The 239,940-nt window shown below is 38.5% G+C and overlaps 47 protein-coding genes, 1 long non-coding RNA gene, 1 other non-coding gene and 1 pseudogene across 61 annotated transcripts; 25 read left to right on the forward strand and 25 right to left on the reverse strand.

Annotated features, from left to right (window-relative positions):
- The first annotated feature begins 2,947 nt into the window (after positions 1–2,947).
- LOC126798482 (lysine histidine transporter 1) lies at positions 2,948–6,685 on the forward strand. The gene is made up of 8 exons (XM_050525470.1): positions 2,948–3,156; positions 4,247–4,404; positions 4,499–4,882; positions 5,043–5,436; positions 5,532–5,637; positions 5,735–5,826; positions 5,922–5,990; positions 6,100–6,685. Exons 1-8 carry the CDS (start codon positions 3,112–3,114, stop codon positions 6,196–6,198), a joined length of 1,347 nt encoding a protein of 448 aa, XP_050381427.1. The 5' UTR covers positions 2,948–3,111; the 3' UTR covers positions 6,199–6,685.
- A 4,849-nt stretch (positions 6,686–11,534) lies between these two features.
- Positions 11,535–13,796, forward strand: LOC126799159 (xyloglucan glycosyltransferase 4-like). The gene is made up of 4 exons (XM_050526292.1): positions 11,535–12,155; positions 12,247–12,555; positions 12,650–13,054; positions 13,137–13,796. The coding sequence occupies exons 1-4, from the start codon at positions 11,535–11,537 to the stop codon at positions 13,770–13,772; spliced, it is 1,971 nt and encodes a 656-aa protein (XP_050382249.1). The 3' UTR covers positions 13,773–13,796.
- A 279-nt stretch (positions 13,797–14,075) lies between these two features.
- LOC126799787 (F-box protein At5g07610-like) lies at positions 14,076–16,382 on the reverse strand. The gene is made up of 2 exons (XM_050527051.1): positions 16,214–16,382; positions 14,076–15,383 (listed from the first exon to the last, which is right to left on the reverse strand). The coding sequence occupies exon 2, from the start codon at positions 15,310–15,312 to the stop codon at positions 14,107–14,109; it is 1,206 nt and encodes a 401-aa protein (XP_050383008.1). The 5' UTR covers positions 15,313–15,383; positions 16,214–16,382; the 3' UTR covers positions 14,076–14,106.
- A 19-nt stretch (positions 16,383–16,401) lies between these two features.
- LOC126799788 (uncharacterized) lies at positions 16,402–17,148 on the reverse strand. The gene is made up of 3 exons (XR_007672653.1): positions 17,093–17,148; positions 16,819–16,958; positions 16,402–16,677 (listed from the first exon to the last, which is right to left on the reverse strand). It is a non-coding gene; the product is annotated as an uncharacterized LOC126799788 (long non-coding RNA).
- A 3,809-nt stretch (positions 17,149–20,957) lies between these two features.
- LOC126797939 (lysine histidine transporter 1-like) lies at positions 20,958–24,037 on the forward strand. The gene is made up of 8 exons (XM_050524712.1): positions 20,958–21,300; positions 21,699–21,886; positions 21,978–22,364; positions 22,601–22,994; positions 23,096–23,201; positions 23,311–23,402; positions 23,501–23,569; positions 23,652–24,037. The coding sequence occupies exons 1-8, from the start codon at positions 21,253–21,255 to the stop codon at positions 23,748–23,750; spliced, it is 1,383 nt and encodes a 460-aa protein (XP_050380669.1). The 5' UTR covers positions 20,958–21,252; the 3' UTR covers positions 23,751–24,037.
- Positions 24,038–26,130: 2,093 nt separating this feature from the next.
- On the forward strand, positions 26,131–28,737 carry LOC126797980 (lysine histidine transporter 1-like). The gene is made up of 8 exons (XM_050524780.1): positions 26,131–26,339; positions 26,501–26,688; positions 26,849–27,232; positions 27,311–27,704; positions 27,798–27,903; positions 27,981–28,072; positions 28,138–28,206; positions 28,279–28,737. The coding sequence occupies exons 1-8, from the start codon at positions 26,292–26,294 to the stop codon at positions 28,375–28,377; spliced, it is 1,380 nt and encodes a 459-aa protein (XP_050380737.1). The 5' UTR covers positions 26,131–26,291; the 3' UTR covers positions 28,378–28,737.
- A 525-nt stretch (positions 28,738–29,262) lies between these two features.
- On the reverse strand, positions 29,263–30,255 carry LOC126799489 (TLC domain-containing protein At5g14285-like). Its single transcript, XM_050526698.1, has one exon. The coding sequence runs from the start codon at positions 30,205–30,207 to the stop codon at positions 29,449–29,451; it is 759 nt and encodes a 252-aa protein (XP_050382655.1). The 5' UTR covers positions 30,208–30,255; the 3' UTR covers positions 29,263–29,448.
- A 468-nt stretch (positions 30,256–30,723) lies between these two features.
- LOC126797544 (transcription factor GTE8-like) lies at positions 30,724–35,466 on the reverse strand. 2 transcript variants are annotated; one of them, XM_050524189.1, is made up of 11 exons: positions 35,268–35,466; positions 33,595–34,898; positions 33,461–33,509; positions 33,240–33,371; positions 32,946–33,004; positions 32,693–32,765; positions 31,889–31,969; positions 31,679–31,776; positions 31,523–31,589; positions 31,248–31,378; positions 30,724–31,164 (listed from the first exon to the last, which is right to left on the reverse strand). In XM_050524189.1, exons 2-11 carry the CDS (start codon positions 34,822–34,824, stop codon positions 30,889–30,891), a joined length of 2,196 nt encoding a protein of 731 aa, XP_050380146.1. In that variant the 5' UTR covers positions 34,825–34,898; positions 35,268–35,466; the 3' UTR covers positions 30,724–30,888. The 2 variants fall into 2 exon arrangements, with proteins under 2 accessions (XP_050380146.1, XP_050380145.1); XM_050524188.1 differs by having other exon boundaries at positions 31,679–31,794.
- Positions 35,467–36,717: 1,251 nt separating this feature from the next.
- Positions 36,718–37,160, reverse strand: LOC126797464 (probable non-specific lipid-transfer protein AKCS9). The gene is made up of 2 exons (XM_050524089.1): positions 36,842–37,160; positions 36,718–36,734 (listed from the first exon to the last, which is right to left on the reverse strand). Exons 1-2 carry the CDS (start codon positions 37,158–37,160, stop codon positions 36,718–36,720), a joined length of 336 nt encoding a protein of 111 aa, XP_050380046.1.
- An 837-nt stretch (positions 37,161–37,997) lies between these two features.
- Positions 37,998–41,324, reverse strand: LOC126799174 (receptor-like protein EIX2). The gene is made up of 2 exons (XM_050526308.1): positions 41,016–41,324; positions 37,998–40,442 (listed from the first exon to the last, which is right to left on the reverse strand). The coding sequence occupies exons 1-2, from the start codon at positions 41,212–41,214 to the stop codon at positions 38,353–38,355; spliced, it is 2,289 nt and encodes a 762-aa protein (XP_050382265.1). The 5' UTR covers positions 41,215–41,324; the 3' UTR covers positions 37,998–38,352.
- A 933-nt stretch (positions 41,325–42,257) lies between these two features.
- LOC126799436 (thymidylate kinase) lies at positions 42,258–45,731 on the forward strand. Of its 2 annotated transcripts, XM_050526640.1 has the most exons (8): positions 42,258–42,380; positions 42,507–42,625; positions 42,832–42,881; positions 43,146–43,505; positions 44,262–44,373; positions 44,458–44,517; positions 44,968–45,072; positions 45,383–45,730. In XM_050526640.1, exons 3-8 carry the CDS (start codon positions 42,844–42,846, stop codon positions 45,497–45,499), a joined length of 792 nt encoding a protein of 263 aa, XP_050382597.1. In that variant the 5' UTR covers positions 42,258–42,380; positions 42,507–42,625; positions 42,832–42,843; the 3' UTR covers positions 45,500–45,730. The 2 variants fall into 2 exon arrangements, with proteins under 2 accessions (XP_050382597.1, XP_050382598.1); XM_050526641.1 differs by lacking the exon at positions 42,832–42,881 and having other exon boundaries at positions 45,383–45,731.
- Positions 45,732–46,064: 333 nt separating this feature from the next.
- LOC126797465 (F-box protein At5g07610-like) lies at positions 46,065–47,428 on the reverse strand. The gene has a single exon (XM_050524090.1). The coding sequence runs from the start codon at positions 47,426–47,428 to the stop codon at positions 46,193–46,195; it is 1,236 nt and encodes a 411-aa protein (XP_050380047.1). The 3' UTR covers positions 46,065–46,192.
- Positions 47,429–51,442: 4,014 nt separating this feature from the next.
- LOC126797467 (F-box protein At5g07610-like) lies at positions 51,443–52,758 on the reverse strand. The gene has a single exon (XM_050524092.1). It carries the CDS (start codon positions 52,756–52,758, stop codon positions 51,523–51,525), a length of 1,236 nt encoding a protein of 411 aa, XP_050380049.1. The 3' UTR covers positions 51,443–51,522.
- A 326-nt stretch (positions 52,759–53,084) lies between these two features.
- Positions 53,085–57,107, reverse strand: LOC126797987 (uncharacterized). The gene is made up of 2 exons (XM_050524790.1): positions 55,980–57,107; positions 53,085–53,716 (listed from the first exon to the last, which is right to left on the reverse strand). Exon 1 carries the CDS (start codon positions 56,925–56,927, stop codon positions 56,013–56,015), a length of 915 nt encoding a protein of 304 aa, XP_050380747.1. The 5' UTR covers positions 56,928–57,107; the 3' UTR covers positions 53,085–53,716; positions 55,980–56,012.
- Positions 55,395–60,567, reverse strand: LOC126799943 (uncharacterized). 2 transcript variants are annotated; one of them, XR_007672669.1, is made up of 3 exons: positions 58,896–60,566; positions 58,186–58,307; positions 55,506–55,522 (listed from the first exon to the last, which is right to left on the reverse strand). XR_007672669.1 is itself a non-coding variant. In XM_050527206.1 (2 exons), the coding sequence occupies exon 1, from the start codon at positions 59,841–59,843 to the stop codon at positions 58,932–58,934; it is 912 nt and encodes a 303-aa protein (XP_050383163.1). In that variant the 5' UTR covers positions 59,844–60,567; the 3' UTR covers positions 55,395–55,522; positions 58,896–58,931. The 2 variants fall into 2 exon arrangements, 1 of the variants encoding a protein (XP_050383163.1); XM_050527206.1 differs by lacking the exon at positions 58,186–58,307 and having other exon boundaries at positions 55,395–55,522; positions 58,896–60,567.
- A 1,153-nt stretch (positions 60,568–61,720) lies between these two features.
- Positions 61,721–64,347, reverse strand: LOC126798203 (cytochrome c1-2, heme protein, mitochondrial). The gene is made up of 8 exons (XM_050525090.1): positions 64,209–64,347; positions 63,748–63,818; positions 63,293–63,507; positions 62,833–63,112; positions 62,677–62,748; positions 62,231–62,347; positions 62,083–62,148; positions 61,721–61,999 (listed from the first exon to the last, which is right to left on the reverse strand). The coding sequence occupies exons 2-8, from the start codon at positions 63,802–63,804 to the stop codon at positions 61,883–61,885; spliced, it is 924 nt and encodes a 307-aa protein (XP_050381047.1). The 5' UTR covers positions 63,805–63,818; positions 64,209–64,347; the 3' UTR covers positions 61,721–61,882.
- A 2,410-nt stretch (positions 64,348–66,757) lies between these two features.
- On the forward strand, positions 66,758–69,857 carry LOC126799500 (kelch repeat-containing protein At3g27220-like). The gene is made up of 7 exons (XM_050526712.1): positions 66,758–67,003; positions 67,607–67,795; positions 67,988–68,217; positions 68,638–68,808; positions 68,917–69,022; positions 69,187–69,393; positions 69,538–69,857. The coding sequence occupies exons 1-7, from the start codon at positions 66,758–66,760 to the stop codon at positions 69,700–69,702; spliced, it is 1,314 nt and encodes a 437-aa protein (XP_050382669.1). The 3' UTR covers positions 69,703–69,857.
- A 1,459-nt stretch (positions 69,858–71,316) lies between these two features.
- LOC126798533 (uncharacterized) lies at positions 71,317–74,792 on the forward strand. Its single transcript, XM_050525535.1, has 12 exons — positions 71,317–71,759; positions 71,846–71,921; positions 72,030–72,235; positions 72,331–72,417; positions 72,502–72,594; positions 72,730–72,884; positions 73,001–73,085; positions 73,173–73,259; positions 73,337–73,456; positions 73,556–73,657; positions 73,743–73,913; positions 74,401–74,792. Exons 1-11 carry the CDS (start codon positions 71,430–71,432, stop codon positions 73,908–73,910), a joined length of 1,509 nt encoding a protein of 502 aa, XP_050381492.1. The 5' UTR covers positions 71,317–71,429; the 3' UTR covers positions 73,911–73,913; positions 74,401–74,792.
- A 449-nt stretch (positions 74,793–75,241) lies between these two features.
- On the reverse strand, positions 75,242–79,239 carry LOC126799122 (COP9 signalosome complex subunit 3). Its single transcript, XM_050526246.1, has 11 exons — positions 78,998–79,239; positions 78,529–78,644; positions 78,153–78,399; positions 77,417–77,474; positions 77,241–77,330; positions 76,851–76,916; positions 76,471–76,560; positions 76,158–76,316; positions 75,940–76,061; positions 75,677–75,749; positions 75,242–75,596 (listed from the first exon to the last, which is right to left on the reverse strand). The coding sequence occupies exons 1-11, from the start codon at positions 79,174–79,176 to the stop codon at positions 75,528–75,530; spliced, it is 1,269 nt and encodes a 422-aa protein (XP_050382203.1). The 5' UTR covers positions 79,177–79,239; the 3' UTR covers positions 75,242–75,527.
- Positions 79,240–82,180: 2,941 nt separating this feature from the next.
- LOC126798995 (cyanogenic beta-glucosidase-like) lies at positions 82,181–89,083 on the forward strand. 2 transcript variants are annotated; one of them, XM_050526097.1, is made up of 13 exons: positions 82,181–82,453; positions 83,324–83,503; positions 83,608–83,718; positions 83,853–83,928; positions 84,086–84,163; positions 84,335–84,422; positions 84,517–84,730; positions 84,836–84,951; positions 85,066–85,286; positions 85,379–85,413; positions 85,499–85,601; positions 85,815–85,923; positions 88,853–89,083. In XM_050526097.1, the coding sequence occupies exons 1-11, from the start codon at positions 82,226–82,228 to the stop codon at positions 85,586–85,588; spliced, it is 1,437 nt and encodes a 478-aa protein (XP_050382054.1). In that variant the 5' UTR covers positions 82,181–82,225; the 3' UTR covers positions 85,589–85,601; positions 85,815–85,923; positions 88,853–89,083. The 2 variants fall into 2 exon arrangements, with proteins under 2 accessions (XP_050382054.1, XP_050382055.1); XM_050526098.1 differs by lacking the exon at positions 88,853–89,083 and adding an exon at positions 86,016–86,314.
- A 955-nt stretch (positions 89,084–90,038) lies between these two features.
- LOC126799560 (uncharacterized) lies at positions 90,039–91,863 on the reverse strand. Its single transcript, XM_050526788.1, has 5 exons — positions 91,730–91,863; positions 91,345–91,416; positions 90,957–91,123; positions 90,538–90,649; positions 90,039–90,435 (listed from the first exon to the last, which is right to left on the reverse strand). Exons 1-5 carry the CDS (start codon positions 91,769–91,771, stop codon positions 90,220–90,222), a joined length of 609 nt encoding a protein of 202 aa, XP_050382745.1. The 5' UTR covers positions 91,772–91,863; the 3' UTR covers positions 90,039–90,219.
- A 2,665-nt stretch (positions 91,864–94,528) lies between these two features.
- LOC126797883 (beta-glucosidase 24-like) lies at positions 94,529–98,480 on the forward strand. The gene is made up of 12 exons (XM_050524634.1): positions 94,529–94,932; positions 95,740–95,853; positions 95,958–96,033; positions 96,133–96,210; positions 96,296–96,383; positions 96,482–96,695; positions 96,918–97,033; positions 97,136–97,356; positions 97,454–97,488; positions 97,586–97,691; positions 97,818–97,926; positions 98,054–98,480. The coding sequence occupies exons 1-12, from the start codon at positions 94,585–94,587 to the stop codon at positions 98,238–98,240; spliced, it is 1,692 nt and encodes a 563-aa protein (XP_050380591.1). The 5' UTR covers positions 94,529–94,584; the 3' UTR covers positions 98,241–98,480.
- A 119-nt stretch (positions 98,481–98,599) lies between these two features.
- Positions 98,600–103,128, reverse strand: LOC126797468 (sister chromatid cohesion 1 protein 2). Its single transcript, XM_050524093.1, is given in 13 exon segments — positions 98,600–98,746; positions 98,952–99,081; positions 99,175–99,196; positions 99,298–99,334; positions 99,529–99,938; positions 100,005–100,141; positions 100,241–100,361; positions 100,551–101,257; positions 101,364–101,428; positions 101,667–101,707; positions 101,793–101,830; positions 101,918–102,182; positions 102,877–103,128. Coding segments are annotated over 13 exon segments (2,244 nt in total). The 5' UTR covers positions 103,001–103,128.
- A 970-nt stretch (positions 103,129–104,098) lies between these two features.
- On the reverse strand, positions 104,099–108,983 carry LOC126798283 (sister chromatid cohesion 1 protein 2-like). Of its 2 annotated transcripts, XM_050525202.1 has the most exons (13): positions 108,711–108,983; positions 107,637–107,901; positions 107,517–107,554; positions 107,390–107,424; positions 107,155–107,219; positions 106,377–107,050; positions 106,177–106,288; positions 105,868–106,004; positions 105,365–105,789; positions 105,153–105,189; positions 105,031–105,052; positions 104,799–104,928; positions 104,101–104,683 (listed from the first exon to the last, which is right to left on the reverse strand). In XM_050525202.1, the coding sequence occupies exons 1-13, from the start codon at positions 108,832–108,834 to the stop codon at positions 104,573–104,575; spliced, it is 2,175 nt and encodes a 724-aa protein (XP_050381159.1). In that variant the 5' UTR covers positions 108,835–108,983; the 3' UTR covers positions 104,101–104,572. The 2 variants fall into 2 exon arrangements, 1 of the variants encoding a protein (XP_050381159.1); XR_007672500.1 differs by lacking the exon at positions 105,031–105,052 and having other exon boundaries at positions 104,099–104,683.
- A 4,302-nt stretch (positions 108,984–113,285) lies between these two features.
- Positions 113,286–114,674, forward strand: LOC126797469 (uncharacterized). Its single transcript, XM_050524094.1, has one exon. It carries the CDS (start codon positions 113,286–113,288, stop codon positions 114,672–114,674), a length of 1,389 nt encoding a protein of 462 aa, XP_050380051.1.
- A 1,898-nt stretch (positions 114,675–116,572) lies between these two features.
- On the reverse strand, positions 116,573–117,838 carry LOC126797470 (F-box protein At5g07610-like). Its single transcript, XM_050524095.1, has one exon. The coding sequence runs from the start codon at positions 117,836–117,838 to the stop codon at positions 116,573–116,575; it is 1,266 nt and encodes a 421-aa protein (XP_050380052.1).
- A 664-nt stretch (positions 117,839–118,502) lies between these two features.
- Positions 118,503–121,283, reverse strand: LOC126799043 (transcription termination factor MTERF5, chloroplastic). The gene is made up of 5 exons (XM_050526154.1): positions 121,202–121,283; positions 121,036–121,098; positions 120,540–120,589; positions 120,228–120,443; positions 118,503–120,138 (listed from the first exon to the last, which is right to left on the reverse strand). The coding sequence occupies exons 1-5, from the start codon at positions 121,255–121,257 to the stop codon at positions 119,024–119,026; spliced, it is 1,500 nt and encodes a 499-aa protein (XP_050382111.1). The 5' UTR covers positions 121,258–121,283; the 3' UTR covers positions 118,503–119,023.
- Positions 121,284–121,433: 150 nt separating this feature from the next.
- Positions 121,434–123,473, forward strand: LOC126799491 (uncharacterized). Its single transcript, XM_050526700.1, has 8 exons — positions 121,434–121,641; positions 121,742–121,885; positions 121,982–122,097; positions 122,398–122,489; positions 122,715–122,736; positions 122,825–122,893; positions 123,143–123,211; positions 123,308–123,473. Exons 1-8 carry the CDS (start codon positions 121,455–121,457, stop codon positions 123,389–123,391), a joined length of 783 nt encoding a protein of 260 aa, XP_050382657.1. The 5' UTR covers positions 121,434–121,454; the 3' UTR covers positions 123,392–123,473.
- A 476-nt stretch (positions 123,474–123,949) lies between these two features.
- Positions 123,950–128,189, reverse strand: LOC126799408 (uncharacterized). Its single transcript, XM_050526610.1, has 4 exons — positions 127,782–128,189; positions 126,619–126,894; positions 126,142–126,279; positions 123,950–125,674 (listed from the first exon to the last, which is right to left on the reverse strand). Exons 1-4 carry the CDS (start codon positions 128,079–128,081, stop codon positions 124,136–124,138), a joined length of 2,253 nt encoding a protein of 750 aa, XP_050382567.1. The 5' UTR covers positions 128,082–128,189; the 3' UTR covers positions 123,950–124,135.
- Positions 128,190–137,415: 9,226 nt separating this feature from the next.
- Positions 137,416–141,780, reverse strand: LOC126797920 (uncharacterized). 3 transcript variants are annotated; one of them, XM_050524684.1, is made up of 9 exons: positions 141,703–141,780; positions 141,542–141,598; positions 141,245–141,295; positions 140,679–140,732; positions 140,159–140,206; positions 139,721–139,783; positions 138,797–138,856; positions 138,407–138,463; positions 137,416–138,136 (listed from the first exon to the last, which is right to left on the reverse strand). In XM_050524684.1, exons 1-9 carry the CDS (start codon positions 141,755–141,757, stop codon positions 138,075–138,077), a joined length of 507 nt encoding a protein of 168 aa, XP_050380641.1. In that variant the 5' UTR covers positions 141,758–141,780; the 3' UTR covers positions 137,416–138,074. The 3 variants fall into 3 exon arrangements, with proteins under 3 accessions (XP_050380641.1, XP_050380642.1, XP_050380643.1); XM_050524685.1 differs by having other exon boundaries at positions 137,444–138,136; positions 140,159–140,203; positions 141,703–141,777; XM_050524686.1 differs by lacking the exons at positions 137,416–138,136; positions 138,407–138,463 and adding an exon at positions 138,476–138,705 and having other exon boundaries at positions 141,703–141,777.
- Positions 141,781–142,446: 666 nt separating this feature from the next.
- On the forward strand, positions 142,447–147,331 carry LOC126798620 (protoporphyrinogen oxidase, mitochondrial). The gene is made up of 18 exons (XM_050525629.1): positions 142,447–142,527; positions 142,606–142,645; positions 142,766–142,901; positions 142,987–143,052; positions 143,237–143,287; positions 143,429–143,485; positions 143,673–143,740; positions 143,862–143,898; positions 144,030–144,095; positions 144,403–144,443; positions 144,803–144,935; positions 145,127–145,306; positions 145,816–145,890; positions 146,050–146,173; positions 146,254–146,362; positions 146,468–146,542; positions 146,671–146,777; positions 146,882–147,331. The coding sequence occupies exons 1-18, from the start codon at positions 142,497–142,499 to the stop codon at positions 147,007–147,009; spliced, it is 1,524 nt and encodes a 507-aa protein (XP_050381586.1). The 5' UTR covers positions 142,447–142,496; the 3' UTR covers positions 147,010–147,331.
- Positions 147,332–149,126: 1,795 nt separating this feature from the next.
- On the forward strand, positions 149,127–153,572 carry LOC126796744 (probable inactive leucine-rich repeat receptor-like protein kinase At3g03770). The gene is made up of 8 exons (XM_050523483.1): positions 149,127–149,646; positions 150,116–151,560; positions 151,697–151,830; positions 152,080–152,323; positions 152,514–152,725; positions 152,803–152,828; positions 152,941–153,052; positions 153,182–153,572. Exons 2-8 carry the CDS (start codon positions 150,210–150,212, stop codon positions 153,404–153,406), a joined length of 2,304 nt encoding a protein of 767 aa, XP_050379440.1. The 5' UTR covers positions 149,127–149,646; positions 150,116–150,209; the 3' UTR covers positions 153,407–153,572.
- Positions 153,573–156,248: 2,676 nt separating this feature from the next.
- Positions 156,249–160,436, forward strand: LOC126796743 (uncharacterized). The gene is made up of 7 exons (XM_050523482.1): positions 156,249–157,305; positions 157,784–158,081; positions 158,193–158,414; positions 158,591–158,764; positions 159,285–159,476; positions 159,567–159,680; positions 159,975–160,436. The coding sequence occupies exons 1-7, from the start codon at positions 156,260–156,262 to the stop codon at positions 160,308–160,310; spliced, it is 2,382 nt and encodes a 793-aa protein (XP_050379439.1). The 5' UTR covers positions 156,249–156,259; the 3' UTR covers positions 160,311–160,436.
- A 294-nt stretch (positions 160,437–160,730) lies between these two features.
- LOC126796745 (probable adenylate kinase 7, mitochondrial) lies at positions 160,731–162,258 on the reverse strand. Its single transcript, XM_050523484.1, is given in 5 exon segments — positions 160,731–161,166; positions 161,250–161,435; positions 161,588–161,728; positions 161,918–162,195; positions 162,198–162,258. Coding segments are annotated over 5 exon segments (819 nt in total). The 3' UTR covers positions 160,731–161,013.
- Positions 162,259–165,152: 2,894 nt separating this feature from the next.
- Positions 165,153–167,461, forward strand: LOC126797471 (putative wall-associated receptor kinase-like 16). Its single transcript, XM_050524096.1, has 3 exons — positions 165,153–165,990; positions 166,084–166,263; positions 166,392–167,461. Exons 1-3 carry the CDS (start codon positions 165,153–165,155, stop codon positions 167,459–167,461), a joined length of 2,088 nt encoding a protein of 695 aa, XP_050380053.1.
- Positions 167,462–168,572: 1,111 nt separating this feature from the next.
- Positions 168,573–172,432, forward strand: LOC126797472 (UPF0481 protein At3g47200-like; annotated as a pseudogene).
- A 3,983-nt stretch (positions 172,433–176,415) lies between these two features.
- Positions 176,416–178,494, forward strand: LOC126797473 (endo-1,3(4)-beta-glucanase 1-like). The gene has a single exon (XM_050524097.1). The coding sequence runs from the start codon at positions 176,416–176,418 to the stop codon at positions 178,492–178,494; it is 2,079 nt and encodes a 692-aa protein (XP_050380054.1).
- Positions 178,495–178,880: 386 nt separating this feature from the next.
- On the reverse strand, positions 178,881–181,354 carry LOC126799472 (protein LYK2). 2 transcript variants are annotated; one of them, XM_050526677.1, is made up of 2 exons: positions 181,234–181,354; positions 178,881–181,134 (listed from the first exon to the last, which is right to left on the reverse strand). In XM_050526677.1, exon 2 carries the CDS (start codon positions 181,101–181,103, stop codon positions 179,064–179,066), a length of 2,040 nt encoding a protein of 679 aa, XP_050382634.1. In that variant the 5' UTR covers positions 181,104–181,134; positions 181,234–181,354; the 3' UTR covers positions 178,881–179,063. The 2 variants fall into 2 exon arrangements, with proteins under 2 accessions (XP_050382634.1, XP_050382635.1); XM_050526678.1 differs by having other exon boundaries at positions 178,881–181,164; positions 181,234–181,308.
- Positions 181,355–183,265: 1,911 nt separating this feature from the next.
- On the reverse strand, positions 183,266–185,485 carry LOC126798876 (ribulose-phosphate 3-epimerase, cytoplasmic isoform). The gene is made up of 7 exons (XM_050525953.1): positions 185,290–185,485; positions 185,158–185,162; positions 184,797–184,859; positions 184,585–184,691; positions 184,403–184,500; positions 184,032–184,166; positions 183,266–183,776 (listed from the first exon to the last, which is right to left on the reverse strand). The coding sequence occupies exons 1-7, from the start codon at positions 185,404–185,406 to the stop codon at positions 183,624–183,626; spliced, it is 678 nt and encodes a 225-aa protein (XP_050381910.1). The 5' UTR covers positions 185,407–185,485; the 3' UTR covers positions 183,266–183,623.
- A 4,710-nt stretch (positions 185,486–190,195) lies between these two features.
- Positions 190,196–193,347, forward strand: LOC126799481 (uncharacterized protein At3g27210). 2 transcript variants are annotated; one of them, XM_050526688.1, is made up of 3 exons: positions 190,196–190,517; positions 192,133–192,216; positions 192,631–193,347. In XM_050526688.1, the coding sequence occupies exons 1-3, from the start codon at positions 190,322–190,324 to the stop codon at positions 193,041–193,043; spliced, it is 693 nt and encodes a 230-aa protein (XP_050382645.1). In that variant the 5' UTR covers positions 190,196–190,321; the 3' UTR covers positions 193,044–193,347. The 2 variants fall into 2 exon arrangements, with proteins under 2 accessions (XP_050382645.1, XP_050382646.1); XM_050526689.1 differs by having other exon boundaries at positions 190,201–190,517; positions 192,136–192,216.
- A 1,872-nt stretch (positions 193,348–195,219) lies between these two features.
- LOC126799081 (triacylglycerol lipase 2) lies at positions 195,220–198,473 on the forward strand. Its single transcript, XM_050526197.1, has 9 exons — positions 195,220–195,417; positions 195,528–195,638; positions 196,597–196,737; positions 196,934–197,044; positions 197,163–197,306; positions 197,422–197,462; positions 197,561–197,640; positions 197,794–197,889; positions 197,979–198,473. The coding sequence occupies exons 1-9, from the start codon at positions 195,223–195,225 to the stop codon at positions 198,299–198,301; spliced, it is 1,242 nt and encodes a 413-aa protein (XP_050382154.1). The 5' UTR covers positions 195,220–195,222; the 3' UTR covers positions 198,302–198,473.
- A 2,815-nt stretch (positions 198,474–201,288) lies between these two features.
- Positions 201,289–202,212, forward strand: LOC126799888 (mavicyanin). The gene is made up of 2 exons (XM_050527151.1): positions 201,289–201,550; positions 201,656–202,212. The coding sequence occupies exons 1-2, from the start codon at positions 201,385–201,387 to the stop codon at positions 202,042–202,044; spliced, it is 555 nt and encodes a 184-aa protein (XP_050383108.1). The 5' UTR covers positions 201,289–201,384; the 3' UTR covers positions 202,045–202,212.
- A 1,835-nt stretch (positions 202,213–204,047) lies between these two features.
- LOC126799970 (photosynthetic NDH subunit of subcomplex B 1, chloroplastic) lies at positions 204,048–206,170 on the reverse strand. Its single transcript, XM_050527230.1, has 6 exons — positions 205,586–206,170; positions 205,223–205,413; positions 204,843–205,100; positions 204,508–204,613; positions 204,308–204,393; positions 204,048–204,213 (listed from the first exon to the last, which is right to left on the reverse strand). Exons 1-6 carry the CDS (start codon positions 206,168–206,170, stop codon positions 204,048–204,050), a joined length of 1,392 nt encoding a protein of 463 aa, XP_050383187.1.
- A 1,341-nt stretch (positions 206,171–207,511) lies between these two features.
- On the forward strand, positions 207,512–216,293 carry LOC126801121 (uridine/cytidine kinase UKL1, chloroplastic). 2 transcript variants are annotated; one of them, XM_050528587.1, is made up of 14 exons: positions 207,512–207,762; positions 207,912–208,003; positions 212,979–213,048; positions 213,176–213,294; positions 213,392–213,488; positions 214,008–214,087; positions 214,254–214,448; positions 214,543–214,626; positions 214,708–214,768; positions 215,018–215,078; positions 215,315–215,408; positions 215,510–215,582; positions 215,786–215,868; positions 215,955–216,293. In XM_050528587.1, the coding sequence occupies exons 1-14, from the start codon at positions 207,579–207,581 to the stop codon at positions 216,099–216,101; spliced, it is 1,440 nt and encodes a 479-aa protein (XP_050384544.1). In that variant the 5' UTR covers positions 207,512–207,578; the 3' UTR covers positions 216,102–216,293. The 2 variants fall into 2 exon arrangements, with proteins under 2 accessions (XP_050384544.1, XP_050384543.1); XM_050528586.1 differs by lacking the exons at positions 212,979–213,048; positions 213,176–213,294; positions 213,392–213,488; ... (7 more) ...; positions 215,786–215,868; positions 215,955–216,293 and adding exons at positions 208,114–208,183; positions 208,307–208,425; positions 208,523–208,619; ... (7 more) ...; positions 210,859–210,941; positions 211,028–211,368.
- A 449-nt stretch (positions 216,294–216,742) lies between these two features.
- LOC126799497 (receptor-like protein EIX2) lies at positions 216,743–219,805 on the forward strand. The gene has a single exon (XM_050526709.1). The coding sequence runs from the start codon at positions 216,768–216,770 to the stop codon at positions 219,741–219,743; it is 2,976 nt and encodes a 991-aa protein (XP_050382666.1). The 5' UTR covers positions 216,743–216,767; the 3' UTR covers positions 219,744–219,805.
- Positions 219,806–225,581: 5,776 nt separating this feature from the next.
- On the forward strand, positions 225,582–229,204 carry LOC126798044 (uncharacterized). 2 transcript variants are annotated; one of them, XM_050524865.1, is made up of 15 exons: positions 225,582–225,795; positions 225,887–226,001; positions 226,092–226,203; positions 226,292–226,336; positions 226,434–226,501; positions 226,575–226,629; positions 226,721–226,800; positions 226,887–226,970; positions 227,046–227,159; positions 227,473–227,591; positions 227,677–227,794; positions 228,053–228,186; positions 228,279–228,432; positions 228,544–228,641; positions 228,928–229,204. In XM_050524865.1, exons 1-15 carry the CDS (start codon positions 225,611–225,613, stop codon positions 229,010–229,012), a joined length of 1,566 nt encoding a protein of 521 aa, XP_050380822.1. In that variant the 5' UTR covers positions 225,582–225,610; the 3' UTR covers positions 229,013–229,204. The 2 variants fall into 2 exon arrangements, with proteins under 2 accessions (XP_050380822.1, XP_050380823.1); XM_050524866.1 differs by having other exon boundaries at positions 228,562–228,641.
- LOC126798043 (chloride channel protein CLC-b) lies at positions 229,086–232,516 on the reverse strand. 2 transcript variants are annotated; one of them, XM_050524863.1, is made up of 6 exons: positions 232,023–232,516; positions 231,735–231,935; positions 231,421–231,598; positions 230,752–231,284; positions 229,509–230,661; positions 229,086–229,404 (listed from the first exon to the last, which is right to left on the reverse strand). In XM_050524863.1, exons 1-6 carry the CDS (start codon positions 232,214–232,216, stop codon positions 229,297–229,299), a joined length of 2,367 nt encoding a protein of 788 aa, XP_050380820.1. In that variant the 5' UTR covers positions 232,217–232,516; the 3' UTR covers positions 229,086–229,296. The 2 variants fall into 2 exon arrangements, with proteins under 2 accessions (XP_050380820.1, XP_050380821.1); XM_050524864.1 differs by having other exon boundaries at positions 231,735–231,949; positions 232,023–232,169.
- Positions 232,517–233,675: 1,159 nt separating this feature from the next.
- Positions 233,676–233,747, forward strand: TRNAH-GUG (transfer RNA histidin (anticodon GUG)). The gene has a single exon. It is a non-coding gene; the product is annotated as a tRNA-His (tRNA).
- A 2,423-nt stretch (positions 233,748–236,170) lies between these two features.
- LOC126797474 (heavy metal-associated isoprenylated plant protein 32-like) lies at positions 236,171–236,970 on the forward strand. Its single transcript, XM_050524098.1, has 3 exons — positions 236,171–236,218; positions 236,334–236,409; positions 236,495–236,970. Exons 1-3 carry the CDS (start codon positions 236,171–236,173, stop codon positions 236,968–236,970), a joined length of 600 nt encoding a protein of 199 aa, XP_050380055.1.
- A 1,476-nt stretch (positions 236,971–238,446) lies between these two features.
- On the reverse strand, positions 238,447–239,389 carry LOC126799682 (30S ribosomal protein S21, chloroplastic). The gene is made up of 2 exons (XM_050526925.1): positions 238,948–239,389; positions 238,447–238,742 (listed from the first exon to the last, which is right to left on the reverse strand). The coding sequence occupies exons 1-2, from the start codon at positions 239,361–239,363 to the stop codon at positions 238,622–238,624; spliced, it is 537 nt and encodes a 178-aa protein (XP_050382882.1). The 5' UTR covers positions 239,364–239,389; the 3' UTR covers positions 238,447–238,621.
- Between the last annotated feature and the right edge of the window lie 551 nt (positions 239,390–239,940).

The following is a 239,940-nucleotide window of genomic DNA, read 5'->3' on the forward strand; positions in this document are numbered from 1 at the left end:
AGAAATATCTGCAATTCCATCATCATGTGGTACTTGACCTAATACATCTCTTGGTTCTCCTAACTTTTAGCTTCTAACTTTTTGCACAATAATATTCTAGCTAGATACTGAGACTCTTTATGAATCTTCATTTCATTTGATTCTAGTGGATTCCTAGTTCATAATAGAGATTCATTTTGCATTGACTTCAATTGGTTCCCTTAATCGAAATAACGATATCGGGCAAGCATTGTCGTGCGGCTTCATCTTCTTCTTTTTGTTTCTGGTCAGACGCAACTCCATGCCAAGTAGTAGTTGCCGGCACATTACAAGCGCAAATTCATCGAGATTCTTTGTTTGTTTGTTTCTTTTTCTATATAGTTATCATTGCTCCATACAAATCCACCAAATGGGGGAGAAAATACGACAAACAAATTCTAGCACTCGATCATTTTTCATGCCATGATATATATTTTGAATAACATGCCATGATATATAGTTGCGCAGATAGTTGACATTCATTCCTTCTGTACATATGTTGCCAGCAAAAGCTGAATATCAAGGAACAGATCGAGATGAATTCATTGTAATATCACATGAGATTCCAAAGATACTGATCGACTAGTTTGTAGCTATTAGATTCTTTAGTAATAAGAATATACACGTATCAGATATCTATTCCCCGCATTACTTGAATTATAATGTGTCAATTATACTTCTACGTACATCTGTCTTTCATGGAATTAAGAAATGAATGTTTTGATTAACTTGTTGATTAGGTTTTAATCAATTGTAGTTTTTACATGCCGGCCATCATCTTGTGTCAGTCTTAATTAACAGGTATTAACTAGGGAGCAAATTAAAAAATTATCAACGTACCGTATCCATGTCAAGAGTGTCTTCGGGTATGAGGCAATCGATACAACGGAAACATCTAGCTAGTAGCAAATTACTACGAATATTTAGGATCTAATTCTGGATCTGATAATGTGGTGAAATAAAAAATCCTAATAAGATATATATAAAAAATGGTCATCAAAATAAAGAAAAACAAGGGTGATCGATCTTGGACGCCATCGGCCAAAAATGTAAGTGCTTTACTAAGTAATGAAATATGCTGATATGTACATGTATATATATATATATATATATATATATATAAGTTGGTGAAGAAGACTAAAAACGAATTTAGTGAGATTTTTATATCACTATCACTGCAGCAATATGGGGCAAAGGCTATATTACATACATAAGAAGTGTAGCCAATAGAGGTGTGGTTAGATGTCACATTTGAGATTAAATGTGGCTTTTCTCCTTTATAAAGAAGGAAAGCCACATTTAATCACAAATGTCACATCTAATCACACTTCTATTGGCTGCACTTCATAATTTTATGAATATGGCATTTGCCCTATATTAGTGTATCAGAAGGTGGGAGTGAATTGACAAACAATTGCCATTTTCGAATCTAAGACAATGTACTACATACATATTGGTGTATATATGCTACTTCATTAATGAGCCATCGCATAATATTACATTGATCATTCAACACCAACGCTCTCTACGCTAATGAAATAAGAGCATATACACGTACAATAATGTCTAATGATAGTCATCACCACGATGAAGATTTATAATTGGGAGAAGCTTAAGAACCACCTGCTAAATTTTTTATATATAAAAGATGAAAACTAATCAAGTATAATTAAACTATTCACTAATATAAAAACTAATAACATAGAAAAAAAATTATTTTTAGCTTGAAGAATCAAATGGCTTTGAAAGACGACAGACAAGTTAGAAGTTGCAATTAGGCTCCAAATTCCCTTAGTTGAGTGGTGTTAGGTGGACCTAAGTATAGGAGAGAGTGGACTCAAGTCCACCCAGATTTGTGGTGGCAAAAAAAACCAGTCATTAAACTTAAAAAAAATAAAATATACTCATACTTAACGTATTGTTAATTTGGGTGGACCTAATATGCTATACCTCTGTTGTTCTAATTCATTTCCACTATTTCTATTAATTTCTAGTTTTCTCCTTCTTAAATCATATAAAAAACTTAAGAACTCTCATATATTGAATATGAAATTGAAGCAAATTTTGGGGGTTTTCTAACTTGTCCTTGATGTTCAAATATCCTTCAACTTTTATTTAAGGACTAATTCCCGTTTATTTGAAGTTCATATGCCCAATCTGGTTGTAAACCTGTAATTGAAAAAAAAATTGATCTTCACCCAAAATTCAAGTCACCCCTATTCGGTTCCTAGGTCTGCCACTGGCGTTACGTACATGCTATTTTGAGAGGGGGTGGTACAGGACCTACGAGCTAGCTAGATCGACGAGATTGTGTATGGACTCGAATATATACTTACCTCTTGCAAAAGATTGGTCCTTAGCTGGCTCTAATAATTCATCATAAAAATGCAAGTGGTAAGTGTACGTTTTAATCCTAGAAATAGCGCGGGATATGGAATCTCTATGTATACTGCATCATGCCATCGATTGGTTTTCAACAATTTACCTTTTAATAATACTCGTGCATGGAATTGTTTGAAGCTTTTTTTGGTTAAGGAATTGTTTGAAGCTTAATAAAAAAATCTGGCCGGATAGGCCTCTCCGATCCCACATATGTTTGTTATTTTTAATGGTACGTATGTAACTACATGTATGATAATAGAGTCATAATCCTAGACTAACATAATTGCATACATGGCACATATCCAAAAGTTGTAACATAAAATAGCCTAGCCACACGCCAAGCCACCTTCGAGGTCGTTGCCTGGAAACTTCAGCATTTGAACGAAAAAAAAAGTCAAACAATTAAAGGTTAGGAATTCGAATGACTCGAACTCGATCTCCTCTTTCACACGTTGGATGTCCCTGAGATGGACAAACAAAGAAGAAGCTGAATTTGAAGACTTGAATCTTAGTTATAGCTTAAGAGAGCTATTCTCTATTTAAATACCGACGAGCACCCTCCTTATTTTCTGTGCTGGTGTGAGAGTGCAGAGCTAGCTAGCAGCTAGAGAGCTCCGTTTACTGGTTTAAACCTAGCTATCACCTACTGCATATTAAGCTACTCCACTCTTTTCTCGTATCCTCTTTCCAAATCTTGATTGATCAGTCGCCATGGGAACTCAAGCTCCGGACGGCGCTACTTACAACCAGGCAGAGGTTAGTATCTTTCTCGATCACCGTATCTGAAACTGTTGAAACTTTCAGAACTTCTGAAGGTGTTGATGATCTTGTTTATATTGTCTGAGGTTGCATCTGGTTATTTCATAATGGGAAATTTGTCCCCTCTTCTCTCATTTATCCTTCGTTGCCCATTTTGGTTTGGTTTAATTCTTTCTGTATGCTCGGAATCTAATCTACATGACATGTTAATATATACTTGATACTAAGTTATACAACAACTCGAATCTTAATTACAAGGTAGTGATATAAATCTATATAACATGCAATTCGAAACTTGTAAAGCCGTCATTCAACAGGTATTATACGTACGTAAATATCTTATACTTATTGCAAAATTTTCATTAATTTTCTATGAATTTCAACTGTATACGTACCTCATTTCTTCTCATTTTTGTTTCATCTATGATGAGTTCATAAACAAACCCAGAAAGATATCATTTTCAACAAATATCTTTAAAGCCCCCTCGACAACATGTAGAGCACATTGACTAATAATTCCTTCTTTGGTGTTCCTAGAGACCAAAACGTGGTTTCGTTGACAGCATTAGTATTTTTATACACCAGTTGTCACTAAATTTCAAGAGGATAGGTTTGAAAACATTTATGGCACGTACGTCCTAAGTTTTCTATATAATTAGGCCGAAATAGAAAAAAAATCAACATTCATTTCAATCGAATAAATTTTGTATTTGGTAACGGGCACCAGGAAATAATGAGATATGGGGCCATAAGCTAATAAGTCACTATTTACGTATCAAGGACAATCCAGCCATCACTAATTGACAACTGAGAAGTTGTAGTCAACATTTGATTCCATCCCCAAATACGGGGATACCAATCTCCCAAGATTCACTTAACTGAGATTAAATCCCCAAAAGACCCTCCAAAGGTTCCTAAATTTACCACTACTGCCACCCAAGTCTTCTCTGCTAGCTAGGAATATTGAATACTACTGTTTGTTTTAATTGTTAATATTTGAAGTGTACATTTTGTTGTTGATACTCAAGAACGCAGATTCAACCGTTTAGTGACATTTTGTACTAATTATTTTTCACTTATATGATAGATGGATGAAAAATTAGCTAAAGAAAAGGCAATTAACGATTGGCTTCCAATTACTTCTTCAAGAAATGCAAAATGGTGGTATTCGGCTTTTCACAATGTTACGGCCATGGTTGGAGCTGGTGTTCTCGGTCTCCCTTATGCCATGGCTGAGCTTGGATGGTATGTTAATTCTATATTCTAATCAATTAAGCATCAAATTAAAACCTTATAACTTCTGTCAGTTAATTTGATTGATGTCATTGTGTAAACTCAGGGGTCCTGGTATAGCTATTATGGTCCTTTCATGGATCATCACATTATACACACTATGGCAAATGGTTGAGATGCATGAGATGGTTCCAGGGAAGCGTTTTGATCGATATCACGAGTTGGGTCAGCATGCATTTGGTGAAAAGCTTGGTCTTTACATTGTGGTGCCTCAGCAACTCATTGTTGAAGTTGGTGTTTGCATTGTGTACATGGTCACCGGAGGAAAATCGCTGCAGAAGGTCCATGACACTGTGTGCTCAGACTGCAAAAACATCAAATTGACTTACTTCATCATGATCTTTGCCTCTGTTCACTTTGTTCTTTCCCATCTTCCCAACTTCCACTCCATCTCCGGCGTGTCTTTGGCTGCAGCTGTCATGTCCTTGAGGTCAGATATTTTTGCTAGGCCTTCTGTGTTTCTTCCAAGTTAGATTTAGTCTTGCACCCCCAACATGTTTGACTAAATGCCTCTAAGCTATGCTACATGTGTGTGTGATTTGATTCATTAACATCTTGGATACTAATCGCGTGTGATGCATGTTTGGCAGTTACTCTACCATAGCATGGACTGCTGCGCTTGACAAAGGTGTGGTAGAAAATGTCGATTATGATTATAAAGCAAAGACTACTACAGGAAATTTTTTCAACTTCTTAGCTGCATTGGGTGAAGTGGCTTTTGCGTATGCTGGCCATAATGTAGTCCTCGAAATTCAAGCAACAATTCCTTCTACACCAGAGAAGCCTTCCAAGGGACCAATGTGGAAAGGAGTCATTTTTGCCTACATAATTGTGGCTTTGTGCTACTTCCCAGTTGCTCTGGTGGGATATTACATATATGGAAATTCAATTGAAGACAACATCCTCGTCTCATTGGATAGACCCAAATGGCTAATCGCAATGGCCAACATGTTTGTTGTCATCCATGTTATTGGAAGCTATCAGGTTAATTATGGACCTATCAATATATTTTCTAGATTTTTTTGAATTTCCTTTTCTATTCTCAAACATTTAGTCTGACAGCACAATCTCTGCTGCAGATTTATGCCATGCCAGTGTTTGACATGATGGAAACTCTACTGGTGAAGAAGTTGAATTTCAGGCCAAGTTTTAAGCTTCGCTTTGTTACACGAAATACATATGTCGGTAAGTGTTACAGTTGGCCTTAATTCCATCAAGTTTATGCTGTTGCTTCGAGTTAAAGCTGGATGTGCACTGATGATGAACTACACATTTGTTGCAGCAATTACCATGTTTGTTGGAATTACATTCCCGTTCTTTAGTGGTCTCCTTGGATTTTTCGGAGGATTCGCTTTTGCCCCAACAACATATTTTGTAAGCTCGAAATCTATTCCATCACATTCTAATGAAATCAAACTGATACTCTGATTTTCCTTTTCACTCTCTAATGAACTTGTTAATATCTTCAGCTCCCTTGTGTAATGTGGCTTGCAATCTATAAACCAAAGAGATTCGGCTTATCCTGGTGGTGCAACTATGTATGTTCAGTTTCGTTGATTATATTATCATTTTTCTTAAACAGAGTTTTATTTCCTTTTCATTGCTAATATTTGAGTTATTAATCTTATTTTGACTTGTTGATTTCAGATCTGCATCTTCTTCGGTGTTCTTTTGATGGTTCTATCACCAATTGGAGGACTGAGATCAATCATCGTTCAAGCCAAGACCTACAAATTCTACTCATAAGCCATTGGTCATCATCCTTCCAAGCCACAAGCCTGAAAGGGGTAGTAGTAGTAGTACGTAGCTCTATAAAGAAAAGAAAAAACAGAGTAATTGATGATGAGGAAGAGACTAAGGACTCAATACCTTCACCAGCAAGTAAGCAGCGGACAGAGAGAAATCTCGTTGGTTCGTCGCCATGTATCAGGGGAAATTTCCAAAGGGCTTTCTATTATTTCTCCATTATGTATTTGTTTGTGCATGTCATCATGTATATGATCTTTCTTTTTGTGTTTGTTTCCTGCATTCTTTGTGTGAAATCTTTGTTTGAGCAGGTTATTATAGCTATTCTCACTTATTTAGCTTGGACTTGCCTCAGTTAGGTATCCAGCTGGATAACTTTGTTTCATAGGAAGGGGATTTGGTACTGCAATTTTAATTTGCTTATGTACCCTAGTGTGAATGACCTAATTTGCTGGTGCAATAAAACAAACACAAGGTTGAGTTTCAATCCAAGCCGTTCTTTTCTTTTAATGTACTCCTCATCTTAGCCGTTGTTCTTTTACTCATCGACGGTAATTCGTATTATTCTCTGTTAAAATATACTAAAGGACATATATATCGCAACATAAAAGGAGAAATGAAGATTTTCAATTTGCAACTCCAACGAAATCCGGGTTATCGAAACAAGAGATTCAAGATCAACTCACCCGGTGCCTGTCATCTCGAGCCATAACATCCCTTTTCAATCCCCTTAAGTTTGCTCAACGCCAATACCATGATAACGTGAGGATCATCCAGTCCTGCAATGGCCTCTTTCCTGTGTCTTCTATCTGTCTCCCGATTCTCCAAAGGTAAAGCCCCCATATTTTATTTTCAATCCTACAACCAACCAGTTCCTCTACACTTTTTCCTCCAGCTACAGGTGAAGGACTAGAACCGTTTGTCATCTGCATTGCTTTGGATTTTGATCTTCCAAATCACCTCATTACAAGGTGGTCTGTCTTCGGACCAATGATGGATCCAAATCATCCAATGACGGCACTATGTATCACATAATGATATATCCATCTGACACACAAAGTTGGAGGATTCTAGATTCTTCTTTCGAGAGGATATCTTCCATCTGCTATAACTATTGTGTGGCATACTGGAATGGAGCAATCAATTGGTTAGGCCAGTTTAATGATTTAGAATACTTTCACGTTGATGATGAACGCCACGGTTTTATTTATTCCGGAGGAGTTGGAATAAATTTAACAGCAGCATCCAATGCCTTTGTCTTGGTATGAATTAGATTTAGATTTCAAGTTAAAATAGTGGCATTTCGTATCTTCTAGTCATCTGAACGAATATTTAACTGAGCATTTGCACTTAGATTGTATGTCCTGTGTGTGACTGAAATACAGTCACTAACTCACTATTGTGGATATTCTGTTAGACGAATGCTGTGATGGATTGGAGTCTTTGGAGGGATCTTCATATAATGACCCAATATAAAGGCGCTTGAAGCCATGACCAAGAACCAAATTCAAGTTGTGGACCTTAGCGTCTTCAGGGGCTGCCAAAGTGGCAAACACATCAGTCCATATATCATTGGAATAAGACTAATGTTTTCCCATTTTCTATAGGAGGAACGGTAAGGTGTATAAGACCGAACTCGTATACAGGGCCGGCCTTTGGCATGTGTCGGTTGTGTGGTGGCACAAGGCCACTGGTTGGCGAAGGCCTCAAATTTTTTTTACCATATATTCTAAGCTATGTTAAGGATAAAACAAAACATATATTTAACCAAGTACAGTTGTAGTTAAGTTGGTTGATCACCACTTATGCCAAATTGACCATCATGGTTCGAAACCCACAAAGTCTTTTTCACACTCTCCTTGTTTTCTACCATTTTTTTAAATTTCTTTTTGGTTTGTGTTAATAGCCCAAAGAGTTTAACTTCTATTTAGTCTAATGCTCACAGAATTTTCATTTCAAATTGATTAAGAATTCTCAAGTGTCAAAGGTAATCTATGCTCCTATTCTCTTTTGCCGATTTTTGTTTTGTTTTCAATTTCGGGAGAAAATCAATTATGATAGCAATTATTTGTCTTCTTGATGATATGATTACATTAATTGTGTTTTTTTTGTCTTAAGAACTTGAGAAATATGTTAATATGAGTTTTTTTATTAAGTGTATACTCTTTGGCTTTACTTTAAGAATTAGAAGAACATGAATTCTTTCACTTCAAAATGGTATATTTGTTGTTTGTTAAAAAACATAAACACACACAGCAAGGCCATAAATTGTTTTTCATACAAGGCTACCCGTGACACAAGACCGGCCCTGCTCGTATAGAGTACTTTAGGAAAGAAAAAAAATCAAAGATGGAGCACAGTTTATTAACTTGGTTCCTGCGTTTAACATTGCCCATTTACCCCAAAATACAATGAGATGGCTAGCTATCAATTCGATCAAATTTTTGTAAGTTCAACCTTTAATCAAATCTGTATGCGATATAGGTTCATGCATGCGCGCAGTGTTTGGTTTCTCTAATCGTAGAGTCCATTTTAAACGTTCATAAACCTGGAAGAGTGCTGGGGAGTGAGAGAGTGTAGCTGCAGTACCATACATTTAGTTCTGCATATTCTACGATACAGCAAGGCAGCAAGCCTAGGGTACGTGTATATATATATATATATATATATATATATTTATATATAGCTAACCAAAATCATTAGACATGGAACTTGTAGTGATCATATACATTTGACTGTGCCAATTAAAACTGCCACACTACTTGTCTACTACATGACTTCGTTCTGTACGTGGGCTAGTGTTAACGATCGATCTAGGGTTTGCAGCGCCCAGTAATTCATTTATTTTATTAAGCACTTGAAGTCCTTCTGTCGATCAAATCTACTTCGTGTAGGCTGTAGCACATGAACAAAATGTAGCTGGCGAAGTATTTCGAACTTGCTAACTAGCTTTGTCCACCTTGTGGATGGGTGTTGTCTTTTGGTGAGGGCACAGAGCAGGACGATCCTATTAAAACCTCTCTTGTTATGTTACAATTACGCTGTCGGCGATATGTATGTACATGATAGTAATCGATGTAGACATGATCGGGTTATTAGACATCGATATAACTTGTATATGTACGTGATGCAGCTGGCCAATTTGTAGTTCTCATTTTTTATGCGAGTGCGACAATATTGTACATAACTAATTAGTCCCAATCAAGTTTTCCAGGCATGTTCTAAATTTGTATCATGTACCATACATAATAGCAGATGTTTCGTTACCGATCGACACCAAAATGACGTTGTAGCCTATGTGATGATCGATCAATTAAGTAATTTGATTCACTTACACATGCATGATCCATCGAGTAGTCAAGAGATAGTTAACTCTTCGAATCCAGATCGAGCCTAAAACCATTAACCCTAAATTCTTAACGTACCAAGTACGTACGGGACGATATGATCAAGCAACATGAAGATGGTGCTGACCCCTAAACCGACTTAAGTACTGATCAGAACCTCCGATCCGATGAATATAATTATATAAAATTCGATCAGCTAGATTTAAACCGACAATTAATGGATCATGCAACTTAATAATTTAAACACAATCTTCGAGGATTGCCCTAGCACATGAAGGTTCAATACTTATATATGTTATGAACTTATGATGATATATATAAATGCAATTAACGTAAATACGTAATGATGTTTTCTTAGAGAGACCAATCGGCCGATCCCAGTCTGCTAGAGAGTGCAGTAGTGTGGTGTGGCAGTAGTACTATATAAACTAGTTAATTCAACATGCATGTTGAATAATTAGTCTATATATATTGACGTGTACAGCGAAGTCCAGCGTGACTATAAAACTGCTCACATGGAACTTGTAGTGCTAATGTGGACACCAATTTGCATATATACATAGTGATCTTAATCCATGTGACCCTGCCGAAACAAAATTGATACACACTAACTTGTGCCACATGCCCATGCCATCATCTGCTACCATATCTCTCTTCTGGTTTAGGATTATTGCCGTGCCATAGCTCTATTATAATTTACCATTAGCTACATGATATATAAAAACCAGGACATACCCATAGCTATAGATTCAATCGGAAGGGTCTAACTTGGACGTTCATACATAAGCAATAAACTAATTGATCAAATAATGTCGAAGTCCTCCATTTGTCGTCCCCATGTCTATGGCTTTATGTATAGTTATGCTATCGCTAGTGAAAAGTCAATGGTCAACGTATGGAATCCTTTCACAACCATCATATATATCATGCATCCGAGTTAGTCTTAAGATTTTATAACGTGCGCCTGCTAGATAGAAGTCAAAATCCTCTGTATACACGATTTGATTTATACGTTTCAACATACCTCAGGGCTCAGGCAGTTCATGTGTTCATGTTTGACATCAATCAGTGTAATCGTACACAAATTTGTGAAATGGGAATAATTTTCTTATTGATTAGGTGTGATCCATACTCTGCAATTATAAATAAGAAAAAAAATATAATACATATTCCGTTGAGTAGTGAGTAGGCAGAGTAGCTAAATCTCAAATGTCTACAAAATGAGGGTCAAAATCAACGATCAATTTTTAAACTTTGATTATTTCCGAAGTAGATTAAGTTAGTTTTCCCCTAGCTAGCTATATATGTGTTAATCTCTACCAAGCAAAAACTTATCGTTAATGTGTTCATGTTTGTAGAGGTCTCAATCTCTATCAAATGATTTATTGACACTGTTCACTCTCGTAAGAATTTGATCATACATGCATGCTGATCGAAAGAATTTATGAAGCACTTTTCATGTGTTTTTAAATTTGAATAATCGAGCATCAGCTGGAACATATATGACTTGCTTTACCTGATCAAAAATTAGATAAAAGAAATATGCAGAGCTAGAAGAGAGATAACTAACTTCTATTTGTTAGATTTTAAGAGACAATGAAGGAGTGTACATGTCCAAATGAGCAGACAAGAACCACATTACGTTGTGGGGGTTGGGTGAGATGTCTCTGTAGTCTATACTGATGCTAGATAAACTATAATGGATGTGCATGTCAAAACCAGCTGATTTTTCATCAATCACACCCTGTTTTCCATTTTTTCTAACACCATTGCTATCATAGCAAAACTGTACCTGGTAATTTGCTAGTTACGACTTACCATAAATGAAGCTGGACTTGACCTTCCAATCTCCCTTGTCCTCCTTTATATGTAACCTCAACTGAGTTCATGCTCTGACAGATCCCATATATATTTTCATGGCTTCTTTCAAATCATAGCATACAATAGTTCAATACCTAGTTCTTCATTTTTCTTCTTTCTTGGTTGGTCATGGCTCCAAACAACTCAGTTGCAGTCACAATCCAGAAGCCAGACAACTCTTTTCTAAAGGCCAAGTCTTTAGACTCCTCTGTGTTCTTTGATAAGCAGAAAGTAGCGAGCCCCAAGCAATTTACGTGGGTTCTTCTTCTCAAAGCCAACAGAATCTTTGCTTGCCTTTCATGGCTTCCAATGGCATTCGGAAAACGCATTGCTCTATCGGATATGAGCGATGAGGAGCCGAGAAATCGAGGAAAGTTGTACACATTCATCAAGGCTTTTCTTCTTTTGTCAATAGTGGCTTTGGGAGTTGAAGTTACTGCTCATTACAAGAACTGGAATTTGAATCTAGTTCATCAACCTTGGGAGGTTCAGGGTCTGGTGCACTGGTCCTATGTAGCTTGGTTGTCTTTCAGAGTCGACTATATTGCACCAGTGGCGATCTTTCTTTCTAAGTTCTGCATTGTTCTGTTCCTGATTCAATCTCTTGATAGATTGGTTTTGTGTCTTGGATGCTTCTGGATCAAGTTCAAGAAGGTCAAGCCTACCATTGAGCCAGATGCTTATGATGTTGAAGACCCTTTTAGCTTCCCAATGGTCCTTCTTCAGATTCCAATGTGCAATGAGAGAGAGGTAACAGAACAAAACTAGCTCTACTTTATTTTACATCAAGTCCTTTTGGGTTGGATTCTCATGTTGCTTCCAATATGTTCAATTGCTTCAGGTGTACGAACAATCCATCGCGGCGGCGTGTCAGATGGATTGGCCTAGGGACAGACTTTTGATTCAAGTTTTGGATGACTCAGACGACATAGTTCTACAGAATTTAATCCAAGATGAAATCTCAGCATGGAGTCAGAAAGGTATCAATATAATCTACAGGCATAGATTGATAAGAACTGGCTACAAAGCTGGGAATCTTAACTCGGCTATGGGATGTGAGTATGTCAAAGACTATGAGTTTGTGGCAATTTTTGATGCTGATTTCACACCCAATCCTGATTTCCTGAAACTCACTGTTCCTCATTTCAAGGTGAATGATTAACTAGCTAGTATAATATGTCTTCAAAAAAAGAGTTGCAGTGTCTTCTAAGTAGGCACTAACAATGGTGTAACTTCTTTCACAGGGAAATCCAGAATTAGGATTAGTTCAGGCCAGGTGGTCATTTGTGAACAAGGATGAGAATTTACTTACAAGGCTGCAAAACATCAACTTGTGCTTCCATTTTGAAGTGGAGCAGCAGGTTAATGGTATCTTTCTCAACTTCTTCGGATTCAATGGAACCGCAGGAGTTTGGCGAATTAAGGCCCTGGAAGAATCTGGAGGTTGGCTAGAGAGAACAACAGTTGAAGACATGGACATTGCAGTCCGAGCACACTTGAATGGATGGAAATTCATCTTCCTCAATGATGTAGAAGCCCTCTGTGAATTACCAGAGTCTTATGAAACTTATAAGAAGCAGCAGCATCGATGGCATTCGGGTCCAATGCAGCTCTTCAGATTATGCCTTCCTGCTATCCTAACTTCCAAGGTTGGTTTTTTACTCTAAATATTCAACTCTTGATTACATTAGAAACTGCTTCTCAAAGTAACATGTGAATATCGTTGTGCAGATATCTATATTCAAGAAGGCCAACTTGATATTTCTCTTTTTTCTATTGAGGAAGCTGATTCTTCCCTTTTACTCATTCACATTGTTCTGCATCATACTTCCATTGACAATGTTCATACCAGAGGCTGAATTACCTCTTTGGGTAATCTGCTATGTACCTATTTTCATGTCCTTCCTCAATATTCTACCATCCCCAAAATCCTTCCCTTTCCTAGTCCCATACCTGCTGTTTGAAAACACAATGTCTGTCACAAAATTCTCTGCCATGGTCTCCGGCCTATTTCAGCTGGGAAGTTCTTACGAGTGGGTGGTGACAAAGAAGACTGGAAGATCATCTGAGTCAGATTTGATCGCGCTAGCTGAAAAGGAAACATCACATGATGAGAAGATCCTAAGGAGGAACTCAGAGTCTGGTTTAGAATTGTTGAGTAAACTCAAGGAACAAGAAGTGGCAGGACCTCCCAAGAAGAAGAAAAATGGGATTTATAGGAAGGAACTTGCTCTTGCTCTTCTGCTACTTACAGCATCAGCAAGAAGTTTCCTGTCAGCACATGGAGTTCACTTCTATTTCTTGCTTTTCCAAGGATTGTCATTTCTTGTTGTAGGTTTGGACTTAATAGGTGAGCAGATTAGTTAAAAGCTTCAAACAAAGTGCAGTCATATTTCTCGACAGTTAACTGAGATATTTGCACCTCTTTCATGTTCAAAGTTGGATTCCGTTACATGTACACACTTGCCATTACTCATCTGAAGTAGAAGGGAATGGCATGGCATAGAGACGTTGTAATAGTACGATAATACAGACATACCGAAAAAGATAATCGTCACAAAATTTTTATAACTCTCAATAATCAAAGTCAAGTATCATCGCAATTCAGAAATAATGATTTTCATTATCAGTATTCAGTAATATGGTGTCCGTTTTCAGATACACATGAGTAGAGATTACAACAAATCTACATAACTTACAATCAAACACAAGCCAAAGTCTCCATATACTGATGACCACAGTAATAAACTCGTAGCCTGGAATCATCAACACCGGGCCTAGAAGGTAACTCAAAAGATTTGAAGATGGCACTCTTGAAATTATAAGAGATCACTTTACCAGCATAATGCAGAAACATAGACAAACTTTCCTCTCCTTCAACTTCCTCGGGAGCAAGAAAAAGAACAGTAAACCGATGCGATTTGAGACAAGGCAAGGGAGCTAATGTGGGATCAAAATCAAGATGGTACTTGAGAAACCAACCAGAATAATCTGAACCCATCTCCAACACCTCAAATCGAATCAAACTAGTTACATAATAAATATCAATAAGTTGCAAATGACTGCCACAATGAGACGCCTGAAAATTTCTAGACTTTCTAGATGGTTCTTTATCAGGAGGAGGAGGAAGAACACGTCTGAGACACTCATCATCTATGTGATAGTACGCGACCTCATCATCCAAACCTACCCAATGAACCGCGCCATTGCAGTACACCCCTTGTTTGTAGCTGACATTAGGCAGCCTAACAAAATTAGAATTGAGATGTCTCCAACTTCGATTTTCAGATGAATATATATGTATGTGGTAATAAGGGCTATAGTCACGTCCTTCAGGTATGTTAATGGTCTCAAGGAAGACCACCTTGTAATGAGGTGATTTGGAAGGGTCGAAAGCCAAAGCGTAACCGAACACTTGAGCAGAATCAGCAGCAGCTGGAAGACTAAGAGTGCAGAACTGGTTGGTGGTGGGATTGAGAAGATAGAATTTATCTTTACTAGTATTGGTCGGAGTGCATAAAACAAGGCCATTGCAGGACTGGATAATCATGGTGCTATGCAGGGGTTGAAGGAAGTTAAGAGGATTGAAGTTGGGTGACCCTGCAGAATCGAATAGATACTGGTTTCCATTACGATCATGGTTAAGATCAAGAGGGACAAAACCAAAGTACATTGAACTACTAGAAAAGACCGCGGAGACTGAAGGTTTTGGGTTACGAAGGGAGTGGCGGTGACAGAATTCGGGCCCGGAGATAAAAGAGAGCCAATGCTTGGAGACACATTTGAAGCGGACCAGAGGTCTGGCCGGAACACGCAAGAGGATTTCAGTAAGGAGTTCTTCGATATTGGCTACAGTCTCTGCTGAGGTTCTGCTGGTGCACCGTTTGAGGTAGAATCTCTGGTCCATCTAAACTCTATATGAGAAGGTTTGGCTTGAACAAAGCTTCTATAAGGATACTGAACCTTAAACAACCATTCCTGATAAAAAGTGAAAAACATCAATCCCAATCCGAATAGGAAACTACTAAAACGTAAATTTTATCCTAGCGCCTCGTTCGAATATCCACAACACAACCCTCTTAATTTTTCCTGAGATATAAACTCTCATAATCAAGGTAAATAGTTTAGTTATAATAGAAATCAAAGTTTTGGGGAAAATATACGCAAGTAAGAGTTTAGCAGAATCAGCAGCAGCTGGAATACCAAGAGTGGAGAACTGGTTGGTGGTGGGATTGAGAACATAGAATGTATCTTTACAAGTATTGATGGAAGAGCATCAGAAGAGGCCATTACATGATGTCATGTAGGAGTTGAACGAAGTTGAAAAGATTGAAGTTGGGTGACCCTGCAGAATCATATATATCTATATCGGTTTCCATTACGATCATGGTATAGATCGAGAGGGACAAAAGAAAAGGCCAATCGATGAACCATAAAAGGTCCAGTCCTTCCTGTAAAAACCATAACACAATACCATGAACGCTTTGCTATGAAGAAGACGACTAGTAAATCCTGTATGAGACATACCTCAGTCCAGTCCACAACTACATGGTACAAAAAAAAATATGATTTTGATTCCTACATTGGAGACAACATCAATTAAGATCTTCATCAGATCCGGGACTACTTGGATTATAAGCAGACAACGTATGATTTTAGGATCCAAGTCACAGTTTCAATTTTAAGCCAAGGGCTGTACAAGAGCATTTTGTGATTAACCTGGAAATATGGCTCTAAACTAATAATTGTACATAGGGCTCTAACACGAATAATCCAATGCATAGAAAATTGGTAAGTACAGGTAATACCTAAGATTGACTCCAAATGTGACAGGAGGATGATTCCAGTTTTCCATAGTGAAAGAAGATTACGTTATGACGACTTTCTGTTTCCAATATAATATGGCAAGAGATAAGTTAGGTCTCCTAAACCATACATTCAAAGAAGATAAAGGATCGACAAATAAGAAAATGACAATAAGATATCACCAGACTCAACTTTAAGATGGAAGTGAATCATTGATATCGGATAGTTGTCCGCTGAGCAACATTGAAAGGAAGTTAGTAACTCATTTGGTAGATATTGTAGGTTGTTCCAACAGTCCTTGCCATAATCAGTTCGGTATTATTGTGAGAATGAGTCCATGGGGGTGGGGCAAGGCATTCTTCTGGGACGGACTACCGATCTTTACTTGTGCAGACCTGGTTCTACTCCGCTCAAAGGGAGGCACCGATTTACCTTTGCTGGTAGCACCTTCTTCCTTAGGTAGAATCTAAAAAGAAATTAGATCAATGAAAGAGGTAAGGGCAGATGAAAATATGATATACACATGCAATCTCAACCCTCATAAGTAGGTTTTGAGTTACAAGTAGCTCTAATAGCATCTTAATGATCTTATTGTGCAAGAATGTACCTTGTGTGAAAACAGACACAGATCACCTCAGATGCAGAAGTCATTATTAGCAAATTGTCACATGGATAATTATAAAGCTGATGATCAAATGAGCAGTCATCCCCATTCATGCATGACTGGCGTGCAAAATAACAACAGGGCTGCAACAACATAGTACAAGATAAGGAACAGACATTATGCTCTGAGGAAGATGAAAAGGTGTTCGTAGTAAAACACTGCTATGAAAGCACCTGAAACACACAATAACATTACAAATCGAGTCCAATGACCATACCGGACTGGATTTTGTTATAGGCACCGTATCATGTGAAAATTGCACATGTCACCCTGTGAAAACATTAATAAACAAGAACAATGAGATAGCTACAGAAGGAAATCAAAGGGAGCTAGAATACCGGTCCCTGAAGACTAGAATGACAAAGAATTGCGTTGGATAAAAGAATTCACAGATGCAATCAGAGGCGAGAAATCAAATAGTTGTATGACAACAAATATCAATGCACAACTGCTCTAGGGGTAGTATACAGTAAATTTCAGGTTAGTTAATTATTGATAATGAGTCGATTGGCAGAAGTGAGCAGTGGAATACCTGATGGCACTTTCCATTCTTATAATGGCGGCAAATTAGTATAGTTTTTGGCTTCTCTATGGGAATGCAACTTCAGCCTTCTAACACCTAATTGCTTATTCAACTCCAACTCCAATTGCTTATTCAATCATAATTAGACTACAATTTCTGACTCTCCTAAATCCTAAATCACTGATTTCTGAAACCACCTAACCAATCATCACCACCAGAAAAGTATGGAACCTCTACAGATTAGTTCCAAATCAATCAGAACCTAACAAGCAAATATAGCTGTGATTCTCAACAATAAAATCAGCTCAAAATTCAAGCAAAGAACAGAGACACCTCTGATGCGACGGCCTGAGCTTAGAGTACAGATTAAAATTTCACGATTATCAAAATTTCAACGAGAGATTGAATGAGGATCAGAAACTGATTTGAAAATTGAAGAGTGGAAAATTTGGATGAGAGGTTGAGCTTACCAGGCGGAGGATGTTTTGAGCTTTCGGCGGAGGAGATTTCAAAACAGAGCTCGTTTCTAGTGGTCTTTTAAACGACACCGTTTTGCCTAGTCAAACTTTTAACGACCGGGTCAAAGTTGGTCAATAGTATATACTAGTTTTTTTTGTTACAATAGTATATACTAGTTTACCACGGGTTGGTCACTAATCATATTAGTGTAATTCGGTTTATGAAAGGTGTGGCGGTGAGAGTATTTGGGGTCGGAGATAAAACAAACACAATGTTTGAAGACACATTTAAAGCCAAAATTATTGGAGGAGAACATGCAGCCAGCTTGGAGGAGAACATGCAGTAACATGTCTGTTAATCATCATAGAGATCATCTACTATATATATGTGTGTGGCTTAATCAGCTCTAGTGTATATAGATGTTATAGTCATTGAAAATTTGTAGCTCTCAAGTTCTTATTCATTTATGTTCCTTTGATTCCATATTTCTTTACAAATAGAAATTTAGGGTTTCACACACTCATATGTATTAGATGTTTTATCAGACTAGAAAATATGAGATGCTTATTAAACACATATATCATACACTAAACCCGCCGCACCTTTGAAATAGTGTATGTTCTATGTGTCTAATAATCATCTCATATTTTCTATTCTGATATAGCATCTAATATACATAGAACTGGAAATGACATATTCATTTCATGACACCTTTGAAATAGGTTCATATTGTGTTTTTTTTTTCGGCTAAAGGAGTGTTCGTTCATTGTCTAATTATTATCAATTATTCATTTCATGTGTCGACTTCTACTGGTTGGCCACTCCCGAGATAAACCCGATCTATTTCCAGCACGTATCGGCCAAGAAGTTGTCATATTGGATTTGAAGAAGAGACAGATGAAAAAAGAGGTAAAATCTCGGGCTAGGACATATTCTTCGGAGTGGTTGAAGATGACAACCTTTCATCTATCCTTAAGCACCCAGGCATCCATTTAACCCACTCATGTAAAGCTCAAACAAACAAAAACCCACATTTCTACACTAGCATTTTGTGTGAATCAAGTTTCAAACAAACATATGAACCAAAATTCTCAGAGGAAAAGCTAGTCACATCTAGAAAGCCAACACCAAACAAATCAATTTCCAAAAACCATTCGAATACTAAAAACCCATAAATTTCAAAAAGACAGAGAAGGAAAATAGTGGCATACCGTCCATGGAGGCCTTCTCCTTAACCTTGGAGGCCATCATTGTGTAGAGCTAGGATTTTTCAAACAACGAATGTCTCAAGCAGCAATAAAATTCTATGGTAGCTCTTCACCCTCTCTACTCTCGGTTTTGGGGGGTTTTGATGGAAACAAGTTATGTTTAATTTACGAATGTACCCTAACAATCTCGTTCACACCGTCAGTAACTGACAGTGAAATTCATGTTCAACCACTATTAGATGTAAATCTAATGATGAGTAGAATCTTTTTTTAAATTGAGTTATTTTATATTCAACCCTTAGATTTACATCAAATGGTGGTTGAACATAAATTTCATGATCAGCTACTGACCGTGTGAACGAGACTGTGTACCCTAATGTCTGGGTGTTTTATTTTGCAACCGGGGCTTGGGCGCGCTGGTAATTAGATACTCTTTTTTCTTTCCGATTACTTTCTCTTTCTCTTTTTGATTTCAAATAAGTTATGGGCTAAATTAAATATATATTTCAAATATATGATGCCGTAAGTTTAATCCTCATAAGATGCCAAATCAGTGCTCAAATGCTAGAAGTAATATGCTAAAAATTAAAAATCACATGAAAACATAAATTGAACCAAAAAGGGACATACCAAGGGGACTTAACCAGCACCATATCTGATTCACAATCGGTTAAGGTCATGGTTTCCAAAGGGACGAATTAGTGATAATGATTAAACAATGGGCAAATACTCTTAAAGGAATAATAAAACAACATTATAAATGGGTTTTGTCTATATTAGATGTTATGTAAATATGAGAGGCTTATTACACAAATAACATACAATGATTATCATGATCTTTACAAACCAAACGAAACAAATGTCATTAATCATTCATAACTACCTACCATTTGGTGATCCGGTTGGGGAGGATCGTCGTAGCCAATAAAACTCAACCTTCACCGTCTCATGACCGACCATCCTCTTGTCATAGATGTATCTTGTAGATTCTAAAAGATCATATATGATAAGGGTCCAGCACCAGGTTTGGGAGGCCAATGCCAGCTGTGGAAGAGGATGGTCCGGTCGTGATACATGGAAGATTGAGTTTCATTGAACATGACGATCCTCCCTAACCCGATTCACCAAATGGTAGGTAATTATTGGTTTGATTTCTAAATATCATGATAGTCATTTCGTGTATCCTGTCTCCTTCACTAAACAATAGGTGGTTTTGTGTGATTATAACATTTGTTCAGTTTTGTTTGTACTTAATATCATCGATTGGTTCCCAAAATGAATAAGTGAGCTCTAACAAATCAGTGGTGCACTCCATTGTTTTATACTTGGATGTGATATTATTATTTCATTATCCTGTACGTTTTCGTTGTGGGACATGATCAGTAATACAAGTGTAGACTTACCCCTAAATATAATTTTAACACACGCTTGAATTTTTTTTTGTTGCCCTTTTGATATGTTTCTTGACTATGTACTAGAACAGTTTTGTTTTCTTTTCGTATTGTTTTTTATTTTTTTGAGGAGGATTCGCTTATTATTATTAGAGTAAAAACCTAAACTAGTACTTGAATTATCGTGAAATGGTACATGAACTACTTTACCGTTACCATATATAGTATATCCGTTAAGTTTTCTGTTAAATTAATGACATGGTATAAGATCGAAATTGCAGTATGTAAACGCTCTCAACTTGTATTGCACATGTGCAGTTTTGCACTGGAGTAAGAGGCTAAGAGGATTTTAAAAAAAAACAAACAAACTCATCATCTATCTCATTTTTACTTCTTGTTTGTAAAAAGTCCCACCAAACATAATAAAATTGCATAGCCCGTGTATGTTTAAAAAAACGTAGGTATGTCACTTTCTTTTTCCAACCCAAACAACAACAAAGCAGCTTGAAGCTTATCATTATATATTTGTACCTTTCATTAGATTTTTGATTCATTCAGCATTTGGAGACAGACTTTGCAGGCCAGATTGAGTATTTGATATACAAGACAGAAGACTAGCAAACAAATTACAAATGAACTTGGAAGTTGCCAGCAACTTCTATTAGCAAGGGCGGAGTTTAACATTCTGTCATTTTCGATACATTCATAGCTCAGCCTCGTAATACATTATATGTTACATCTCTCCATTCATTTTCATGTTTCATGCTCTAATTCTTGAAGCCTACTCTGTACATCGATGGGAACTCAAGCTCCATACGACTACAGTTCTTCTGCCACAGGCAATGTAAGCTCTCTCTCTCTCTCTCTAAAGGAAGTAGACATGCCCTTGGTGCTTGACTTGAACACAAGAAGAAAGGAATTAATATGTTATATTCTTATTTAAGGACCCTGCTCTTAGCTGCCTGAAGCTTGATTTTGATTTCTTGTTATATCAACCATGCACACCACCAAAAAACGATGTTATTTGTTTGGGACGACCACCACTTAGTGGTGCAATGGTGCTTCCATTAGGCTTTCGTTGTTAGAACCTCGCAGTAGGTTGCTATGAGGTTATGGCATCAAGAACGATAAATGATCGATCATCAACACAAAAATTATAGTACGTAGTTTTAGTTTTAGGTGCATGTGGTTTGAGAAATGTCGGTTGCGGTTTCTGACTTTCTGTGCTGTACTTAATAACAGATGGATGAACAACCGGAGAAGCAAGCAAAGATAGACGAGAAATTGCAGAGGCAAAAGGAAATAGATGACTGGCTTCCGATTACTTCATCAAGGAATGCAAAGTGGTGGTACTCAGCTTTCCACAATGTCACTGCCATGGTTGGAGCTGGTGTCCTAAGTCTTCCCTTTGCCATGTCTAATCTTGGATGGTAGGTTGAACACAAACAACCAATGAACTTGATATCGAAATCGAAATTTGTAAATGGAGTTGTTAAGTACTAGTACACCTTGTTTTTTCAGGGGTCCTGGTGTGGTTATTCTGATATTATCATGGGTGATCACTTTATTCACATTATGGCAAATGGTCGAGATGCATGAAATGGTTCCGGGAAAGAGGTTTGATAGGTACCATGAACTGGGTCAGTATGCCTTTGGTGAAAAGCTTGGCCTTTGGATTGTGGTTCCCCAACAGCTCATCTGCGAAGTTGGCGTGGACATTGTGTACATGGTCACAGGAGGAAAATCCCTGCAGAAGGTTCATAACATAGTTCGTAAAGACGAAAAAGATTCGATCAAACTCAGTTACTTCATCATGATATTTGCCTCTGCTCATTTTGTACTTGCTCATCTCCCCAACTTCAACTCCATATCTGGCGTGTCTTTGGCAGCAGCAGTCATGTCATTAAGGTACACACTCCACTCTTAATAGCTAATATTGTCTCGGTGTACACTGTTGTGGCTTCATCAGTAATACTATAAGCTTCTCGGACATTCACCAATGTGGTATCAAAGGCTATACATAAGCAAGTGTTAGATCAATTCATATATCATAAGCTTTTGGTGCCCTATAATCGACTCTATGACAATGAGGGAACACTAAGCTAGATTGGACTTATTTTAATTGTAAATTTGTAATATTGTAGTTACTCTACAATTGCATGGACGGCTTCAGTGCATAAGGGTGTTCAGGCAGACGTAGACTACGGTTATATAGCCCACAATACATCAGGAACAGTCTTCAATTTCTTCAGTGCCTTAGGCGACGTTGCTTTTGCCTATGCCGGCCACAATGTGGTTCTGGAGATCCAAGCAACAATCCCTTCCACTCCAGAAACCCCATCCAAGAAGCCTATGTGGAGGGGAGTAGTGATAGCCTACATAGTAGTGGCTTTGTGCTATTTTCCGGTGGCTCTCATTGGATACTACACCTTCGGCAACAAAGTTGAGGACAACATCTTAATCTCCTTGGAGAAACCTGAATGGCTCATCATAATGGCAAACATGTTTGTTGTTGTCCATGTTATTGGGAGTTATCAGGTGTGTTTTGCTTCTTCCTATGTAGTTATAACTAGAAGTCTAAAACTAGAACATAAAGGCTAATTCTGATCAAATCTTGGTTTCTCCTTGTTCTGCTGCAGCTATATGCAATGCCAGTGTTTGACATGATAGAAACTGTTCTGGTAAAGAAACTAAAATTCAGGCCAACTACAACTCTTCGCTTCATTTCCCGCAACTTATATGTTGGTAAGTACAAGTTACTAAGAGCATGCAGTAGGATCACTAGGCTGAGACAGAATGTGTTATCTGATTTACATTGAGTACTCATCTATCACTTACTCACATTTGACTGCAGCATTCACAATGTTCGTTGGCATTACTTTTCCCTTCTTTGGTGGACTTCTGGGATTCTTTGGTGGATTTGCCTTTTCCCCAACAACATACTTTGTAAGTCGTCCTAGACAACCCTTAATTTGAGGTCAATTTTTCAGAAGATTTTTATATCACACATTCACACCAAGCCTCAACTCATGGTCATCCTTCAGCTCCCTTGCATCATGTGGCTTGCTATCAAGAAACCGCGAAAGTTCAGCTTATCTTGGATCGTTAACTGGGTATGTATACCTTCACTGGTAATGTTATCTTCTTTAAAACTAAAGCAGGTACAATACTAAAAGTTGGCTTCTCCAATGTCAGATTTGCATTACATTGGGACTCATGCTCATGATCCTTTCACCTATTGGAGGGTTAAGGAGTATCATACATCAAGCCAAGAACTACAAATTCTACAATTGAAATTTCTTTGCAAAACAACAGATTGGTGACCTTGGAATCTAATGCAGACATATAGATGCAAGCATATGTCACGAATAAGACAACGAAGACATACACAAATAGGTCTCCATGCATCTGGCTTGTCTGAATTCTAAAGCTGAACATAAAAATGCAGAAGAGACATCTCTACGCCTCTTCGTGGAGTTGTTGATTTTTTTAATTTTGTGTTGTATGGGTGTGATGCAAACATTACAGAACTTTTACTATTTTCCTGTATTTTCAGCAGTAAGGAAATAGATATATGTGGACTACTAGTTCTTAATGGCCAACAAATGAATGTTCATGCCTTCATGGTCTCACCAAAGTGCAACACAGCAGCAGAAGACCCCCGAATGCATTGAGTTAAATCACTAATCAATCAATCAAATACAGATTTGATCAAAGGGTGAACTTACAAATGCATTAACTGTGCAAAGTTAGACGCTAGAAAGTTACCAACACAACTGAAAGCTAAACACAAAGCGGGTAGGCAGGTAGGGTAAAATACGCAAATGATATCATTGATCCAAAGTCCAAACTAAAAGCAGCAATGAAAAACCATTTAACCCTTTATTAGAGCTTCAACTGAATACAGATGTCAAAAGTCATACAACTTGTCTAATACAAACATTTCACAACCAAAAGAAAATAACAAGGTAGTAGCAGCAGCAGGAAGATAAATTAATTAATTTCCCTTCACACACAAGCCAGTGATTCTATGTACCGATAATTATAGAATCCGACTCGTAAGAGACGATCATCAAGATCGGTCATGGGAGCCAAGTCAAAAGATTTGGCAGTCTTACTCTTAAGATTGTAACAGTAGGCTTTGCCATGTAAGTGTAGCAACAGAGATGAACATTCCCCTCCTTCCTTTTTGTCTCGAGCTAGAAAGAGAATCACAAAGCCTTTATCCAGCTGAAACCAGGGGTAAACAGCGGATATGGGATCAAGATCAACAAGGTACTTGACAAACCAGCCTGAGTAGTCTTTTCCCATCTCCAGAACTTCAGATTGACTGATACATGGGCGGTAAACATCAATAAGATACAAATGGCGCCTGTCACCAGACTCCTGAAAATATCTATATGCCCTCTTATCATGTCTTTTCTATACAGTAAGGAGGAGAAGGTACAACAACGATGCACTCTTCATCCACGTTAGTAACAGCAGTAGCTGGAGGAATTAGTGTGGAGAACTGGTTGGTTGTGGGATTGAGCATATGATATGGGGGGATCCCCTCTTCTGCATCCCCAAGTTGGCACAAGAAGAGGCCGTTGCAGGACTGGATAACTTTGATGTGTTCGTTATATTGGAGCTAAGATATTGAGAGGACTGAAGAGCGAGTCAGAGCCATAATGGTGATCATCATCATCCAGAGGAAGAGGGATAAAACCACATTTGGTGGATTTTTGCGGAAAGACCGCGGAGACTGGAGTGATTGGATTACGAAGGGTGTGGCGATGACAGAATTCGGGGCCGGAGATAAGAGAGAGCCAATGCTTGGAGACACATTTGAATCGGACAAGAGGTCTGGCCGGATTACGGACAACGATTTCGGAAAGGAGTTCCTCGATGTTGGCTATGGTTTCTGCCGAGGTCCCGCTGCAGCGTTTAAGGTAAAATCTGTGCTCCATCTTCGAATTTTCTACAAAACAGTCTCTTTGCGAATTTTCACCCTCAAAAGCAATTCCCAACTGCAATGCATCATCCAAACTCCAGTTCTCCAGCTCCGACTTTGTCGTCGTCGACATCCTTGACGCCACCCCTTCTGAGGAAGAAGGACGAAGATGAAAAAGATCAAAGATTATCTTAAATTTCACCAAGATTCAACATTTTGTGATTGAATTTTTGATCATGTTTAATTTTTAAAACCGAATTGAACCTAAAGGATTAACACCAGGACAAAAACTTACTAAAATAATTGGCTGAAGTTATGTCACGTATGCATGCAGGTAAACCTCCACTGTGGAGGGACGAATTTTCAATGTCACGAGTGGTTTACGATTAAACAAGTACAAATCTTTTTAATGTGGTCACATGCATATGACATTCTCCCGTGTCTCTCTCCTCTTTCTTTATTTTCTGGGCAAGATCATTAAAATTTCAAATGGATCTCTTATTTGGGCAAGATCTCTCTCTCTCTCTCTCTCTAAGTAAGAAATCATGAATCTGTTTCAATTGATGTTACTGCTCCGATGCTAATCAATATTAGTATTGGTTAGCATACACCAGCAGCCCATTAGAAATTTTAATGATCTTGCCATGCATGTGACCACATTAAAAAAAGATTTGTACCTGTTTAATTGTAAACCACTCATGCAATCCGACTGTCATGTTTTGAAAGTCCGCTACTATGCGGTCCGCAATAAAAGCGCTCTTTGGAAGCATTTTGCTGGCTAATTTTCAAAGATTCTTCCACAGACCAGTAGCAAACAAGTATGTCAACTTCAGGAGTATTATAAGTTCCACTGATTCCATATTTCAATACGACTTCCTCATACACTGCGGCACTGTGCATCTATGGGAACGCAAGCTCCAACCGAAGAAAATTCTTCCATTCCCAGCAATGTGAGCCTCTCTTTCACATGCCAAGTTTGACTAGATTTTGAATTGAACAATATAATCCACAAGAGTGATAAGACCAGTATTCTCCTTAAGAATAAGCTGCTGGTGCTTCTGGTGTGGATTTATGTGAGTTTTAAGAACTGTGGGATTTCACTGAACCACAGATGGAGACGCCATCAGAGGAGCAATCGCAGATAGATGAAAAGCTAGAGAGGCAGAAGCAAATTGATGATTGGCTTCCTATTACTTCCTCAAGGAATGCAACCTGGTGGCACTCAGCTTTCCATAATGTCAACTCCATGGTTGGAGTTGGTGTCCTAAGTCTTCCTTATGCCATGTCGAATCTAGGATGGTATGTTTTTTTTTTTTTTTTGAATAATGAAGAAACTTCATTAAGGCAAAGCCCAAACTGAGCCCAGAAAAACTGGGACTAGGATGGTATGTTTAACACTATGCTTAAGCAACTTTTTTTACTTTCATCTACAAGTTTAAAATTCCTTGTTGATTTTTAGGGGTCCTGGAATAGTTATTCTAGTCCTATCATGGGTGATCACTTTATTCACACTATGGCAAATGGTTGAGATGCATGAAATGGTACCTGGGAAGCGATTCGATAGGTATCATGAACTGGGACAACATGCCTTTGGTGAAAAGCTTGGTCTTTGGATTGTGGTGCCCCAACAGCTAGTCTGCGAGGTTGGTGTGAACATTGTGTATATGGTCTCAGGAGGAAAAACACTACAGAAGGTGCACAGCATAGTTCGCAAAGGCCAGAACCCGATCAAACTCACCTACTTCATCATGATCTATGCCTCGGCTCAGTTTATGCTCGCACATCTCCCCAACTTTGGCTCCATTACTGGTGTGTCATTGACTGCAGCAGTCATGTGTTTAAGGTACAACATTTAGTTTTTCTCCAAATAAATGACAATGAAGAAAAATATGAGAAGAGATAAAGTTTAACTATGATGCAGTTACTCTACTATTGCATGGACGACTACAATACATAAGGGTGTTCAGGCAGATGTAGAATACGGGTATAAAGCTCGTACCGCATCAGGGACAGCTTTCAACTTCTTCACTGCATTGGGAGACGTTGCGTTTGCATATGCAGGCCATAATGTGGTACTGGAGATCCAAGCAACACTCCCTTCTTCACCTGACAAGCCATCTAAGAAGCTTATGTGGAGAGGGGTGATCATAGCCTATACAGTCGTGGCTTTGTGCTATTTTCCGGTGGCCCTCGTCGGATATTATACTTTTGGCAACAGAGTCGAGGACAACATCTTAATCTCCTTGGAGAAACCTGCATGGCTTATCATAACGGCCAACATGTTTGTCGTTGTTCATATCATTGGAGGTTATCAGGTCTGTCCTGCTTCTTTCTTTCCATATCAATCGTGGAATACATAAATCGGTAGGTTCTGATCAAATCTGGGTGTCCCTTGTATCATTTTGCAGCTATTTGCGATGCCAGTATTTGATATGATAGAAACTGTCCTGATAAAGAAACTGCATTTTAGGCCTACAAAGACTCTTCGCTTCATCTCGAGGAATGTATACGTTGGTAAGTAAGAGGTATGTGATTACTTGCTTGAGGTAGAAACCGTAGAATGAAGCTTATAATGTTGTATACGACTGCAGCATTCACAATGTTCGTGGGCATCAGTTTCCCCTTCTTTGGTGGACTTCTGGGGTTCTTTGGAGGATTTGCTTTCTCACCAACGACATACTTTGTAAGTCCTCCTAGTTTACCATATCAAAGTTATAGCCATGGTCTAAACCTGATTTCACTCTTCAGCTCCCTTGCGTTATCTGGCTAGCCATAAGAAAACCACGGAAGTTTAGCTTATCTTGGTTCATCAACTGGGTATGTATAAGCATGTTCAGCTTTATAGTTAAACTAGACTGATTCATTTCTAAATAGCTTCTTCAATTTCAGATTTGCATTACACTGGGTGTCCTGCTGATGATCCTATCACCGATTGGAGGGTTGAGGCATATAATACTTCAAGCCAAGGACTATGATTTCTACAACTAAAGATACTTGGTACAAGATTATATGCACCAAAACGTCACCCTGAAGTCCAAAATGCATAGACGGAGGCAACCATGTGTGACCAAATAACATAAAAGAGGCACAAAGAAAGTTTCCGACTGTCTCGAATCCTGAGGATTCTCACTGTATTGTTTAGTTGCTCATTGTATTGTTAAGTTGTTAGAGAAAGTACATGTCACAGACAGACAGTGATCTAATACTAGAACTGTTTCAGAGCAATGCACTGATGTTTTAATAACAGAGAGTTATATTGGCCAAATCACATAAGAGAAACAAGATAACTAATACTTTGAGATTGAAACCTGTCATTTAAGATAATGAATGCAAAAACTCATCAACTTTGTTTTCGTTAGGTAATAATGCCAATCTTGGCTACCAACCAAGCTCACAAAAGCAGAATGTCTCACCAAAAATCCAACATGACAGCAAGAGGGCACTAATTTAAATGATAATCTAAGCAGACGGAAAAGTGAGGAACATCATATTGCAGAAGAAAAACAAACGAGAAGCAACCACTGAAATTAAGGGTGTCAATGCTAAACCTATACAACAAATCAACCACTTCATAACAAAAATAAACAAACCTCTTTGCATCGAATTTGGCAGGTGGCCTAGTTTCAGCTACATCAATTTATTTATTTATTTTCATCCTCATAATTGAGAAACTCTTATGATCATCAAACCTAACCAGCATTTTTTAACAAAGTAGGCTCCCTTTTTTCAAACATGGAATCCCAACAGCAACGATACCATCAAAATTCATAAAACCTATGCATTCAGAAGCTGCATTATATCCGTTCTGTGACCATGATAAGAAAAGGTAGACCTAGCAATTGCTCGTAGTCATTTACACACCAAATCTACAACAACAACAACGAAAGAATGCATTGACGAAAAGACATCAAACGAAACAGAGCTACATTCTGCACATTTGTTAGAGTAAATCAAGCCGCATTGTTATTAAGCTCGAGACAAATCACACAACCGAGTTTCGCAAAGTGTTCCCTCTAAAATCAACATCAATTTTTCACTCGAAACATCTAAGTGATCTAACTAACTTTCTTTTTCCAACTTGCCACTCCTATGAGTCCAATCCCTATACAACTCGACCCAAAGATTCGAAATCCACAAAATGCTGACAGAAATAGCAGCCACAACCACAACAATCCACGACAGCCAAACCCACCGGGGAATCAAACCCTCGGCGGCGCCGCTGACGTAGAACGCAGTCATTCTAAACACAAAGTAAGGGCCAACAAAGCCCCTCACAATCGAATAGAGCACATAAAAAGGAGGGGACAAGAGATCATACACCTTGGCGGCGAACTCCACCTCCCTCCGCCGCGCGTTGGCGAGCGTCCACACGTTCTGGCAGAGGCTGGTGACCTCCGCGAGGACCAGGAGCCCGAGAACAGCCAACGCGCCGCGGGAGGCGACGTAGCGGCAGGTGAGGAAGACGAAGAGGGTGGCGAGGTGGTGGCCGATGAAGAGGAGGTCGGAGGGGAAGAAGACGAGGTAGTGGAGAAGATCCATGAGGAAGTAGGCGACGCTGAAGTCGAGGACGGAGCTCTGGAGGCGCGTGTTGGGGGAGGCGAAGGCGGCGGAGGGATCGGAGAGGAGGGCGTAGGTGGAGAAGAACACGGCGGGGGTGCCGTGGGCGAGGGAGATGAGACAGCTGGAGGCTTCGGGTCGGATCTTGGGGCTCCAGGTGCGGAAGACGATGAAGTAGGCGATGAGGTAGACGGTGAAGAAGAAGGAGAAGAGGATTGGGAGTGGTGGCAGGGATGACGGAATTGGGCTCTGCATTTCCATTTTCAGAACCCTAGAACAACACACACACACTCTCTCTCTCTCTCTCTCTCTCTCTCTCTCTCTCTCTCCCCCCGACTCTGTTTGAATTCTCAGACAAAATGCGTCTCACTCCTCTTTTTATATATGAGTTTCACACTGTCACTATCATCTAGAATTACCATTCATTCATGGTAACTTTTATAAATCTCTGTAGTAACTCAACAAAACATGGTAATGAGAAATCTTAGAACCAGAGAATAAGATTACCTAGTTAACCAAGACTACTAAATAACTCTTATAAAGAATTCGGAGAATGACAAATGATAATTCCAATTTTTAGAATGAGATTTGAGAATTCGGAGAGTAACCACGTTTTGATAATCCCCGATTACTGAATAGTTACTCTAATGAGGAACCTAAGAAAGTTTCATATCAACCGAAGGCATCGGAAAATTATGAGGGGGGATATTTCCGAGCAGGGAAGACAGACTTTACGGTGTAGAGTTCAGAGAGGATGATTCAGTAATAGGAGTAAAGTTCCGGTTAAAAGGTTTTACTGAGATTTACCATTTCACTACCAAAATTGCAGACATTTTGTATCGTTTTCGAACAAAAGAACAAGAAAATTTCTGTGTTTTACTTTCTGGGCTGTTCGTAAGTACAGATGCGGCGGTGGGGCGAAAAAGAGGAGCAGGATGTACTTCAGCCGATTTCTCCCTCCTCTACATCATCGACAGGATTTGGAGCAACAAGCTCAGCAGCTTCTTCTTCATCATCATCTGGGTCCTCTTTCATGAACAGGCCGAGTTGTTCCAAGGGGTTACTGCCATGGAAATTGAAACCACCCAAACCATCCTCGGAATGATCTGGGCTTGTTTCATCTACTTTGATTGGTAACTTCTCCATAGGGGCTGTAAGCAATCGCATTTCAATATCATGAAGGAACCGAGAATCGTTGATTTCAACAGTCTTCTCCACCTGTACAAATGCCATGAGATGCTCAAATAACAATTCGCATAAATTAAGTACTTGCCCTTCTACTATGAGATGTAAAGAATTACCTGCAGCAATGCCTGTCTGGCTGCTTCCCTCTCAAGCTCCCTCTTTCGTTTAGCCTCAGCTACAGCTTCTGCTTCCTTTTTCATTCTTGCTTCCTCAGCAGCTTTTGCTTCTGCTTGCAACCGGGCCTTTTCTGCACATGTATTGGTAAATTAAAAGGTTTAAACAAAAAAAACCAATTCTGTTGATATAGACTATCATTTCAGTACATCAGGAGAGCAACTAATGAATAACATACACAAAAATGAAGTATATATCAAATGCAAAGGTCACCAACCTTTCTTCTGTTGCAGTTCAAGTTCCTCCCTCTGCCGTCGCAATTTCTCAGGATCCCCTTTGTCACCCTGATCTCAGCCAAATAAAATTATCACACGCAAATAGAATTTTTACATGAAACTACGTACCATAAAAGTAGCCAAGCTCTGGAACCCACCTGATCAAAGGTTTTTGCTTGAGCTCTCAAAATGGTATCAGCAAAACGATGCTTCAACAGAGCGGCTCTATGCTGCTTATCAGGGGTGACTGGCCTCTCTGTGGGAGCATTGTCCCCTAAATGTTTTTTAGAGATCAGCAACGATATGCTACCACATAAACAACAGCCTAATTGTTTTGCCTTTTTAATTGGTTTAACTCTTCCACTTACCATCCTGGCGGCTATCTGATTCAACAGAACTTGGCTTTGGCTGGGAAGTCTCTTCGACTTGATCCAACCCACTATCAGACTCTGTAAGCATAAATGATCAATTCAGTATTTAATGAGAACCGAGCGCGAAAATGTATTTGCACCACAGCTAAATAAGTAAATAATGCTGGCAGACTCCAACAGGCATACCGCATCATTAAGCTAAATATGCAAAATAATCACTAGATTAAGCAACATAAAGGGTACGAAGACAGTCCGACATCAAGCATCCGACCAGAATAAAAAAAAATACTGAGCTCTTCATAATTTCATCTATAAGTACGCACCAAAATGGCACTTAATCCCTTGTGATTATAATTCTCCAATTTTACTAAGACAAGGGCTAATGTCAAGGAAATATTGTCAGTTTCAATTTCAAACTATTAAAGTTATGTCATATTCAAGTGAGATCCATCAAAGCAATTAAGACAAGAGGATGAACAAGAGTACTCAATCACTCTACAATCACATCTTCATGATATTAAAACCGATTCTACCGAAAATTGTGTGGTTTATGGCCTGGAATATGACTCATGGGAAGTTAAAAGGTCAAGTATAATGTAGAACAGGTGTCCCCTGCCCACAACAGTTTCGAAGTATTCACTAAGTGTGGCATGTATATGTACAGTATTCTAGCCAATCCTGTGTTTCTAATTTATATGAACTAGGTAACATACAAAATTTGACGTGACACCTAGAGATCAAAGGAGCAACAGTACGAAAAAAATTTAACGAGACAACTAGAAATCAAAGGAGCAAACTTACGAGTTCCTTCAAGGGGATTTCCAACCGTTGTCTTTTCATCTGCTTGAGCTTCAGAACAGAAGGGTTGTGGTACCTGAAGAAGATTTTTAAGTACAATGCCAATTAAACTACCAACCATACAGCATTATACCACAAGAACATGAAAGCAGTGCAAAGAGCATGATAATTTATCACCCCCAAAGCCCATATGAGGTACATAATTTAGATGTGACGGAGAGAACAACAAAAAGTTTCTGACTTTAGCAGTACTTACTGGACTAGAGGCCTTATCATCATCATCACTATCACTCTCGGAACTGCTTGAATCTGAATCTGATAAGCAAAAAGATCGTAAACTAATCAGTATTCCAACATTATTTTCAAATTACTCAAATCTGTTCTTCAGATGTTATTTACGGTGCAAAAATCAGCCCTACTCCAGCTAAAGATATGGATATGAATACCAAAACTAAGAAAGCCTAAGAAAAAGAAAAGTACTGAAGAATAGTTCAAATAAGAGACTAAGGAAAGAAACAGTGAAAAACCACAATATGTAAAGTTCAGTTACCACTGGAACTGCTTGAACTTATGTTTTTACTGCTTCTATGGCATGTATCCTTTTCTATCTCAACAGGAGGATAGCTTGAGACAGGGGGCTCGTTTCCACCAATATCAACATCCTCCTCAGCAAGGTCATTCCCTACAATGCACATGTGTCAGGAAGGAAAAAAAAAGTCTCATACAAGCTGAAGTGAGGATATCAATTACACAATCAAATAAATATCTGACCTTCACATGGCTGCATGGATGAATTGCTCAACCCAGAGTCATTCAAGAGCTGCAAGAGATAATTTAAAACAAAGTCTATTATGCATAGATCAATTAACTTTGAATTCAACAATATGGTGAGGTTGAGGAAATACCTCCATCGAACAAGGCTCAGCCCTCACATGATTCTTTTCTTTCTCTTGAGCATACTCATCTAAGAGTTTCCGAACTGTAAACAAGGTATCATCACTGAGGACATCGAGGCTAATCTCAATCTCACCTTCTGGATTCTCCTTTCCTTTTGAACTATGTTCGCTCAAGAACTGGATGATACTTGAAGGCATATCTTCTGGATGAAAAGACTCCAATTCTCTAGTCAGATTAAGCCTCTCTTCCATTGACATTACCCTCTTAGCAGGCTCAGACTTCACTTCATGTTGCAGTGAAGTGGTCGTCCTCTTTCTTGAAGGGAGGATTGGCTTAGCAGTTTCCATGTCTTCATGAGGAGTAGATTTAGCTGGGGGTTCTGCCTTTTGAAGTTTCTTGTCGATGGGTTTCCACCAGAGTTCAAATTTCTTACTAAGCTCATCAGCCCACATATGTACAATATTGTCTCGTGGATTGTAGGTCATAGCATTGGTAAAAGTAAGCCTAACATCAGCAGCAAACTCATATGGGCTTGAATAAGATCCTGAAGTTAGCTTTTTCTGTATTGTACCCAAATCCATTGGATGCTTGATAATAGTGAAGTAATCCGGAATCTTTAATGCCACTATATCTACAGGTTTGTTGAATGGATTGGAAATTTTTTGGGTCATTAACCTTTGCAATAAAGACTTGCATTGTTTCATCACAGTTGCAGTGCTCGGTGTTGAAGCCTGACTGACCGACTTGAACCTACCAAAATTGCCGCGATTCAATTCATGCACTTTCTGAGCCGCAGGGTACTGTGTTTTCCCGTATTCAGAAGATAAAGCTGATGACTTTGGCAAATTTTCTACATGCAGCCCATTTGGTCCATTGCTACAACTGAGAATATCACTAGAAGATGACACTGTAACCCCATTGCTTCTATGCATTTCAACTCTCTTCTTCAGTACTTGAACCTGTTCAAGCTCCGTTCTCAACCTATTTATCAACTCCTTCCTTTCTGAAGACAACATGCTTGACACCGGAAGTACCTGCTTGGGCACTCTGAAACTGTCGTGATTATTAGAATTCAAACTAATACACTTCCTTTTCGGAGCACTCGAACCCTCAGAGACAGTTACTTCTGCGTCCATTCTTCCTGAGCTACCTGAACACTCATATTCCCCCGCCGGCTCAAAAACACCTCCGTAATACCCTCCCCCTCCAGGGTACCTGTTCTTCTTGGCCATTGTCATATCTAAAGACACCTCCTAAAACACCCTCTCTTTACAAAAGTGAGACTTGCAGAGTGCGATTCGATCAGTGATTCCTGAACAGATTAAGCATCATATAACAAAACAGGATTAGCCGAAATTCGATACAGCTTATACATTTACCAAAAACTGAAACATACAAAGATCAAAACACATGAATTTCTTCATCTCCACAATTAATCAACTAAGTAAAACCAAAGAATCGATACACAAACCGAATTGAATTAATCAGAGAGCTCAACAACACTAACATCAACTCTACAGTTATTCCAAAAGCTCAGTAACTCAAAATCCTACTCAAAAATCTCCAAAAATCGAATCAAAACCCTAGCTTTTGAGCGGCAAGCTCCAACTCTTCAAAATTGAGCATAGAGAACCCTAAATACTCCGAAATTGAAACCGACGCAAAACCCTAAACCTCTTACCGTTTGCTAATTCTCGCTCGCCTTCTTCTTCTTCGTCTCAACCTCCAGAGAGCTTCGGCAAAGCAGAGCAAAGCAAGGTTAGAGTAGGAAGAGACGGCGAGAGTGACGCAAGCCCTAGAGAAGCTCCGGTAGAGAGTAACCGGATCACGACCCGAACCGAGCGGAATCGGAAGACGGCGAAAGAAAATGGAGCAAAAAGCCCGAGAGAGCTCTCTCTAAAATTTTGAAAGAAAATAAATAAAAAAAGACGGAGGAGAAAATGTAGACTCCGCGAGGACTCTCCTATTTTATATACGGGTCATATAGATATAGACCCGGTTGGATCACCGACCTATATAAATTCAATTAGTGTGTACGGCCCGGTAATAATATGGATCAAATTTTTTGGGTCGGGTCGGGTCGGTGTAGTAATTTGTTGTATAATGAAACTCCAATATATGATTGGGCTCACTCATTTTAGTTGATCTACCATTACCTATGAGTGGCGTATATGAAAAAAAATTATATCGCTCAAATGGAGGTTGGAAATTCTAGTACGCACTTGCATGTAACTGCATGATTTAAATGGATATAAAGAGTTAAGTTTGTGCTTGCAAATTCGATTCGGTCGAGTTTAAAAATTCTATATTTGGATAGAGTTAATATGTTTACACAACTTAAGTGGGACAATAGATGATCAATCTCAGTTTGTTATTTTAATATTTTTTGTCTTATACAAACTGGGTGTGAATTCTATTTTCTCCTCTTTTTGGAATTTTTGAGACTTAGATTTAGGTTGACAATGAGGACAAGTAGTATGGGCTTGGAAGTATGCACAATGGAAAGAAAAGAGTGAAAATCAAGTAAATAACTCACATTCCCGGCTTACAAAATACTTAGATTATATGGTATTGGCCTACACAATTTTAAGTGTGTTTGTATATTTAAATAAGAGATTAACACATGGTTGTGTAGGCTTATACATAATGCACTTAACTAAGTGTGAGGCTAGCACTGCTCTAGTTCCTCTCTTCACAGTTCACACACATAATGCACTTGAGTAGCATGTTGTGGGTGTAGCAAAGTAGCAAAATCTGTTATTTATGAAAAACTAATACAAAACTTTTATTCTTCATTATTTCCTCCTATGAGTCCTATCAATCTCTAATACACATCCAACTAGTGCATACCTAATGCACAAAGCTAGGTAATAGATGCATATGAGCATATCTATTCTTCAAGCTAAACTAAGACCTTTGTGCCAAGGACGTAGCTACACACGGCGCCCTAGCCCACCTCAAATTATTTAAAAACGTATCTTTCTAGCTAAATTTTAGTGTTAAAATTTAAATTTTAAATATTAGCACACCCCAAATTTTTATATATAGTTAATAAATAATCGTAAATTTTTTTATAGTCAAACCCATTATAAAATCTTGGCTCCGCCCTTGCTCCGTGCATGCCTTCGATCTCATGGAAAGGTGATACCTGCAATGAAATAAACAAATAAACGTTCTGTTAAGCCCAGCCATATGTACAGGAATCATGAAGTTGTGATGAGTTACTGAGTTATAGTGAGAAAGAGATCGACTTACTTCCACATTTGAAGTTGTGAGGAAGTCTCCTTCCACAACCTTGAATTTGCTTAACAAGACGTGGGACATTGATCAAATTGGCAACTTTGGGAGTAATATAGGGGCACACACACTCAAGATGAGTGACCCTAACTCGTTGGCAGCAGTATGCAGAGGGATTACTCCCAGTGACAACTGCCTTGCAAGCATCAACGAAAAGCTTCTTCTCATCCTTACACTGGCTCGGCGTTGTGTCCCCCATCGCCACCGGAACCGCATCCCAAACGGCGATCAAGAACAATAAGAACATCATCAAGCCAACTATTCCTGCCCTCTTCATTGATCTTACTTCTTTACAATCTGTTTCCTTCTTGCTTTGTGGTATCAGCAGTAGGAACAAACCCACATTATATAGAAGCATCTTTCAAAGTTAGGCACCCGCGCAATACAATCAGCATGCACTACAGTCCTCGAGTGTCAAGACGAATTTATTGAATGGGCATATCTATCATCATTCACGGACAAGAACTTTTCAAGGTTATTACTATTTACTAGTCAAGCAAGAGTGGCAACTTGTTTTGGAAAAATCTAGGGGTACAATATAGTTCAATATCGACCTCCAACGACTTCTTGACTTGATTGGCTCGAGGTTTCTCGTCTGTTAAGTCATCATGATATCATCACTATCTGGAGTAAAATGCACAGAACTTGGCTGAAGTTTAAACAAGCAATGAGATATATATGAGATATTTGTAATAAGTAATAGCTATAAGTCAGTTTCACCAGAAGGTGGCATCAACAGTGAAACAAGAAATCTGGCCATGGAGTTCAACTTCAGTGTTCCCAGGAAACAATGGCTCCCTTCTTCCAAATTAAGATAGAAAAATCTCCACGCATGCTAGCCAGTTGTTGAATTCATTAGCTAGACTTGTGATTTACTTTAACAAGATTGATTATTACTAGTCAACCAAGAGTAACAAAAGTGTTTGCCGAACAAGTCAAGGCTCAAGGTTAAATGGTGACTGAATTACATCATGGTTACTTAATGGAGAATACAGGTTGAAAAGCTGCTATAAGACTAACTGTTTATGGTATGTTACAAACCATTACAAGAAAAACCTCTGATTTTTTTCCACCTTGGGATTAATTAGAATTCAACTGATGTATGCAAGAACGTAGCACAGATACTGTCATTGATCTTTTTATACTGCATCGTACAAAGTCTTGCGCAAAATTAACAAGCTTTACATATAACGAAAGGATCATGCACATATAGCATATATGGCTGTATTAATTTGCTGAATCACAAAACCAAACAAAAATACAAGTGCTTTAAACTTCAAATGCACCCTTCCACAGATGCCTGCCCATGGATGAGTACTTTATTTTGTCAAGGAACTGAAAATATGCATTTCTGCAAGACTTCTTGAATCTTGATCATCGAACTCCCAAAAACTCCCCAGAACTCTGTAATGAAACCTTTCACCACAGTGATGATTAACCATAGAAATGTGAAGACTAGGAAAGTTCAATCATGCCTGATCAGCTGATCTTCTGCACAAACATTTCTTTGTGGCCGATGCAAAATCAAGGATAGCATAATTCATCCTGTCAAGGAAGCGAAAATAGGCATATCTCCAAGTCTTGTTGATGACCATACTCCCAAAAACCACCCAGAACCCCAAAATGAAACCTACTGCTGTGATGATGATGAGCCATACCTTTTCAGATTTATCGTCACCATCTTCGCCATCTTCACTTGGAACATGAGGTGTTTCTTCATTGTCTCGGCAAGCAGTTGGTAACGGATCACCACAAAGACCGGCATTACCTTGATAGATTGATGGATCAATGAGGCTGTTGAACTGATTGCTTGTTGGGATTTTCCCGGACAAGTTGTTGTGTGACAGGTTCAGATGAGTCATGAATGTCAATGAAACCATGCTTTGTGGAATGGAACCCCAAAGTTTGTTCAATGAAAGATCGAGGGTTTCTATCGATTTCAAGTCTCCAATCTTCTCTGGGATCATCCCTGTGAGTTGATTCATGGACAAATTCAAGGTTCCAAGCATTATAAGGCTTGTAAGCTCCACTGGCATCTCTCTTGATAACTTATTGTTTGATAGGTCTAGGCTGTTAACAAGGTAAAGGATGGTGTCGTATTCAAGCACTCTTCCTTTTGAGACTACCTCTAATTCTCCCTGGTAAAGGAACTCTGTATCTGAATCTGTGGCTTCAGATATTTTCAGTCCACTCAAATTACCCACACAAGGAGGAATATGACCGACAAGATCATTGTTTGAGAGGTCCAGTATGTGAAGATTGGAGAGGCGACATAGCCGTGAAGGAATGTTACCAGTGAAAGAGTTGGAACTCATGCGTAAAATCCACAAGGAGAGAATACTTTCTCCTATCCACGCCGGGACATGTCCAGAAAACTCATTGTCCCCAAGATCAAGACTCTTTAAGCCTGTGCAGTTTTCCAGTGAAGGCAGTTTGCCTGAAAATTTGTTGTTGGAGAGAATCAAGAATCTGAGTGTACTAAGGGAACCGATGGATCTTGGCACTGCTCCTGATAGACTGTTGTTTGACATATCTACAATGTACACTTCGGACAAGCTGTTCCAAACATCAGGAACTACACCAGAAAAGTGGTTATCTGAGATAACCAGGGTTGTTAAATGGCTTAGGTTACCAATGGACAGTGGAATGCTACCTGTGAGAGAGTTCATATAAATGTGTACATCTTCTAGCAAAGGCATCACTTCACCAATGTCGTGAGGAATTGGCCCAGAAAATGCATTATCATTAAGATACAGACCAGAAATGTTTGATGACCAGAGTGGGAAGGGCCCCTCAAAGAGGTTTCCACTCAAATTAAGAATGCCCCTCTTGGTGAATCTTAATGAGCTAGGCACTCTGCCACTTAGTTGATTATTAGATAAATCTAGATCATCTAATAGCAAATCCGACCGGAAAAACCAATCCGGTATGGTGTCCGAAATTCCAGCACCTGTAAGTCCCAGTACAGACAACCCAGTCTGATTTCTGAGCCATGTAGGAAATTTCGGACCCAGTTGGCATGAGCTGATGCTCAAATATTTCAACTTAAAGGGAGGTATCCAGTCAGAACTTATGTTGAAGACTAAGGGCATGTTCGATTGATCTACTCTCATTGACACCTCTTTTAAACTTAGCAGTTTGTTAAAATGTGCTTCTGTTATGACACCTTCCCATATGTTACCAGAGAATTCTAGTGCAACCAGAGATGAAAGCTTCCCAAAACTTTCTGGGATGGCTCCACCCATCTGATTGTTTGCAAGGTAAAACTCCTCCAAAGATGTCAAGTTTCCAATAGATTCTGGGATTGAACTCTGAAAGAAGTTGTACCACAACTTGAGGTATCTTAAGTTCTTAAGATGTCCTAATGAAGTAGGCAAGTTTCCTGTGAAATTGTTATAACCTAAATCCAATCTCTCTAAGCTGCTGTTTGAGCATCTAGACAAACTGTTAACAAAATCAGTTATCTCACCAGAAACTTTGTTGATTGAAAGTTTAAGAGACTGCAAATTGCAAAGCATCCCCAAGCTTCTTGGCAACTGACCTCCAATGTCCGAATTCGCTGACAAATCAAGGTTCTTCAGATGAGTCAAACTCCCTACTGTTTCTGGAAGATCTCCCTTCAGATTGTTGCTACTTAGATCAAGATTGACTAGTTCAGTCAGATTGAACAACCAGGGAGGATGTGTAGAGTTGAAACCATTCATAGATAGGCCAAGAACCGAAAGTGATGTGAAATTGATGTGAGAAAGAGTACGAGGAAGGATGGAAAGTCCACAAAGAGGCAAATGCAATTCAAGAAGTGAAGGGAGCATATTGACAGTGGGAAGCCAAAATGGTGCAGCCTTGGTAAGGTCTGCTTCTCCCAAGTTAAGGTACTTTAGCAAATGAAGATTGGGAAGCCATCTGAGATCACTCTCAAGATAATTGTTATTTAGATCAAGATAAACCAACCTTGACAGGTTTCCAAGATTGGGGGGAATGACTCCACCAAAAGATGCACCGGATAGATTAAGGTATTTTAATTTCTGTACTGATCCAATGAAACTAGGAAGTTGGAGACTTTCAAAATTATTCATGCTGAAATCCAAATAAATCAAATCTTGCAAAACAAGCAAGGAAGGGTTGATCTCACCACCTAAAGCATGCAGTGCTCCATCCAAACCATCTGAAAATGGATTGCGAAGATTGAGGCTGATCACACGACCAGTTTTGTTGCTGCAGCCTACACCTCTCCATTTGCAGCAATCTTCTCCCATCCAAGACGAAAGACGATCCATAGGATCTGTGAGGTTTTGCTTGAGCTTAAGAAGGGCTCTCCTCTCCACACTCATGCAACCCACGCAGACATCTGCATTGCAGAAGCCATGTTGAACTGTTTGAAAGTTAAAAGCTCCTGAGAGTAGTACAAGTAAAAAAAATTCAATGGAAGCACTAATGTGAACCATTGTTTCAAATGCAATTTAATATGTAGGATAGGAGATGATTTTAAACAAAACACACTCTTGTTTTATACATGACTACCAGTTGCATCGTACATTCTCTCTTTCCCACTGACGACTTGAGAGATTGGAAAGACTTCCAAGGCTTTCACAGTAGCTACAGGACTTCCAAGCACCCACAAGGCCACAACGTACTGACCAATAATAATATCAAAGCAATAAGAGACTTCAAGTCTCCAATCACTATCAATATAAAATAAAAATAAAAGAATCCAATAAATGGATGCTATGAATAATCTATGATTCTGGAAATGAGAATTCAGATTATGCCAAGTCATTGATACTGACATTATGCCATAAAAGGTCGAAACCTGGTCTATAATTCCAAGGTTTTTTTTAACTTCTGTTCATTGGCAATAAGATTGGAAAGACTTCCAAGGCTATCACAGTAGTTACAGGACTTCCAAGCACCCACAAGGCCACAACGTACTGACCAATAATAATATCAAAACAATAAGAGACTTCAAGTCTCCAATCACTATCAATAAAAAAATAAAAATAAAAGAATCCAATAAATGAATGCTATGAATAATCTATGATTCTAAAAATGAGAATTCAGATTATGCCAAGTCATTGATACTGACATTATGCCATAAAGGTCGAAACCTGGCCTATAATTCCAAGGTTTTTTTAACTTCTGTTCATTGGCAATAAGTCAAGTAGCTAGATTCGATCATTTATGACCTAAACAAAGCACTACTATAAATCTACAAGTCCACAAGTCCTTGGAATTTTGGTGAGATCGCACTGAGAAACACATCAACCTAACTATGATCATTAAAAAACATATACAGCAAAATATCACACCAAAAAACCTAAGGAATATAGCATAATCTTCAACAAGGTCATACCAAGAACCGGAGACGGTGGAGAAGGTAGTGGTGGTGGGAGTGGTCACCATCTGAGACTACTGAAAGTTGTGGCAGAAATTGGTGGCAATGAAGACAGCAAAAATATTTGATCTGATGTAAATAAATAGGGTGAAACTTTGAGACGAGGTAATCTTCTGTCACTTGGATAAAAATACGGTATTTCACTTTATTTTATTTTATTTTACGAATCAGTAAAGCTGTAAAGGTCGATATATATATATATATATATAACTGTTCGATAAAAATTGACAGGTTAATTCATATGCTCAAAAACCTCTCACAGCTACTTGCTCGCGGCGGCTTCTTCCTCACCGGCCGGTGAGATCATCAGACAAGTCGAACCCAACTTCCAAGTTCCAACTCATTTAGAGGTAACTTTCTGTCTTCGAATTTACTTCGACAATTTGATCACACACACAGAAACTCCTTAGTTTCCTGAAAGTAAAGGACCAAATCGTTGCATGAAAGATTACATTTTTCTCTAGAAAAGCTATGAACTTTACCACTTTAATAGTTCAGGGTCATCAAATGCGTTGTGGGTTTATGAATTTGTATTGGTTTGGTTCTCGGATTACAGGTTGTGAAGGACATGAGCCATGCTTGTTATCACACAGTTTGCAAGGCTTTGTAAGAGTCCTTAATTCTTTGTCTGCTTTTTGTACAAGCTTGTTTACTTCTTTTAGCTTAAGCATTTGTTCGTATCAGTTTGGGTTTATTGAGAAAGTAAGGAGAAGAATGAGAGATTGAGACGTGAGATTAGTGTGCTTTGTAGTTTTTGTTTAGATAAGAAAGAACCCATTTGACAACTTTGAAATTATTAAACTTTGGGCATTCATCAGAGTATATGGGTTTGTTAAGATCCTTTATGATAAATTGATCTTGTTTCTTCAGGAATTTTGGAGTGAAACCGCTGCAAAGATCATCACGTTTTCATTTTAATTGTCCGCAAAAGGGTTTTGTGAGGCGGATTCAAATGGCAGATAATAGTCATGACTATAGCATAAAGGGTGGCAAAGAGGAATCAAGAGGTGCGTTGGTTGTTTTTGAAGGCTTGGATCGTTGCGGGAAGACTACACAGTCTACTAGACTAGTTAAGCATTTGGAGAGTTTAGGGTATTCAGCTGAATTATGGAGGTATCCTGACAGGACTACAAGCGTTGGGCAAATGATATCTTCTTATCTTTCAAACAAATCGCAACTGGATGATCGTACCATCCATCTTCTCTTTAGTGCTAACCGGTGGGAGAAAAGGTTGGTAACTTGGTATCATGCTACACTTTGCCTTATATGTTTTATATATATGATAGGGAAGTTGGTCTATTTGTGAATGTTGTTTCTTTTTATAATTGATATCTCTGTTGAGAAAATGTCAAGAAATTGATGAATAACAATGTAGTGGCCTAATTATTGAGCTTTAATATCAATGCTTAGGATTTTTGCTGTTGTCAGTAACTACATAACATGGTGATTGGTAAGGTATTTCAATGAGGATGAGAAGAAGTGCATATGCTACCAGTTTTTGCCCCAAGTCTATCAGTGCAGTTGTCTAGTTGGCCCAAGTGAATTTCCTGTACCTGTACGGTTTTAGAGGATTCTTGGGTTTTATAGGTGTCTGAGTGCACTATTTTTTCAGCTCATGTTGCTCATGTACTGCAAACTTATAAGGATGCTAATCTGATGTGTTCTGAGTCTTGAACTTCCTGGGTCCATTAAATCTAAAAAGATGAAATCCATATTCCTACTATTCATTCTAGTGGAAGGAGAACTTCCGAGGTGAGAAGGAAGAGGGAATGTACAGATTTAAAGCCAAGTATCACATATCTACTTGATTTTGCTTCCTATGGGATCTGGAAATTAGATTATGAGCAAAATCATAGGTTTATGATGTGTTTCATATAGCTTGAGTAGTATAAGAGTGTGCATTTCAAAATTTTCTGAAGTTCTTTCTTGCATGAGAAAGTGGTGGCCATTAACTGTTATACTAAATAGTCTATAATTTCTTTGCAGATCATTGATGGAAAGTAAATTGAAAAGTGGGACCACCCTCGTCGTTGACAGGTATTCTTACTCTGGGGTGGCTTTCTCATCTGCCAAAGGACTGGATATTGAATGGTGTAAGGTGGTGATTTGCTGGATTTTTGTAGTTTCTTGTAGCTAAGTCTATTTAAGAATCTAATAAGTCAAAATGAGTTTTCTTTTGCAGTCCCCTGAGATTGGACTGTTGGCCCCGGATGTTGTCCTGTATCTTGACATACCACCTGAGGTCAGTAATCAGTGTGATGTTTCATTGTAACCAGTAGGGAAGAAACATGGGAATACCAAACCAGAAGTTTTTCAATTCTATTTTAGAGTGTCATCTGATTCTATAATTAAATTTAAGGTCAAAAGTTGAGAAAAGTATCCTGATCGTATGTTACCCAACCTGACGTGTCTTCCTGAGACGCAAACATCTTAATATATGAGAAGTTTATTTACATGCATCAAATTTGCTTTAACAAAAGCTTTCTCAAAATATAGAATATATACTTTTCATGTGAATTGTTGATCTGTTGAGGTTGCTATCTTTGACATCACTATATATATTGATGTCAAGGGTCATTCGTGATAATTGATGATCTATTAAAAACTGCTATGCCTCCCAAGATAAGGTTCCTGGATGTATGTAGTAGTTCCCCATTGTTCTGAACTGATCTATAACATTCTTTTTTATCAGAAAGCTGCAGAAAGAGGGGGCTATGGAGTTGAGAGATATGAGCAGCTTGAATTTCAGAAGAAAGTTGACCAAAGATATAAGGAACTCTGCAGTTCCAATTGGAAGGTAGTTTATTGCTTTACTTTGATATAGAGTTTGGATATCTGCTTTTGGTTGTGATGTTATCTAGTGGGGGTCACCTGGACCAGTAATGAGACCGTGATCTGGTTCCTCATGAGGGGCAATTAAAACTTACATTGACTTGATATCAGTCATGTTGATGGTCATTGTACTAGCTGTTTAAGATTTGGGCCAGAAACAAACTTGCCTTCAACAGTGATAATTATTTTGGTTTGTAATTTCATTTTTGCTGTACAGTTATACTGGTTGGATTGAACTCCTTGGATGCTGATGAAATTCATTTGGCCCAATGCAGATCATAGATGCGTGTTCAACCATGGAGGATGTTGAGAAACAGTTGCAAGAGATAGTATTGGGTTGTGTAAAGACATGCCAAGAAGGAAAATCCCTCTCATGTCTCTGGTCTTGCTGATTTTCTTTCTTCGTAATGGGTGGCATGATGGTGGTCTTCATAATGAGATGATACAGTTAATGCGTGATTGCTAATTTGCTACTTTTGTTCACGCAGCAATGCGTGAGGACTCGGTGGATTTTTCAGTCAGGTGGGTGACATGATTGTATTCCAAGTGCGTCCAGTTTTAGAATCATAAAAATTAGCACCCCATTAATCTCTGCATTATGAATTAGATCATTCATTTTTATAATTTGACAGTGCTGTATAATGTGTTTGTATTGTACATTTGTACTTGTAATCCATTTATGGAATTGCAAGATGTAATCGCAGCTTTATAGTAGTGAATGATGGTGAGTCAGATTTTTAGTTGATTGATCCTAATCTCATATTGTTATATGAATATCAGATCAACTGATTGGTGTGTTAGAGCAACAAAATAACATGAGCAAATGAGCTGGAGTATTCATGAAGTGCAGATTGTAAAATCCTGAAATGAAGCACTATAACGAGTAAAACGTGTGTATTGCAGAATTGCGAAGGTTACATAATGAATACGAAGTATAGCACTTCTATTGTTCAAAGATCTTACAACCAGAAAATACAAACAAACACAGCAGCAAGAGGATGGTGTCACGGTCGACAGCTAGGTGATCGATATCATAATTATATTTGTTTTGAACAAAATCAAAAGGATAACAGGTAGGTGAACTTTTAGACACAAGCTAGAGTCTCCTTAAAGAGATAATTGTCATCCTTAACGAGCAATCCCTGACAAGTAGCTAAATTAAAAGATTCGAAGGTCTTACTCTTTAAATTACACGAGATGACTTGTCCAGGACTATGCAGCAACAGAGATGAACTGTCCTCTTCTTCATTTTCATCTCGGTCAAGATAGAGAACCACAAACATTCCACAACGGATGTGCGGGAAGGAAGTGCACAAGGGATCAAGATCAACATTGTACTTGACATACCAACCAGAGTAGTCTCTTGGCATTTCCAACACTTGAAATTTAGTAAATGACAACCAGGCCATGGGTCCAAAAATATCGATTAGATGCAAATGACAACCGCTGGTCGACTCTTTGAAATATCTGGACTCTGTTTGAAACCATTTCATCTCGTAACAGTGAGGAACACCCCTAACAAACTTAACATGCTCTTCATCGATGTGATAGTATGACATCTCACAAAAGGTGCCTACCCAGTGAATTGCGCCATTCCAGTAGACCGCCCGTTGGTAGTCAAGACGGAAATTGATGCGGAAAGTAGAATTGAGAAGCCTCCAACTTCGAGTCTCAGACGAATAAATTTGTAATTGGAAATGGTAACAATCTGGTACATCTTTAATGGTGTTAAGGCAGATAACTTTGTAATGAGGTGATCGGGAAGGGTCAAAAGCCAAAAAGAGGCCAATGATGTAGGCTGCTTCTCCTAGCTCACCAGCACCAATTGCAGGGCATGGAGGAACTGTGAGAGTCAAGAACTGACTACTTGTGGGATTGAGAATAAAATATGGGGATCTACAACTAGATGGTGCACCAACGGGAGAGCACAAGAAGAGGCCATTGCATGAGTCCCTAATCTCAATGCAGCCATATTGGTTTGCAATGACATCAAGAGGATTCCAGCTAGCGGAATTGTGGCTATGGTTTGCATGGTAAATACCACTGGAATAATTAGAACGAGGAAAAGGGATAATAGAGAAGTTCGTGGAATTGTGGGAAAAGACAGCGGAGATGGAGGAGTGGGGGTTTTGAAGGGTGTGGCGGTGACAAAATTTGGGGTCGGAGATAAGAGAGAGCCAACGCTTGGAGACACATTTGAAGCGGAGCAAAGGTATAGCTGGCACGCGTAAAAGGATTTCGATAAGGAGTTCTTCTATGTTGGTTACGGTTTCTGCTAAGGTGCAGCTGCGAAGTTTTAAGTTGAGTCTCTGCTGCACCATATTTGATCTCTATAAACTATAGAGCAGCAGGTTTGAGCCATATATATACTTATATAGACTCTTGTAAACAAATCCTGGTAAAACTTTCCTCAATCCAATCCTGAATGGGATTTAGTTTTCGTTTCACTTTAGAACTTGTGTAGTTTGCCACTTTATTATTGTCACTGACTAACTGGTCATCGATCGAGTCTGCTCTATTTAAAAATTTACTCGATTGGTAAAAAAATGATCGGCTAAGGTTATTGAATTGGGTGGACTGACGATGACGCATGCTATATTATATATGGAACAATCACGGACCAATTAAACAGGGGGAAAAATTTGCGTACAAACTAGTATGTACACGTGCGTTCAAACTCTCGTTTATTTACACATTTTGGAAATATAAATACATGATTTTAACCGTTCAAAAATTTAGTTTATTACTAAAGATCATTTATGTAAAAGATCAACATAAACAAAAATCGTCTTCATAGTGGATTGCATCAAACAAATTGACGGTTGATCATGAGATTATTAACTTTCACCAAAACCATTCATTTGTTTGATGCAATCGACTATGAAGACGATTTTTGTTTATGTTGATCTTTTACATAAATGATCTTTAGTAATAAACTAAATTTTTGAACGGTTAAAATCGTGTATTTATATTTCCAAAATGTGCAAATAAATGAGAGTTTAGACGCACGCGTACATAATAGTTTGTACGCAAGTTTTTTCCTTAAACAGGCTAGTATAAAAAGATAATTTCATCATAAATCTGCTACTTAATTAATTACATCTTAGAGACACATATGAATATATAATCAAGATGTTGAATACTGCATGAGTAAAAGAAGAACGTACTTGATTGCATACATATCGGAGTTGAAATAGTACGTGCATGAATGCCTGGTATTCAAAACGTACTTGATTGCACCACCTGTTCAAATGTTGAAAATCATGTCAATTATGCCCTCTCATCTCAATCTCACCCCCACTTCGCACTCTCCAGAACACGCCATAGCAGACCTCGGTGGCGGATCCAGCCCAAGACTTGTCTAGGCTAGATCTCATACAACAATATTCACCCCAAATTTTTTAATATATTAGTACTAATAAAAATATATATATATATATAATTCAATTATTAGTATGTATTTCTCGTACACGAAAGTATTCTTCTTCTTAAATTTCATCAAAGATTCTCAAGTTTATAATATTCTTGTTACTCTATATATCAAATATGAAATTGTAAGGAAGAGTTATTAAGTTTCAATCTAATTAATTTGAGAAAAAAATTTGTTTAAGTATTTTAATTTGTCATCAATTTTCAGAGATGTTATTAACCCAATCAGGATGTGGAAATAGGTAACCGTACTTAAAAGATAGAAAAAGCGGGCCTTGTGTTTGGTTCTTTGGAGTTCTAGAGTTGGTCAGAATCTGATTCTTGTCTCTCATTTTTCATCCACACCCAAAGCTACCCCCTTCTATAAAGGCGAGGCTATGACTTCTAACTCGCGTCTTAAGCTTTCATAGGCCCTTAGGACTTCTCAAAGAAGAACTCACCCTATTCCTATCTAAGGCGGAAGGAAGGTTCTTTCAGAACCTATCTAGCTATCCATTTTAGAGCTGTAAATAGAAGAAAGCTACAATCTAATAAAGCTTGCAGGCAAGGAAAGGTATTCCCCTATCCTCCGTTCTTGGCTAGCATCCAGGCTGCCATAGTTAGCTACATCCCTCAGGGTTAAACATCCAGAAAGTCACGCAGTTACATCGAACTATCAACCAAGAAGCTTAGAAGTCCTTTTTCCTTTTAATAACAGTGGAATCCCAGCCCAACACTATCGAAAACATATGAAAAAGAAATCAAGATACCCTCTTGAACTCCATCGCTGGCGGTCCGATCCATTCCCCAAAAAACTTAAGTAAACTTCCAGTCAAGCAGCGTCGTCACTATCCAAACATCGCCGTAGCCACGCCCGTCTTCGTCGCCGTTAATTTTTGTACCAGTACTGTAACATGCTTAAGTAGATTCACAATCAAAAACTAGATTCAAGGGTTTTGTCTGTTCATAATGAAAGATAAATATTGGGTTTGGGGTCTGCGGTGGTGGGGTTACTTAGTTAGGGAGATGAGATGAGATGAGATGAGATGAGAGTAGGGGCAAACTGACATTTAACTTTCAGACTTCTAACAAATGGTGCCACGTCTCATTTCACTTTTCCCACATCAGACAGCTAACAGACTATTTGGATGGAGGACGACGGAATGGAATATTAATAGTTTGAGCCTTTGAGGTGTAATTAGTCGAAATTAAAATCTAAAAAGTAAATTGTCGAAACACTCAAAATTAAAAAGAGTGACTAGTATTTTATTTAGGAACGATCACAGGCGGAGGTCCGCAAAACCTTAATTATGCGGACGGGCACGTGCCGACCATTCAATCAAGCTTATTTTTGCGCGGTCCCACCCCATCTCCTTCTTCTTTCTGTCTTCTCCCCAACCCAGAAACCTCTCATTTCTATCTCAATTTAAAACGAAAGATTTTGAGATCTTTCAAACCTCTCCTTTGTAGAAACCCATTCAAATTAGAGAGCTTGGACTTGATTGAAAACTAGAGAGATTATCCATTCAAAATTGTTCCCCTTGCTTAATTGATTCTCAACGCTAGTACATAGTATTGACCCCTACTTGATATGAAATCATTGATTCACTCTTGAGATCTCAAATCAAAACGGAACCAGAAACTCAGTTATGTAAATCAATAATGCACTCAAACTGCCAAATCGATTAGGAAAAAATATGGGAGTTCATAACATTAGTGCCAACAGACCATATCACTTGCGCCACCATCCCAGCTTCAAACTCTACTTCAATTTACATTTGCTCTTCCCCTCCAACATTCTCAGAATCCAATAATCTTCTTTCTTGGACATAATGAACCTAAAACTTTCAACTTTCTCATTTTTTGTAATTTTAATAAATCTCAATCTTCACAGTATCATCCCCTATGACCCTTGCAGGCTCAAAGTTACCATTAGTCATAACAAAGTGGGTCATGTTCGTGTTTTGATTTACATGCGTTCTTGGGTTGCTTGTGTGTGATTCAAGATTTATAATTTCTAACAAAGTGGGTCAGATTCTCTTTTTGGATTTGCGGTGAGGAGTGGAGAAACATAGCAGATAGTGTTGAATAATTGGATGAGGATCGAAGAAGATGATATTTAGTGATTTAAGTAGGTCCCGCATAAATGTTAAATGACTAGATTGCTGACACGCGTCCGTCCTCACTTTTCTAATTTTGGGGAGGTGCGCTTCTGATATAAGAGCATATCTAATGGTTTATGCTAAATTTGCTAATTAGGTTCAACAACTATTATTTGACACAGAGAAAATCTTCTAACCCAATATGCAAATTTATGGGAATTTGACATACCCTCAAACCATGTCAAAATTAACATATCTCAAAGGAAATGTCAATTATTTTGTTATTGTTCTTTCTCTTTCTATCTCTTCTCTTTTCTCTATTGTTCTCCCAATTGTATCTAATTTTAATACTTGTTTAATGCTTGTTTAAGTTTTAAATTTAACATTTTCATTAGAGATGAAATTAGTCAAATTTGTAAAAGTTAAATTTGTCATGTCACATATCAAATTCATTTGACAAACAAATTTAACATTCTCATTGAGGATGCTCTAAGTGCTTCAAGTCTTAATGCGTCTAATATTTATACAAAAAAACTACGACAGTCTAGTTTCTATTAACCGAATACAATACTTGTTGGCAAAAGTCAATTCTTGAATGTAACTTGTTCGAACTTTAAACATCAGAAACCATTAATTTCTAACTTAGTTTTAAACATGATTAATCTTTTTTTGGTGGAAAAAATGATTTCTACAAAATAAAGAAAGCAATGGAATAACATTTATATAATAATGCCAAGTGTCAAAGGAATACGAAATATAGCACTTTTATTGTTCAAAGATCTTACAACCAGAAAAAACAAACAGACAGACAGCTGCAAGAGGATGGTGTCACAGTCGACAGCTAGGTGATATTATAATTATATTTGTTTTGAACAAAATCCAAAGGATAACAGGTAGCTGAACTTTTAGACACAAGCTAGAGTCTCCTTAAAGACATAATTGTGATTCTTAACGAGGAATCCCTGACAAGTACCTAAATTAAAAGATTCGAAGGTCTTACTCTTTAAGTAAAACGAGAAGACTTGTCCAGGACTATGCAGCAACAGAGATGAACTGTCCTCCTCTTCATTTTCATCTCGGTCAAGAAAGAGAACCACAAACATTCCACAACGGATGTGCCGGAAGGAAGTGCACAAGGGATCAAGATCAACATTGTACTTGACATACCAACCAGAGTAGTCTCTTCGCATTTCCAACACTTCAAATTTAGTAAATGACAACCCGGCCATGGGTCCAAAAATATCAATTAGATGCAAATGACGACGGCTGGTTGACTCTTTGAAATATCTGGACTCTCTTTGAAACCATTTCATCTCGTGACAGTGAGGAACACCCCTAACAAACTTAACATGCTCTTCATCGATGTGATAGTATGACATCTCACGGAAGGTGCCTACCCAGTGAATTGCGCCATTCCAGTAGACCGCCTTTTGGTAGTCAACACGGATATTCATGCGGAATGTAGAATTGAGAAGCCTCCAACTTCGAGTCTCAGACGAATAAATTTGTAATTGGTAATGGTTACAATATGATACATCTTTAATGGTGTTAAGACAGATAACTTTGTAATGAGGTGATCTGGAAGGGTCAAAAGCCAAAAAGAGGCCAATGATGTAGGCAGCTTCTCCTAGCTCACCAGCAGCAATTGCAGGGCATGGTGGAACTGTAAGGGTCAAGAACTGACTAGTTGTGGGATTGAGAATAAAATATGGGGATCTACAACTAGATGGTGCACGAACGGGAGAACACAAGAAGAGTCCATTGCATGAGTCCCTGATCTCAATGCAGCCATATTGGTTTGCAATGACATCCAGAGGATTCCAGCTAGCGGAATTGTGGCTATGGTTTGCATGGTAAATACCACTGGAATAATTAGCATGAGGAAAAGGGATAATAGAGAAGTTCTTGGAATTGTGGGAAAAGACAGCAGAGATGGCGGAGTGGGGGTTTTGAAGGGTGTGGCGGTGACAAAATTTGAGGTCGGAGATAAGAGAGAGCCAACGCTTGGAGACACATTTGAAGCGGAGCAAAGGTATAGCTGGCACGCGTAAAAGGATTTCGATAAGGAGTTCTTCTATGTTGGTTACGGTTTCTGCTAAGGTGCTGCTGCGAAGTTTTAAGTTGAGTCTCTGCTGCACCATATTTGATCTCTATAAACTATAGAGCAGTATGTTTGAGCCATATATATACTTTAAGGGTCTATATTAAATAACTCCTGGTAAAACAAGGAAACCTTATCAATCCAATCCTGAATGGATTTTAGTTTTCGTTTCACTTTGGGACTTTAGTATTTTGCCACTATATTATTGTCATTGACTAACTGGTAATCGATCGTGTCTGCTCTATTGAAGAATTTACTCGACTGGTAAAAATAAAAGATCAGCTGAGGTTATTGAATTGGGTGGACTGACGATGACGCGAGCTGAGTTATATATGGAACAACCACGAACCAATTAAACAGGTGAATATAGAAGGAGAATTTCATCAGAAATCTGCTACTAATTAATTAATTACATCTTAGAGAGACATATGATAGAATATATTATCAAGATGTTGAATACTGCATGAGTAAAAGAAGAACGTACTTGATTGCATACACACCGGAGTTGAAAGAGTACGTACATGAACGCCTGGTATTCAAATTGTTCCCCATCTCCAGATTATATATATGCCTCATTTTCCGGAATAACCCCCAGCGTCGATGGATCAATTCGCCTGGAATCAGTGGAATGAAGCTTAACACAAAGTAGCACCACTCTCGATCGACTCCTAGTCTACTTGGACTATGTACGTTCAAGTTCGCCCTTGCAGCAAATATATATGCTAATCTGTTCAGATTTTCGATTTCCAGCAGAAACTTGGGTACTACTTCAACACTCCCCTTCTAGCTAGTTAATAGCTTAATATTTATCGTGAAGATCAGTTTCGCTTGCTTGCCTAAGAAACTTTTCAATCTATCGATCCTTGCCGTCAATGCATACATAATATTGACATATACACACTTAAATCCATCAATCATGTTCAGTACTCATCGCCAGTTCAATTATTTCATTTCTTCAAATCCACACAAGCCGCCTCTTCCGTCCAAATGAACTTAACCTGTTAAACATATGGGATGATTATTGATAAATAATGTTAATAATATTAATAACAAAAGATCAATATCGTTTATTACATTGCAAAGGATGATTATTATGCTTGTTCTAGAAAAAAAAAAAGGTAAATCTGTACGTTTAAGTAATATTACTATCAGATACATGCATGTTTCATGCACTTTTTTTTTTTATCAAAATGTTTCATGCACTTGATTCGCAATAATTAAAACCCTGAGAAGAATATGTATATGAAGTTATGAACCCAAGGTCGGCTGGTCGGGCTACTCCAGTGGTTTTCCTCCCCAATCAAATCAAAACATCAAATAAAATTTAAAACAAGTTTGAAAGGAAAAGAACGAATAATCGGATGGTTAGCTATTAGAGATCGATTTGTTTATCCATTCCTATCGTATCTCCAGTTGCAAACGCCGTTTAACCTATTCCTGGAACACTTTATAGTTCATATTAATCTTATCAGACGATAACCACGGCAGCTGAGCTGAATTTTATTGGCGATGTCCACCAACACTATTTATTATCATTTACATATCTGAATATATGATTAACTGATTGAGACATCGTGTTTGCATATATACTCCATTATTCCAGCTGAGCTGGAATCTTGAGCACCAGATTATATATGCATGTAGACATGAATATTTAAATATAATTAAAACGAGCTAGAAGATTTTCATGACATTGTGGAGCTATATCGATAAATCTGAAAGTAGCAGGAAAAGAGAAGCACGTAATGTTGTATAAGTGAAGCAACAGTGTTGAATAATGCAGGTTGCAGGAGACTGGAACAGAAGCTAAAAGGTATATATATACTGATATACTGATCGATATACATATATATAATTAAGATTATTACTAAACTTTAATCCCGTCTTGGTAGTCAATTGTGGCAGTACTTAATAATCGGTTATGTACTTATGTTTTATTTTATTTTTTTCATCAAATCCTAAGATGAAAAAAGATAGCTAGCAAATAATCTTACTATATCTTCTTGTATTTTATCATTGTATTCAAGATCAAATCCATTTAGGATGACTAATTAGTTAGTGATCAGTTTACCACAGGTATATGAATAATCCACGCTAATTAGTTAGTATATTTAGAACTCAGGTATGTATATAAGTTTTTGCATCTTAAGTAATCTGTAATCTGTACACAGTTAATCAATTGTCATGCCTCCCATAAGTATGTAATGCAATTAAGTTTTAAGTTTTAAGTTTTACCCTAAAGGTAACACATGTTTTACTTTAAAGATAGTTCGACACTTTGACCACGTACCTAGCTATCTGCCCTTCCAGTTTTAGTTATTCCCACATAAAGTAGTATTATTTACCAACCAAATCCATGTAATTACTCATTCCATGTATTTGGAATATAGCTAGCAGCTGGGGTTTAATCTTTTAATTTGAGACTTCAATTTCCTTGGTTCCCCACGACCTGGCTTTATATCAGTTCTTGATGCATGCCCTTAGACAAAAACCCAGTGACCCAGACGGTGATGGACCCAAGTAAAAGAGGTCAGGTAAGGCCACAGTAAAAATAATAATGGAGAAATTTGTCATTCATTTCTATGTGCACTTCGTGCCCATTTTACAAATAAATTACAAATTTTTTTTATAAGAAATATAGTTATAAATTTATTGAGAAAAATAGTAATTTATTGAGAAAAATTTATAAAGTAGGCATGAGATGATCACAGTAGAAGTAAGCAACAAATTTACATCCGTCAAATTAATGACAAGACTTAAACTAGTATGCCAGTCAAGTTTGCTCATCTATCATTCTACCTTACCTGTCAACAACACCACAGAACAACAGAGTATTAGTCCATTAGATTTAACTTTGGAGCTATATGAATTAACAAACATCTATATATATATATATTGCTAAATTAAGATTCGAGAGAAAATCAATTGATCTGATCTTAGAGCATTTTTAACATGGAATTATAATCCTACCGACCTTAGACTTTATTGTATATTTATACATACATATATATATATATGCGCTTAACTAATGTCGGTAATTCATAGTGTTTTTAGTTTGTATTAAAGTTTCTTGTTGGCGTAAGCATTTGAGATTAAGGCTCAGTTTGATCCCGACGTGTGATTCAGAAAATCTGCACTTGTAAATTGAATCAGCGGGCATTTTTTAAAAACTGATTCACTAAACATCTTAATCAATATTTAAAAATTTAAGCCAATAATCTGAACTAAAATCCGGTCAAACACTATCTAAACATTTAATACCTGATCAGCTCGGCTTTTAAGAACACGGTCCGCCTAACGTTCTTCTTTGATATATAGTGGAGTTGAATCAACGGCCAGAGTTAGAGCAGCTCTAACGTCCAGCCTCCATGCAAATCCTCCGCCGTCCATTCTCCACAAATCACAAGGCACCATTTGCGAGTAGGAACAGTACTTCTCCTTCTCGTTGTTACCCGCAGTGAAACTCAGCTTCACCTGGCATGTAAACGCCGAGTGTGTACCAGGCAGCTCCTCGTTCATCGCTAACCACACTGCTACTTCCGGCACCTGCCACGTCATCGCCACCATCCTCCTGAATGGTCCGTTAAGCCACCGAACCTTGTTCCAACTGTCGGAAATAAACCCAGGACACGAATCAACCTCTAGACTCCTCATTCTCTCCTCGTCTGTACTGATGATTCCAAACCCTTGAGGAGGTTGAACCTTCCTGCATGTCCCTGTCACACACTCGACCGTCACCCACGACTCCACTCTACCCATCCGCTCCACCACCGCCGTCTGATCCACCGCCGAATCATCAGCCCCCATGTTATTTTCTCTTCCGATCTTACTAAGGCTCAACCACTGACTATAATTTTCCTCAATAGTAGAATCAATCTCACGACAACTAGATCCGAGTTCCGTCAAGTGGTTGCCGCCATCGCTGCTCTTCTCGATCTCCGGCAACAGCTGCAGAGTCACAACGCGCTTACGCTCCTCCCTTTCTTTTCCATTTTCCTTATCCTTGCGAACCCTAACGTACTTTCTCTTATTTATCCCCCTCAAACCACGCACTTTACTCTCACCTGCCGGTTGCTCACCCGAACCTGATCCGCTGGCGACCGGCTTCGGCGCAATCGGTCGGAATCTCAACATTATCTGAGTCAATACAGACTTTTCCTGCGCACCACCGGCGCAACTTACCATAGGCCACCCTTCTCCGCCATCCATCGGCCACTGCTAGTCTGCTACACCTTCCCCACCACCGTCTCTCTCTCTCTCTCTCTCTCTCTCTCTCTCTCTCTCTCCTCTTTTAACTTGAATTTTCAATCGGCTATTTACAATTATGGCGAGAGAACCAGTGAGAGAGAGACTGAAACAAACACTTACAACTCCCACCTGGCTACGGCTACATCCCTTCAATCTTATTGGCCAAGTTCTCACCGGGTGGGGACCACCGTTTGTAATTGGAGAGCACGGTCCCACCTATCGTCCAATCGGAACGCAGACGGGGTGTCAGGCACTGGCTGAAAGAAAGGCTACCCGTGGGTAGCCTTGGGCTTAGTGTTACTGTGTTAGTGATATTGGCCGCCTGGGTAGTTCGAGAAAGCCCAATACGTGGTCGTTTTTCATTAGTGCTCATCAATAATATTCTTGCTGGAACAGCGACTACGTTAAAAGCTCCACGCGAACAGGGAAGCGTGAGGCACACTCCTACGGAGGGGTCGATTATGAGGGAAACCACGTGGGAGATGTGCGAGTGGTGAAGAATTAGCGGTCGTTGTGATTAGTCACTATAGACTAGGACGCGTGGTTGGTCTTTTGGGCTTGTGAATCTTACGGTAAGATTTTTGACGCCATTCGAGAAGACCAACAAAAGTTTATTTTCTAATTTATTTTTTCTATAAATGGAAGGGAAACGTTTTCCATAATCGATGTCAAAACTCAAAAAGTTTATGTTTCTTTAATCACTTATTTCCACAGTGCCGACACGTGGTTGACATCTGCGTCACCGAAACAGTTCCTATTCGACTGCGGACTGCTTACCCATAAACAAATTACCACAGAAAAGTAATTCTATTTTTACCAAAAAAAGCTCTACAAAATGTAGTAGATTTATTATTGAATGGTCCCAAACTCAATTCAAATTCCATAAACATTCATCAGATAGAAAAGAAAACAGTATAACATTATGCTTGAGACATATCCCTTCATTTTATGGAGATTATTTATATATCCCTCTAATTTATTAGTTGAACGATAAAAACTAAATTTGTAAAGTGTTTAACTTTTATGCTCTCTCTCTCTCTCTTCGTTAGGTAAAACCCACACTCTAAATTATATACTCCTACCCACACTCATATTTTGTATTCTTTTCATTCTATATACTACTTTAAGCTACTAAAAAAGTTGAAAAAAAAAACCTGTGTGCATTTTGAGACATATTTCAATTCCTAATGAGCAACTCCAACAAAAAAAATATACTTACCTTTCAATTTTATCTTTCTGAAGGAGGGTATACTTGGGATGCTCTTCATTATCTTAAAATTTATCCAATGCTGACTAAAAACGACATCTCAATCAAAGGAGCGTCCTTCCAGACTTTTTATTCTAACAATAAAATTACTAGGGTCAAGTTATGCATGAATACAAAACCTAAAAAAAATTGCTTATATATGAATTATATTTATTCCAAAAGTTTATATATATATATATATATATCTGTGTAAGTGTAAATGTGAGGATAATACCCGTATATACTTTCCTCGCTGTATGTCTATACGTAAAATATATACTATATATCAATATATGCACCAATCTGTGCGTTTTGCGTCTCGTACGTTATCCTCCCTTCTGTTTATCACTTTATCTAATGTAAGATAGCTACCAATCACGCTGTCGATGTCTTCTGGGTTTACTACTATTGTTGCAAATACTTTTACCTACTCCCAGAAGAAAAGACAATAGGGCACCAGCTCGCTTACTGGTTACATATCTAACTCTTCTGGTTCAATCTGTACTTATATCTGTTCATATATATATATATATATTTGTATATATATATGTATATATATATACACACACCACCCTACCTTTAAATTGCTTGATTGACAATGACCATTCTTCTGTGGTGCTGTGACTTCTGTCTTCTAATCAAAAGCTTAGATTTAGCTAGAACAAGATTAATATGTATTATACCTGATAATAATAATAAGAACCAGCCGGTCTTCCATTTTAAAGACCCAAACTGAGCGCAGCCTTCATGTCCAGCCTCCAAGCCAACTTCCCACCCTCCACCATCCTCCATACATCACAGGGCACCACCATTTTCGAACACTTCTTGTTCTGCCAAGTGTGCTGCAGTTTCACCCTGCAACTGAACGCCGGGTTCTCATTTTCCGGCAACTCCGCCTTCACCACCAGCCAAACCCTAACCTCCGGCGACTGCTCGTCTCGCCCTTGCCTAACCATCTTCTTATAAGCCTCGTTCACCCACTGAACTCTGTTAAAACCGTCTGATACAAACCCCGGACACGTGTCCTTCTCCAAACTCCTCACTTTCTCAACGTCCGTATAACCTAATCCTCGTACATCCATGCACGTGTCTGTCACGCTTTCCACCGTCACCCGCGACTCCACAACCGGCACCGGAGCAGCTTCTACCAACCTGCCTCGGTCAGATCCAGCCTCCAGTTTTGTTATATCAGTCCAGCCATTGAACGGTCTTGTGTTTAACCACGAAGTTAGGTGGTCCTGAATATCTGGAGTTCTCTCAAACTTCTGGTCAAGACTTAACCAAGATCTGATACCTGATACTTCTCCGCCGTCTCTGGAGCTTGCTTCTCCGGGCAAAAGCTGAAGCGTGACGGCGGTCGAGTTTATCATACCGGTTTTTGCATCTGCTGTTGAAGATCTATTACTTTTCAGTCTTTTCTTGGCACGAATGTTCCTCCTCTTAACTCTCCTGCTCGGAGTATTATACAAGCTTCTGTTATCAGTCTCGGGGACAGTACCACCTGAAGAGGAAACTCCGGGGACCGGTTTGGGAGCGATTGGACGGAATCTGAGCATTATCCGGTTGATTATCGTTTTCTCCTGACCACCTCCACCGCCGTATGCCACGTACCGTCCACCTCCGCCGTCCATGACTCTCTTCAGCCTCCTCTCCCGACGATCTGGCCGATCTCCGGCTATGTGTTTCTCTCTCTTTCTGTCTCTCTCTGCCTCTCTCTCTCTCTCTCTCTGTAGTCTCTCCGGTTAGCTGAAGCGATAATCATAGCAACGGAGCAGAGAAGCACCACGTGTCTAGGGCACCTCTCCAACAGCGCTCAAAGGCCATTGGCTGATACGTTTGCGTGGGGGTCCCACCTAAAGCTGGCGTCCAATGGTGTAATCGAGTTCTGAGATCAGCGGGCCCCACGTGGCCAATGAGGTGCGGGTGGGTGTAAACCACTCGGGAGAAAAAGGAGGGACACGTGTGCCTTGGTTTTGGCGGAATATCATTTTCATTCCAACTGAAGTGGAGAGTGGAGACTGGTTTCTTTTAATCCGAAATGTTCGACAAAGAGCACACGTGGTTTGACGAGATTAGCCAAAAGAAATAAATCTCGTTCCCAACAGTGGTGGCGCGTGAGGGGATTGATTGATTGTTCGTTAAGGGGAGTGGAGGGGACCACTGCACTTTCCCTTCGTTTAATCAAATGGTAACGCGTGTTTGGCCATCCCAGCTCTCACTTTTTATTTGTTGACCTTTTCTTCTAGGCTTCATAATAAGGTCGATCCAGCTCTAACTCGGTTCGTGTTCGATTTGTGCTTCTGCTTCGTTTGAGTTGAGCTTCATAATAAGAGAGTTGAGAAACGAGTTCAGTGTTATGTTTCGAACAGATGATGATACTCTAAGACACGTGGGGAAGTAAATTTGTTGTTCATTTTTTTTACCACCCTCATATTCACTTATTTAGATGAAAATCATGTGTTTTTTATGTATTATATATATTTAAATTAATTATCAATTTATTTTTACCATATATTATTAATTTATATAAATAACTATAATTATATCATAATTAATTTAAGACACATAATTTTCATTTAAGTTAATGGGCATGAGCGTTGTCAGAAAAAATAGTCGGTAAATTTTGAAGTGTTGTAATTTTTTGACATGACAGATATGGCGAAGAAAGCATAACGGATTAGTTATAACAAGTTAACAACCAACCTCACATATGATTATGCTTTGTTGGAGGAGAAACCGAGAAAGAGAAAAATCGATTGTGATGTACCCTAGTGGTTGACTAGTAACATGAAGAAATGTGAGAAACTTTAAACTTACCCAACATGTTCCAATGAATACCAATTGGAACATGTTATTTAGTTGCCTAACAGGAAGTTCAAAGTTTATGTTGTCGTGAGACTCGTGACGCTTTTGTTAGGCCGACTAGTCTATTATAGGCTGATACTACCATTTATAGATAACCCCAGATAAGTCTTGGAATTATAGTAGCAGGCTAGCAGCACATATCTCTGCTATACTGGCCGGGAAGATGGAGCGCATTCGCCGGACTCTGCAGTCTGCACCATTGGACCCTTTCATCTGAAATAGTGTGACACTGAGTGAGGTAACCGGAAACTTTGCCATGCTCGGTGTTGTTGGAGATGATTGTTAAACTGGAATAAGTACAGCAACTGAACTTGAATTCAATCTGGGACTTTGGTGTCCTGCATACAGTTCTGTACTTCTGTTTGTTCGTTCAAACTCCCAAAACCGACGAAAGAAACCTGAACAACACATGTAATCCCTTTTCTTGAATTCCATTGAAGTAGATTTCCTCAATGAAACTTGCAAAAAGGTTCGTGTTATGTTCTCTTATTATTCAACTGCCATTACATAACAACCGACTGGAGTTACAAGGACAGTAATCCAATCATGAGGATCTGGCACTGAATTGAAACTTAACCAAAACTCACATGCCCAAGAAAAAAATAAATATTCCAGGTGTATGTATGGAGTAGCTTATTCCATCTCTTAAAATGACACTCCTATGGTCACTCCATTACGAATTACTGTTTCGAGCCAATTTGACATGGAAACAAAACTTTGATTACATTGTAAGAAAAAAAATTATTTCCAGACTGTCTTCTCAGAAGCAAAATATTGGATTGAAACCAAGGTCACATGGTGGCGGCTAGTTCACAACATCCAGAACCAGCTTGCGGGACTTCAGAACTGACCACTTCAATCGTCGGTAATAAGCAGCTTGAAGTAGCGCCAGTGAGAGAACAAAAATCCATTTGAATCCCATCTGCATTTGAGGACACCTAATGTCAGAATCTACATAGTGAGATCATATCTCAATTTACAAAAGCGGCTTAAATGCAAACGTACCAGTTTTCTCTCTTCCATTTCTGGTTCTGCAGCCCACGACAAGAACGACACAATATCTTTTCCCATCTGAGACATATTAACAAGTAGGTTCAGCTACCCTCTAGATATAACAAACTTGCACATAGTATATACAGAGAGATCTACAAACCTGAGCCTCAGTAGCAGGAACACCATCTTCATACTCAACGGCACCATCATTAAGCATTTTAGGCATGGCAATTGCTCCTCCAGGAAAGTAAGGATTGTAGTGCAGACCCTCTCTGATCTACAATAGCAGTTAATTCCTTTTAAGATAAAAAAAACTGTATCACAGAAATTCAGAGGGCAAACACAAGCAACGTGAACAAGAGAGCCAATTCTAAGTTCGTTTGCATTTCCATTTAATCATGTCCTGTAATTAAATTGATTCTATTTCCCTATGAAAAAGGTTGGATTAGCCCACACTTAGCAAAGCACACCAATGCAAAAAATAGATCACAGGCTGTTGCAGAGTTTGACCATCATTTAATATGCAACATTTCTGTAAAAATATCTAGATATTTTTACAGAAGGGTGCCTTGCGTGAAATCATGTAGTGCAAATTATGATATATACCTGAACACCAGCTGGAGGATCACGGTAACCTGTGAGAAGGGCAAATACGTAGTTCTGACCATTGTGACGAGCCTGAAAAAACATGGGATAGATAATGCCAGCAGTACACCAAAAAACTAAATCATCAAAAATTCCTTAGATGAAGACTGGAAGTACCTTTGTGATAAGACTGAGATCTGGAGGATATGCCCCGCCATTGGCAAACCTAGCTGCCTGCTCATTTGCATATGGCTGAGGGAATCGGTCACTGAGTTTACCAGGGCGAGTGAACATCTCACCCTCATCATTAGGGCCATCAGTTACTTCAATCTCAGCAGCCATAGCCTTCGTCTCCTCTTCGGTATATGCAACACCAACCAAGTCACGGTAAGATATCAAAGACATGGAATGGCAGGATGCACAGACTTGTGTGTAGACCTGATGACCACGGCGAATCCTGCTCAAGTTAAATAGGGCCAGTTTTATCAAGATATACCATTTCAGTCTAATAATGTAAAATTTGGAGACTGAAGGTGTGACCCAAACCATTGGAACAAACAAATTGCAAAAGGTAAAAAGTTCCCTTTTTTATGTGGAGATAACTCTTAACAAATGAGAAGGTTCAGTTTGAACTCACGAAGCATGATCGTATGAGCTAAGGATTCCTTCATGAGGCCATGGGTAGTTTGGGCACTCCAATCCATGCTCGGCCTCATCAGCAGATGCAACAGTTGCAAATCCCAATAGTCCCGAAACACCTGCTCCAAGCAGTGCAAGTGCTCTGAGGGACCTTGTCCCAGCAGACCCAGCATCATCTTTCTTAGATACTAGGGATGACAAAAAGGACGGGGCCTGCAATTCGATAAGCAACAGCCCTCGTTAATATACAGCATAGCACACAAACTAATACAGTACCACAAACTAAATACGTAAAAGGACGGATGCTAGTGTGATATCAAACTTCTAATTTTCTTATAATATAGAACCGGTGCCAGTTCAGTAGTTCCTGTTCTCAATAATAAATCAAAATATCACACTTCCTCCCAGAATCAAACAAGTACTCAACGCGATATAGGATTATCAATTTCTTACCGTAGATTGAAGATGAAGTTTCCTTCTCAATAACTGGTGGATCGCTCCTCCAGCCATTTCGGTCAAGAATCCTGACAATTCATATTTCAGTAATCAAAATTTAACTACCACGCCTCAAAATCAACAAATTTCTTCCATCATTTCACTGAAAATCCCGAAAATTTACATTCTTTGAGCTCCTAATACTAATTCTAATTCACACTTGCACAGATATAAACACACATATCGAAAAGCATCACTGTGATCGATTACAATACTGAAAGCCAATACACATCATTAAAATCACTTATTTCAATTAAACTGTAAGCTCTGTGTTATCGAGAGATTCAAACTAACGCAATTTATTGGTGGAGCAAACATTAGATAGAGATACGAAACCCTAAGTCGAAAGCAGAGCCTCAGATCTGTGAGGGATGATAATATGAGAGAGAGGGAGAGAGAGAGAGGGAGAAAGGACTCACAGTCGGACAGCGGCGAGGCTCTGGTATCGGAGAGTCAGAGGAGCTGCCGGAGCTCGGAGATCCAAATGAAGACGGAGGAGGAGGTGGTCTGTGAGAGGACCAGAGCAGTTGCGTTGTATGCGATAGACTAAATGAGGAGCTACGCCTTAAATCTTTTCGTACAGGTTTTGGGCTGATAAGTCGGCCGCTTCATTTGGGCTAGGCTTTCGGGTTAAACACAATCGTGTTTAATTAGTGTGAGGTTACTAAGGCCACGCTTTTTAGTTTGTGCCAATTACAGATAAGACCAATTCATGACATATGTTTTGAGATAAAGACACCCAAACATTTTTACATATATCATTTCCAAAAAAAAAACATTTTTACATATATAAGACTCAATTTAAATATAAAGTTGAACAAAATTACAGACTGCTATTAGATTTCAAACTGCTCTTCTCATCTCCGGCGAAGTCTCCAACTGCTCTTATGTGAGGTCTCTAGCTGGTCCGTCTCCGGTGAGATCTTCGACGACTTCCGGCCAATTCTGACGAGGTTCATACAACTTCTAGCCGGTCCTGGCGAGGTATCCTTCAAACTCCGGTGATGTCATAAAAGACACTATCACAAACACCAAAAGGTACTATCGACGACAATAGAAGCTAATACGATGAGATTTCCGGCAACTTCCAACGAGATCTCAAAAACTACTACTAAGTCACACAAAAGCTACTACCGAGCCAAATAAAAACTATTATGAACATCTATCAAAGCTACTATCAATGGGAAATAAAGTTACTACCAAGTTGTCCAAGCAAATCAAAATTACTACCGTGCAAAGAAAAATATACTACCACTTTCACCTAAAGCTAGTATCAACAACAAGCAAAGCTACCACCGTGTAAAGCTATAGCTACCATAATCATCATCAAAAGCTACTACTAACAACAAACAAAGCTATCACCAACAACAAATAAAAAAATTGTCACAAGCAACAAAACATATACTACAATGAACGATGCGCCGAAAAGATATTATCTCAAAGTTTAAAAGATACTGCCAATGAATTGGAAACATACTATTACATCCTAAATAGATATTGTCACTATTTGAAAAACATACTAACATAAAACATATAAGTCGAATATGATGGAGTCAAATTTGAGGCCATCACCGTCGGAGGTGGTTGAAGAACCTCCATAACCGCCATTCTCATAACCTCAAAATCTGGGAATTTGGCGGAGCTGTTTTGAATCACCACCATGTTTTGGATATTGCCATTGAGGACTACGAGACAGTCAACTCAATTAGGTCAGTCATCTATAGCGGTTGGTTGCTGGTAAGAGTATGTGGTTGTTGCTTGGGTTGTTGAGACCAAGCCTATGATGATAAGAATGATCGGAGGGAGATCTCAATCGTGGTAGAGCCGTAGAGGCGGGCGCGCTTCAACGGAGGCCTTGGTGAGGATGGAGGCGCGCGACTGTCGGCCGACTGCTACGCGATTAATATCCGATCAAATATGAGAGAGAGAGAGAGAGAGAGAGAGAGAGAGAGAGAGAGAGATTGATTTGTTAAAAGGCTATTTCATGTTAACGAAAATATGATTAGGCAAAAATTTGACATTATTTGAGTAAAAATATTAGAGTGTCATTAAAAAGGAGTGAGTAATGAAAACTGTCCTTAGATAGTATTTTGTAATTTAGTTTTGAGAATTTGAGATGAGGTCCTTTTCACTTCACTTGAATGGTTGATGCGATCACTGATCTTTGGTAAAACTCGTTTTTTACTTGTTACAATATATGTGTTTATATTTCATTTTCGTGCAACACCACCACCATCCCAATGATCTTGATTCTCTCTATCTTTGGACCAAAAATCTAAACATAAATCTACTTTGGTCAAAGAGTCCAAGCTTGTATGGCTTTAATCCGGACAAATTGGTACATATTCGTTCCACATTTGCACAATCCTGAAGCAAAAGAAGAGAGAGAGAGAGACATAATGAAACCACGTCTGTTGGTTATATAGACGTCCTTGAACTAACCTAAAGTTCATTACGGTTTGTAATAAATTTAGTTCTCTCGGAGTAACAAAATCTGCACGTAGATGAAACTATTGTAAAATTAGTAACGTACATTGACCATCAACTCATGATTTTTTTATTAGTGGGATTTGCAATGTTTTTCCTAATTAATCCGTGTTTGGAGATATAGTCGCTTCCTCTAGCTCGACAAATCTTCGAATATTGCCTATGCTATATGCTCATGTGTTTCAACTTACCTTTACATGATCATCAATGGAGTCCATTAGTGCACCGCGGGTTCACCAAAACCACCAAATCACCGAAACGGGCAGCCGTCGTTATGCCAACAAAAACGACTGCCGCTGATTCATTGGAAATAAGCAAAAACCGAATTTAAAAAGAGTTTAAAAGGCAACGGCACATGTAAAAGCAGCAAATCAAAACCATTGGCGCCCAACTCTTTTCTGGCTCTCCTCCTCAGAATTCCAAAGCTTTAACACATTTCTCTATTTATGGGTGTTTCTGATTATGGGATTTGGGATGAAAGATGGCCAGGCTTCCCCAAAACCACACCACCTCTTCTTCTTCTTCTTCTTCTTCTTCTTCTTCAAAACTGAAATGGGTGTTTCTGACATGTTGCGCGGCTCTGCTTGGAGCGGCTCTGATTGTAGATTTCTTCTGGGCTTCAACTTCTTATTCTTCTTCTGCATATTCGATTATTGGATCTAGTTTGGTTTTGCAGAAAACTGCGACCCTTGTCGTGCCAAATGTTACAGCCAACAATGCTGGCCAGGTGAGACACCTTTGCATCAAATCCCCGTTTTGCATTTATTTATCTTGCTGCAGTTTAACAGGGTTAGAAACTTTACTGTTAAGAGGGATATTTAACTACATATCGGAAGAAATGGTTTTCTTAATAGGCCGATACCCTGTTGCAATTATCTTTTGATTTTTTTTTTGTAATCTGGTTGATTATAAAGGGACTTGTTAGTTCTATTCACTGGAAAGGTGGGAAGGATAGGAACTTTATTGAGTAATCAAATGCTCATTAGGCTGATGCCCATTTGTACTTATCTGTTGTACTTGTTTGTAATTTTAGTACTGTTGGGAGCTTGTTGATGGTGATTCTTTGTTTCTGATCGTTAAGTGTTGGAAATGAGGATTCATATGCACTTGGACTTTCTTGTTTGCCATATTAATGCGAGTTTCTTTTTTGTATTTTGTTTTTCTGGTTGTTTATAAAGAGTTATTGTTAGTTCTATACATGTTTATAATATGGGCTGAGTATTTCAATGGAAATTTAGTGGGAAAGATAGAAACTTTATAGTTAATTAAACATCTTTGTTGGCATTGGATGATTTCTGGTTGGTGATGAAGTTTGTTGTTATACATGTAGAAAGAAGTTATGGGAGACAAAGGTGAACGTGCTAATGAGAGACTATTGTCTGGAACATTTGCTGATATAGCTGCACCTGTGCTACCATGGGAGGAGATGCCACCAGCACCAGTGCCTCGTCTCGATGGAGCTGCAATACAGATTAAGAATCTGTTTTACGTGTTTGCAGGATATGGCACTCTTGACTATGTAAGGATCTTATCTATCTCTGAGATTTCTGCTTGTATGATATTTGTCTTTGGCTCTAGATTGCATTTGATCTCTTTTGCCAAATTTAGTACTATAGTTTTTATGATGTTGGATGCTAATATAAAATTAAACCAAAATCATTAGTTAATAGTACTTGATGTTCATCGGTTTATGAACGTCTTTGTGTTACAGGTGCATTCTCATGTAGATATATTCAATTTCTCCGACAATACATGGGGAGGAAGGTTTGATATGCCAAAAGAGATGGGACATTCACATTTAGGAGTCGTCTCTGATGGGAGGTACATATATGTGATATCAGGACAGTATGGTCCCCAATGCAGAGGGCCTACAGCTCGTTCATTTGTGTTGGATACTGAGACAAAAAAATGGAGTAGCATACCCCCATTGCCTTCTCCTAGGTATGTAATCTGGTCAGGCTATGCATGCTTGGATTTATAGTAGTACAATTTCCTGTGCTTCTTGTTCTTTTGATTAATTTGCTATGATAACTTAACATGCCCGTCCTTAATTTCATAATTTCAGAATGTCTTATTTCATCTCTTATCAATAGTCAAATTACTTTAATATATACATCTCATATTTTGAGAAACTTATTGATGCTCTTTCTTAGTGGAAAGGGAAATTCTCATCCTTGACATAGGCAGATGGGCTTAAAAGAGTTGGAGCAGATGCACTGCTCCAACAAAAGAATGCTGTTTTTCATCTAAGACTCGAGACTGCTGATCTAATGAGCTTTATCTCCATCATATGTCTATGAATTGATAGACCTTTTGTAGCATAAATCATATATTTGACACCAAATTGATTACTCTTGGCAGGTACGCTCCAGCAACTCAATTATGGAGAGGCAGACTCCATGTGATGGGTGGTAGCAAAGAAAATCGGCATACGCCTGGGGTGGAGCACTGGAGTATTGCAGTGAAGGATGGTAAGGCATTAGAGGAAAATTGGCGGAAAGAAGTGCCTATTCCACGTGGAGGGCCACATAGGTTTGTGAACTATCTATCATAGCAACCATCCATTTCATTAACTTGAAACTTTTGCCTACTTGAAATTTCTGTAATATTTTCTGATTGAGGGTGTCACTGTTCCAACAGGGCTGCTGTTGTAATTGATGATCGCCTCTTTGTTATTGGTGGTCAAGAAGGTGATTTTATGGCCAAGCCTGGTTCACCAATTTTCAAGTGCTCGCGCAGGCATGAGGTACTATTCTGATTAGATATTGTCCTCAGATTGATTTCAGACTTTCAGTTGGATGTATTATTATTGACTTCTGCTACTTCCTGATTGTACTTAATCTCAAGGTTATCACAGTTGTTTTAACATGATGGATTTAAAATTAGCAATTAATCAGTTGATGTCTTCAGGTGGTCTATGCTGATGTTTATATGCTTGATGATGAAATGAAATGGAAAGTGTTGCCTCCTATGCCGAAACCAAACTCTCATGTAGAGTGTGCTTGGGTAGTTCTCAACAATTCAATCATCATCACTGGTGGTACGACAGAAAAGAACCCGATCACCAAAAGGATGATCCTCGTTGGGGAGGTCTTCCAATTTCACTTGGATTCCATGGTAGTAATCTTCTCCTATCATCACTAATGCCAGAAACTAGCAAACATGCATTACGTTGATAATGAATCATTCCTGTATTATTACTTCCACCACTTTTATCTTACTGTATTAATTTGAGTGTTTATGGTTGCTCTTTTGTTGTAGACATGGTCAGTGATTGGGAGGCTTCCATACCGAGTGAAAACGACATTAACTGCTTTCTGGGATGGTTACTTGTACTTCACGTCTGGGCAGCGAGACAGAGGACCTGATAATCCACAGCCGAGACAGGTGATTAAAGATATGTTTAGGACCAAATTGAGCTTGTAGTCCAATTGCTCTCACCAACTGAGTGTAACAGTGAGATAATTATTTCCACCTTCTTAGTTAAGAAGGGTCAATTTTGTGGAGTATTTTACCTTCATGTTTATCTAAATAATCTCAAGGGTTTAAGACAAAGTATATGTACATAGTGTATCACTACTGCCAGCAATCAAATTCACTAATCAGTTTAGTTTCTGATAGTTGGAAACTATACTGATAAACATGTTTTAGTATTAACAGTTTATTACAGATTGCTCTTGGCCGGTAGCTGCAACTATTGTACTTTACAATAATCATTACTCAGATTGTTCACTTTTCCGTTTCACGTTGTTTGTTTTGAATAGTTCTCGGTTGCCGGTGAGTCTCGTTACATCACTATCAGGTGTTTCTGAGTTTCTCCAAGTTCAATAGAGTTTTCTCTGTAATGTGCCATGTCTATAAGGTAATCGAAGTTGTTCTATCTAATCTCTCCACTAGTTCAACTCTCAAACCACCTAAAATTTATCTTTAGAGATATATATTACATTATTACTTAGCAAGCTCAGAGTCGTCTCTCATTACTTATCAAACTATCTAACCTCGCCGGTAGTCGTTTAAGTTACAATTAATTTTCCAATCTCTCAACATGAAAAACAATATGAAAAGACTACAGGGTTAGGTGAACATTCCAATTTGAAGCGGCTCATTTGAATGTATTCTAGGCTTCAATTCGATTAAGAGTAAATTGAAATACTTTCATAAGCAAATCAACAATCGATGGGTAAATTGCTAGGGGCGGCGCGCAGTCTTGGAGCGCCTAGGCAGTCTTGTAGGCAAATTTAAATATTTAATTTTTATTTATTTTTGTAGTATAATTATATAAATAACAATATATAGACATATAGTTGATTAAATCTTTTACATTACTATAATTTTTTCTATAATTTTTATTGTTAGAGACGTATATGTGGCTGATTGTGCTAAATTGAATGTTTGTTTTGAATTAAATCAATATTAATAAGAATAGAAACCTAACCAATTATGCTTCTTCGAACATGTCTATAAGATCCAAAGACCACTACTTCCCTTGGGTCGTTAGAACATTCGCAAACATCTTGAAGGATTAAAAAGAAAGAAAATGAGCGAGTTGGAGTTCGTGATGAAATAAATAGATATTTTTAGTTTCCTCCAATGTTTCATATCATCTTCACCTAACTAGATGTAACATGAGGGATATAACTCGATTGATGAATTACAAATTGATGTATCTCAAGACCTACTTTGACAAATGAGGTTAAGGATTCCATATCAAGCTATTGTACATATATATGTTCAAAACTCAATATGCCTTGGTTAAGAAACACTTTTTAAGTGTGACTTAGGAATTGTCACACTATTTTGTTTCTTTTTTCTTAGAAGGAATTGTCACACTTATATCACTCCACAATATAAAAGAAACTCAATTAATTACTTATAGCCCATAAATTGCCCAATTTTTTTTCTCTTGAAAGAAAACTACACGTCGCATTCTGAGAAAACAATAGCGACAATTGGCGCGCCTCATCCAAACATGAATATAACGATCCCACTCTCAGATTTTTTCAGTCAAAATCTCACCACACCTTCCATTTCTTCTTCTTCTTCCCCAAACCTAACACTCTCTCTCCCTCTCTCTCTTCTTCATTCTTCAACCTCAAGCAAAACTCTCAATTCCCAATAGCACGAAACCCTAATTCCCCCACCCAACCCCCCCAATGGAGGTCAGTCCTCTCCACCACTGCCGCACCTGGCTCCCGATTCGCTCCCGCGCCGCTTCGCTTTGTCCGCCGCGCCGGACCTCCTCTAGGGTTTCGATTCGCCGCAGAAATGTGTGCCTCGCCTCCAGCTCCGAGACCTTGATCGGGTCCCGCAAGGAGGAAGGGAAGCGCCGCAAGGCCGTCAACGAGAGAGACGAGGCGGAGGACTTGAAGGAGTGGATGCACAAGAACGGGCTGCCGCCGTGTAAGGTGGTGCTCAAGGAGCGGCCGTCGTATGACGACAAGCACAGGGCTATTCACTACGTAGCTGCCAGTGAAGATCTCGAGGTGAGAATTCTGGACACTCTCATTCTTTGATTTTCAACTGTCGAGTTAATTAGCTCTGATTTTACTTTGTTTGTATGAATTTAAAGGTTGGTGATGTTGCATTTACGGTGCCGAATTCGTTAGTTGTGACACTGAAGAGAGTGTTGGGGAATGAAACTATTGGTGAGGTGCTTACTGTTGCTTTGCTTTTCATCATGAAAATGTGTTAATGTAATCGAGTATGTAGGACTAGTTTGGTAAATTGTGGTTGGTGCTTGATTGTTTGTGTAGCGGAATTGTTGACGACAAACAAGTTATCCGAATTGGCATGCTTGGCACTCTATTTAATGTATGAGAAGAAACAAGGGAAGAAGTCGTTTTGGTATCCGTACATTAGAGAACTTGATCGTCAGCGAGGGAGAGGTCAGTTGGCGGTGGAGTCTCCTCTCTTATGGTCGGAATCTGAGCTGGCTTATCTTACCGGCAGCCCCACTAAGGTAATCTTTGCTGCAAAAATGTCTACATGTACTGTCAAGTTTTTGGAATAATTGATAATTCTATTTAACCCAACTTTATCGTTGTGATGAATCAGGCTGAAGTTCATGACAGGGCTGAAGGAATTAAAAGGGAATATAATGAGCTCGACACTGTCTGGTTTATGGCTGGGTCTCTATTTCAGGTCAGTCTCAAATATATTTGGATTTGAGATAGCATTGTAGTCAAGAATATAACCTGATATGTTTTGTTTAATCGCGCGTTGTAGCAATACCCATACGATATTCCTACTGAGGCCTTCCCATTTGAGATATTCAAACAAGCTTTTGTTGCAGTTCAGTCTTGTGTAGTGCATTTACAGGCAAGTGATACTTGTAAATTACATATAATGTCTCCTAAACGGGGAAGAGCTGTAAAACAGTGCTGAAAGGCCTCAGCACCCATGTAATCATATATGTAGACAAATTATCCAACATTTGTCTTCCTTTGATCGCAGAAAGTTAGTTTGGCTCAGAGGTTTGCTTTGGTACCTCTTGGACCCCCACTGTTAGCTTATGGAAGTAAGTGCAAGGCAATGTTGACAGCTACTGATGATGCTGTTCAACTGGTGGTTGATCGGCCATATAAGGCAGGGGAATCTATTGCTGTGTGGTATGTTTATTATGTATATCAAAATTATGTTAACAAGCTGATATTGTTAGTAGTACATTATCATGTTACTACCTAGAAATGATACTTACTTAAAAATGACGATATATATACTACAGGTGTGGACCACAGCCTAATTCAAAATTGCTTATAAACTACGGTTTTGTTGACGACAATAATCCTTATGACCGCTTGATGGTTGAGGTAAAATCTGGAAATTTTCTCTTACAAGGTTGCACTTTCTGGTTATGTCAACTGCATTTAATATGCCACATTTTCTATGCATTCCAGGCAGCTTTGAATACTGAGGATCCACAATATCAAGATAAAAGAATGGTTGCTCAGAGAAACGGAAAGTTATCAGTACAGGCTTTTCAGGTGTGCACTTCAAACTATTTCTTTGTTGAAAGTTATTATTTGATGGCCCGGATTAGTTCTCATCCTGTCCTGCTCAGGTATATGTTGGGAAGGAAAAGGAAACTGTGTCAGATATGCTTCCTTATCTCCGTCTAGGCTATGTTTCAGATCCTTCAGAAATGCAGTCTGTTATCTCTTCTCAAGGTCCAATTTGTCCAGTAAGTTTAACTTTTAGGTTAAGAAACATCTTTCAATTAAATAGTTGACTACAGAAAAGTATAAACTAAAACATTTTCTGACTATACTGGATGTTGTAGGTTAGTCCCTGCATGGAAAGTGCAGTGTTGGACCAACTTGCTCAATATTTTCGAGCTCGGCTAGCTAGCTATCCAACTACTTTGAGTGAAGATGAGTCTTTGGTATGTCTATGGGTAATTTTCTCTTTTTAAGACTAGGATTAATTCTATTATACTGCTGACACATTTTTAATTAATTTGTACATAGTTGGACGATCCTAATGTGAATCCAAAGAAGCGAGTTGCTACACAGCTTGTTAGGTCAGAAAAGAAAATACTACATGCATGCCTGCAGGTAACTCTAGATTTTATAAATCAGTTACCGGATCTCAGTGTAACTCCATGCCCAGCCCCTTACGCCCCTTCGTTGAGATAAAAGGTATCTCATCTCTTCCTCATTTTTGTGATATTCTTTCATGTTGCGTGCTACTTTGGTACATTTGAAACATGCAGGACCCTTGTTTTTTTTTTTTTAGTTACCACATGTGACACCCAATCATTAGAGAATGACCATTCAGTAATACAACCATAATAGAAAGATTATGAAAATATCTGATTTGATGATAGAAGTGCCATTCCAGGAACTTTGAAGTGAGGTCAGTTTTGGTTTGGTAACGGAATACTTTTAGGTGTCCCAGCTATCTACAGAACTATCTACTCGTTGGCTTATCCACTTCATTTTAATTTTTTGTTTGAGAAAAAAAAATGCAATTCTCTATGAATCTCATCATGCCTGGCTTTATATATTTGTAGTGTTTGGAGCAATAACCAGTTTGATTTAAAAGGATGAAATATGTGTACTGAAGTACAATGGTTATTATTTAGAAAAGAGCTTGTAGGTGATGTTTCACTGTTTTTCCTTGCAGGTAGATCCAGGAAATGAAAAATGCATAGGCAGTTGAGGATGAACGAAAGATGTGTCACTGGCTCTTCTAGTTGCGTCAGAGAGAGGACGATGAGGCTGTTTCAGTTCAGTAACCCATGAAGCCATTTCTAATGGTTTATCAGCATGTGATATATCCCGCCATTTGATTCCTCTTTCTACCGGTGTGGCTTTGTTTCACGGGGTGCCTTATGCTGTTATGCTTTGTAAAGTTTAAAAGTAAAAAGGAAGAATCAGTATGAACTACGAAGAATGTTGATAGACAGATCGATTCTCGGTCTTTGTAAATGAAAAATGGCCTTCCAATGTGCTAGATCCAATTGTTCACAGGCGATTAAGTTTACTCTGAAACATTTTGATTGAATTTACTCGAAACAGTTTCATTGATTCAAGCTTTGCTTTCTCTTAACTATTGAGGGAATCTGGAAACTTCTAAATTCTGTTTCTCTGGATATGAAAGACTAATCATGTGTTTGGTATGGTTTATTATGTTGTGGGGGCGTTGTACACGAGTTTCTCTCTGAGAGATTAGGACACAATGTTTATGGCAATCTGTGTTTGGATGCTTTACATGTAGGGTGATGTATCGTACTTGGTCCATTTCAAACCAGGAAATAGTGCATCACTGGTTGTAGTCTATAAACACTGGGTAGCAATGATACACATGCACCACATTTCCGTTCAGCCCTTGGCTCAATTCCGAGTTTCAGACTAACATGTTGGTAGGGAGCCTAGGCCACGAGGACGAGGCAAGATCAAAATTGAGAGACAAGCTCATTCCTAAGAACACGAGGGACTTGCATACAAATAACTGTCTCATACAATTAGAGCTACGACATTCAACAGTAGAGACGGAAGTTTTGGAGTAATGATAACCATGAACACGCATTTTGTTTCATTTCCTCATCATTGCATTGCTAGATTCCTATCAGAGAAGGTGGCAAGAGCAGTAAATACAAAATATGATCGAAACTAGTTTCATAACAAGATAGGATTTGAAGGAAATGACAAAATGTTGCCCATCTCTTTGCTGGAAAACCGATTCAGGAGATCCACTATATTTGTCCTAATTATCATCCAATGCCGATGGGAAGGGTGCAAATGATTGATTCAAATATTAAACCTCTGAGGAACCGGATCAAAATCATCAAAGTCAAATCGTTGCCGCTCTCTCCCAACCTGAAAATGCACAGAAAGTTGTGTAAGCAATGATCAATCATATTACAAACTTGTTTCAGCCAGTAATGGTAGTATACTACCTTTGCTAGGTACATAGGATCACAAGAGATGTTCTCATTCATAGTAGTCAGCTTCCTCGAAAGCGCCATTATCCTGAGTAGGAAAATGAATAAATAATCATTCATCAACTGGTAATTACCCTTCTAGTAATGGGTCTCAATCAAGAAATGCAGACATTAACATTCAACCATAGAAAATAATATGGCGGCGGCAGCTGCAGCCACATCATTATACATATGGTTCTTTTACTGTAGTACGCTGCTAATGAAGTATATTAATGTACCTCTGTATTGATGAGTCAATATGTTCAATCATCTGACAGGATTTATACTGTTCAGGATCCTCAAGAAAGCTAACCATTCCATCCTTCTGGTTAATTGTTGCAAAGATCTCACCATCTTGAATCTATAGGTCAACAGAAGCAAAACCAATATTAAATTAGGGGGCAATAATAAAAGTTTGTAGCAGCAACAATCCTAATTGCAAGCAACAACAATTTACCATCTGTAGCACATGCATTTCAGCTTCCTTAGCACTGTTTAATTGAACACTGTTGGCTATATCTTGGAGGGAGAGAGTTAAGTAAGTCTGAGTGAGCCTCTGAATGTTGCGCTTATACATGGAAGATATGGCCTGCTTCACCAGTCCAAGATTGTTGTCCTATGGAAAAAGACAATTAGAAAGCCTCATTAAGATGGCTCTTATTGTCATAGAAAATCCATTTGTTTGTGCAAACATTTAAAGCTTTGGTCAGAGAGCAACATCATTTGAAGTCTTAAAAGTTATAAAGTACAGGATGATGCATAGGACTCACATTATCAAACTTCTCTCGGTGTTTCTGGGCAACGGTTTCGAATTCAGCAATCTTACCCGTGGAATAGCTATTTGCCAATTCATAGTATGACTGCTCAAAAGACAAAGTTCACAACAAATTAGTAAAACAGATACAAGTAGCACCAGATGCAATTACAAGCAATATGAGAAGTTTCCAGCTATTTATGCGCCCTTTCAAGTCATACAAAAAGTTCTAGTAAATTAATTCTTTGTATGAAAATTCTACTAAACTAATTCTTTGTATGAGAGTTCTACTTGTTTCAGAGGAAAATAATCAACAAACTAGAACTTCTAACACAGATTTACCATAACCAAATATACTTGTATAGTTGTATAAGAGATACATCGTAAGGGTCCTACCTGACAATAGGTCTTCAGATTCCTTTGAGCTACAGATGCTGTGTATTTAGGGAGATGAGGAGAGAACTACAAAAGAATAAACAAAATAAGGGATTCAGAGTATTCTCAAGGAAACTACTACATAAACAGATAAAACTATCTAGTCAAAGTTATAGACACAAACACACTATACTTGTTCACTACATTTACAGGTAATGAACCAAACCAGTTCTGAAACCAAGTGTGATTTAACATCTACAGATTCTTTTATATTGAGTAACCAAGGTTAGGTCTCTCAGACCATAGTTCAAGACTCCCTATCGGCAATCGACATCTCACATTTACCACACAACTTCTCTAGTCTTTCAGTGCTGAATTAAATTTCACAGTAGATCAGAAGATAATTCATACCTGTCCATTATGAATGAGTGAAACCAATATATACTTTTTGTAAGATTCAACAGCTATTGCAGTAACCACAGACATCGGAGCTGTTACAACCTGGAAGATATGATGTAAGCCTACAGTCATCAGATATAGTAGATAACTTGGTACAAATGAGGATGTCAGTTTAACAGATGACGTACGTTGTGTAAAAGCTCCAATGCTTTGCGAAAACGCTTTTGTCCAATGCATATCATCCCCCTACAGTATGTCAGAAATGAACTTCGTCAACAAAGTTCTGTATTAACCCTATCAAAATAAGAAAATTATACCCAAACAATCATGAAACATTCGAGAAAGAATATAAATTCTCGTGATTTGTATCCAAGAATTGTTAGGAGGATTCTACCTCACAGAAATTAATGATTAGAACCAATTTCTTTTACGAGATTAATTGTAGTTATGATTCCTAGGGACACCATCAAAACTATATAACTTTACACAAGGTCTTATAGTTACAGTATACAAGCCCTCTTTCTGCAAGATATGGGGAAAAATCAAAATACCAATATACATATATATGTTAATGTAAGTAGTTCTCACTTGTGATTGATATCATGAAATTTACATAAGATTAAAATTAATGCACTACAGTCAAATCAAACAGTGATGAAAACACCAGCTAATATCTTCCATAATGTTATTGCATAAAGGATAATTAAAAGCAATCAAGGCAGCTTCTGAGATGCAATAGCATACAACCATAGTAAAAGTAGGATATGTCAAACGAACAACTGAACACAACCGCGAAGCACATAAATACGACCAATGCTAATCAACAAGAAAGTATCCCAATAACAAGTAGCTAACTAAAATTATGTAAATATGTACCAAACATCAAATAACAATGAAATAGTAATACTTCCATGAGCTACTCACCCGTAATAACAGTAGAGAAAAAGATCTTTTGGCTGATCAACCTCAAAGATGTCTTCATCCAAAACGGACAATCCAGCTTTATAGCATTTTGCCAACAAACAGAGTAGCAGAAACTCTGGATGCAAGGCGGTCAAGTGTTCTGAGGATCTTTGAATCTTCCGAATTGCTGTCAACATTGGTGCCACTCCTCTCAATGGGGCTTCAAGCTGCATAACAAAATCTTTGAACCTCCTGCAAACACTTATGACTGCACACCGATCAAATCAACAATAAACAGAATGAGAAAACTCCATTCAGCATTGTTCTTTTTTTGTCCGAACTTTAGCAACCTTTAAAAAAGTCCACTAATAAAACAAAAAGGAGGGATAACTAATACATTTCTCAGGTGCCAGTTTAATCTGTTCCTTGTCGCACGCATTGATAAATCTGGCAGTGGGCAACACCACAGCACTCACTTGCTCCTTTGAAAATGCAGCAGAACTGTATGCTTCGCTGTCAACATGTACACACACGGCCATCGTAAGTACCCCATCCTCAACCAATGAACCAGACACTACAAATGCAATCAATAGTTCATACCACAAAAAGCAAAAAGTGCTTAATCCTATGCCTAATTTCGGTATCAAAACAAACGAAAACAAACCGCAATTCAACTGTTGATTCCATTCAGACAGTACCTAATTAACTCAAACAAAGCGCAATGCAAGCATAAAATTCTACTAATCAAAGTATCAAACCCTAAACACATTGTTTACAGAGCCACTCACAACAACCCTAGCAAATCAAAACACCGAAAGCACAAATAAAACAGATTATAAAGCGATTAGAGTGAACAAGAGCCTCACAAGATGTAGAGGTAGCCGAGGGAATGCAGAGAGGGATCAAGCTGGTCCAGAAGAGGAAGCAACCGAATCGACTCCTCGGCGCGAAGCGAGTCGTGCGCTTGCTTCAGAAGGTTGTGGAGGTTGGAGAGGTCTCCGGCGTTAGACGAGAGCCCCTGGATGCTAACAACTAGAGCTTCCATGGGAAACCTAATTCAGATTTTTCGATTTTCTGAAGCAGAGAGAAAAAGAGGGAAGAAGAAGAGCCTCGGAGCGACTGTGCACCAGCTTCGCTTAAAAATTTGGAATATCAGTGCGTAGTTTGGGCTTTTTAATTAGGCCTAAAAATTTAGAGGATTTTTTCAGTAAGAAATTATAACTCGTACAACATTTTGGTTTATAAAAAACTCGCTTCCTAATTTAATAGAGCAAATTATAATTAAAAGTTATAAATAAAGAATACGTAATAGAAAATTATCTCATGTCATAAGATATTTTACTTTTTTTCCCCTCGTTAGCTCATCACATTCATCATATTTAAGAAAATTCAAAATGTATTATCATATCCACATGTGTACCTGCTACTGTCGACTAAAAAGCTATATGTTACTGTCAACTGAGAAACTAGTTACTATTGTCAATTCTGAAACTAATAGTTATTATCTAATTAAGCAACCTGCTACTGTCGAGTATGAAACTACCGCTACTGCCAACTTGAAATGTGCTACTGTCGGCAGGGAAGGTACCTACTACTGTCAACTGTAAAACTAACTGCTACTATGGTTTTTTGTGAGCAAAATTTAAAATTTCAAATGTTCTAAAAAAATATGTAATGTGGTACTTAAATGAAAGTTCATGACGTAAGAAACAACTTTATATATTGGCTCATTTCTAAATTGCTAGTGGTTTGGCCGGAAAATTTAAAATTGCTGAAAAAAAAAACAAAAAATATGATGAGAGAGAAACTTGTTAGATCTCTGAGCGATAACTTGATAATTTTCGCAAAAATTGTGGTAGTTTGGACATTTATGCATTAATTAATTAATTAGATTTGGGTCCACTCATTTTTGGATTTGATTTTATGTCATAATTTATATAAGAAATATAATGGATTTTTAGCTAATTCAAATGTTGTCTAGTACTACTAAATAATATATTGAGAGTCTAACATAATGATTTATCCAGCTGCCTATTTTAAAACTTGGTGTCCATTATTTCAGTAGCTCAATTTTCAATTGCTAAGCTACTCCGTTAGAGTAAGAATGGCAGGAACCAACTGGGTGATCCTCCAATTGAGAATTTAAAAGGGAGATTATGTTAACTAAGAATTTTGGAATATTGTTCTTCTATAATGTGAGAAAACATGTAAACTATCCAAGACTATATTACTTGCTAAGACATTTTGAGGAGGCCACAATACTTTTTTTCTTAAAAAAAGAATGAATGAATAACAAAAACCAGATGATCGAAGCTTGTGCATTTTGATAAGCAAAACCAGCAACATTTTAACTAAAAACGATGTAGTAAACTCGATTTATAAGATGAAAGCTCTGATCCTACGAATAAGAAAATCGAACGGTCCATTGACCAAAAAAAAAACCCTAACGACGAGTAGGTGTGAAATATTTAAGACCATGGCTGATGATGCCAGGCAGCAAGGACGTTGGCGTCAGTGGGGTGGTATGACCAGCAGAGAAAGGTATCGCCCAATATGAAGATAACTAAAACTTTTTCGAAAGCACTATTCGGATCGAGCGTGAAAACGTATCGAGATCGATCGAAGAAAGTCTCTGCATGTACCTCTGTTTCTGGGATCCCAAAGGCAGTAATTACGGTCTCCACCGGAACTAAGATTGGCTCAGCAGTAGCCCAAACTGGTCGGCAAGGAGGTCTCTGACGGTTTTTCCCGGTATGCATGACGTCCTCCATCAGAAACTAGCATGGAGCCATGGACACATGAACAGAGTTGAGCTCTTTTGCATGTTGTTAACTGGTTCGGTGATCTAATAATTAAGCGACGCTGTAATATTCCTTTTGTGACGTTGAACTATTACAGCTGTTAAGTTATTGATAAACTCATGAATATGATCAAACTTTCAAACAAAACGAAGAAGAAGCAAATGATCGAAGAACAGGAAAAGAACTGGTATTGATGATATTGGTATATTTTTACAAAATGATTTTTCTCAGCTCTTTTAATCCTAGTGAATATCTCTATATATACTACTAAGTTGTTTAGAACATGGACTGTAACCATTGGGCTGATATGAACTGGGCCTTCTTATCTTAACAACAACGACATGAGTTTGGGCTCAAGATGTTGAAACTGTGATCAAAGGAGTTGGCAAGAGGTGTGCGTATACAGGAGCAGCTTGTTTTTATATCAGGGGTTCTGTAACATCATTGAGTCCAAACAAATCCAATGTCACGTACAATTCAATGGTGTTGATCCAAAGAGCCGAATGTGGTGAGAGCTTCATAAACCCCAGAAGCACTTCATTGTTGAATCAATTATGTGCATCTGTTTGGTAAAGTAGAAGAAGCTCGATCTCAATTCTTGTTTGGCGTTACTCTTTTGAGAACACTGTATTCGTGCCATTATACAAGCATACTATATAAAAATGTTTCTTATTGTGATTGTAGGACGGGGTTTTCCTCATTTGGGCTGCTTGGCTCAAAACTTGCTTGACTTCTTAGTAAAGACTTATAGCAGTGGCTGAAGCTCGCTGATCGAGCCTTCTTGACTTGAGCATACAGTAAGTTCACGTATCAAATTGTTTTATACCATTCGACCAAAAACAATTGTTTTATACCTTATTAGACAACCATTTTAAAACAATTTCAGATGATAATTATCAACTCTTTTGGAATATAAGTGAAAGCTACCTGCCTATACCTCTAGTCAAGGACGGTCAATGAGTCACAGTCACCTCTTTTGTTTTGTTAGCAACTTTAATTTGCGTTATATATTGTGTTGGAGTGATTGGATCAAGATGAGAAAACAAAATATACCAGCTGCAAACCGTAAGATAGATATATAATAATGTTGAAGTACTGTGTGGGACCTGTAGAAAGTGGAAATTACGACCAAGTTTGCTAAATGGATTTGGATACAATTTGCTATATGTCGACTTCTTGACCAACAATAAATTAATATTGGGTTGAAGTTGACGATTTGGTCTTTCAATTCATTTGGTTTAAGCGTCGTTGCCAACTACTCTTTTATCTCTTTCCTCTTTCTGGTTAAGGTCGATGAGCTACATGAGGCCGTCCTCGTTTTGCTTAATGGAACACTGTTGGTTTTGTGTTCTTCTGGGTTTAGACACCAGAGACTACTTACCCTTATCTCATACACACAGAGATTTCAACGATTCCAGCAAATCCCTGGTTTCAGTGATGACTGTTAGGGTATGCTGGTTCTGCAGATTTTATATTATGGTGTCTTGTTTGACATCAAGAACAATGGAGGCCTGTTTCCGGGTGAGCACTACTCATCATTGCCGTTTTATGTTCAATTTCTTGTCCACAGATTGTTTCCTTCCATTTCTCCCTTGACTTTTTACTCAAGTCTGCATTAGATTAATTGTTAATGTTACTAGCTAGTTTATTTAGATACGTATGCAAGTAGGTCGAATCATATAAATTAGCATGCATGATGATGGAAGACTAAGGATTTCGTATAAACGATGAGGTCTATGCACATATATATTTTGTTTTGGCCGAAAAAGTTTGTGGTATGTTAAAAGGAACTAGGCCGGGATGGCTGTCGGCATTGAGTTGTATACTTTTGACAAGTCTGCTTTAGCTTAATTTTTAATGTAACTAGCTAGTTCTTTCGTACACGTGTATTTAGAATACTTTGGAAAAATTTGCATGGTCGACATAACTTATTTTCTTATTTCCAATTGAAAACTTTTTCCTATTAAATTCAGTACTAGATTTCAAATCTTGTCAAGAAACACTTACATCCCACCTTATGCCATTGTTTTCCTTTGATAAAGTCTTTCAGTGATAACTACACCTCTGACTACACAAATAACTCCAATTAAACTAGCTAGTAACGTTAAAGTAAAATTTATTGTTTTCTAACATGTGTTATAGATGAATATTCGAGATTTACTATCAGTACGCGTACGTTAGAAATTTCAATATAACAATACCTTTCATAGTTTTTGAACTTTTCAATATATTCTCAGCTTAGTCTAAACGGTTAATTAATTATATCACGCATTCGTCTTAATAAAACTGTCTTTGCTTAAAACTAATTAAGATCAACAATATATATTGCCACAATACTATTCATAACGAAATAAATAACGTCTCTAACTACCAGCGTTTTTTTTTTTTCAGAGAAGCTGCCACGATTTTGAGTTTAGCGGTCAATCTTCACCAGCAGGTACAGGAGCCCTCGTTAACCAGAAAGTTTCCAACCTCAATAAGGCTCCGATCAATAGTACCGGAAGCGAGTCAATTAGCAGGAAAGACTTTCCGGCTGATTTCAAATTCGGTTGCGCCACTTCTGCTTTGCAGGTTTAGATATCTATCATCATTATATGTTGTAATATCTTTCTAATTTCGAACTTTTTTTTCGGTGTTGATATGATGCACAAGTTTTGTTTATTAACGTGTTGTAGACAGAAGGATCCGGAACTGAAGGTGGGAGAGGACCATCAACATGGGATAGTTACATACAAGATAGCACTCCAGGGATAAAATTTGCAGTTGATTCGTACCACCGATATAAGGTACGTACGTATATGCGTTTGCCAAGAGACTAGTCTTCAATTTATATATTTACATGCATGCATGTGTAATTAATACAAATTTTCAATTATAATTGCTCATGTACATGCTAGCTTCTTCCTTGTGTCTTTATTAGGAGGACGTGCAACTGCTCAAGGCAATGGGAGTGGATACTTATAGATTCTCCATATCTTGGTCAAGAATTCTCCCTGGTATATCCGTATATATATGCTTGAACAACATATACTGATCGACTACTGCTAAGCAGTGGAAGAATTGGAAGCTTAGATTGATCACTATTTATATTTTGATCTCTTTATACAAATTAAGGTTTACCATATTACTTGCGTTGCTTGGCTCATTTTGCAGGGGGAACCATAGACGAGGGAATAAACAAGGAGGGTATCAACTTCTATAACAACTTCATCAATGACCTAATTGCGAATGGTATATTATATGTATTATGGAGCAATCCATTCGATCATTCGATGTGCATATAATTCTTTATATGCACGGGCTTTATCAATCTTCATCCCCCCCCCCCCTAGTTCGTAAGTTCGATTCTGTGGTTGTTTTCTTCTTTAATTTTGTATATATATGAATTGTATGTACGTGCAGGGATAACTCCATTTGCCACATTGTTCCACTTCGACTTGCCCACAACACTTGACACAAAATACAACGGTTTCTTAAGCATTGTCATCGTGTAGGTGTCAAATTTATTAATAATATAGTATTCTAGTTAGCGACCTAATGATCTGAAATTAAGTTTGTTGATCGATCCTGAACTTGACTGTCAGGGATGATTTTAAAGCCTATGCGGATTTATGTTTCAAAACTTTCGGCGATCGAGTGAAGCACTGGGCTACTATCAATGAGCCACAAGTATGGGGTCAATATGGCTTCACTAACCCAGATCCAAACGCAAATGCTGCCACTGATCCTTTCCTCTCTGCACATCATGTCTTATTGGCTCACGCTGCTGCTGCCAAACTCTACAAAAACACATACCAGGTGATCATAACTCGCGACTTGTTTGTTAAACTTATAACTAGGTTACAACCTTAATTAGTACTTGTCTTAGCTTGTTATGACAATCTGTTTAAATTGCATGCGTAGCCATCACAAGGAGGAGAGATTGGAATTCCTCTAGTTGTTGAATGGTTTGAGCCATTTGAAGACACAATGCCAGATAAAGCTGCAGCTCGTAGAGCGTTTGATTTCTTAGTCGGATGGTACAGTACATAGCTCATTACTATTAGTACGTTTAATTTATAAGATCGGAAGTAGCATTTGCCCTATTTCTCCTTCTCACACAACTAGGTCTACGATTTTAAACTGGTTGGTAGGTTTATGGAGCCACTTTTATATGGTGATTACCCCTTAATCATGAAAGCTCTAGTAAAGGGTGGACTTCCAAATTTCACAAACGAGGAGAAAGAGCTGGTAAAAGGGTCATACGATTATATTGGGGTGAACTACTATACTTCCCGGTTCGCAGCTCCAATAGCAATAGTGGACGATGAAGAAATTTCCGATTTTGATCAGTTCCAGCATGTTAACATCACAGGTAATTAATACTTAATTAGGTAGTTAGAAAAAAAAATGTGCCTAGGACGATCAAGCTTATCTAAATGGATTTTTGTGTGCTTAATTTTACAGTGGATGGACCAGATGGGGAACCCATAGGCACTCCAGTAAGTACGATCATATCATTGTGTAGCTAAGTAATTTGTATTTTAACTTTCATAATGTAATATTGTTAATTCATACGCATGCCAGACACCAGGGAGCAGTGAGATCTACGTTTACCCACAAGGGCTGAAAAAGGCATTGATATTGCTGAAGGAATACGGCAATCCCAAATTTTAGATTACTGAGAATGGTAGTCATCACAAACATAATCAAATAAGTAGAAGTTCATTTTTTATCTTTTGTTTATTCTCAAATTAACTTGCTCTAGTTGAGATTTTCTACCATATTTCTGAGTATATATGTGTGTGTGTGTAAATGTTTAACATTAAGAGATTAAGGATTGTTTCAAAAAAGGAAAGTCCCTTAATATTAGATTAACACAATCTGCACTTGCGTGCGACAGGATATCCAGATAAACGAGATGACACCATTCCAATTTCAACTGCTTTGATTGACGATGCTCGAATTCATCATATAAAGGATCATCTCTCTGCAATTAAAGAGGCCATGAAGTAAATACATGCATTACAAATATTATCTTTGCACTTAAAACCTTATGAATTTTACTAGTTATGTGTAATTGTGTTTCTAAATGTGAGTGCAGCACCGGAACAAATGTGAAGGGCTATCTGATGTGGGCAATGTTGGATTGCATGGAGATGGGGTCGGGTTACCAAGTTCGATTTGGTCTCAGTTTTACAAATTATTGTAACCACTTAAATCGAACTGCCAAGAAATCCGCCGGCTGGCTCAAATCTTTCTTGACTTCCAATTGAAGGAGTGAATCGATCGAGTGATTATACCGGTATACCGAAGCATAATTCTCTGTCCAAACTCAAAATATGAAAGGAGGCATCTATATAAAATAGTCCTCCACAGTTCTTGGTATAGACATTGATCTATTGAACAATGTTTTCCTTTTTATTAAGACTCAAGTGACATCAATACTAAGATGATTTTAGGTAAAATGGAGTTTGTCAATACATCATATATAGCAGAATTTGGCATAAATGCCGATTTACACCCCAAATTTGGCTGAAATTGTCAATTTGCACTCTGAACTTGCATTTGAGTCAATTTACCTTCTAAATTTGGTAAAAATTGCTGATTTACACCTCGAACTTGTATTTGAGTCAATTTACCTCCTAAACTTGGTAAAAATTACCGATTTGCACCACATCCGTTAAAATTAACTATTTTTATCCAATTTTGCGTCACATGTCATGCACATGAGGGGTAATGTTGTCATTTTCTATTTATATTTTTCTTAAAAACAAATAAAAATATTCTTTAAAATGAGGATTATTTTGTTAATCAAATTATTTATTTACATTTTTTTTCTACCTACTTAACCCTACTTTGAATTATATATTCAATATACCCACCCATTCAAATATAGTGTGTTGTGTATAAATATATTTTTATATGTACACATTGTTGGAGGATGAACAAAACGAGAATAATAACGACGTAATAGAACAGAACGTAACCGTTTATTGATTGATAATGAGGCCAATATATAGGCATTACATAACCACAGTCCCGTAGGATTCGGAGTCCTAATCTATTACAGAGATGCGAATCTATCTCTAACAGGAAACCTAATAAGGCTAAGACACACACAATAGTAGAATAGTAATTCTCTCGGAACACACATTTATTTTTAATTTTCAATATATTTATTTATTTATATTTTTTCTAATATCTTTTAACATACCATATCACATAAAATAATAAATATATAAATCAATAACATGTTTCGAAAAAACAAACATTGTAGCAAGTGTTCCTCTTGAGTAATTTTATTAATTTATTTCATTATTCAATATGAATAAATATATAATGACAATATTATCCCTTAAATGCATGACATGTGACGCAAAATTGGATAGAAACAGTTAAATTTAACGGTTGAGGTGCAAATCGGCAATTTTTACCAAATTTAGGAGGTAAATTGACTTAAATGCAAGTTCGGGGTGCAAATTGACAATTTCAGTCAAATATGGGGTGCAAATTGGCATTTATGCCGCAGAATTTTCATAGATATACTGTAACAGATATACAGAGATGTAGTAATATAAACATTATGTTCAATTTCCCACGTTGTGTAATTGTTTACTTATCGTAGTTGTCATAACCAATTTGATTATGGCTGAACGTGTGAACCCCGCATTTTGGTGAACCTCACCTTCTGGACGTTAGAAAATCAAAAGATCGAAGCTTGTGGCTTTAAACACGTTGTAGTAGACTCGATCTATAAGATGAAAGCTCCTACGAATAAGAAAACCGAACGGTGATTAAAGTATGCTGACTGATAACACACCGTATCACTCTGTTTACAGAACCCTAAACCTCGAGAAAACCCTCACGACAAAAGAAAAGGCAGAAGGTGTGGAATGTTTGGACCTAAACCTTAGGTTCTCTACCAAAGTACCAATCGATCGAAGACCAGGCCAGGACGACGATTCGAGGGACGTTGGCGGCGATGGGCTGGTATGGGCGGCGGCGAAAGGTGTCGTGCGGCCGAGATGAAGATAACTAGGAATTTTTCAGAACCACTATTCGGATCGAGCGTGACAACTGAGAAGAAGCCAGTCCCTGTATGTACCTGTGTTTCTGGGATCCCAATCGCAGTAATTACAGTCTGCACCGGAACTAGGATCGGCTCAGCAGTAATTAATTACCCGGCTGCGATCCCGAGCACAAAGTCGCCGGCAAGGGTGTAGTATCACTAGTATAACATCGGTCACCAGAATCTAGCTAGGACGGACAAGTTGAACTCTTCTGCATGTTGTTAACAGTTTCTCTGATCTAGGCGACGCCGAAACCTTTTTTTATGACGTTGCACTGCTGCAACAACATTACAACATGAGTGTGGGCTCGATCAAGATGTTGAAGTTGTGATCAAGGGAGTCCGCAAGAGCTGTATGCGCGCAAGAGTTAGGTTCTTTTTTATATCAGGGGATCTGTAACATCATTATGGACTCAAAACATTACAAATCCAATGTCACGATTCAATGGTGTTGATCTAAAGAGCTAGCCGAATGTGGTGAGAGTTCCATACACCCCAGAATCACTTCACGCCTTGAATCAACCTATGTGCATTAGTTTGGTTACTTTGGTAAAGTAAAAGAAGCTCCCAATTCTTTTTTGGTGATCGTACGTAGTTCGGATTCATGCCATTATATATGTATAATGGTGTTTGTCATTGTGATTGTAGCACGGGAACAAACGTGAAGGGTTTACCTGATTTGGGCGCTGCTTGGCTCAAAACTTGCTTGGTTTCCTATTAAAGACGTAGCATACAATAAATATATATACATATATATATATATATATATACACACATTATTTTTGCACTCAAAACCTTAGAAATTTTACTCGTTGGTTATAAACTTATGATATTGTTACATGTATAATTGTGTTTGATTGTGAGTGCAGCGGCGGAGCAAATGTGAAAGGCTACTTGATGTGGGCAATGATGGACTGCATGGAGATGGGATCGGACTACCAAGTTCGATTTGGTCTCTATTTTACAAATTATTGTAACCACTTAACCCGAACTGCAAAGAAATCCGCCGGCTGGCTCAAATCTTTCTTAACTTCCAAGTGAAGGACTGATTAAACCTCCATATCGGAGCATACTTTTCTGCCCAAAAAGAGAAGGAGGCATCTGTAATTCTGTATACAAATAAGAAAACCATCCATGCATGCAGTAGTTCTCCAGGACTCCCTCCTTGAGATTCTGAAAAATAATGGCAACAGCCTCGAGGCTTTGTGCCTTTGTTTCTGCCTCTGATTCTAGTTGTTCTGCTGGCTTTCTTAGTAGTTTAATTTCTCCTATGTACGGCTTCCTTATGCATTGTTCTTTCACTTCTTTGTTCTCTTGACCTTTTAGAGCAATGAAGTATGTTTTATCGGTTGTTTCTTGTTCTCCAGTGGGTATATACACAAGACATTGGTCTATCGAACAATCTTTTCCTTTTAAGAGAGTTGGGATTCCATCAATGACTAAGATGATTTTACATAACATAGTCATGAGTGTCAATACATCACATATACGTGGAATTTTCATAGATAAACTGTTACATACATACAGAGATGTGGTAATATAAACATTTCGTGCTGAACGTGTGAACTCCGCATTTCGGTGTACCTCACCTTTAGATGTTAAAAAATCCCGATTGAATCGATTTACATCCAGTTCAGTGGTGAAAGAACCCAACCACTTCCCAAGTAGTCGAGCATCAAGTCAGGAATATATGCGGTTTCCAAAACTCGGCCACGAAGCTTTCAACGTGATTATGTATACAGGTTTGGGCGTTTGGTATGAGCTCTCAAGTACATAAAAAATTGCAACTATTGTTCATATCATACTTGACTTCTCCATGCAAAACCAAACCAATTCAACAGGAATTGGAGAACTCTTCACACACATCAAATAGAGAACTGAACGGAATAGCATGACTTCAGCAACAGTGGACTTATATTGGAGGATTTGGAGCATAGAGGACATGACGTACAAGATGTATGAAGGCATTCTGCTTCCATCTGGAAAACATCAATCCCTTTGTCTATTGAACACTAATTTAGAAGAAGCGAGAGAACCACTGGAATGGAAGCGATGCACGATCACAGACACAGGAGACCTACCTGAAAATTTATTGCTGGAAGACATAACACAACATTTCCCAAATACAGTTACACTTTCAACAGTTCTAAGCAAAATTTCAAATTTTGACAAGGGAGTCGAGATCATCAAACATTGGTATAGAAATACTCCACATAGTTGATGAATCTAGCTCCATTCAAGGTACCCTTTGTCTATTCTTCTTACTGCCCTTTCGTAGATCATTAATATCCTGCTTTTGTTGCCCAGCCTTTATCTGAGCTCTGACCAAGGCTCGTCTTGTACGGGGTCGCATTCCCCTTACTTTACGCGGGGGCATCATATATGGTTCAAGGGGCTTATCACCAAATGGGTGTTCACCGCCAGCGAAAATTCTCAGCTTTCTATCTCTATCCTGCATCCGTTAAACAACGTTGCAAAACAGTTTAGTCTACGGGAAAAACATTTCGTGTAAAATATATATATAATGAGTAAAGCTACAAAGATATATACTCACGTCACGTAATTTGTTCTTAGGAAGCATACGCAGTACAGCTTTGCGAATGACTTCTGTGGGGTCTTTCACCATCTGATCTTTCAAAGTCCTTTCCTTGAGGTGCCCAACATACCTACATGCCACATATGGTTCAACATCATGACCAAAGGGAAACTTAAGGAGGGACTTATTCTTTTACTTGAACACCTCAGCAATTAATCTAGTTCCTTCTTTTATTTCACTGAAAGAAAATGAGTATACTTGATAATTCTCACAACTTGATAAATTAAAACACTTGCTTGTCCATTTCAAAATCTTGTGAAGGTAGGTCTACAACACAATGCAAACAAACTTTAACAGTCCACCAATAGTGACTGAATGATTCTACCTCCAATAACTGCAGCAATAAATATGTCTTGTAGTAAGATACTGAATCTTACCCCGTGTGCCAATGATAAACTTTATCAGTTAGTTTCCGCCCTGTAACACATATATCCTTTGCATTCAGCACAATGCACATATCTCCATCATCACGATTTGGAGCATATGTCGGTTTGTCCTTGCCTTGAATCACAGTTGATATCTGAGAAGCTAGCCTTCCAAGAACCTAAGAGTAAGGTTACATTTCAATCAGAACTCCTAAAATCCATAAGCTGAAAACTAAAGTACTACCACCCCAACAATCTCAAACCAAACACCGTCCATGGATTCTAATTCTACTTTACGAGTTCAAGCAACACAAGAACTAAGTACTGAAGCACCAAACTAAAAATGACAAAGAATCCAAATCAAATCAATGCTACTCTTGTAAAAGCTACAAACCCTAACCTGGCCTTTGGCATCAAACACTTTCCACCGCAGCCCGTCGAGATTAATCCGCCTCAGGCCAGCAACAGCTTTCTGTATCAACATCAAAACCCACTTATTCAGTCACCAACATTACAACACAGATTTCCAAAATCGATTATAACAAACAAGCAGCATCTACTGCAATGTGAAAACTCCACAGCAATCAGTTACATAAAAAAAGCACAGACATTTCTCTTGGTACTTTTCACAAACACCTGGTGTGCATTTCTTAACATACTGATTCACATCGAAAATCTACGACTGGGTGAGCTCTGTGCGCATTGGGATTGCAATATGCAATGAAATCAAGCACTACAGATCATGCAAAATTGAATTAATCATAAGAATTAGAAGAAAATTGGACCTTCATATTGCCGTTGAAAGCCGCAGCTGCTTGGCTTGCCATTTCGACTTCAAACTTTCTGAGGAGACCCAATTCGGAGATCAGGCAGAGAAACCCAAAGCTGGGTGGGAATTCTCCAAAACAAAAAGGACCCTGTAAAGTGTAAACCCTGGAGTAGGTAGTAGGGTTTGGATGAACTTAGGCACCAAGTTGAAAGTTTTGGGGAGCTTTTAAGAGGGGTGGGCCGTGGGCCTTAACTAACATTTAAGACGTGTACTTGGATTTTGTATGGACACCCCGAGATTTACTAAGAGAAAACTAAGCATCTGTGTGTTATAAAGTTTTGAGCAAATTTCATTTTAAGTGATATATATATATATATATATATATATAGTTCATATCCAGAGTGAAGTTTCACTCTGGAACTACAGAGTGAAGTTTTAATTTTGACATATTTTTCGGTCAATTTTTTCACTATAAGCGATTCAATATTTAGATATGCTATTCAAGACCATCTCTACAAAGTTTCATCCAATTTGACAATGGTTTGAGCTTTCAAAATTGAGATTTACACGAACGGTTCACGTTGAACAGTTTTAATTCATTCATTGATTTAATCCAATTTCAATACCTTAACGATGTCCGAATTAGATGAAATTTTATAGAGATGATCTTGAATAACATACCCAAATATTGAATCGCTTATGGTGAAAAAATTTGACCGAAAAATGTGCCAAAATTAGAACTTCACTCTGTAATTTCAGAGTGAAGCTTCACTCTGGATAGGGAATATATATATATGCAATGGAGAACTAAAATCAATAACGGACAAGGCTACTCGATCCTTTCTCCAATTTAATCATTGTACGTAAAAACATTTGAAGCTCGCTTTACATATAGCTTGTGCAATAGATTTGTAAATCGTCACCGAGTCATATGGCAGAACTATCATTTCATTAAGGACGTAAGGTCGAAACCCTACTTGTATCTAGAGACCCAAAATGCATGCATTGTTCTTTTCCTACAATAGTTACTGAGGGATTAACCCATCGACTAGTAGCTGGGACAAATACACAGTGCCTATAATGATCGATCATTGTGTAGTGTAATACGTACTATGAACACTAAGACAATAGTTACTCTTGCCCCTTAATGTTTCGAGGACACCCTGTAGACTTAATTCACTGGTGATTCGAAGCGGTTTCAATTTCTCAATGCCGGAATTTCCACCTCAAGTAGTAACTGCATCAAGCTGCATGCAATACACACTTAACATTGTTGGGATAATTTGTTAGGATTGCGGTTCAAAATTGATTTATTGTCTATTTTGGATTCGTTATTTCTGAAGGATTTGGGTAAGTTATTCTAGAGTACTTATGATTTTTAGAGTTTTCCTTAGAATTGAAGGTTTAAGATTCTTGTTATGAATCATAATCATATTATAAGTTTGACACATTGTGAGTCTATAAATAGGACATCAGAATGATGGTTTTAAGTATGGTCGACGAGACGTGGTCGAGGCGATCATCCCAAAAGATCGTATATCTTGGTTCAGGGAGCAGAGATGTCAATGGTGAGTATAACACTTGGGGGAGGCTCTGCGTTTAGAGGATTTTAGTGAGTGATCTGCTATGGATCAATTAAGAGTTCATATATCTAGAGAGATACAAGCTTTGAAAATTTGGGTGATTTAGAGAGTTTTCTACTGTGAGAATTTAGGTTGTGAGAAGAGAGATTATTTAAGAGTGTGGAAGAATCAAATTGTTCTTCAGTTGAAATCCTCTTCTTGTTTAGTAAATCACTTCTTCTTGTCAGCTGTTTTGACTGAATCTCGTTAATTCTTGTGTTCGCTTATAATCTCGGGCTAATGAGTTCGAAAGGTGACTCGAATTTCGTAACATAATTCTAGCTCTTCAGTAAATTATTGACGTCCAATAATTGTACTATATTAAAACAAAACAAATACCATGTGATGAATGAAATAAAGACAAAGAGTAGTTAGAGAACCAGTATATAACTATATATAATATCTGACCATGCGGAAAATGGCCAAAATAAAATACAATTCGTGTGTAACTTCATGAATAATTTACTCATCTCTTAATTAAGTCAAGGGTCTCGAACTCTCGATATCAAAATTAATTATACCATGTGTAGTTACAGCGAGTACTTTACTCATGCTCTGACATGGTGTATCCTAAACATCTTGTTTAACGATCACGATCTCCTAAGTCCAAACATCCTCTATATATACATACATCTGGTAATTAACTCTTAATTGACTTAATCGATGCATGTAACCATTTAATTTTTCATTATGATGAATGTGATGGAGGACTTTTCCATATGTCGATCGAGTTGAATGAGGCAATGAGCCATTATTGGATTAATTTCAAATGACAATGTTTCCACGTTAAGCACGCCTTGAAATCTTTGAAATGATCGAGATAGATGCACTGTACAGTACTCTGATAATGTTTAGACAGGTCATATGAGATATAAACAAGGAACAAATATCACCGCATACACGTTGCCATGCATATAAATATATCAACTCTACCCTAGAATTGAAAAAGTATAATGTTTTTATAGTTTTCTCCAGTAATTACATGTATTGTTTATATAGTTTTTCTTGATCCCGTACCATTATTATTTCAGAATCAGAGACATGATGTGTTAAACAATCAATTTTACACACGCATGTTGAAATTTGAGTTAATTAGAGATTCTCTACGTGGAATAGTACGTGAGTTCCAATAACTCTATAAATATTTGCTTTCTGTGAAAGCATTCTCATCCTCCTAAACTCTCTCGCTAGCTTCTCAGTATCTTCTCAATCTAGCTCACTCACAGACACACCTGCCAGAAACCACCATATGGCTCTCAGTCTAAGCTTTTCGTTGCCAGCATCGGCAACAAGAGCACCGGTGAGCTCCTTCAAGAGACTACCAAGCCGTATTCCAACGGTGAAAGCCGTAGGTGTGTTCACATCTAAGAGTATTGACCATAGGAGGGCCATCAGACTTAAACCATGCTCCGCTTTGGATGATCTTACTTCCAGAGTAGTAAGTGCAGCCACCGATACTACGGCCGCGGTTGTGGAGGCCGCAGCTGCAGTAGTCGCCACAACCGCCGTGATCGTCACTGATACAACAACGACAGAAGTAACGAGGGATGATTTCCCTGCTGATTTCAAGTTTGGTTGCGCCACTTCTGCTTTCCAGGTTTGAGCTATATATATTTTTTCCAGTCAATTGGTTTGAGTAATTTTTCTTTGTGAGTTTCTATTCATATATTCCAAAACGATATTTAGAACTCTTTACTAAGTGGACCTCCATTTTGCTCTTATAACTATATAAAATGTTATTTAGACCTCCATAATTTTCCTAAAATACTAAATATCTACTACTAATTAATTTCTTTCTTACTCTATTTCAAATTTATATATTATATACAACTCGGAAAATGTATAATAATCATACAAATTATATTCTCGAATTAATTCACTATTCCACTTATTTTCTAATTCATAATAAAATTGGTAGACTAATTTTTCATTCACTGATATATATATATATATATATATATATATATGCAACTCACTAAGAAATAATATCAACGTATATGAAATATTTTAATCTCTAATGAACGAATTTTGTTATTTGACTCAATTAAAGTTTATGAGAAAAAATTTAGATAGTCATATAGTTTATACATTAATTTGATGTTAATCATCTACATTTAATTTTTGACTTATGATGTTTATAAAAAAAAGTAATCAATTAAATCATTTAATACAATTTAATATCTCATTTTGAGATTTTATAGCAATAAATATAAATGATTATTATCTATATGTGTAATTTAGAATAGATAAATTAAGAATTGTTTTTTGGTAATTTCATATGCATTGACTAACTCAAAATAATCTAGGAAGCTCCATTTCTCATTTCCACCAACTTGTGTTTCGTTCTTAAACTATAAAGCCAACTTTACAAAATAAGTTGTATTTACGTATTTGGTTGATGCAGACAGAAGGATCTGGAACTGAAGGAGGGAGAGGACCAGCGACATGGGATAGTTACATACAAGATACCACAGTAAATGGCACAGAAATAGCTGTTGATTCCTACAACCGCTACAAGGTAAGTAATATATCTATAGACAAATATACTGACATTAATTTTTGGATTAAATATTAATTGGTGATCAAATATTAATTTCACGTGCCTTTTATTGTACCCGTAAGGACGATGTGCAACTGCTGAAGAATATGGGAGTAGATACATACAGATTCTCCATGTCCTGGTCAAGACTGCTGCCTGGTATGCTTCATTTTCCAGTATAAATTTCGAATTTAACAAGTTGGGTTTTCTAGTTAGATCAACAAGACTTATGTGTTTCCGTGATCGATCAATTTGTAGATGGAACCATAGATGGTGGAATAAACCAAGAGGGTATCGATTTCTACAACAACTTCATCGACGAATTGATCGCGAATGGTATGTATGAACTATGAAGCAGTAAGTTCACATGATATTAGCTCCGAGTATGGCTGTGATTTGTTTTTGTATATGAATGTTGCAGGGATAACTCCATTTGTGACACTGTTCCACTTCGACTTGCCCACACCACTGAACACCAAGTACAACGGTTTCTTAAGCATCGACATTGTGTAGGTGTCAAATTTGTTAATAACCCTAGTCTAGTAGTCTAATCAGCTAACTATATCTGTAAAGTTATGAGTACGTACTAATTCACTGTGTTTAACAGAGAGGATTTCAAAGCATATGCGGATTTATGTTTCAAAACTTTTGGTGATCGAGTGAAGTACTGGGCAACTATCAATGAGCCACAAGTGTGGGGGCAATACGGCTTCACTAACCCCGCCGCAGATGCAAATGCTGCCACCGATCCTTTTATTTCTGCGCACAACGTCATATTAGCCCATGCTACAGCAGCAAAACTCTACAAGAATACATACCAGGTGATTAGCCATTACTTAACAATCAGATCTCATTTGATTTGCTGATTAGAATCTTAGCTTCAGAACAAGAAACTTTCCGATTAGGCGTTGCGCATGCTTCTTTTTTTTCTTTCTTTTTCCTGCATGCATGGAATCATTTCATTCGTCAAAGCAGACAGCCCTCGCTCATTTTCCGGTTCCTTAAATATGCTGCATAGTAACCTAGTTTGCATGTTCGCGTAGCCAACACAAGGAGGAGAGATCGGAATCCCATCAGTGGTCGAATGGTTTGAGCCATACGAAGACACTGCACAAGATAGAGCTGCGGCCCTTAGAGCATTTGACTTTAAAACAGGATGGTTAGCTACTAAACAAAACTAATTAAATTCATACCACGACTTGATCCAAGTGTTCTATCTCTCTGTTTCTGTTTCCCCACTAAAAATGAACTTCTACTTAAGGTTTGTGGAGCCCCTAATCTATGGTGATTACCCATTTATCATGAGAGCTTTGGTAGGGGATGCACTTCCAGAATTCACAGATGAGCAGAAAGAGCTGGTAAAGGGTTCATATGACTACATTGGGGTGAACTACTATACTGCCAGATTCGCTACTTCAGTACCGATAACAAGCAGTGATGTCTACACAACCATGAGTGATTACCAGCATGCTACCGAGTCAGGTACTAAATTTCTTAACCGGATCACGACTAGTACTACTTTCTTAAGAACACATTGATCATAATTCTTAAAAACGATTTCTATGTGTGTTTGTCACAGTGACCGGACTAGATGGGGAGAACATAGGCGATGCGGTAAGATCATCATTTCTTCCGCTTATTAATCTGTTATAACAGTAATTACAAACCCAAACATCATGCTTTACTAACTTCAGTCTTATTTGGTAATCAGACACCAGGGAGCACGCAGATTTTCGTGTATCCAGATGGGTTAAGGAAGGGATTGATTTTAATGAAGGAACTCTACAATAATCCCAAAATTTACGTTACTGAGAATGGTTAGTCATTTTCTTACTTGTTAATAATAGACTAACCAAAGCAAAATGTACTAATGTGGCACTAGGACGCACGACATGACACCCTGCATGACATTGACGATGCTAATCACCTTGCACTTTCAACAGGATATCCGGACGCACGAGATGACACCCTTTCAGTTGAAGAGGCTTTGATTGACGATGCTCGGATTCAGCACATCAAGGATCACCTCGCTGCTGTCAAAGCCGCCAGAGCGTAATTCCTGAACACTACATTTTACAGATTAATCAAACACCGATATTGTTAATCTGCTAATTATTTCTTTGTAAGTAAACACTGGAACCTGGACTAAAGGACGTTTGCTTTGACATTGTGAATGCAGTGCGGGAGCAGATGTGCAGAGTTACCTAATGTGGGCACTGCTAGACTGCGTGGAGATGGGATCCGGTTATGCCGTTCGATTTGGCCTCAACTATACTGATTACCTCAATGATTTGGCCAGAACTCCGAAGAAGTCCGCCGCCTGGCTCAAAGATTTCTTGGCTTCAACCACAACCACTTCAACCTGATGCATGCAGCAGCGTTTGGAATCGCAGAATAAGACTGGCATTAGCTCCGAATATTCTTTCCTAGTGAAATGGGGAATGAAAACTTCCACCTAGAGTACTTGCTTACATGGCACGCCTTGCCTTGCAACTTTGGATGCATAAATTTGTCGATTTCTAGCAGGCCTTGATTCTATTTCAGGAATTTTCTTTTCTTGGTGTAATTGTTCAATAACTGGAAATATCACGTGACGCATGGCCTAATATTTCCATCTTCATTCATATAATAAAGAAGCTATAAGTACCGGGGTAACTCTACTACAACCAGAACTGTTATTCCTAAACTGAAACCTACACAATATATACAGGATTCCTAAGTCTAGCTATGCACATGATACCATAGGTTAGAAGGCGTCTCTATTGACTCCATCGTCTCCCCACGTTTGATCCCATTTGTCGAGTTTCCGGAGTAGAATGTTACCATATGCTTCATCTTGTTTCACATCCACATACCCATTGGTTTTCAACACCTGAGAAATATAAACAAAAGATATTGACGTGCAGATTTACACCTATTATGCTTTGGGGATAAATGAAACGATGACCAGGTCAGTCTCTGTTAGTAACGAAATAAGTAAGAGGCAGCTCATGCATATTATGCACAAGGAGCTCTACCTGAACTTTGAGAAAAAAAAAAGTCAAATTTATGAAAAACTGGTTTAGATTCTTCCATACCAGTGTCTCATAAAACAACCTTGCATTTTCTTTCTTGGTTTTTCCTTCTGAAACCTTCAGCAAGTTCACTTCTTCCTCTCCCCGACTTTTACAATTGCTGAATTGTCTATGCAAGTACCTTGCAACCACTCTTCATACAAATGTTTAAATATAAATAAAAAGCTTTTAAGAAAAAACTAACATGGAAGATTACCAAAAGATATCAGAAGCCAATCCACCATACCTGGTTCTTTTTGACCACCCATCTACAACAGGAAGAAGGTCCAGAGTTAGGCATGGATGCCACATTAACAGAATATACACGTCAAACAAAATTTAGCTTAATGAATTCAGTTTAGATTCTTACCGAGTTCAGGGTTAACTTCATCGCATAAATTAGACCCCTGAAGCAACATGACAATATATATAATAAGCAAATAATATAGAGAAGAATACGAACAAAGAATAACTTGATCATTCCAGAAGGAAAAGAGAAACAGCATTAGGTTATCGACATGTTTATCGTGATTAGTACTAAATAAAGCATATTATCTTTCATTCTGTCATTTACAGAGACTGCAAAGTAATCAGTACTCACCTCATTCAATAAATTGAAATCATGCTCCTGATCCCTGTCCAAAGATGGCACTTCTACACTTTCAGATGGGTAAGCTTGTTCATTTCCCATCAATGGCTCTTCCTCTATCCTTCCAGATGGCTCAGGTATATCCCTATCATGAGCTTCAGGGCTCCTTGGACTATTGAATGATTTCATTGATGTAGAGTGAAGGACAGGGGTTCCTGGTGCAATTTCTGTTTCCCAAAGGATAGATGTTCCAGGCTCAATTTCTATATGCTCAAGGACAGGCGGCCGCGATGCAATTTCTACTTTTTCAGGTCTTCCATTACTTGGACGTTCCAACACCTTTAGGTTTGCTGGAGGTTCCGCAGTTTCAGCAGATTCTATTATGCTTTTGTGGAAGAGGGACTTAAGCTCGTCCAAGACACCTGACAGAAATATAGTGAAACATAATTTCAAAACCAGTGAAGATTAAACAATGACAGAAAACTTACAAGGTAGAGATGGTTCCAAGAAACTTCGGGGTAGGTTTATAATCTGACAGGTTCTCCAGACAGCAAGGGCAGTTTCAGGAACCTTTCTTCTCTTTGATACCAGGTCACTCGCATCATTTATGCTTTGCTTGATTACTCTATAACATTTATAAGTCAATACAATTATTAGAAAATTACTAGCCTCTACATAGGTAAGGCAGGGAGTCATCAAGTTAAAGTAAAAGGGAAGTACGTACGCATTAGGCAGCACTGTCATATCATCAAATGTACATTTCCTTTTCCTTTTCCTAGAAATTTGAGCAGCCTTCCTAATAGTTGGTGTGGGGATAACCCTCCTTAATTTTGGTGTAGTAACACCTGCACATCAGGAGAAAATGTTTCAATTCAATTTAATTCAGCTATAAATTAAAAGCAGATGATAAACACAGTAAAGTGTGACAAGCAGAAGATAGTAATGACTCTGTATATCAGAGTGATTAAGCAACCCAAGAGTTGATTAGTTACCAATTGAATATGGATGATCATATAGGAAATGAGAAATTTTACCTAAAGCCTCTGAATCTCTTCTCGCAGTAAATTGACCATTCATATTATCCGGCCGAATAGTGTCACGTAGCTTTGTTGGCTCTCCATCTTTATTATTCTCTTCCTCAGATGACAAAACAGGTTTTCGAGGTTTCTTGAAGTCATGAGACTTATCAAGGTCCATGTTCTCTTCCTGAGAAGATGTACGACTTTTCAGGTTTTCCCCGTCAGTTTCGGAATTGCTTGGATTGCTATCATCAGCCCTAAGTGAATACATTTGATTTGCTAATTGCACATTAATCTCCTCTTGATTAATTTGGTGACCATGACGGGATGATCTAACATGAAAGGAAGGTTTCAGGCTTGCTTCTTCTTGAATTCCATCAGAAAACTGGATTATAGCAGGTGCCCTTATTTGCTCCTCAATAGTTTCTTGATTTTCACCAACTGGTTCAACTTGGTTTAATAGCTCTTCTTCAATGCCACAAAATGTATCATGGTTCAAACCCTTTTCCTCGGACATAAGATCTGGAGGCTTGTCGTGCCTTGCTTCTCCTTCAGTCCCATCTTCAGGCAATGCTAAATCTGGAACCTTTAACTGAAAAACATTAGTTTCTTCTTGAAAGAACCTACTGTCTCGAGGATTCTCCATGTTCAAATCTGGGTTGTCTTCATTACTAGGCACCCTTAACTCCATATCCAAATCCATCCCATCCGACAAAAGTACACTGAAGAAAAGAAATATGTTAAATTGTAATGTATAATACAGAAATACTGAAAAAGAAGATAGGATTGTGTAGATATTATAAGCTTTCAGGATCCACTAAAACATACTCTCTGACTGGAATGTAATTGGCAGAAAAGATACCATGGCAGGCACCAAATTCCTCATAATCATACTGCAGATACACAAGCTGACATATCAGAGGATACTACACTAAACTACTAATCACGCCAATAAGGAACTTCAGAATCATTAAGAGCTGTTTGTAGCAAGAAAATGCATGACCTGAAGATACATGCTACTTAGTGGTTGAGAACGAGAAAAGAGTCCCTCATGACAAGTTGTGAAGCACACAATATTATGCCAAAGGAAGATGACAAAGTAGTTGGTATAAGAATGAGCAGTGGACTTACCATATCTGAGGAAATTTGTCCGGCATTTCCCTTTGGACAATCTGTTTCATATCATGATGGACTGTTAAGGTTTCAAATTCAAATCGAATATATATAAAAGAATACTCAACGTCACTAATCCAATACCTTTAAGTGTGATAGCTTCGTAGGATAATACATTACCTCTGGAAAAAAAAGGAACGTTGCATGTTAAATTTGATGAGTAGATGCATAGTATCACTGATTACATGGTTTTTAGCTATATAGCTTACCCACAGACATCTTCAAGGATCCCCAAGTCAAACGCATCAAGTTCAAACCTCTCTGGTAGGGTAACAGCATCATAAGGCGCACGAAGCGTATCTGTGTCTTCCTTCTCTTTTGTGCTAACAACAAACTTGTTGATTTCAGTTAGCACAACATGGCAGTCATCGAAAAGGTATTCAACTTTTTTTGAGTATATTCGAACAACACCAAGAAGAAGGTAGGCCAGTACCCTATATGCGATGACATCCCAATCATCCTCCAAAATTTTATCTGCACAATAGATTATCAATGTTGAATGCTTAGTGGTAGCCAGTACAAAAAATCATGAAGCGTTACTATATAAATAAAGCCGTTAGAAACAAAGTACATGTCATCAGCCAACCTAACTGATGTCACTGACACCATTCCAAAAGCACCACTCTAAATATAGCAGCACAAACAAAAGCCAATAAAGTTACAAAGAAGATCTAAACATTCTTACTGCTGAAAACATCAAAAGAATTGTATTGGGTATTCAAACTGCTGAAAACATTCTTCATGTCAAAGTTACTTTAAAGAAAATAAGTAAGCACACCTCTAGATTCTGCAAACAACCAACTCTTCACACTAATTTTTCCTAGTCTACCATTCACATAACAAATACAAAACCAGCCAAATGACTGATCACAGTAACAATGACAAACCCAGAAACTAGGTGACAAAAATGAGTGTACTTCAAAATTCAGATGAACTACAAAGTGATCAAGTCACCAAATATAGAGCATATAAGCAAATGATCACAGTCCCACATTATGATTCATAAAAATAGAAAATGAAACACACAGAGTAACCCAAACAGATTAGGCGAAACAATCTTAAACAAAACTAGGCTCTCAAATAAAGTAAAAATGAAAACCCATGTTAAAAATCCATGCTTTAGTTGAGAAAAGAGAAAAAGGATTCATCTTTGAGTGAGAAAACGAACCAACAGAGGCAGAAATGTCGGTTTCAGTCACCTGGGACTTTTTGAGCCTTTTGAAACAATAAGCAGCAACCCATATAGAGCCCAAACGCCCTTTACTTGATAAGAGGCACTTTGAGTAAAACATGCTATGCTTTTATTCACTTTGAACCTCTCAAAGTTTCGACCTTTGAGTATGTTTGTGTTTCAGAGAAACAAAATGCAAAATTGGAGAGTTGCAGGCAAATGAAAAACGGTGTTTGGGAGAAGGGGAAAAGAAACGGTCGAGAGTGGTGTACCCTGTAAGTCTCAGAATCCTATATGAGACAAATATTTTTATGAGTATATGACAAACCCAATATATTGCAAAACCCAATAGAGAGAGAGAGAGCAGTTTCATTTTGGGAATGTGAATTTTTTTTCCATATAATGAAGAATACTATGAGATCATGATTTGTAACATTCCCTATTTTCAAAATCTTCATTAAACATTGTTATAAATTTGTTTTTTCATACGATGGAATGTAAGATGATACTTATGTTATAATTATTACGTTTATTTTGTTAGGATTCATATCATGGTCGGCCAAAGTGTATGATATTCTTTAACGTTACTCTAATTTTGAATGTTACACGGTTGAAAGTATAGTTTAAATTCACACCATTCTGTTTTGGTATGTCTATGAGTTGTCTTACTGGATTTTTTTTGGTAAATTTCTCTTATGGTACTTGAAGTATGACCAATTAGAAAATCTTAAATTTGTGATTCGAATACCCACGAATTTTTAGTTGATAAAATATAGTCTCGCGGAGTAGTTTTGTGAGACGATTGAATTTTCATAAAACATAATATTAATTTAAGCTATCAACATGACCCAAAAATATTAATTTAAATACATAAAATAATGAAATCTCAAAGTCAATAAACACATAAAAATCATGTTTTTATTTTATTTTAATAGATATATACTTAGATGTCCATTTTGTCCTCTTATTTAACAGAAAAGTAAACACAAGTTGGTAGTGTCACATAAAATATAACTTCAAGAATGAAGCTGTCTAGGAACTAAAATGTCTAATTGATCATATCTCAAATACCATAGGAGGAATTTACCGGTTTTTCTTTGATAATAAAAGGGCCATTAATGGTATTCAATTACTCTGAAGATTAAATGTATTTGAATTTGAATGACTATTGTTTTCTTCTTTTGGCTAGAGAATTTGAATGATTAACCGCAGGTAACAAATTTTTATTGAGAAATCCGCATGTAACAATTGCCAGCTCAAAATTGTTGATGCGCTGCATGTTTATCCTCATGGACACTTGTAAAGAGAACGAACTGACAGCGTGTCCCATGCCATTTTGTTGTTCATGCAGATAAATTGTCCAGAATACCCACAGCCCAATTTGATTCTTATCATCTCATGCATCTCAGTAAAGCAGTAATCCCTAATTTGAAAATAGCAAAATGCCCTTATGTTGTTATCTTCATTCACATGATAACACCATTTCTAACCTGTCCTATCATACATTTCCATTCTATCTCTACCCATAACATGACTGCATGGCTAATGCTGGTTAAGTTGAAGCTGGGCATGTAGCTCTCTTCACACTCCTCTACTGAGATCTAATCTAGTATACAGGCAATGAGACATATCAGTCCCGCTATTTCCTAATTCTAGCTATGGACTCATAAACATGGTTTCCGAAGTACTGGCTCTATCGACTATATTGCTTCCACATTTGCTCCCATTTTGGAAGTTTCCTTATCAGAATGTCGCCGTAGGGATCAGCTTGCTTCACATCTACAAACCCTCTAGTTTTCAATACCTGCAAACCAAAAAAAAGTATTATCTTGATGACGCTCAGAACTTTGTGGTTAACATGTCTGAGGTGCAATGTTTTCTCCCTATGCAGAAGGAACATAGAGGTGCATAGATCATACCAGGGTCTCATAAAATAGCCTCGCGCATTCTTTCTTGGTTCTTCGTTCTGCAACCTCCAACAAGTTCACTTCTTCCTCTCCACGACTTTTGCAAATTGTAAAATGCCTGTGCAAGTACCGCACCACCTTTCTGTATGCACAAAAGATCAGCAAGATAAAGATGGGGCTCTCAAGAGAAAAAAATTCCATGTACATACTGCCAGAAGAGTCTCAGAAGGTGAATGCACTGTACCTGGTTCTCAATGAACATCCGTCTACAAATATAGAGAAGTTCCAGCGTTCACGCATTAGTGCCGCATAACAAAGTACAAAAATCAAACAAAAATCAGCTAATAAAGACCCTTGATTTCTTACCAGCTTCCGGAGTAACTCCTTCGCAAAACTCAGACTCCTGAAATGAAGAACAAGTTAACTATTTAATACCAGGAGTAAATGACCTTTAAGCACCATAACATCATGAAGCAGAAACGATATTATATAATTTAGCACAGACTCATATGTGCACCAATAAGCTGTAGCAAAGTCATCATAGTTTTCATTTGAGAAATCTCTGTTCAGTACTTTACCTCGGTCAACAAACTGAAATCATGCTCTTGATCCGTATCCAGAGATTGTACATCTTCTACTTTTCCAGTAGGAAAAGCTTGCTCTGCACTTATAGATGGCTCTTTTTGCATCCTTCCAGATGTCTCGGGTCTTACTAGATCCATGTCAGGAACTTCGGGACTCTTTGGGCTATGAAATGATTTGATAGATTTTGAGCAAAGGATAGGTGTGTCTGGTGCAATATCTGCTTGTTCTGATCTAACAGTACATGGATATTCCAACACATTGGAGTCTTCTGGAGGTTCAACAGTTCCAGTTTCTACAACACCTATTTTCTCTGATGTACCAGTCCTTTGACAATCCAACAGATTTAACTTCTCTGGAATAATATTTAATTTCCTGACTTTCCTTTTGCATAACAGGGACCTAAGCTCTTGTGAAACGTCTGATAGAATAAGAGAATGAGGGTCATAAAAGATTTTACAACTAAAGGACCAGAAAAAAATAATGACAGTAAACTCACTAGATATCAATGGCTCCAAGAAATTTTGGGCAAGATTTCCAATTTGTTGAGTTTGCCAAACAGCATGAGCATTTTTGGGAACTTTTCTTCTTTTAGCAACCAAGTCTTTAGCATCATGTATGCTTTGCCTTATTACCCTGAAGAGATTTACAGTTTTGCATGCCTTGGTCAACTTCTGAAAGGTTGTAATACGAAAATGTCCAAGTGTTCCATCAAGTATAATGGTGGATGCACCAGATTTTATTTGAAGTTCCAGGCAAAACAGGACCCTTCAACTCAACATATATGAAGGAGCAGTAAACCACTTACTCATTAGGCAGCACCACTATATCATCAAATACGCATTTTCTTTTCCTACGAATCCTAGCCAACTGCTTAGACACTCGTCTGGGAACAGCCACCAACTTCGGTGTAGTAACTCCTGCATAAACAGATGTGTTACAAAGCATAAAACATAAACAATAATAGGAATAGAGGTTAATAAAATCATTTAATTGAGAGACTTCAACCTAGAAAATCTGGCTGCTTGGTGTTGGGACTGCCATCATATGCAACTGAGAGGAGATCAGGAACTTCTTCCGGAATATTTTTCAAGGTATTTGGTGCCTTCATGTCCTCTAACTTAGTTGGCTCTTCATTATGATTATATTCTCCATATGAACAAACAAGTTCTTGAATTTTCTTGGCCACACAGAGCACATCAAGGTCCAGAGGTTCTTGTGAGAAGGTCGCAATTTTCATATTCTCCATATCAGCTTTTAAGTTTCTTAGACTATGCTCTTCTCTTGTTTTCTGAGAACTCTGATTTTCTTGTTGCACCAATTCTAGTTCCATCATCTCTTCTCTATCACTTTGATGATCCACACCAGTTATCACATGGCAGGAGGGTTCTCTATCATTCCCACAAAGAATCTCATCATTCTGAACTTCTTCCTGAGTGTCAACTTCAGGCACTTCTATATGTGGAACCTCTAAGATTTCTCCATTGGTTTCATTATCTTCACCATATTGCTTAACTTGATTTTGAGGTTCTCTCTCAATGGTCATAAGTGTGTTACTCTCGGCACATTCTTCTTGAGAGAACCTATGCCACTGGACCCGTTTTATGATTTTTTCTGATTCAGCTCCATTACTTGATGTTCGTAATTCCATAGAAAAGTCCATCAGGTGAGATGAAAGTACACTGGAAATAAAAGTTACTTAGTTGAAATGCTGGCATGGAAATAAGAATACATGCTACCCAAAAATTAATTAGACTCTAAGCACATCGAATGGATATGTACCTACCTTCCGACTGAGGAGTAATAAGTAGAGAAAATACTGTGGCAGGCACCAAACTCCACATGATCAGACTGCATAAACAGAAACTGAAATCTCAGGTACAGCACTCCGAAGAAGTGTATCACCAGCCCTTTGAAGGAGATAAGTAAACTATATGGAATAATTTCGTGTCAAATGAAGTAAAATGTAGGATGAAAGTATATTAAGCTTAAAGGTGCTGACAAAATAGTATGCAACTTACCTTTTCTGATGAAAGTCGTCCTATTCCATCCCAGTCTGCACATTATGTTCCATATCATGCTGAAATTATGTGAATTTATACAAACTAAAATAAAGTAATGAAACATCAAGGACCACAAATTTACTACCTATAAGCGTGATTTCTCTCTGAGATGCCAAATGTCCACTGAAAGGTAATGAAATATGCATGTTATGCACATTTAAGAAATTAGGTATATCACTGATTACACGTGAGATATGAAACTAACCTAGTGACATCTTCAAGGCTCCCCATATCAAAAGCATCGAGTTCAAACCTATCCGGTATAGTAACAGAATGATAAGACCCACAGAGCAATTCTGTTGGTGCATTTTCATTTGTGTTCACAACAAATTTTTTGATCTCTATTAGCATTTTATTGCAATCATCAGAAAGATATTCAACTTTTCTCGAGTATATCCGTACAACACCAAGAAGTAAGTAGGCTAGTACTCTATATGTGATACCATCCAACTCATCGTGTAAAATTTTCTCTGCACAACAGAATAAGAACACAGAATGTTCAAGCTCTACTCAATGTAATCAAATTCAGTATCATAACATATCCCACTTGCCAAATCCAATTGCTTTCACTTTAACAAGATACAAAATTGACAAAGGATTCATCTATATAAACATTTTGAAATCGATTCGTATACTCTTAAAGGTGTTGGTTCCCCTTTACAAACATGATATCCGGTTCCCAGCCAAATAGAACTTAGTTATAGCAAACAATCAATTATTCTAAATAATCTTCACCAGTCTACCTCATTTTAACAAACGTCAATAAGAGTGATCAGGAAACTCAACTAGATGATGGATAACAGTAGCTAATTCCAAACCCATAAACAATGTCCATAAATTAATATCACCTTTTGTGTTACACTAACCAATCTATGTAAATATTAAGAAAAAATAAGCCACCAAATCTGGAATATCCATGAAGACAAAACACCCTGTCCAGAAAATTTCCTCTTCCTAACAGTATGAGCATTACAAGTACGACCCTAAAATCAACAAAGTTTCCACAAGAAAATGACAATTAAACCACATATCCACATTATTAATTTCTACGAAATTACAAAAATAGCAGAGCCCCAAATCAGAAAAAACGCACACAAACAATGACCCTCTGTTGGTGATTAATGAACCAAGTACAGCCAGAGATCAATTAACAGCAAGTGGATTATCAAACACGTTTGAAAAACCAAACCCATGTCAAAAATTCAATCTTTCTCCCTGATTTTCCCCTACAAAACCCAAATTAAAATATTGAAATGTGAAGAGACGAAAGCAAATTTACCAATAGAGGCTAAAATGTCAGTCTCTGTGATCTGGGTCTTCTTCAGCTTCTTAAAACAATAAGCAGCAACCCATATGGAGCTCAAAGGCCCTCTTCTTGCTAACAAGCTCTGTGAATAGATCATTGTAACTCGTAAGTAAAAGCTTTGAGCTTTTCTCTTCTCTGGGATCACTTTCTATTTCTAATTTGGTTTTTCAGACATAAATTTCAAATCTTGAGATTAAGAAATGAAAGAATGAATTGCAAACTGTTTAGAAGAGAACGGTCGAGTGGTTTAGTCTGCTCTGTGGTCTCAGAAGTAGTCAGAACCCAAGACGTACAGTACAGTCACAAAAAGTCGCATAACATTTTGCTTCTTTTCACACAATTATTATGGTAAGAAAAAGGGTTAGTGTCGAGTGTATGTAGTAGTTAGAACTTAGGATTAACTGGCAGTAAAAAGGGAAATCAGCTCAGGCAGTCGGGCACTACTAGTTTACTGTGATTTTAGCCCATGGCTGGATGATCTCCCAAATGAGGAAACCTAAGACAGAGTCGCATGACTGGATTTACCAAATGAGGAAACCTGAGATATGACTGTATCTCCCAAAACTGAGGAAACCTAAGACATGACTGAGATCTCGCAGATGAGGAACCTAAGACAATTTACAGTATACAGTACGACACTCCTCAATACTGCTTTAGATAGGGAAAAAAAATGAAGTATAATCGTAAAATTATAAGCTTGGCCCTTTCTAATTAGAAAGAGATCAACTACATTTTATTGTTAAAATTAAATAACTTTGTAACATTGTATAATCCATTATTCCATTTCATGAAGCAGGCAAGCACCCCTAACATGTAAGAAAAGAACGTACATCTTTTAGATCAAACTCATCACAGGATATACGAGTCGGTGCTTGTGGAGATAAAGCAGACACGTTGTATACTTGCCCACAGGTTTAATTCATTGTTCAACATCGGTGTTGGGATCGTTGATATACTTGCGGACTTGCCCACAGGTTTAATTCGATCATGTTCAACATCTGTGTTGGAATCGTTGATATAATTGCCCACAGGTTTAATTCATTGTTCAACATCTGCGTTGGGATCGTTGGCATTAGCAGCCATTTTCCCGATTTTCTTTTCAACAGTATATATATAACGGGTTTTCAACAGTAACATCACTCCACATTGCTTCATATATGAGTTGCATATTTTGGTTTAATTAATCCTTTCTAGCAGTCTAATTAACAAGACTGTTGAGGAAATCTAACCCTCTCTGATTTTGAATAATCCAAAGAACTCCCATTTCGGCTCGAGTGATGAGCATGGCCGGATTCATTCATAGGTGAACCTAGGCAAGAGCCTAGGTTAGGATTTTATTGTTAGATTGGAGTATAGAGTTTCTCCATGGAAAACCCATGTAAAAATGGCAATTTTGGGTAAAAATCTGGGGAAGGAGTTGCAAGTTGTTCTTTTTATGTTTCTTTTTCCTTATGTAAGAGCAAATCAGTGTCATTTAAAGATTTCAACTATTATTGAATCGATTTGATTCCTCAGTTTGAAAAAAAAAATTAATATTATAGTTAAATTACAAGCATATCAAAACTGGTCTATCAATATTTTAATTTCTCAGTACATTTTGAATTCTCCTAACAAAGTCCATCTTCCATTCTTTGTCTCATCAAAATATCAATCTTAGCTATCATCTATGTCGCTCAATGTTTGTGTTATTTATTTTTCAATTATTTTTTAATCATTGATGATGAATGGATGATACTTTTCTTTTTTAATTTATTTACTAAGAGTCAGATTTTCAATTGACATCATCTTCGTTTTAATTTTGACTTGGCTGACAAATGTTTTCTGGATCCGCCATTGGTGATGAGCAAGTGTCTTCATGTATTAGCATAATCATCGACCTTGAATTTCGTCTGCAATTTACTTTGGATCGATGCATAAATGGCCAAGCAGCTTACCATAAACAAGTTCACGTATATACGAAAACATGAACTAGATCACTTCCAAGAGTACCGTTCATCTCTATCCCAATAATTAATAATGAAAAAAAAATTGATCTACTGTACTTCGCTTTCAACCTTATGGAAACTGATCGATCAAGGAGGCAATGCAACGGGAATGAATGAACAATCAGGGCATAAGCATGTACACATTCACAACAGGCGAGCTGGCCAGGTTGGCAAGTATATAGAGGCAATGTAAAAATATCCAATGAAATTTATAATTATTGATTTATTGTTACACGAGCTGTTTAAAATTAAATACATACTCAACCTTCTTACTGAAAAGAAGTCCCATTACACAACAGCCAAACTCTCAAAATATCGGTCATTATACCAATCAATTCGGCAAAAGGAATCATTAACACCGGCCCTGGGAATCAAGTCGGTGGATTTGAAGGCGTTATTCCTAAGATCATAAGATATGACTTTACGAGGAGTATGCAGCAGCAACATAGAAGAACTTTCCTCCTCTTCTTCATTTTCGTCTGGAGCAAGAGAGAGAACAACGAAAAGATTTTGTAAGATCTGCGGGTAAGTGGTGCATAAGGGATCAAGATCAACATTGTACTTGAGAAACCAGCCAGAGTAGTCTTTCCCCATCTCGAAGACTTGAAATTGAGTAGGACATTGTCTAAGAATATCAATAAGATGCCAAATGGCCACCACCATGAGACTCCCTAAAATATGTACATATCCTGGAATGGATAATCTCCCCATGACTCGTAGGGAAACCATCAACGAATCCAACACTCTTCATCTATGTGATAGTAGGACATCTCACAATCACTGCCTAACAATGAACTGCACCGTTGCAGTATACACCAAGTTTGTAGTAGATTTCACTTTGAATCTCGAAAGAAGAATCGAGAAGCCTCCAACTGCGTGTCTCAGAAGAATATATCTATGTGATAGTACGGCCACCAGACGCCTGCAACTGGTTCGTGGACAAACCAAAGGAAGACTACTTTGTAATGGGGTGATTTGGAAGGGTCAAAAGCCAAAGCGTAGCCAAAATCTCGGGGCTCACCGAGAGGCAGCAGCTGGAGGAGTAAGCATGGAACACTTATTGGTTTTGGGATTGTGAACATAATAATCAAGTCTACTAGCTGTATTCAGTACCAGAGGTTGGATACGGCACAAACTTGAGAGGACTGCATAATTTGAATACCACATGGGTCGGGAACAAACTTGAGAGGATTGCAGGTTGCAGACTCGGTTAGGTCTTGGTTCCCGCAGTTAGTAGGACTAGTCGGATGACCATATATGATCAACGTCAAGAGGGACGAAATAGAACCTGTTGGATAGTTCCTGAACTAAGCCGGAGATGGATTCCTAAGGGTGTGGAGATGACAGAACTCGGGGTTGGAAAGAAAAGATAGCCAGCGCTTGGAGACGCATTTGCAGCGGACCAGTGTGTGCACCATGTTACACGCACAAGGATTTCCCTAAGGATATCTTCATAGTCTAATATGGTTTCTGCTGGAGCGTTGTAGTGTGTACAGTGTTTTCAGATGTGACGCCGAGGCGTCGCCGGTGCGCGCTTGCCGGCGGAGCGAAGGAGAAAAGCCTCGCTGCCTCAAACCCAGGCGAGGCGATGGAAAGGTGACCGCCGGAGCGACGGAGCGAGCGGCGGAGCGATGCGAAGCGAATCGACTTCAATCTCGAGCCCAGAAGCTACCCAGGTCGCAAGTCGGTTTGGGTTGTTTGAGAGTGCTCCGAAGAGACCAGTGCTCCGGCCGGAACGTCACCGCCTCGCAGGAGGCAGGACTTCTTCTCGGCTCGCATGATTCTTCAGGCTCCAAGAGATGACTTCTCGAGTGTTCCGGCCGTCGTCTTGATTGAAGAGACACCGGTGCTCCGGCCATTGTAGCCTCGCAGGACCTCTTCATGGATCGCAGCATCGCACTTCCTGGGCTCGCAAAATCGCTTCTTAGATCGCAGCAGGCAGCGCGAGGGTCAAACCGTCGAAGAGAGGAGACGAAGAGGAAGAAGCAAATTTTTTTTCTCTTGGCCAAAACGACGTCGTTTTTGGTACCTTTCATTTAACCAAAACGGTTCCGTTTTGCTTAGTTTCAAACGACAGAAAGGCTTTTAACAATTGTACAAGTGAACCAAATTTCAACCTAGCATTCTATTATACTCTCTGCCTCCCTCATTCTCTCTGCCCTCTGCCCTCTGCCTCCGTGAGTCTCTCTTCCTCTCCATTGAAGATCAAAATTTTTGCTGCCTATATTTTGCCTATTTGAAACTTGAAGATTTACTTAGCTTTGAGGTTAGTCAACTTTAATCATTTTTAATAATTGATTTTATTTTTGCATATATTTGTTTGATTTTAGTTGACTACATACCATAAATTTGATTAATAATTTCTGAGCATTTGTTGTATGTGTTTGTTGGTGTTTGTGAATATTAGTCATGAGTGAGAAAGGGGTAGATGGAAGAGATAAAGCATGGAAATTTACAAAAAAGATGGAAGGGGAGAAATATTTTAGATGTATTTTCTATAATCAAGTATGCAGTGGCACTATTTCTAGACTTAAGCATCATTTAGCAGGTATTTTCGGGTGGTATGAAAGCTTGTAATAAAGTCCCTTCTGATGTGAAGAATGAGTATCAATTAGCTATAAAAGACTTTAAGGATTTGAAATTTAAGAGATGTGCTATACTCCGTGAGATTGGGGAAGGAATTGGTGGTGGAAGTGATAGTATAGATTCTCCATTAGAAGAATGTGGGAGTAGTGCTGCTCAACCAAAAATCAAAGGACCACTTGATAGTTTTGTGTCTTCTCAACCTAGGCAAATCGTATTGAATGAAGCTTACAAAAAAGAGTTAAGAAAAGAAGTTTGTCGGATGGTTGGGCATTTTGTGTTTTCTAGGGTGCTTCCTTTTAATACGGTTAATGATCCATTTTGGTTAGCTATGGTAGAGGGAATTGCCAAGTATGGTGTAGGGTTCAAGCCTCCTTCTATGCATGAATTAAGGACTTGGATTCTTAGGGAAGAAGTTGAAGATATTGATAAGTATTTGTTAGAGCATAAGAAAGCTTGGGAGAAGTATGGGTGTTCTATCATGTCGGATGGTTGGACCGATGGAAAGGGTAGAGTACTTCTTAATTTTCTTGTGAATAATCCGGCGGGTACTTTCTTTTTGAAGTCCATTGATGCATCCGGTAGTGTAAAAAATGGTAGTTTAATGCTAAAGTATTTAGATGAAGTGGTTAGAGAAGTTGGGGAAGAGAATGTAGTTCAAATAATCACCGATAATGCATCAAATTATAAAAATGCGGGCCTTAGACTTATGCAAAGGAGGTTGAAGTTGTGGTGGACTTCATGTGCAGCACATTGTATTGATCTTATGCTTGAAGATATTAGCAAGCTAATCATCTTTGAGAAGACCTTTGCAAGTGCTAGGAAAGTGGTGAAGTTTCTCTATTGTCACACTTGGGTCCTTTCTCTCATGAGGGAATTCACAAACAACAGTGAGATCATTCGTTCGGCGGTAACTCGTTTTGCAACTTCCTTTCTCACCCTTCAAAGTATCTATAACCAAAAACAACCTCTTCAAATGATGTTTAACAGCAAGAAGTGGATTGATGGTCCTTTTGTAAAAAGTCATGAAGGCATAGGGGCTCGTGCAATTGTTCTATTTGAAAAAAACTTTTGGAGTGATGTTGCATTTTGTGTGAAGGGTGTGATGCCATTAGTGTGTGTTTTGAGGGAGGTTGATTCGGAGATAAGACCTGCTATGGGCTACATATATGAATTAATGGATGCCGCAAAGGAGAAGATTGCATTTGGATTGAAGAAGAACCCTAGACATTATCAACCAATTTGGAACAAAATTGATGCAAGGTGGACTCCTCAACTACATCAACCTTTGCATGCTGCCGGATATTTTCTAAACCCTCAACTACATTATGAAGACAACTTCTCAATTGTTTTAGAAGTCAAGAAATGATTGCATGAATGCATGAATAGAATGATGTCATTTGAGGATCGGCTAAGGGCTGATATCCAATTGGAGATGTTTGATAAATGCCTTGGAAAGTTTGGAAGTAAGATAGCAATACATTCCAGGAAGCTAAGAAGTCCAAGTAATGCCTCATATATTATTCTTTATAATACAATTGTCTATATTTTATTATTTACAACTTAAATATAATTTATATTTTCAGCGAGTTGGTGGGAGCGTTTTGGAGAGGAAACACTTGAGTTGACAAAGTTTGCTATCTGTGTACTTAGCCTAACATGTAGTGCCTCTGGATGCAAGAGGAATTGGAGTACCTTTGAGTCGGTAAGGAATTGCTTAATCATTACCAATTTATATAATCAGTAGCATATTTATGTCATCTAAATTTATTTTTATGTTTGTTTTAGATTCACACTAAGAAAAGGAACCGACTTGAGCACAAAAGATTAAATGCATTGGTTTATGTCAAGTACAACTCTTTACTAAGGGAAAGAAACATTAGAAGACGAGTGAAGAAGCTTGATCCCATTTTAGTGGAAGAAATCGATTCCGATGATGAATGGATATCAGAGGTGGAAGATCCTATATTGCCAAATGATCTCTCTTGGCTTGAAGAAGGTGTGTATGAGGTGGAAGCTATAAGGAATGTACCGATTGAATGTTATGAACAAAATTTGTCAACTAGAGTTCCTATATGTGTAGAGCCACTAGATGAGCCAACAATAGATGATATTCCTTTGTCGGATGATGACATGAGATTTGATGAGCCCTCTTACGCACCTTCTTCTAAAAGGAAGAATGTTGAAAGCTCAAGTAAGTACTTTCTTATTCATCCTCATGTTATTTAGTTTGTTTAGAATATACGTATCAATCCATATTTATACTAGTACGCTTTTTTTTAGGTAAAGAAAAATCCAAATCCAAGAAGAAAATGAAAACATTGGATTCATTATTTAGGAATGAAGATGAGATTGAAGACCTTACTTTACATCCACATATTGATGCATTGAACATTGATGATTGTAATGATATTCATGTGGGTGTGAGTGGATATGACGATGAAGATTGAACAAGAAGATTAAACGCATTGAAGTGTAGCTGTTGCATTTAATTTAGTATGACTCTATATATTAATTCTATAATTTGATTAGAACCTTATTTTGGATTAATGTTATGGTTATAATGACATATTTACATATTTTGAAGGATATTCATATTATTTGAAAATGTATTGTATTAAATTAATGTTTGTTGGAAAGGCAATCGCCTTAAATCGCCTTTGCACGCCGATGCTCTCGCCTTGTGAGGCTTGACCATGTCGTCTTCGCCTTCGCTTTCGCATCTGAAAACATTGAGTGTGTACACCATGTTTGATTTCACTCTCAAGGGCTCTTATAATTTGGGATTCCAAAACTAGGTTTATAAAACTCTTCTAATTCCAATTGGCAAAGGATACGTTTGATTTCATCCTCAAGGGCTCTTATTATTTGGGATTCCAAAACTAGGTTTGTAAAACCTAGACTCTTGTAATTCCAATGGGCAAAGAATAGCAATCCTAACCCAAATGGAAGGTTAACTCAGTGTGTGTATACATAAAGTCAATATCAATAAACATCAATAACTTTTTTTGTCAACCCCAATTGCTTTCCCTATTAACAACATACAAGTCGATAAACAAAGCTAAATGATGTATAACATTAGCAGAGACTATTAGACAGATTCAAAATTGGAGCAGCAATATAAGGGAGTTTTTTTTTTTTGCAATGCCTCTTTCAGTACATTATAATTATTGAGGTTAAACAAGCTGTTGTTAAATTAAACTTATCAGTGCGCACCAAACTGACAGTTGATTTCACAACAAGAGAAAAGAAAAAGAAGAATTCCCATTACACAACAGCCAAACTCTCAACATATCGATAATTTTCATAGCCAACTCGGCAATAAGAATCATCAACCGGGACCTTGGGAATTAAGTCGGTGGATTTGAAGGTGTTATTCTTAAGATTATAAGAGATGACTGTACCAGGTGTATGCAGCATCAACAGATATGAACTTTCCTCATCTTCGTCATTTTCGTCTGGAGCAAGAGAGAGAATAGCACAACGATATTGTAGGATGTGCGGGTAAGCCGTGCATAAGGGATCAAGATCAACATTGTACTTGGAAAACCAGCCAGAGTAGTCTTTCCCCATCTCGAAGACTGTAAATTGAGTAGGACTTTGTAATTTAATATCAATAAGATGCAAACGGCCACCAGCATGAGACTCCCTAACATATGTACACATGGTGGAATGGAAATTGGCTCCGTAGCTCGGGAAACCATCAACGAATCCAACACGCTCTTCATCTATGTGATAGTATGACATCTCACAATCCATGCCTAACCAATGAACTGCACCGTTGCAGTATACGCCAAGTCTGTAGTCGACTTGACTTTGAGTCTCGAAAGAAGAATCCAGAAGTCTCCAACTACGAGTCTCAGAAGAATATACCTCAATGTGATAGTACGGCCACCAGATGCCTTCTGCAACTGGTTCTTCGACAAACCAAAGGAAGACTACTTTGTAATGGGGTGATTTGGAAGGGTCAAAAGCCAAAGCGTAGCCGAAAACTCGGGGATCACCAGTAGAGGCAGCAGCAGCAGCAGCTGGAGGAGTAAGAGGGGAGAACTTGTTGGTTGTGGGATTGAGAACATAATAAACAAGTCTATTAGCCGTATCGTCCAGAGGTTGGATACGGCACAAGAAGAGGCCATTGCATGACTGCATAATCTGAATGCCACATGGGTGGAGAACAAAATTCAGAGGATTGCAGGTGGGTAGATGTGACCTTGCAGACCCGGTTAGAGTTTGGTTCCGGCAGTTGGTAGGACTAGTCGGACGATCATGATCAATGTCAAGAGGGACAAAATAGAACCTTTTGGATAGTTCAGAAAAGAAGCCGGAGATGGGCGGGCGTGGATTCCTAAGGGTGTGGAGATGACAGAACTTGGGGTTGGAAAGAAAAGAGAGCCAGCGCTTTGAGACGCATTTGCAGCGGACCAGTGCAAGAGCTGGTACACGCACAAGGATTTCCGTAAGGATATCTTCATAGTCTAATATGCTTTCTCCTAAGCTTCCGGTGGTGCTGCAACGTTTTAGTGTTTGCATCATGTTTGATTTCACTGTCACTTTTTTGATTCCGAAACTAGGCTAAATATAACCTTGGACCCTCCTAGTTCCAATTGACAAAGGATAAAAAAATCCACAACTGGTGAAAACATAGCCCGTTCCCAGTTACTAGTTTAGCTATTACTATCAACGAAGGCTCCATGACCTTGAAGAGAGAGAGAGAGAGAGAGAGAGAGAGAGAGAGAGAGAGAGATTACATTGCCTGAGCATAAGAATTGTAGTCGTATAGAAGAGGTTTCTATCTGTTGTAGGCTTTTTTGTTGTGTCGTTTTGGCTTATAAGGTCGTGTCAACTGTCAAAATTCAAAATTCGACACCCCTAATAGGAGTCGCTAACACCCTATAACATGTACGAACATATAGCGAACCAATATCTTGTACTATAATTGTTGTGGTATGACTGAAGTACTGAACTTTGTTGTAGTTACTAGTTTCGATTATGATTAAACAGTTGTTACTCTGTACTTTATTCTATAATAGTTAAACAAACATTAGAGCTTAAAACCCTAATACAACATACATCAGAGTTGTCAAACGATATTGCCTTCATAACGACATTTGGAAAATTTGAAGACCAACTGGTAAGGTGGAGAGAATGGCCAAGATCAGCTACTGCATCAGCCGCAAAATGAGCTTCACATCAAACATGCTTGAAGGAAATTTGGGAGAAATGGGAGGCAAGCCAGTTAATATCCGCAACAAGAGTTTTTATCTTCCAAGGAGTTGTGCAGGACTTATTAATGGAGTCAATGAGTAATTTTGAGTCTCCCTCAACAACAATACGCCGATGGCCATGATGAAGGGCTGCTACAAGCCCAGCTCGAAGCGCAAAACCTTCAGAGACAATCACACTGGAGCTTCCAAGGGACTTGGTGGAGGCAAGGAGAGGAGTGCCATGTGAGTCTCAAAAAATGAAACAAGCTGTAGGTAGGCCATCAGAGGAAACCGAGCCATCAAAGTTCAGCTTTAAAAGATCAGAAGATGGGTTTTTCCAGACTATATTAGGCCTAGAACTTATTCCACCCACTGCTCAAAAGAATCATACAAACTAACCATATTTGGAAGCAATTCATCATCCCATTGCCAAAAAGCATAGACTTTTAGTTCCAATGTGGCAACTGTACTGAAATGTGCTCACCCTGATTGTTATAGTACTTGCAACAAGGTCTCATAGTTCAACTTCTGTGTTAAGATAGTCACCGTTGGCAGCAGCCATTTTCTCGATTTTCTTTTTAAGAGCCTTATCAAAGTTAGAAGCTGATAGTGATAACAACTGGTTCAATAGTAACATCACTCCACATTCCTTCATAAGTGCATATCTGGGTTTAATCCTTTCTACCAAACTATAACCAAAGTATTGAGGGAACTTAACCAGCTCTGATTTTGAATAATCCATGGTCAAAAAGAACTCCCATTTCGGCAACAAGTTCTCTGTCAAGCTGAAAGTATATAAAGCTCCATACCTTGAAAGCATAGTTCCAATTTCCTCCATAGTGTATCCCCTTGCAGTGAAAAACTGTGTCACAGGCTTCAAGTTGGCCTCTATACTAAGGCCAAAAACTGTGGGAGATCGATGCAGAAGAACACCAACATCCACCCCCAGTGAGCGAAAATACTCGGCTGTGGGTCGTAATTTGTCCTCAACACTATAACTAATAATGTTGGGGCACCTTGTCAAGACCTTACCTATGATCTCCTCTGAAAGGCCCATTTCGTAGAGGAAATTGACTGTTGTTTTAACCTTCTGCCTGCTATATGTGAGAAGCGCTGGGAAGCGGTATATCACTTTTGCCCACTGTCTCTTGTCCACACCTAGGTTTTCTAAGAATCTCATGGTGGGCATAATATTCTCATAAAGACTGATCCCACACAGCTGAGGCCTCTTAAAGAGGATTGTAGGAATATCAGATTTTGGGACCCCAAGATCAAGGAGAAACTCAACAGTTGGTTTTATTTTCCCCTCCAAACTGTAGTAGGCAAAAGATGGAAATCTACGTGCTACACCCTTTATCTGATCAAGATCCATTCCAAGCTCTAAAAGGTATTGGATATGAGGTGGGAGCTTCCCAGCTGGGCCTATCTCACTCACTCTGGATATGGCTTTCAACTTCTTCAAGTCGACAGATGACTGTGATTTAAAAACCGGTGCAACTGGCTTTGCTTTAACTGGTGCATCTGGAAAGCTTTCCACCACATCGACCATATAGCTACCATGCTCCTCTAGGAGGGATTCAAGGTAGGGAATTAAAGCCTCCCTTATCTCAAGAGTGGTTAGCTCTCGTCCTGCAACAGAATAGATTAATCAGATTTAGAACTTACAACTATTACAAAAGATAGATCCATGAAGAAGCAGTAAAATAGCGAATTCGAACCTACTAGATACCGGGATTTATGAACAGAATGAAGCCTATCGACAAGGTGATCAATAAAAAGCTCAGACTTGTTTATGGTTCTTGCGGCAAGTGTATGGCTGAGACCTTGTTTCTTCAAGAACAACATTAGGACAGCTTTAGCTTCTTCTTTCTCAGCTGCTAAAAGAGCTGGAGATACCAATTTGAAATTAAATGACCCTTCTATCCCAGAGTCCGCTGCACAGATGGTGAAAAACACATTAGTTGAGTCATGGATATCGACATTTGAAGTTCAAAAGCAAGTATAACAGGAATGCGTAACTAAATGCTTACCAAACCTTGCTCGACATATGAACAGAGATTGAGAAACAGCAAGTCTAGTCCTGGAGAAACAATCCAAAATCAGTTTCAATCATGACAAGTATACAAAAGCAAAAATAATATGGGCAGTGTAGCTAGCAAATAACAGTACAACACCATAGCACCACCCTATCGAAATCTACTAAATCAAACAGATATATCGCATCATTTCACCAATTGATCACATCAAATTCCCAAGCTGGCCAGTCCAAATATCAAAACCCACAACAATGAAAAGACTCTGCTCCCTAGCCTCCTTTCTACACTATCAAATTACTCCACCAGAACCACAATTGCCTTCATAATATGATCAATACATCTATCATTTCTTCTTACTTTATACTCAGCTAGTATATAAATTCCAATTACACTCACTATTACCACAAACCCCTACATATAATCCACTTTAAATTAGAATGCAAACAGTAACTTAAACATATGAAATATTCAGAAAGATTAGAGCTTTAACCTCACAAGCTTCACTGGATAGTGACACGTCAGCTTGAAGCTAGAATCATTGACATTGCAACACCTACAAAACCCAAAAACGACTATGTAAACTTCCAACAGTTCTTCTTCCCCAATTTCAAAACCAAAACCACAAACCCAGTAAAGGGATAATGAGAGAGCACTACCTCCCAGTGCTGAACAAAACTTGCAGAGGAGAAGCAAAGTCGCATAAAGCTTCCATCTTTCAGCTCCAAACTTCTAACTTCTAACTCCTAACTCCAAATATCCCCAATATAAAGCCCTAATTTAAATTAGCCAAACGTCGTCGTTTCGTTATTTTGGGCCTAAAAAAGCCCAAATCCAATGCGCGGGGGTTTATCAAATCTAAAACCCTAGAGAGAGAGAGAGAGAGAGAGCTTTAGCTTCACACTCCCAGCTATGGCGATCTTTCTACGACGTGGATTCTCAATCCGACACGCGCTTCTCCGACGAAGCTCAGCTCTCTACGGCTGTGATCTCTTCAGCTCCGAAACGACGCCGCAGAGGATTATTCTCTCTCCTACTCCGGCCCTTGAGTTCGTGCGAGAAAGTCGCAGAGGGTTCGCGAAAGGCCGTAATAAATCAAGTACTGAATCTCTCTCTGACTTGTTAAAGATTTGATTTTTTGATTTGGGTTTGAGAATTTGGTTGATTTTATGAGCTGGTTTTTTTTTGTGTGATTGTAGGAGATGATTCTTCTGGAAGCACAATTGAGGTTTTGCCGGATATGGGGCCCACCATCAAGGCCAATGCGAGTGCTCATATGGAGGCTTCAATTGGTGCATTGTTGGGAGAGCTGAGCAAATTAAGAACGGGGAGAGCATCTCCAGGTTGTGACTTGCCGAATTTTTGTTCTTTTTTCGGTTTGTTTGGTGATTTTTAGTTGGCTGATTGTGTGAGTTTTTGGGAAATGTTTGTGTGTGTAGGAATGCTGGACCACATTATTGTGGAAACCGGTGGTTTGAAGCTGCCGTTGAGTCAGATAGCGGTTGTTTCTGTCATGGATTCGAAGACGCTGTCCATCAATCCATTTGATTCAAATGTAATGAAACCTATGCTTCAGTTTCGTAGTATTTGATGACCTTTGTTTTCTACTGCATTACCCTTTGTTTATCAGATACTTGTTTCTTGAAACATGAGAATGCATCCAGCTGTGAGCTTTAGTCTTGTGCATGTGCTATTGCACTACATGCCTAATGTGTCATATAATGAGCTTTTGAAATGAATCTAGTTATGAGATTAAGAGTTTCCGGAAAGTTTTGATTAAGCACATCCTGTAATTGTCATTGTTTTCGAAATGGTACAACTTCATTCTGCCCAATGTACTTTACTTTTATTGCAGGCCTTGAGCAATATAGAGACTGCCATCATTGATTCTCCCTTGGGTTTGAATCCTAAGACCGATGGGGAGCGATTGATTGCAGCTATTCCCCCGTAAGTACTTATCTTATTGGAGCTGATTCTCTCTTTAATTACCAACACATTTATTTTGTAATAGGCAGTGTATACCTTCCTAAACAGACTAGCTTCCGTGGTTTTAGTGTTCATAATTGTTAAACTTCTTAGTAAAAATCAGTCTAAAGTCTCCCCATGCTTAACTATTATTGTTCTAGGTGCCTAATTGCTAGACTAATACTATTGCTCTTTTGTAATTGCCAGATTGACCAAAGAGCATGTTCAGGTGAGTAACTATTTTCCTCTATTTCTTGGGTTCTACACTTTTGCCATGTGGCGATCTGCAAGTCTTATCAGTAAACATATTGTACCAGGCTATTTGTAAATTGGTTAACAAGTCTTGTGAAGATAGCCGATTAAGCATAAGAAGAGGACGCCAAAAGGTAACACATACCAATTATTTTCCTGCTAATTCTATTTGGTAATGAAAGATATGTGCGCTTATCTGCAGTTATAGATTTATAGTAGTATTAGACAATGTGTTCAATCTGGCCTGGTAGAGGTGGCCTCATGAAGAGTTGTGCCCCTACTAGGATATAAGATTAGACCTATTTTAGGCTAAGAAGCATTAGCGGTGAAGTGTTAGTTTGAGTTTATTCTCCGTCTGAATAGGGTGTTAATTTCTTTTACAGGCAATGGATGCAGTTAAAAAGTTATATTCAAACTACCCCAAGGACGACTTAAAAAGATTGGAGAAAGAGGTGAGTAACTACTTACAAGCTAATGCCTTTGAAAAACAAATATGGTGAAAAAGCTTACTGCTGCTCATTTGTTTTCCAAATGGTTCCATTTTCCAGGTTGAGGAGCTGACTAAAAAATATATCAAGAAAGCAGAGGACTTGTGCAAAGCAAAGGAGAAGGAGATTGCTGGAGGTTGTTAAAGGTTATCCTATTAATCTTGATTCCTGGGAGAACCCCCTCCCCTTTTGAAGGAGCTATACCTGAAATCGTTTTTGGAGAAGAGTAAGGAGCTATACCTGAAATCGTTTTTGGAGAAGAGTCCCTTAGTTTCGTCATTTGTTATAACCTAGTTATTCCTCCAAATATACATGCAATGTCGATTGTCGAAGTTTTATCTTATAATAAAGCAAGCTCTTATAAAGGAACATTTTAACCCCAGACAATGCGGATCCGATGAATTTTCAGTGTTGTGATCTAAAATATTTGTGTGAGTTGCAGAACCACTAGATATATTTTCTCCAATTCCTTGAAAATTGGGACCTTCTGCAAAAACTCTGGCCATGCATTAGACCTTGGTAATATTTTGAGACAGGGAGGCTGCAATAGATTCTCACCTGTGGAGTATGGTCGTGTTAGGATTATGAGGATAATGTTTGGGATAAACCTTTGGATCCTTGAAGCAGCTAAAGGACGTTTATTTCTGCTGTACATGAAGCCATATGCCATATGGTAATCAATATCAGAAACAGAACTGTGAAATGCTTAAATTTCATTGCCCCTTACGTTGAGAAGAGATCTACAGCTGCAGGATCAAAACCTTTACAGTACTAAGAACTGAATCTAAATACTTCAAGATGAAGTATTCCTGAAACCATCTATACACCCTACTTCACTAGCAGTCTAGCACTAATCTCATTAATCATCACCATCGATGACTTCTTTGATTACTGAAAATATCCGGCCTCTTTGGTCACTAGCATTATACCCCTCACCCAAAGCTCGGCCACTTCAGCTCCACCTTCGCACACAAAATGCACCTCCTTGTTCTTTGTAGTCACAACCCTGAACACTCCAGATTCATTAACATCACTCTTGCTCCGCCTGTTCCTGATAAAAGCCGGGCTGGCACTCACCTCAGCCTCTCGGCATATCACATTTCTCTGATTAGACTTTCCCCATCGCAGCACCCCTTCATTCCCCACCATTCTCAGATCTTTCTCATGAGGGCTTCCTTTCCCGCCCTTTGTGTGCTTGAGAACCCGAGCCCCGCGTAGCACCAGCTTGCGAGCAAGTTCATCTAGTATCACACGCTCAGCTTCATTTTTCAGACCACTCTTTTTCCTCGCAAGTGAGAGAGGTGTTTCACCTTTAGCATTCATGACCTCTAGCTTGGCCCCATGAGAGATCAAAAGTTCACACATTGGACCATAGCCTTCTCTGGCTGCTAACATGAGAGGTGTGTAACCATCTCCATCAGGGACATTAACATCATAACCCCTACTTGTCAACAACTTGGCTGCGTCCATGTCCCCACGACGTGCAGCAAAATGTAGAGCATAGAACCCTCCGGCATATCGGTTACCCTTTTCGAGTGCAAATTCAAGCATCACCTTCTCAAATAGGTCACGCTTTTGGCTTAATGCTGATAGAGTAATTGCAGTCTCACCAGATTTGTTGCACAACTTTACATCAGCTCCTGCATAAACCAGCAACCGGAATGCTTCCACATGACCCTCCAAAGCAGTGATCATAACTGGACTAAAACCTTTGTCATCCTGATAATCAATCTCAAATTCTCCTGTATCAACCATAGCTTTCAAAGCCTCAATATCACCAGCATGAGCAACAAACATTAAGGGAGAGAAAACGAAGAAATTGCGGGATTTAGGTATCTTGCCGGTTCTTATTATATCTATCATTGCCTCCTGAAAACCAAGAGACCACCGATTTGTCACAGCAATTGAACTGACAGACTGAGCAGCAATATTGACCAAGCCAAAATCAGCACCGGCCATGGCCAATACTTTGAGACACTCGACATGTTTATATTTGGCACTGATCATGAGAGCTGTCTCACCAGAATCTGTTTTGGAGTTTATATCACAACCAGAGTCGATCAAACATTGAAGGACTGTTGAGAAGCCTAGACGGGCAGCCATGTGTACTGGATTAAACATTGTCTTCCCAGTAGTTTTGACAGGGGATTCTACATTGGCACCACAACGTAGAAGCTCACGCACAGCTCCTACATTGCCACATAGGATGGCATGGTGCAGGAGAGTTCTTCCGCAATAAGGGGTATTAGGAGAATGGTTTTGAAGGAGCAAGTGCAAGATTGAACCACTAGCTTCAAAATATTCTACTGCACACCAAGTAATGGGATAAGGCTCAGCCAGTCCTGCACCAACGCGCAACTCTTCCCCTGTAGCTATGTCCCATGACCATGCTCCCAGCCTCACTTGGATATCTGTCCTTGCACCAGCCTATTCATTTTGGAATAAAAATCGAGGTTGGTTAGTCATGTGGAGTGAACAAGAGAACAGACAAAGCAAAGTAATTTTCGAAGATGAAACAGGAACAATTATGCTGTTGCATCAGAAGCATAGAATCTGAATCATTTTTGAGATATCAATTATTCAAACTTGTACCGGTGTATTACTATCGAAAGGTACAAATCCAGCTGTTGCATTATTATCACACAGGGGAGGGAGGGGCCTGCCTATATTGGATTCTCAAATAATTTTTTTTTTTTTTGGATATTCTTGAAATAGAACTCTCAGACAAATATCTGTGTTAATTGATTGTACATTGACAGAACTTAATTGAGACTTTATGGTATTTTTATTCAAACCTAGGCTCAAAAGTGCGAAGATATTTCCAGTACAACTGAAACTTATCTCTATGAGCACCATTGTTACTTCATATCAATAAACTGAGATGAGCAGATCACCTTTAGCAGCAAACGGACAGTAGCAACCTGCCTACTAACAACTGCAGCTACGAGTCCACTACAGTCAACATTGGTGTGCAGAGAAGGCTTAGACGACTGAAGCAGTATCCTATCAACTGCACTTGGATTCACACCACACTGCCATTATACGAACAAAGAAAAATGTGAGCATGACTTATAAAAGGATCCTAATAGGCTGTGGTCTTAAATAACCTGCTAATCAGGAGCATTTCAGACTTTACTCAGTGTCGCCATATGATTCATTCAGCAACTAATAAATTAGTCCTATGATTATGTAGATACAAATGCACATGTTGGCAACTAAGAGGAGCATTATATGATTGATCGTAGACAGGACATCTTTTCACTAATATTCAACAACGAAAACATGTATACACTGATGTGTCCAGTTTTATCAAAATATGGTGGCACTTAAAAGTTACTATTGAGTAGTATTCATTGAAGATGATACTCTACCTTCATGAGAGTGTCAACCACATCCACAAACCCCCTACAGCATGCTATGACAATAGCATGCACGGCAAGATGGGGCCGGATCAAATCAGAGGACATGAGCAGCTCCACAAGTTCAGAATTTCCATGACAACTTGCCTCTAACAAAGCTTCCTCACAAGCTGGTTGAGAAGCTCCAGCTTTAAGTAGGATTTTGAGAATCTCAAGATGGCCCTCTCTCACTGCTGCTGTTGTCGCGAAGCCCCGGAAGAGCTTTTGATTTACATCAGCTCCAATGCTCTGTCATTTAAGAAAAATAAATAAAGATGATCCTTAGTGCATTGCAAAGCTAGAAATAAGACACTGAATGGCCTCATTATCTTTACAAGAAGTCAAGAAGAGATTCAAAAAATTACTACATTAGCAGGTAACATGGTTTATTCATCGATTACAAAAAGTGATGTCCATATACAGACAAAATGGGGGAACAAAATCTGATAAGATGCCAAACGAAGCATTGTCAAGCATCTTAACAAAACGCACAAACAAAACCCCAGCATCCAACTAAGCAGGATACAGAACAACAACAGTATTTACTATTTAGTAAATGATCCATTTCTGCTCCGAAATAATTACACTGACATCCATGAAACGCAGTTTTACCTCAAGAAAAAAATGAAAAATACACTAACACGAACGTAATTAAACAAAAAATTTACATTTAGTAACTGTTTTCTTGAGTTCTAAAGTGCTTAACCATTTGATATCCTTCAAGCTATTCCCACAATGCACCTAAAAACTAGCCATAATTGATAATTCACCCGAAAACTCCGGAATGCTGGATCATGAACTACTTCGACAACGCTTCTAAAGAGTCCACATTTTTCAATAGATTACCACAAAATGCTTTGCAAATCAGCAAACTACACTTAACCACACACAAATCTGTTATTAGAGTAAACACATAAATTATATATGGAACTGATAAATAAATTTGAAAAAAGAAAAACAAATCCAAGAAAGATGACACAAATTTTATGTGCTGCTGTCAAAATCTAGTCAACAATGCTGTGAAAAATTTTCAAATTTCAAAAATTTACTCATCTTCAATTTCACTGATCTAGTAAAAAAAAAGTAAAACTACACAGTTCTATATATACTCAAAAAGAGAATCACCACATTATTACCAGCAATTTCTTCACCAATTCCACATTTCCACCATGAACCGCCACGAACAGCGCCGTGACGTCAGTCTTCAACTCCTCGTAGCCAACTCGGACTTCGCTCGCCGACTCCTCCTTCAAAACGACCTCCGTCCTCCTCGATTTCAGCGACACGGCGCCGACGAAGTTGACGTCGACGAGAGGATCGGCGGCGCATTCCGCCGCGGACTTCAGATCTCCGGCGAGCGAGGCTTCCAGAAGTCGCTGCGAAACCTCGGCCTCGCAGTCCACCGGGAACACCTGTCTGCCGGAGAAAACCGTCATTTTCCGGCGGGGTATTGGAAATTTTGGGAGCAAAAAAAGAAGAGTGATCGGAACTAAGTCTCTTCTCAGGTGAGAGCTCGCATGCGCTTTAATTATAAGGACGCAAAGCTCGAGAGAGAAAGAGAGTAACTTGAAATAAATGAGCGCTAAGAGAAATGAGGGAGGTTAGTGGGCCTTTTAACGTTGATTATTTAACGACGGTTAAAAAAATATTTGACTGAGCGGGGGTAAAAATATCGGGGCCCACTCTATCTATGGACAATTGCAGCTGCTGGTTTTTACAGTTTAGTGTGTGAAGCTCGACTCGGCTTCAATCTCGGGGATTCTCGGCTCTTTTCTTTAAACATGCGCACTAATTGGTTTTTATTTTAAGTAACCGTGATTAGTGCAACTCAAAGAATTTTTGCATTATTGAAGATTTGAAGATGGATTCGAGAACAAACTAGGATCATAAGGTCTTCTGCTTGTTAAGAGCGACGTAGAACTAGTTTTAATTCTTGACGTAGTCAAAGAGCACCGTTGAGATAACTATCATGTCATTCTGATACGTTTAATGTTGAACATATAACACAAGTGTGAGTACACTAAAATAAAGTTTTAATACTCAAATTAATTCAATCTAGGCGTAATTTTAGAGCTAAGAAGGCCCGAGCTCTTTTATTTTCAAATTGCATGCGAACTCGAATTATTTCATGCTATTTATGCACTCAATCTTCCATCTTTTTACGAATCTAGGATGATCTATTAAGATAATGAAATTTCATATTTTAATCAACGAAACCTTGATAAGTCACATTGATTCTTCTTTTGATCATTTGCTATTATTTATCTTCAGATTACGATGATTAAGACCTATATATTCGATCAGATTTATTCAGATCATGAGGTACTGAAAAGCTATATATTTCAATTATTCTAGTTGGCTGGCTGATGGATTATCGAAAAAATATGTTAGCCACATTTAGATTAGAGTTTTTTTCACCAACAGTCCCTCAACTCTGGTGTACCTACCAATGTGATACTTCAACTTTTAATCGTACCAATGTGATACCCAGACTCTAGTATTGCTATCATTGAAGTACTTCCGTTAATTTTTTTAAACTTTTCCGTTATCTTGGTGACGTGGCAGGTACGTGAGGCCCACAAAGAGGGTTAAAAGACAAAATTAACCTCATCTGAGAGGAGCAATGTTTTTCCCGCCCTTTACTTTGAGAAAGACACCCAACAATTCCAATTTTGGCGCCAATTTTCCCTCCATACTCCTTAATTTGTGTCTCTTATCTAAACTAAAGAACTACCGCCAACCAGTCGACCACAATCTGATAAAACCTAGATCAATCTCATTTTCTATTTTTACCCTAGCACTTGTTAAACTAACAGAATAAATATAGAAATTTATATGGAACATCTCATTTCCACAATCTCATAAGAATATCAAAACACATAACTTAACGAAATTCAAATACATGTTTAAGTACCATTAGTTGCCACCTTTTATGTTGATCTGCCATGATTTTTGCTTGTAAGAACTAATGGTACATGTAGTTGAATTTCGTTAAGTTATGTGTTTCTATATTCTTATGAGATTGTGGAAATGAGATGTTCCATATAAATTTCTATATTTATTTTGTTAGTTTAACAAGTGCTAGGGTAAAAATAGAAAATGAGATTGATCTAGGTTTTATCAGATTGTGATCGACTGGTTGGCGGTAGTTCTTTAGTTTAGATAAGAGACACAAATTAAGGAGTATGGAGGGAAAATTGGCGCCAAAATTGAAATTGTTGGGTGTCTTTCTCAAGGTAAAGGGCGGGAAAAACATTGCTCCTCTCAGATGAGGTTAATTTTGTCTTTTAACCCTCTTTGTGGGCCTCACGTACATGTCACGTTACCAAGATAACGGAAAAGTTTAAAAAAACTAACGGAAGTACTTCAATGATAGCAATACTAGAGTCTGGTTATCACATTAGTACGATTAAGAGTTGAGGTATCACATTGGTAGGTACACCAGAGTTGAGGGACTGTTGGTGAAAAAAACTCTTTAGATTATTATATCATGCAGTTTGACTGACTTACAGATTCTTGACATGTTAGAAACCCTCAAAAAAATTTAAAACTATATAACATTGATTCAATGGATCTCATATAATGATTAATGAACCAAATTATTGGAAAATTTTCTGCCTGGTATAGTATGAGTATCCAATGCCAAATGAAGCATACAATACATTTGAGGACTGAATGCAAGACAATAATAATAACACAGAGCACAAGTTATGTTCTTCAATAGTGAGACAGACACACAATGAGAACATTAACCTCGCCACCGCTATAACTGGGGACACGAAATGGAGGCACCCATATGCATCTATGCAGAAACTGTTCCGTATATTTAAGCACTGAATTCGAAACAGTCCATGCAGTGATACAGTAGTCGTCAGTCGGGGCCGGACAGACCTGGCCTCATTTCAATATAATAGAACAAGGCTCAGAGATCTTCAGAATCTTTACGTACGTATATAAAAATTAAAGAGACGAAGCTAATAAGTGAAAGTAAAGCTGCTGGCCGGTGTATATATATCTGTGTGCGTATAATAAGTTCGGGCAGAATAAAGTTACTGCATGCATGTCTTCCCGGCCAGGCCATCCCAGTGAATCAGAATCATATCCATAGTAGTCAATAGGAGTAATGAAGAAGCCACCTACATGAACAACGTACTCTGATCAAGTATCAGTCTTTAAACATTACTTATTTTGCTTTGTTAGTCAACCTTGTCCCTCAGCTAGCTTTATACCAGGCTTTACTAGTAAATTTTACTTGATATATCAATCCCATGTTTATCAGGCAGATAGATCTTGACTCAAGTCTGTATATTATCGATAGAAATGTCTATGAAATTTATAGTAATGTACATTTACCTCTTATGTAACTTAACTCTCTAAGTTAATTACTCGGGTCTGCATGCATGTTCGTTATGCATATGCATGGTTTCATAGTTTTAAGAGCACTTTGTAATTTGTAGATGTAGGCTTGTATTTTAGACTCGTATTTACGTTTTTTTTTTCAACAAAAAGGATAAATAAAAGCTCAATCGGGCATATGTACATCCACACATGCAAAACTAAAGATATAGAAATCTCTAACAAATAGCAAACTCTCAGCCATGAATTCCTTAATTAAATGACGAGATGAAACTGGTAGCATCGGCAGACAGTTGTGAGATACTAAGAATAGAGAAAATAGACATATCGTGATATTTCTTGTAAAGATGAAAATAATGCAGAACAGACTATTTAAACAATTCTAAAAGATTACGTTGAGTTTTCTAACACATTAAAAAATTTATCTTCTTGTATTTACGTTTTGTTGTTGGTTCTATTGTCTTTAATTCAGTATCTCTGAAATCTTGTGAATCGGGTTCGGATTACGTACCCAAGTTCATAGTCAAGGTGACTTGTATATATATGCAGGGATCCCTATTTATGAATGGTATATGTACGCGAACTCTTCATAATTAACCTTTTAACTTGTAGTCATACCTACGTACTCCTAGTTAAGCTGCAGTTTTGCTTGATATAGGCTCTTAGCTAAGCTTGCTTTCCAGCTGAGGGGGAAGCCTCTTCAGTCTTCACTTGTACGATGTTGATCGATGTTCATTGTTCGATGCCTTCGCGCTTACACAACCGCGCAAAAGGGGAAATGGTCTAAACTGACATACATGGCTTACAAATTTTAGTGAAAGCTTCATCGGGAAACAGACACGTCTACTTTACATGGAGAAAAGAGTCATCACCCTCGTGGCTTATAGACATTCTCGGACGCAAGCAATTACCATTTACCATAAAGCAAGTTAGCAACAAAACAAAATTGCTGTGCTTAGTTAATTCTGAGAGATCTGGTTTTAGATTACAGAGGAGATTCTCTTAAGCAGTTGATTAATTAATCCCAGGGTTTCTGGGTATAAGACAAAGAGAGATGCTTCCAGGAATGATTCCAACCATGTTCTTGCTCCTTGGTATCGATGACAGTTACCGAACAGTTTAATTAGTTTAATTAGGGCATAACAAATGTTTAACCTTTTCTTTTTGGTTAGAAATGGAGGATTACGGGTCGCGCGCAAAGGCGCAAATCTCGCAGCTGAATACCAACGCCCACGTACGACATTGCTTTACAAATCTGATGCCATTTGCTTTGTTCTCTGCGAGTATTGTGTTTACTCTTTTTCGATTTTACGGGCCATAGTCTAAAGTCTAAACACATACAAAAAGAGTAGCAAACCACAAATACAACAACGCTAAAATTAATCAAACCGGAAGGCGGAGCTTGATGATAATGGAAGCTAGAAAACATGAGACAAGCTAGAACGAGAAAGAATGGCCAGGCTAGAGGTGGCATGGATATATATTGGGTGGTTGGTACTGTTCTTTTACACGTTTTCTTCTTCTTAATTTCTTGGTCGATCACCATTATTCAATGCTCGATATGGGTGATTATGGTTGACCCATCCATACTCATGAAATTAGACGATCAAGTCGGACGAAAGTAGGTACTGGTCGTCGGAGTAAATGGGTGTCTTCGGATGTGCAAACAATTCAGCCGCACGATTCGATCGATAAGATGGATCTACGTAAAAAGGGAACAAGAAGATGTGAAAGCATTAATGAATCCTGGTCGGTCTAGGGCTAGCCATATATCTTAATCAATCGATGTATGCTTGCATAAGAATTAAGCCACACATCATGCTTGAGCATGCACAATGCACACGTGGTGGGAATGAAGGTGGTAGTTTCTTCTTCTTCTCTCTAAATAGATCGAGCAAAGTTTTGATTCATCTGTTTAGTGTATTAATAACATTGATATATATATATATATATATATATATATATATATATATATATGCATCTTCATGTGCTTTAATGACAATCTCCATTATCACAGTTATAGTTTGAAAGTCGAAACTTCGATCAGCAGCTAGATCGATTTAATTGCATGCCAGCACATATATATACAGTATAATATATAGTAACCAGCAGTACGTGAGCTCACTCTGAATTTCCAGGAAGACACGTACGGATAAGAACCACCACCGTATATAACATTCATGCACGTACGTACGCCTGCATGCACTTAATGTATGTACCCCCACCTGTTTACATTGATAGTTTGATACATCCAATACACATAGTATGTAGCCACACATATATATATATATACACACATGCACACGTACGGGATCTGAATAACTGCATGTCCGATCCGTACATTAATTTCCCAGCCCTAGTTGGTCGCTTCCACAAGTACGTACTGCACCAACTACGAACATGAATCCTTGACGAATCTGATTGGGTTACTAATAAAATCACACTCATCACCGAAGGTAAGATCAGCTAGCTGCTCTTCCGGAGTTTCAAATACATATAAACATATACCGAAGTTCATCAAATTACGACTGGAAATTAGACGTGAGCTGCTTATGCATATACGCAAGTATATCTATATCGAATATCTATATGAGTTAAAGACTGTCAAATAATTGTAATAATATCGCAGAACCCAAATGAAGGTATTTGATACCCTCGACTGCATAGTCATTACCAACCCATGAACATGAATGTTTCAGAATTTAGAGTGTCATAACGACCATCAGTAATAATAAGCTGATCCGTTGGTGTGTTTATCAAGATATATACTTATTAATTTAATCTTTAGGTTTAAGTGCATTTTATGCAAAATAAAAGATAGTGTAAAGAAATAAATTATAATTTTTAACAACTTATTATCATTTAGAGTAATTTGATATCAGAGTATTTTGATATTTTAATAATTCAATAATTTATGATGTAAACAGATTAGGATGTGGGATGACAATAGTCGCATCCATAATTTATATATTCGATGAGGTCTATATGAATTCTCAAATTTATATTATTTTACAAATCTAGCGAAATATTAATTTAGTACGTTAGTCCCGAGTCGGGACTGAAAATAAATATTATTTTAGCGAAGTTATTAATTAATCGGGTATTGATTCTACTATATCATCATTTATTTTAACTTAAGATTTCAAAATATTCAGTGCAATATGACTTGGCAAAATCTCCAACATTTGAATCGCCTTTGCTTGGCTTTATGGTTCGTTGGAATCTTATGCCACTGAAATATTGGTGGTGGATATCATGATCATTCTACTTGTCTTCCACAAATGGGACAACTTAGTCACTAGCTTCCTTTGCTTCTTTACCAATTCGTCTAGGCCGTCCCTTTTTAATTGTTAATAATTAATAGTATGAAATCAATGTAATTATATGTAGGAATTAAGCATATAACTACCTCATCATTTCAGGTTTCATCCCCACCTAACTGAAAATCAATCATGAGGCTAGCTAGGATTTGAATAAGATACGCGCCAAAGTTTGTTTAACAACCAAGTGAGGTTTTGTGGACCTCGTATTAATTCCAAATGACCAGATGCTTTTCAATTGCTTTTGCTCATTAGAGATCATTAAGACTTTGATGATAAACTAAAGGGCGCAATCCAATTCAAACACGAAACGGCAAACAATGGGTAAAGCTAGAGTTGTTTGGAAGCCATGTTTGCTTCAACACTGTAGCCAACTCCCACCAAATTATATTCAAGTTGCTTATGGTTCAAACTAAGTCATGTTGGAATTATAGGATTTCTATCTTTGATTTGCTTAAGTGTAATATATAACTAAACCATTTGAAAATACTAGATGGAACATATTATAAATAAGTAGCAGAATTAATTCAAAGAAACTTACTTTACTATCGAATATAACATTACAATTGCATAATAACATTTATTCAATTGCAATACAATTATCTAATAACGTATGATCAAAGATAATATATTCTCAAAAGTAAAATTTCTTCACATTTGAAATACACGGTCAAGTGTAATATAAAACGATGGAGATATTTGTTGCCACAAAAAATGCTAACGTCACGGAGGTCGTTGAAGCCACGAAGGTTTTGAGTTGAGCCACATAGGTCTTGAACGCCATGAAGGTCTTGATTTGAGCCACACAAGACTTAATTCTCTCTTAATGAAACTTACCGATGATCATGAGATGAATGAATGGGTTAATCTAAATACACGAACGATTTATGCATGTGATACGTAAACCCTAGAGAGAATACAAATTGCAACGAATGCTCAATGAATATAATCAACACAAAATAAATCTATGACACTAGCTAATGCAACAAATGCTCTTCCCAAGTTTATGTGTTTCTCTCTTTATCTTCTTTGCATCGTTGATGCCTAATATCATAGAGACATGTATGTTTGAATGATTAAACATTAATTACATAAAATAGAGATGCATGGTAAACGCACTAAGCAATAATTATCTACCTCTCTTTTTCCTTTCTTTACCAAAATCATTCACCCCAACTAACCCATAAGCATGTATATATATAATGCACATGAGATAAATGAATGTTTCAAACAAATCCACATATTTTGATTGAATAACAAAGATCATTGATTCTCAAATGCAACAATGCAAATAAGAATCAATACTTATGGTTAAGCACACAACCAAATATAAAAGATGCAATTAAGATTAGAGTTTTCACAAGTAGAGGTACTAACGAGACCTCTTTACTAGCATTACGATCTAACTTGTGAAAAACTCTATTACAATGAGAGCTATATCATATATGAGAGATAGGAAATCAATCTAAACTCAGAGGTATCACAACCTATTATATATGTTCTAAATCTCTAACCTTCACAATTTCTCATATACCTATTTATAGGAGAAAAAACTTATTCCCCTCATTTAATGCATATCTCATAAAAAAGGAAAAATATCATGCACGTCTCCACCACCTAGATAGGGTTAAATTGCTAAACAAACTTACCAATAAAACCGTGAGTGCACTTAGGAAAGGGTTAAATAATATACTATGCAAAATCAATCATAATTAACTTCAAAAACATTTTCCAAACGAAGAATGTGTTGCCTTATATATTGGTCAACTAGCTCTCCATGTACATGCATAGGTTTACACCGTCTAAACTCTAGCAACCATTACTTATCATTTTTCTAAAACACATTCAATTTCCTTATATAATAATTATAATAATAATATAAGAAATTAAGCAATCATATATGTAAGCTACCATACATACACATAAAAACACACACACACACACACACACACACACACACACACACACACACACACATATATATATATACAGTCTCTATCCAGAGTGAAGCCTCACTCTAAAATTACAGAGTGAAGTTCAAATTTTGGCATACTTTTCGGTCAATTTTTTTCAACATAAACGATTCAATATTTAGGTAAGCTATTCAAGATCATCTCTACAAAATTTCATCTAATTCGGACATCGTTAATGTATTGAAATTAGATTAAATCAATGAATGAATTAAAACTGTTCAACGTGAACTGTTCGTGTAAATCTCAATTTTGAAAGCTCAAACCATTCTCAAATTGGATGAAATTTTGTAGAGATGATCTTGAATAGCATACCTAAATATTGAATCATTTATGGTGAAAACATTTGACCGAAAAGTGTGCTAAAATCGGAACTTCACTCTGTAATTTCATAGTGAAGCTTCACTCTGGATAGAGACTGTATATATATATATGCAAATAAAGTAATAATAGATATGCTCAAGAATATCATAATTAAGTCTATATGGTAGCAAGGAGACCGACTTCAATGCTCTCCTTCTCCGATTAAGAAATCTTTTTTCTTTTTGATATTTGATTTGACTTCCGTCTTTATCTGTTGCACTTTAAGCTCCATCAACCATGGAGGCCAATGTATCTTCACCATTAATCAATAAAATTACATGCATTAGTTCTTTAAGCTCCACAAACTAACTATTAGTTCCAATCTAAGTTACAAAAGAGTGAAGCTCTAAGGCGCCTGAATTAGTAATATTAGAAGAAAGATTGGTTTGGTGAGAAAAATTAATTATCTGAAATCATAGTATAATATTTTATCGTGGGGAGTTGGTTAGTGGAGAATTGGAATTTGAGTGGAGTTTCGTTATAAACAAATTATCAATTATCATCGATTGTAAAGAGACAACGTACGGGCTCAAGATAGAATTCGTGAAATGCTGCTCAAGGGGTACGTTGTACGGCATTCCATAAGATGTTACAAACAACAGCTTTGTCATATACATCTGAACAAGATCAAAATCTCTCGCAATTGAATGCAAACACATGCTCATATCTGAGAAAAATTCCTCCATTTTTTCTTTATACTTCCAAACAGCCACCACTTTTGCATACCTTCCAGTACCAGGGTCATAGAGTGAAGCCACACCTACCGCTGTACAAAGCCAACTAACATAATTTTCACTGGTTTTTGATCCAACATGTCTTGCTAATTGCTCCTCCACATACTGCTGTGCCCACTCAAATCCAGATCCATTACCATATACTTGTGTTTCACTTTCCATATATTTATCAGTGAGAACATTGTAAACACGACTCCTACTTCTGCTATATCCGTAAATCAATATTTCCCCTGGAAACACTCCATGATAATTTTCATGTTCACGCGCCCTCTTCCACTTTTTCATTAGCTTCCAAAATTTCTTCCGTATTCTTCTCATACTCACCTTACGCTTCTCAAACGCAGCTGCAACTTTTGTTATAATCTTCACACTCTGATTACAACTTCCAGAATAAGTAGCCATGATATAATCCCCAATTGTGAATATTTTTGGAAAATTCCCAGATATTATTTGACCCTTGGTAGATTCCTCATTAGAAACGGCTCTTCCATCTGCTGCAATAAAGATTCCTTCGTCACCAACCACTGCTATAATAGTTGTCCTAGATTCATTTTCACTGCTATAATAGTTGTGCTCAATATGTTACCATCTTTACAACCCTTTAACACTCACAAACAACTAGGCAAAGGACTACAGAGAAATATCCACATTGATCTATTCTTTAAATATTCGGCTGAAGCAAACCCCTAGTACAAAGAAACATAACCAGGAGGATCACCAACACAATTCTCAGGAATCAAAAAAGGAGCTGCAATAAGAATAACGCAACAATGTCAGGAGCATCATATGTTTAATTTCCTTATTATCAAACTGCCTAACGAACTTACTGATTGTTTAGGCAAAAAAATAAAAAATGGGCACTCAACAGAAATTTATCCGATACTTGAATAAATAACGTGAGTAAGCCAAGCTAACAGTAGGGTTAGTATGTAGGCTTTCTGAAACACAGTTAACCAAAAGTAAAATGATAATAATAATAATAATAATAGAATAGAAAACAATGATAAAAAATGCATACCAGAAGGGATTCGCATCATCTTCAAAGATTTACTGGCCTTATGTCCTTCATCCCTACCTGTTCACAGTATCGTTAACTTACATAACAAAATTACACCACGTCCGTGATTTAAAAAAAAAAACAATAAAACCATAAGCACTTGTTGCATGGTGAAGCTATCTTCAAAAATAAAATATTATTCCTCGCAGAAGAAAAGCCCAAGGAGCTTCTCAGATACTATTCCTAGCAGACATTATTACAAAAAAAGAAAATCTTGCCAGGAGCAGAGAAATGTTTGATGATGCAACGATCGGCATTGGCTAAAGGGACAGAATTGGAAAGCAAAAAAGAATATAAGGAGCTTGTCAGAGACTATTCCATGCAAACATTCTTACAAAGGTCATAACTTACCAGGAGCACCAGCGTTATCTTCGATGTCGTTGTGATCGGCACCGGGAGAACAGACAGCAACTGGAGTGCAAAAAATGACAAAAAGTGAATCATTGATGGCTGGAATGCAAAATGGTCTATGATCACATAAAAAAGTACATACTCTATTCTGTTTATCATCTAAGCATCATCTGGAGACCAAATTAACAATTGTTACTTCATTCGTAGGACCTCCAAACCTCCAGTTTATCATCTGGTCTACCTTCTTCCACCTTATCAAAGGCATTAATATCTAATCCTCCATATTCTGCTATTCTATTCTATATTTTCTACCTCATTGCAGGCATTAATTGCTCAGTCCAAGGCTGCTCGATTAGCTGATATAATTTTTTTAATTGTTTATTAGACTATCAGCTAATCCGTTACCTACCCAATCTTTTACAGGAGTGCCAATCACAAGGTCAGATTTGGCAATCCATTACTAATCTATTCAAGTTATATATCCTTCTCCCAGCTGATCACGTGTGCAAAAACAGCCTTAGTTTCCTACATACTAATAGTTCAAACAAATAAAAGGTAACTAGAAAGAAAATTGAACAACACTGGGAGAGCTGAATAACTGTTACGCAAAAGCACATGCTCTTTGTTCTCCATGGTCATCAGGGATATGAGTGGGTATTGTTCAATACCAATTAGGACATAAAAACAGTCTAATTGCAAAGCAAATGCAACATGGGAAACTAAGATAAATCACAGACTATAGTTATCATAAATATAACTGTTTTAGTTTGGAAAATTTTAGAAAGCTACTGTACATCTTCAAAATCCAGACTGATCACAAATTATTTGTCTAAATACAATAAAAAAACATTTATTTTCTACACTAACAATAGCCCAAGAAACTCAAAATAATCTCACAAACTATGCAACAAAAAAAAAACTTACTCATAGGGGTACCATGGTCACAGTCCGGTTTACAAAACATGAAACTAAAAGGAGTCTTGTTGCCTGTTTACAAAACAAAAGGAGAAGCTAATGAATAACTGACCACGTCAAAACCGAAATATCAGACCACATGACATCAGACAATAAAATTAAAGGTTGAAGGTTAATGAAACAGAAGCAGCAATACAAAAATGAATTTAAAAACAAATGGTGATCCAAAGAAAAATCCTATAGAACAATAGTATCTTGATTATCAGAAAAGCATCATGCAAAGAAAAAAACTGACTTGGTCGGAAAATATTGACTTAGTAAAGTAAAGCCAGTGTTTCCATAATCACATAATATAATATTCACAACTTTTCCCATCAGAACACATGATGATCTAGCAAATCCAAGATACTTTTAATAGCTCACACTTAAAGGAAATTGCAAGCATACCCTGGTGGGGACAAGTGGGGATCTTTCGGTCTACTGGCATGGCACCTGCTTCACAGTTGCAAAATAAATTATTGATGACATATATAATAACACAAGAATAAAAACTAAGTAACTATAGAATAAGTTCTGAAAACAGTAATAAGACTATGAACACCAAAGTAATAGCAATGAAATTTTGACTAAAACAATTGTAAGTATTTTACAGAGATTTAAGGAGACATATGTTCCATACAAAAAAAAAACTCTACGCCATATATAAGTGTAGGCTATACAGCATGCATAGACCAGACAGACCAAATAAATTGGCCAGAAAAGATAAGTTCAAAACAATGAATACAATAGTATTCTACCTCCGACTCTGTTATGCATAGTGGAAAAACAAAAATCACTTGGTTAGTAGAAATATTCTCTAAACAAAATTAATCTCATTATATTACAAATAATAATAATAATATTTTCCTAATAGTTTTCGTCCAGTCACAGAGCCAATGAAACTTTAGAACAAAAATCATCTTCTTACCGGGAGTACAGAGTTCCTCGGGATTGAAGTAAAAACCACAAGTGTCATTGTACCCTGTTTGATTTATTGTCACATAAAAAGATTAGAAGGCAAATTAGAACAAATAGTGGACACTGTAAAAACTACAAGTCCACTGTATCCTTTTTGATTAATAGTACTAAAATCACTTCCCATTTGAATAGTACCATATACAAACATGTCTGACAGAACTGATTTTAGTTTTAAGAAGGAAAGAATGTGATCCAGACCAAAACAGAGATAAAAGGAAGAAAAAAAATTCCCCATTTAAGATGAATGAATGAAGCCATAATGTACTTTATACACACACTATAGAGAAACCAAAAGCCTGCTCCTCAAGGGCTTTAAGGCTCAAGGCTTTGGCAACACACCATTGGTATCAGGCTATCAGCTATGCATCATGCACAGATGAAACTGACTAAGTAAGAGAGTTATCCACAAAGGTCGAATTAATCAAAAGTTTGGCCCAGTATTCCTCGAACTACATAGTATAACTCATCAGCACACTGTTTTTAACCGTAAACCGTACAACAAAAATAAAATCATACAGTCTCGGAGAATACGCAGTTTGGCAATCCTTTTTTCCATCGCCCTGCTGCCTGTTTCACAGTTACATAATTAAAAAAAATGATAATAAATGTAAAGAAAAACACAGACACACAAATGAATGATGGAAGCAGATGATAATAAGAAGCCAAATTATCCAATCAACTAATACCGGCCTTGCTCGTAGATGCTCTACACGTGACAATTCAGACAGCTAAACTCAGTTATTTATGGGCCTAGAATCTTAATTATAGTACATAATTCTTCACATTTTCACTCAGCCAAATTGACACTCTTACCATCAGAACCGGGGTCACCATCGGCCACAGAATCCTTTGATTTTCTGACCTTGCTTCCTGTTTCGTATGAGGGTAATATTGTCAGATAATAATTACAGCAAAATTGAAAACCCAAGTAAAATCGAAGATAGGATGAATGAAACAATAACTAGGATCGATACCTCTGGTTTTCTGAACGAACAGAGGCTTCTTCGGGCCCCTGGTTCTCGAAAACATGGCGACTTTTAGGAGTTCTAGGTTTCGCGAGCCAAACGATGCCGTGCTTCTTCTATATATATACACACTGCCGCAAAGGACCGCCACGTGTCGGTTCCCTTCTCGTCTCAAAGCAACCGAGGGGTAAAATTGTCTTTCCGTAACAGAACCAGAACGCTTCCGGCCGTATCCGCCGCGAATTTAACTACTTTCGTCTCGTTTCCGAGCGTATCATCTCTATATACACACTGCCGCAAAGGACCGTCACGTGTCGGTTCCCTTCTCCTCTCAAAGCAACCGAGGGTAAAGTTGTCTTTTCGTAACAGAACCAGAACGCTTCCGGCCGTATCCGCCGCGAATTTAACTACTTTCGTCTCGTTTCCGAGCGTATCATCTCTATATACATACTGTCGCAAAGGACCGCCACGTGTCGGTTCCCTTCTCGTCTCAAAGCAACCGAGGGGTAAAATTGTCTTTCCGTAACAGAACCAGAACGCTTCCGGCCGTATCCGTCGCGAATTCAACTACTTCCGTCTCGTTTCCGAGCGTATATCTGGTCCGGGGAGATCACACGCTCGGTAGCTCGCTAACATGAGTCGCGAATGCTCGGTTACGCAACGGAGATCGTCCGGTTTGTGAATAAGTAGACTATTTTACCCCTGTTTTTTCCTTATTTACAGCCCTCGCTTCGATCTCTCATTTCTGTACATTAATTAATCCCCAAGTCTTCAACTTGTCTCAGGCTCAGACCACACTGAAAATGGCCTCCCCTACCCAACCAGAGAACCCCAGTAATCTCTCTCTCTCTCTCTCTCTCTCTCTCTCTCTCGCTTGAATGTGAAATGACGATTTTGTGTCGGATTTTGCAGGCTCCGTTAAGAGAGTGGCCGTCGTCGGCGCTGGTGTTAGGTAACGTTGCTCCAATCTCTACATTGCTAGATTCATCCAACTAGTATTGATAAGCCAATAGTTTTTACCACATTATTAATTCCTCGAAAAAATTGACCACGTGTGTAATTTTGGTGGCAGTGGGCTAGCTGCGGCCTACAAGTTGAAATCACGTGGTTTTGATGTGGCGGTGTTCGAAGCTGAGGGGAGAGCTGGAGGGAAGCTGAGGAGCGTGTCGTGTAGTGGTCTGGTTTGGGATGAAGGAGCAAACACAATGGTTGAGTTTTGTTTGTTTGGTGTTTGGTTTTGTAGTGGAAATGAATGTTTTGGTTGTTAAAGTGACAATGATGGCATTTGTGCAGACTGAGGCTGAAACTGAGGTCCAGGCTTTGCTTGACAATCTGGGGCTTCGAGACAAGCAGCAATTTGTAAGGACTCACTGCCTTGTTTACGTCGCGCGTACGTATGAGTCTTGTGTTGTAGTTTGTGATGGTATAAATTGGTTAATGCTTGTTGGCTGGTAGAGCTTTTAAACTTTTAAGGATTGCGGTTATAATGGTGGGAGATGTTTGTACCGGGAATACTGATTAGACTGTGTTGTGTACATTGCAGCCAATTTCACAGAACAAACGGTATGTTGCAAGGAACGGCTTGCCCGTGCTGGTATGCTTTCTTTGTTGGATCTGTACTGTTAAATGAGTTTGAATCTATATGTATGCATACACTTTTCTTTCGGGAGTTTTATTCCTATATCGGAGCTGTTTCAGACTTTGCAATGACACTTTCTCACTTTTTTCACATCAGCTACCCACCAATCCAGTTGAGCTGATCAAGAGCAACTTTCTTTCTACAAAATCAAAGGTTTGTCTCTGCTATATCTAGCATGTCCAGCGAACTGGTTAACTACTTCATTAATCACATTTAGTGCCATTGTACGATATGACCAGAAGTGATGAGAAGTATAATGTGTTTGCGGCACAAGGGCTTGTTTGAAGCCTGCAATATCATTGTCATAAGCATCAAACTGAATATAATTTCTGTACTGCAGTTTCAGATTCTTCTGGAGCCATATCTGTGGAAGAAAAGAAAAACTTCTGATGATCACACCCAAGAAAGGTACTAAGTCTTCTCTGTATAATAAAATTCATTGCGCTTCCATTGCATTTAACCTTGCTCTGTTAAGTTTCATCATTTGTCACTTTTCTGATATTCTAATTGTTGACTTGTTTGGCTGCAGTGTGGCTGGGTTCTTTCAGCGTCATTTTGGGAAAGAGGTACATATTGCATTAAATGAATCTTTCAACTTTGCAAGGATTGATAACACAAAATGTTGTCAAATGCTTAAATGCTTGTGTTAGTTCTTAAAGTCTTATACCTTTCATTGCTTTTCTATTTTGCTTGCAAGGTCGTTGATTATCTCATTGATCCTTTTGTTGCTGGTACAAGTGGTGGAGATCCAGAATCTCTTTCGGTGAGTAGTGTCACTAATGTGTCAGTCTCTGAGTGAATTGCATGTCATTCCTACTGAGTATCTCATGTGATTGTTTCTTAGGTAGTTAGTTACCTGAAAATGGATAAGATATAGAAGCTTTATTTCTGCCTTTTCCATGCATCCATTATCGACCTGGGCATTGTTGAAAAAAAGCACACCCAGACTTTTGCTCTCACACTACGACAAAAAAGTTTTTTTTTTCATTCATGTCATCCTGTAATTAAAACTTGGAGGCATTGGTGTTTGATCACTATCTGTAACAGCTTTCTTGTGTTCTTTTAAACAGATGCCACATTCTTTTCCAGAGTTATGGAACATAGAGAAAAGGTATGTATATGAACTGTTCCTTCTACCTCTTTTACGAAAACAAGGGAGAAGAAATCTTTCTTACTTGCCTGATATTGTTTATATAGAAAATAAGGCATATCATATTGCAACAAATTATGAATTCACGTATTGTAAAACGTCAATGACATACTACATATTATAAAGAATATTATGCTTTAGTTCCTAGTCTAATCTTAGTCTAACAGAAATCACATGTTGTAACAAATTTATAGTGGACAGGCCATATTCAAACTCCAAAAAAGATAAGTGAGATGCTCTTATAGTTACTAAACAATAAGCTCTTGTTTATGCTTGTACGGATGATATATGATTGTTATTGAGCTTCTCTACTCTATCAGGTATGGTTCCGTTATAGCTGGGGCAATTCAGTCAAAAATATCTTCCAGGAAAGAAAAAAGTCCAGAAACAAAGGGTTCTGTAGAGAAAGGAAAGCGTCAGCGCGGTTCTTTCTCCTTCCAGGGTGGTATGCAGGTATCGTCTTAACAGCATACTTTTCTTCTTGATGACAAAGTGGTAATTTCCATGTTTTTGATGATGATACCCCTGGGTCTGTGGGGAATGTGCTCTTATTAATCTTATCATGACTTTCAGTTGAAAGAGTTTTTCATCTGATCTATGTGCCAATTTTTTATTCTAATGTTTCTGTTTTCTGTGTAGTGCAGACACTCACTGATACATTGTGCAAGCAGCTTGGCAAACATGAGCTTAAACTGAACTCAAAGGTTTTGTCGTTATCTTACAGTCCTGATGGGAACACTAAATCTGAAAACTGGTCACTTTCCTGTGTTACTAGTGATGACAAGCATTCACAAAGTTCATCCATTGATGCTATAATCCTGACGGTTAGTTACTATGTTTTTTATTGTTATCAATGTAATTTTGGTGTGTCATTGACTTTCTCAATGGGGTACCTGTTAATTCTTATGTCTTCATTTGTTATGAGTTCTGACTTGTGCTTCTGGCATGGTCACTGTGAAAAAACCATTGTGTTTTGCATACAAACGTAGACAACTAGAATGTGTTTCTACTACTCCATTGCAGCTACAAGATACATCCACACGTGTTTCTATAACTAGTTGTACCCATGGAAGTCAAATTTTTCACAGGGACATTTAGGAGTCTTTTCCTCTAGGCGCTTCAATTTGAGTGTGTCTATGAGTTGGGATAATGAACATGCCTTCCTCTTCATGCATAGTTTCATCTTTGTTCTAGAGTTCTATCTAATATAGGTTGGACTGTCATTGCTCTTTTTCATCTGTTATATGTGTATGCATGTTCCCTCATACTCTTTGGGAAATCATTACTCTTATTGAATGATTAAGTGTTAACTGAAAATTTGTCTCTGTTGTAGGCTCCACTGTGTAGTATCAAAGAAATGAAGATCACGAGAAGAGGATCCATCTTCCCTCTTGATTTTCTTCCTGAGGTATGCATGTATATGGCATTATAATTTAACGTGTATGCAGCAGCTAACATCACTTTTCCTTACAGTTCCCATTTTGAAGTTTCCAACAGCGATAAGCCTGACAAATCATGTTTTTTTTTTATCTTGGTAATTCCTTATTGTTTGCTGTCTATATTGCAGGTGACCTATATGCCACTATCAGTGATGATAACCAGCTTCAAGAAGGAAAACGTTAAAAGGCCTCTTGAAGGATTTGGAGTTCTTGTTCCCTCCAAAGAGCAGGAAAATGGCTTAAAAACACTAGGTAAAAATGCTCAGCTATGGCCTTGACACGTGGAATAACTAATCACATTCCCTAATATGCTCATTTCATTTGCTTTACAGGTACACTGTTTTCTTCCATGATGTTTCCAGACCGTGCACCTAGTGATCAATATCTGTATACTACCTTTGTTGGGGGAAGTCGAAACAAGGAACTGGCAAAAGCTTCAAAGTATGACAAGCTTGCTTTCATAATGCTTTTCAGCCTTTTCTGCTATTTATAATGTGCAAATAATTCTACTTACATGCCTGATATTTCTTTTTCCTATTGCTCTAGGGATGAGTTGAAGCAAATTGTTACCTCTGATATAAGGCAACTTTTGGGAGCGGAAGGCGAGCCAACATTTGTGAAGTATACATTTCTCTTTTACTCTTTTGGTGGTTGAAACTTGCATAATAATTTAAAGATCATTCAATCCTATGAATCGTCATAGCTAAGCTAGCTTATAACTGTTAGTACAACTTATGACTTTTTGGCAGCCATTATCATTGGAGCAAAGCATTTCCATTGTATGGGCATAACTACAATTCAGTCATAGAAGCAATCGAGAAGATGGAGAAAAATCTACCTGGTTTGTTCTATGCAGGTAATTACTCCACATATGTGACTTTTGGATATTCTAACTTGTGATATGCGGCCTCGAAGTCTTTTTGTGATCCGGTATGAAGATAACAAGCATAAATACTGTAGGTAACCATAGGGGTGGACTGTCTGTTGGCAAAGCAATAGCTTCTGGGTGCAAAGCAGCTGATCTTGTAATCTCCTATCTGGAATCTTCTTCAGATGGCAAGATTCTTCAGCAGGGATCGTCATCTTAGAAGTAGCCAAGTGTATCCTTGTAAATAGATGTCTTTCACTTATGTTATTTCACCTTTGATCTAGGTCATAGTTGGATGTGCTTGCGAATATGTAACCGCAAGGAGTCTGGTACAAATACATGATTTTGTGTATCTTTACGTAGTTTTACTCCACAACTTGATAGTACAAAGACACATTCAAACTGAAAATGCAACTAAATATGTGGTAGTGAAGCCTCAAGAGAAGAGCAGTCATGCATGTGCTTCTTTCTGAGCCTTCGACCAAGTCTTTTGTTAAGCTGAGTCTTCTACTAAGACCTAGATTTTCATTACTTTAATCGATTAATGTCCATCAATTGATACAGATGTGAATGTACAACTACTGGAATTATGGAATTGGACTTCTATGTGCTACTGGTGCTAGTAGGGCATAATATGAGGTAGTGGGTCTGGGAAGATGGCTATGCATACAGTCTTGGTTCAACTAGAAAGCCTAGTCATTTTCTTCCTAGCTGTTTACACCGATCACCTTATTCATTATCTACTTTCATAATTTTGGGATATTTGGGGGGTGTTTCCCCACAATATTGTCGTTGCCTCACATGCTGTGGATGCTGAAAGCTCTATTGGCTTTACATGAAAATAAGCTGCCCAGCTCCTCTCCCAGTCACCGATCATTGTCTACCTTTAGTTTATGTATCAATCATTTGATTTCATGTTTTAGTTTTTAGATTAATGCCACACCAAAGGAAACAATAACCTCTAAGAAGCTACTTAGTTTGTCTTGATAATATAATAAAGCTGGTCAAAAGCTCCAAAGTTGATCCTGATTCTGAAATCTAAAGACATTGATGTGTACAAATGTACAATCCATTGCCACTTTGCTTTTCCATACAACTGCTTTTTATGCACAACAAGCACACTGGATTTTCATGGGAATGCTCAGCTAAAGTGGAAGAGCTTCATAATCCATACCATACTAGGAATAGTCCTCCAACTATCAATAGAGTGCTAGATATCTGCAATATTTTGAATCCTGAATTTACAGAGTAAGAAAGATGGTGTCATGAAATGTATCTTCACTGTTTGATATTTTGATTGAAGTTATATACTGGTCACTGGTGGATCCAAATTGAGTCAGATGCCAAATCCAAATACAAAAGGGAAGGAATTTCAATTAAACAAACATGCCTCTCTGCCTATTGTCTGGGATGTGGAACAAACAAACAAGCATAGTAAACACTAAAGCTCTTAAATCCAATAATATGCTCCAACTTCCATGCACTTTATAAGGCGCCTTACTTGGTACTTGGTACTTGGAATAGAAAACCCACCATTATCAAACCAATTTGGAGCTTTTGCCTTTTTAAAGGTCAGTGATGGTGTTGTGGTGGGAGCAGAAGAAAAGCCTCAGTGCCAAAGTCATGGGAGTGAGTGAAAGATCAAGTCTTGCTATTATTGTATAATCTTTTCTCTAATCACAGTCTCATCACTTTCATCAGTTCATGGGATTCTAATTTTATAAAGATTACAGCTTTGTACCAACGTGGTTCTGCATTTGAAACAGGCTGTGTTTGTGTAACGGGCAAGAATTATTTCCCACCATGCCCTTTCCTTTGCAGAAACTAAACAAAATATTATGCATGAATTAAGAATGTCAAGATTTTGTTAGGATGATGCCAATTTTGCAGGGCTTTAAGGGTCACCTTTAATAATTCTTCATCAGAAAATTTAGATCGAAGAATTCAATAACTATCCACAACAATCAATTTTCGATTAACATTCTACTTCAAAAGGTTTCAATTAAATTCAATTTTTGATTATCATTCTATTTCGGAAAGTTTCAATGAAACGAATCTTTCTTTTTAAAGCGTCATTAACTCATAATCTATCAAGACTCTTCCATTTAGTACATTGATCGTTCTGTCACTAAATCAAATCAAAGACTTAAATTTCTAGCTACCAAACTGTCTCATCTAACCAGATAATGACATTGGAAACTTCCAACTTTCCACTATATGTAAACGTTTTGCTCACGAGAGAGTCATTTACTCATTTTCGTGAATCTTTCTTTGGGAAGCACTTCTCCTACTTCCTCCATTCACCATTTCCATAACTAAACTTCTCACAGAATTAAAACCCTTACCAAACACTGATCTCCACACCATTAAATACCCACCAACATCTATTCTGAATTAGACAACACAGTAGTACACCTTATACCACTGTGACAACTAGTACAAAACAGAGGTCGTTTTGGTCTTTCCCCACTCCCATATCAAAATCCTCACCTTGACCCAAAGAGAGGGAAAGAACATGAAACCCCATGTGTCATGTGAGCTGAGATATTAAGCAGCGCAATGTTAGGGACTCATTCACAAGCAAAAACAAAGCCTCTTCTTCACCTTCTTCAATCCTCACACACAGAAAGACAAAGTCTTTACCTTTCTTGCGCTTAAGAATTTGAGACAGGGTAAAAGACCCAGAAACCCGTTAATTGGTTTTGTCAGAGGAGAAAACCAAAAACACTAAATGCCTTGAGACAGATAAACTCTGTCTCTACAGATAGCCCCCACATTTTCAGTGAAGAAGACGAAGAAGACGAAGAAGAATGGCCTCTGCTTCTTTAATGGGTCTTTTCAGCTCAACTTTCTAAAGGTTTGTCTCCTACCCTTATCTTATCTGCATTTCTACTACAGTTCAGTACTTGTGGGTCTCTGTTTCCGTATCAGAATTGGTAAAGATGATTCCTTTATTTGGTTTATTTGGGATTTTAGCTTGGTTATTCTTATGTAAGTTGCTTGTTTTGGTTTCTGGGTTTTCAGAGCATTCAACATTATCTAAGATTTTGTTATTGGGATTTGGTCATTATAAGTGAAAATTAGAGTTGACTTGTGCAGTGGGGTAGTTTTGCATGGTGAATTTTAGGTGATTCTTTGATGGGTTTTATCTCTTGTTATGTCTTGTATGCATTGTTCTTCCAATTTCTGTGCTTGTTGCTCTGTTTTTTCCTGGAAATTCTGAAAGATAATTGCTTTATGTGGCTACTGGCTAGTTTACATTTCTTTCTCTAAGTTTCCTTTTTTGAGTTTTAACCAACTTGTTTAAGCTATTCAATATGACCCAGGAAATTGCCCAGTTCATTCTGAAATGAAGAGGAGTCTGTGAATTTGAGCTTCTGAGTAAAGATTTTGTCTTGGGATTTTGTCCAACTAGAGCAAATGGAGCGTTTTTACTTGTTGTTTTCAGTGATTGTGTCATGGGTTTTGTTTCTCCCGAGTACTCATGAGTTGCAAACCTCTCAGAGCCAAGTGTTGTTGCAGCTGAGGAAACATTTAGAGTTCCCTTCCTCATTAGGAGTTTTGGAGAATTACACTGGAGACCTTTGTAACATATCTTCCTCTGCACAGATGAGCATTTCATGCCAAGACAATTCAGTCACTGGGCTCAAAATTATGGGAGATAAGCTTTCTAATGTCACTAAATTTAGTGGATTTGCAATTCCCAATAAGACACTTTCTGAGAAGTTCTCCATTGATTCTTTTGTGACCACATTGTCAAGGTTGCCTAGCTTGAGGGTTCTTAGCTTAGTGTCTCTGGGGATTTGGGGACCTTTGCCTGATAAGATTCATAGGTTATCTTCACTTGAAGTCTTAGACCTGAGCTCAAATTTCATATATGGTTCAATTCCCCCAAAGATATCCAGAATGGTGAAACTTCATACTCTAAGCCTAGAGGCCAATTATTTCAATGAGACTGTTCCTGATTGGTTGGACTCCTTATCAAACCTCACCATTTTGTGCTTGAAGAACAACAGGCTCAAAGGTGAGTTTCCTTCTTCACTATGCAGAATTAAGACCCTCACTATCATTGCCCTGTCTCACAATGAGCTTTCTGGCAAGTTGCCTGACACGAGTACTTTAACCAGCCTGCATGTATTGGATTTGAGAGAGAACCAGTTGGATTCTGAACTGCCACTGATGCCAAATGGATTGGTTACAATACTTCTAAGCAAGAACTCATTCTCAGGAAAGATTCCGGTGCAATTTGGTGATTTGAGTCAGCTTCAGCACCTTGATCTATCATTCAATTATCTCAGTGGTGCACCTCCCTCTAATGTGTTCTCTTTGCCAAGCATGAATTATCTGAATTTAGCATCCAATATGCTGAGTGGTGCATTTCCTAACGGTCTAAAATGTGGTGGTAAACTTGGATTTGTTGATATTTCTAATAACAAGTTAGCAGGGAATCTTCCTTCTTGCCTGGGTAGTACCTCAGACGAGAGAGTTGTTAAACTCAGCGGAAATTGTTTGGCAAATGCTTCCCAACACCAGCATGACCTTTTATATTGTACAAAGGCTCTTGCAAGAAGAAAACAATCTAGTGTTAGAGAGATTGTGGTGCTAGTTGCTATTGTCGTTGGAGCTCTTCTTGTTTTGGTACTTTTTGTACTTACGGTCCTTTACTCGTGTAAAAGACACCGTTTAAGGAAGTCTGAGAAAAACATATTTGCAAAAGCTGTGCCAGATAATTCACCAAATGATGTTTGCTCGGAGCTCGTTTCAAATGCCAGTAAGTTGTATTAGTCTGGTTAGTTTGAACTTTGAAGTTAGTTATCTTGCTCCAAATCACAGATTATTCTTTTATCACAATGCAGAGCTTTGAACTTTGTGCTTTAGTACCTGACATTTTTCCATATTGTTTGTAGGATATATATCTCAAGCAGCAAAATTAGAATCACATGGTGCCCCAGTGTGTCGAGTATTTTCACTTGAAGAGTTGAAGGAAGCAACAAAGGAGTTTGATTTCTCAATGTGTTTGGGTGAAGGCTCTATGGGAAAGGTAACATGCAGACGCAAATATGATTCAGACAAAAATGAAAAATATAATAATTTGCTTGAAGTACTCAATTCCAATTACACATTTCCAATTTCACAATTTACTTGTGGAGCTAGAGTTGCTCATGAAAAGGGAATCGAAATTGGATTTCTTTCGCGATCGATCAAGTTCTCCAAATTATTTCTTATCTGCTATTTGTCAGTTTCCTTTATCTCTGTATGCCAAACATAGATACCTGTTTTCTGCTTTCAGCTTTACAAAGGAAAGTTGGAAAACGGGTGTGCAGTTGCAATCAGATCTCTGCCTATATCAAAGAAATGTTCTACCCAAAACCTTAAAGCTCAGCTGGATTCACTCTCAAAGCTTCACCATCCTCACTTGGTAGTGCTGTTAGGTCATTGCATCGACAGTTGCGGACAATATGATTCTGGTGGCCGCAGACTTTTCCTTGTGTATGAATACATCTCTTGTGGGAATTACCGTACCTATCTTTCAGGTCTGTATCCATTATCAGAAGCATGAATTACGCTCTATAGTGGAAGTGAAGTATTTAATAGCAGTAGGATATGTCTTTTACTTTGTTTCTAAAATATACCATCAGAATTCACATTAATTCTTAACATCACAGCTTTATGTATTGAAGGCTTAAATTCAACCTCTAACCAAGCTATGCTGTGTAAATATAGAAAACTATCCAGAGAAGCTTCTCAAGTGGTCCGATAGATTGGCAATTCTGATAGGAGTTGCAAAAGCTGTCCATTTTCTACACACTGGGGTAATTCCAGGTTCTTTCAACAATCAACTGAAAACAAACAACATATTGCTAGACGAGCATAGGATTCCAAAGCTGAGTGACTATGGGATGTCCATCATCACAGAAGAAATTGAAAAACTTGAGGCATGTTCTTCTTATGATTATTTTGTTGACAGTGCAATGTTATGGATATTCTGATGCATTATTGTATTATTTTGCAGGCAAAGGGAGAAGGCCCAAAATCCTGGTATGAAGTATAGTTGAAACGATTTCTATCATTTTCTCTTGATTGCTGCTGATCTTACTTCAAACGGTAGATGTTAAGTGTTAATTCTCTTATATCCTTCGTTTGCTTGCAGGCGTAAAAAAGATCTGGAGGGTGATGTTTACAACTTTGGAATTATACTACTTGAATCACTTGTCGGACCTATAGTAAGTGGGAAAGGGGAAACCTTTCTGCTGAATGAAATGGTATGCATATATAAGTTTAATTATGCTGCAATGATATATGATTTTGCAGATTAATTTTAAAAATTTCAACTGTGTGATGAAATACTTTTATTGATGTGTGGTGTGATTCATGTGCTGAACCAACAACAGACATCATTTGGCAGCCAAGATGGTCGAAGAAGAATCGTCGATCCAATTGTGCTGACGACATGCTCACAAGAGTCATTATCCATTGTGGTATCAATCACAAAGAAATGCATATCTCCAGAAGTATCGTCACGCCCCTCTTTCGAAGATGTGCTTTGGAACTTGCAGTATGCAGCTCAAGTCCAGGCCACTGCTGATGCTGATCAGAAATCAGATGCTACAACCTGATATACTCCTCCACTTCTTCTGTCTTGCTTGTAAGGGAAGGCCTGTAAAAAAGCAAGTGGACTGCTTGGTGAAGGCTTGTAAATGCATGCTAGTTACTGAGGAATGATAATTGTACATTAACTGTAATTGGATAATTTGTTCTGAGAAATTATAGAAGAAAATTTGTGAATGAGGAGAAGTGGCTAGTGGTACAATTAGGAACAAAATCAACAAATCTCAAGTGCTCACCTGCTTCTTCTTCTTCTTTTTTTTTTTTTTTTAAACTTCTTTCATAAACTAAAGCTGTTGCAGTCCTTGCAGACATATCTGAAGAGGCCAAGAGGAGTGGTTAGAATCAGACAGTCTTAAAATATAAGGAAGATAAAGTGCTCAGACATATGAGTCACAGTCTCCTACCTGAAATATAAATATCAGAAACTCAAGATAAGCTAATTATAATGACTATAGCAATATATTTAATTTGAGAATCTGACCTATGTTTGGTCGTGGGTGCAAGTGTTACCCCAACCCAAGATCAAAGATTACATTAATGTTCAAAATTAACACCATCCAATATTCTTGTCATTACCTTCAAATATTCAATTGCTTTGTTTTAAATGGAAGTGGACATCTCAACTCACCTCCTCTTGAAGCTACATGCTATACTGCTGTAAGTCTATAACATCCACGCTTGTAGCTCACAAATAATTTATGGCAAGTTTGGTATAGGGTCCATCTCCAGCTCTAGTCCTGTGATCTCAAACCTCAGTCCCAGTCAATATCTTAGGTATTTAATACACTCAATTACGTGTTACACAAGTTTTTATTACACTAACTAATCGAAAATAACGTGCGTTATGACTTTAGATTTGAGACTAATATCCGGAGTCATATCGAGTCGGGCACCACAGTGAGCTGAAGCATTACCATAAGAATTAATCCAGCAAAAATATATGCATTTTTCCTCACAAACGATCATTAAAAGGAATTCACTGCTTCAAAATTTTGAATATTTGAGGAAAATTAAAAAACAATTGGGCTCAAAACTTATGGGATTATGGGCTATAATAATAAAGCCCAGATTACGCAAAATATAACGGCTACGGTGACGGTGGGGCGTGGGGGTCCACTATCCCGGGGTCCTTGTTACCAGTCAAGTGTCTGATAGAAACACCATACTGTCGGCGGGTACAGCTAACCAAAGCAACACCAGCACCACTCCCACCACTCATCACGTGATCCCCACTCGCACCGAATCTCCCGCTTTTAGACGCGTCCCACTCACGCCCCCACGATCCTCAACCCTCCCCATATAATTACGTGTAGTCATTTCCGGCCCGGCGTCCCCATCGGCCAACACAACGACGCCGTTTTGATGGAAATAATTACAATTTATCATTATGTTTCTTATGGAATATCTTAATTCTAGTGTCAGCTTCACTTTTCTTGCATAAATAAATTTCCTATTTTAATCACACACATATTTCACTCTCTGAAAAAATCCTCTCTCACTCCTCAAACTGTCTTCACCGGACAACCCAAACGATTCGTTTTCGCTTTCCTCAGCTGCATTTTCCGGCGACTGCTTCCACCGGCCGGTGAGTTTCACCTCTCTACTTTTTCTTCTCATTCAGCTTTTCTCGAGCTTCCGAGTTTGTTTTCGTGTGTATTTGAATTTGATTTCATGCATTGTGATGAATGATCATGAATCCGAGATCGGTTTGAGATTGAGTATCTGGATCTGAAGCTTAGGAAGATATTTCCGTCGGTTTTTTTTACCGTCGGTGATAGCTCTGCTTTGCGTTTTGTTTTGCTTTGATGAGCTGATATTGCAGCTCTGGTTTTTTACTGCTTTGGTGATGTTGATTTTTGTTTTTTACTGATGATTCTGTTGGTTTTGGTTTCTGAAGTGAATGTGAATGAAGAGGTGAATATATTTGGAGAAGAAGAAGTGTTGTTTTTGTTTTGGTGAAAAATGGTTATAGGATTAAAGGCGAAGAATCACAGAGGTCCTACTGTTCAGATTGATTATCTGGTCCATATTGTTGAGATCAAGCCATGGCCTCCATCACAGTCGCTTAAATCGCTGCGGTCGGTTTTGATTCAGTGGGAGAATGGAGACCGCAGCTCTGGTATGACTAATGCTGTTGTGCCGTCGATTGGTTCGGTTGATAATGAGGGGAGAATTGAGTTCAATGAGTCGTTTAAGCTGCCTGTGACTTTGCTGAGGGATGTGGCTGTGAAAGGCGGGGCGAAAGGAGGCGGTGAAGGTGATGCATTTTTGAAGAATTGCTTGGAGTTGAACTTGTATGAGCCGAGGAGGGATAAGACTGCGAAAGGGCAGCTGTTGGCGACTGCGGTTGTAGATTTGGCTGATTATGGTGTTGTGAGAGAGTGCGTGAGTGTGAGTGCTCCGATGAATAGTAAGAGAAGCTTTAAGAACACGGATAAACCGATTTTGTATATGAAGATTCAGCCTTTTAAGAAAGGTCGTGCCAGCTCGTCATCTAGGGATAGTTTGTCAAGAGGGGTGTCATTGGACAAGGCCGGTGGTGAATCTGTATCGGCATTGATGGATGAAGAGTATGCTGATGAAGCCGGAATTGACTCTTTCACTGATGATGATGTTTCCTCTCACTCATCTCAGACAGTATCTTCTTCTCTAGAAGCAAGTCGTGTTTTGTCTCCTCCGAAAGAAGAGGTATGCATTCCTTTCTTTTTGTTAGTTTTTGCCATCCAGACCACTATACTGTAGAGTGTTACTCTGTTGATTATGTGCATGGTTTAGTATTTCCCTTAAAATAATCCATACAGGTAGCCAGCAGTATTTATTTATGATCGTTCGGAACTTAATTGCAGACTGGACCAGCCAAAATGCCGCATAGCAATGGATTAGACAATGCAAAGCAATCGTTAGCCTTCAACATAGGGACTGGAAAATCAATATCAATACCTCCGACTGCACCACAGGAATATCTAAAGGGAAGTTCATCATGCTCATCATCGGTTGACTTGTCTTCCGACCCTGGAAGCCCAGTAAATGGTCATGCTAGCTCTAATTTGACAACAATCATGAAAACTAGTGGTTCCCAGATTGGCTCTTCTTCTTCATCATCTTCATTGAATGAAAATGCAGAGGTCAACACCATCATGAGAAGCAATTCCCATGCACATTTGCAGGAGGTAAACGATAAGGTTGTTACTGCTGATGTTCAACAGAGTAGCAAGGATGATGAGAAAGCTCAGAAAATTAGCAGAGATTCCATGGAGGCTGCTGGTGATGATAGATACCAGAATTCTATTAATGATAAAGACAGACAGAAACAAGAAAGTAGTGGTGAAAGACGAAATTGTGATGAGGAGAACCATTCAGAGGAAGGTGAACCATACATTACATCTCATGCTAATCAGAAAGATGCTTCTTTAGGAATGCATGAATTTACTCCAAGCAATGAAAAATTAAAGCCTGTCAAGTCTGTAAGGTCAGTTGGTGATTTAAGTAAGAATACGTCATCTAGGAATGATCAGCATGAAGAACCTCAGAATGGTGTCCGGGGAGATGCACAGAAGAGTGCAGGTGCTGCAGGAAACTCCAGAGTTAAGGAAAGGAAAGAGGCTAAGGTGTATCCCAAGGATACAAGAAGTGTCATTTTAGAGAGCAAGGTTAATCAGTTGGAACACAGAATAAAGATGCTCGAGGGAGAGCTAAGAGAAGCTGCAGCTGTTGAGTCTGCTCTTTATTCAGTAGTTGCTGAGCATGGAAGTTCCATGAGTAAAGTCCATGCTCCAGCTCGGCGCCTTTCTAGGTTGTATCTTCATGCTTGTGGAGAAACCTCCCGTTCCAAAAGAGCCAGTGCAGCTAGAAGTGTTGTTTCAGGACTAGTTCTGGTTGCAAAAGCTTGTGGGAATGATGTTCCAAGGTATATTCAATGGCTTTTGTTTTATTTATTCTCTTTTGACTTCTTTCTGTCATCATGTTGCATGCACGTTGATGTTTATAGTGTGGATTATCTGAAATGAGTTTGTGGAGACAATAAGGAGAACTACAGTTGATTGATTTTAGAAACAGGGGAGCTTACTGCAAGGGTAATTCAATGTGTGGTTTTTGTGTCTGAGTCTTGCCTCTGCATGAGTCTAACATTAGGGACATGGACCTTCCATTCAAGGGTCCAAAAGTCTTCTAATATAGTCATTTTATTATGACCATAATCGTCATCATCATAAAGGTCCCAGAGTGGAGAATGTGGATCACTGATTGACATACGAAACAAGTGATTGTAACCGGTGGAATAGGTCTCTTAGTGCATCTATTGTATGTCATAGGACTGCATCCATAATTTTTGAAGAGATATTTTCTTACAATTGTGTTGTATTAAATATTCTTTTCTCTTATTACAGGCTTACATTCTGGCTCTCAAACTCGATTGTCTTGAGAACAATCATAAGCCAGGCTACTGGGGACCCTGAACTTTCCAAGTCTGCCAGGTCTTCGATTGACAGAAATGGTGCTGAAAAATTTAAACATAAGGCTTCATCTCCATTAAAGTGGGAGGCTCCATCCTCTGGGAAAAAACAAGGGATGAAACTATTGAATGGAAGTTTTGGTGACTGGGAGAACCCAAATACATTTATGTCCACACTGGAGAAGATTGAATCTTGGATCTTCTCCCGGATAGTTGAATCTGTCTGGTGGCAGGTAATTGAGTACCTGCTTTATCTGACTTTACTTGTATAGTTGTATATCTAGTATGTACCGTAGTGCAATTAATTAATCTTGATCTAATTCATTTTAACTGCTATATTTCAGACTTTGACACCATATATGCAGTCTGTCGCTGCAAAGGCAGCTGATGAAAGTATCAGTTCAGGGTCACGAAAGAATTATAGGACATCTAGCTCAGTTGATCAAGAGCAAAGTGACTTTTCATTAGACCTTTGGAAAAAGGCTTTCAAGGATGCTTGTGAAAGACTTTGTCCAGTAAGAGCTGGTGGGCATGAATGTGGCTGTTTGCCTTTGTTATCCAGATTGGTATGTCTGTCTACTCAGATATTTTGATTAGTACGAATTTATGCTATTTGGTCGATAAGAGTTTTAGTTTCTAAATATTTAAATTTGGGAGTTGTATCTCAAATACTTCAGTATGTTGTTAGTGGATATTTAGCAATCTTTTGAAGTTTGCACAATGATTTGTGTCACGTGTTTAGGTCATGGAGCAATCAGTGGCTAGATTAGATGTGGCAATGTTCAATGCTATCCTTCGTGAATCATCTGACGAGATCCCAAGTGACCCTGTGTCCGACCCCATCAGTGATTTGAAGGTTCTTCCAATTCCAGCTGGGAAGTCTAGTTTTGGGGCAGGTGCGCAGCTAAAGAGTGCGGTAAGCCATTCATAATATATCTTCCATCTTCCAATAATGAATTTTATTTATTTTGTTGGACTTGTAACAATTATTTAGTATTTTATTATTATTATTTTCTCAAGCTTTGGGGTTAGGACACCTTTTCTCACCTTCTCTTTCCGGGGTAAATTTAAAAATCAAGAGTATTGACCATATGGAACACTATTGGTTCCTGCTACATGTCCTTGAGTTATTCCCCATAGGAAATGCTTAATGCCAATTACATGTCTCATACAAATCAAGTAGTCATGTGCCTTGACTCAATGACTGATGCAGCAAAACACTTCTGAGTCGCATTTGATCTCCATCTTGACTAGGATGATACGCGTATGTAATATTTCTCAAAAGTGCATAATGCCTCAGAAAGTACGTGAAGAGAATGATCCGCCGCATCATCAAATGCTAAAGCAACGTGAAGTTTTGCATCTTACTTCCGTATGACCAAAATTCTGATTGTATTAATTTAAAGTTCTCTCTATTTTTGTTTCATGGTTATCAGATTGGGAACTGGTCCAGATGGCTAACTGACCTATTCGGTATCGATGATGATGACTCATTTGAGGATGTAAATGGAGATGATAGTGATGAGAGACATGATACATCCTTCAAGTCCTTTCATCTGCTTAATGCATTGAGTGATCTCATGATGCTTCCGAAGGACATGCTCTTAAGCAAATCCATCAGAAAAGAGGTTCGGACTTTAAAGCACACATCTTAGTTTTCTACTCCATCATCAGTATCTTGTAGTCCTTATACATGGTACCTGGTTCCTTTCTTGTAGGTATGCCCTACATTTTCTGCTCCACTGATCAAAAGAATTCTTGACAACTTTGTCCCCGACGAGTTTTGTACTGATCCAATTCCAGACATTGTGCTTGAAAACCTGGAGTCTGAGGTTAGTCAGTTGTGTCTTTTTGTCTTCTTTTTCCTTACAATCAACTGACTCAAGACACTTTAGTATATCTCAAAAGGCTTTTGAATAGAACAGCCACATGTTTACTGCAATTATGAAATACAGTATTTGTACTTTTGTAATCATAGCAACTGCTCCCTGGACTAAGCTCTAAGAATTTCTGCATGATTTTTAGTGGTGTCTAATTAAACCATGTTAGTCTCTTAGGACGCTAATCAGTTTTTTATTTTCCCTTTTCCTGTCCTATAAATTTTTATTTTCCCTTTTCTAATAAAGGATACTCTTGAGTTTGAGGAGGAGGCTCTCAGAAACATACCATGCGATGGACCTGGTACGGACTATTTGCCACCCTCAACAGCTTTTGTTGCAAGTCTAATTGGAGATGGTGGAGGCCAATCTCAGCTGAGAAGAAGCGGGTCTTCAGTGGTCAGGAAATCATACACCAGCGATGATGAGCTCGATGAACTGAACTCACCATTGGCCTCGATCTTCATAGGTTCTTCTGCGTCTTCACCAGTTGCATCAAAGCTCAACTGGGTTCCCAAGGGAAACATCAATCAAAATGCTGTCAGATATGAACTCCTCCGGGATGTTTGGATGAATAGCGAGTAGCTAGAGCGTAGTGAAAAGGAAATAAGAGTATATAGATAAATAAGTTGGTTTTCTGTTTCCTTTTGGAGTTGTAAATCGCTGCTCCAATTTTGCCTGGTCACTGTTCTGATGTTGATGTACAAAAAAGGTAGAAGTTGTTGTAAGTTGTAACATATCCAGATGATTGAATATCTCATAATGGCGTGCCTATTTGATCGACGTCTGAAGAAAATCATGGTGAATTGGTTCCTCTGGGAATCTGGGATCAAGAACTTGTTCAGTTCATGTAACTCTCAAAGAATATAAACTCACAAAAGCTCTGGTTTTGGCCCGCGTCACACAACATTTTCAGATGACATAAATTTGCTTCATTCCCATTTTAGGATACAATAGTACTCAAACGTAGCTTAATTTGCAGCATTGACATTTGACATCAACATACATGACCAAAAAACAGAGCACAAATGATTTCTTTATGTGATACAATCGATTTCAACAGGCCTTGAAACAGACCAGTTTCTTCTCAGTTTCATTTCTCACTACATTACAAACGCAACCTGAACACTTGCACCTTCAACATCAAAAAATTCTCAAAACTGACTTGGAAGATTCAATACTTGAAACTTCAAATCAACTCCCTAAATCGCACTCACATATCACATATATACTATATTGCCGAAATACTAAAGAAAATGGGGTCAAAAAACAGTCAGATGCAACCCAATCAAGCACTTAGCTTCTGGGAAGAACTGACGGCATTTATATGCTGCAGATGCAATGCAGCCAGCAGCCCCTTCCAGGTTTCCGCCGGGGCAGCTTTCATGTGAAAGTCGATGAGTCTGTTCTGTTTTCTGTAGTAATCCTCCAACAATTTGCTCTGAAAGTAAATACAATTATCCATTAGCCGCAGTCTAACAGAGTAGAGATCATCAAGAAACTATACAGAGAATAATGTTATACCTGCTCAGTCTTTGCGGATTTCAGTTGTTCATCCTGCAGATTAACATCATGCATAGAGTTACTCATCCTTAGATAATCTTGACTAAAAGCCAAGCTTCCAGTTCCTAGATTCTTCTTCACCGAGTTGTCCTCAGCTGATTTGAAGTTCACTACTAGATCAATTTCCGCAATTTGGTCAACCAACTCCTGCACAGAAGTAATCAAATCCAAACATTTAGAGAGCTTCAATAGCACTTACAAAATCCAAAACTCACACCAAAGACATAATCTTTACTAGTTTTAACCCGAATTTACTAACACAAACAATCAAAACAAGCTCGAATTTTCTCTAAACTTACTGCTTGGATTCTAGTTCGAGGAATCCCATCAAGAATGAATCCATTTTCACCTCTGTAATATCCTTCTTCAAGCCTCTTCGACAACAATGCGAATATCACTTCATCCTCAACAAGCTTCCCTTCATTCACCGCATTCGCAATCTACAAACAATCCCCACATTAACAACACCTTAGTTCAAATTGATGCTCCTTTTTCTACTATAATTCAACACAACACATTCAGAAAAAGTTACAGAGCACATTCAATTCAACCAAAACCCTAAACCCAAAAATTACAACAGTTACAACCAAAAATTCCCTACATAACAACAGTAACAACAAAAATTTTACCTTCTTGTAGAGAGAAGAGCGAGGATTGAGCTCCTGGCGGACGAGGGAGCCCATAGAAATGTGCGGAACTTCCAGAAGCTTCGAGAGCCTATCGGCGTACATGTGCTTCTTCGCACTTCGATCTCCGATCAGCACCCAGTGTATCCCTCTCCGTGGGACCCACCCGGCGGAGTCCAGCACCGCCGTCCGATTCGCCATCAGCTCCCGACGCTCTTCTTCTTCTTCGTCTTCGGAGTAATAGTCCAGCTGAGCCGCGGCGGCTGATCCGTAGGCGCGGGGAGGCCGAAACTGCGTTGTTTGAGCAGCGAAGCAGCCAGCTGAAGGCGGCCGAGTCCGGCCATGGCAGCGGCGATAGGAGGCTAGCTTTGATTTTTAGGGTTTTAGGGAAGGGGGGCTTTGATTTTAGAGCGAGGAGAGTTTGTTTGGTAGTGTAATTACGTTACTGCCCACTCCTGACTCTTTGGTTGGTGATTGATCCCATGCCTCGAGGTGTATCTTAACAATCGTGCTTCTAACTTCTGTACACGTTTCAAAATATTACAGGAACCCCCTGGACTGACTAGGGACCTCTGGCTGTAGGCGATTTCAGTACCCCTACTGGGATCGTGTTCTCCACAGATAGTGGAGGTCGAATGTGGACTGCGCGTGGTCAATATTTCGCGCCAACTAGAAGTGCTGCGCTCCTGCCACGTTGCACGATTTCCCGCCAGCCAACTGTAGTTACCAATTGTAGCCTTGTTTTGGGTCAGTTACTGCATCTTAGGCCATACCATAAGCCTATAATATGGCCTATTGGCTGCGATGGAGGGTTGTACTTTCGTAAATTCTTTCCGATACGAATTCGTTTACATTACGATCGATACGTTGAAATACAAGTAAGTGCCTAATACAACTCTCTAGTTCAGGGATAACATATCGACAATATCATGATTGTGTTTTTTTAGGAGAATGAATGACTTCATTTGATAATTGTCATGCACGGTCACAAAAATCAAACAAATAGAGTGATATAACCACTCCAAATACAAGTTACACTAAACAAATAGCAGCGCACAAACGCGTTTATTAAAAACTATAGTTCGAAAAGAAAAAATTGAAGCAAAGCTAAAATATAATAACTTTCAAACTCCAACCAAGTAGACTTTGAACCAGTCTAAGGCATCAATTGCGTACCTAGAGAAAGAACACAAGGGAAGGGTGAGAAAGAATCTTTCCTAAATTAACTATGAGATTACTTGCCCCTCAGCCTCCTTGAAGAGGCACATTGCATCACCAGCTGACTCATCTGCCACATTCTCTGGTAAGTTAGCCTGCTTCACCATCGGCTCCACCGCCATCCTGAACAAGCTCCGCCAGAGTCATATGAAGCTTTGCCTTTGACTCCAAATTGAGTTGGCGCTTAGCAGCTTTGTTCGAGTTCTTTCGGCCTCTAGGATGATCCACTTTTGCAAGTGAATGTTTGTCCTGTTGAACACCCAGCACCCCTGAAGCCACTGCTTGAAGGACAAACTTGGTAGGGGAGAGGTTTGACAACGCCAAACGCAACCCAAACCTGCCCTTCTTACTAGCGGTGCCATCTACATCCTTTATGCGACGTCGACCCCCCGACACATGTTTGGCTTTGGGAGAGCTCGACAGAACACGCACATGAACTTGCCTCTTAGCTTTAGGAGATGACGGACCAGCAACAAGAGGAGAGGCTAGGGTTTGAGATGCCGCCACTATGAAAACCATGGCCAGTGCCGGTTGCACCGGCTGCTCAACCCTCTCCTCCACCACCACATGCTCATCTTCCTCCACCAAGTCCTCCTCAGCCGTATCAACCTCTTCCAGCTCCATATGGCAATCTAATCCACCATGGTTAATCATCATGCAAGTACGACAACGACCAAATACATGCTCATACCTGAAGACCACCTCGATGACATCCTCCGGAGAGATGCAGAATTGTCGTTGGAGGCGAACCGGAGCATGGAGCGGGAGGGTTACATGAACCCTAACCACCCCACAATGCATGCCATGCCGTCGACCTTCAAGACCGGCCCAGTTGTCTTACTGATCAGCGACGCCATTGCAACCGTCACTAGGGCTAGCGAAAGCTGCTTGATCTCTACTCAAATCCAAGCAAAATCCAAAGGAACATCCATGATATCCGAGAAGCCATCGTAATCATTGAGAAGAATCATAACCCTTTGATAGCTCCAAGGACCACCGTTTTTCACACGGTTGACATCACGTTGATTTGTGAACGTGAAGAGATAATGATCACCATGGGCTTGAATCTCCACCGGACTCGTAAGCCTCCACATGTTGCAAACAACGCTCCTTAAGGAATCAAAGGAGGCCGGCTGCACTGTATTTAGCTTGCCAATGAGGTAAAACCTAGGTGCTAAAAACCCCTTCTTAGGACACTTGAGATCTCTGAGATCAACTGTTTCCTCTGAACAAGCAAGAGAGAGCTTGGAGGCAAGTGAGCAGTCATGGTAGCAACAGAGGACACCATATATCGTGCTTGTGTTTGAAGACACATCATTTTGGGAGATGCCAGCACAACGATTTGTGGATAAAGAACAAGAGATATACTCATATACTTCAGCACCAAATGAGCTGACTAATATTTATGATTACGGTGCTTAATTAGAGCAAACTGAAATAATTATAATTAACTACGGTATTAATATTGGTATATATTCTCTCTCAAACCACTCAAAGTGTTACGCATGTAGTCGATAAACTATAATCTGTCAGTTTGATCGAGTAAATCAAGCAGTAGTCATTACTCATTACCATAGCTAAATTCAAATGACTAGCTTTGATTATTCACATAATTATTACGCCATTTTTGTTTGTGGTCTGAATTATTCTTACATCTTGATTTGGCATTTCAAAATAACACTTACTATTGAAAGTCCACAATCAGCTCTCTAGTAATTCTATAATTTCTAAACTTGCGAAATCAAATGCCCAAAGTTTGTACCGGCATCATTATTTCAACGGGAGTATAAGTATTTAGTGTACAGATCAATCCTTGAATCTGAGTCATCTAAGAGGTGATTATATTATAGTAGAAAGAATGATCAGAATGAAGATAATACTTGTTGTCGTTGTTATATTGTCAGATTGTTGCAATTGTGGATCAAAAGCCGCAGCACAGTTCTCTCCAAATCCATCAGAATTAGTCAAGCCAGGCTGCTCAGCCTTCTGCGGATCTCTTATCGTCCCATATCCATTCGGCATGGCCCCGGGTTGTTACTTCAACGATGATTTTTTCATATCATGTAATAATACAATTACAGGCGGTGGCGGTCCAAAAGCTTTTTTCAGAGGGAGAAGCGATTTCGTTATCCTCAACATATCATTGAAGCGTAAAGATATGAGAGTTTCACGTTCCATAAGCAAATCTTGCCTTGTAAGTGACAAGAATGGCAATGTGACTTCATACTCTAATGAGGAAAACAAACAAGATATCAGGCCCCCCAACATCTTTCGTATCTCAAGTCGGCGCAACAAGTTAACCACTATTGGTTGCAACTTAATTGGTATTATTCAAACTAAGGATGAAACTCATAGCAGCAGCCAAGGCTTCAAGAAAACGCGACGAGTAGTAGCGGGGGAGACACCGTCGAGGCTTCGTGGAATTCGTGGATATGTTGATGCATGTGTATCAACGTGTAGCCAAGAAATCGAAAAGGTGAAAAATGGAACATGTCATTCATATGGTGGTTGTTGCCAAGTTCCTATTACAATCGACGATGTAAAACATTATTCGACACGTTTACGAAGCATATCATCAGATTATCGATCATGTGGTTATGCGTTTCTCACAGAAGAAGAGTCGTTCAAGTTTTCTTCTTTAGATCTGAATGAAGACCTAGATTACAGAAAGGAAGCCCCTTTGGTTCTTGAATGGGCTATTCGGAATCAACCTTCTTGTGTGGAAGCTCGACGTAGCAAGGATTATGCATGCAAGGCAAAGTTTAGCAATTGTATCAATTCAACAAATGGACCTGGTTACTATTGCAAATGTCGCAAAGGTTACCAAGGCAACCCTTATCTTCTCAATGGTTGTCAAGGTACATATATACTTCTTAAATTTCTTTTGCATTTTGTTTTCCTGATTCCTATTATGTGGTTTTAACTATAAAACCCATTGACATGAAATGTAGATATTGACGAGTGTTCGAGCACGATATTAAACCCTTGCGGAAGATCAGCCACATGCATCAACTACTCTGGAGGTGTCACTTGCAATTGCTCGAAAGGATTCATAGGAGATGGAAAGGAAACCGGAACTGGTTGCATCCGTCCATTTAGTCGGCAATTAAAACATGTGATTATTGCGTTGGGTAAGTAATTATATTGCAATTTTCTATATATGGACAAAATTACTATATTTTTAGTTTTTTAGTATATTCAAATTCATAAAAATGACGTTAATTCAATTTACTCGGGCACTCGGGCATTGATCATGCAGGTAATTGCGTCGCCATTTTGGTGGTGGTGACAGTGAGTTTCTGGATTTATTTGGTTATAAAGAGGAGAAGACTCATCAAACTCAAACGCAGGTTCTTTGAACAAAACGGTGGGATTTTGTTACAACAACACCTCAACTTGTCCCGTCATAAACCATCCATTGAGATGATGAAGATATTCAGTTCAGACGAGCTCAGAAAGGCCACCAACAACTACGGCAGTAGTAACATTCTTGGCCAAGGAGCAAACGGAACTGTATACAAGGGAGTCTTGCGAGGCAACAAAACTGTAGCCATTAAAAGGTCTAAGGCTTGTGACCGCAGCCAAATCGGAGAATTCATCAACGAAGGAATTGTGCTTTCCCAAATCAATCACCGTAATGTGGTTAAACTACTGGGTTGTTGCTTGGAGACAGAAATTCCATTGCTTGTTTATGAGTTCATTACAAATGGAACTCTTGCTAGCCACCTTCATGCTAGTCGAAGTCTTAATAATCAACAATTGTCAATGACATTGTCCTGGCAAATGCGTCTCAAAATTGCAGCTGATATTGCCGGGGCGCTTGCATACTTGCACTCGGAAACTTACATGCCAATCATACACAGAGATGTCAAGACCTCCAATATCCTGTTAGATGATAATTTCACAGCAAAGGTTGCCGATTTTGGGGCTTCAAGGCTCGTTCCTCTTGATCAAACCCAATTGACTACTCTATTGCAAGGAACAATTGGATATTTAGATCCAGAATTCTTGTACAGTAGCCAATTGACAGATAAGAGTGATGTTTATAGTTTTGGAGTCATTCTAGCAGAGCTACTAACAGGAAAGACGCCACTAATATTTGAAGAGGGTCGAAGAGCAACAATCAACTTAGCAGTGTACTTTGTTTCTTGCGTCGAAGATGAATGCTTGCATGAAATTCTCGACGATCAAGTGGCCTTGGATGATCAAGTCTTTGAGATACTAAAGCAAGTGGCTAGCGTTGCGGTGATGTGTTTGAGGACAAAAAGGGAGGAAAGACCTACTATGAAGGAAGTTGCAGCAGAGCTAGAAGTTTGGTCAAAAATGTAAGATTAATTAAGATATATATCATCCTTCCACATCCTACCACTAAGAGATCTTTTTTTTTTGTATTTTAAAGGAATAGTTCATTCACTAATTTTTCGATTACATTTTCACATCTCCACCTTTCAACTTTTAGAGTCTAATGTGTAGATCATCTCTGTAAATTTTGAGGCAAAATGGTGATCGTTAAGGTATCAAACTTGGTGATAACAATGGACGCACAAAATCTGTCAAATCAGAACCGTTCATGTTTATAAGTTTAAATTCCATTTTTGAATGACTTAAACATCTCCATTTTTGCTGAATTTTTACATAGGTGATCATCTCTGTAAATTTTGAGGCAAAATGGTGATCGTTAAGGTATCAAACTTGGTGATAACAATGGACGCACAAAATCTGTCAAATCAGAACCGTTCATGTTTATAAGTTTAAATTCCATTTTTGAATGACTTAAACATCTCCATTTTTGCTGAATTTTTACATAGGTGATCTATACATTAGACTCTAGAAGTTGAACGGTTGAGATGTAAAAATATAATCGAAAGGTTGGTCAAGTGAGATATCCCTTTTTTAAACCCAAAAAATAGATCTCTCACTAGAAGTGCCCTATATATATATATATATATATATATATATATATATTAGTCTCTATCCAGAGTGAAGCTTCACTCTGAAATTTTAGAGTGAAGTTCCAATTTTAGCACACTTTTCGGTCAATTTTTTTCACTATAATTGATTCAATATTTAGGTATGCTTTTCAAGATTATCTCTACAAAATTTCACATAATTCGGACAGAGAAATCAAGGTACATAATCACAGGAGAAATCAAGGCATAGAATCATTGCTTATCATGATGATAGGAAACCAAAAGTTAAATCAAAAGTACCAAATCGAGCTTGGTTCTACATATGAAAATTGACCATATGCCCAAATTCATGGCAATAATTGCCCTGCCCAATAAAAAAAAAACTGAATCAACTAAGTACCAAATCAAATTACTATAGAACACATTCGGGAGGATCGATCAACTCTCCCTTCATACGTACTTGAGATTCACATTGCCTCTGTTAGCGATTTAATGGCTTGTACTATAACTGATTGTGGTACTAGTTGACGATGGTCCTCATGTAACTTAATGGAAGATAATAGATTTCTATCAGGATTAGGAAAAGCCGCCTCCCTGATCATCAAGGAGTACAAAAAAAAAAACATTTCCAGTTTGTTTTCTGTACGTATCCAGGTGATTATCTCATGTTTTTAACTTGGTTTCATCTTTGAAAAAAAAAACACCAGGAAGAATGAATTTCTATCTTCATCCTTTTTCTTTTTTTGAGGTTTTAATTTCATCAACACCATGCATGCATCATGGTGGTATAAGTATTCATCTCTTTTCATGGCTTAACGTTCAAACAATAAACAAAGCATGCCAACATTTCGTAAGAGTTAGATCTATTCAAGCCACGCAGCCCATGCTTTAAGTTACAGGTGCACGAGATTCACATGCATGCGCGCAACACATATCGATCTGTTGTGTCAGATGCAAGTACCAGAGAGTTTACTTCGCAATTTTATCTCGATGTTTCTCCCTTCGATGTGGGCTTCAAGTGTACAAGTGTAGTCGTATACATGCAGATTTATGGAGCATTTTCCTTCTTTTTTCTCAACATCTCCATTCCTGGATTCCTGGCTGCACTTTATTTTGCTTTTACATATATTCTCATTCAAGAGTTTTGATTGTTCTTTGCGTCTGGAATGAGAAAAAAAAATATGTTATGCTCTTTGCTTCTGCAATTAAAAATGTCAATCATTTTTGCTTCTTGTGTGTTTGAAGATTATATTTCGCGTTCTATAAATAAGCCCAATCGCGTTTTGATGTACGATTGTACGTGCACATTCACACCAAACAGAGGTGATCTTTTCTCTGATATTCTCCCCTTAATGGCAGGCCCCTTTCCTTGCTGAATGGTCATGCAACTTGTCTCAGTTCCAGGTACATGTTTTATCTTCCATTCTCAAAAAAAAAAGTACATGTTTATCTTCCTATCTCCACTTCAAATTTTACGTCGCTGATTTGTCTATGTATGTTAATTAGAAAGGTAGAATGTTTCCTATCGCTAATGTTATAATTTTAGGTCTTTGGTTTTTCAATACTAGTCAATGTGATTTTTATTTTTTTAATTAATAAATACCAACAGTTATACAATTAAAGTTAATAGAGTAGTGAGTTGTTACCAACTCTTTTGTATTTACTGTTTTATCTTTATATTTTCATTTACTAAAATGTCATTTTAATATTTAAGACAATTTGAAACTAATATATGATATAAAGGTCATTATGTAATTTCACATCCATTTAAATTTACAAAATATGTTTGGATTATAAATAGTATATATAACTCTCTGACTGCAAAGAACATCTTATCCATGAAACTTTTACTCAAAATTTAGATACTTCTATCTAACAATTTATTTATCATCCTATATGAGGAGTGCTAGGGAGCCATAATATGGTGCCAAATTTGGCACCGCAATCCTACGTAGCATGTCATGTCACATTGCCACATCAACAATTAAAATTATATAAAAATGTCATTTTAAATGAAAAACAATCATATCTTTGTTAATCCAACGGTTATAAATTATTATTAAAATATTTTTTTGTTCTTTTTATCATTTCTTCTTTTTCATCACAATAATGCTTCTAAAATACAATCTAAAAAATTAAAATTTATGAAAATATGCTTGAAATATGTGTGTGCACGCATGAAATATATATGTATATATACATAAAATATATTTACAAAATATATATATGTGAACAAAATATATTTATTTTTAAATTTCAGACGATGTATGGTAACTACAACATTTATATTTAGATGAAAACTTTTGGTAAGATTCTTTTGGTTTTTTTCTAAAAGAGAATATTCTTTTGTTAGGGTATAATCGATTTAAGAGGATATGTAAGGTAACAAATGTTATTTTTTCTAGAGTATATATATCTTAATTAATACAATATTTAATACAGTTTTTGTCTATGGTAATTTTTTTAGTGACAAATATGGTAAGATTCATGAATTTCTTATTTAATTAATTTATATTTATGATTAATTAGTTGTTATAATTAATTTATATAATTACCATATAAGCACCCCACATACACACACGCATATATATATATATATATATATATATATATATATATCGTCCGCACGCACACATGCATACACACACGTATATATATCTATATATTTCAAGCATACTTTGTATATATCATATTTTTTTATTACATTTTGAAAGTATTTTGAAAAATAAATGATATAAAAAGAACTACAATTTATATATATAATAATGTAGAACCGTTAGATTAACAAGAATAATATTATATTTTCATTTAAAAATGACATTTTGTGATTATTGTAATTGCTGACATGGTAATGTGACGTGACATGTCACGTGGGATTGTGGCGCTTGATATGGCGCCAAAACATTTTTCATTTAAGGATTCTCTAAAACATCCTTTAATTAAGTTTCCCAGAATATTAGTAAACCCTAATCTACAAATTACATTAGCAGGGACATTCATTTACAGAATATTATAATCACTCGAGAAAATTTGTATTTCAGATCTCCAATACGTAAAGAGGGCATGGCATGTAGGAGTGATATAGAAAAGGGGCAAGTGGATGAAAGCGTTTCAGTTAATGAACAATGGAAAAGCGACTTCATTTCAGAGCTGTCGGAGGCCGAATCACCTCTGCCTTCTTCATGTTGCATCTTCAAACTTCCGGAGGTGCTAAGAAGACAAAATGAGCCGGCATACGACCCTGATGTGGTCTCAATTGGGCCACTTCACCGAGGAGGTAAAAAGTTCCAACTCGTGGAAAATGTGAAGAAGTGGTATTTAAAATGTCTTCTCTCGTGCACATTAGCATTGAGCCTTGATAGCTTGACTGAAAGCATCAAGGGAATGGAAGAACAGGCCCGGTGTTGTTATTCAGACCCATGCCATGATCTTGGCCAGACCGACTTCATAAAGATGTTCATACTCGATGGTTGTTTCTTGATAGAATTATTTCGGAAGGAATCCCATGCCGATCGTGATCAAGATAATGACGACCCTATTTTCAGCGTGTCTTGTATGCTCGAGTATCTGTACCATGATCTTCTGTTGCTTGAAAATCAGATACCTTGGTTTGTGCTCGACTTTTTGTATAACGAAATTGAGCGTGCACGTGGTAACCCTGACCCCGCCCTCCCCCTCAGTCAAGTGGTAATCGACTTCTTCAAAGATTCAGCGGCTGATCCTAGCATTTTCAGCTACCGTAACTCCAACTCTCCTCTTGAGATACTTCACATACTTGATCTGATTAGACTCCAACGCTCCCCCCAAATATTCAAAGGTGAACCTCTTGCCACAGAGGATACCTAGTGCTGCTACTCTTTCAGAAGCAGGCGTAACATTTCAAAAGCCCAAAGCAGCAGGTTGCATATTGAAGATAACTTTCAAAAACGGCGTTTTCACCATTCCTACTCTGACTATCGATGAGAGGACAGGTCCTTTGTTCAGGAACCTCATGGCTTTCGAGCAGTTTTATCACAGTTGCAAGCACACGATAACATCTTACGCGGTTTTGATGGATAACCTCATCGATACAAATGCGGATGTAAATCTTCTGTGTGACAAACATATATTAGCCAACTGGTTGAGTGCTGATGATGCTTCCAAGTTCTTCAGCGATGTCTACATTGACACCACAGTCATTGGCTATGACTACGATGGACTCTGCGAAGATGTGCTTTCATATTACCTTCGGCCGAAAGTCAGGGTGAAGAAACTTATTTCAGAGTTAATACGTGATTATTTTACAACACCATGGTCTACTATCGCTTGTATTGGAGCTTTTGTCCTCCTGGTCCTCACTTTCTTGCAGACCATATACACAATCCAGTCGTACGATCATCCTCGTGGCTAGCTCGTGAATAACGTTGGCCGTCACATGTTATGCATCTTAATTTTATTTGTTTTGCCTTTCATTTTCTTTCAAGCATAAAGAAACAAGCTTACCAAATAAGGCTTTGCCAGTATTTTTTTTTTTCCCGACAACAATAAGGCTTTGCCAGTTGGTCATTTGTTATGTTCTAACGACCCCAAAATTTCAAGCTTAAAAACTCAAAATTTCAAAGTCGTTAAACATCAAACAATCTCAATGAAATCGAAATCATTTAAAATGCCACAGCGGATTATCTCTGAATTCAAAATACAACTCAGTCAAACCGATTATTACAAACCAAATTATAATTCAACGTTATAACAAATGGAAATGTATAATCCTCACAACAACCTCACAAGATAGTCACACAAAATCCTCACACAAGCTGGAGATAAATAACTTCAAGTCCTCTGAGCGGTCCGTCAATTCCCGCTAATCCACACATGCGGAGTTATCCACTACACCATCGAATTGGTGCACCAGGATTGTAAACACAAACCCGGTAAGCTTTACAGCTCGTATGAGTAAAATGAAAATATAACTCGCATATTAATATATACGAAAATCCAGAAATCAACAAATATAAATGCACTCATGAGTCAATGGACGGCCCATCTGGTCGTCCCAAATAAATATGAAATAAAACGCTCATGAGAAATTAAGTAACCCTTCTGGTTACCCAAATGCATTTATATTACGGGTACCAAGAACGCTGGTACACATCTGTTACCCCTCTCGTAATACACCGCCGATATTGGATAGCCACCCGCTACCCAACATCCAAAACAATCTGAGTACCCATGAGCAGATAACCACCCGTTACCTCACATGCAGTACTAAGGCAGACAGACTAGAGCTCTAACTGTATCGTAACTTTCGCCCGGCCAAAGGCTAGGTTCCGACTTGCCAAACACGTACAATAATCTCACATCATATTGTACAAAATCACGTCCGAAGACAAATCAACATTTTAACAATCTCAATGTTAAAATCACGTACAATAATCTCACATCATATTGTACAAATCAAAATCACATGCTCGATATATCTTGTCATCAAAATGACATCATCACAATAAAATCATAACAGTATATTATATAGCAAACTATATATATATATATGTATTTATTTACCATTTATACGATATATATATATAATCCATTATATCTTATACATGTCATAATTTATAAACACGTCCGAAGACAAAACGTTAAACAATCTCCATATTAAACTCACATGCTTGTCATCGAATTAACCTAATCCAGATGAATTCATAACAGTATGTAATATAGCAAATTATATATATATGTACTTATTACCATTTATACAATATATATAGAATCCATTATATTGTATACATGTCGTATTTCAATATTAAAAACTCTTGCAAATATCTTAGAATCACCGCAAGGGTAGATTCGTAAATATGTGAGATTTTACTCACCTTCTTTCCTGCGTGCAACTTCCACGACCCTGAAAGTAATTTCCTCACTCGTTTCGTCAGTCACCTAATAGCACGATAAATGCTTAGAAAATGATACTTAAAATATCAGGTGACGAGTTCAGCACAGCTAAATATTGTTCATAAAACATTGTTCACGGAACACTGTTCATGTTTACTAATCACTGTTTTTACTAAACAACTGTTCACAGTCAATGTTGTACAAAACACTGTTCATAGTACTGTTTTACCACGCACTGTTCACATTTACTGTTATAGATCACTATTCACATTTTACTGTTACAGATCATTATTCACAGTTACTGTTACAGATCACTATTCATGCGGAGTTACTATTCACAGTTACTATTCATTCGTCGTTACTGTTCACAGACCGCCACCAATCATCACCAAATTTCACCACCACAACCTAAACAACATTTACAACAACTTCCTAGTTGACACCAAGGTCTAAATCCGAGTCTAAACAGTCCAAACAACGAAGAACATAAAATCGGCACTATTCACAAACCCTAGAAATTGAAATTTTGATTCGGGTACTTACACTTCGATTTGGCTCGATTCCTTTTGTGGGAATGTTGCTGGGACTGAGACAAGCAAAACCCCTCAAGAATCTCGAGCCATGGTGGCCGGAGGAGGCGGCGCCGCCACAGCAGTAACTTCCGGCGGTTGCTACACCGCGTGTGGTTGTCGCCGGAGTGCAAGGCGTAGCCCAAAAGATGGAGCTCGTCGAGCCCGTCAGTTTGATAGGTGGCACGACACGAGGCGACGTCAGATGGTGGAGAAATTGGCCGGAGAAGGTTTTTGGGTCGGATGAATAGTACCCGAGCTCAGTGAACAGTACCCGAACTGATTTTTAGAAAAATCTGATTTTCTGATTTTTAATTTCATCTCTTTCCTTTTATACTATTTCCAAAATCGGAAACGAACTTCCGACGTTAATAACTTTCGCGTCCGACGTCCGATTCGAACGCATGATGTGTCCACGAATTTGTATCGATGAGCTCTACGACTTTCGTGAAGGAAGTTTTCGCAACCGAGCGACGGAATAAAAGTCGATCTATACGTTGCGGTAACGTTACGTTTTCTAATTAAACGATCCGAGAACGTTTCCGTTTTCGTTTCGAAATGTTGCAAACCTCCAATTGTCGTCTTGAATTAATTTCACAAGTTTAACACTTTGAAAATACTCGACATTTAGTTTCTAAAAATTCGGGTTATTACATATGTTAACTACAGCATTTCGATGTTGATAATTATTTCCTTAAGAGACTATATAATTGTTTGTTATTTGTACAACCTAGCTTATTATCAACCATGGCTGATTTTGATTTGTATAAAAGTTAATTGCAGAGATATCTCATGAGAATTAATTATAAATTTGATCACTACATGCAATTACATGCGTAGTAGACCAAAACAATTGAGCGTCATGCCGCTCTAAGGTTCTTGAACTTTAATAGTTAACACCGTGGAAAATACAGCCGGAGTTGCTCTTCGATTCCCTCCCTCGTCAGTTGCTCATCTCCTAGCTAGGAAGCTGTAGCGTTGACACATAAATAAAGACAGCTCTTTTTTTTCGGAAAATTCTAATATACATTAATGTATGTTATACATCTTACATCTAACGGTCGATATTGTTTTGTGAGTGAGGTCACAAAAATAATATTTGTTGTCAACCGTCGGATGTGAGATATATAACATACATTGATGTATAATATATTAACTTTTTTTCCTATATATAGTCGTCGTTTTGTACTTTGCCAATCTTTCCCGCGCAATTACGAAAGTACCATGCACTTGCTTACGTACCACGATATACGCGGCATTGTTTGATGTATAAATTACGAAGCTCATGCTGCCAAATTAAGGCCACCTCAATCATCAGCTTGTGTTTTTATCAATTCGATGGCGCGCAATGGAGATGGAAAGATAAATATAAGAATTTGACGGTCTTTTCCCGTGCATTATTAACGATAAATACATGCAATTAAAATAAGGAATAAATAAAGATAATTAGTAGTTTGGATTGGGAGACCGATTTTTTTTTTATTTCCAGTTTCAAGATATTTTCTATGTGGGATCCGAAGGCAAATCTAGCGGAGGAAATCCCTTTAATGTTCTATGGTGATACACCGTTTCATACCGAAACGGAGAGACCAGTCTAGGAACCGGGTATCAGGGTATCCCCATGGCCGAAGTAATTCTTCCGGCATGAGACTAATCCCTAATGAGACCCATGTAAAATAGTTTTAACCCGTTAGTCTAGAAACCGGGTGCCCTGGCCACAGGGAGACCGATTTTATAGAGTAAGTTTTCCTATAAACGGAAGGCATGTGATTTCACACTTCTACTTTCCCACAGGCTCTATAATTCCCAATGCATTTGCTAATCCTTTGTTTATTTTTCCAAATTCCTCACCATAACAGGACTAATAATACTCCCTATATAAGCACCACACTGAACCAATCCATCACAAAAACACAAAACAGACTCTTAACCAATGACGTTTAAGAATACAATTACTTTGATGATATTGTTCATCATCATCACCTTCAGTTCGCTCATTCCTCAATCCCAAGCTAGACTATTACTCTCTCAACCAGAAAACCCTAAAACTCCGAGCCGTTTCTCCTTCCCAGAAGCACAATCCACAATTCTCCCCGAACCTTCAGAGTTCTTTTCCCAAGAGCTCCTCTCAACCCCTCTCCCCACAAACTCATTCTTCCAGAACTTAGTCGTGGGCGACGGCAGCCAGCCTGAATACTTCCACCCTTACCAAATTAAATCCTCCGGCTCTTCCTTAACTCTCTGTTACCCTAACCGCATCCCAACGGAGAATTTCATACTCCAGAACTTCACCGCTGATCTCACCATCTCCACCACACAAGATGACAACAACCAACGTCATCTAGTGTCTTCCTTCAACGATCTTAGCGTCACTCTGGACTTCCCCTCCTCCAATCTCCGCTTCTTCCTCGTCCGCGGAAGTCCCTACTTGACATTCTTCGTCTACAATCCCACGGCGTTTTCCATCTCCACCGCTCATGCAATCACTTCATTGTCTTCAACTGCAGCCAATCAAAAGCACACACTCAAGCTCGATAACGACCAGACATGGCTGCTTTACTCTTCTTCTCCCATAGTCCTCAATAAGAGCGACCCGTCATCTATCACTTCAGATGAGTTTTACGGCATCATTAGGGTTGCATTGTTGCCGGGTCCAGAACACGAGCTAGTTCTCGACCAGTTTTGTGCTTGTTACCCGACGTCCGGTGAGGCTGTGTTTAAAGAGGAGCCGTTTTCTTTAGACTACAGATGGGAGAAAATTCCAAAAACCCATGGGGATTTGCTTATGCTAGCTCATCCTCTACATATTAAGCTTCTACAAAATAATGTCACTGTGCTTGAGAAATTCAAGTATACAAGCATTGATGGTGATCTAGTAGGCGTTGTGGGAAAGTCTTGGGTGTTGAAAATACCACCTCTTCCAGTCACTTGGCATTCGATCAAAGGTGTCCAAGACAAAGCATCACAAACCGAAATTATTTCCGCTCTTTCTGCTGATGTCGAGGCTCTAATTTCGACTCCCATTTCGAAGACGGATTCCTACTTTTATGGCAAACTGATTGCCAGGGCTGCGAGGTTGGCCTTGATTGCTGAAGAGGTGAGTTTTGACCATTTGATTCCACAAATCACAAAGTTCTTGAAGGATGCAATCGAGCCATGGTTAGATGGGACTTTCAGTGGTGATGGTTTCTGGTATGATGGTTCATGGGGTGGACTTGTCACTAAAAATGGAGCATTGAATGAAGGTGCGGATTACGGGTTTGGGGTGTATAACGATCACCATTTTCATATTGGCTACTTCCTCTATTCGATTTCGGTTCTTACAAAGATGGACCCGACATGGGGGATCAAGCATAGGGATCAAGCTTATGCACTTGCCGGAGATTTTATGAACTTAAACAGCACATTAGATGCAAAATATACGCGGTTGAGAAATTTTGATCTTTATAGTTTACATTCATGGGCTGGAGGCCTAACAGAATTTGCAGACGGTTGTAATCAAGAGAGTACGAGTGAGGCAGTGAATGCTTACTACTCGGCTGCATTAATGGGGTTAGCCTACAATGACACTAATCTTGCTGCCATCGGATCATTGCTTGCTGCATTGGAAATTCAAGGAGCTCAGACGTGGTGGCATGTACACCAAGGAGACAACATGTATGAGGATGTTTTTACAAGTCAAAACAAGATCACTGGAGTTGTGTGGTCTAATAAGAGAGACGCTGGACTTTGGTTTGCTTCTCCAACGTCAAAAGAGAAGAGGCTTGGAATTCAGGTGCTGCCAATTTCGCCTATCACTGAGGCCTTGTTCTCTAATGTTAGCTATGTCGAGGAACTTGTAAGTTGGACAATGCCAGTTGAAGGAGTAGCTGATGAATGGAAAGGGTTTGCTTATGCGTTAGAAGGGATGTATAACAGAGAAGAGGCATTGGCAAAGATCAGAAACTTGCAAGGTTTCGATGACGGGAACTCACTTACCAATCTCTTATGGTGGATCCACAGTAGAGGCTAGGAGCGAAGACAAGGAATTTGGAATTTTTAGAACTCTAGTGTTTAGACATTATGAACTCTACTACAAACTTGTTACTAGTTCTAGGGTATATACTAGTATTCTTTTGTTTGGATCAAAATTATTTTCGAATTATTATTTTAAAAACATTTATGTCAGAATTATATGTTATTACAGTTTTTTTTTATGAACTCCAGTTATTAAAATGCATGGTTCCACATACTCTACAAATTACTGTAATGGAAACACATCTAGTTTCTCTTGACTAGTTTTCTGAAACAAAATTCACAAACCAACTACTGCTGGAGCTCTTCACCTTTATTATATCAGGAAATGGAGATAATACAGAGTTGAAATCAACTTGCTCTCCATGTTGCTCTCAGATAGTCAGATACTTGATGAATACATATATTTTGATGAGACAATAACATATATATACAACACCCTATATTAACATAATCAAATGCCAACAGCTATGACAATAAAATTCAACCAGCAAGCTTACCCGCTAGCTAGCTAGAACATGCTCTTTTGTTTGAATCCTTCTTCCCTGAATCTATGAATCCGAATATTCACATGTTGCTTGCAGCAGCTGCCTTCACCAGAGGTTTGGCAGAGCTCTCATTCATCAACATATTTTCTCCTTCTACCGCGTACTCTTCCACCAGTCTCGAAAGCTTCTCAACAACTTGTCCCGCACTCGGTCTCAAACTAGGGTCTTCATTTACACAAGCACTTGCAAGATTAGCTAATGTAAAAGCTTCATCAAATGCATAATTCTCACCCAATGCGCTGTCGATCCCTTCCCTCAGCTCATCTGCATTTTCTGACTGCAATATGGATTTTAGTTTCTCTGACAGCCACAAACTATTCCCTTGTCCCATCTCACTAGGCTTGCTTAATGCCTTCTGCCCGCACAACACCTCCAACAACACTACTCCATAAGCAAATATATCAATGCTTGGATAAATCACACCTTGGTTAACATATTCAGGAGCCAAATTTTCATTATCATCTTCAACACACTTGGCCATTCCAAAGTTTCCAATCTTGGCATTGAATTCTTCATCCAAGAAAATGTTTCGGCTCTTCACATTTCGGTGCACATAGCTTGGGTTCATTATGTGGTGCATGTACTGTAATGCCATGGCCACATCAAGACATATCCTCAGCCTTTGGCTCCACGTTAAGAAACAATCACATGAAGTAATGAACTGGTTTTTGATTGCCAATCCACCATGAAGCCAATCCTTCAACGATCCATTCCTTGCATACTCGAAAACCAGAAATGATTCTTGACCCTCAGTCAAACATGTTCCCAGCAGCCTCATTATGTTTGGATGGTGGTGAATTGCATCATGGAAGAGCCCGAACTCAATCCTTGAAATGGTGTCATGCTGGGTGCGCTTTATTGCCAAGTTGTTGCCACTGAGACGGCCATAGTATACGGACCCTTCTATGTGGTTGCTGGAACTGAAGTCCTCTGTTGCTCTTCTCAACTCCTCCACGGTATATGTCTCCACTAGAACCTTGCGCGGTGTGGTGGCTTCAACAATGTGACCATCTAAAGTATCTTGAGATCCTTCAAACGAGACCTTCTTGTCACTTGTAGTTCTTACACTTAGACTAAGCTGCTGTAGTTCCAAATCAACAACTCCTTTGGCTGAAATGATCCGTTTTTTCTTCCTCAACTGGATTACCAACAAAGCCGCGGCAATTGCAATGCTAGCTCCAACAGCCACCACAATGATTGCGACATATAGTCCAACCCTGTGCATTTTTGCTTTCTTCTTGTGGGGACTAATTGCTGGAATGCTAGTTGCTGGAAAGCGCAAATTGGGTTCGGGGGGCTTTTCTAGAGGACCAAGTTTCGGTTTAGCATTGAGGGGAATCAGAAGAGATGTAAGTGGCACTAAACTGTTTTGAGGTCTAAAGGTTGATATGTTATTTGCAGATATGATCGCTTCTTGAGTGGTATTGAATTGAATGGCCAAAGAAGAAATGGTATCACCTTGCTTCACCGGGTAAGAAAGCAAGAGTCTTGACTGAGATGATTTGAAGGGACAGGCACAACTCAATGGAATGTGTAGTTCAATTTTATCAGCAAGTTGCCAGGGAGAGACACTCGGGTTCTTCTCTCGGATGGCTTTGCAAGTTGTCAAGCCCTCTAGTGCTTCAGCAATGCCATAAAAACTCTCACCTCTGATGGTAATTTTCCTCAACTGCGCTTGAAACAAGCCCTCATTGCTGCATTTGCAATCAAGTGGTATCAACAAAGGCTGGTCTTCCGGAAGAAACTCCGTGTCTGCTGAAAAGCCATTTGCTTCTGCAATTTCAAACCGGTTGATCCCCAAGTAAAAACTCAGGTTCAAGAGAGAGGAGTAGTATGAGTTGGTTCGAAGAATTGCAAATGTGGCACAATGGTTGAGTGATGATGATCCATTTGATCCACTAGTACTAGTGCTGCAGTGGTAGGCAGAAGAAGCATCTGGAGATTCGGACTCACAGCTTAGCAATTGGTTCTGTAGTCCAAGTGCAGACACAAGAAGCGAGACAATGAAGAAGAATAATGTCGAGTAGAGCTGCTCACTAGTGAACAAAGCAGCAGCCATGCCAATGACCAGTGACTTCAACACACAAGGCCTATAGAATATGAAGTTGATAAAGAACTTACTTTGAGACAGTGAATATATTGGATCCATAAAAATATATAATATGGAAATTATAAATACAAGAACTCACAAAGTTGTTCATGGACAGGATTCTTGGGGATAACAAATTCAGAAATTCTATACATGAACTCTGCTTCCAGCTGTTTAGGCTCCTCTTCTAACTAGTTCAGTAGTTCTGAGTCCACTGGTTGGCTACAAACCAGGTCTTATAAGGGTTGTGTAAAGGCGGGGATGATCATTTTAGAAAGGCAGAATAAAAATCCATTATACATTTGAAGAGAAAGCTATGCAGGTTAAAGGGGAGGCATGAAAAATGAGGCTACGTATTGCATTGAAGATAGGTCAAGTTGGTGATGAACATCCTAGGTTCAGTAGGCTGACACGCACCACCAACAAATTAACACATCACATCATGCCCGTGTTTGCTTCCATGATAATTAAGTTTTGTCACAGCTACATGATGAAACCCATAAGTACGTATCAGCTACAGTTTCAGCATCAGAAGTAGAGGGTAAACTAAACCAGTGAAACCTTTACTCACTTTACAAAGTTAAGATTCAGATTCAGTAAAAACTTGTTCGGGGAGTCTGAATGTGAAGTACAACTTTCCAAGATCTGTGGACTTGGAAAGTAATAGCTTAAAAAGATGCAAGGATTTTCTGAGAACGCATGTTTGGTGCTCAAGCACAAACTGCACAAGTACCAAATGAATATGCAGGATTTTGTGTCTTACATCTGTAAACTCAACTGGTGAGAGCAGATGAAGGGAATGTAGCACAGTATGTATCAAGATAGAGATGCACTTTTCTCTCAAACTACGAAACCCCCAAGTACCAATGAATCGAAAATCGAACAATAAGGCGAAGCCATGTGGTAACACATGGTCAGCACTGATCTAAGCTAATCTTGGTCAATAGAGATTTAGTTACCAAGAAGGTTTTAGGAGTTTGCAGCATCCCTCTCTGCCTTTGCCGAGACATGAAAAGTTTCTCAATAGAATACAGTAGTACGACTACTGTCTCTCACGTGTAATACGACAATGCTCAGGTGCTTAAACCTTAAGAAATAAGCAAGTAAAATCTTGGATTCTGGTGTAGTAATCTCACATCTCTCAAATGTTTATCGTCGCCACTAAACAAGTAGAGTATTTATGTAATGATTCTTCTGTTACTAGGCTGGTAGTGGATGCCAAATCAAAAGAGTCTTGCAGATCGCATATTATTTGATCTGGGTGGCATCATGCATGTGCCAAAAAAATTGATAGATGAGGGACATGTCTTAGAGATAAAAATAAACATGAACTGACGTGGTAGACATGATTGTCTGGGGATTATCTTCATCTTAATCCATGAAACTTTTTTTTAATAATGCAAACTGCCCTTAATTTATTGAAATCAAACTAAAAAAGGAGGGGGACAAAATAACATGACCTCATAAACTCCGACAAAGAAAATAAACAAAAACTCAATCCGACATATGTACACCCACACATGCAAAATCATATATATAAAAAACTCCTAGCAAATAGCAAACCATCATCCAAGAGACTGACGTGTTAGTCTATTCGCTACACAATCAACTGGTTCATTTTCAGGGATGTCTTAGGAAACTTGTGAAAGTAGCCCAGTCTAGCCAGCTTCTTATTCGAGCATGAAGAAGAGTAGCGCTTGAACTCTCCAGTAATGCTAGAACCCCCTCACACCCCCTCAACCGTTAAATTTTCTAACGGCCCTAAATCAAGGTTAATACATGTCTCAAGGTTTAAATAAAGCTTAGTCTTGCCAATTTCCAGTGTCGCTCGAATCTAAACAAGAAAGGGTATAAAGTATAAACAAGCAAGCAATCAGGATCTACCAATGTTAACAACCCAACGGTTCTTGACTTGTGATTGTTATCTTTTCCCCTACAACTAGTTGCATTTCAAAGGCTAAAAAAGCAGCAAATCAGGCAAGGAATATCTGGCTCATGATGAGTGCAGTTAACACATCCAGGCACCAAAATAATCAAGGCAAAACGAAATTAAAGCAGACAAATAAGTCACAAAAATGTATGTGTGAAGATGAAAATCACAATGAAAGTAATAATGTCTTCAGGCAGGGGAATCATTAAATCAGCACAAAGATTGCATGATATTCAAGTCTAACAAACAGAGGGGTTTCTATCACTCAAGAGATATTGCCACAGAATAGGTCTTTGGACTTCAGAAATAAAAGATGTAATAAGTATCATAGTGAAATTCAATAAAAGACCCTCAAGCAATAAAACTAAGTTGGCGAGGATTATTACACTTGAGATAGTATACAAGTGAAATGCTAGTGGACACAGCAACATGAATTTGACAAATAGTAAGACTCATTTAAGCTTCAAATATTACCTCATCAATTAGACCATAGATGTACATACACTTTGTAAATATAGTTTGGGACAACCGACTTGTGATCTTGCCTATACCAGCATCATCTAATTTTTCTGAGATTCCTCAACACTAGTTCTCAAAAGGGATATAACTTTGGCAGGTTCGGGGTCTCCAAACACTGAACTACCAGCAACTATACAGTTTGCTCCAGCTGAAGCTGCAATGTCAATGGTTGAAGGCCCTAAGCCACCATCTACCTACGGAATGACATTGAAAGTGAATTAAGTAGGGTCATCCTAATGAGATTGAAGTATGTTTTCTACACTCATATTATCTTAATCATCATGTACGCACTCAATGTGTACAAAAGTATATGTCATAAGCAAGAGGAAACACAATACATGGGGACAATAATTCAGCTATCACTGGGGTGTCTGATACACCATAATGAGACCAATAGACACAGTAAGAAATGAAGAAATAGATAAATTCAGCATAAGGGATTGGCTAACCTCTATATCTAGTGAAGGATACTTCTTTCTCAGTGTGCGAACCTTATCCATTGTTTCTGGCATGAACTTCTGTCCACCAAATCCAGGTTCCACAGTCATAACGAGGACCATGTCCACATGAGTTTCACCTTCCACCTGTAGATTAAAAGGCTGAATTCTCAGTCAAAATTCTTCTTTGGAGTAGAATGTACTGACACTTCAACAATGCATTCAATACAACAATACATCAAAGTTTGCTTTATAAGTTAATAATAGGGAGGGCCAGTAAACCTGGCTAAATATATATATGTAAACAGAAGCATTCAAACTAGTGAGCCACCAGATAACAGGTAACAAAAAAAAAGGAAAGGTTACAGATCTAGAAGGCACACCAGAGGAAAAACTTCTTCAATCGGTGTTCCTGGCTTTAGTGCCACACCTGGTGTCATGCCTTTGGACTTGATCCTTCTGACAAGCTCTTGCCAATCATCTGCACAGGGGAAACATAAACCAAGTCTGAATGAAAGAATTAACACAAACACCACCTGACATATCCAACATCACCGCAACCCACCTCTGGTTACCTCAACGTGAAATGTGAAACCCGAAGCGCCAGCTTTTGCCAACGGTTCAACATAATCAAGAGGATTCGTGACCATAAGATGACAATCCAGATATGCACTGTGAACAATCCAAAATGACACCTTCAATCATCAGTTTACACTCAATTGAATCAATTCACATTAAGCAGAAGAAACGAACAAAGAACAAGTCAGGAAGCATTACTCTGTATGCTTTCTCAGACTCTGAATAATCGGAGCACCAAGTGTTAGATTTGGGACAAAGTGCCTGATGATAAAAACATAAATTCAACATAAAAGACCATAAAAGCAACATAATTGGCTCCTTTCAGTACCAAATTCAGTCATGCACAATACCTACTGCACTAGCAATCACAAATTCATGTTCGTTCTCGCAAATTCATATTCTTTCTACCTCTAAATATCAATCAAGCTACTTCAACGCCTCAAAACACAACTAAGTAAACAAAAATAGAATAGAGGGCGAAATGCAAAACCCAATTCTTTTGCAGCCACTTGAGTAATACGAGTTACTTGATAAGCAAGAAGAACCGAACCGAACCTACCCGTCCTGCACATAGAAATAACAGAAACAACCGATTTTTGAGCTTTGTTTCTTAAACATGGATCATGGTAAAACAACAGAGGAATTCATCGAAAAAGAACAGAACTTAAGGATTGGAGAGTGGAGTTGATACCATGATGTCCATGTGGAGCCAATCGGCGCCGTCTTTGATCATGCGATGGGCTTCAGACGCCAAATTGGCAAAGTCCGACGACAGCATCGACGGTGCTATTTTCGCCGACACCACCATTTTTTCCGATTTAGGTGGGCGAGACACTACGAACGACAATTCAGAATAAACAAGTCAGCTGAGGAAACTGGAAAGTGGAAAAGGTTGGTTTGGTACTTTGGTTGGTGTACTCGGTCCTATATAGCACGGAAGCTTGGTTGGACGACCGATTCCCGCTTCGGAAGCGGAAACGGGAGCGGAAGCGCTCGGAAGCGCGGGGAAGCTCGACGGAAGCGCGATTCCGAAAAAGGTGGGTTTGGAAGCGCGGCGGAAGCGTTGGCTTCCAAATTGGAAGCGTTGGCTTCTAAATTGGAAGCTCGATTGAAGCGTTAGCTTCCAAATTGGAAGCGCGGCGGAAGCGTTGACTTTCAAATTGGAAGTGTGATTCCTTCTCTACCTCTATTTCATCAATCAATGTCTTGAGACTCTTCTTGTCGTCTCATCTTCTTATTTATTCCGTTAAGCGATTAAAGATGATCATCATCAATCAATCTAATATGTGTCAGAAATAAGGGGTAGATATATCAGGAAAATCCAGATGAGAGAGAAATAGAGAGAAGACAGAGAGTTGTGGAGAGATATGAAAAAAAATCCATATGAGAAAGAGAAACAGAGGGAAGACGAACATTTTTTTATTATCAATTTCATCTAAGTGATGTCTCTTTGACTTGCACGTGTCCAACACCTTCACACTATGTTGTACATTCTTTTGTTTGAATTTTGAAATGAAGCTTTAATAATGCTATAATTAAAGATAATCATGAGTTAGAAAATAAGTCATTAATAGTTATCCAGTTATTTTAATACTAGATAAAATAATTAAAAAATAAAATATAAAAATATTTTATAATATATATATATATTATTCTGACGCTTCCAAAACGCACCCGCTTCCTTAATTTTTTGAAAAAAAACGCTTCCGCGTTTCCAAACGCTTCGCTTCCACGTATCCGCACCCGATTCCATGCAGCCTACCCTGGGTCAGATGAGTCGTTGGCATACGTCACTGAATTTTTTACTATAGAAATTCCGGCATAGTAAACGGTTAATTGGTCATTCTCAGGGTCTGCTTTTTACCTTTTTCACCATGGAGACTTGAATTAGGGACAACATAAGCCCATTGACTTGAGTAGCTTAGTGGATATTAATCATGTTTATCACAAATGATACCCAATAAGAAAACTAGCACCCAACTAGCCCAAGACAATTATAGTGAGACACAAAAATAAGTGGCGAAAAGTTGCATCATGTGACGCGTTTGAATATTATTTTAGTTATACATAAACATGAAGTTTTTACATAATTAAATATCGATTTACATATCGTAAATAGTTACTTTATATCGACTTGATGTAATTTGATGAATATGTTGGCACTATAAGCATATAGTGGAATCGGCATTGACATGATCCACTATGTATAAATATCCAATGACTGAATGAAATCAGCAGTGAAATCATAAACTAGTTGTTGAATGCGACTATTTGTATAATTGTAATGTGACAATAATAGCATTGAAAAATCAGAAGAGGCAATAGGCGTAACAAGACCACGTGGACGGCGCGTCACATATGAATTATGAAATTATCCTTATTCCATATACTTGATTGATTGATAATTGCTAGACATAATTATTCCAAATCAAATAGTGACACTGTTAGATTAGGTGATAGACATGCAAGAACAAGAAGATATGATAAGAATATGTGGATATGTTCACACCACCTAGCTATTTGTCTACATCAATTTTTGTCACATATTAAACAATAAAATTTGGGTTGACGTAGTTACTGATTAATTATCTCCATTATTGATGTTACGTCTATAACAAATAAGGTGTCGGCAATACTTGCACCTTTGTTGAATCGAAGAATCAAATCCATCGGACATTGGAGGCAAAAGGAGAATCATTAAGCTAGTGCAACTTTATATATCTTCTTTCATTTGCAGTAGTAACTAGTAAGCACTCGTGCTAAAGAGTTTGAGTGGTTTCACATCGACTCTTAATTATTAACATACCTTTCAACTTTTAAAAGGCGATATATATGGGACCTCTCACCCAATTATATATATTCTCCATTTCTTCTATTGTATGTCATTGTTTGAATCACTTGTACGTTTTCCCCTTTGTATATGAGAGTACGTGAAACTCTACGCTATTCTTTGGCGATATTCTTTCATTTGGGCAATAAGCAATTTGTCATTAGTTAACTTCATTTGGCTTAATCAGCTATATTGTGCAACTATGCATGGCCTAATTTGGTTGAATATCCAAGTAGTAGTTATCTCTAAACACGTATTATAAAGTATCTACCGCTAGATGACACAAGGATATGGTTAGCATGCACAACAACTATATATGCATCTATATATCGATTAGTAATTTACTGGCATGGTGTATGATCCATGGTCGTTTTTCTATAGTTCAAAACTAAAAATGACTCTGCATATATACTCGGTAATATATCTTGAAGTTTAACTAAAGAGAATGCAACACATGCAATACCTTAATTTTATAAACTAAGCATGCAACTTAATTATATATGGTATGTGTCAATCAAGACTCGAAGAGCTTGTGTCTCTGCAGCGTCATCTCAAAAGTTTGGGTTTTGATTGGGATTAATAGTAATTAAGTATGACTATATGCATTGGAAACACATTAAGCTACCTAATTAATAACCGTGTTTTCTTGTTCATATGTAGCCCACTGGAAACCTATCTTGCATGCATTTCTTTAGTCCCATGCATCATATTTTTTATGAAAACTGTTTTCACATCCAAACTTCCAAATCCTACTTATGAATTATGACAACTATATCTCCACGGGATTCTTATTTTTCATAATTGTCGGTATACATCTTCCCCATATAAGCGAAATCGGGGTAAACAACTAGAAGATATCGATAAGAATCGTCGTTATAGATTAACTTCTGGGTCAACATCGATCGCGTTGCCTACTTTCCATGACCAACAATGCCTGAAAAAGACGTGACCTTGTTTACGGACAGAGATAATCGTTCGAGAATAACAAGTGAAAAACAAGTGAGAAGAAAATTATTTTGGAAACTTGTAAGTTCGGAAAATTCTAGTATATATCAATATATGTTATACATCTCACATCCGGCGGTCGATATTGTTTTGTGAGTGGGGTCAAAAAATAATATTCGTTATCAACCGTTAAATGTATGATATGTATCATACATTGATGTATAGTAGATTAACCCTGTAAGTTCACCAGGTTAAATCGTACATGTTTGGTTTGCGTATGGGTAAAAACAGTCATCGTCTTGGACTCTTGGTAATTACCATCGATGGTTCTCAACTTTAGACTAGTGATGCTCTCACCTCTCACTCTCAGCCATAGCTTTGATACTTTTGTCAAGTTTAAACGGCGATTATATATGCAAAGACTCCTGCGGGGGCAAGGCATAATCACAAAAGTTGAAACTTCAAACAAACAAAACATCGATGATAATTATCACGAATATATAAACAAACGAAACTTGATTGATATTTATAAAGAAATATTATACTCACCATCGTGTAGAACTATAGATATAACGTTGTTTCAAACAGAGTAAGAGATTGACAGGGTAGGGTGGTAACTGGTAAGACAGAACAGAGCAATAAGGTTTAACTTTGGGTTGGTTTTGATCCATCTTGTCAAAGCATGGCTCTTTCTGTAATCTGCGTGGTGTATAATTTTTACGTACACGACTACACGTTCATGTATTTATTTAAACGACGGTCTTCATTATTCATTTATTCGACGTCCTATATATAGCTAGTATTCTACTCAGCAGGGCACCAATAAATTGAGTGGTAGTGAGATTCAAAGTCATGGAAGAGAAGCTAATAAGGATTCATTTTCAATGCGATGTAACTTCTTGACCTGTGAAATGAGTTTGGTACATATATCTTACAGTCGTCTCCAAATTAATAAACAAAACTGCCAATATATAATGCACTTGTTAATGTATTCAACTTCTAACTTATGGCATGCTTCAATATTGTTCTGGCCTATGTATTAATATTCTGGTTTCTGTATTTGTAAGCCTTATGACTCATATTCTAATTTCAAATCAAGAGACATAACCAATTAATAATTAATCTAAACTTTCCATACTCATTCTAGAACATATTCATGGCTTTAAATGTTAAAGAAGTAACAATATAGAAAAAACCAATAAGATATGATAAATCATCAACATGATCGATTACATCTTCTTTTCTGTAACACACTGTTACAATCTTAAAAATCTTGTAACCGATCTTCTATTAAAACTTAAATGGAGAATCCTCACGCACTACATCCAAGCAACGAATCCAACTCCATTATCCTCGTGTTGGATTTCAAGGGAAAAGGAAAGAAATCAACGTAACACTGAATTTGATTCCCTGGAATTTATGTTCATCCTATCCTCCTCAATGGGAACTGTGTTATTATGCCCTAATGACCTTTCACATTCGTTCATCGCTTTCAAGTTTCAACCACCTACCTCCTATGGCGACCCTGCAACTCTCTCTCTCTCTCTCTCTCTCTCTCCATTGATAAAGGTCCATAATACCCACCGCACCCATATTTGATATTTCCTTCTTCTTCAGAACTCAAAATCCCCATGGACATGAAAACTGCGCACATCGAATAACCCCAAAGAAGGAAAGCCTTGAACAAAACCAAACCAAACCAAAAAAAAAAGACTTCAACGTCAGAGAAGGTAGGCCCCACCACCTCTCACCATCTGCTCTCTCTCTCTCTCTAGAAACTTATACTTGAGATTTTTCTTTAGGGAGAAACTCTCCTTCAGCATAACGCCAAATACCCGCATTTTTTCTTTCTCCCACTTCTACTTTACTCTCTCTCTCTCTCTCTCTCTGTTTTTCAGAGCATCAGAGGAGATATTTGTGTTGTTGTGTTGGAGTTGTTTAGAGAGAAATGGGTGCGTGTGGTTCGGCTCATAGGGAATCCGGGTCAGCCTTGAAACTCGGAATGACATTCGGGTCCAAACCCGGCAAGCTCTCCTCTATTCCACCGTCCCCGGTCAAAGAGAAACAGGCTACCAACGGTGGCCGTCCGATCAACGATCAGTGGTCGCCTGCTCGCTCCACAGCTTCGGCTTTTCGAGACTACGGTAAAATACTTCATCTTTTCTTCCTCTTCTTTTCAGTTTTTGTGGTCAAACGTATCAAGTGTCTTTCTTTTTTGGTCTTTATAGTTTTCTATTATTGTGTTCCTCTTCTTCTTTTTTTTGAATGAAAAGGTAATCTGTTTTTCTGTTGTTTCATAAGTGATGAGTTCATGTCATTTGCTGGTGAAAGTTGGTTACTTTTTGGTGTAACTCTGTTTGATTAGTTATGAGTTATGAGATTTTGCAAAGCTTTGTTGTTGGGTCATTTTCATGCCACTTATAAATGATGATGATGCTAGTTGCATTCATACTTGAGTTTCATTATGTATTTGCTCATGGTATGTTGTTGGAAATTGCTTAAATGTATTCTCCTGCTTCTTTTCAATAATCATGTTTCTGGTGACTCCTTGATTCAAGAAGCGGTTGTGCATTTACTTTGAGACGTGATGTGTTTTCTAAGTTCTTATTCTTGTTTTGATTGTAGTGTTGGTTAGGTGGAAAGAAAACTCAAATTTTATTTTGATTTATTTTTTACTTTGCGCTGGAGATAATTTTGGTGGTTGTACAATTACCCTTCAAAGAAAAAATGTTTTATTTATGTGGTCAATAGTTTTATTTCTTTGCTATGGTGGATATTGAAGTGGGAAAATTTTGCTTGAGCTACTTGTGAAGTAGCATATGTTTTGCCAGAGGAAGTGAGCACCACAGTTCTGATCACTCTTCTGTTTGTTTCTCAAGTAAATACTGGTATTGAGCTTCCAAGTAAATGGTTTTTTTATGGCTTGCTTGAAATAGGAAAAAGTTAAGGGACCTTTTCTTAACTCAGGTTTCCCAGGATCATATCAGGGATAGGTGCAATTCACTGTCCTAGACTTTAAGGAAAGCTAAGGTCCTTACAGTTTACACACTGTCTCCAGTAGTTTCTGACTTTCTGCATCAATGATCAATGGTACTTAATATAGAGGACTTTTAGTAATTGTGGTCCTGTTTTCATTACATTTGACAGTGATGCAACTCCATGAATTCTTGTGGTCTTATTACTAGTGTGCACCAGTAAGGATCATATGAAAATCTAACTTATGGCTTATGCATGGGCCACATTTGAACGGTCTTGTATACTTGAATGTGTTTCTATACTCTTATTACTAGTGACTGTGAGTATATTGGTACTCTAATTTTGTTGAGTTAGTGAGCTAATCATTTTCATGAACCGTTAGAAACTATAAGAAAGTTAGAGGCTTTTGAGTTTTGATCAAGTAATGTTTGAATATCAGATCCCCTCACTTCCCTTCTAAGTATTTTTCATTATTGATTTGATTTATGTTTGCCTTCCTTGCACCCCTAGATGACATTACATTACCACAATATCCGATTTTTGTTTTATGAACTCCCTTGTTTTATATAATTTGTTGATAAAAGTCATGCTCATGGCATGGTGCACCTAATTTCTTGCAGTTCCAACTTGGTTCATTGTTTAATTTCTACATGCTGGTGTTTGTGAGAGGGGTGTTTTTATAGGCTAGCACTTTTAGGATCTGTCATAAGTGTACTCTGCCAATTTTATTTTTGCAAAGCCTAGACTGATTGATGTTAAAGTTAATAACTAACTGTTTTTTAGTAGGTAGTAAAGAGGATGCCTTCTTTGATACCAAGCCTTGGTTGGATTCAGATTGTGAAGATGATTTCTACAGTGTCAATGGTGGTAAGAAGTCAATCAAAGGCTGTGTCATTTTGTCTTTCATGCTTATGATTTCGTACAGTTCTCTCTATTTACAGTGTGTTTGTTTGGGTTCATTTCTTGTGTGAGAAATATATATGTTGTTCCATCTTGAGTTGCACGTAGTATGATAGCAAGGAGATGTTCTACCTTAATTTGCACTGCTTGAAACACTGTGATTCTGATTATATTACTGAAAAAGTAAAATTAATATAATGGTATAACCAACAAGGTGTTTTTGTTCTCTTTTTTAACTCTGAACAACGTGTTGATTAAGCAGAATTACAAAGAATATACAAAATGCAGAAGACCTTTGATTTAGTCATCTCCTGTATTTCATACCATATGGATGTGAGCTGTTGCATAACCTGTTTATTGGCATTTTGGCCTCTTATGCAGACTTCACTCCATCACGTGGTAACACTCCGGTCCATCACAAATTCTCTCATGTCAACAAAACTCCTATTCCTGTTTCTATTCCTGCTCCATCTCCAATTGAAAAGAAAAAAAAACTTGCCGATCTCTTTCGCGAGAGCTTCAGTGATGGTGATGAAGCTGATGAGGCAATGGATGCCTCAGGTGATCAGACCATGACTAATGGAAAGATGGGAGTGAAGCCTACTCAAGACCTCCCTCAAAAATCTCGGAATGGTACTCCTTTTTCTGGTAGCGAAAGGACATCCAATGAGGATCTAAGTGAAGGCAGGCCAATTAAGCCTACACAGTGCTGCCTACCTACCTTTGTTTCTTTTTGCAGCCCCAGTCAGAGGAGGAAGATGAGCCCTACCATTGCAGTAGCTGAGAAAGCTTGATTCTGACACCGTGACACAATGTAAATGAAGAAGCGAAGTACCTGTTCAGAGACTAAACTTCGACCTCCATAATTTGTGAAGTCCCATGTAATCCCTGCTGTTGAAATTATGAATTTTGGGATGGAGGACATGTAAAGAGTAAACGGAAGATTTCCTATGAGATTATATTGCCCATGTAGTAGATATAAATAGAGGAGAGAAATCTTGGATACAAATTTTCAAGCTGCAATCACCTCTGCTTTGTTGCAATACCAAGAGGACTAACTTATCTATTGCTGGCTGCAGTGAATAAGTTATTTACATATAGGTGTGCTTAATAACTTTTAATTGCAGTGAAATTTACCCAATAGGCCAAATGCTCGGTGTTGGTTCATTTCTCAAATTCTTTCAATGCTTATAAGCTCTTGAAGCAAGTTTGATAAACCGCCAGAGTTTGGGTCTGGAACATTAGCCACTGCTAGGAGTACTAGCAGTGTGGCTCCCACAGTGAACTAATGCAATAGCTCGGAAGCACATGAAGCAGGAGTGTTCTTTTATGGTGAAGCCAATGTGAACGTCTGAGATAGAAGTATGGAACTAGACATCGGATGACAAACTGAGAGGGGACCCTGCCTTTGATCCAGAGAGTGGCAAGAGTAGGAAACAGACATAGAAGCATGGTCGCTAACTGGCTTTGGTTCTCGTATCGTTGTTGATATATACATTTGATAAGCACCAAGTACATGGCAATGTGAAACCGAGAAATGTATGTGTCGAAAGAAACTAAACAAAGAGTCTACTCCGCGATGAAGGCACTAGTTGTAGTTGGTGCTTTGGTGCGGCTCCTTTTTGCCCATATTCACAATGGCGCAATCGTTTTTGCAATTATTCAATTCCTGCTCTATTGGGAGACGATAAGTTTGTGTTTCTGTAGAAGCAGGCTTTGGTGTTTGGTTTGGACTTTGGAGTGGGGGGCTAATGGTGCTTGCTAAAAATGGTGGCAACTTCAGCATGAGAGTTTGTATAGGTTCACACTTCCACGCATTATATATAAAAAAGTATATATTGCCGCTAAACAAACTATTTGATCGAAGTCATGACTCACTACACTATGATAACTCTAATCATTGTCATGATTTGAATCAGCTAGAAAATCTTCATATTAAATACAGAAGATTATTTAGTTACTTAGCGTTACAGCTACAACTCCATTGGGTACAACACAACACATTATTGAATTCGTCCATAGAATTAGCGTCATGGCATTGTGATTAATCTCCCATTTTTGTAATATCCAACACATTCGAGCTTAAACGATTAATTTCTTACTAGCATTTTCATTCGAGTTCCGAATGAAGAACCATAAATAAGAAATAGCAATTCAACAACGTCAACGTAAGATGCCTATACCAACAATCCAATATTGTATTATGAGAGCTACACTAACTTTGCACATTCTTACCAGTACATATCAACTTATGTAAAGTCCAAATCTTTCTCACTACATTTCTATCCAAAATCATAGTCTAACAGTTGGGCATATATCACGATTCGGTCGTGAAATCATAAGCAATTAAAATAGACAGATACTGAACATGATCATATCCCTTCTTCCACTCCCCGCAATTACAGCTCCCAGACAAATATGAACGAGGCCAAACCATGTTTTCAGCTTAACTACGCATCCTCATCCTTTCCTTACCGAAATCTCAGTTTAATAATTGTCATGAATGATTACAGAACACCATAATCACATATTCCATTTTTAATTTTCAGTAGTGAATGCAATTCTCTCCTAAGAAATTGGTGATATACAGCTTCTCCTTATGCGTCGCCCTATCATACGGGTCTTTTATCAAGAACCAACTAATCTTACTTGTGCAATAACACAATCCTCTATATAAATCTCGCAGACAGTTCATAGGTTCCAAATTCTAATTACACCTCCAGATTTCGTATCATATATTTTTTTAATTTTCTTCTGATAAGAAAGGAAGGCTAGCCGAAAAAAGGAGACCCATTTCCAAAAACGTCATCGAAAGCCTGCCTTCCACTTTAGGCCAAATACCAGAAACAGATTGTTTTGCTTTCACACACTGATAATTGTTTGTTCTCGGTCGTATACTTATCTTCGTCCACTATATAAAGCCACCCTGAGAGTGAAGGGACCTCAGAAATTTTATTAACATACCCTTCAAAAATGGCTTTGCGCAGTTTAGCTTGTTGCATGGTGTTAGGTTTGGTTATGGTCGTTGCACTTGCCCCTTCTGCCGTAGAAGGATCGAGCCGGCGGCTTATCGATCAGAAAAACGGGGCTGTGGCTGCGGCTGCACAGGGTGGCGGTGTATGCGAGTCCCTGGTGACTGTGCATGGCTACAAATGCCAAGAGATATTTGTAAGCATAGGGTTATTTTCACTATTTTATCGTTAGCCTCAGGCTCAGGTCTCCGAAGTCTGAGATGGTTAGAGAAACTATGTATAATGTGTTCTTATGATGTTGCTCAGGTGACTACCGCCGATGGTTACATACTGAACGTGCAGAGAATTCCGGCAGGTCGTAATGGTGGTGGTGGCGCCGGGAAACCGCCGGTGATAATTCAGCATGGTGTTCTTGTGGTAAGTTCGATTCATGATTGATCATCCGATCTAGTTCGCGATCGATACTATGAGACTGTTTTTTTACTGATTCATCAACCGCTGTGCGTCACTAATTATGGCTGGTATTCATTTAAAGCTCCTTTTCTCTGTTGCATTATGAATATGGCACCGACTTTCATTGCTCTTTTGGCCATTAGATCTGGTACCAAAGTTGCTTGCAATCACTCTTGGTCAAAAGTGAAAAAACAGTTTTGACTTTTGAGTGTTTATCCTGTGGCATGTCTTTCTTCCTGTGCTATGTCACGCGCTTTGGTCTATTTCTAGCATTAGTTTACCTTAATTTACTTGACACTTTTTTGCCAATAACGAATTAGACAGTTTCCGCTTGTTCTGGCTTGATTTAAGCACCTGGAAATTGCTCCAGCTCAGAACCAGCTTTGCTATAAATCGCTTCAAGCTTATACCACCTTAATTATGATGACCATGCATGCCCTAATTAGTAGCGTAAGCTAATAATTCGTATTAGCAGTAACTAAGCTTCAGGCCGAAGTAGCCGTACATTGCAAAAGCGATTACGATATCATATACCACACTATCTTTCACCAAGTAAAATAAAGCTAGAGGAGAACTAAGTCTCTGCTTTTGTTTGGGTAGTACTAATTCAGAGGCTCAGAGACTCAGAGACTCAGAGCACATTTCAGCCTACACTAAACTCATCGCAAGTGACAAATTTCCGGTTAAAATTTCAAGATGGAGATAGATTTGAATATGTGAATCTGATTCTGAACATATAAGGCAAAACAATGACCGGTCATCTGAAACTAAAGCTGTTCGAAAACTCATGCACCGTTCCAGGCATAGTTCCATAGGGCACCGAATCCAGGACCTCTCTCTCCACCTCTTAACACTGTTAATTGTTGTCTCTATTATCTGAGGGCCGGGGTTTGCAACTTGTGTATTATGTATGTTGGCGCAGGATGCCGCCACTTGGCTGTTGAACTCTCCGGACAAAAACCTGCCGTTGATTCTGGCTGATGATGGATATGATGTGTGGATGGCTAACACCAGAGGGACCAGATTTAGCCGGCGACATACCACCATGGACGCAAGGGATCCGGTATACTTCACAAGCCAACACTTAATTTCTTTTCATTTCGACCGTAATCTTCTAAAGTGTATAGACGATACGATATTAGCTTCCATACTGAAGTATTTAACTATACTAAGTTTCGAAAATGCTAGGACCAACAACTTCTTATATATATACCTCGTCTTCTTTGTTACTTGCCTAATAATCCATTGTCATTTGACAGAAATTTTGGGATTGGTCTTTTGATGAACTGGTGGCGGATGATCTACCCGCTGTTTTCAACTACGTGCATGGCAAAACAAAGCAGAAGATTAACTACATCGGTCATTCCCTGGTAAATGCTTTAAGCAAAAATGTAACTTTCGATTGCGATAAACTACTGCTACCAAATTACCAAAACTTTGATCGATCGGGCCTAATGTTATCAACTATCTGAACGATGTGTTTGGCAGGGGACTTTATTAGCATTGGCTTCGCTTTCTGAAGGAAAACTGGTGGATCAGCTGAAATCTGTAGCTTTGCTAAGTCCTGTTGCTTACCTGAATTTCATGAGTACACCACTCGGTGCAGTCGGAGCCAGAATCTTTGCCGGCGAGGTATATGTTCTTGATCACATATATAATTAAAAGAGATCGATCGAACTACTACGTACTTATTTCGGTATATCTATGACAAATGCTATAGAACTGACACAACTAATGGTTCGTGCAGATCACCAGACTACTTGGTTTTGCAGAGTTCGATCCAAAATCGTAAGCATCGACTAATTAAGAAACAACTAGGGTTTAATAGTACCGGACAAATGAAGGTGGACTCTAATTTTGAGTTTTTTTATATATCGTAATTGCAGGGGTCCTGTATCTGATATGATAGATGATCTATGTGCCAGTGCAGGAGTTCACTGTTACAACTTATTGGCAGTACTTACTGGTATGACTTTGTTTGCAATATTTTCCTATATATGAACCTTACATATGAATTAAGGAGCACAGTAGAACATTAGAACTAGTCGGTTATGTTTGTGTGTATATAATGTAGATTTGTCAATAACTAACTACTTTTACAAATTTATCTTTGTATAAGGCCCAAATTGTTGTCTCAATAGTTCCACTGTTGATCTATTCTTGGCTTATGAGCCTCAATCAACATCAACCAAGACCTTGATGCACCTGTCTCAAAGTAAGTGATTAGCTAGTGATGCTAAATCTGAACGAAACTGCATGCTTAAATATCCATGTGTTTTAATGAAATTATGTTCCAATTTGCAGTTGTACGAAGTGGCGTTGTGGCAAAATACGACTACGGAAGATTGGACAAGAATTTTTTGCATTATCGATCATTTTCCCCTCCGCATTACGACCTTTCTAAGATTCCGAGGAACATGCCCATGTTCATCAGCTTCGGCGGCCATGATGCGCTCTCCGATGAACTCGACGTTATGAGTCTACTTGATCATCTGAAGTTTCACGACAAAGGGAAGCTAGTGGTTAATTTCATCCACGAGTATGCACATGCCGACTTTGTCATGGGGGTCAATGCCAAGGATCTTGTGTATAACAAAGTGATTTCTTTCTTCAAGCAGCAACAATAATACTGATAACTACCTAGTTGATTCACTGAGATTAGACTGGTTAAACAAGAGTTTAGTGTGCACTCGAGTGCGATTAGAACTAAAATGTACTAGGCTACTAGCTCCTCAGCTGTAATCTAGCTAGCTGTAAGCCACAATGTACATAATCGCTCCGTGAGCAATTTGTGATATTTCTAGTAAAACTCTTTTGAAAGCTTTGAATATCTGTAATGCATGAAGATGAAGATCACTACTGTTTCTGCAGGAAGCAATGCAGCTTCTTCTCCGGCATCATCATCCTCGGAAGATGATGATTTGTCCTCTTCAAATGCTTCTACCACTACTATAACTCTTCCAGTACTTCTGCAGCTCTATGACTGCAGAAGTGGGTTTTCTCAAATATTCAGCCCCAAATACATCAATGAAGGGGCTTGGACAAATCTTCTCAAAGTTTCAGTTATGGTGTTTTCACCGATTCTAAGATAATCATCAACGGAATCTGCTGCACATCCATCCGCAAGAATTCTGACTGCAACCGTACCTTTTTGTAGAGAAGAATCCAAGTTGGCCCGACACATTTCTTTTTTGGACAAAGTAGGAGTCATGAGCTGTTACCCCATCTAAAATTCGAACAAACAAAGGCCGATGCATCCAAAACCTTCTCCGAAATACATTTTTTTATGGATCGGATTTTCTGAAAAATAATCTTTGTACAAGTTTTGGTGGCCTTGAAGTCATTCCCTATCTTTATAGAGATGACCTAGAACAGAACCTTGACGCCTTCTCCTTCCCTTATCTTCTTGTAGAGCAAAAATTTGCAGATTGAACAATTCTTCGCTGATGATGAATTAGCAAGGAGAAGGCGCAAGCCACATTTGCATGGAATTTGTGAAATTTTGGAGGTTGGTCACACCACTAACACCCACACTTGAGCCACATATAAATGTGCTCAATACTCAATTTTTTTTGTAGTGAATGTATACTAGAGTTTTCCTATTAAAAAAACCCGTCGACCGTCTTGTCTTATTTATATGGACTACTTTGCTGAAGACGATGTTGATCAACTGATTGCTACCTTGCCTTGCACACACATGTATCATCTTTATTGCATCGTCCAGTGGCTTTTTTTTAATATTTATTTAATAAAATACATAGTAAGGGGGGTAAGACCAAAACTTTACCGAGAAAACCCAAAGGAAAAAGAAAAAGAAAATAGATAATCCTACTATGAAAACCGATAATTCGGAAATCTCAAGTAATCAGCTTGTAAGAACTTAACGAACATACTAGGGGGCTATCATACCAAGCAAAAGAGTCATTGGTGAGGCCTAAATTGGTCATTCTGTCATCTACCGCATTTCCTTCTCTGAATATATGACTGCATCGAAAAGACATATGACAAACTTTAGATAGATAGTTGTGCCAACAGACTCTTAAGTTCCACAGGGGAGAGAAAGATTTGGAAGAAAAACATGCCACCACACTTACAGAGTCACTTTCCAACCATAAGTAGAACCAATCTCTAGCAATAGCAATTGCCAAAATCACAGCATAAAACTCAGAATAAAAAGAAGAATTTCAACCAAGATTGACAAAAACCCCCATAAAAACCCGTCAATACCCAATGCCCCAGTGTGGAAGAGGCCATTAAGTCTTCAAGTCCCTAACTGAGGCCAAAGTGTACACTTTGTACCTGAGCGACACATATGTCGGTTGCATCGAATTGTACTCGTGTTATTTGATCCTTGAATAATGGTTTTTTTAGAAGAAACGTCCTTGTATAATGTTAATTCATGAATGTAAGATCCCACAGGAATCAGTCACTAATCTTTATTCATGCGCCTTACCTGATAGGAAAACAAAAAAGAGATGAAAAGAATATATGGATCAAATGCATTTGAACTTTGAAGGCATATTCATTGTTCATTCATCTCGGAAATGAACTCGAAGTTGCATCCTCACGTCAGTTCCAGGATTCTCTGAAATATGGATGTCGCCTAGTTCTTTCATGTGTATTCGTCATTGCATCTTATAATTTAGGGCTTTGTAGCTAGCAGCGTGTATTTATATGTGCCATAGTGATTGATCAATTCACCTTAACTCTGCATCGTGAAATTTTACTACTACATGCAAGTAAAAACTACAAGGAACTACCTCGACGTTGATTCCTGGTAATTTCCGAACCAACCAATTGCAATGTCATGTGAAAGTGAACAAGCATGTTAGTATATATGCTTTTTACCAAGACACCAAGTAAGTGCCTCTTACGGTTGAACGGCAATCTAATAACTCACCGGCCAGTTACTCAAGGTTTTCTTGTTTTCAAGGATCATTTCCTTGATCCGCAAACTAATTACTCACCGATTACGTACTCAAGCTGCGCTCTCTTTCAAGGATCATTTCTACCATGACGCAACATTTGAAAAATTGTTTGCGCTATTTGTGTATTATGTTTGTAGATTCCACACAAATCAGATGAACAATCACCATTTCCCCGCCGATGTTCTTAGAGGAAGCAATCGTAACCTTTCAAAATGCATTTTTCGATCGATCAATCAACTTATTATAGGAGACCGGCGGAGTGGCGGGGGTCAAGATGATGATAGCCTCAATAATTTATTTGAAGATAGAAATATGCATCCACTGTAGAATAAATTATTAACTAGTTTATGTCATGGTAATTGATGAGTGCTAAAGGCTAGGGCCGGTGATTACACAGTCTTCATTGATCTGTGCTGACTGTGCAGGTTGTCCATGGCCAGTATGATACTCTGATGGAGACTGTTTTGCTATAAAATTTGAGTTTGGAGGACCAACTCAGCTATTTTTCAAGTGAGTATGGTCACAAAGATAGATAACTTTGTTTCCACGCCAAGCTATAACCACCTAACTAGTTTTGCTTTACCGATAAAAAACCCAAACTCAACGACTACGAACATGAACGCTCAATTCGATCATAAACAATGGTATGGTCCCCTGTATATATACCTGCATAGGCACTGCAGGTAATGCTCATCAGTGCCTCGATTCATATTACGAAAGGAGTTACGAGTAAATAGTAAGGAGATCTAGATCAAGAAGTTCAACTAAGAGAAAATCACAGAATGGGGATCAAAAACACAATTCTGTTGTCTTTATTTTTTGTAGCTTTGGTTGCAAAGAATGGTTTGGCAGCGCAACATGTAGTTGGGGGTAGCCAAGGTTGGGAACAATCTACAGACCTCAACTCATGGGCATCTGCTCAGAAATTCAAGGTTGGCGATCAACTCGGTAGGTTTCTTAAACCTAATTAAATTCATCTCTAGCTTATTCTAGCTTGTTACATAATTATGGAAGAGCAGGAAATTAATATTAACTTGATTCAAATCTTGACAGTTTTCAAGTACACTTCGGGGTTGCATAGCGTTGTTGAGTTGCCTAATGAGAGTGCCTTCAAGAACTGTGATCTTGGTAGTGCACTTGACTCTAAGAAGGGAGGAAACGACGCCGTGAAGCTGACCAAGGCTGGTACAAGATATTTTGCTTGTGGTACTTTAGGCCACTGTGACCAAGGCATGAAGATGAAGATCACTACTGTAGCTGCAGGAAGCAATACAGCTACTTCTCCGGCATCATCATCCTCGGACGATGATGATTCCTCCTCTTCAGATGCTTCTACCACTACTACTTCAACTACTTCTGCAGCTTCTGCCACCTTCAATTCTTTCGCTTCATTCGTCGCTATGACTGCAGTATCGGCCCTTGTTCTGGTTTCTGTATTTTGAGAGACATGGCGGAGTCCTTTTAATTGAATGTCTGCTTTAATTATAGCCAGTGCTAATCCATATTTTTAATTCGATGTATTTCAGAATAAATGTGGCAGGGTTATTTGGTATGACCCTGTCCTGAATTTTGTAATTTGTGTCAATGAATCTTGATCTTGCTATTGGAAATTACAGTGCTGTTGGTTGGTGATTTAGTGTTGATCGATAATGTCAAATGTATACCTCAACTAGTTTTGTTTTTGTTCAAATAAAGAAAAGCAAATTACAACGAAGTTGTTCTCTATATAGAAAGATGTGCTACAATTGTGTCATTGTGTGTCACACTAACTCATATTTCATTCACATATCTTGGGGTTCCGATTTTCCAGAGACGTCTCAAGAGAGTGTATTTTCAGGTCATTGCAAATAGAGTGAGATGCAAGTTGTCCTTTTGGAAATGTTCTCTTTTGTCGCAAACGGGTAAGATACAACTTATTCAATCAGTGATTCAAGACATTTTGGTTTATAGTTTTTAGATTTATGAGTGACCGGCTGGTTTACTTCATGACCTTCAATCTTGGATCATGAATTTTTTTTTTGGACTAGAAACCCTTTGAAAATAGGCATGCCTCTTGTTTCTTGGCATCACTGTTGTAAACCCAAAGAGGAAAGAGGCTTGAGGTTACTTGATCTATTTGAGGCTAATCGTGCTCTTCTAATAAATAGATGTTGGGAGATGCTCTCTTCTTCCTCTCTAGCCTCTATTTTGCTTAGAGCTCGTTTTTTGAAAGATGATTTCCAACATATAAAGTCTTACAAGAGATCTTCAGTCTGGTTGGGTTTCAAAAACGTTTGGCCAATGTTTTTAAATTCTTTGCATTGGAGTGTTGGTGATGGTAAGATGATATCTTTTTGGCAAGATAATTGGTTGGGTGAGTCTCTTGCTACTAGTGTTGGAGTAAGTGGCTCTATTCCACCTTATGCTAAGGTGAATGATGTTATTGTTGATTCTCATTGGGTTCTCACAGTAGATTTTATTTCTTCATTCCCTCAAGCAGCAGAAAAAATTGAGCGCATTGCTCTGCCTGATGCAGACACATTTGACTCTCTTTTATGGCCGCACTCCTCCTCAAGAATTCTGAGAGCAAAAAAAACTTTTGTTTTCTTCTCAAATCATGATGAGCATAAAGATTGAGGTAAAGTGATATGGAATAAAACAATTCAACCCCGCAAAACTCTTGTTGTTTGGAAGACTCTTCATGGGCGTTTACTAATTTATGATGTTTTACAACGGCGAAGTTTTTCACTTCCATCTTGTTGCTCATTTTGTGGAAGTCATGCGGAATCGGGTACACATCTTCTTTTGTATTGTTATGAAATTATGACTTTATGGAAATGAGTTTGTCTTCTATTTTCTCATTCATCCTCGCCTTGGGGTACCCTTGATGAAGTGTTTAATGGTGTTGGTGTCTCAACGTTCCCAAAACCTAAACGTCGACTTTAGTTTCTAGTATCCTGTAATTTAATTTAGTTTATTTGGATTACTAGGAATCTGGTGCGTTTCAAATGTAAGATTTTAATGTGTTGGAAGCCCAAAATCATCTTTTAGAATTGTTCAGAGAGTCTGTTCTGCATTCTTTTCATCCTTACAAGAAACATCACGATATGTCTATTTTTTTCTATTCTTAGTATCTCACAACTGTCTGCCAATGCTACCAGCTTCATCTCGTCCTTTAATTAAGAGTTTCTTGGCTGAGGGTTTGCTATTTGTTAGGGGTTTTTATATCTATAATTTTGCATGTGTGAGTGTACACATGCCGGATTGACCTTTTGTTTATTCTATTTGTTGGAATTTATCAGACATAGGAGATCATGTTCTTTTGTCCTTCTCTTTTGTTAGTTTGATTTCAATAAATTAGGGACATTTTGCCATATTAAAAAAATAAACAAATTAAGAAAAATAATTTGTATATTAAAACATGATCAAAGATTTACATCGCTAATGAAAATGAGTTCGAACCCACTTAGACCAAAGCGAGAGACATGTTGAATATTGGCACTGCATTTTTTACAGCTTCAATGTCAATATCCTTTAATCTTCCAGTCTTGGATGAAACGATTACGCAGTTTTTCTGTTCTGCATTAGGGACAAAAAGTTTTCCTTTCTCTTCGGAGCCAAATAATGCAACGCTGCAAGACAATGACAGCATATACATGAATTTCAATGATGGAAATAACTCGTCTAACTCAATGATGCAATTTAGTAGCTTGAGAAGTAATGTACCAAGGTTTATCACGAGCATTTGCAAGTTGGATAGCTGCAGTGTTTGTAGTTATAACACCAGCTGAATCATTGATAAGAGCAGCAAGCTACATCACACAGAAATAGATATATGAAATTGTAAAGGGGTACCATTAGAGTTTGTACATAGTTCATCCATTTACTATATTGCAGTGTTTGGAAAAGAGTGAGATTATACATACCTGTCCAGGAGTTGTTATGAACACAATGTTGGCATCATCTCCAACTACTTCTTCCACATTTTCCCTTTCTTTCTCATGCGGGATAACAAAAAGTGGCCTGAATTCCCTATTGGCATAGGAGAATAGGAAAGGCAATTCTACTTCAGCTGCATGATACAAACTCCTAGCCAACTTTAAAGCATACTAGTTCTGGTTTGATCAACACATATACGTGGATTCATGTGCTTGAGTGAAGTATAAAAATTAACACCATTCACAGAGATCCTCAATGCACATTTGGACTGGTGTACACTCGCACATCTATAATGAAAGGAAATCCTGACAAAATGTCATACCTTAAGCCACTTGCTATGGCATACCACACTTGGATGGGTAGCAAGCTATCAGTATCCCCCTTAGACTGCATTGAGGCTTTCGAATCCGATTCTAACCCATGAATCACAATATATTTTCCTTTATTTACTCCTGCATTCTTATATTTTGACTCTACTACCTGCTTTAGCTTCTTTGAGATTGATACTTTGAGTGGGGGCATAGGTTGTTGTGGCACAGTCTTGGTTGGCCGGGCCAACCAATCAACCATCTGGTGATACCTTAAATGGAGAAAACAAATCTCTGTGAACCGTGAAACTTCAAAATACCATATCTTAAGCAAGTAGTAGAATTACAGAAAGAAGTATCTCTCGATAATCTGCAATTTATTTCTAAAACTCACATGTTATATCCACCTTCAGAGAGATTCATACTATTCGGTGTGAATGTTTCAGATAGAAACAATCCAGCACCTGCAGCATTTACATTTGGATAAATATAGCTGACTCTGTCCCGGGCTGTTGTCATGAACAAGAAAGTAGCATGGCCAATCCCAGCTAGTTTTGTTGATAAAATCATGTCATAGTACCTACCCTGTAACAACAAGGCAATGTATATGATATGACACAGCTTTGAAACCAATACTCCAACATATCAAGTATGATTGAACGATTTTAATTTACAATTTTGAAATCTGTACGTACTAGGCCTATGGTCATCTCAGTTAACTTGAGTAAGAATTAAACAAAGGTATGTAGAAACCAACCTTGAGAAGTCCAACCATGTCAGTATAATCAGCTGGTTCAGGAAAATGCTCATCAGGGTCATAAACATCTGCCCATCTCACATTCTTATTCAACTCGTAAGCTTGCTTTCCTCTAGCAGACGCCACAATATCAACTAGAACACCCGGGTAGCGATCCTTAAGGAGCTGAACAACTGGAAAAAAGAGCAAGTTCTCATACACACCACCAGAAACAACACAGCAACACCTCCTAACATCACCCCTCACTTTCAACGCCAGTGATGCAACTTCCACACTGTACCCCATTGGGAACTTCAAGAAGCCATAAGGGTTATCGGGGTTCTCGGGCAGTCTCTCATCCTCTTCTTGCTTCCCATCAACGAAAAGAGAGCCGTATTCCATTTCCGGGTCTGCTCCATCATCAAAGGGGTCGAGCCAGGGGTTAGTCTTCTTGGCATGAATAGTGTGTAGGTTTGGTCTTTTGGAACAATGAGGGTGGTCTGTTGGGTTCGAGAATGAGAGCTTGGTGAAGTGAGTTGAGTGGATTGACTGTGTGTTTGTGAGGAAGGGTGAGAGAGATTTGGGAAGCAGAGAAGTCGTAGCCATGAATTGTAGCAGAGGTTGATATGATATTACAGATTCAGCGTTGCATTGTTTTTATTGTTACTGAGGTTATTTGCAATTTGATTGTGTGGAAGATGGTTGGATAAGTGGGGTCGTATCTTTGTGTTTTGCATGGCCTTGTTTAGATTCTCAGACCAAATCCCATTTGGTCTTCATATGTCAAATTACATGGTTTTATATAGAAAGATAGTTTTATTTGGGTTCGTCTGGGTACATCGTTGTATACCATACAATAGAGGCTGAACGGATGGCAGAGGCTGTCAGCTTTTGCACGCAGTGGTGATGAGATTGTACGGTCGGATGTGCCGGCGTACCGTATACATCGGCGTAAGATAGATTTTTCCATTTTATTTTGCATGATCAAATAATCTTGACCTCCTTACTCAATGGACCTTCAAACTATTTTTATAAGAAGCTAAAATGGTAACTATACCTTCCTTATTTTCTCAAAATACTCTATATTTCATGCCTTTTAAATCAGTTATTAAATCTACTTCAGTTTTCGAACATTTCAAAATATTTTTGACCACTGAAAACCAAGATCTTCTCATATTCATAATATATATGGATCTAGAACACCATATAATTGCAGTAATAGTAGATTAAAATTTTGGGGTAAGTAGATGGTACAAAGATGAGTCTTTTCAATTAATAAAATGGCAATTGTGTTGTCGATGAGCAGATGACATTAGAATGTAAAAAGAAGAGGTGAAAATTCAGCTTCATGAGATGTAAGAAGAGGCCTTGAAATTCAGTTATAACCAAGACTTGGTCAATTATCTCCTGTTTCATGGCATTGACACGAAGTTGAACTCGATCACATTCTTTATATATGCCTCAGGCTAAAATTTCCTCTGTGCAATCGCCTTCCAAGTTCTCCTACATTCAAAGATACTTCAAGTAAAGAATAAGACAACAATCAGGACTAGAGTTACCAAATTTTGTTAACACACTCCATGACGTTTTTAGTTCTTAAAGACGTACCACAATTGTGTGTAGCTGAATATTCTTATTCTCAGATTTTCCTCATAATAAATGATCTTTATGTGAACCATTTTTCCTATCCCAGTGACTTAAATCCGAGTTATCCGACTAGTCATTAATTGAATTTTTTTTGGGCGGGGGGGAGTGAAATTAACTGAGGGAGTAAAAATGAAGTTTTTACTATGGTTACGTAAAAGAAGTCCATCGCTTGAAAAGCATATTCCTCGAATTATATTCCAAACAAGAAAAGAAAAAAAGAAAAAACCTAGGGGCTGAAAAAAAAAAAGAACAAAAATTGAATTTGATTCCAATAAAACAGCACAGGCACAGTCACGCATTTACAGTGGTGAGCACTTAACAGAATTTGATTTCAATACGACTATAAGAGAGAGAGAGAGACTCCACCATGCCGGAGGAGACGAAGACCACCGTTGACTACCTCATGGAGAGAGCTTCCGGCCCCCACTTCTCGGGGCTCCGCCTCGACGGCCTCCTATCCTCTTCTCCTTCTTCTTCTTCCCCTTCATCAGCTTCCGCCGATTCTTCTAACCCCGCCGACTCCGCCGCCCCCAAGCAGCCCTTCGTCATCGGTACTCTCTTTCTCACTCTTCGCAATTCAATTTCACTCCATTTCACACTTCGCAATTCAATTTCAGTTAGAATTTTTCGATTTTTCGAGTGCATTTGATTCGGTTTTTGGTTTTTGATTTTTGATTTTTGGCTTTGATGAATTGAATAGGAGTTTCTGGAGGTACGGCTTCGGGTAAGACTACTGTGTGCGACATGATCATACAGCAGCTTCACGATCATCGCGTCGTCCTTGTTAATCAGGTTAGGGTTCAAATGCTGACTTGTACTTTGCATTTCCTACCTGCGCAGTTTTTTGCTTCATTGATCAATGAAATTAAGAAGAAAGCCTGTATGGTTTGATTGTTTTATAGGACTCGTTTTATCGTGGTTTGACACCTGAGGAGTCTGAGCGAGTGCATGAGTATAATTTTGATCATCCTGGTAACAATTTACTGTAAAATTGAAGTTTATTACTCTCGAAATCAATGTTGCTTGCGAAAGTAGGCTGTTAGCTTTACTGAAGTTGTATTGTATAAATGTTAATTCGGTTTGTTTGTTTGTTAGATGCATTCGACACCGAACAGATGTTAGAGTGTGTTCAAAAGCTAAAGAGTGGGCAGTCTGTCCATGTTCCGATATATGATTTTAAGATACATCGACGCAGTTCTGATAGTTTTCGACAGGTATGAAGGTTTCTTAGGAGTATAAAGCTTCTTTTGCCCGTAACTTATGTTGTTTTTTCTTGACATTCGCTATGCATTTTGTCTACTTCTCGGTCAGGTGAATGCTTCTGATGTGATAATCTTGGAGGGAATCCTGGTTTTCCATGACCAGCGCGTCCGTAATTTGATGAACATGAAGATTTTTGTCGACACAGGTTTGATTTCCTCAGTGTAGTTTTGGTCACTGCCATAATTTGATTGTGTCTCTAATGGTTATCAAATATTGTAGCTTTCATTATTAGCTATGTTTTGCAAGGCCTTATTTGAAGTTTCACACCATGTGGTCTTCATATGTCAAATTACATGGTTTTATAGAGTCTAAAATGATTTGCTTCTGCAGTCAAATATTGGAAGCCTTGAGTTTGGTTCTTTTAATCGCTCAATTCTGTGCTAATTAAAAACCTAATCCATATGAACCTACAGACATTTCTAGTTAGACAAGTCAATAAATTCTTGGGCCACTTTTTAATTGTGCATTGGCCAGTCTTGATATGAATGCCTGAAGTAGGTCAGAATTTTATTTGTTTATGCTCTCGTCCTCTCTGAATGTTCGCTGTCTCCTTGTTTTCATATGCCTTCAGATGCTGATGTGAGACTTGCTCGTAGATTAAGACGAGACACTGTTGAGCGGGGCAGGGACATAGATTCTGTTCTTGAGCAGGTAGGGCCCCAATCTTGAACAATCTCTTTGTACATGGTTTATTTCTAAGTTCATAAGATTGGGAATACAGACCCATGTCTCTCGTTCCTGATAAGGAAGAGTATGAATCTATAGTAGATTTACAATTTGAAAAATCACGTCGAATTCATTGATCTTATCATGCAGTATGCCAAGTTTGTCAAACCTGCCTTTGATGATTTTGTTCTTCCCTCAAAGAAGTACGCCGACGTGATCATTCCCCGGGGAGGTGATAACCATGTTGCTATTGATTTGATTGTACAACATATTCGCACAAAGCTTGGTCAGCATGACCTTTGCAAAATATATCCTAATGTGTATGTTATACAGTCCACATTTCAGGTATGCATCGGTTTGATGTTATTTGGTCTTGTAAGCAGATTCTTCATCTTTCCCACATTTGATAGACCTGAATCTAATTGTTTTCATGTTTCAGATTAGAGGCATGCATACACTGATTCGAGACCGAGAAATATCGAAGCATGATTTTGTATTTTATTCTGATCGCCTTATTCGTCTGGTAAATTTTTGTGTCACACCTTACTCAACATTTATGCCATAGTTGAGCTTCTACGTTCTGATACTTTGATATTTCTCGGTCTCGAATCAGTGTATGCATGCCTCTAATCTGAAACTTTGATGTGGTCTCTAGGTTGTGGAGCATGGCCTTGGTCATCTACCATTCACAGAGAAACAAGTAATTACTCCACCAGGTGTGTCCATTATGTTCTCCTACCCTCTTCTTATCGCTTATATATGTGTGTGTGTGTGTGTGTGTGTGTGTGTGTGTGTGTGATCACCGTATAAGAAGCTTCATACTTGGCTTATATTCTGTCTGGTTTTTCATGTGATCTTCTCGGCACATTTACATTTAGACATGTGTACCTGTTCAGCATAAAGAACAGTCTGCATCTTCTGAAATTTGGTGTTTTCTTGTATTTCAGGATCTGTGTATACTGGAGTTGATTTCTGCAAGAAATTATGTGGAGTTTCAATTGTACGAAGGTGAGCTTTAAATCAGGTATTTGTTTTAGGAATTACAATTATGTGTCAATCAGAACTGTGCACTTGAATGTTAAGGTAACTGGGTCCATTCCGATCTTTCTCTGTATAATTGTGATGAACCCAAATCTATTTCTGCACTTCGCTAATGTGCTTTGGCAGATGATGATGATAAGCGTTTATATCTCTTGGTTTCTTGTTTACACAAATCTATAAGCATTTCTTGTTTGTTATGATCAGTGGTGAGAGCATGGAAAATGCATTACGTGCATGTTGCAAAGGAATAAAAATTGGGAAGATCTTGATCCATCGTGATGGAGATGATGGCAAACAGGTGATATTATGTTTATAGAGTAGGATAACTATGCTAACAACTAAGCACTCTCACAAAATTTGGCGAAACTTGTGTATAATTGGTCATTCCACCTTACACAGCTTATATACGAGAAGCTCCCCAATGATATTTCAGAGCGGCATGTCCTGCTTCTAGACCCTGTACTTGCTACAGGTAATTGCATTTATGTTCGATAAGCTTGGCTCACCAACTTTGTTATCTGCCTGTACTGAGGAAATGTGGTTGGTTATATAATTACACTCTGTACTCTAATTGCCCAAAATCTGATGAATAATTTTTGGCCCATCATAAAGAATAGTCTTAAACATTTATACATGCTGAGGATTGAAACGTAATGACCACTCTGAGTGACTTGTAGGTAACTCTGCTAACCAGGCTATTGAACTACTCATACAGAAGGGGGTTCCTGAATCGCATATAATATTCTTAAACCTTATATCTGTGAGTACTACTTGATGTTTTCTGATAACGTATCAGTATATACGATATGAACTATGTTGATTTACCATTATCTTATTCTGTTTTAGGCTCCTGAGGGAATTCATTGTGTTTACAAACGATTTCCATCATTAAAGATCGTCACTTCAGAGATTGATGTTGCACTCAATGAAGAATTTCGTGTCATACCAGGGTTGGGTGAATTTGGCGATCGTTACTTCGGCACAGATGATTGATCACAGATAAGTGATCCTAATTGGGCTGCAGCCTTGAAATAGGTTGCTATACAGAAACACCAAGGAGATTTGTTTGACTTTTCTTCAAGTTTTGAATTACGGAGTGTATTGCCCCTTGTGTTCTAATTACAACTTTATTGCCTGAATCAGTCAAATTGCAGTATATAAAGTTATAAACACTGATTGCAGCCTTGTGATTATGTCCTCGTATGCAAGTTTGTTCAAGTTTGGAAACTTCAAAGCAATGCCAGGAATTAGTGTATGCCTTATGCTCTGTGACATAGCCTTATTTCGACTTTTCATTGTGAACAAGACATTCCTGGAGTCTTTTATTGGTCAAAATGGTTATTTGAAACCTCGCTTGGCCATCTGGTTGTGAGTTGGCATGCCCGTAAATCAGAAGGACGATTGTTTCTGACGTCTTTCAAGCGATTGTCGGCAGAGGAAGGAACTGTCTCTACTGTTGGGTTCTTGTGCCTTTGTTGCAAGGACTTTCAGTGTTTTCACAAATGTTGAGCGGGAAATAAAGTGCAGAAAGTAAAGTAAAAGACTACGGATCTAATTGCTAGAGAAACTAAAGAAAACAATAAAAATTCTAACTAGAACAAAAACGAAAAAGATTGATATTGTAGAGAATTTGGTTTATTGAATTGATTTGGGTTGTGTGGTCAGTGACCCTTTACATTGTGTTAATCGCCTCTTATTTATATTGTTACATACGTAAGATTTACAAAGGAAAAGAAATATCAAATTAAATGATGTTTTCGGTCTTAATGACCAAATTTAAAATATGCTCCATATTGCTCCATTCCTTAATCACATCATAATTACCTTCTTCTCGCGCACCATAATATAATGAGTCATTTCATTCTCGGTATTAAATATAAAAATCAATAATTAATGCTGTTATGGCGCTAGAATGAGGGTACACCAATAACAAATTAATTGTCATTATTTGATTCAATTATGATTAAATCTTAGTAATTAAATACTTAATCACTATTATTTCATTCTTCTTAAATATCTCGGCAATTAATCGCCGTTATAACTTCATTTCCTTCCTATATCTTGGCAATTATAATTAATCTTCGTTACAATTTCATTCCATTTTTCTTGAATCTCCAACACATAATATCTAATAGATTTTTCATAAAAATGAAATTCTATTGAGATACCACAAATAAAAACACCAAAATTTTCTTCATCTATCGGCAAATAATATATAGGCCGATTTACCATAATCGGGTACAAACATAGCCCCCGCTAGTTCCTTAATCATCGGCTCAAGCCGAGTGGTTAAGGAACTTTTGTGCCAATTATAAAGGTGGCCAACGATGTTTTATTGCAGATAAGGAAACTTTTTTGTTTTTGGCCTTGACTTTAACTTCTCTGAGGCCGTTGGTCACCGAAAGCAAATCCCATGCAATAGGTTCTTGTTCCTTGACCATTATGTATGCCAAATTTTCAACCTCTACATAGGGCGCGTCTTTGAATCCAGTGGTGAAACTAGAAAATAAAATCTTCAGGGGCACGCGAAAGTAAAAGGAAAATAAAAAATTCATCTCTAATACTTGATTATTTTGCAAACAATAAATTTTGGAATAAATAAGGATAAAGTCAATAATTTTTTTTAATTGCCTTCAATCATCAAATTTTACAGCTATATGAAAGAAAATACGGTGGAATGAACTTTTCTAAAGAAATGAAGAAGAAAGAATTAGTATGAAAGAACTACATTAATGACTGAACGGCATTGTGTTGAGAAAATAATAGTATTTAATGCTAAAGAGTAAACGGTGTATAGGACTCGTTTTATCGTGGTTTGACACCTGAGGAGTCTGAGCGAGTGCATGAGTATAATTTTGATCATCCTGGTAATTAGTTCATATACTTTACTGTATAATTGAAGTTTATTTCTCTCGAAATCGATGCTGCCTATGAAAGTAGGCTGTTTACTGAAGTTGTATTGAATAAGTGATGGTTCGGTTTGTTGTTTGTTAGATGCATTCGACACTGAACAGATGTTAGAGTGTGTTCAAAAGCTAAAGAGTGGGCAGTCTGTCCATGTTCCGATATATGATTTTAAGATACATCAACGCAGTTCTGATAGTTTTCGACAGGTATGAAGGTTTCGTAGGAGTATAAAGCTTCTTTTGCCCGTAATTTATGTTGTTTTTTCTTGACATTCGCTATGCATTTTGTCTACTTCTCGGTCAGGTGAATGCTTCTGATGTGATAATCTTGGAGGGAATCCTGGTTTTCCATGACCAGCGCGTCCGTAATTTGATGAACATGAAGATCTTTGTCGACACAGGTTTGATTTCCTCAGTCTAGTTTCTGTCACTGCGATAATTTGATTGCGTCTCTTATGGTTATCAAATATTGTACCTTTCATTAATAGCTATGTTTTGCATGGTCTTAATTGTTTAAAGTCTCACACTACGTGGTCTTCATATGTCAAATTACATGGTTTAATAGACTCAAATATGATTTGCTTCTGCAGTCAAATATGAATTTTTCCCATATGTAAATAAATTAACAGAAAGTGGATAAGAAAAGTTGACTTCTTAGTTTTCATATGAAAACAAAATTTGGGGTTTGGAAGCCTTGAGTTTGGTTCTTTTAATCCCTGAAATTCTGTGCTGATTAAAAACCTAATCTATATGTACCTACAGACTTTTGTAGTTAGACAAGTCAATAACTTCTTGGGCCATTTTTTAATTGTGCATTGGCCGGTCTTGATATAAATGCCTGAAGTAGGTCATAATTTTATTTGTTTACGCTCTCTTCCTCTCTGAATGTTCGCTGTCTCCTTGTTTTCATATGCCTTCAGATGCTGATGTGAGACTTGCTCGTAGAATAAGACGAGACACGGCTGAGAGGGGCAGGGACATAGATTCTGTTCTGGAGCAGGTAGGGCCCCAATCTTGAACAATCTCTTTGTACTTGGTGCATTTCTCAGATCATAAGACTGGGAATACAAACCCATGTTTCCTGTTCCTGATAAGAAAAGAGTATGAATCTTTAGTAGATTTACAATTTGAAAATTCATGTCAAATGCATTTTTCTTATCATGCAGTATGCCAAGTTTGTCAAGCCTGCCTTTGATGATTTTGTTCTCCCCTCAAAGAAGTATGCCGACGTGATCATTCCCCGGGGAGGTGATAACCATGTTGCTATCGATTTGATTGTACAACATATTCGCACAAAGCTTGGTCAGCATGACCTTTGCAAAATATATCCTAATGTGTATGTTATACAGTCCACGTTTCAGGTATGCATCGGTTTGATGTTATTTGGTCTTGTAAGCAGATTCTTCATCTTTCCCGCATTTCATAGACCTGAATCTAATTGTTTTCATGTTTCAGATTAGAGGCATGCATACACTGATTCGAGACCGAGAAATATCGAAGCATGATTTTGTATTTTATTCTGATCGCCTTATTCGTCTGGTAAATTTTTGTTTCACACCTTACTCAACATTTATGCCATAGTTCAGCTACTACGTTCTGATACTTTGATGTGGTCTCTAGGTTGTGGAGCATGGCCTTGGTCATCTACCATTCACAGAGAAACAAGTAATTACTCCACCAGGTGTGTCCATTATGTTCTCCCACCCTCTTCTTATCGCTTATATATATGTGTGTGTGTGTGTGTGTGTCCATATCTTTATGATCACCGTATAAGAAGCTTCATACTTGGCCGCTGACAGGTAGTGGCACCTTATATTCTGTCTAGTTTTTCATGTGATCTTCTCGGCACATTTACATTTAGACATGTGTACCTGTTCAGCAAAAAGAGCAGTCTGCATCTTCTTAAATTTTGTGTTTTCTTGTAATTCAGGATGTGTGTATACTGGAGTTGATTTCTGCAAGAAATTATGTGGAGTTTCAATTGTTCGAAGGTGAGCTTTAAATTAGTTATTGGTTTTTAGGAGTTACTTATGTGACAATCAGAACTGTGCACTTGTATGTTTGGGTAACTGGGTCCATTCCGATCTTTCTCTGTATAATTGTGTTGGACCCAAATCTATTTGTGCACTTCTCTAATGTGCTTTGGCAGATGATGATGATAAGCGTTTATATCTCTTGGTTTCTTGTTTACAGGAATCCATAACCATTTCTTGTTTGTTATGATCAGTGGTGAGAGCATGGAAAATGCATTACGTGCATGTTGCAAAGGAATAAAAATTGGGAAGATCTTGATCCATCGTGATGGAGACGATGGCAAACAGGTGATGTTATGTTTATAAAATAGGATAACTTTGCTTAAAACTAAGCACTCCTCTCACAAATTTAGCGAAACTTGTGTATAATTGGTCATTGCACCTTACAGCTTATATATGAGAAGCTCCCCAAGGATATTTCAGAGCGGCATGTCCTGCTTCTAGACCCTGTGCTTGGTACAGGTAATTGCATTTATGTTCGATAAGCTTGGTTCACCAACTTTTGTTATCTGCCTGTACTGAGGAAAAGTGGTTGGTGATATAATAACACTGTACTCTAATTGCCCAAAATATGGTGAAGAATTTTTGGCCCATCTTAAAGAATAGTCTTATACATGTATACAGGCTGATGATTGAAACGTAATGACCACTCTGATGACTTGTAGGTAACTCTGCTAACCAGGCTATTGAACTACTCATACAGAAGGGGGTTCCTGAATCGCATATAATATTTTTAAACCTTATATCTGTGAGTACTACTTGATGCTTTCTGATTCCGTATCAGTATATACGATATGAACTATGTTGATTTACCGTCATCTTATTCTGCTTTAGGCTCCTGAGGGAATTCATTGTGTTTACAAACGATTTCCATCATTGAAGATCGTCACTACAGAGTTTGATGTTGCACTCAATGAAGAATTTCGTGTCATACCAGGGTTGGGTGAATTTGGCGATCGTTACTTCGGCACAGATGATTGATCGTAGATAAGTGATCCTAATTGGGCTGCAGCCTTGAACTAGGTTGCTATACAGAAACACCAAGGAGATTTATTAGACTTGTCTTCAAGTTTAGAATTACGGAGTGTATTGCCCGTTATGTGCTAATTACAACTGTATTGCGTGAATCAGTCAAATTGCAGTATATAAACATTGATTTCAGCCTTATCATAATGTCCTCGAAAAGTTTGGAAACTTCAAAGCAATGCACCCAGGAATTAGAGTCTGGCTTATGCTCTGTGACTGTATCCGTATTCGCACTTTTCATTGACTAAAAGACCTCTTTCCCGTTTGAATGTCCTTGTGAACAAGACATTCCTGGAGTCCTTTATGGGTCGAAATGGGTTATTTGATTGGTTGAATATGACCCCAGGTTAGATCGTATTTGACAGCTTCCATGAAAGAGATGACCTTACTTGACCTTTCAAAAACACGTCATCTTTTGACTTCACTTGTTGCCGGTTAATAGAACTTCCAGTCTTCCACCATGACTTGGTGTTAGAAAATAGTGTCCATTTCATATGGTGAATGTCAGCATCAATTGTTTTCCACCATGAATTGCTTTGGTTCTGTACATATAGGCCTCCTTTAAATATTGCAAACACATCATTCTATACCATTTTTCCATTGAATAAGAACTCAGAAAGCATGGAACACAGTACTCCTTTGGTACTTCTTTTACTAGTACTACTAATAGGAACTTCATACCTTCACACAGTCAAACTTGGTTTCTGCAATGCAGATCCTAATGTGAATTGCATGGATATCGAAAGGAAAGCCCTTCTGAAGCTTAGAGAGGGCTTCACTGATCCTTCTGGCCGTCTTTCATCTTGGGTTGGAGTAGATTGCTGCAATTGGAGAGGTATAGGCTGCAACAGCACAACTGGACGCGTGGACAGCCTTGATCTTCGCAACCCCTATCCGGAAGGTTTGGACAGTGTTGGTGATGAAATATTGCACACTTTGGGAGGTGAGATCAATCCTTCTTTGCTTGTTTTGAAAGAGTTGGTTTACTTGGATTTGAGCATGAATGATTTCGGAGGTCTTGACCTTCCAAGTTTCATTGGATCACTAGAGAGAATAACACACCTCAATTTATCTGGGGCATCTTTTGGTGGAGTGCTTCCCTCCAGTCTTGGAAACCTTTCAAATTTGCTTCACCTTGATCTCAGTAATAATGATATTGAGAGTGATCTCAGATGGCTTTCCAGTCTTTCTTCCTTGGAGTTTCTGAACTTGGGAGGAGCAGACCTTACCAAGACTGCACCATATTGGCTCCCCACTGTTAATATGCTCCCTTCACTTCTTGAATTGCATTTGCCTGGTTGTGGACTTTCCATTTTTCCACCTACTCTTCCCCATATCAATTTCACCTCACTTTTGGTTCTTGACCTCTCTACCAATGGTTTTAACTCCACCCTTCCTCCCTGGTTGTTCAATCTTACTCACCTACTCTATCTTGACCTAAGTTCCAACAATCTGCATGGAGAACTTCCAGAAACATTTGGGAGTTTGACTCATCTGAAGAACCTTGATTTGTCTGAGAATTCAGACATTGGAGGTCAGCTGCCGAGAAACTTAGGGATGCTATGCAATTTGCAGTCTCTTAAACTTTCAATCAACAAAGTTACTGGTGAGATAACTGATTTCATTGACAGTTTGTCTAGATGCTCAAACAGCAGCTTAGAGGGATTGGATTTAGGTTTTAACAGTCTCACAGGTCACTTGCCTAATTCATTAGGACATCTTCAGAACTTAAGATACCTCACGTTGTGGCACAACTCATTCCAGGGTTCAATTCCAGAATCTATTGGAAAATTGACATCTTTGGAGGACTTTTACCTTGCATACAATAAGATGGGTGGAGTCATCCCGGAAAGTTTTGGGCAGCTCTCATCACTCGTAGCAGTAGATCTATCTGAAAACACATGGGAAGGTGTTATCACAGAAGCTCATTTTCTGAAACTTCCAAGCTTAAAAGAGGTGTCAATCCAGAAAGCCTCCCCAAACATTTCCCTAGTTTTCAACATTAGTTCTAAGTGGATGCCTCCTTTCAAATTAAGATACTTGAACCTTAGATCATGTCAACTGGGCCCCAAATTTCCTGCTTGGCTTAGAAATCAGACGGAGCTTGTCACGGTGGTCCTCAATAATGCTGGGATTGCAGATAGCATACCAGATTGGTTTTGGCAGTTAGATTTGTTATTAGATGAGCTAGATGTTGCTTACAATAAACTAAGCGGCAAAGTGCCAAACTCGTTAAGGTTCATCAGTTCTTCTAATGCTGATTTGAGTTCAAACCGCTTTGAAGGTTCCCTCCCACTTTGGTCACCAAACATCTCCACACTCTACCTCAGGGATAACCGGTTTACAGGGCCAATTCCTTCAAACATCGGTGACGTGATGCCCTCCTTGTCCGATTTAGACATCTCGAGGAATGGATTAACTGGAAGCATTCCCCTGTCTCTAGGTAATCTAAGCCTGTTGACAACCATGGTTCTTTCGCATAATTACTTGACTGGTGAAATTCCTCATTTCTGGAATAGCATACCAGACTTGTATATTGTAGATTTGTCAAACAACAGCCTGTCTGGTACAGTTCCAAGGTCCATGGATTCTCTCATTTCACTGAGATTCTTGATACTCTCTGACAACAGCTTGTCAGGCAAGCTTCCTTCCTTGAGAAACTGCACCGGCATGAAGAGTCTTGATCTTGGTGAAAACAGGTTCTCTGGAAACATTCCGGCGTGGATAGGAGAAAGCATGCCCTCTTTGTTGATTCTACGCTTGAGTTCCAACTCATTCACTGGAAACATTCCTTCACAGTTATGTGGCCTTTCCAATCTTCACATATTGGACCTCTCAAACAATACGCTTTCTGGTCATATTCCACAATGTGTTGGTAATCTGAGCGGCTTGAAAATATCTGAAGTCTCAGATAAAGATACATCATACCTTTACCAGGGGAAACTGAAGGTGGTGACAAAAGGAAGAGTTCTAGATTATAGTCCCACTCTTTACCTTGTTAATAACCTAGATCTCTCAAACAATAACCTATCTGGAGATATGCCTATGGAGCTTACGACGCTGGTAAAGTTGTGGACCTTGAATTTGTCCATGAATCATTTGACAGGAAAGATCCCATCGAAAATGGGCAACATGGAGTTGATAGAAACTCTTGATCTTTCGATAAACAATCTGTCAGGTACGATTCCACCGAGCATGGTTTCTTTGACATTCTTGGCACATCTAAACCTGTCATACAACAATCTTTCCGGCGAAATCCCAACAGCCAACCAGTTCAAAACTCTGGTTGATCCATCCATATATGAAGGCAATGATGCTCTTTGTGGGTATCCATTACCCACTTCTTGCCAAGGCGATGAAACTCCTCAGCTTCCAAGTGAAGATGGTGAAGAAGAAGATGACAGCAATAAGCTTGGATTAATCATCAGCGTGGTGCTAGGTTTCATTACAGGGTTCTGGGGAGTTTTTGGGACTTTGGTCATCAAGAAGTCCTGGAGAAATGCATATTTTCAGTTCGTTTACAAAATAAAGTATGCAATTCTAGATTTTAGCTCATCCATGGGAAAGGGTCTGTGGAAAGGTGCAGATAGAATTTAAAGAACTTGTTTTCTCCTTTTATGATTCAGAAAATAAAGCAATGTCATGCATGATCACTAGAAATGGTATGAATGTATTGATTGATGATTGTATTAACACATTACACTTCTTTATATAGGCTAATTCTAGCACTATTCTACCTACTAATTTCCACTAATTCACACCAACTATTCCACTAATTTCCACTAACTCCAACCACTAAACTCCACTAACTCCAACACTCCCCCTCAAGTTGGTGCATACATATCAACCATGCCCAACTTGCTAAGTGAATCATAAAATGCCTTTTTAGACACTCCTTTTGTGAGCATATCGGCAAGTTGCTCTTCTGTAGAAACAAAAGGAAAACTGATGATCTTCGCGTCTAGCTTCTCCTTTATAAAATGACGATCAACCTCCACATGTTTCGTACGATCATGTTGCACCGGATTATGGGAGATATCAATGGCTGCCTTGTTGTCACAGTACAGCTGCATAGCACATTCAGGCTTAATACCCAAATTTTGTAGCAAACTTCTAAGCCATAACAATTTGCACACTCCCTGAGCCATACCTCTGTATTCTGCTTCAGCACTAGATCGTGCTACCACATTTTGTTTCTTACTCTTCCATGTAACAAGATTACCTCCAACAAAGGTAAAGTACCCTGATGTGGATCTTCGATCTGTAATATTTCCAGCCCAGTCTGCATCTGTGAAGCCACAAATCTCGAGGCTATTGTTGTGATTAGAAAACATTACTCCTCTCCCTGGAGCTGACTTCAAGTACCTTAAAATCCTTACAACAGCATCCATGTGATCCACACTCGGATTATGCATAAACTGACTCACTATACTTACTGCATACGCAACATCTGGTCTGGTATGTGACAAATAAATCAGGCGTCCAACTAGCCTCTGATAACGAGTTTTGTCAGTGGGCACTTGATCTGGGTACTCTGCTAACCGATGGTTTTGCTCAATAGGAGTATCAATTGGAGTGCAATCTAACATACCTGTCTCTGTTAGTAGATCAAGGATGTACTTCCTCTGACACAGATAGATACCATCACTTCCCCGGGCTACCTCAATTCCTAAGAAGTACTTGAGTGTACCTAGGTCCTTCATTTCAAACTCTGTGGCAAGCTGTTTTTGTAATCTGTCCACCTCAATAGTATCATTACCAGTAACTACCATATCGTCAACATATATGATTAGAGCTGTTACCTTCTCTTGTTGGTGTTTGAGAAACAATGTGTGGTCTGAATTACTCTGTATGTAGCCAATTTTCTTCATGAATTGTGAGAATCTTCCAAACCAAGCACGCGGTGACTGTTTAAGACCATACAAAGACTTTCTTAATCTGCATACAGAGTTACTTGGAGAAGTGACCACATATCCAGGTGGAAGATCCATGTATACTTCCTCCGTTAGTTCTCCATGAAGGAATGCATTCTTAACATCAAACTGCCTAAGTGGCCAGTTGAAGTTAGCAGCGATAGAGAGCAATACCCGGATAGTGTTTATCTTTGCAACAGGTGCAAATGTCTCATCATAGTCTATGCCATATGTCTGGGTGAACCCCTTTGCTACTAGGCGTGCTTTATACCGGCTTACTGACCCATCTGGATTGTGCTTCACTGTAAACACCCATCGACATCCTACAGTCTTCTTGCCATATGGTGGAGGTACAAGCTCCCAAGTATTGTTCTTTTGTAATGCTTCCATCTCTTCCTCCATTGCTTTCCTCCATTTTGGATCTCCCAATGCATCCTGCACTTTGTTAGGTACTGATACAGTAGATATTTGATTCACGAATGACTCATATGACTTAGATAATCTTTTGGTAGATATAAAATTGGCCACCGGATACTTGGCTTTAGTCTGAAGGGTAGGTTCATATTTTTTTGTGGGTTGACCTCGAGTAGACCTATTTGGCAAAACATATTGTCTACTATTAGCCTCAATAGAATGACTAACCTCAGATGAGTGATCTTCTGTACCATGAGAGCTTTGGTCAGGGGTATAAACAGTAGTATGGGATACATGTGGGGCAGTTGTGTTGTCAGCTTCTAATGCCTGAATCTCTTGAGTGACGACCTCTGGTGGTGCCTGTGTGGCTGACACCTTGGTAATCTCAACGGAACTTGTTACCATATCGACTGGCTCATTTGTCTCCCCCTCTCCATGATACAACTCTTCAAAATAGGAATTCCCCTCCTGAAGAGCAGTATCAGAAGAGGAAAAGTAACTCATGTCCTCAAAAAAGGTAACATCCATAGTGACATAGTACTTTCGAGTAGGAGGATGATAGCACCGGTACCCTTTCTGATGGCCTCCGTACCCAACAAACACACATTTAACTGCCCGGGCATCCAACTTAGAACGCTGATGTTGTGGAAGATGAAGAAAAGCGACACAACCGAAAACACGAGCAGGAAGATTATGAAAAGAAGGTAATGAGACATGAGATGCAAGCACCTCATAGGGAACTTTCCCTTGAAGAACACGAGATGGAAGACGATTAATGAGGTGGGCGGAAGTAATGACAGCATCACCCCAAAGGTATTTAGGCATGTGGGCACTAAAAAGAATACATCGAGCCATATCAAGTAAATGACGATTTTTCCTTTCAGAAACCCCATTTTGCTCAGGTGTGTAAGGACACGTTGTTTGATGAACAATTCCGTGTGTGTTAAAGAACTCCTGAAAGACATGATTCACATATTCCCCCCCCCATTATCAGAACGAAGAACTCGAATGGTGGCATTATATTGGGTTCGGACAGAGGCATGGAAGGTACGAAAAGCTGAAAAAACCTCATCTTTATTTTTAAGAAGAATAATCCATGAAAGACGTGTGCACTCATCAATGAAAGACACAAAATAACGCATTCCTGATACAGTTGACTCTTTAGAGGGTCCCCAAACATCAGAATGAATTAATTCAAAAGGAAGAAAACTTTTAGGAGAAGTACTAGGGGAATAAGTAGATCGATGACTCTTGCCCAAAACACAGGTCTCACAACATAACAGAGACTCGTTCACACTAATAAACAAAGAAGGCATGGATGTTTTCATAACACTAAAAGATGGATGCCCTAAGCGACGATGCCATAACCAAACTTCACTTAGCTTGTCAGAAGTGGAGAGTAAAGCGGTCCGAGACTGGCCCCCTGGTTTTTCCCCAGCGTATGTCAGATCCAGATGAAACAACCGGCCCCTCAGATACCCCCGACCAATTACCCGTCCGGTGAGAAGATCCTGAAATATCACATACATAGGAAAAAAGGTCACAGAGCACTGGGCGTCAGCGTTCAATTGGGGAACAGATATCAAATGATGTGATAAAGCGGGGACATAGAGTACATTATGAAGTTCTATGGTGGGAGTAATACGAACGGACCCTGTCCCTAATACCGGGAATGCCTCACCATTAGCATTAGTAACATAGGGTACAGGTGGAGGGGACAATACGGTAAAATAAGATTTTTCATAAGTCATATGATCAGATGCACCAGAATCAATAATCCATGTATCAAAACTAACAGAGTGAGAAATATTGAATGCCATACCAATTTGACCACGACCAACGATGGAGGCCGTAGGTGCTCCTCCAGTAGTATGATGATCATGCCCAACCACACCATAGATATCTGGTTCAGGAACTAATTGAAGAGCGGCCTTTGGCTGTGGACGATGATTAAGCCGTTTAGGCCGAAGGTGTGGATACAATTTCCAACAGGTCGCACGAGCATGGTTGGTATCATGACAAAAGGAGCAAGGAGGGCGGGGCTAATTCCCGAAGCCTGGTGGTGGTCCTTGTCGATGAAAGGGAGCAGAGGTGGCTTGCAGAAGGGGTGGTGCTGGAGAACGAGCATGAACAGTGAGACTGGAAACGACAGCCGGAGCCTGAGGAATACTCTCCTGCTGAGACTCATCCTTTCGAATATAGGTGAAAGCTGTGAGTAGGCTAGGTGGTTCGGTCATTCGGAGCAGTTCGCCTTTCGCACTAGTATGTTTGGCATCAAGACCTTTTAGAAAATGGTGAACTCGTTCAAGCTCCTTCTCCTTTTGGTACCAAACAATATCCTCTTGATTTGTAATCATGCAAGGTCGTTTCACATCAATCTCAGCCCAAATATTCTTCAGTTTGGTGAAATAGTGCGCCACCGGTTGCCCATCCTGGTGAATGGCTAAAGCTGTGCACATTAACTCATGAACCTGTATGAAATCAGAGTCATTAGTATATAAGCCGGCTAGTGTCTCCCATATGGCCTGTGCAGTGGGACAAGCCTCCACCAGATCAATTATCTCATCATTCATAGCTTTCCACAAGACAGACATGACAAGACCATCGTCATCATCCCATTTAGTGTAGGCAACAATATCCGTAGGACTAGGAGCCTTAGTGACGCCGGTGACATGTCCCATTTTATGCATGCCGCGAAGATGAGCAGTCATGAGTCGCTTCCATTTACGGAAATTGGTGTCGTTTAGTTTGGCGCCCCCAAATGAACCACTGTCAGAACCCTTCACAGATACTTCGAATGTCGGAATATCAGAGGTCTGAGAACCATCAGCTTCGTGTCCAGAACCCATGGAAAAGGAAAAAGTGTAGATGAGGCAAAGAATAGAGAAGAATCTGCCGCCGGTGCACTGGAACTGTCGGTGAAGATGCACTGATGGGTCGGGTCAGGAGAACCGGGTCGGGTCAGGCGAACCGGGTCGGGTTAGGCGATCCGGGTCGGGTCAGGCGAACCGGGTCGGGTCAGGCGAACCGGGTCGGGTCAGGCGAACCGGGTCGGAGTGAACTGGGCTGGGCCGGGTCGGACAAAGCTGGTCTGGGCCGGGTCGCACTTAACTGTGCTGGGTTGGGCTAAAAACCGGGTCGAATACCCAAGAATCCTCGGGGAGGAGGATCAGCGAGGCTGTGATCGGCGACGTCCGGCGAGGAGCTACGACGTCTGGCGTGGAGCGGCGACGTCCGGCGAGGAGCTGTGACGTCTGGCGTGGAGCGGCGATGTCCGGCGGGAGCAGGAGCGAGACAGCAGCAGCGGCAAGAGCGAGACAGCAGCAGCGGCAGCTCCGGGAAGGCAGGCGGCGACGTTGGGAAGGCAGCGGTGCCGGAGCAGCAGGCGGCGACGTCGGGAAGGCAGCGGCGATGTCAGAGAGGGCCGGAGAGCAGCGGTGAGGCAATGACGCAGCGGAGGTGATAACCGGCCGGAAAAAGAAGGATAAAAACGGGAAGAAAAAAAAAACAGGAGAAAAACAGAGCACAAAGAGGCTCTGATACCAACTAGAAATGGTATGAATGTATTGATTGATGATTGTATTAACACATTACACTTCTTTATATAGGCTAATTCTAGCACTATTCTACCTACTAATTTCCACTAATTCACACCAACTATTCCACTAATTTCCACTAACTCCAACCACTAAACTCCACTAACTCCAACATAATCCTTCATATGTTTGTAATCTTGTTTTCTTTCAGAAGCAAGACGTAAGATGAAATCGAAACAGATCAATGTCACTATTTGTGCTCTCTTCATGCATATCAGACCTAAATTCTAACCCCAATTGGAAACAAAAACACAGGTTTCTCATGAATTGCTAGTTCACCTCATCTACCATACTAAACTAGATGAAATTCAGTCTTGAATGGGTTAAAATCGTCGGACGTCGATGTTCCCGCCAAAAAAAAAATGCCCCCTTAACAAACTTGATCAAATTTTTACTGTCTGGCTGGTAAAGCCATATATTACTGCGTTAACTTACCGTTGGAATTATTTTTTTATTTTTTTATATATCCGAATTTTTCATCAAAACATAGTGATAAGTGTGAAACTAAATCGACTCCCGCCACCCACAGCGGCGGTTAACCATGCCTCTCTGCTTCCTCTCCCCTCGCCTTCCTCCGCCGCTCATCACCTGCCGCGTGTCCCACTCCTCACCTCCTTCTCCGTCACCGTCACCGTCTCCACCGTCTCTCTCACTCTCAGTGAGCCCTAACTCAACCCCGCCGCCGCCGCCGTTAACCTGCGCCCTCCACTGCCCTCACTTCGAATTGTAACTCTCCTTACCCGACTCTCTGTCTCTCTCTCTCTCTCTCATCCCTAACCTTCTCTCTCCTCCTCAGCTGACTCTTATCCGTTTTCAGGTGCTCCGGCTGTACTCACGAGTTCAATCTCCACCGTCCGGCCGTCGTCGACGAAGCTACGGAGTTCTTCAAGTCCCTCGGCCTCTCCGATTTCACATTCGACAGTTGCAAACTGGTAGCTCCCTTGCTATTTTCTACTTCAATTTCACTGATTTAAATTTTGATTTACTGAATTTGAGTGTTGATTTGATGTTGCTGATTCTAGTGGGGATGGCGGTGCCGGGCGAAACTGGCGGTTCGCGGCTCGCCGGAGAGGCCTCTGATAGGGCTGTACCAGGAGGGCACTCATAATGTGATTGATATTCCTGACTGCAAAGGTACTCAATGCCATTACATTTCTTTACTCTCTTTCATTTCCGCAGTTGTTTTCTGATTTTATGTTATGAATTTGATCTCTTTGTGCAGCTCATCATCCTAATATCAACTCGGCGGTGGAGCTGCTCAAGAGAGGTATGCTCTCATTGTTCTGCAGCTACACTAAATCCGCTGTTTTGAGGTTTTTCGTTAGTTTTGTGTTTTGATTGTTGGCTGTTTGTATGATTTTCAGGGATTACTGCATTAAGGATTGAGCCGTATGACGAAGATGAGGGGACTGGCGATTTGCGATATGTGCAGGTGAGTGGTGGAATGCTAAGTGTGGTGTAGTATGTAAGTTTTCGAGTGATTGAATTAGTGAAGGTTATTGCAGATGGCTGTGACGACATACAGTACATCTCTTCCTGCTGCTGAAAGATATAGAAACGGTTAGTAGCCGGCTTCTATTATATGATTCATGTGTTTCTTAGAGTGAGATACACGGGCATTAAATGTGTGTGTAAATATGTTTTTTTACAGGAACAGTGCAAGTATCTTTAGTATGGAATTCGCGAAATGAAACCTCCCCAAATTCAGAGAAACTGCAATCCTTGGCCAATGTGAGCTAGCTCCTTTACTTCCTGCATTTTTGAATATTTTCTTTTAAAGATTTACATTGATGTTTAGTCTGTTTGCTGGTTCCCAGTTTATATGGAGGAATGGCGGGCCGAAGAACGATGTCCATCTGATCCACTCTGTGTGGGCTAACTTTCAGACATCGAGTAACAATGTGAGTCGAGGGGCTATCAATTACCAGTCTTGTTTGGGTGGTCTTCAATTTACAATTTATCACCTGGTGATGCAGATAATCTTTGGGAATAGATGGAGACATCTTTTGGGAGAAAGAGACTTTTGGGAACATGTGGGAGGAATTGACATTTCCTTGGCTCCATCCAGTTTTGGCCAAGCTAACACACGGGTACTTGTCAAAGTCTGACAACTGAAGCTGTTTGATATGATTTACTTCATCATGCAATATCTCCAGCACTTATAACTCTAAATATAGAGGAACCACGCCCACCTGTAATCTTAAGATTACTCCGAAGATAAAATAATTGTGTCTAGCTAGAGGCTGAAGCTGTATCATTTGAAATATTAAACATCAAGAATCTCGATTGACCATTTTGACTGGAAAACATTTATTTTGACACTTCAATCTTTTGGAAATTTGGAAACATTACCGATCAGTCTTCAAATTAAAAAAAAATTAACTGAATGTCAGTTTATTCCAGGCATTTGATACCCTGCTCCGGAAGCTACAAAGATACGTCCCTCTTGGAGCATCTGTTGCTGACTTGTATGCAGGTGCCGGTGTTATCGGATTATCATTGGCTGCTACAAGAAAATGCAGGCAAGAATTTAAGAAATCTGTAAATGTACCATATGAAACTCAGAAATCTTGAATTTTATAAAGTGAAATCCCAATTGTTTTCTAGGTCTGTGAGATGCATTGAGATTAACAAAGAATCAAAGTTATCCTTTGAGAAGACGGTTGAACGCCTGCCAAACATAGAAGATAGCAGCATCAGCTGGCATCATGCAGACACTTCTAAGGTTAATAACAGTCGGAAAGCTTATGAATTATGATCATATGTTTTTATGAGCTTTTTCACACATGGTTTTACACATGCAGCTGAGTGTCCTTTAAATTGAAATAGTGTTTAATTTGCTATTTAATATGTAAATTCTTGAAAGGTGAAGATATTATAAGGTGTACATTGGAATTGTCATGGTTTCTTGGAGATCTCTTCCTTTATGACTACTGAGCAATGGTTTCAGAACTAATTCTATTGTTTCTAACAAATGAACTAGGAACCTCTTTCCTGGATCATGGGATCAGATGTACTTGTTGTTGATCCTCCTAGAAAGGGTCTGGATATATCTCTTATTGATGCATTGCGGAGTATATCTTCAATGAAGGATAAAACTAGGACATCATCTGAGAGGTTAGACCATTTCTGTACTCAATTAAGGACCTCATAGCTGGTTTGAGGGGAAGCTGTTTAACTCGATGTAGTTTATATTTCATATGTTTCAGTTCAAGCTCAAAGGATAAGGATGAGAAGAGACCATGGATGCTACGTGCAAGAGAAGATTCAATTCAGATTGGAAGCAAAATGACTTCAGAAAATAGCAAAGTGTTGCCTAAAACCCTTATTTATATAAGTTGTGGATGGGAAAGCTTCAAAGAGGTATAATATACTTGCTACAAGGTTCCTTGTGATTAGATTATATTCAACTATGATTATCCCATTTGTTTGGTAGGTTTGAATGTTACCATATTTTTTCTGTTATCTAATTAGGGGCTCATATCTCAACAGGATTGTGAGGACTTGTTGTCAACTAAGGGATGGCGCTTGGAAAAAGCCCATGGCTTTAATTTTTTCCCTGGCACACAGAGGTTCTTCTTTTACCCTTATATCTTCCAATATGTGATCTCCCTTATAACAGTACAGTTGCACGCATTTGCGTATTTTGCATGTTTCTTGTTCACTGAATGAGCATACTAATTAAACATTAGTTCATGCTAATTGGTGTTGGTGCATTAAACCTGAGTTACATGAAAGCCAGCCTAATTGCCGTATCAATTTTGATTTTAGAATGGCCATACAGTTCCATCATATTTGCATTTCATACATGTCTTAATTTGAGTTTTTTTTTTCTTTTTCCCAATTTGTCCGCGGCAGCATTGAGGTTTTAGCTGTGTTCAAGAGGGGCCAAGCCGTAAACCCAAAGAAAAAGAAATCAGGAAAGAAGAAGAAACACGTGTGAGAGATTTGGAAGTTAAACTTTGCTGAGACTTTTTTCCAGGGTTTAGAGTAGAGAATATAGTAGGAAGAGAAAATAACAAAACCAATTCTTTTCCATTGTTTCCACTCTCGAGGAAAAGAATTTTGTTTATCATCTCCTTACAATGTGTAAAATGAATAGTTACAAATGAATGAAAATTGCACACTTGTGCTATATCTATCTGACTCTCTGGAATTTGACATAAAAATGAACCAAGTATAAAGAAGAACGCAACATCTTTCAAGTTTGTTGAAGAGAAGACACTTTCAGTTCCTCTTCTCTCTGGCTTTGGGATTTTTTATATGAGGAAAGGCATTCAAAATGTTGTACGCTATCAGATCCTGCCTGGTTAAGATGCCAACCACTGGAGGCACCTGCAAATGGATCAGACACTAAGGTTAGTGATATCTTTAAAAAGTTTAAGCTCAGTCTTGTAAATAAGCAAAGTAAATGAGAATCCATTGATTTATTTACTCACCCCAGCTGCCTCGTACTTTGGCAGAATGAGCAAATGGCGGAGTCCCACTTGTCTGAAAAGAACCATAGCTTTTGCCACTGAGATGCTTTCCAGAACTGTAAAAGGTGTCGTATTGGTGAGTGGATGCAGATCGACATACATCTGCATTTCCTCGCTTGACACAGCCACCTCCTCAATCTTTCCTTCTCTTTCGGCTAATTCAACTGCGGTAAACTTTTCTCTCACTTCCCACTCCTCTGTTCTTCTCTTCTCCTTTAGGAACCACTTCTTCTTTAACACTTGGAGAAGGTGAGCTCTTAAAATTAGTCCATGTAGTTCTGTTGCTCCAACAGCTAGTCCTACTGGTGGCACAATTCCATCATCTACAACAGGGAAGCCATTATGCGTGGTGTTTCTGAGGACCTCCACAATCCGTTCCACCTTCTCAATTCCACGGAGGGTGACAACTGGAGGCTTGGCATCTGCAAGCTCACCGACATTCAAATTCCTCATCCAAGGCTCTGGATGTGCATCTAAGAAAGGTAGACCTTTTAAATGAAGTATAATCTCATAGATACTTGGATTGAAACAGTCTCCAACAGTTTTGGCGATTAGAAGGACAATCATTGTTATGGGCAGTAAGAGAAGGTTGTTGGTCAACTCTAGAAATATGACACATAGTGATACAGTCATCCTCATCGACCCTGCCATTAATGCAGCTGCACCAAGAACAGCATATAGCCCCTGGTCAATGTCTGTATACGATTTCATAGCAATACCAAGCATACGGCCATAGGCTGAACCCATAAGGATGATGGGGAGGAAGAGGCCAGAAGGCACAGCAATTCCAAATGTAAACAATCCTAAGACGCAGTAGAGTGCAAAGAAGATTAGGAGGTTGAGAGGGTGATATTCATTGGAAGTGTTTGTTGAGAAAATGTTTCGAACAGCATCATCATTAGTGGTAAGTAGCAGAGTAGCCAAGTCATTATAGTAGCCATCTGGGCAGTTGAACTGTTTGAAGTTGCCAGTCCGTCCATTAGTGGGGCAGACAGAATCTGCAAGTGAGGGATCACAGGCTGTGCATTTCGCAAGGAAAGGAAGACCGTATTGGCATGCAGAGGTGAAAAGTGATACACCAAGACTGAGGAGGATCTTGTGCATTTTCCCCTTCCTGCCGAAATGAGGAAATCAAGAAACAATTACTCAATGAAAGAATTCACACCTATATTTCTGCTGAGCACAAAGTGATTTGATTGCTTACTGATTTATGAGATTGTAGAGTCTGAGGACCTTATGAAGAAAATGATTGTACAAGCTTCCCAGAACTCCGCCAATAATGCCTATCGTAACAACAGGGATAACATCCATTAAACGGTAGGTCAAAGTTACAGTGCTGACATCAAACATGATAAGCCCTCCTTCTCCAAAAAGGCCACATTGCCCAGTGCTGCATATTTCAATAAAAGCCCTGAGCACAACCACCACAATGGCTGTGCTAAAGAAAGTTCTCCACAGAAGGGCACTCCTCCACCATGTTGCCACCTCTTCGAGAGCAAATAGTACACCACCCACAGGGGACCGGAAAGCTGCACAGACCCCAGAGGCAGACCCACAGGTAATGAGATCACGGCGATCACGGTCATTATTCATGTAGCGAAGCCAGCGCCATTTAACACGGTAATTGTCAGGCCCCCCTTGGCCTAGTAAGGAAGCAATGCAGCTTCCGATGTGCACCAGAGGTCCTTCTTTTCCAAGATCTAGACCCGCAGAGACGGCCCCAATGCTTCCGACTATCTGGTGAAACATGTAAAAGTCTTTATTAACACTTCATTTACTAGTAGTGCACTGCTCTGAATCTATAACAAGGTAGTCTGATAAAGCCTACAAAGATGAATTAACAAGATTCTATTTGATAACCAATCGTACTCACCTTGACAATCAATGTGGTGGCACCGAACATGTTAGGAGTATCAACTCCGTTAAGATAAGCTTTGATTTCAGGTATACCTGGTCCAGCCGCAGTGGGTGCGAAACACACGCAGAGAACAGCAGCAACTGTGGTGAATAGAAGATTTGCCACTGCTAAAAAGATGAACCCCATCAGGTACCTACATCACATGATCCGCAGTTTCCGTCATTAAATTTTCTCATCCTAGATAATTAGATATCTAGAACACAACGTGTAATCATTTCTGGATTGTAGCAGCTGGGGATCACTAATGAAGTACAGGGAATGCCGCAAACCTGTCATTGTCTATGTAATCAACCACAGCAAGAAGCTTGTAACCAGCAATATTCTCAACGGCGAGGTTGATGAGTGTGGCGATTAGACCAGTTAGAAGTCCAATCAGCAAGGCAAGCATCCATTTCAACAATATATACTGCAAGACTTGGACCCTGGATCTGCTTCTCCAGTCATGCTTAAACAGGTCATTCTCGTTGATCCTGCATCAAACGAACTTCAGTTCAATTGTGAAATCAAGACACCAGAATTTCAATTACTAAGGAAACAGAGAAAGTTCAGATAGTTACTCGTAATCTAGACTCTCGATGTGGGAGACTTTGGCTCCAACTAGAGCGAGTGGATTTGAAGAAAGTGTTCTGTTTCTGTTGAGAAGTGGCTGGACCAATGAATTGCTCTCTATATCTCTTTCTTCTATATGAACTTCACCTTCCATGGTCTGGGGAATTTCACCTTCTGCATGATGATTCGAATGTTCCTCCATTGAACTTGGAAGCTCCACGGAGAGAGACAGAGAAGTTCAGTGTGAGGCTGATTCTGCGTTTTGAATATAAAAATGGTGATAAGCAGAGAAGGTATCCCATGCAATATATACTTCTATAGTGCTTATATATTAATAATCACACATAGAACAAGTGTGGATATACACTTGGTCGATTTTGTACATACGTGACAACTGTGGCATTTCTGGCGTATATTAAATAGAAGGGGGGCATCTAGCGGCCGAAAATTCAATGATTGATGAAGGTCATGGATAGATTTTCATATGGGCAACGAAATAGGCCGATGTGGGATTTATTTCATATGGTAAATTTTCGAATATATGGCACCTTATAGATTATTAGCCTTGGACGTTCCCCATAAAATGAAGTTGATCTAATTAAAAAAAGCATTATGTGTTGCTTTCAATTTGTTGTCAATTCGTGATTGTTTATCATTTCTGTTTTCCTCATACTTGCAAGTAGATATGGATAGAATTCATATTCATAGAATGATCATGATCTTATCATCACTTTTGCCATCTCTCAACTTAGGATAGTCTTACAATACATCAAAACATTGCTACATTAAAAACTTCTATAAGACTGGCTTCGTATCGTCGTAGATTAGTTATAGACTTATAGATCAACCGAAACTCATTTACTGATACACGAAACTTTTATTTCTTAATATCGAACTAGTCTACTTGATGTAGCGATCGTATCAAGGATTGATACGTATGAGTGAGCTCAAAATGTATTGACAAACTCTTTGCTTGTTAGTTGCTACTTGTTAGTCAAGAACATTAAAAAACAAGTCGCGCACAAATCATTCACGCACCACGTTGGGGATACAATAATCTGTTGTCATTTTCTGATCTGAAAGCCTTTTCCGATCTGCATCTACAACCTCCCAAAGACAGATGAGCAATTCCACTTGGCAAACCAAACGTGTCTGCACCTGATATGTTAATCACCCAAGCAATCAAGTGGCGCGTATGAAATGTCCTCTTGAGGTGTTCCAAAAGCCATTTTATCCTATTGCTTCAACTATAAATATTACTCATCAATTTCATGGCCAATCAATTAAAAATGGGGGCTACAAATATGATCTGAATTGGTTGTTTCTTGTTCGATTCGGTGACATGTGGAGTATACAGTCCCAGTCCAACTCCCATGAAGCCATACCCAATCAGATAGTAGCTTTTAGTCACTACTATACTATGCCCACCTGGATAATTCCTAGATGATTGTTCATTTGTCTTTACTGTTGAAGTGTTTATTGGTCTGTGTAGGCCTATACTTTACCTTTTGCTCTGTGTTGTTTCTTTTAGATCTGTGTAATTATGCGAATTGGGTCTTCCGTAAAGACAATTTATTTTCAGGTACCTAGCCGAGAGTCAGAGACCATTTCAAGAGTAAACTTTGAAATAAGTATTGTGATAAATGAGCTTCTGTCAATTAGTGGCTGTAGTTTAGTGGTAAGAATTCCACGTTGTGGCCGTGGAGACCTGGGCTCGAATCCCAGCAGCCACACATGAACTATTTTTTGTTGTTTTCTTGGGTCAAAATCACTTTCGGGCCTTTCGGCTACGATATTTCTGTAGCTTCTGAACCATAAAACAATGCTGCTCATTTTACACGACACAATAATGATACTTCTGAGTTCTGGCCTAAATCATATCCAATATATTCATCATGAAAGGCAAAACGAGTTGGTAATTCTATCAAGGATCCGGATAAGTTTACTGTAGTTGGTTACTCGATCAATTGAACTATGATAAGATTTTTTTGTTATATTCTTAAGATCATACTGTCTGCGAATATATTTGTCTTAACCTTGAATAACTCATCAATAGTCATTCGCTGAATCGAGCATTAACTTCTTTAAACTTCATATATAGCTGACATACGTACAAAGGCGCGCAAAAGGACATATGCCATGAGAAGTCCATGGAAAAGTTCGCAGAATTTTATTTGCTTAAAAGATTTATATATAGCTAATACAAGAAAAAACGAATTGCATAAGAATGTAACAGTGATTATCATGCAAGCAAAAAACAATTCCCGACAAAATGAGACACAAGTTGTATTAATTATACCAAATTACCAATATATCAACTAGAGTTCAGATCATAGTCTTCAATTTATTCTTGACAAATTAAAGGCACATTCAATTACTCAAACTCGCACTAGTAATATAATAAAAATGCAGAAAACCATCAAAAATAGCATTCACTCCACAAATACTCGGAGAGTTGTCTCAAAGCTTCTTAAAATCTCCTTAACAAATATTTAGAGATGGAAAGAAGATCAACAAAAACACTATATATGTAGAAACTAAAACACCGGGCTAAAGAGGACGACCGGCCACTGATATTTTAATTTCCGTCGACGATCGATCACATGATGGTGCATTGGGTGTCTGCATCGTAATATCGGTTGCTCACCCCTAGTCGACTGATTCTCTATCTGATCGTAGCTCCTACTGAGAAGTTGACCATGCCCATAAGAATCACAACCATAATTGTTTCAGTTAGATCCGTAACCATAAGAGCTGCTACTTTAACGTTAGGGCCGTAACCGTAGCTAGTACTATTGGTAGAACTTACCCCCCCCCCCCCCCCCCCCCGAATCAACCTTAAGCAGCTGAGCATGCTTTCCAGATATTTTGCTAACAGTCTTAGCAGAGTGTATGGGTGAACCGTACCAGCAACATATGCGATTCCAGCTTGTGCATCAATGTAGTACTTCACTCCTGATCAACGAACACATTGTAAACTCAGTGATGATCATAATTGTATCAGTAATATATATTACTAATTTACTATATAACACAACCAACAACTGTTGAATTTCGTCTCTATCAATCAGGCTATATATAGCTAGTAGTTCATTCAGATCGATCTGATCTAGTGACGGACTAGCGTGGTAAAATTAACATATATGGTAGAAGTCTAGAAGACCTAGAGGAAATGGTTCGTTTTACAACAACATACATATTATTTTCTTTCGTAAAGATCCGTTTAGCCATGATCAGTCTCCCCCATGATCAACAGTTAGTGGATGGGTCTGTATCCGCGGCTACACTTGGTTCAATTTAGTTGTAGGGTATATAGAAAAATTTCATAGAAGATGTGAATGGTACGTACTAGCTTATATATGAAACAAAGGAGGTCGATCCTTTAGTTAGTTTTTACATTCCATATCATTCAATTAAGGAAAGTTGAGGATATAAAGTAGGCCGGTCCTATATCATTTTTTGATATTTTGTAGAACAAATGATCTTTGAGATAAAAAAAAAATATAAACACAAATTCATTACATTTCTTATTCAAAGTGTGATTTCTCATGAATACTAATTAATGTCTTATGTTGATTAATATGGAATGTCAGCACCATCAGCCTGTCTAATTTTCCGTAACAAGGTTACATAATATTGTCAATTAGTATACTTGGCGGTGGCCGTCAATAATTCTGAGATTTAATAAGATCGACTTAACTTGTTGGGTAATTTCCCTGCCAATTGGTCTCTACCATCGATGAGAGGAACCAGCTAGATAAGAAGATAACCATATCCCATCTTAAATTCTTAATTATGTATCTCTCATGGAGATACATCAATTTATTGTACCGTATTTTGTGCATTTATATAAAAAGATCAAGTCCTCCAAAGAGAAACAAATGTCTTATAAAAATGGAAGAGATTGATCGTCTGCTTGAATACTTACCTTTAATTGCTCAACATTCATTTCGTAATAAATGGAAATTCCAAAAAACAAATTCCACCCCTTCTATTGCTAGCTAGAAATCAGACCCATATATTTTTCTATATAAACCCCATTCCCGTTCGGAAGCTTTCATCTAGCTAGACCTCAAGGATATCATCGCCATATTCAGTGCATGTGTTAGGGTTTTCGGAAAAAAGAGTTGCTTGCTCTTTGTTTGTCTAATTATTCATGGCGGTCAAGGATGAGACAAAGCCAAAGATCCCCGGTCATGAGATAGTGAGTACTATGTCCCATGCATGTCATCCTTTCAAGATCTCATTCTTTCAACCACAAACTAAAACTCACTGTTCGTTATTTATCTCTCTGATTAACTGTACTCATGGTTTTGCAGACTTGTGTATTGAAGTTGGATACTAATACCAAGGGGTGGCACAAGACCATTTCCAAAGTTTTGAGAACAATCGAGGGTGCGTTTATATTTATATACCTATATCCGAATTGAATTTAGTTTTACCCCTAACTTTAATATCATTTTAATGTTCAATTATGTAGGAGCATCTTACAGTATTGATACAGAAACTGGAACCGTAACTGTAACTGGTTTGATCGATCCAAAAGCCCTTATGGCACGATTAGCCAAATCTGGGAAGCATGCAGAGCTGGTTAAGGTTGATTCAGGAATTCTTCGTGAGGCGAGGATGAAAAAAGAGCTGAAGCAGAAACAGTTACAAGAACAGCGAGAACATTATCAATATTATGCGCAATATGGATACCCTTATGGCTATTCTAATGGTTATTATCCTCAGCAATATGGATACCATAATCATAGTGGAGCAGGATACCCTTATGGAACAACAACACCAGATTACTACCGCAGTCATCATCAGCCCTACCCTAACTACTATCAGCAGCAGACAGTTAGGCCGACGACTACACCACCTGTACAACGATTAGGGTTTCCACAGCCACCACCGCCGATGGAGATACACCCGTTTTACGATCCGGAGACAAAGTGCACAATTATGTGATTGTTCGGAGAAACTGTGATACTCATTTTTTCACAATTTCAGATGTTGCTTTTGGTTAGTTTTCCTTTCTCCTCTCCACATGTTTATTAATCAGGGAGATGTTAAGGAGTTTTTGTTGAATGATTCTCCGAGTATTTGTGGAGCATCAATCTATTAGATTTGTGTTTTGGTGTGATCTGTACCTTCACCGGTCTTTCAAATTCCCATTTTGAAGCTGAATAATGTAAAAATCTTACGAGTTACTTCATGTTTCCTCCCTTTTGCACAATTATGCATGGATCGATCTTCCTTCAAAATTATATATTTAATCTTCTTTGGCTGCCATTGTGTATGTCTCGTCTTTTGTCTTCAAATTAATGAATATTTTAGGCTAATTCCGACAGCAATTACTGTAGGAAACAAATCCATGTTTGATCCGATGAGGTTACTGCCCTTTTTTTTATATCCAGTTATTCGAAACAATGTGAACAATGTGAACAGATGTTTACCATATTATACTATTAAGCTTTATGATCTGTTGCGAAACTTTGATCCTTTAAAATCGCTCGCACATACTTGAAAAGGTCACTTTAAGATTGTGCTGCTGAAGGAGGGGTTATAACTCGTGCATGCTGTGATTTGTGAAGGTAAATCAGTAATTACTAATGTTAGTCTTTGACTCTGGATTTTGGTAAATCATGGATGCAAATTATTTTCTAGAGTGAAAAACATAATTCTCCTGAGCTGCCCATAATGTAACTTGTATGCAATCATTCGTGACAAAATTTCATTTTTCAATATGCAAATCAACAGTTTGGGATCATTTCTTTACTACAAACCCCAGAGGTATGCATCAGTTAGAGTTTACCTTATTTCACAGATGGAATAAGCATTTCTGAGCAAACTGGTATCCAGCATTGCACCCTTAAATTCAGGAGATACTTCGCCAGTTTCAGGGATGAATTCGTATATACTGGCCTTTCTTGGTAATCTTCAGTAAATAAGTAAGAAAACTTTTGAAGTTTCCAAAGTGCTTCATAGTTCATACATCTCTAATGAAAGCAGTGACAATGTATTCTAGAATCCACCTTCTACTTTCTTGTGATTTATCCAAAAAATGTGAACTTTATCCCTCCTATAAGTTAACAGATTCCCCTAATCACATTGCTGTATAGTCGAGGAAAGAGGCAAATAACTAGCTAGTATAATTGTGTATTTTCAAAGTCTTTGCTACATTGTGATATGTTAAATTGTTAACTATTTCATGGGACCTAACCTGAAGACAAATCCTTACTCCTCAAATCCTTTTTTCTTCAAACACCTTTACCTCCTATGAGTTCCAGCTAACTAGTGCCCAGCAGTCGAAAAGGCAAAGAACAATATCTACTGACTACTGAGGATCCAATATTGCTAAAACATAACCATCTATTATCAGTCCCCTACTTCCTTTATGCCATTCAATCTCATCAACTCTCTCCTCAATTTATAAACACAGCATTTAGCACAAAATACACTCAATACTGATGCAAACATTAGAAACTCATAAAATGCAGTATGCACAGAGCGAACCGAAAGAGTAACTGAATCAAATTTGTGCAACTTACATGAACCAAAAGCCTCTCTAAATCAACGCGACAAATATACCAATTACCAACAAAAGGTATAATGTGGCTCAATAGGGTATGTCACCCTCAGGCATATCCCAGTTATCTTCGTCGTCATCACTCTTCTTGGCTACAGGGACGTCCTGCCCCTGCCTGGTCTGCATAAGCGGAGGCCTCGAAAAGGTACGCCTGATCATAACACACACACATGAGCTCATCCAACAAGAACCACTGAACTAAACTAACCAAGTCACTCACATTACAACTGCCAATTACAAATTCTACAATACAATGCAGTGCACTATATACAACTACAAATTGTGTTATGAATTATATCGGAAATTTCATTTCTGTAAATCAGTTCAAAACAGTGTTAAGGTCAAAGTGTGGGGACCTTCTTTTGTTGCGCTTAGCAGCATCGCGAGTTCTGCGCTTCTTCTCATCCTGGGTGTTCTCGAAGTACCTCCTCCTCTTAACTTCCTGGATGACGCCAGCTCTCATGACCTCTCGCCGGAACCGGTTGAGCAGCCGCTCCTCGGACTCGCCCTCGTCGACGATGACTTGAACATTGTAAGCCGAGTTGAAGAAGAGAGTGTTGGCATAGGCCAGAGAGGGGTTCATGACTGACTCCAACTCCGAAGAAGAAGAAGAGAAAGAGGGACCGGGTTGGGCAACAAGAGGGACGAAAGAGTCACGGGCCTTGTGGGTTTGGGAGAGATGGAGATGGGGAGGTGGGGGTTTGGTCTGGGAAGGGGGCTTTGAGGGTGTGAGGAAGGAGAGGAAGTTGCAGAGAGAGGATGAGGCAGCCATGGATTGAGTTTGGTGAAGATTGTAGACCTGCTATATTTTTTCTCTTTTTAGTAAGATAAGACGCATGTTTATAATTTGGGCCTTAAACCACTCCGTTGGGTTGGGCTAGAAAGTCCAGAACCTTAGCACGAACTATTAATCACTTTCTACCAGTGGTGACCTTATGTCAGAAGAGAATTTCAAGAAAAGATTTGATATGTTTCGACACTCAATGATTTATGAGTATGAAACCACGGCTAAGAAGAAAGCACTTCATGACATACGAGGTCGATGAAACATGTTTAGTGGAGTTTGTGAAGTGTTATGTTTGAGTGGAAATTATAAGCGTACTGAACACCGGAGTGACATACTGTTTCCGAGACAATGTTTATGTGGGTATTTCGCCGTATTCAATATGTTTAAGCAACACCCGAAAACGGATATCTCAGCTCTCGCATCAATGAAAAACGTAGCATAATGCGAACGACTATCAAGGACTTCGTTGGAGCTACCATATGGCTGGAGAACTTCAAACCCCTCGAATGAAAAAAGTCTAGCTAGTGATATAGTAGTAAGTGTGTACATTAAGTTACTATTT

This window comes from Argentina anserina, chromosome 6 (assembly GCF_933775445.1).
Source record: "Argentina anserina chromosome 6, drPotAnse1.1, whole genome shotgun sequence".
Taxonomy (NCBI): domain Eukaryota; kingdom Viridiplantae; phylum Streptophyta; class Magnoliopsida; order Rosales; family Rosaceae; genus Argentina; species Argentina anserina.

What these genes read in the sequence shown, in the direction of transcription:
- LOC126799491 (XM_050526700.1), top strand. Translation starts at nt 121,455, where the DNA reads ATGGCGATCTTTCTACGACGTGGATTCTCAATCCGACACGCGCTTCTC. An exon ending in TCAATCCATTTGATTCAAAT is followed by an intron (nt 122,098 to 122,397) that starts GTAATGAAACCT and finishes CTTTTATTGCAG; the next exon opens with GCCTTGAGCAATATAGAGAC. An exon ending in TTGATTGCAGCTATTCCCCC is followed by an intron (nt 122,490 to 122,714) that starts GTAAGTACTTAT and finishes TGTAATTGCCAG; the next exon opens with ATTGACCAAAGAGCATGTTC.
- LOC126797980 (XM_050524780.1), top strand. Translation starts at nt 26,292, where the DNA reads ATGGGAACGCAAGCTCCAACCGAAGAAAATTCTTCCATTCCCAGCAAT. An exon ending in ATTCTTCCATTCCCAGCAAT is followed by an intron (nt 26,340 to 26,500) that starts GTGAGCCTCTCT and finishes ACTGAACCACAG; the next exon opens with ATGGAGACGCCATCAGAGGA. An exon ending in TCTCACCAACGACATACTTT is followed by an intron (nt 28,073 to 28,137) that starts GTAAGTCCTCCT and finishes TTCACTCTTCAG; the next exon opens with CTCCCTTGCGTTATCTGGCT.
- LOC126798043 (XM_050524863.1), bottom strand. Translation starts at nt 232,216, where the DNA reads ATGGAGGAACATTCGAATCATCATGCAGAAGGTGAAATTCCCCAGACC. An exon ending in CCACCACATTGATTGTCAAG is followed by an intron (nt 231,285 to 231,420) that starts GTGAGTACGATT and finishes ATGTTTCACCAG; the next exon opens with ATAGTCGGAAGCATTGGGGC. An exon ending in CTCTACAATCTCATAAATCA is followed by an intron (nt 230,662 to 230,751) that starts GTAAGCAATCAA and finishes TCATTTCGGCAG; the next exon opens with GAAGGGGAAAATGCACAAGA.
- LOC126799408 (XM_050526610.1), bottom strand. Translation starts at nt 128,081, where the DNA reads ATGACGGTTTTCTCCGGCAGACAGGTGTTCCCGGTGGACTGCGAGGCC. An exon ending in TGGTTGACACTCTCATGAAG is followed by an intron (nt 126,280 to 126,618) that starts GTAGAGTATCAT and finishes GTATAATGGCAG; the next exon opens with TGTGGTGTGAATCCAAGTGC. An exon ending in CTGTCCGTTTGCTGCTAAAG is followed by an intron (nt 125,675 to 126,141) that starts GTGATCTGCTCA and finishes CAAAATGAATAG; the next exon opens with GCTGGTGCAAGGACAGATAT.
- LOC126797465 (XM_050524090.1), bottom strand. Translation starts at nt 47,428, where the DNA reads ATGGTGCAGCAGAGACTCAACTTAAAACTTCGCAGCTGCACCTTAGCA.
- LOC126797469 (XM_050524094.1), top strand. Translation starts at nt 113,286, where the DNA reads ATGAAAGCTTGTAATAAAGTCCCTTCTGATGTGAAGAATGAGTATCAA.
- LOC126799497 (XM_050526709.1), top strand. Translation starts at nt 216,768, where the DNA reads ATGGAACACAGTACTCCTTTGGTACTTCTTTTACTAGTACTACTAATA.
- LOC126799888 (XM_050527151.1), top strand. Translation starts at nt 201,385, where the DNA reads ATGGGGATCAAAAACACAATTCTGTTGTCTTTATTTTTTGTAGCTTTG. An exon ending in CAAGGTTGGCGATCAACTCG is followed by an intron (nt 201,551 to 201,655) that starts GTAGGTTTCTTA and finishes AAATCTTGACAG; the next exon opens with TTTTCAAGTACACTTCGGGG.
- LOC126797464 (XM_050524089.1), bottom strand. Translation starts at nt 37,160, where the DNA reads ATGAAGAGGGCAGGAATAGTTGGCTTGATGATGTTCTTATTGTTCTTG.
- LOC126797474 (XM_050524098.1), top strand. Translation starts at nt 236,171, where the DNA reads ATGGCGGTCAAGGATGAGACAAAGCCAAAGATCCCCGGTCATGAGATA. An exon ending in AGATCCCCGGTCATGAGATA is followed by an intron (nt 236,219 to 236,333) that starts GTGAGTACTATG and finishes ATGGTTTTGCAG; the next exon opens with ACTTGTGTATTGAAGTTGGA. An exon ending in AGTTTTGAGAACAATCGAGG is followed by an intron (nt 236,410 to 236,494) that starts GTGCGTTTATAT and finishes TCAATTATGTAG; the next exon opens with GAGCATCTTACAGTATTGAT.
- LOC126799081 (XM_050526197.1), top strand. Translation starts at nt 195,223, where the DNA reads ATGGCTTTGCGCAGTTTAGCTTGTTGCATGGTGTTAGGTTTGGTTATG. An exon ending in ACTACATCGGTCATTCCCTG is followed by an intron (nt 197,045 to 197,162) that starts GTAAATGCTTTA and finishes TGTGTTTGGCAG; the next exon opens with GGGACTTTATTAGCATTGGC. An exon ending in CCAGAATCTTTGCCGGCGAG is followed by an intron (nt 197,307 to 197,421) that starts GTATATGTTCTT and finishes TGGTTCGTGCAG; the next exon opens with ATCACCAGACTACTTGGTTT.
- LOC126801121 (XM_050528587.1), top strand. Translation starts at nt 207,579, where the DNA reads ATGCCGGAGGAGACGAAGACCACCGTTGACTACCTCATGGAGAGAGCT. An exon ending in TAGATTCTGTTCTGGAGCAG is followed by an intron (nt 214,088 to 214,253) that starts GTAGGGCCCCAA and finishes CTTATCATGCAG; the next exon opens with TATGCCAAGTTTGTCAAGCC. An exon ending in GGAGTTTCAATTGTTCGAAG is followed by an intron (nt 215,079 to 215,314) that starts GTGAGCTTTAAA and finishes TGTTATGATCAG; the next exon opens with TGGTGAGAGCATGGAAAATG.
- LOC126799787 (XM_050527051.1), bottom strand. Translation starts at nt 15,312, where the DNA reads ATGGACCAGAGATTCTACCTCAAACGGTGCACCAGCAGAACCTCAGCA.
- LOC126797467 (XM_050524092.1), bottom strand. Translation starts at nt 52,758, where the DNA reads ATGGTGCAGCAGAGACTCAACTTAAAACTTCGCAGCAGCACCTTAGCA.
- LOC126799682 (XM_050526925.1), bottom strand. Translation starts at nt 239,363, where the DNA reads ATGGCTGCCTCATCCTCTCTCTGCAACTTCCTCTCCTTCCTCACACCC. An exon ending in GCTAAGCGCAACAAAAGAAG is followed by an intron (nt 238,743 to 238,947) that starts GTCCCCACACTT and finishes TGTTATGATCAG; the next exon opens with GCGTACCTTTTCGAGGCCTC.
- LOC126799122 (XM_050526246.1), bottom strand. Translation starts at nt 79,176, where the DNA reads ATGGAAGCTCTAGTTGTTAGCATCCAGGGGCTCTCGTCTAACGCCGGA. An exon ending in TAAACTGGCACCTGAGAAAT is followed by an intron (nt 78,400 to 78,528) that starts GTATTAGTTATC and finishes ATCGGTGTGCAG; the next exon opens with TCATAAGTGTTTGCAGGAGG. An exon ending in TTTCTCTACTGTTATTACGG is followed by an intron (nt 77,475 to 78,152) that starts GTGAGTAGCTCA and finishes GACATACTGTAG; the next exon opens with GGGGATGATATGCATTGGAC.
- LOC126797883 (XM_050524634.1), top strand. Translation starts at nt 94,585, where the DNA reads ATGGCTCTCAGTCTAAGCTTTTCGTTGCCAGCATCGGCAACAAGAGCA. An exon ending in CTGGTCAAGACTGCTGCCTG is followed by an intron (nt 96,034 to 96,132) that starts GTATGCTTCATT and finishes ATCAATTTGTAG; the next exon opens with ATGGAACCATAGATGGTGGA. An exon ending in TTCTTAAGCATCGACATTGT is followed by an intron (nt 96,384 to 96,481) that starts GTAGGTGTCAAA and finishes TGTGTTTAACAG; the next exon opens with AGAGGATTTCAAAGCATATG.
- LOC126799970 (XM_050527230.1), bottom strand. Translation starts at nt 206,170, where the DNA reads ATGGCTACGACTTCTCTGCTTCCCAAATCTCTCTCACCCTTCCTCACA. An exon ending in ACATGGTTGGACTTCTCAAG is followed by an intron (nt 205,414 to 205,585) that starts GTTGGTTTCTAC and finishes TTGTTGTTACAG; the next exon opens with GGTAGGTACTATGACATGAT. An exon ending in TCTGAAGGTGGATATAACAT is followed by an intron (nt 205,101 to 205,222) that starts GTGAGTTTTAGA and finishes TCTCCATTTAAG; the next exon opens with GTATCACCAGATGGTTGATT.
- LOC126797471 (XM_050524096.1), top strand. Translation starts at nt 165,153, where the DNA reads ATGGCCCCGGGTTGTTACTTCAACGATGATTTTTTCATATCATGTAAT. An exon ending in TCTTCTCAATGGTTGTCAAG is followed by an intron (nt 165,991 to 166,083) that starts GTACATATATAC and finishes CATGAAATGTAG; the next exon opens with ATATTGACGAGTGTTCGAGC. An exon ending in ACATGTGATTATTGCGTTGG is followed by an intron (nt 166,264 to 166,391) that starts GTAAGTAATTAT and finishes TTGATCATGCAG; the next exon opens with GTAATTGCGTCGCCATTTTG.
- LOC126796743 (XM_050523482.1), top strand. Translation starts at nt 156,260, where the DNA reads ATGCCGCATAGCAATGGATTAGACAATGCAAAGCAATCGTTAGCCTTC. An exon ending in TTGAATCTGTCTGGTGGCAG is followed by an intron (nt 158,082 to 158,192) that starts GTAATTGAGTAC and finishes GCTATATTTCAG; the next exon opens with ACTTTGACACCATATATGCA. An exon ending in GCAAATCCATCAGAAAAGAG is followed by an intron (nt 159,477 to 159,566) that starts GTTCGGACTTTA and finishes CCTTTCTTGTAG; the next exon opens with GTATGCCCTACATTTTCTGC.
- LOC126799500 (XM_050526712.1), top strand. Translation starts at nt 66,758, where the DNA reads ATGGCCAGGCTTCCCCAAAACCACACCACCTCTTCTTCTTCTTCTTCT. An exon ending in CCCCCATTGCCTTCTCCTAG is followed by an intron (nt 68,218 to 68,637) that starts GTATGTAATCTG and finishes TACTCTTGGCAG; the next exon opens with GTACGCTCCAGCAACTCAAT. An exon ending in AGTGCTCGCGCAGGCATGAG is followed by an intron (nt 69,023 to 69,186) that starts GTACTATTCTGA and finishes TGATGTCTTCAG; the next exon opens with GTGGTCTATGCTGATGTTTA.
- LOC126799436 (XM_050526640.1), top strand. Translation starts at nt 42,844, where the DNA reads ATGAGCCATGCTTGTTATCACACAGTTTGCAAGGCTTT. An exon ending in GCTAACCGGTGGGAGAAAAG is followed by an intron (nt 43,506 to 44,261) that starts GTTGGTAACTTG and finishes ATTTCTTTGCAG; the next exon opens with ATCATTGATGGAAAGTAAAT. An exon ending in ATCTTGACATACCACCTGAG is followed by an intron (nt 44,518 to 44,967) that starts GTCAGTAATCAG and finishes CTTTTTTATCAG; the next exon opens with AAAGCTGCAGAAAGAGGGGG.
- LOC126797939 (XM_050524712.1), top strand. Translation starts at nt 21,253, where the DNA reads ATGGGAACTCAAGCTCCATACGACTACAGTTCTTCTGCCACAGGCAAT. An exon ending in GCAGCAGTCATGTCATTAAG is followed by an intron (nt 22,365 to 22,600) that starts GTACACACTCCA and finishes GTAATATTGTAG; the next exon opens with TTACTCTACAATTGCATGGA. An exon ending in TATCTTGGATCGTTAACTGG is followed by an intron (nt 23,570 to 23,651) that starts GTATGTATACCT and finishes CTCCAATGTCAG; the next exon opens with ATTTGCATTACATTGGGACT.
- LOC126798044 (XM_050524865.1), top strand. Translation starts at nt 225,611, where the DNA reads ATGCCTCTCTGCTTCCTCTCCCCTCGCCTTCCTCCGCCGCTCATCACC. An exon ending in TTCAGACATCGAGTAACAAT is followed by an intron (nt 226,971 to 227,045) that starts GTGAGTCGAGGG and finishes CTGGTGATGCAG; the next exon opens with ATAATCTTTGGGAATAGATG. An exon ending in ATCATGCAGACACTTCTAAG is followed by an intron (nt 227,795 to 228,052) that starts GTTAATAACAGT and finishes CAAATGAACTAG; the next exon opens with GAACCTCTTTCCTGGATCAT.
- LOC126798620 (XM_050525629.1), top strand. Translation starts at nt 142,497, where the DNA reads ATGGCCTCCCCTACCCAACCAGAGAACCCCA. An exon ending in CTCTTGATTTTCTTCCTGAG is followed by an intron (nt 145,891 to 146,049) that starts GTATGCATGTAT and finishes TCTATATTGCAG; the next exon opens with GTGACCTATATGCCACTATC. An exon ending in GGCGAGCCAACATTTGTGAA is followed by an intron (nt 146,543 to 146,670) that starts GTATACATTTCT and finishes ACTTTTTGGCAG; the next exon opens with CCATTATCATTGGAGCAAAG.
- LOC126798482 (XM_050525470.1), top strand. Translation starts at nt 3,112, where the DNA reads ATGGGAACTCAAGCTCCGGACGGCGCTACTTACAACCAGGCAGAG. An exon ending in TTGCCCCAACAACATATTTT is followed by an intron (nt 5,827 to 5,921) that starts GTAAGCTCGAAA and finishes TAATATCTTCAG; the next exon opens with CTCCCTTGTGTAATGTGGCT. An exon ending in TATCCTGGTGGTGCAACTAT is followed by an intron (nt 5,991 to 6,099) that starts GTATGTTCAGTT and finishes TGTTGATTTCAG; the next exon opens with ATCTGCATCTTCTTCGGTGT.
- LOC126799043 (XM_050526154.1), bottom strand. Translation starts at nt 121,257, where the DNA reads ATGGAAGCTTTATGCGACTTTGCTTCTCCTCTGCAAGTTTTGTTCAGC. An exon ending in TATCCAGTGAAGCTTGTGAG is followed by an intron (nt 120,590 to 121,035) that starts GTTAAAGCTCTA and finishes TTGTTTCTCCAG; the next exon opens with GACTAGACTTGCTGTTTCTC. An exon ending in CATATGTCGAGCAAGGTTTG is followed by an intron (nt 120,444 to 120,539) that starts GTAAGCATTTAG and finishes CCATCTGTGCAG; the next exon opens with CGGACTCTGGGATAGAAGGG.
- LOC126799943 (XM_050527206.1), bottom strand. Translation starts at nt 59,843, where the DNA reads ATGGACGGCGGAGGTGGACGGTACGTGGCATACGGCGGTGGAGGTGGT.
- LOC126799489 (XM_050526698.1), bottom strand. Translation starts at nt 30,207, where the DNA reads ATGGAAATGCAGAGCCCAATTCCGTCATCCCTGCCACCACTCCCAATC.
- LOC126799560 (XM_050526788.1), bottom strand. Translation starts at nt 91,771, where the DNA reads ATGGCAAGCCAAGCAGCTGCGGCTTTCAACGGCAATATGAAG. An exon ending in CTTTCAACGGCAATATGAAG is followed by an intron (nt 91,417 to 91,729) that starts GTCCAATTTTCT and finishes ATGTTGATACAG; the next exon opens with AAAGCTGTTGCTGGCCTGAG. An exon ending in TGTTTGATGCCAAAGGCCAG is followed by an intron (nt 91,124 to 91,344) that starts GTTAGGGTTTGT and finishes CCTTACTCTTAG; the next exon opens with GTTCTTGGAAGGCTAGCTTC.
- LOC126798995 (XM_050526097.1), top strand. Translation starts at nt 82,226, where the DNA reads ATGAGCTACATGAGGCCGTCCTCGTTTTGCTTAATGGAACACTGTTGG. An exon ending in TTTGATTTCTTAGTCGGATG is followed by an intron (nt 84,952 to 85,065) that starts GTACAGTACATA and finishes ACTGGTTGGTAG; the next exon opens with GTTTATGGAGCCACTTTTAT. An exon ending in CCAGCATGTTAACATCACAG is followed by an intron (nt 85,287 to 85,378) that starts GTAATTAATACT and finishes TTAATTTTACAG; the next exon opens with TGGATGGACCAGATGGGGAA.
- LOC126798533 (XM_050525535.1), top strand. Translation starts at nt 71,430, where the DNA reads ATGGAGGTCAGTCCTCTCCACCACTGCCGCACCTGGCTCCCGATTCGC. An exon ending in CTGCCAGTGAAGATCTCGAG is followed by an intron (nt 71,760 to 71,845) that starts GTGAGAATTCTG and finishes ATGAATTTAAAG; the next exon opens with GTTGGTGATGTTGCATTTAC. An exon ending in TGGCTGGGTCTCTATTTCAG is followed by an intron (nt 72,418 to 72,501) that starts GTCAGTCTCAAA and finishes CGCGCGTTGTAG; the next exon opens with CAATACCCATACGATATTCC.
- LOC126799481 (XM_050526688.1), top strand. Translation starts at nt 190,322, where the DNA reads ATGGGTGCGTGTGGTTCGGCTCATAGGGAATCCGGGTCAGCCTTGAAA. An exon ending in TTCGGCTTTTCGAGACTACG is followed by an intron (nt 190,518 to 192,132) that starts GTAAAATACTTC and finishes ACTGTTTTTTAG; the next exon opens with TAGGTAGTAAAGAGGATGCC. An exon ending in TTTCTACAGTGTCAATGGTG is followed by an intron (nt 192,217 to 192,630) that starts GTAAGAAGTCAA and finishes CCTCTTATGCAG; the next exon opens with ACTTCACTCCATCACGTGGT.
- LOC126798876 (XM_050525953.1), bottom strand. Translation starts at nt 185,406, where the DNA reads ATGGTGGTGTCGGCGAAAATAGCACCGTCGATGCTGTCGTCGGACTTT. An exon ending in AGTCTGAGAAAGCATACAGA is followed by an intron (nt 184,692 to 184,796) that starts GTAATGCTTCCT and finishes GATTGTTCACAG; the next exon opens with TGCATATCTGGATTGTCATC. An exon ending in ATCCTTCACTAGATATAGAG is followed by an intron (nt 183,777 to 184,031) that starts GTTAGCCAATCC and finishes GTCATTCCGTAG; the next exon opens with GTAGATGGTGGCTTAGGGCC.
- LOC126798283 (XM_050525202.1), bottom strand. Translation starts at nt 108,834, where the DNA reads ATGATCTATTCACAGAGCTTGTTAGCAAGAAGAGGGCCTTTGAGCTCC. An exon ending in GAGAGAAATCACGCTTATAG is followed by an intron (nt 107,425 to 107,516) that starts GTAGTAAATTTG and finishes CATAATGTGCAG; the next exon opens with ACTGGGATGGAATAGGACGA. An exon ending in GGCTATTTTATGAGACCCTG is followed by an intron (nt 104,684 to 104,798) that starts GTATGATCTATG and finishes TTTGGTTTGCAG; the next exon opens with GTATTGAAAACTAGAGGGTT.
- LOC126799472 (XM_050526677.1), bottom strand. Translation starts at nt 181,103, where the DNA reads ATGGCTGCTGCTTTGTTCACTAGTGAGCAGCTCTACTCGACATTATTC.
- LOC126796744 (XM_050523483.1), top strand. Translation starts at nt 150,210, where the DNA reads ATGGAGCGTTTTTACTTGTTGTTTTCAGTGATTGTGTCATGGGTTTTG. An exon ending in GTGAAGGCTCTATGGGAAAG is followed by an intron (nt 151,831 to 152,079) that starts GTAACATGCAGA and finishes TTCTGCTTTCAG; the next exon opens with CTTTACAAAGGAAAGTTGGA. An exon ending in TTACCGTACCTATCTTTCAG is followed by an intron (nt 152,324 to 152,513) that starts GTCTGTATCCAT and finishes GTGTAAATATAG; the next exon opens with AAAACTATCCAGAGAAGCTT.
- LOC126797470 (XM_050524095.1), bottom strand. Translation starts at nt 117,838, where the DNA reads ATGATGCAAACACTAAAACGTTGCAGCACCACCGGAAGCTTAGGAGAA.
- LOC126797544 (XM_050524188.1), bottom strand. Translation starts at nt 34,824, where the DNA reads ATGACAATGGCCAAGAAGAACAGGTACCCTGGAGGGGGAGGGTATTAC. An exon ending in CTGAGCCTTGTTCGATGGAG is followed by an intron (nt 33,510 to 33,594) that starts GTATTTCCTCAA and finishes TATCTCTTGCAG; the next exon opens with CTCTTGAATGACTCTGGGTT. An exon ending in ATGATAAGGCCTCTAGTCCA is followed by an intron (nt 32,766 to 32,945) that starts GTAAGTACTGCT and finishes AATCTTCTTCAG; the next exon opens with GTACCACAACCCTTCTGTTC.
- LOC126797473 (XM_050524097.1), top strand. Translation starts at nt 176,416, where the DNA reads ATGACGTTTAAGAATACAATTACTTTGATGATATTGTTCATCATCATC.
- LOC126798203 (XM_050525090.1), bottom strand. Translation starts at nt 63,804, where the DNA reads ATGGCTGGAGGAGCGATCCACCAGTTATTGAGAAGGAAACTTCATCTT. An exon ending in ATCCTCCAGCTGGTGTTCAG is followed by an intron (nt 62,348 to 62,676) that starts GTATATATCATA and finishes CTGCTATTGTAG; the next exon opens with ATCAGAGAGGGTCTGCACTA. An exon ending in AAATGGAAGAGAGAAAACTG is followed by an intron (nt 62,000 to 62,082) that starts GTACGTTTGCAT and finishes CCTCAAATGCAG; the next exon opens with ATGGGATTCAAATGGATTTT.
- LOC126799174 (XM_050526308.1), bottom strand. Translation starts at nt 41,214, where the DNA reads ATGAGTGTGGAGAGGAGAGCCCTTCTTAAGCTCAAGCAAAACCTCACA. An exon ending in AGCACTGCATGCTTTAGGTG is followed by an intron (nt 40,443 to 41,015) that starts GTGAGATCAACC and finishes TTGATTTGTCAG; the next exon opens with CGAATTCGGACATTGGAGGT.
- LOC126797920 (XM_050524684.1), bottom strand. Translation starts at nt 141,757, where the DNA reads ATGTTTTCGAGAACCAGGGGCCCGAAGAAGCCTCTGTTCGTTCAGAAA. An exon ending in CCCCACTTGTCCCCACCAGG is followed by an intron (nt 139,784 to 140,158) that starts GTATGCTTGCAA and finishes TTTTGTAAACAG; the next exon opens with GCAACAAGACTCCTTTTAGT. An exon ending in AGATAACGCTGGTGCTCCTG is followed by an intron (nt 138,464 to 138,796) that starts GTAAGTTATGAC and finishes TACTGTGAACAG; the next exon opens with GTAGGGATGAAGGACATAAG.
- LOC126797987 (XM_050524790.1), bottom strand. Translation starts at nt 56,927, where the DNA reads ATGGATGGCGGAGAAGGGTGGCCTATGGTAAGTTGCGCCGGTGGTGCG.
- LOC126799159 (XM_050526292.1), top strand. Translation starts at nt 11,535, where the DNA reads ATGGCTCCAAACAACTCAGTTGCAGTCACAATCCAGAAGCCAGACAAC. An exon ending in CAATGTGCAATGAGAGAGAG is followed by an intron (nt 12,156 to 12,246) that starts GTAACAGAACAA and finishes CAATTGCTTCAG; the next exon opens with GTGTACGAACAATCCATCGC. An exon ending in CTGCTATCCTAACTTCCAAG is followed by an intron (nt 13,055 to 13,136) that starts GTTGGTTTTTTA and finishes ATCGTTGTGCAG; the next exon opens with ATATCTATATTCAAGAAGGC.